The 268,839-nt window shown below is 61.3% G+C and overlaps 17 protein-coding genes across 30 annotated transcripts; 6 read left to right on the top strand and 11 right to left on the bottom strand.

Annotated features, from left to right (window-relative positions):
- The first annotated feature begins 6,672 nt into the window (after positions 1-6,672).
- On the top strand, positions 6,673-16,840 carry EIF3K (eukaryotic translation initiation factor 3 subunit K). The gene is made up of 8 exons (XM_029064813.2): positions 6,673-6,795; positions 9,272-9,370; positions 12,572-12,692; positions 15,644-15,718; positions 15,844-15,910; positions 16,240-16,317; positions 16,511-16,636; positions 16,756-16,840. The coding sequence occupies exons 1-8, from the start codon at positions 6,737-6,739 to the stop codon at positions 16,785-16,787; spliced, it is 657 nt and encodes a 218-aa protein (XP_028920646.1). The 5' UTR covers positions 6,673-6,736; the 3' UTR covers positions 16,788-16,840.
- A 10,595-nt stretch (positions 16,841-27,435) lies between these two features.
- Positions 27,436-102,715, top strand: ACTN4 (actinin alpha 4). Of its 6 annotated transcripts, none has more exons than XM_029064767.1 (22): positions 27,436-27,689; positions 80,884-80,998; positions 81,111-81,230; positions 83,793-83,879; positions 85,590-85,677; positions 86,580-86,658; positions 87,127-87,208; positions 87,802-87,887; positions 93,567-93,659; positions 94,240-94,470; positions 94,857-95,004; positions 95,746-95,896; positions 97,415-97,523; positions 97,832-97,972; positions 98,424-98,606; positions 98,697-98,831; positions 99,020-99,199; positions 99,291-99,437; positions 99,786-99,866; positions 100,402-100,467; positions 100,973-101,131; positions 101,231-102,715. In XM_029064767.1, the coding sequence occupies exons 1-22, from the start codon at positions 27,528-27,530 to the stop codon at positions 101,387-101,389; spliced, it is 2,802 nt and encodes a 933-aa protein (XP_028920600.1). In that variant the 5' UTR covers positions 27,436-27,527; the 3' UTR covers positions 101,390-102,715. The 6 variants fall into 6 exon arrangements, with proteins under 6 accessions (XP_028920600.1, XP_028920601.1, XP_028920605.1 ...); XM_029064768.1 differs by lacking the exon at positions 87,802-87,887 and adding an exon at positions 88,255-88,340; XM_029064772.2 differs by lacking the exon at positions 99,786-99,866 and having other exon boundaries at positions 27,437-27,689; positions 101,231-101,389.
- Positions 102,716-102,785: 70 nt separating this feature from the next.
- Positions 102,786-133,479, bottom strand: CAPN12 (calpain 12). 2 transcript variants are annotated; one of them, XM_029064784.2, is made up of 23 exons: positions 133,376-133,479; positions 127,989-128,101; positions 110,675-110,710; positions 107,647-107,716; positions 107,392-107,510; positions 107,135-107,268; positions 106,764-106,938; positions 106,564-106,638; positions 106,208-106,293; positions 105,857-105,931; positions 105,448-105,611; positions 105,079-105,305; positions 104,973-104,984; positions 104,623-104,831; positions 104,426-104,468; positions 104,278-104,340; positions 103,971-104,028; positions 103,746-103,816; positions 103,565-103,627; positions 103,391-103,469; positions 103,154-103,270; positions 102,987-103,045; positions 102,786-102,907 (listed from the first exon to the last, which is right to left on the bottom strand). In XM_029064784.2, the coding sequence occupies exons 3-23, from the start codon at positions 110,705-110,707 to the stop codon at positions 102,881-102,883; spliced, it is 1,959 nt and encodes a 652-aa protein (XP_028920617.1). In that variant the 5' UTR covers positions 110,708-110,710; positions 127,989-128,101; positions 133,376-133,479; the 3' UTR covers positions 102,786-102,880. The 2 variants fall into 2 exon arrangements, with proteins under 2 accessions (XP_028920617.1, XP_039768180.1); XM_039912246.1 differs by having other exon boundaries at positions 103,746-104,028.
- LOC103167549 (galectin-7-like) lies at positions 129,726-131,744 on the top strand. Its single transcript, XM_007661208.2, has 4 exons — positions 129,726-129,793; positions 130,137-130,225; positions 130,690-130,894; positions 131,577-131,744. Exons 1-4 carry the CDS (start codon positions 129,785-129,787, stop codon positions 131,685-131,687), a joined length of 414 nt encoding a protein of 137 aa, XP_007659398.1. The 5' UTR covers positions 129,726-129,784; the 3' UTR covers positions 131,688-131,744.
- Positions 133,480-139,135: 5,656 nt separating the features above from the next.
- On the bottom strand, positions 139,136-141,975 carry LOC100090167 (galectin-7-like). Its single transcript, XM_001519334.4, has 4 exons — positions 141,915-141,975; positions 141,462-141,550; positions 140,433-140,634; positions 139,136-139,325 (listed from the first exon to the last, which is right to left on the bottom strand). The coding sequence occupies exons 1-4, from the start codon at positions 141,930-141,932 to the stop codon at positions 139,212-139,214; spliced, it is 423 nt and encodes a 140-aa protein (XP_001519384.2). The 5' UTR covers positions 141,933-141,975; the 3' UTR covers positions 139,136-139,211.
- A 1,677-nt stretch (positions 141,976-143,652) lies between these two features.
- Positions 143,653-148,272, bottom strand: LGALS4 (galectin 4). Its single transcript, XM_029064807.1, has 10 exons — positions 147,218-148,272; positions 146,134-146,222; positions 145,756-145,960; positions 145,544-145,669; positions 145,401-145,427; positions 145,223-145,258; positions 145,103-145,132; positions 144,711-144,799; positions 144,303-144,468; positions 143,653-144,072 (listed from the first exon to the last, which is right to left on the bottom strand). Exons 1-10 carry the CDS (start codon positions 147,260-147,262, stop codon positions 143,926-143,928), a joined length of 960 nt encoding a protein of 319 aa, XP_028920640.1. The 5' UTR covers positions 147,263-148,272; the 3' UTR covers positions 143,653-143,925.
- Positions 148,273-151,216: 2,944 nt separating this feature from the next.
- Positions 151,217-158,219, bottom strand: ECH1 (enoyl-CoA hydratase 1). The gene is made up of 10 exons (XM_029064805.2): positions 158,027-158,219; positions 155,062-155,242; positions 154,257-154,345; positions 153,796-153,920; positions 152,928-152,976; positions 152,534-152,598; positions 152,323-152,393; positions 152,139-152,210; positions 151,791-151,941; positions 151,217-151,502 (listed from the first exon to the last, which is right to left on the bottom strand). The coding sequence occupies exons 1-10, from the start codon at positions 158,202-158,204 to the stop codon at positions 151,398-151,400; spliced, it is 1,086 nt and encodes a 361-aa protein (XP_028920638.1). The 5' UTR covers positions 158,205-158,219; the 3' UTR covers positions 151,217-151,397.
- A 2,719-nt stretch (positions 158,220-160,938) lies between these two features.
- HNRNPL (heterogeneous nuclear ribonucleoprotein L) lies at positions 160,939-172,321 on the bottom strand. Of its 3 annotated transcripts, none has more exons than XM_029064788.2 (13): positions 172,051-172,317; positions 170,469-170,587; positions 170,010-170,247; positions 169,095-169,180; positions 168,352-168,448; positions 168,142-168,214; positions 164,267-164,338; positions 163,875-164,155; positions 163,067-163,188; positions 162,558-162,759; positions 162,216-162,273; positions 161,884-161,979; positions 160,939-161,318 (listed from the first exon to the last, which is right to left on the bottom strand). In XM_029064788.2, exons 1-13 carry the CDS (start codon positions 172,300-172,302, stop codon positions 161,260-161,262), a joined length of 1,755 nt encoding a protein of 584 aa, XP_028920621.1. In that variant the 5' UTR covers positions 172,303-172,317; the 3' UTR covers positions 160,939-161,259. The 3 variants fall into 3 exon arrangements, with proteins under 3 accessions (XP_028920621.1, XP_028920622.1, XP_028920620.1); XM_029064789.2 differs by lacking the exon at positions 172,051-172,317 and adding an exon at positions 171,543-171,624; XM_029064787.2 differs by having other exon boundaries at positions 163,875-164,338; positions 172,051-172,321.
- Positions 172,322-177,016: 4,695 nt separating this feature from the next.
- On the bottom strand, positions 177,017-179,367 carry LOC100093050 (ADP-ribosylation factor 6-like). Its single transcript, XM_029064816.2, has 2 exons — positions 179,261-179,367; positions 177,017-177,685 (listed from the first exon to the last, which is right to left on the bottom strand). Exon 2 carries the CDS (start codon positions 177,643-177,645, stop codon positions 177,118-177,120), a length of 528 nt encoding a protein of 175 aa, XP_028920649.1. The 5' UTR covers positions 177,646-177,685; positions 179,261-179,367; the 3' UTR covers positions 177,017-177,117.
- Positions 179,368-186,829: 7,462 nt separating this feature from the next.
- On the bottom strand, positions 186,830-196,697 carry RINL (Ras and Rab interactor like). The gene is made up of 12 exons (XM_039912174.1): positions 196,155-196,697; positions 195,781-195,915; positions 195,258-195,399; positions 194,490-194,592; positions 193,923-193,995; positions 193,775-193,839; positions 192,829-193,020; positions 191,870-192,412; positions 190,637-190,951; positions 188,929-189,060; positions 188,508-188,671; positions 186,830-187,203 (listed from the first exon to the last, which is right to left on the bottom strand). Exons 3-12 carry the CDS (start codon positions 195,390-195,392, stop codon positions 186,925-186,927), a joined length of 2,001 nt encoding a protein of 666 aa, XP_039768108.1. The 5' UTR covers positions 195,393-195,399; positions 195,781-195,915; positions 196,155-196,697; the 3' UTR covers positions 186,830-186,924.
- A 1,406-nt stretch (positions 196,698-198,103) lies between these two features.
- On the bottom strand, positions 198,104-209,276 carry SIRT2 (sirtuin 2). Of its 3 annotated transcripts, XM_029064803.1 has the most exons (17): positions 209,177-209,260; positions 208,932-209,035; positions 208,618-208,664; positions 205,193-205,238; positions 204,419-204,535; positions 203,083-203,124; positions 202,818-202,924; positions 202,543-202,599; positions 202,353-202,421; positions 202,119-202,248; positions 200,701-200,760; positions 200,233-200,288; positions 199,565-199,641; positions 199,300-199,351; positions 199,134-199,201; positions 198,686-198,752; positions 198,104-198,491 (listed from the first exon to the last, which is right to left on the bottom strand). In XM_029064803.1, coding segments are annotated over exons 4-17 (1,047 nt in total). In that variant the 5' UTR covers positions 205,194-205,238; positions 208,618-208,664; positions 208,932-209,035; positions 209,177-209,260; the 3' UTR covers positions 198,104-198,347. The 3 variants fall into 3 exon arrangements, with proteins under 3 accessions (XP_028920636.1, XP_028920635.1, XP_039768181.1); XM_029064802.2 differs by lacking the exon at positions 208,932-209,035 and having other exon boundaries at positions 209,177-209,276; XM_039912247.1 differs by lacking the exons at positions 208,618-208,664; positions 208,932-209,035; positions 209,177-209,260 and adding an exon at positions 206,452-206,479.
- Positions 209,277-210,993: 1,717 nt separating this feature from the next.
- On the top strand, positions 210,994-217,443 carry NFKBIB (NFKB inhibitor beta). The gene is made up of 6 exons (XM_029064808.2): positions 210,994-211,260; positions 215,295-215,400; positions 216,130-216,367; positions 216,605-216,693; positions 216,947-217,213; positions 217,311-217,443. Exons 1-6 carry the CDS (start codon positions 211,097-211,099, stop codon positions 217,353-217,355), a joined length of 909 nt encoding a protein of 302 aa, XP_028920641.1. The 5' UTR covers positions 210,994-211,096; the 3' UTR covers positions 217,356-217,443.
- A 1,540-nt stretch (positions 217,444-218,983) lies between these two features.
- On the bottom strand, positions 218,984-222,495 carry CCER2 (coiled-coil glutamate rich protein 2). 2 transcript variants are annotated; one of them, XM_029064798.2, is made up of 5 exons: positions 222,372-222,495; positions 222,242-222,288; positions 222,057-222,156; positions 219,863-220,728; positions 218,984-219,343 (listed from the first exon to the last, which is right to left on the bottom strand). In XM_029064798.2, exons 1-5 carry the CDS (start codon positions 222,442-222,444, stop codon positions 219,263-219,265), a joined length of 1,167 nt encoding a protein of 388 aa, XP_028920631.1. In that variant the 5' UTR covers positions 222,445-222,495; the 3' UTR covers positions 218,984-219,262. The 2 variants fall into 2 exon arrangements, with proteins under 2 accessions (XP_028920631.1, XP_028920632.1); XM_029064799.2 differs by lacking the exons at positions 222,057-222,156; positions 222,242-222,288; positions 222,372-222,495 and adding an exon at positions 221,606-221,964.
- Positions 222,496-224,503: 2,008 nt separating this feature from the next.
- Positions 224,504-231,766, bottom strand: SARS2 (seryl-tRNA synthetase 2, mitochondrial). 2 transcript variants are annotated; one of them, XM_029064793.1, is made up of 16 exons: positions 231,459-231,766; positions 228,899-228,994; positions 228,773-228,802; positions 228,271-228,411; positions 227,912-227,966; positions 227,700-227,763; positions 227,113-227,218; positions 226,919-226,966; positions 226,533-226,641; positions 226,117-226,162; positions 225,924-226,011; positions 225,562-225,674; positions 225,382-225,475; positions 225,164-225,256; positions 224,997-225,062; positions 224,504-224,829 (listed from the first exon to the last, which is right to left on the bottom strand). In XM_029064793.1, exons 1-16 carry the CDS (start codon positions 231,717-231,719, stop codon positions 224,713-224,715), a joined length of 1,527 nt encoding a protein of 508 aa, XP_028920626.1. In that variant the 5' UTR covers positions 231,720-231,766; the 3' UTR covers positions 224,504-224,712. The 2 variants fall into 2 exon arrangements, with proteins under 2 accessions (XP_028920626.1, XP_028920627.1); XM_029064794.1 differs by lacking the exon at positions 231,459-231,766 and adding an exon at positions 231,203-231,312.
- A 197-nt stretch (positions 231,767-231,963) lies between these two features.
- MRPS12 (mitochondrial ribosomal protein S12) lies at positions 231,964-235,365 on the top strand. The gene is made up of 3 exons (XM_029064820.2): positions 231,964-232,008; positions 234,060-234,134; positions 234,915-235,365. Exons 2-3 carry the CDS (start codon positions 234,086-234,088, stop codon positions 235,271-235,273), a joined length of 408 nt encoding a protein of 135 aa, XP_028920653.1. The 5' UTR covers positions 231,964-232,008; positions 234,060-234,085; the 3' UTR covers positions 235,274-235,365.
- Positions 235,156-242,473, bottom strand: FBXO27 (F-box protein 27). Its single transcript, XM_029064809.2, has 7 exons — positions 242,407-242,473; positions 238,151-238,556; positions 236,787-236,898; positions 236,441-236,536; positions 236,133-236,271; positions 235,851-236,047; positions 235,156-235,242 (listed from the first exon to the last, which is right to left on the bottom strand). The coding sequence occupies exons 2-6, from the start codon at positions 238,473-238,475 to the stop codon at positions 235,892-235,894; spliced, it is 828 nt and encodes a 275-aa protein (XP_028920642.1). The 5' UTR covers positions 238,476-238,556; positions 242,407-242,473; the 3' UTR covers positions 235,156-235,242; positions 235,851-235,891.
- Positions 242,474-244,320: 1,847 nt separating this feature from the next.
- ACP7 (acid phosphatase 7, tartrate resistant (putative)) lies at positions 244,321-251,614 on the top strand. Of its 2 annotated transcripts, XM_029064795.2 has the most exons (12): positions 244,321-244,507; positions 245,237-245,437; positions 245,954-246,136; positions 246,272-246,395; positions 247,768-247,830; positions 248,010-248,124; positions 248,290-248,397; positions 249,924-249,981; positions 250,119-250,186; positions 250,772-250,843; positions 251,064-251,201; positions 251,410-251,614. In XM_029064795.2, the coding sequence occupies exons 1-12, from the start codon at positions 244,375-244,377 to the stop codon at positions 251,473-251,475; spliced, it is 1,329 nt and encodes a 442-aa protein (XP_028920628.1). In that variant the 5' UTR covers positions 244,321-244,374; the 3' UTR covers positions 251,476-251,614. The 2 variants fall into 2 exon arrangements, with proteins under 2 accessions (XP_028920628.1, XP_039768234.1); XM_039912300.1 differs by lacking the exon at positions 251,410-251,614 and having other exon boundaries at positions 247,957-248,124; positions 251,064-251,172.
- The last annotated feature ends 17,225 nt before the right edge of the window (positions 251,615-268,839 follow it).

Below are 268,839 nucleotides of genomic sequence, written 5' to 3' on the forward strand. Positions count from 1 at the left end.
CGTTTGGGTCATTTGATCATCAAAGAAATGAAAGCAGAGGAGCCCCGGCTGGTCAAACCCCACCCCTCGGGCGGCCACTGGGTTCTCGATGCCTCCGTGACTCCTCACCCTACCTGGCCCAGGGAACCAGGCCAAGGAGTGTTTGATGTTCCTCGACCCGCCTGTTCCCCGCCATCACTCAAACAGTCCATCACTCGGGTTTATTGAGCGCCTTCCGTGTGCAGAGCAGCTGCTAGGCACTGGAGAGAGTATAATTGAGTCGGGGGTGGGGTCTCTGTCCTGGAAGGGAGGCGATATTAATAACTGTGGTGTTTTTTACGTGCTTACTGGGTGTCAAGCACTATTCTAAGCACTGGGGTATTCATTCAATCGTATTTATTGAGCGTTTAATGGGTGCGGAGCACTTGGGAAAGTACAATGCAACAATAAATAGTGACATTCCCTGCCCACAAAGAGCTCACAGTCTAGAGAGGGGGTAGATACAAGGGGATCGGGTCCCACGCGGGGCTCACACTCTTAAGTAGGAGGGAGAAGAGGTATCGAATCCCCCATTTTATAGATGAGGGAACTGAGACTTGGAGAAGTGACTCACCCAAGGTCACACGGCAGGTACTTGGTGGATTGGGGATTAGAACCCGGGTCCTCTGAGCCCCTCCCCAGGCCATGCAGTGTGGCCCAGTGGAAAGAGCTTGGGCCTGGGAGTCAGGAGACTTAGCCTGCTGTGGGACCTGGGGTAAGTCACTTAATCTCTCTGGGCCTCAGCCTCCTCATCTGCAAAATGGGGATAAGATACTTGCTCTCCCTCCCTCTTCGACTGTGCCCCTGGGTGGGACAGGGACTGTGTCCCCTCTGACTATCTCGTCGACCTTACTCCGGCACTCAGGGCCAAACAATCAGGCGATGGTATTAATTGAGTGCTAACGGCGTGCAGGGCACTGTACTAAGCACTTGGGAGAGTACAGTACAACAGAGTTGGTAGGCATATTCCTTGCCTACAACGGGCTTACAGTCTAGAGCGGGAGACGGACTGTAATATAAGTAGATAAATTACGGTTATGGAAATAAGTGCGGTGGGGCTGAGGGAGGGGTGAATAGAGGGAGCAAATCAGGGCGAAGCAGAAGGGAGTGGGAGAAGAGGAAATGAGGGCTTAGTCAGGAAAGACCCCTTGGCGTTAATAATAATAATAATTCTGGTATTTGTTAAGCGCTTACTATGTGCCAAGCACTGTTCTAAGAGCTGGGGTAAATACAAGGTAATCAGGTGGTCCCACGAGGGGCTCACAGTCTCAATCTCCATTTGACAGATGAGGTAACCGAGGCCCAGAGAAGTGAAGTGACTTGCCCAAGGTCACACGGCAGACAAGTGGCGGAGGCGGGATTAGAACCCACGACCTCTGACTCCCAAGCCCGGGCTCTTGCCACTGGGCCATGTGCCTTCAATAAGTCTTTGAAGGGGGGGAGAGGAACTATCGGGTATGAAGAGGGAGGTGGTTTCAGGCCAGAGGCAAGACGTGGATGAGGGTGATAATAATAATAATTATGGTACTTGTTAACAATAATTTTGGTACGGTGCCAAACACTGTTCTAAACACTGGGATAGAGACAAGATAATCGGGTTGGACGCAGTCCCTGCCCCGCAAGGGGCTCACAGTCTTAATCCCCATTTAACAGGTGAGGTAACGGAGGCGCAGAGAAGTGAAGTGACTTATCCAGGTTCCCACGGCGGGCACGTGGCGGAGCCGGGATTTGAACCCAGGACCTCGGACTCCCAGGCCCGGGCTCCTTCCAGAGTACGTAACGGGCGCTTAGGAGAGTCCACGATTATTAAAAGCTCGGATCCGATGGAAGCCACCGACGCACACGAGCCATTCACGACTCGTGGGGGCGGCCGCCACGGTGGATGGCCGCGTGTGGGCCGCCAACGAGAGACATAAACAAGCGGAGACTCGCCAGCCAGCCGGTAAATGGAATTTATTGAGCGCCTACCACATGAGGAGCGATGCGTTAACCGCTTGGGATAACCCAGTAGAGTGAAAAGGCATGGTCCCAGCCTTCAAGGGCTTTCCAATTTAGCGGAGGAGAGGGACACTAAAATAGATTACAGAGAAGAGAAAGACGGAAGAAGGAAAGGGGATGTAGAGGAGGAAGCAACGGAGTTTAAAAATATGGACATGAGAGCTCTGAGCTGCAGAGAATGAGAATTATTGAAGACACACCTCCTCCCGGAGGCCTTCCCTGACTAAGCCCTCGTTTCCTCTTCTCCCACTCCCTTCCGCGTCGCCCTTGAGCCTGGATTCGCACCCCTCCCTCGGTCCCGCAGCACTTACGTACGTATCCGTCATTCGTTCACAATAACGACCATAAGGTTGGTATTGGTTAAGCGCTTACTAGGTGCAGAGCACTGTTCTAGGCGCTGGGGGAGATACAGTTAATGGGACTCACAGTTAATTTTTCAGCTGAGGTCACTGAGGCACAGAGTCTCGCCCACAGTCACGCGGCTGACTAGTGGCAGAGCCGGGATTCGAACCCATGACCTCGGACTCCCAAGCCCGGGCCCTTTCCACTGAGCCACGCCGCTTCTCTAATATAATGTCTCTCTCCCCCTCTAGACTGTAAGCTCGCTGTGGGCAGGAAACAGGCCTACCAAGTCGGTTATACGGTACTCGGGCTCCGGTCCTTAGTACACTGCTCTGCACACAGTAATCGATCAATTAATACGATTGATTGATTGATTGATTGATTGATCACCCAAATTCTTGGGTTCGGGGGCACTTCGCCCCCCGCATAGCACTTCCGTCGTTCTTAAACTCCGCTGCTTCCTCTACCTGTAATTTATCTTATCGTCCGACTCCTCCTCCTGCCGACTTCAGGCTTCTTGAAGCGTGGCTCGGTGGAAAGAGCCCGGGCTTGGCAGTCAGAGGTCATGGGTTCGAATCCCGATTCTGCCCCTTGTCGGCTGTGTGACTGTGGGCAAGTCACTTCACTTCTCGGGGCCTCAGTTCCCTCATCTGTAAAATGGGGATGAAGACTGTGAGCTTCACGTGGGACAACCTGATTCCCCTGGATCTCCCCCAGCGCTTAGAACAGTGCTCTGCACCTAGTAAACGCTTAACAAATACCAACATTATTATTATTATTCTTGTGGGCAGGGAACGTGTCCTCCACCTCTGTTGTGTTGTACTCTTCCAAGCGCTTAGTACAGTGTTCTGCATGCGATAAGCCCTCAGTAAATACCATTGATCGATTGATTGGGTGATGGGGAAGTGGTGAAGAGGATGGGACATACATAGGGTGGGGAGATAAGCGAGTAATAATAATAATTATTGTTGTAGTATTTGTTAATAATAATAATAATAACGTTGGTATTTGTTAAGCGCTTACTATGTGCACAGCATTGTTCTAAGTGCTGGGGGAGATACAGGGTCATCAGAGTGGCCCACGTGAGGCTCACAGTCTTAATCCCCATTTTACAGATGCGGGAACTGAGGCCCAGAGAAGTGAAGTGACTTGCCCACAGTCACCCAGCTGCCAAGTGGCAGAGCCAGGATTCGAACTCATGATCCCTGACTGCCAAGCCCGTGCTCTTTTCCACCGAGCCATGCTGCTTCCCAAGCTTACTATATGCCAAGTGCTGTTCTAAGCGCTGGGATGGATACAAGGTAATCGGACTGTCCCACGTGGGGCTCACGGTCTTCATCCCCATTTTCCAGATGAGGGAACTGAGGCCCAGAGGAGTGAAGCGACTTGCCCAAAGTCACACAGCTGACACGTGGTGGAGCCGGGATTCGAACCCGTGACCTCTGACTCCCAAGCCTCTTTCCGCTAAGCCACGCTGCTGAGGGCCTCCTGAAGGAGCCTCCCCACCAAGCCGTGGGCGAGTTCCTTCTGGGCAGGAAATCTGTTCGGCTGGAATCTCCCGACCGCTTAGCACAGCACTCTGCACGCAGCAGACGCTCGATAAATATGATCGATCTCTTGATTGATTGCGATGACCAGCATCAACTGAGTTGCCGAGGCTATCCCGGCTCTGCCCCTTGTCAGCTGTGTGACTGTGGGCAAGTCACTTCACTTCTCGGTGCCTCAGTTCCCTCATCTGTAAAATGGGGATGAAGACTGTGAGCCTCACGTGGGACATCCTGATGACCCTGGATCTCCTCCAGCGCTTAGAACAGTGCTCTGCACATAGTAAGCTCTTAACAAATACCAACATTATTATCCCGGCTCTGCCCCTTGTCAGCTGTGTGACTGGGGGCAAGTCACTTCACTTCTCGGTGCCTCCGTTCCCTCATCTGTAAAATGGGGATCAACTGTGAGCCTCACGTGGGACGACCTGATCACCCTGTATCTCCCGCAGCGCTTAGAACAGTGCTCGGCACATAGTAAGCGCTTAACAAATACCAACATTATCATTATTATTCGTAACGTAAGCTCAGCTCTAGGGCAGTCCGTTGGAAGGACACGAACTACGAAAATGGAGTTTAATCAGGGAAGGCCTCCTGGAGGAGGGGGATTTTCCAGGGAGCTTTAAGGAGCGGGGAGTCCAGCAACAATTCCGGTCGCTTTTCGGATTTCTACCGACGTCTGTCTCCCCGTCTGGGCTGCCCGCTCATCGAGGGCAGGGAATGTGTCTGTTGTATCGTTCTGTCGTACTCTCCTAACCGCTTAGAACGGCGCTCTGCGCACAGTGAGAAGCAGCGGAAAGAGCCCGGGCTTGGGAGTCAGAGGTCATGGGTTCGAATCCCAGCTCTGCCGCTTGTCAGCTGGGTGACTGTGGGCAAGTCGCTTCACTTCTCTGGGCCTCGGTGACCTCATCTGTAAAGTAACACGTGCCAACATTATTACCTCAGTGGGCAAGCAGCGTGGCTCGGTGGCAAAAGCCCGGGCTTGGGAGTCAGAGGTCATGGGTTCTAATCCCGCCTCCGCCGCTTGTCAGCTGGGTGACCTTGGGCAAGTCACTTCACTTCTCTGTGCCTCAGTTACCTCATCTGGAAAATGGGGATGAAGACTGTGAGCCCGACGTGGGACAACCTGATGACCTTGGATCTATCTACCCCAGCGCTTAGAACAGTGCTTGGCACATAGTAAGCACTTGACAAGCTGATGACCTTGGATCTCCCCCAGCGCTTAGAACAGTGTTTGGCACATAGTAAGCACTTAACGGATCCAATATTATTATTATTTAGTGCAGTGCTTGGCACGTTCCCTCTAGACTGTAAGCTTGTCACAGGCAGAGAACGTCTGCTAATTCTGTTGTTTTGAACTCTCCCAAGCGATTAGTACAGTGCTCAGCACATAATAAGCACTCAGTAAATTTGTCAGCTGACTGTGGGCAAGTCACTTCACTTCTCTGGGCCTCAGTTACCTCATCTGTCAAATGGGGATTAACTGTGAGCCTCACGTGGGACAACCTGATTACCCTGGATCTACCCCAGCGCTTAGAACAGTGCTCTGCACATAGTAGGCGCTTAACAGATACCAAAATTATTATTATTCCTCGACTTCCCTCATTTCCCCCTCTCCCACTCCCTTCTGCGATGACCTGATGTGCTCCTTTTATTCATCCCTGCCCCCCGCCCCGCGACACTTATGTCCCTATCTGTGATTTATTTCTATTCACGTCTGCCCCCCCTTCAAGATTGTAAACTCGTTGTGGGCAGGGACTGTGTCTGCTTATTGTTATATTGTACTCTCCCAAGCGTTTAGTACACTGCCCTACGTGCCGTAAGCGTGCAACTATTTATTGCTATTAAGTCTATTTATTGCTATTAAGTTGTCTTGTTTTTGTCCGTCTGTCTCCCCCGACCGGACTGTAAGCCCATCACTGGGCAGCGATGGTCTCTATCTGTTGCCGAATTGTCCATCCAAGCGCTTAGTACAGTGTTCTGCACATAGTAACCGCTCAATAAATACGATTGAATGAATAAATATGACTGTGAGCCCATTGTTGGGCAGGGATTGCCTCTATCTGCTGCCAAATGGTACTTTCCAAGCGCTTAGTCCAGTGTTCTGCACACGGTCAGCGCTCAAACAGTACGATCGAATGAATGAATGAATTGTACCTCCCCAGCGCTTAGTCCAGTGCTCTGCACCCAGTAAGCGCTCCATCAATACGTGCGAATGAATGAATTGTCCTCTCCCCAGCGCTTAGTCCAGTGCTCTGCACCTAGTAAGCGCTCCATCAAAATGACTGAATGAATTGTCCTCTCCCCAGCGCTTAGTCGAGTGCTCTGCACCCAGGAAGAGCTCCATCAATATGTGCGAATGAATGAATTGTCCTCTCCCCAGCGCTTAGTTCAGTGCTCTGCACCCAGTAAGCGCTCCATCAAAATGACTGGATGAATGGATGGATGGATGAATGAATGAATGAATGAATGAATGAATGAATGAATGAATGAATGAATGAATGAATGAATGGATGAATGACTGTAAGAGTTCTAAGGGGAGGGCGGGGGAGCGGTCCCTCCCGCGCCTGCGCACTTCCCCGCCGCGCGCCTGCGCATTGCCCCTCCTGAGGCTTTATTTCGCGCCCCCCGGTCCTTTTTTCACGCCGCCCTTGCTGCCTTTGCGCGTGCGCGCACGCCCCGCCATGGAGCGGCCCCGGAAGAAGAAGTCTCGCGCCAGCCGGAAGCCCCCTTCGCCTCCGCCGGCGCCCGGCGCTGCCGCCGGAGACCAGCTTCCGCTTCCGGTCCCGGCCTCGGCCTCGGCCTCGGCCCAGGCGTGCGAGGAACCCGGAGCCATGGCCATGTTCGAGCAGATGCGGGCCAACGTGGGAAAACTGCTCAAGGGCATCGACAGGTGCGCGGCGGCCACAATCATTCATAACAATAATAATCAGGATGATGCTATGTGGGGCCGATGATAATCAATCATCCCCATCATTCATTCATTCATTCAATCGTATTTATTGAGCGCTTATTATGTGCAGAGCGTGTGCATAATGATGATGCTAGGTGGGGCTGATGATAATCAATCATCACCATCATTCCTTTATTCAATAGTATTTATTGAGCGCTTACTATGTGCGGAGCATGTGCATAATGATGATGCTATTTGGGGCTGATAATAATGAATCATCACCATCATTCATTCATTCAATAGTGTTTATTGAGCGCTTACTATGTGCAGAGAATGTGCATAATGATGATGCTATTTGGGGCTGATAATAATCATCACCATCATTCATTCATTCAGTAGTATTTATTGAGCGCTTACTATGTGCACAGCATATGCATAATGATGTTGCTATTTGGGGCTGATAATAATCACCATCATTCATTCATTCAATAGTATTTATTGAGTGCTTACTATGTGCACAGGATGTGCATAATGATGAGGCTATTTGGGGCTGATAATAATCAATCATCACCATCATTCATTCATTCAATACTATTTATTGAGCACTTACTATGTGCAGAGCATGTACATAATGATGATGCTGTTTGGAGCTGATAATAATCACCGTCATTCATTCATTCAATAGTATTTATTGAGCGCTTACCATGTGCACAGCGTGTGCGTAATGATGATGCTATTTGGGGCTGATCATAATCAATCATCACCATCATTCATTCATTCAATAGTATTTATCGAGCGCTTACTATGTGCACAGCAAGTGCATAATGTGCATAATGGTGATGCTATTTGAGGCTGGTAATAATCATCACCATCATTCATTCAATAGTATTTATCGAGCACTTACTATGTGCACAGCATGTGCATAATGATGACGCTGTTTGGGGCTGATAATAATCACTATCATTCATTCATTCAATAGTATTTATTGAGCGCTTACTATGTGCAGAGCATGTGCATAATGTGCATAATGATGATGCTGTTTGGGGCTGATAATAATCATCACTATCATTCATTCATTCAATCGTATTTATTGAGCGCTTACTATATGCAGAGCATGTGCATAATTGCATAATGATGATGCTGTTTGGGGCTGATAATAATGTTGGTATTTGTTAAGCGCTTACTATGTGCAGAGCACTGTTCTAAGCACTGGGGTAAATACAGGGTAATCAGGTTGTCCCACGTGAGGCTCACAGTCTTCATCTCCATTTTACAGATGAGGCAACTGAGGCACAGAGAAGTGAAGTGACTTGCCCACAGTCACACAGCTGACAAGTGGCAAAGCTGGGATGTGCATAATGTGCATAATGATGATGCTATTTGGGGCTGATAATAATCAATCATCACCATCATTCATTCATTCAATAGTATTTATTGAGCGCTTACTATGTGCAGAGCATGTGCATAATGTGCATAATGATGATGCTATTTGGGGCTGATAATAATCATCATCATCATAATGATGATGGTATTTGGGAATAATAATGGCATCTGTTAATAATAATAATGTTGGTATTTGTTAAGCGCTTACTATGTGCAGAGCACCGTTCTAAGCGCTGGGGGAGAGACAGGGTCATCAGGTTGTCCCACGTGAGGCTCACAGTCTTCATCCCCATTTTACAGATGAGGGAACTGAGGCCCAGAGAAGTGAAGTGACTCGCCCACAGTCACACAGCTGACAAGTGGCAGAGCCGGGATTCGAACCTATGACCTCTGACTCCAAAGCCCGGGCTCTTTCCACTGAGCCGTGCTGCTTCTCTTGTATCTTGTATCTCCCCCAGCCCTTAGAACAGTGCTTGGCACATAGTAAGCGCTTATAAAGGGACACATTCCCCGCCCACAACGAGCTCATCTGGCGCTTACAGCGCGCCGAGCACTGGACTGAGCACTGATTAGACCGTAAGCCCGTCAAAGGGCAGGGACTGTATCTGTTGCCGATTTGTCCCTTCCAAGCGCTCGGTACAGTGCTCTGCACAGAGCAAGCGCTCAATAAATACCATTGAATGAACGACGTAACAGACCCAGTCCCCGTCCACAGTGAGCTTCCAGTCGGGAGGGGGAACGTCGCACTGATGAGTAAATAAATGGCGGAGACGGACATGAATGTTGTGGGGCTCCGGGAGGGGTGAGTCGCGGAGGGACCCCCCCCCCCCCCAAGTCTTCGCGGGAGAGGTTTGGCTGTGGACCACCCGCCCTCTGACGCCGCTCTGCGCCCCCCGATATTTCTGCTTGAGGATGGAGAGGGAGGTGGAGGCATTTGCGGTGGAGGCCCGGGCCGAGGCTGAGCAGACGGCCAAGAAAGCGGAGGCTTTCCAGCTCTCCCGGAGGCCACCCGGCCGGTGCGGCGGGGAATCGGGGGGCCGGGCTCAGAGCGGGTCCCCCTAAACGCCCCCTCTCGCCCCCCCCCCCCCCGCAGGTACAACCCCGAGAATCTGGCCACCCTGGAGCGCTACGTGGAGACCCAGGCCAAGGAGAACGCCTACGACCTGGAGGCCAACCTGGCCGTCCTCAAATTGTGAGTATCGGCGCCTCCCTGCCCCTGAGGGGGCGGGTGGACCCGGCTCCTGGAGGCCAATCCGTCAATCAGTGGAATTTCTGGAACACCTACTGTGCGCTAAGCGCTGGGGAGAGGACAGTACAGCAGAGCAGGTTGACCCATTCCCTTCCCTCAACGAGCTGGCAGTCCAGAGGGGGAGACGGACGTTAATATAAATAAAAGCAACGTGGGCCGTTGGCTCGGTCGAAAGAGCCCGGGCTTGGGAGTCAGAGGTCATGGGTTCAAATCCCGGTTCGGCCGCTTGCGAGCTGTGTGACTTGGGGCAAGTCGTTTCACTTCTCAGTGCCTCAGTGCCCTCATCTGGAAAATGGGGATTAAAACTGAACCCCACGTGGGACAACCCGATCACCTTGTATCCCCCCAGCGCTTAGAAAAGTGCTTTGCACATAGTAAGCGCTTAACAAATACCACCATTATTATTCTTAAAGAGCGTGAGTCTGGGAGGCAGAGGGCTTGGGTTCTAATCCCAGCTCCGCCACTTGGCCGCTGCTGGGTGACTTTGGGCTTCTCTGTGCCTCAGTTTCCATATCTGCAAAGCCAATCGGTTGTGCTTATCGAGCGCTTGCTGTGTGCAGGACGCTGTCCTAAGCGCTTGGGAGAGCAGCACAACAGCATAACCCACATTCCCTTGCCCACAGCGAACTTACAGTCTAGAGTGGGAATGAGATGCTTGCTCCTCTCCCACCTGGACTGTGAGCCCCTAGGAGGGAAGGACCGCGGCCAACCTGATTAGCCTGTATCGACCCCAGCGCTTAGTACAGTGCGTGGCGCGTGGTAAGCACTTAAATACCGTTATCGTTATTATTTTTATTCTGTAGTGGGTAGGTAACGTCCATAAGCGCAGTGGGGCCGGGGGTGGGGTGAATCCCAGATGCCCAGAGGTCACGGCTCCGAATGCGAGATGACGCGGAAGGGAGGGGGAACTGGGGAAAAGAGGTTCAGCTCATCCCCGGCTGGAGCGGGAACCTCCGGGTCGTACTCCGGGGAGCCCTCGGTACCGGAAGGGATTTATGGTCAAGGTGTGAGCGAGCCGGGGGGCAGGGGTGGTGGGGAAATAATAATGATTGTGTTATTAACGCTTAGTGTGTGCCAGGCACTGTGCTGAGCCCTGGGATAGATACAAGATAATGGAGTCGAACTCAGTCCCTGGCCCACACGGGCTCCCAGTCCCCATTTTACAGAAGAGGTCACGGAGGCCCAGAGAGGCGAAGTGACGTGCCCGGGTTCACGCAGCAGACACGTGGCGGAGCTGGGGTTACAACCAAGCAGCGTGGCTCAGTGTGGAAAGAGCACGGGCTTGCGAGTCAGAGGTCATGATTTCGAATCCCGGCTCTGCCACTTGTCAGCTGTGTGACTGTGGGCAAGTCACTTCACGTCTCTGTGCCTCATTCATTCATCAGTATTTACTGAGCGCTTACTATGTGCAGAGCACCGGACTAAGCGCTTGGAACGAACAGGTCGGCAACAGATAGGGACGGTCCCTGCCATTTGACGGGCTCACGGTCTAATCGGGAGAGAACAATGGCGATAAATAGAGTCGAGGGGAAGAACATCTCGTAAAAACAATGGCAGCTAAATAGAATCGAGGCGATGTCCATTTCATTAACAAAATAAATAGGGTAATGAAAATATATACAGTTGAGCAGACGAGTACAGTGCTGAGGGGATGGGAAGGTAGATGGGAAGGCCTCAGTGACCTCATCTGCAAAATGGGGATTAACTGTGAGCCTCACGTGGGACAACCCGATTACCCTGTATCTACCCCAGCGCTCAGAACGGTGCTCGGCACACAGTAAGCGCTTAACAAAATACCAAGAAAAAAAAAACCCGGGTCCCTCCGACTCCTGGGCTCTATCCTCTAGGTCCCGCTGCTTCAGATTGGCGTCCGAGCCGGCTCATTCCCCGTTCTTCCTTCACTGCATCCACCCTACTATCCCCTCAGCACCTCTGTACTCACAACCACCCGGAGCACGTTCATCTAATAATGGTAATTGTGCTATTTGTTAAGCGCCTTCTCGGTGCCAAGAACCGTAGAAAGCCTTGGGGTGGATACAAGGTAATCGAGATGGACCCAGTCCCTGTCCCACACGGGGGCTCTCAGTCTAAGGTGGGGGAGGGCAGCCACTGAATCCCCATTTTCCAGATGAGAACCCCGAGGCCCAGTGAAGAGGTTTGCCCGAGGTCCGTCAGGCACGCGGTCCTCCGACGCCCAGATTTGCGCTCTTTCCTCCGGGCCACGTCGCTTCTCGTATCGACGTCCCCGCGTCTCCTTCCCTCTTCTGTCGGTCAGTCGCTTTGGCATCTCTCTCCCCTTCTACACCGTAATAATAATGACAATCACGGTAGTTGTGAAGCGCTTACTATGTGCCGAGCGCTGTTCTCGCTCCGGGGGAGGTACGAGGTAAGCACGTCGTCCCACGCGGGGCTCCCAGTCGTCTCGGCCATTTACAGATGAGGTAACGGAGGCCCAGAGAAGTGAAGTGGCTGGCCAGGCCCGGGCTCTCTCCGCCGAGCCACGCTGCTGCTTCTCGTTTACCGGCGGCGGCGCGTCCTGTCGGCGAGCGCTTCCAGCGGGCCCGGTTTTACAGAGACCCCCGCTGAGGTCGCGCCTGTGTGTGTCTGTTTCACAGAAGATCTCCTCGCACGCAGACACCTCACAGACCTAGGCCCGTCCTGTTACTTCCTGTTGTTTCTGCTCTTCTCATGCAGTCGGCGGGGCCGGGGGACGCGAGGATGACACGCGGGGGGCGGGGGTGGGGGGCCCGGACCGCCGAAGAGGAGGAAACGGAGCTCCGGAGTGGGCTGCCCGGAAAAGCCGAGGGGACAGAGGGTACTTCTTAAGCGCTCACTGTGGGCCAGGCGCTCCTGAGTGCTGGGGTGGCTAAAGGTTAATCAGGTTGGACCCAGTCCCTGCCCCGCCTGGGGTTCCCCGTCCCGATCCCCATTTGGAGGGACCTGAGGCACGGAGAAGTGAAGCGAAGGACGCCCGGCAGACGGGTGGCGGAGCTGGGATGGGAACCCGGGTCCTTGCGACTCCCGGCCTCGGTCCACTACGCCAGGCTGCTTCTCTAAAAAAACACTTAGGGAAGTCGAGGCGGGGGAGCGTCCCCCGCCAGCCTCCCGGTGGTGACGACCCTCTCGCCCCGTCTCCCCGCGCAGGTACCAGTTCAATCCGGCCTTCTTCCAGACGACGGTCACGGCCCAGATCCTGCTGAAGGCCCTCACCAACCTGCCCCACACCGACTTCACCTTGTGCAAATGCATGATCGACCAGGCGCACGTATCCTCCCGCCCCCGGCTGGGGAGGACCCGCCGGCGGGAAACTGCCACGGGGGACGGGGGGGTCCGGGGAGGGCCGAGCGGGTACCCGTTTGCGAGAAGGGCACACCTGGGCTTTGGCTGCAGGGTTAACGTGAGCCGGGCCCTCTTTTTTTGTCGTCCCCCACCCCGTGGTATTTCATTCATTCAGCTGTACTTACTGAGCGCTTACTGTGTTCAGAGCAGTGCTAGGCGCCCGGGAAAGTGTAAACAGACGCGTTCCTTGCCCGCAGTGAGCTTGCGGTCTAGAGGAGGGGAGGCGGACGTCGATGCAGATAAATAAATGACAGATATAGACGTAAGTGCCGTGGGGCCGGGAGGGGGGGAAGAGCCAAGGGCGTAAGCCAGGGTGCTGCAGGAGGCAGTGGAGATGTGGGGAAAGGTGGGGCTTAGTCCGGGAAGGCTTCTTGGAGGCGATAGGGCCTTGTTAAGCGCTGACCAGGTGCCAAGCGTCGTACTAAATGCTGGGGTGGGTACGAGCGACTCGGGTTTGACATCGATCGCGGCCCGCGCGGGGCTCGCAGTCTTCATTTGACGGATGAGGGAACCGAGGCCCAGAGGAGTGACGTGATGATGATAACTGCGTTGTCGGCAGAGCGCTTACTGCGTGGCAGAATGCCAGGTGCTGTAGTAATAATGGTGGTTAAGCGCTTACTATGTGCAGAGCACCGTTCTTCGCGCTGGGGGAGACACAGGGTGATCGGGTTGTCCCACGTGAGGCGCACGGTTAATCCCCGTTTTTCCAGATGAGGTCACTGAGGCCCAGAGAAATGAAGTGACTTGCGCACAGTCACACAGCTGCCAAATGGCAGAGCCGGCATTCGAACCCGTGACCTCTGACTCCCGCGCCTGGACTCTTTTCACGGAGCCGCGCCGCTTCTCTCCGCGGGGGTGGATACGAGGAGATGGGGTCGGACCCGGCCCCTGTCCCACGGGGGGGGGCTCCCGGTCTCGATCCCCATTTTGCAGAGGATGGTGACCGAAGGACCGGAAGTTAGGTGACTTGGCCAGGGTCACGCAGACTCTCGGGCCGCTCTCTCCGAACCCCGCCGGCCCGCAGCCTGACCCCCTCCCCGCGCTCGCAAGCTGGGCCCCTCTCGGACCACCGGCCCCCCGCCTCCTTCGCATCTCTCTCGTCCCCGGACTCTTCCCGAGCCCCCTTTCCCTTCTGCCCGGAAATCCCTCCCCCTTCACGTGCGGCAGAGCGCGCTGGTCCGGCTTCAAAGCCCCCGTGGACGTCCCCCTCTTCCAGGAAGGCTTCCCTGATTAACGTCACATCCTCCCCGCCCCGGGTTCGCTAGCCACATCCCCTCCTTCCAGGAAGCCTTCCCTGATTAACCTCACATTCTCACCACAGCTTCAGCACGTCGGCTTCCCCCCGGGCACTTTGGTATTGACCCCGACCCCCCCCCCACCCCGGGCGGCACTTGGGTTCACATCTCTCCAGGTAGGAGGAAGCGATGGGGCCGAATTCCACCTTAGAGTCGCTCGCCAGATTGCGACCTCCTCGAGGGGGGGCCTCTTGTCTCCGGCGGGTAATAAAGAGTGAGAAGCGGCGTGGGCCCGGGTTCCGATCCTGGCTCCGCCACCCGTCTGCCGTGCGGACGCGGGCGAGTCGCTTCACGTGTCGGGACCTCGGTCGCCTCATCTGCAAGAGAGGGATGAAGCCTGTGGGACGGGGACTCTGTCCAACCCGATTTGCCGATGCGCACCCCAGCGCTTAAGTCCAGAGTATAACGCATAGCGAGCGCCCAACAAATACCTTTATTATTAATAAAATAAATGGCCGGTGGGGGAAGCTACGGGTTTTAAAGATCTGTGCGTAGACGCTACCCGGGGCGGGGTGCCTGTGAATGAAACCTGCTTGGTGGGGTGACGTGGGAGAGGAGCCAGGAGAAGATGACTAACTGTGACTAACCGTGATATGTGGTAAGGGTTTACTGTGTGCCAGGTACCGTATTAAGCGTCGGGGTGAGGTTCAAGATAAGCCGGGCAGCCCCTGGCCCTCAGCCGTTTTTACAGATGAAACCGAGGCACAGAGAAATCAGGTAGCGTGGCTCGGCGGAAAGAGCCCGGGCTTGGGAGTCAGAGGTCGTGGGTTCTAATCCCGGCTCCGCCGTGGGTGACTTCGGGCAAGTCACTTCTCGGTGCCTCGGTGACCTCATCTGGAAAATGGGGGGTGAAGACTGTGAGCCTCACGTGGGACAGCCTGATGACCCTAGATCTACCCCAGCGCTTAGAGGAGCGCTCGGCCCATAGTAAGCGCTTAACGAATGCCAACGTGATCATCATTATTATTATTACTCACACGCATATGCAGTCCAGGGAGAGCTGATTGAGTGTCTAACTATCGCCATTGTGGCATTTGAGGAGTGAGGAGACGCGTCCATTTTCCTAACTATTGTACCTTCCCGAGCACTTGGTGATGATGGTGTTTAAGTGCTTACTACGTGCCAAGCACTGTTCGTAGCTCTGGGGGCGGAAAACAGGGTGGTCAGGTTGTCGCACGCGGGGCTCACAGTCTTTACCCCCACTTTACAGACGAGGGAACCGAGGCCCAGAGAAGTGCAGTGGCTTGCCCAAAGTCCCCCAGCTGACGAGTGGCAGAGCCGGGTTTAGAACCCACGACCTCTGACTCCCAAGCCCGGGCTCCGCACCCCGAAGCCCTGCGGTCGATCGCCTGACTGCGAACCCGGTTTGGGACTCGAGACCGAGTCCGATCTCGCGACCTCGAATCCGGCGCTTGGCACGTAGTGAGGCCTAGAGAAGCGTCTGAATTAGCGTGAGGCCGGGTCCCCGTCGGCGGCCCCTCCGACGGGTCCGCTGCCGGTGGCCCCCCCGCCGCCTGGGAGAGCCCCTCCGAGGGGGGCGGGACCGGGGGGCCCTGAGGACTTCCTTGACTCCGACCGCCAGCAAGAGGAGAGGCCCATCCGACAGATCCTCTACCTGGGGGACCTGCTGGAGACTTGCCACTTCCAGGCCTTCTGGGTAAGCCCGGCCGCTCCCCTCCCCTGCCCGTCCCCGCTCTTCCCACCCCCGGGGGCCCCCCCGGCGCGGAGGGTCCTCGCCGTGTCCGTGGAGTTCCCGGGCTGACCGGGGCCCCTCCCTTCCAGCAAGCCCTGGACGAGAACATGGACCTGCTGGACGGGATCGCGGGCTTCGAGGACTCCGTCCGCAAGTGTGAGTAGGCTCGTGCATTCATCCGGTAGTATTTATTGAGCGCTTCCGGTGCGCAGAGCACTGGGCCGAGCGCTCGGAATGGACCATTCGGCCACAGATAGAGACGATCCCTGCCCGATGACGGGCTCACGGTCTAAACCGGGGGGAGACGGACGGCAAAGCACAATCCAGAATGAAACGAAACAGGACATCATAATCGAGTGAAATAGAATCAGGGAGATAGGCACCTCATTAACCAAATAAATAGGGTAATAATATATACAAGTGAACACGCTGCTGAGGGGAAGAGCTGGGGGACCCCCGAGACTCATCCCCTCTTCCTCCCGCAGTCATCTGCCACGTGGTGGGCATCACCTACCAGCACATCGACCGCTGGCTGCTCGCCGAGATGCTGGGAGACCTCTCGGGTAAGGCCGGCCGCGGGGTGGGCGGGAGCGGGCCTCCGGTTTGCACCCCGTCTCTCTCTCCCGTCCCCCAGCGCTCCCAGATCCAGGCCTCCGATCCCCCCAGACCGGCCCTCCCCTCTTTGCCCCTCTTCGGCTCCCGCGGCAGGGTGGGGCGGGCCGGGGTCCCCGGGTCAGGACCGGCCTCCTCCCGCAGACAACCAGCTGAAGCTGTGGATGAGCAAATACGGTTGGAGCGCCGACGAGGCCGGCCAGATCTTCATCTGCAACCAGGAGGAGAGCATCAAGCCCAAGAACATCGTGGAGAAGATCGATTTCGACAGTAAGCTCCGGGCGGGGACCGGGGGAGCCAAGGAGGGGTCTCTTTCCCCTCTCCCCTCATCGCCCTGGACCTGTCGGTGGATTCTCAGATGCCCTAATGTCTCCCTCTCCTCTCTGCAGGTGTGTCCAGCATCATGGCCTCCTCCCAGTGACTAACCGGTCTGCCCTCCAATAAAATGGCGTCCTGCTGCCTCTGCCCTCCGTACCCCCCTCTCGCCCTCTCCGTCCACGCTCCGCTGCAGGTTCCCCCGAGCTGAGCGTTGGGCGGGAGGGGCCCCGGCGGGCACCCCGAACCCCGTGGTATTCGCGACGCGGCCTAGTGGATGGAGCACGGGCTTGGGAGTCGGAGCGACCTGGCTTCCAATCCCAGCTCCGTGGCTCGCCGGCTGGGAGACCTTGGCCAGGTCACCTCACTGCGCTGGGAATCGGTTATCTCATCTGGAAAATGGGGGTTGGCCGAGAGCGTGGACGTGGACTGGGTCCAGCGTGATCAGCCTGTATGATGATGATGGTATTTAAGCACTTACTATGTGCAAAGCGCTGTTCTAAGCGCTGGGGGGGGGGTACAAGGTGATCGGGTTGTCCCACGTGGGGCTAACAGCCTTAATCCCCATTTTACAGATGAGGTCGCTGAGGCCCAGAGAAGTGACTTGCCCACGGTCACACAGCTGACAGGCGGCAGAGCTGGGATTCGAACCCACAACCTCTGACTCCCAAGCCCGGGCTCTTTCCACTGGTATCTGCCCCAACGCTCAGTACAGGGCCTGGTACATAGTGAGGACCTCAAGACCATAAAAAAAAAAAAGCTCCAGGCTCGAGAGGCGTCACTTCAGACGGGGAACGACGCTCCCAAGCGCCTAGCGCAGTGCTCTACACTGGAAATTCGTCATTAATTATTAGTTGAATTTGCTATCGCTTAATCGGATCGAGCGTTGACCGTACGTGGAGCGCTGTACGAAGCCCCCCGGGGGAGTACAAGGAACAGGACGCGCCTCCCGATTCGGTTGTGCTTTCCCCGAGCCCTTAGTAGAGAACATAGTAAGCGCTCGGTGGATTTCCTGGATTGCGGACAGTGAGCGCTCAATAGGTGTCATGGATTGCAATCCGGAGGCGCTCATTAAGTGTCATGGGTTGCCATCAAGAGGCGCTCAATAAATGCGATCGACCGGCGGAGGGGAGATCTCGCCTGCCGTTCTGCGGCTCCCCACTAGAGGGCGGTGGGGAGCCACCAGCTGCCCCTCGAATCCATCACCTTTATAGACGGTTTATTGTGCAGAAAAACACTGTGCTAAACGCTCGGGAGAGCACGCTTTAATAGAGAAGCAGCGTGGCTCAGTGGAAGGCGCCCGGGCTTGGGAGTCAGAGGTCGCGGGTTCGATTTCCGGCTCTGCCACTTGCCCGCTACGTGACTGTGGGCAAGTCACGTCTCTGGGCCTCAGTTCCCCCATCTGGAAGATGGGGATTAAAACTGTGAACCCCACGTGGGGCAACCTGATGACCCTGGATCTACCCCAGCGCTCTGCACAGAGTAAGCGCTTAACAAATACCAACATTATTATTATACCTGTTTGTGGTGTTTATTAAGCGCCTACTGTAGGCCGGGCACTGTCCGCAGCCCCGGGGTAGGGACGGGTTAATCAGGTTGGCCACGGGCCCCGTCCCACCTAGGGCTCACCCTCGTAATCCCCGTTTTAGAGATGAGGTGAGGCCCAGGGAGGTGAAGCGACTTGGCCGAGGTCACACAGCCGATACGTGGCAGGGCCGGGATTAGAACCCGTGACCTTTTGGCTTCCAGGCCCCGAGAAGCAGCGTGGCTCAGTGGGAAGAGCCCGGGCTTGGGAGTCAGGGGACGTGAGCTCTAATCCCGGCTGTTCCCCTTGACGGCTGGGGGACCTTGGGCAAGTCACAGAACTTCTCTGTGCCTCAGTTCCCTCATCTCTAAAACGGGGGTTAATAATGTTGGCGTTTGGTAAGCGCTTACTATGTGCAGAGCACCGTTCTAAGCGCTGGGGGAGATACAGAACCATCAGGTTGTCCCACGTAGGGCTCGCAGTCTTCATCCCCATTTTACAGACGAGGGAACTGAGGCGCAGAGAAGTGAAGTGACTTATCCAAAGCCACCCGGCTGATAAGTGGCGGAGCCGGAACCCGTGACCTCCGACTCCTAAGCCCGTGGCCCTTTCCGCTGAGCCACACTGCTCCGAGCCCCGCGTGGGAGGACCTGATCACCTCGTATCTACCCCAGCGCCTAGAACAGTGCTTGGCACATAGTAGACGCTCAACAAATACCACAGTTATCATTGCTATCCACTACGCCGTGCTGTTCCTCTGCCCACAAGGAGCTTCCGGTCGAGAGGCCGAGGCCCGTGGGAGGAGCCGGGCCTTCCGTCCCCTGGGCCCGCAGGGTCACTCGGACACTCCTCCGTTTTCCCTAGGGCCGGCAGGAGCCGGGAGCGGGGCTGTGACTCCCCCGCCCCATGTAATAATGATAATGATGGTATTTAAGCGCTTACTATGCGCAAAGCACTGTTCTAAGCGCTGGGGGGACACAAGGTCAACAGGCTGTCCCACGTGGGGCTCACAGTTTTAATCCCTATTTTACAGATGAGGTCACTGAGGCACAGAGAAGTCAAGTGACTTGCCCAGAGTCACACAGTTGGCAAGCGGCGGAGTCGGGGGTGGAACCCACGACCTCTGACTCCCAAGCCCGGGCTCTCTACATTGCGCCACGGGGCAGCGCGGCCTAGTGAGTAGAGCTCGGGCGTAGGAGTCAGAAGAACCCGGGTTCTAATCCCGGCTCTCCCACTTGCCCACTGGGTGACCTTGGGCCGGTCACTTCGCTCCCCCGTGCCTCCGTGACCTCATCTGAAAAATCATTAGTAATAACGTTAAGCGTTTACCGCGTGTCTTCTAAGCGTTGAGGTAGTTACAAGCTAATCGGTTTGGGCACCATCTCTGGCCCTCGTGGGGCTCGCCATCTTGATCCCCATTTTAAAGATGAGGTAAGTGAGGCCCAGAGAGGTGAAGCGCCTGGGCCGGGGTCACGCAGCCGATACGCGGCGGGGCCGGGATTAGAACCCGGGTCCCGGCTGTTTCCCTTAAGAACGGGAGCCCCGCGTTGGGATAGGGATCGCGTCCGACCCGATTTGCCGGGATCTACCCCCGGCCCTTAATACGGTGCCTGGCACGCAGAAGGCGCCTAACGAGTGCCACCGTGATGATGACGATTAAAGCGGAGCTGAGCTGGCATCCTGCTGGGCCTGTCCCTCGGCCTGTTTGCCGGCCTGCCCCTCCCCGCCCTACCCTGAGCCCAGAGGCCGCTGTGATGAGTGTCTCTTCCCCCAGCCGATACACACCCTCACCCCGCCCGGCTCCCGGATGAAAGGAACGGGGCAGGGTGCCGGGTGAAGCCGCCCCGACTCCGCCCGGGCCCCCGTGACCCGTGCTTCCTCTCGGGACCGGTGACCCCGGGACCCCACCCGCCCCCTCCGGCCTGACCCCCTTTCCCAGCTCTGGCCGGATCTGTGCGCGGGGGGGGGGGGAGCAGCACGCCCGCTCTTTAGCCCGGGAACGTATGTGCCTGCCGGCCTCTGGATTTGTTGATGTGGGAGAATGTCTGTGGGACCCAGCGGAGTGCACATAGTAAGCGCTCAATACCGTTGAATGAATGTGTGCGTCCCGGTGGTTGGTTTGTGAGGGGAGGTCGGCTGGACAGACCTCCTTAATCCTCCACTGCGTGTCCGCCGTCTGCTGTCCGACTTCGGGTTCGTCATTTCACACCTCTGGGCCTCAGTTTCCTCATCCGTAAAATGGAGAGCAAAACTGTGAGCCCCAGGTGAGACCGGGATCGGGTCCAACCCGATTGCTTTGTGTTCTCCCCCCCCAGTGGTGCCCGGCACATAGTGAGCGCTTCATAAAGATCCCAATTATTGTTATTAGGGTGCGGCACCTGGACTCCCGGGTCCCAAAGCCCTTGCCTCCCCTCTCTGGCACAAGCGTCCGGTGGAGAGGCGCGGATGGCGGTGCTCGGGCCCGGAGAAGCCACCCCGCCCGGATCCCACTCCGGGGATGAAAGGAGGCGCCCTTGGGAGACGCTGCGGGGGACGCCACCGGCTCGCGTGCCAGGGCCCCGGCCCCGGCCCGGTCGTGACGGAGCGTCTGCGGAACGTGCGGGCCCGGCTGGCGTCAGAGAAACGGCCTGCTTGGCCCTCCGCCCCGCTCTGGGTTGGGGGGACGCCCCCGGCTCCGACTCGGGGTCCCCAGAGCCCGGGGTCCAAGGAGGTGTCTGGAACACGGGACCCACCAAGAAGGGCCCCTCGCTTGGGCCGGGCCGGGGCGCTGCCCCGGGGGAGGATCATCACCATTGGGATATTGGTTAAGCTCTTACTACGTGACGGGCCCTGTACTAAGCACTGGGGCAGGTACGAGGTAAACTGGCCTGACACGGTCCGTGGCCCACGTCGTGCTCGTCACTTCTCTGTGCCTCAGTTCCCTCATCTGTAAAATGGGGATTAACCGGGAGCCTCACGTGGGACGACCCGATGACCCCGCATCTCCCCCAGCGCTTAGAACGGTGCTCTGCACAGAGTAAGCGCTTAACAGATACCAACCTTATTAGCAATCCCCATTTTACAGACGAGGTAACTGAGCACAGGGTAATGACGTGACTTGGCCAAGATCCGCTCATTCATTCAATAGTATTTATTGAGCGCTTACTCTGTGCAGAGCACTGTCCTAAGCGCTTGGAATGGACAAATCGGTAGCAGATAGAGACAGTCCCTGCCCTTTGACGGGCTCACGGTCTAATCGGAGGACAGGGACAGACAAGAACAGTGGCAATAAATAGAATCAAGATAAATAGAATCAAGATCACACAGCAGGGCAAGCGGAGGAGCCGGGCTTCTGTAATAATAATGTTGGCATTTGTTAAGCGCTTACTATGTGCGGAGCACTGTTCTAAGCGCGGGGGGAGATCCAGGGTCATCAGGTTGTCCCTCGTGAGGCTCCCAGTCTTCATCCCCACTTGACAGATGAGGGAAATGAGGCCCAGAGAAGTGAAGTGACTTCCCCGCGGTCACCCGGCTGCCAGGCGGCAGAGCCGGGATTCGAACCCATGACCTCTGACTCCCAAGCCGGGGCTCTATCCACTAGCCACGCCGACCTCTAGGCCGGGAGCTCACCGCGGGCAGGGCCCGTCACTGCTTGTTGTCGTATTTCCCCAAGCCCTAATACAGTCCTCTGCGCCCGGTAAGCGCTCAATAAATACGGTTGAATGCATGAACATAGTAAGCGCCTAAAAAATACCATTTAAAAAGAAAAGTGGGATAAAAAAAATTGGCCCGTCCCAATTAGAACCAGCAATTAGAGGCCTCTAGCTGACGCCTCTTTTGAAAACCACCTCCCTCCTCCGACCAACGCCCCTGACGCTCCCTCCGAGCTGCACCCCGGGTCGGTGTCCGGGACACCCGGAATCTCTTATTCCCGTCCCTCAGTCGTATTTATTGAGCGCTTACTGGGTGCAGAGCACTCTACTAAGCGCTTGGGAGAGCACAGTGGACAATAAACAGGCCGCTTCTCTGCCTCTCAGTTTCCTCATCTGTAAAACGACTTTTCACTCCCTGTTGTCCCTCCTACTTGGGCTGTGAGCCTTTCTTTTCCTTTCAGGTAGTATTTATTGAGCGCTTACTATGTGCGGAGCACTGTACTAAGCGCTTGGAACGGACAATCCGGCAACAGATAGAGTCAATCCCTGCCCAGTGACGGGCTCACGGTCTAATCGGGGGAGACGGACGGATAAAAACAAGACAAGAGCAATAAATAGAATCAAAGGGGATGGACACCTCATTAACAAAATAAATAGGGTAATAAAAATATATACAATTGAGCACGGCGCTGAGGGGAGGGGACCAGCCCTGTCGGAGCGTGGTGGGTAGAGCACAGACCTGGCAGTCAGGTGGTCATGGGTTCTAATCCCGGGCCCCGCCATTTGCTCTGGGGCCTCGGGCCAGTCGCTTCACTTCTCCGGACCTCAGTTTACCTCATCCGTAAAATGGGGATTAAGAGCGGAAGCCCCGGGCGGGACAGGAACTGTGCCCACCCTGATTAACTTGTGTCTCCCCCAGCGCTTAGGAGAGTCCTTGGCACATAGTAAGCGCTTAACACTGTCTTTTGGTTGTTGAACTCTCCTAAGTGCTTAGCCCAGTGCTCTGCACACAGTGCGGACTCAATAAATACAAGTGAATGAATGAATAAGTGCCGTAATTATTATTTTGAGGGCGTAAACTGGGCCTGGCTGGGGTCGGGTGGGGGGCAAGGCCCAGTTTAGCCAGGAAGCCTCGCCCTCCTTCCACTGGAACAGGGCTTGCTCGGTGGCCGAGGAAGGCAGGGGCGGCTTTTCCGCCACGCCCGGGGCGTCTCCGAGAGGACGTGGGGCCTCTCCCCGTTGGAGCGTTTCTGGCGGGGCCGGGGCGAAAGTCCCAACGGAAACGCTAATGGGCAAAGGGAGACACCGAGGGCTCCCGAAAGTCGGTCAGTCAGTCGGACTTATTAAGCGCTTACCGCGTGCAGAAGCGTAGTGGGTAGAGCAAGGACCTGGGAGTCGAAAGGTCCAGCTGTGTGACCTTGGGTGAGTCACTTCACTTCTCTAGGCCTCAGTTCCCTCATCTGTAAGATGGGGATGAAGACTGGGAGCCTCATGTGTGGCTCAGTGGAAAGAGCATGGGCTTTGGAGTCAGAGGTCATGAGTTGGAATGCCGGCTCTGCCCCTTGTCAGCTGTGCGACTGTGGGCAAGTCACTTCACTTCTCTGGGCCTCAGTTACCCCATCTGTAAAATGGGGATTAAGACTGTGAGCCCCATGTGGGACAACCTGATTCCCCCGTGTCTCCCCTAGCGCTTAGAAAAGTGCTCCGCACATAGTAAGCGCTTAACAAATACCAACATTATTATTATTATTATTGTGTGGGACAACCTGATGACCCTGTGTCTATCCCAGCGCTTAGAACAGTGCTCTGCACATAGTAAGCGCTTAACAAATACCAACATTATTATTATTATTATCCCAGCTCCACCATTTGGCCGCCGTTTGTCCTCGGGGACGTCGGAGGTCACTCGGCCCTCTCGGTTTCCTCATCTGTAAGGTGGAGATTAAATACCTGTTCTCCCAGGCCGGGAGCCCCATGTGGGACAGGGACCGGTGATCTCGAATCGGTGGTTAGTGGTTAGTACAGGGCTTGGCACCTCGTAAGCATTCAAGAAATACCATAATCGTTATTATTATTATTATTACTAGTAGCATTAGTATGAAAGGACACCTGAACGCGGGCTCCCTTCAGCGGAACTGTAAATCCTTCCTACCGCAGCCTCGGTTGCCCCTGTTTTACCTTCAGGGCAAGGGGGAGGGGAAACAACGGGCAGGGAGTCCATCGATCGATTGAATTTATTGAGCGTTGAAATTCCGCGGAGTCTCCTGAGAATAACAGGGAGTCGATCGATCGATTGAATTTATTGAGCGTTGAAAGTCCACGGAGTCTCCTGAGAATAACCCCACAGAGTCAGTCCATGCGTTGGCCCTGATCTCGAAGATCTGTGGAGACGATAAACCCTAAAATAAAATTATAGGGAGGAGGAAGCAAGAGTTCAAAGGTAACGTGAGTCAGAAGGACAAGGGGCTCTAATCGCGGCTCCGCCACTTATCTGCCGTGTGACCTTGAGCAAGTGACTTCGCTTCTCTGTGCCTCGGTTACCTCGTCTGTAAAATGGGGATCAGAGACTGAGCCCCACTGGGCGTCCAACCCCATTCGCTCGGATCCATCCCAGCGCTTAATGCGGTGCCTGACACATAGTAAGCGCTCAACAAATACCAAAAGTATTATTATTATTATGTGCTCGTAAATTCTAGGGCGGGGATGCGCGACTCCCCAAGTGTCTAGAGAAGCAGCGCGGCTCGGTGGAAAGAGCAAGGGTTTGGGAGTCAGAGGGCATGGGTTCGAATCCCGGCTCGGCCCCTTGTCAGCTGGGTGACTGTGGGCAAGTCACTCCGCTTCTCTGGGCCTCAGTGACCTCATCTGGAAAATGGAAATGAACACTGGGAGCCTCCCGTGGGACAACCTGATCACCCTTGTAAATCTCCCCCTGCGCTTAGAACAGTGCTCTGCACATAGTAAGCGCTTATCAAATACCAACATTATTATTATTATAGAAAAGACAGAAGAGCAGAAGCAGCAGTTGTTGGGGGGAAGGGGGGAGTTGCCCGCCAACTCACGTGTCTACCGCCTCTGTTATATTGTATTCTCCCAGGGGCTTAGTACAGTGCTCTGCACCCAGAAAGCGCTCATTAAATACCTCCGATTGATCGATTTGGGCGGGGGGAGGTGAGGGATTAACCGGGGAAATTCTCCGGCTGCCCGAAGAAAGAGGAAGGAGTTCCAGGGAGAGGGAAGGGTGTGAGCAAGAGGTCGGAGACCAGTGAGACCGGAATGAGGCTGGGGCACGGCGGAGCAAGGGATTCATTCCTTCAATCGTATTTATTGAGCGCTCGCTGCGTGCAGAGCACTGGACTAAGCGCTTGGAAAGGACAATTGGGCAACAGATTGAGACAATCTGGGGAGAGGGTCATCGATAGCATCAAAATAGATAAATAGAAGTTACGCGTGTGGGCTGGACGGGTGGGCTTAGAGGAGGGAAGGGGTTTTGAAGGGCGCCCCGAGATCACTGCCTGTCCTGGGCCCCTCGGCCTGGGGGGGTCCCGAAAGGAGGAGGAGGCAGCGCAAGTAGTTTGGAATATTCCAAGCTGCTTCACAAAGAGAAGGATGTAAAGGTTAAGTGAGGAATATTCGTGAAGGGCGGAGGGGGAGCGGGCCAAAAATCAGTTCAAAGAGAAATTGAGCTTCCCACCGCCCTACCTGTCCTCTCTTCTCTTGCCTAGGCCCCAGCGTGGAGCATCAACCTACTCACGGAACCTCCATCAATCAGTCAGTCGTATTTATTGAGCGCTTACTGCGAGCAGAGCACTGTACTAAGCGCTTGGGACAGTACAATCCCATAGAGTTGGTAGCCACGTGCCACTGACCCCTTGTTCAAGACCTCCCTCCTCCTTCAAACCCAACAGACCACCCTTCTCCCCGTATTCAAAGTCCTGCAAAAATCGTCTCTCCTCCAGGAAGCCCACCCTGACTGATTTTTTCAAGGTGTCTGTTAAGCGCTTACGATGTATCAAACGCTGTTCTCAGCTCTGGGGTAGGTACAGATTAATTAGGGTGGTTACGGTCCCTGTCCCGCGTGAGGGCCGCAGTCTAAAGAGGAGGGGGGGCAGATATCGACTCTCGATTTTACAGCTGAGGAAACAGAGGAGTGAAGTGACTCGTCCAAGGTCACACAGCAAGCGGATGGCAGAACCGGGATTAGAACCTGGGTCCTTCTGACTCCCAGGCCCGTGCTCTTTCCGCTAGGCCACACTGCTTCTCGTTGCCCCCCCCCCCCTTATTCACCCTCCCCTCTGGGTCGCATGAGCACGGAGAAGGACCTAGGTTCTAATCCCAACTTTTCTGCTGTGTGACCTTGGGCAAGTCACTTGACTTCTCTGGGCCTCCGTTCCCTCGTCCGTAAAATGGGGATGAAGACTGGGTGCCCCGCCTGTTGCCAAATTGTCCATTCCAAGCGCTTAGTACAGTGCGCTGCACATAGTAGCGCTCAATAAATATGATTGAATGAATGACAACCTGATGACCTATCTACCCCAACGCTTAGAACAGTGCTTGGCACATAGCGCTTATCTGTTGCCCCATTGTCCATTCCAAGCGCTTAGTACAGTGCTCTGCCCACAGTAAGCGCTTAATGAAAACGATTGACTAGATTGAACAAACACTGTAATTCTTATTATTATATGGGGAGGGAGGGCCTTCCGGGCCGGAGGTAGGATGTGGGCGAGAGGACGGCGGCGAGATAGAGGAGATCGAGTACACAGTAGGCGGTTAACAAATATAGTAGGGCGAAACAAAACAGAAATAACGTTTTTCTTAAATAAAAAAGAAAAGAAAACCCGGCCCCCGGGCTCTGCAACCCTGGCTGTGAAGCTGGGGGCGCGCAGGGTGCAGGAGCGCTCACAGGCCGGGGGAGGCGCTGTGCGGGGCAGGCGCGCATGCCCGGGGGTGGGGGGTGGGGCGCCGTGTTGGGGACGACGCAGGCGCAGTCAGCTGGGACAGTTGCGCCTGCGCCATAAAGGGGGGCCGGTGAGGATGACGGGGGAGGGGTTGGGGACGGCGCAGGCGCAGTGAGCGTGGAGGGTGGTGCCTGAGCACGGGGGGGAGGAGTGTTGGAGCGGCGCAGGCGCGGTGAGCTGGGGGTGGTGGTGTCTGAGCCCTGGGGGGAGGAGTGTTGGGGATGGCGCAGGCGCAGTGAGCGGGGAGGGCGGTGCCTGAGCTCTGGGGGGGAGGAGGAGTGTTGGAGCGGCGCAGGCGCAGTGAGCTGGAGGGTGGCGCTCGAGCACTAAGTGGGCGGGCGGTGAGGAAGACGTCGGGGCGGGGGAGGAGCGCTGGGGGCGGCGCAGGCGCAGAGGGCGGGAGGGCGGTTCGCATGACGTCAGGGCGGGCGGGGTGGAGGCGGTGCCCGCGCCCCCAGGGGGCGGGCGTCTCGGATGACGTCGGGCGGGGTCGGGGCGGAGCGCCGGGGGACGGCGCAGGCGCGGCGGGCGGGGAGGGCGTCTCGGATGACGTCAGGGGTGGGTGGGCGCAGGCGCGGTGGGCGGGGAGGGCGGCGCCTGCGCCCTAGGGGAGGCGGGCGGGCGGGCGAGGGCGGACTAACCGTGGGGGAGCCGAGGCGGCGGGAGGCGGTCGGGCGGTCGGGCGGTCGGGCAGCGCTCCACAGCGACGGAGGGGACGCACACCGGCGGCGGCGATGGTGGATTACCACGCGGCCAACCAGTCCTACCAGTACGGACCCAGCAGCGGCGGCAACGGCGCCGGCGGCGGCGGCGGAGGAGGGGACTACATGGCTCAGGAGGACGACTGGGACCGGGACCTGCTGCTCGACCCCGCCTGGGAGAAGCAGCAGCGCAAGGTCAGGGGGCCCCGGCCTACTAGCGCTCAGATGCAACCGTATTATACTTTATCTTAATAATAGAATCGTACCGCACTATAATAGTAAGAGGTTTAGTAGCATACAATAATGCAATCGATAATACGATCGTGTAGCCTTACGGTCTCAATAGGTTTAGTATGACCCAATAATACGATATGCCATATGATCACCTACCATCGCAATATTAATAAGTTTATCATAATACCATAGTATAATCATAGCGCTATAATAATAAGCTTATTATAATGCTGTAATATAATCGTATGCCATTATAATATCAATAAGTTTATTATAATACTATATCATTCTAGATCAAGTTCATTATAATACTATAATATATAATATAATCATATAGCATTATAATAGCAGTAAGTTTATTATAACACAATACGATATACAATATGGTCATCTATCATCGTGATATTAATAAGTTTATCATCATACCATAATATAATCACATACTGTTATAATAATAGATATATTATGGTACTATAATTTATAATACATTCATCTATCATTACAATATCAATAAGTTTATTATAGTGTAATATATATCATGATATTCATAAGTTTATTATAATACTATAATATAACTTCATATACCATTATAATACCAATAAGTTCATTCTAAAACTATAATATAATGTATAATATAATCATGGCATTGCATATTAATAAGTTTATTATACAACAATATAATATACAATATACTCATATATTACTACAACATTGATATCATTGCGTGTTATATTATTATAATATTGACATTATTACATATATTATTACAATATTACATATCGTTATTTTATTATACTATAACAGTTATATTGTTCTACTATAGCATTTATATTACTATACTTTATAAGCCTCAGGGGGAACAACCTGATGACCCTGTATCTCCCCCAGCGCTTAGAACAGTGCTCGGCATATAGTAAGCGCTTAACAAATACCGACGTTATTATTATAGGCGTGGCTCAGTGGCAAGAGCCCGGGCTTGGGAGTCAGAGGTCCTGGGTTCGAGTCCCGGGCCTGCCACTTGTCTGCTGGGTGACTGTGGGCAAGTCACTTCTCTGGGCCTCAGTGACCTCATCTGGAAAATGGGGATTAACTGGGAGCCTCACGTGAGACAACCTGATGTCCCCGTGGGGGTCACCGTCTTCACCCCCATTTTGCAGAGGAGGGAACTGAGGCTCAGAGAGGTGACTTGCCCACAGTCTCACAGCTGATAGGTGGAGGAGTCGGGATTCGAACCCATGACCTCTGACTCCCAAGCCCGGGCTCTTTCCGCTAAACCAGGCTGCTTCTCCCTATAGTAAGCGCTTAATATGTAATAATAACAATATTGGTTAAGCGCTTACTCTGGGCCCAGCATTTAGAACAGTGTTTGGCACATAGTAAGCGCTTAATATAGAATAATAACAATATTTGTTAAGCGCTTATTCTGGGCCCAGCATTTAGAACAGTGCTTGTCCCATAATAAGCGCTTAATATAGAATAATAATAATAATATTAAGCGCTTGCTCTGGGCCCAGCACTTGGAACAGCGGTTGATCCAGAGTAAGCACTTAAATGCCATCATTATTATTATCATTATTATTAAAAGCGCTGCGGAGGATACGAGCTGATGAGCTGGTCCCCCGTGGGGCTCCCAGGCTTCACCCCCATTTTACAGACGAGGTCACTGAGGCCCAGTGAAGTGACTCGCCCAGAGTCACCCAGCCGGCAAGCGGCCGAGGTGGGGGCGGATCTGAACCCATGACTTCCGACTCCCCCAAGCCCGGGCTCTTTGGTCCTTGAAGAGGACCCGGGTTCTAATCCTGGGTGACCTTGGGCGAGTCACGTAACTCCTCGGGGGGCCCCGGTTTGAGGGCAGTGAAGGCGGGGAGCCCCCTCCCCATGTGGGACTGGGGGGGGGTGGTCGTGTCCAAACGGATTTCCTTCTATCAGCCCCAGAGTTTAGCACGGTGCCTGGCACGTAGCAAGCGTTTACCGGCTATCATTAAAAAGCGGGGACCCTCGATATGGGGAGGGGGTTGTCGAGGGGCTGCCGGGGTGGGGGGGGTCTCAGGAAAAAGACTGGGAGCCCGTCGGGCAGGGATGGTCTCTATCTTTTGCCGAACTGTACGTTCCGAGCGCTTAGGACAGTGCTCTGCACGTAGTAGGCTCTCAGTCGATACGATCGAAAAGGTGAGCTGGGGAGGGGGGTGGACAGAGAGGGGGTGAGCAGGGAGTTTTGTGAAAGTCGTGGGTTCGGGGAGGCCGGAAGCCACACCGGGGGGGGGAACGGCGTGCCCCCTGGAAGCGTTCAATACAGAGCTCTGCATACAAGTAGGCGCTCCCTAAATATCACAGATTATGTGAACCCCCGTCTCCCCACTCCCTCCCTCTGCTCTACCCCCTTCCCCTCCCCACAACACTTACGTATATTTATATATCTACACTATATATTTGTATATAAATACGCTATATTACTCTCTCTTATTAATAATGGGTATATATCTATGCTTCTATTTATCTATTTTGATGGTATCGATGCCTGACTGCTTGTTTGGATGCCTCTCCCCCCCTTTTAGACTGTGAGCCCGTCGTTGGGCAGGGATCGTCTCTATCTGTTGCCGGATTGTCCATTCCAAGCGCTTACTACAGTGCTCTGCGCACCGCGAGCGCTCAGTAAATATGAATGAATGACCAGGAGTCCAACTCGACGATCCCCTCCCCCTTTCCTCAATCTCCCTGGGGTCTTGAGCCCAAAGCCCCAGATCTGTAGCCCCCCCCCCCCACCCCCATTTGGGAACTGGGGCATCTAACTGATAGCCCTGGTCACTCTGCCCTACCCAGCTCTGGGGGAGCCGCCCCCAGGGGTGTTGGAACGATGACCTGTCCTCTCTCCACCCCTCCTCCTTCCTCCTTTCCCGGATCTCCATGGGCGTTACACAACTCCGTAACCTGGGTTTATAATCAAAGCTGATTTAGAGGGTGGCACCAGTGGCCGGCCTGGGCTTTGCCAACAGCTGCTTAGAAGCCTCGATAAAAGGGCAGTTTCTCCATGTTTCTTTACCTCCCTGCCGATATTTGCCCGTTGCAGTTCCCCCGGGGAAAAAAAAAAATCGCTTTACTGGGTGTGCTTCCGCTTAGTCCTGTCCCCTGCTGAAAGAAAAAAAGAGACCCTAAACCCTCGAGCGAAGGAATGAAAAGAGCGACAGAAAGATGGTTTTTTCCCCTCCCTTCCCCGCCCCCCTCCAACTTTGTGAAACGTGCCGCTTTGGACGAAGGAGGTGTGAGAAGGCCGTCGATTTTTCCTCTCGGGAGTCGGGCACCATTTTCTCGCAGGGGAGAAGCCGGAGGAGACGCGTGCTTTTAAGCGTCCCAGTCGGAAGCCGTGAGCACGGTCCTCTGGATCGGGAGACGGGAGGATGGGATGTCGTTATCGCCGTGGGTGGGAGACGGGCAAGGGAGAGCCAAAATCTCCGACTCTCTCTTCTGCCTCTTCCCTAGTTCTACTAGTAATGATAGTAGTCACTCTCGAGACTTCAAAGGGATCGTGCCTCCCGCTTCTGTTGTACCGTACTCTCCCAAGTGCTCGGGACGGTGCTCCGCACGGACTAAGGCTCAGTAGGTACGATCGATTGCTCTCCGTCGTATTTATCGAGCGCTTCCCGTGCGCGGAGCACTGGGAGAGGGGAGTCGAACGAGCGGCGCCGGCCCCGGTCTGGTCCTCTTCCGAGCCCCGGCGACGGATCAGCGATGCCGTCGATGGATTAGCGGCGGCCCACGGGGTGGGGTGCGCTGGGCGGAGAGCGGAAGAAATTAGAATAAAGAAGCCACCCTGTCCACGGGGAGTTTACGCTCTTAACTCTGCCGTTTGCAGAAGGCCCCACCCTGCTCATAAAGCTCTGGGAAAGAGGACCTCCTCCCCGGGAGGAGAGTTATCTGGTCCCTACAGGGTGGCCGTCCGGGGAAATACGCCATCGCATTTTTTTCGGCGGGGGAGCTCTGTCACTACTGGGAAATAGAAGTGCGTCGTCGTCCCGTGCGCAAACGCACACACACGGAGCGACCTTATTAAAGCTGGCCTTCGAAACGGCTTCCGTCTCCCCCGACCTGAGCTTTTTGAGTTGCCAGGGCGGAAACCTCCCCCCTCCCGGCCCCTCACCCCCTTCCTCGCAGAGCCCGGGGCAGTAACCCAGTCCTCTCCACAGAGCCGGGGGCGGGTCTTATTGGACCGGCCGCTCCCGGGTGGTTTCGGCAGCGAAAAGGCCAGGGTTCAGTCCTACCTTTTGCTGATGTTGCAAGTTATACGAGGTGGTTAATTATTTGAAGTCTCAGGTGGTGATGGGCTTTTTTTAGACGGTAGGGCTTTTTTTTTTTTTTTTTCCAGGCTGCCGCCGAAGACCTCCAGGTGGCCATCTGTTATTTTGTTACATTATCTTAATTGCCTCCCGGTTTCAGAGCTGGCCGGGGGATGTCAGTTCCAGGCGGTTTTGCCAACGTGGGAAGGGGGGAGGAAGAGGAGCGGGAGGTAGGGGAGGACGAAGGGGGTGTGAGAAGACGATTCCGCTAACGTTCTCGGCCTGCGGGAGGATCGGACTCTTGTTTGGATCCGAGTCAGTCGTGTTTATTGAGCGCTTAGTATGTGGGGAGCACCGTACCGAGCGTTTGGGAGAGGGCAGGAGAACGGACACCAAGCCACCGCCCTTAAGGATGGGTAGGATCCAGGAATGTTTATGAGACGTTTAAAGTCCCGGGCGTTCTTGGGTTGGGCCCCACCGGTGACCGGGTGGAGCATCGATCAGATTATTGAACGGGGATGTTCCTCCAGGGTGTGAAGGCGCAGGGCGGCTCGCCCCCCGGGCGCCGGTCAGAACCGTGTAGCGGTCGCCCGGAGTCCCGGGGTCCCCCCGACGGTCCGAGCGGGGAGAGACGGGGGACCGTCCCGGAGCTGGGGGAGGGCGGGTTCCTCCGCTCGAGGTGACTGCGCCCAGAGGCTTGCCCTGCCCCCTTCCCTCGACGGGCACCGTGTCTGGCCCACCCTTTGGAATAGGAGATGGGAATTGGAGGCGGAGTCAGTGGCGTCCGGGAATTCTTGCCGCCCTAAGTGGTCTGCCCCGTGGGAACTGCCGAAAGGACAGGGCTTAGAGTAATGATGATGATGATAATTATCCTAGTTGGTCAGAGCCCCCGACCTGGGACCTGGCTCCCGAACCCGGCTCCACCACTTGTCTGCTGTGTGACCTTGGGCTGGTGACTTCACTTCTCTGGGATTCAGTCACCTCCACTGTCAAACTGGGATCAAGGCTGTGAGTCCCTTTTACAGAGAGGAAACTGAGACCCAAAGAAATGCCATTAATCAGTGGCGTCTGCTGAGCCGCTCACGGTGTGCAGAGCTCTGTCCTAAGCACGCAGTTCAGGAAAGGCAAGGAGGTGAAACTCAAGGATTCACGAGAGCGCAGACTTGCGTTAGAACCCGGTCAGCCTGGAGCTAACAGGTGGACCGCGGGGGCCGGCCATTTTCTGACCCTGAGGCGGAAACAGGAGCCTGGCAGCCCCGGGACCCCGCGGGTGGTGTCCTGACAGTAACCCCGCTCGGGAAAAGGTCGCTGGAGCCTAGAAGGTGCCTCAGCCCGTTTCCCGGTCCGTGGCCGGACACTGCTGGGGGATGGGGCCCCCCGTTAGACCTGAAATTTACGGGGCTCGGGTCCCGGTGACCCAGATGAGGGAGCCGGAGTGGAAGACTGCTGACAAAATGGCCCCTTCGTAAAGACGGTAGCCCTCGGCAACTCTTCGTCCCTCCTCGGGGACTTTTTTCTAAGACGGCAGACTCCCCGCCCCCCTCCTCATACTCCCGTTCAGCTGTGGGGAGTGAACCTGGTAGCCCCTCAGCCTCCGGAGATTAGGGTTTAGTGAGCGATGGTGGGCTTTTGCAGGGCTGGATTAGAGTGACAGCTGAAAGCAGCCCAGCCCCGAAAGAAATAATCAGCAATGGCATTTAGGGAGCGCTTACTGTGCGCAGAGCACTCTACCAAAATATGAGAGTCGGTAAACACGTTCCCTGCCCAAACTGAGCTGACGATCTAGAGGGGGAGGCTCCTTCGCGGAGGAAATGCCTTTTGTTGCAGCCCCTGGCTCGAAAGCATTCAGTGGTATTTATTGAGAGCTTGCTGTGTGCAGGGCACTGTGCCGAGCGCTTGGGAAAGTACTCTACAACGAGAGCGACATTCCCTGCCCGCAGCAAGCTTCCGGGCTCGAGAAATCTGCCTCTACATGTACAGTAGGACTCCCCTCCCCTTCCCGAAAGAGTCATCTCGAACCAAAAGCTCGATCAGCTCACTTCCCTCCGCTTCAGTCAGTATTTGTCAAGCACTTACAGAGCGCGCACGCTCTTCTAAGTGCTTGGGAGAGCCCGGTGCCGTTCAGTTAATAGTCACGAACTCCGCCCTCAAGGAGGGGGGTCACATCGAGAGCGTCCAGAGAGGCCGGAGTAGCGCGTGGAGTTTTGGGGGGGTTGTGTGTTCTGGGCAACCCCGGGGTGTCGTGCTTTCCCAGTGCTCTGCACACAGTAAAGCGCTCAGTGAATAGCATTGGTTGATTCACTGATCGTCTGGTGATCCGCGAGATCATTCGTGGGCCGGGAAACCTTTAACAGGGTTTCTCCCCGGTGTCATTTAGCACTTTCATTAATAATAATAACCGGCATTTAAGCGCTTACTGTGTGTCACGCGCTGTTCTAAGCACTGGGGTGGATACCAGGTAATCAGGTCGGGCACGATCCCTGTCCCAGGTGGGGCTCACGGCCTCAATCCCCATTTTTACCGACGAGGTAACCGAGGCCCAGAGAAGCGACTCGCCCGAGGTCACCCGGCAGAGACGCGGCGGAGCCGGGATTAGAACCCCTGTCCCGGGACGCCCAGGCCCGGGCTCTTTCCGCCGGGCCACGCCGCTTCCGTCTTCAAGAGAAAACTCGTTCATCCTCATTTCAGCAGAGCGCTCTCACACCACGGGAGCTCCTCAAATAGGAGGGAGCGGTCACCCCCTCCTCAGGGCCCCCGTTTTTTCGTGGGCCGGGCCAGGTTTCTCTCCATTACATTCATTTCCGTGGAATAACAAAGGCCCTTTTCCCTGGGCCTTGTTTACCCGTATTCATGGAAACAGGAGCCCGGCAGTGGCGAGGTAGCCGTCCTGTTGGCCGGGGTAACTGAAACCGGTGACCTATTAAATCGGGCCAGGTGAGTCGGTCGGGCCTGTCGGTGCAGAGACCGGTTCCTGCTCTCCAGGGAGAGGCGAAAGAAGCCGGATTCCCATAAGTGCTCTGGGAATTGCCCTGCCTCTCCTCTTCTCCCTGCTCCCGCCGCTCTCCGGACGGAAAAGCGAGATGAAAACGGGACCCCCTTGTCCCCGATAGCCCCCGGCTGGGTTCGAGGCGTGGCCGGGGCGACGCCATTGAAGTTCCGGGGAAAACGCCCGTCCCGGGTACCTTCCCGACCCCAGTTCCGCATCCCGTGGTCGTTCACGCCCTAGGGAGGGAAGGGGCAAGGTTCACCAGCTCAGGGTGAAGCCAGTATTTTCGAATTCCAGTCTGGGCTTAAGGGCTGATCTCGTTGGGCAAACGCCGCCCCGCCTGGCCTTTCGGGGGAACCTTCTTCCGTACGTTTCCACCTCTCTGGCGGCGTGGCCTGATGGCTGCTAGAGCCCGGGCCTGGGAGGCAGAAGGACCTGGGTTCTAAACCCGGTTCCGCCACCCGTCTGCTGGGTGGTCTTAGACCAGTCCCTTCACTTCTCTGGACCTCAGTCCCCTCAACTGTAAAATGGGGATCGAGACTGGGAGCCCTACGTGGGACAGAGACTGTCTCCAACCTATCTTGCATCTACCCCGGCGCTCAGTACAGCGCCCGGAACGTAATGAATGCTTCCCCCAAAATACCACACTTAGGATTATCGTTATTCCCTCCACCACCAAGAAGCGGAATCTGCGCGAAAATCCAACCGACAGATGTGGCTGTCCATCCAGCCGGGGGTCCCTCTGGGAATATAAGCTCCCAAATTTAGCCCGTAACCCCCCGTGCCGCCTCTCTCCGGGTCCTTGGGCCTTTATTTGGTTGTGTTCTCCCTCTCAGACGTTTCCTCCCCCTCCCCATCCCTCGAGCAACGGAGAAGTTTTGGAATGCTCGCCGGAGGGACGACGGCATTTAGTGCGTTTTTCTGCCACGTCTTTTTTTTTCTCCTCCCTCCTTCCCCCGAGCGGAGAGGTCTCAGAAGAAGGGGCTGCCGTTTTCCTTCCAGATTATCGTATGTATCTCAAAAGTAAACTCGCAAAGAGTGAGCTCGCAGGAGGCGACGTGGCCCAGTGGCAAGAGCCCGGGCCTGGGAGTCGGAGGCGCTGGGTTCGCATCCCGGCCCTGCCACCTGTCTGCTGCGTGACCTTGGGCAAGTCGCTTCTTTGTATCTCACTTCCTTCAACTGTACAGTGGGGATTAAGACTGTGAGCCAAACCATCAGCCGTTTTTATTGGGCGCTTACTGGGTGCAGAGCCCCGTACTAAGCGCTCGGAAGGGGCAGTGCAGCGGAGTCGATAGTCTTGAGCCCTAGGTGGGACACGGACTGTGTCCAACCTGATTAGCTCCCCCCTTCCGGTCCCACAGCGCCTATCTGCGTATCTGTAATTTATTTGTATTGTTGGCTGTCTTCCCCCGCCCTAGACTGTAAGCTTGTTGTGGGCGAGCAGTGTGCCCGTTTATAATAATATTGGTCTTTGTTAAGCGCTTACTATGTGCAGAGCACTGTTCTAGGCGCTGGGGGAGATACGGGGTCATCAGGTGGTCCTACGTGAGGCTCACATTTTACAGATGAGGGAACCGAGGCCCAGAGAGGTGAAGTGACTTGCCCACAGTCCCACAGCTGCCAAGTGGCGGAGCCGGCATTCGAACCCACGACCTCTGACGCCCAAGCCCGGGCGCTTGCCACTGAGCCGTGCTGCTTCCCAGCATTGTACACCCCCAAGCACTTAATACAGTGCTCCGCACCCACTAAGTGCTCAACCGATACGACCGAACGAACGGATTAGCTTATGTTTTCCGTAGCGCTCAGTTCAGGGCCTGGCTCCTAGTGAAGTGCTTACCGAATACCATAAAAAAAAAAAATGTGGATTCAAAGGGGGTGTTAACCTACCTGTCGCTCTCACTGCTTTTCGCATATTAATCTTGCGTATCTCTCTGTCTCTGTGTGTCTCTGGCCTTCGGCCTTTCGGGGCAGTTGGAAAGCAGGTCGCTGGAACCCTGTGGATTTCATAATAATAATGGTGGTATTTGTTAAGCGCTTACTACGTGCCAAGCACTGGTCGAAGCGCTGGGGGGATACAAGGCGATCCGGTTGTCCCACGTGGGGCTCCCAGGCTTCGTCCCCATCTTCCAGATGAGGTCACCGAGGGCCAGAGAATTGAAGTGACTTGCCCCAAGTCACACAGCTACAAGCGGCGGAGCGGGGATTCGAACCCATGGCCTCTGACTCCGGAGCCCGGGCTCTTGCCACTGAGCCGGGCTGGATTTCCGGGAGGGAAAGCGCCCAGCGGCCCTTGATTTGAAGGGGCCCTCGTCCTGACGGCCCCGGCTATTTGATTGATCTTTGCCCCGAGGCACTTCAGCACTTCCACTGTGGCACTGTAACAACTTTGTGGTGTTTTTCTTCTGCTTCAAACGCAGCACTCTTGTGGAAAGATAAGAACCGAGGGCCTTGAAGGGAACAGTCGCGATGGCCTCTCACCCAAGTGCCGGCCTTCCGGCCGCTCCCATTCATTCAGTCCTACTTATTGAGCGCTTACTGTGTGCAGGTACCGAGCGATTGGGAGAATAGAGTACAACAATAAACAGACACGCCCCCCCCCCCCCCCCACGGGTTGCGACCCCTCCAACACACACACCTGGCTGAGTGTTTGGAGCAGAGATGTTGGAGGGGAGAAGCCAGAGAAAGGCTTATTTTAATGTTCTCCTTCCAAATAGGAGAGCAGAACAGGTTCTTTGTCTCCCAGAGGAAACCGACGGCAATTGTTCGGGAGAAGCTGGGCCACTTTGTGGAGGGAACGCAGTGAAGTTGTCTGGGGAATCCCAGTTCGGAATGTCGAGCGGAAAAAATCGGAAAGCAGCCGTAGTCTTTCCGCGGGCCGCTTTAGGCCGGAGCAAAGAGGACAGGGTGGTTGGCTTCAGGTGGGAATCGGGATGAGTGAAATCTGGTCAAACGAGACCATTTTTATTTCTCTCCGCTCCTGGGCTGGAGGACCGCTAAGGAGCCCTTATGATTTGGGTGGTCTCGGTGATTTATAGAGCGCGGACTGTGTGCAAAACCCTGTGCTAAGCACTTGGGGGAGTAGAGCCTGGGCTTGGGGGTCCGAAGGACCTGGGTTCTAATCCCCGCTCCACCACACGTCTGCTGTGTGACCTCGGGCAGGCCACTTGACCGCTCTGGGCCTCAGGCACCTCATCTGCAGAATGGGAATTAAGAACGGGAACCCCGTGTGGGACAACCCGATTACCTTGTATCTCCCCCGGCGCTTAGAACAGCGCTTGGCACATAGTAAGTGCTTAATAAGTACCATAATTCCTATTACTGTTGTTATTAACCGTATAAGAGTGGGTAGACACGTTCCCCGCCCCCGAGGAGCCTACGGTCTAGAGGACGATTAAAAGTCAGGGCCGGAAGCTGGGGCCAGGGTCCCGGGACCGCCGGGGTGAGGAGGACCCCGGCTCTCTTGATTCCTGGAAATCAGGGAGGGTTTTCCCCACCTCCACCTTCACCCCCAGTAGACCAACGCTCTCCCTTCATTCAGTTGTATTTAGTGAGCGCTTACCATGTGCAGAGCGCTGTACTAGGCGCTTGGGAGAGGGCAGTAGAACAATAAGCAGACACATTGCCTGCCCACAACGAGCTTATAGACTGGAGGGGGAGAGCTCTGTCGGATGCCGCACACCTTCCGTGAGCAGTGCGAGGAACTAGGCTCTCCTTCATTCATACAATGATTGAGCACTGTACTGAGCGCCCGGGAGAGTACGATATAACACTGTAACAGACACGTTCCCGGCCCACGACGAGCTCACGGCTTAGAGCACCCGAGCCAAGTGGGAGATCCAGTCCCGGCCCCGGAGAAGCCGACGGTCCTTGCTCCGAACGGTTCACTCTTCCTCCGGAACCGGCTCCAGCGCTCAGGCAGTCACTGGTATTTATTGAGCGCTTACTCTGTGCAGAGCACTGTACTAAGCGCTTGGGAGAGTTTAATCTAACAGACACATTCCCTGCCCACAGCGAGCTCACTCTCCTTTCGGGAACAGTCGTGAGCGGTGACGCGATCCCGTAAGCTCCACGGGAGCGGGGAAGATGTCTATTAATCCCGAAAGCGGTGCAGGTCTAAGCGCTTAGTACAGTGTTGTGCGTGCAGCCGATGCTCGAGAAGCAGGGTGGCCTAGCGGAAAGGGTCCAGACCTGGGAGTCAGAAGGATGTCTGTCTTTCCCCCTTCTAGACTGTGAGCCCGGCAGGGATTGTCTCTATTGGTTGCTGAATGATGCTTTCCAAGCGCTTAGTACAGTGCTCTGCACACAGTAAGCACTCGATAAATACGATTGAATGAATTGAGTGACTTGGGTTCTAATCCTGCAGCCCCCCCCCCCCCCCCCCCCCCGGTCTGCTGTGTGACCATGGACAAGTCATGTCACTTCTCTGGGCCTCAGTGACCTCATCTGGAAAATGGGGATTAAGACCGAGCCCCAGGTGGGACAGGGATCGTCCAACCTGCTTAACTTGTATCTACCCCAGTGCTTAGAACAGTACTTGGCACATAGTAAGCGCTCAAGGAGTATCATAAGCAGCGTGGCCTAGTGGCAAGACTGCGGGCTTGGGAGTCAGAGGTCATGGGTTCTAATCCCGGCTCTGCCACTTGTCAGCTGCGTGACCTTGGGCAGGTCACTTAACTTCTCTGTGCCTGTTACCTCATTTAAAATGGGGATGAAAACTGTGAGCCCCACATGGGACAACCCCGTTACTCTGCATCTACCCCAGCGCCTAGTGCTTGGCACGCAGTGAGCGCTTAACAGATACCAGCGTATTATAATTATTATATGTAACTGTTATTAATAAATGGCATTAATGGGTTGCCGACGTCGGAGAACCCCATCGGCGCTTGATCCTTGGGGATCGGGGAGGCGGGGGGTGCCAGGGAGAGAACCGGGGGCGGGTCTCGGAGCGGTGGGCAGAGGGAAAGAGCTCCGTGCGTTTCGACTCACCCGTCTTCCCTGCGGAGGTTCGGGTTTGTCGTAGGCAGGAGGAGAAAGAACACCTTGCTCCCCGAGGTCTCTCGGAGAAGAGGGGTTGGACCTCCGGCTGCTGAGCTCGGTCTGGGCAGGGAACGCGTTTACCGTCTCCCTTATTTTCCACCCTCCCAAGCGCTCAGCACGGTGCTCTGCACCGAGTAAGCGCTCAATAAAAAAACAACTTGCCGATGGTCAGGGCTTTAGGAAGCAGAGCGCTCTGATGAGCTGGCCGGTCCAAAATACGCACCGAGATAATCAACCTCCCCAGAACTGGGCGGGATTACCCGCTGTGTGACCTTGGGCGAGTCACTTCGCTCCCCCTGGGCCTCAGTTCCCTCATCTGCCAAATGGGGATCCAGAACGAGTTCGCCTTCGTACTTAGACCGCGAGCCCCATGTGGGACCTGACTGGCTCGTCTCCACCCCGGCGCTTAGAAATGCGCTTGGCGCGTAGTAAGTGCCGGAAAAAGTACCCCCCATCACGATCATCACGGTCGTAGGCCGAGAGGATCCGGCGATCGAGGTGCCCGACCGGTGACCACTCGGCGGGCAAGGCCATTCCGGCGCCGGTCTCGGAATCCGAGCCGTCGTATTTATTGAGCACCCGCCGGGGACGGTGCCTCGGGGAGCCCAAAATAAAAGAGGCGGCCTGTTTCCCTGCCCACGGGGAACCTGCCCTCGAATGGCTGAGCCAATCCCAGATTCCTCTCCGTGCCGGATCTCGGATTTTAACGCGGCCGTGCGAGATCCGAAGAAGACTGCCGATCGCCTCCTCGGCCGTGAGCGGCCAGTCGGCCTCCGCTGGCGCGGGGGGCCACGGGACGTTGGGCTCGTCGGAGGCAGGGTCCATTTTATTGACGTTGGCTAGGTGTGAAAGAGAGAGAGGGAGATTGTGCGAGTGTGCCTCCGCGCGTGCGCGCTTTCCCAAATGTTGTGGTTTGGTTCCCGGTATGTGTCCGGTCTCTGGGGTTTTTGAGTTGGAATCTCAGCTATGTGACTTCTGAGCAGGGCAGAATCTTCCCGCATCCCTTGAATGTTTTATTTTTCTCCCCCCCCCCCCCAAACCCTAAGCCGAAGAGTGAAGCCCATCTTAGCGGCCGGCCTTCGGGGCTCCGAGCGGAGTTCACGCCCAAGCGCCTCCCCACAGATCCCAGCGATACGTCCAGATCCTCCCCCGCCGCCCCCCGGTTGGTAAAAATGTGGAAGGCTCTTATAATCAAAATGTCAGATGCCGTGACGGAGGGCTTCCTCGCCTCGGCTCGGTCTGCATTTTGGAAGACTCCCTCCGCTTCCGGGTCGGGAGTCCGCTCCGGGCCCCGAGGACCGTGGAGGCGGGGAGGTTTCGAAACGCCGACTGGGAGCCGGGGGGCCCGGGACCCCGGGCTCCGGCCTCCCCCGAGGTACCGGCCGGTTCCCGAGGCCGCCCCCCCCGTCGCCCCGATGAATCGGCCCTTGTAACCGGTCCGGCTCGCGGGCCGTCACGATCCCGACTTCGGCGCGGCTGGAACGCGTCCAGACAGTAAACAGCAGCACGGGCGCGAGGCAGGCGGCTACATTTTTCTAGGGGATCGGCCCGACTGCCAAGTCTGTGGTGGGGTCTGACTGGAAAACGGAAAGGCCTCCTTCAAAATGGCTGCTGGGGGGGTGGCGGCGGGGGGGAAGGGGCTCACCCGCCCTCCCCCCCCTCCCATCGGCCTCTCGCCCCAAACGGAGAAGCCAAGTCGGCCTTCGGGGTTTAACCGCCGACCCCGGACTTTAAGAGAAGGCCTAAGGGCCCCCAGACCAGACCCTCCCGGAGGAGGGAGAGTTGAGGAATGGGTCCGGTGAAGGAACGGGCCGGGGCTCTGTGGGTCCCTGGCGCCCGGAGGCCGGTCCTCCTTTTCCGCCCCCTTCTCCCCCGTGGACACAGTTCGCTCATTGTTCCGGGAGACAGAATGGCTTTGTCCAGCAGGTGAGGGAGAGGTGGACTCCTCCTCCCCGATGCCGCTCTCGGAGGGGGCGACCGGCGTTCACCTCGGCGGCGTCTACTGCAGACCCGAGGACTCGCCCCGGCCCCCCCGGGAAATCACTGCAGACGGCCTCTGGCCAAATACGGTCTGCTAGGGGCTCCGGGTGAGCTGGGAGGCCGTTTTCTCCCCTAAAAATAAATGCACTTTTCGGCGGAGCATACCAAGCGTGGTTTGAACTTGAGAATTCAGGCTCGCTCCCGGGTGGGGGAAGGGCCACCCTCCCGCCTGGAAATTCCCTTCCCCTCCGTCCGCCGGACCACCGGGCTCCCCGTCTCCTGAAACCGCCTCTCCTCCGGGAAGCCTCCCCCGACTGACCCCCTCATTCCCCCACCCTAATCTCCCTCCCTCCCGGGTCGCCTCTGCTCTCGGGTCCTCCCCGCACCTCGAGCGCTCTGATCCTCCTTCGTTCAGTCGTATTCACTGAGCGCTTACTGGGTGCAGAGGACTGTACTGAGCGCTTGGGAGAGGGCGGTAGAACAGTCAGCGGACCCATTCCCTGCCCACAACGAGCTCACAGTCTAGAGGGGGAGACAGACGTTAATAGAAATAAAGTACACTTCATCTCCGCGGCCGCTGTGTCCGGGTCCTCATACTTGGTCGTTTCCCCTGTCTCTGTCTGATCTTTGCAACCGTCCCCAGTCGACCGTAACCCACGGAGCAGCGCGATTTTGTGGAGAGAGCCCGGACCTGGGTTCTGATCCCGGCTCTGCTGCTGGTTGAGTTGGCTGAGTTACTTCTCTGGTCTTCATTTCCCTCATGTGGAAAATGGGGGTTAAGACCGTGAGCCCCACGTGGGACAGAGACTGTGCCCAACCTGATTACCTTGTGTCTACCACGGTGCCGGGCTCATGATAAATGCCTAACATAGTCCGTTGTTATTATTATTATTACTCTCCCAAGCGCTCAGTTTAGCCCTCAGTGAGCACCGTCGATTGGGCAGCCGGCCCTTGCCCGGCCTCTGGCCGTCTGTCCCATTCCGCCCCGTCCGAGGACCCGAACGCCCAGGGCCGACGGCCGTTATCGACTCGCAAGTTCCCCCGTGTCCGGAGGTTTGGGCAGCGCTCTTCCCGGGAGAAACGGAAGCTCGTGGGTTGAACACGTGGCCTTCTCCCTAGGGGAGGCCCACCGGCCGTCCTAGAGCTCGCCCACCCCACGCGCCGAAGCGGCCGAAATCTCTTTGGACCGAGGGCTTTGGGCCACCGACGGCAGAGTGTCCCACCTGGTGGGGCGACCCCCATCTTGTTTTGGGGGAAAATAAGATTCACAGCTCCGGATGGCCGCGTCGAACCGGGGGCCGGTCGGCCGCGGGGAGGGTCCGGGGTGACCCCGACGTCTCCTGTGCGAAGATCCCCCGTCTCCTTGACCCGGCCTGGGGAAACTAGCGAAGAAGTAGCTTCTTCAATGGGAGGGAAGGGAGAGGGGGGACGCGCTGCAAGACATCAAAGGAAACAATAGCTTAAATGATCTTCCGGATCCCTTTCGCAGAAGACACCTGTGTTTGATTAGGGAAGTTGGCAGGCCCCGAGTGTAATTGCTGGTTTTCGTCAGGCCCGTGTGCGTTCAGAGCTCGGCAGCCCGGCCCGGTATCCGTCGGAGGGTGACTTGATCTCCACGGGACGGACCTCTCGTTAACTCCTCCGAGGGCAGCCGGACAGTCCACCCCGGGCCCGGCGCGGTCTCGGGCGGGGAACGGACAGCCGGATGTGACCCTCCCCCCCAGATAGCTCCCCTTTCACTGGAGAAATACATTTCCAGTTTAGCCTTCGTCTCCCTGGCCCAACCTCCTCCTCCTGTTTATTTTCATGTGTGTATTTGTGCATGTCTACTCTCCTTCCGGCTTGTCGAGAGATTCCCCTCGGTAGGAGAGAGGAGAATGTGGAAGGCTTCAGTTCCACTTCGGATTGTTGGGTTTTTTTTCCCCCCCCCCCCGCTAGAGAAGCTCGCTGTGGGAAGGGAACGTGTCTATTTTGTATTGTACTCCCCAAGCACTCAGTACAGTGCTCTGCACCCGGTAAGCGCTCGGTAAATACGATCGACCGAAGGAATGGCGCGTGTTCGGGGGAGGCTGCCCGGCCGATCGATCGAAATGGCGCTCGGTGGGCGGAAGCCCCGTGGTTGCCGCGCAAGGATCTCCCCGCTCCCACCGTCGCGTTGTCAGCTGCGCGTCGGAGGACCTGGGTTCTACTCCCGTTTCCGCCGCGTGTGCTGCGTGACCTCGGTCGGGTCACTGCTCTGAGCCTCGGCTGTAAGACGGGGATCCACTCCCTGTCCTCCCTCTTACTTAGCCTGCGAGCCCTACGTCGGAGAGGGGCCGTGTCTGACCTGATTGTCGTGTATCTCTCCCAGTGCTTAGAACAGTGCTCGGCGTGTAGGAAGCGCTTAGCGAATCCCATTGAGTCACCGGCTCCTCGAGGGCAGGAGCCCGCTCCCGTCAGCCCCGCTCTGAGCTCCCCGGCTAAACGTTGAGGGCGAAGGGGCCGGCCCCCCGTTTCGCTGCGGCGCGTTGAGTCCCGAGCACCCGACCGTGGCCCGCACGGTGGATTTAAGCTGCCCCGACAGGCCCCTTGGGTGCAGCGTGGGATCGCAGCGGCAGGCTGCAAAACCTGCTGGGCTGCTTTCTTCTCGCCCCGGGAGAGTAAGTAAGTTACACTCACTTCAAAGTGGCTCCGGCGGCGGCCCACTGGCCCCCACAGAGACCCCCCGGGCCCCCAGGTCGGTCTACGTGGAGAAAACGTGGCCGCTTTTCCTCACCCCTCGGCGGGGAGACCCCAGGATGGGCAACTCTTACACCGTCCTCTCCCAGTCGCTTAGTAAGAATAATAACTGTGGTGTTAAGCGCTAACTACGCGCCGGGGACTGTACTAGGCGCCGGGGTGGATACAGGGAGATTGGGTTGGACACAGTCCACCTGGGGTTCACAGCCTCCATCCCCGTTGTACAGATGAGAGAACTGAGGGCCAGAGAAGTAAAGTGACTCTCCCAAGGCCACGCGGCCCTGCTAGTCAGGCCCTTGCTCTCTCCCCGACGCCAGGCTGCTTCCCCGGCACAGTGCGCCGCACGCAGTAAGCGCTCAGTCGGTGCCGTCGTTCGATTTGATGGGCCGCCCCCGGTCGCTCCGCTCGGGCCGGTCAGAGGAGGACCGGCCGCCGATGCCCTCCGACGCCCCCGGGAATCCGGGAAAGCTCCCAAGTGTCGTCGGGGAGCGGAGCAGGGCGTGCGCCCTCCCCCTCCTCGGCGCCCTCGAAACGAGGGCGCAGAGAGAAAGAAGGGAGGCCGCCGAGTGGAAAATTTTCCCGGATTATGTCTCTCCTTCCATCCCCCGCCCCCACCCCCCAGCCGGGATCCGACTGTAAGTTTCCGCGGTGGGTGGCTCCTCACACGTTCGCCCTCTGCCAAGAGGCTTCCTGCTCTGCTCGCCGAGATAGGGGAAAGCTCTCCGTACGGTCGCTAGCGCTTTTCCAAAGGACTCCGGCCGTCCTTTAAAAGACGGGCGCGAGGAGGAGAGCTCTCGGGGGGCCGAGTTTCCCGCCGAGGTCGTTGAGGTGTTGAGAAAATTACCGGCGGAAGCCCAGGACACGTTCGCTGCCCTCGAGGAACTTCCACTCTAAAAGAGGAGGCAGAGAGAAATCTTTTTAGGACACACTTATGGCGCTGTAGGGGTTTCCTCCGCCCCGGTGCGGGGACGGACGGGGCCCCTGAAGCTCTTTGGAAATTTTTGCTGGCCGCGGCTGAGCTGCGTTTTGTTTTGGGGGGCAATAGGGGTGGGGCGGTCGAGGAGAGGGAGAGTTAATAATGTTGGTATTTGTTAAGCGCTTACTATGTGCAGAGCACCGTTCTAAGCGCTGGGGGAGATACAGGGTAATCGGGTCGTCCCACGTGAGGCTCACAGTTAATCCCCATTTGACAGATGAGGCAACTGAGGCACAGAGGAGTGAAGTGACTCGCCCACAGTCACGCAGCTGACAAGTGGCAGAGCCGGGAGTCGAACCCACGACCTCCGACTCCGAAGCCCAGGCTCTTGCCACGGAGCCGGAGTTGTGAAGCGGAATAAGCGTGAGCCGGCAAACAGTCAACCCTGCCACTTTTCGACTAAAAATAACCGTGGTATTCATTCAGCGCCTATTTTGTGCCGGACACCGTACTGAGCGCCGGGGTGGGAACAGGCAAATCAGTCCCTGTCCCACGTGGGGCTCGCAGTCTTAATCCCCGTTTTACAGATAGGTAACTGAGGCCCAGTGAAGTGACTTGCCCAAGGCCACGCAGGAAACAAGGGGCAGAGCCGGGATCAGAACCCAGGACCGTCTCCGCCGGCGACTTTCCGCTCCTTCGGCAGTTGAGCCCCGCGGGCTCTCAGCGGGAGCAAACATTTCCTTGTGCCTCAGTCGGTCGTATTGTCAAGCGGTCCTATTTATTGAGCGCTTACCCTGCGCAGAGCACTGTACTGAGCACTTGTTGCTGGCGGGCGCGGGGAGGTGAGAGTGACCTCCCGAGTCTTGCCGGAGCTCTGGGGGTGGGAACAAGAAGGGTGACTGATCAACCCATAGGGCAGATAATAATAATAACAACAACAATAACGTATTTGTTAAGCCCTTACTGTGTGCCAAGCACTGTACTAAGCACTAGGAGTCGGCTGAAGGCCCTAGACTGTAAACTCGTTGCGGGCAGGGGATGTACCTGTGTTTTGTTGTATCGTCCTCCCCCAGGCGCTTAGCACAGTGCCCTGCCTGCAGTAAGCAGCGTAGCTCAGTGGAAAGGGCACGGGCTTTGGAGTCAGAGGTCACGGGTCCGAATCCCGGCTCGGCCCCTCGACTTCGGGCAAGTCACTTAACTGCTCGGTGCCTCGGTTACCGAATCTGTAAAATGGGGATGAAGACCGTGAGCCCCACGTGGGACAACCTGATTCCCCTGTGTCTACCCCGGCGCTTAGAACAGTGCTCGGCGCATAGTAAGCGCTTAACAAATACCAACGTTATTATAAATACGCTTAGTAGTAGCAATGATAGCGATGGTGTTTAAGCTCCTGCTGTGTGCCGAGCACTGTTCTGAGCGCCGGCTGAATGAATGAGTGCAAGGTTATTGGGTCAGACACGATCCCCGTTCTCTCTGGGGCCAAAGGTCTAACTGGGAGAACGGGGAGGGAGGAGAACAGCTGTAAAGGCCTCATTTCGTCGATTACGAATGAACCTTGAGCCGGCGAGTGTCATCCGACGGCCTTGTCTTTGGGTTTTTTATGGTATTTACGAAGCGCTTACTGTGTTCCAGGCACTGTACTAAATGCCGGGCTAGATAAAAGCTAATCAGATCGGCCCCAGTCCACATCCCACTTGGGGCTGTCAGGCTCCATGCCCGTTTTGCAGGTGAGGGAGGCCCAGAGAAGGGAGGTGACCTGGCCAAGGTCACCCAGCAGGGAAGGGGCGGAGCCTGGATGGGAACCCAAGGCCTTCCAGACTCCCATGCCCGGGCTTCTCTCCGTTAAGCCATTAATCCAAGTGGTCTTGGAGGCACCCGGAAGGGCTACGTATCGGCCGTGGCTTTCCAGAGAAGTAGACCTTTGAGCCACCGGCCACCTCGTGCCCCGTGCCCTCTGAACTCGGCGATAGCCATCGCCAACAGCTGGCATCAGCTCATCGCCCCGGACCGGAGGACGGGGCCACAGCGCAACCTCCGAAAGGGCCGGTGGCGTTTGTGACCGGCCGGGAGAGCGCGGACCCGATCCCTGCCCTCGAGGAATATGCGACCTTAGCCGGATGCGTGCCCTGGACCGTCGTGGTATTTGTTGAGCACGCCCCACGGGCGAAGCACTGCGCTAAACGCTGGGGTGGACCCCAGATCGTCGGGGCGGTTCCCGTCCCACGGCGGGGGTCCGGCAGCCTCAGCGGCGTCCGCTGCCGGGGAAGAAGAAGGGGGACCTCGTTTTCCCCTAGTCCGTTAGCGCTCCGGTCGGCGAGGCGTCTCCCCTGCCGGGATACGGTAATTTCTCTTCCTCTAAGTGGTATTTTTTAAGCCCTTGCTGTGTGCCGGACACTCTACTAAGCGCTGTGTCCCTTTGGACACAGTCCCTGTCCCACACGGGGCTCACGGTCTCCATCTCCGTTTTTACAGACGAGGGGACTGACGCCCAGAGAAGCGACTCGCCCGAGGTCACCCAGCAGACAAGTGGCGGAGCCGGGATTAGAACCCAAGTCCTCTGACTCCCAGGCCTGGCCTCTCTCCATTAGGCCACGCTGCTTCTTGGCTCCTAGGAGAGGGCTGAGTCTTCGAGGGCACTGACTGTAATTGAGAAATGAATCGCTTCACCCTTATAATAATAATGTTGGTATCTGTTAAGCGCCCACTATGTGCAGAGCACCGCTCTAAGCGCTGGGGGAGATACAGGGTCATCGGGTTGTCCCACTGGGGGGGGGGGCTCACGGTCTTCATCCCCGTTTGACAGATGAGGTCACCGAGGCCCAGAGAAGCGAAGCGACTCGCCCACGGTCACCCGGCTGCCGAGTGGCGGAGCCGGGATTCGAACCCGCGACCTCGGACTCCCAAGCCCGGGCTCTCTCCAGTGAGCCCCGCTGCCCGCCGCGGCCGCCGTCCGAACGAGGGGAGTGGCCCCAGCCCCGCCACCCCCACCCCGAAGTGAGAGGCGTGGCCCCCGATTTGCCATCGGGGGTACGTAGCTGGCAGCTGGCGTCGTGAAGTGGGGGGGGGGGGGCGCCCCGGGGGCTCTGCGTTTCCCCTCGACCCCGGGGGAGAGGCGCAGGCCCCCGAAAGTGGCGCGAGGGACCCGAATCGTCGTCTGTAAAGCCGTTCCGGCCCCGGCCCGCACACAAACTGGGTGGCGAAAGGCCGGTCCGGAAATCGGCTTTGTGGCCGTCGGTTGGGGCCCCGCTCCCGGCCCCCGGGCCCGGCCCCCGGCCCGCACGCCTCGAATCCCCTCGGCCGCACGCTAGAAACCTCACCCCTGAGCAAGGCACAGAGGGAGGAGGAACCGTCCACTCTCTGGAAAGTGCCCTACGTTCAAAGGAACCACTGTGTCCTCCTCTTCCTTCTCTTCCTCCTCCTCTTCCTCCTCCGCATCCTCCCTGTCCTTTTCCTTGTCCTCCTTCTCCTGTCCTCATCTTCATCCTCCTCCTCCTCGTCCTCCTCCCCCTCCTGTCCTCATCTTCATCCTCCTCCTCCTGTCCTCGTCCTCCTCCTCGTCCTCGTCCTCCTCGTCCTCCTCCTCGTCCTCCTCCTCCTCCTCATCCTGCTCGCCCTCCTCCTCCTGCTCGCCCTCCTCCTCTTCCTCCTCCTCCCCCCTCCCTCCTCCTCCACCTCCCTCCCGCCCCGTTGGGTTCCGCAACCAGTCGCCGAGAGGGCGTGCCCCGTGCAGGTAGCAGCCTGCACCCGTTTGAAACGCCACACCGGCCCAGTCCCCGGGGAGCCGGGAACCCCCGCCATCCTATCCCCGGCCAGGGCTTCTGGTTTCAGCGGGGCAGGGGTGGGGGCCTCGCCCCGCCTACGAACCCTGGGGCCCCGGGGACGACGACGACGACGAGGCCGCCCCGTCGCCGTCCCGGGGAGCCGGAGAGCGGAGCTCGCGGGAAGGGCTTTTTTCCGCCTGTCGTCGGATTTTCAGAGATCGTTTTACGAGCTCGAAACTCTTGTTTCAAGTTGGAAGCGGGCCGGGTCCCGACCCTGCCCCCCTCCTCCTCCTCCTACCTTCCTCTTCCCTGTCCCCGGGTGGAGAATTTTCCTTAATGACGAAAGTTCTCCGCCCTCGTTCCCCCTCCCCGGCAGCCTAAGAGGACGGGGCTTCGACCCGAGGAACCTAAAAACGACGCCGGCGCGCCCGGCTTTTGAAGTAGAGAAGACGGTCGGGGCCCTGGGGGGGTCAGGCCGGGAGCGAGCGGGGCTGGGCTTCCCTGTCCTGCCGCTCGCCCCCGGCCCCCGCCCGGCCGCCTTCCTCCCCCTCCCGAGGGGTCACTTCCTGCCCGCTCCATCTCCCCAGACGCAATCAGATCGACGACCTAATAAGGCAGAAGAATGAGGGGAATGTCGGTGGCCTGGCTTCTTCCTCCCGGCTCCCGGGCGGCCGGAGTGGACGAGGAAGGGAGAGTCAGAGGGAGGGCGGGAGAGGGCGAGCCAGCTGAGTCGATCAGCGGGCCCGAGGCCCGATGATCAATCGGTCGTCCGTACCCCTCAGTCGTTAGCCGGGGAGGCCCCTCGGCACCTCCCGGAAGCGGACGTTCGGGCCTTTTCGAAATCGTACTTGTTAATAATAACGATGGCGGTGATATCCGTTAAGTTTGTCCGACGCCGCAGTCGGCGCCGGGTCAACTGCAGGCTAAATCCGGACCCGCACGGGGCTCCCGGTCCAATAGGAGGGAGGACGGGGAGCGTTTCGCCGATGAGGAGGCCGAGGCGAAGTGACTTGACCACGGGGGTGGAGCCGGGATTAGAACCCGGGTCCCCCGACTCCCGGGCCCGGGCTCTCTCCACTGAGCCACGCTGCTTCCCTAGATGAGTTTGGGTCTATCCCGGCGCGCAGTACCGTGTCTGACACGTCGAAAGCACTTAAATACCGGTTAAAAAGAAAGAAAAAGAGGTAACCGAGGCCCAGAGGAATGAAGCGACTTGCCCGCGGTCACCCAGCGGCCGAAAGGCCCGTTACTGGGAGGGGATCGTCTCTAATTGTTGCCGAATTGTACGCTCCAAGCGCTTAGGACGGTGCTCCGCACGTAGTAAGCGCTCGGTAAGTTCGATCGAATAAACGGGGAGGCAGAGTGGGGATTAAAACTCAGGTCCTCCAACTCCCAGGCCCGGGATTTGAACACGGGGCCACGCCGCTTCTGGGTTTTCTACCCGTCTGGGGGAGGGGCGTCCCCAGCTGAGCCCCGTTTTCCCCTCGCCCTCCTTTTTGGCATCGTTATCTGAATGCGATCGGACCCCTTGAAAATCCCGATTTGGGAGGCAACCCCCCCGGGCAAGGCCGCGCTCCCTTGGGAAGGTCAGACCTGAGGGCAGATTTGACCTCTGGGCGCGGGTGGGGTGACGAAGGGGCCTTGGTGGCGGGGGTTGGGGTCGGGGGTCTCAGGGCGTGCGCCCCCTCCTCCAATGGCTAATTATCGGTGAAGGAGAGCAGAGTGAGGTCAGGGGAAAGTAGATCTCAATAATCAGGCCCCCCCCCCCGTTAAAAAGCCCGGGGGAGGCTGTGAGGAACGCACGTCGTTTCCGCTTCGCCCGGGAAATCGGGCCCGGAACCGGCTCGGGGACTGCGCCGGACCAGGGGTGACGGGGGATTATCCCGCCGAGCCGCCCTCCTTGGGCCGGGCCCGGGCCGATGGGCGGTTTGGTTTTTTTTTTCTTTTAAAAAAAAAAAAAAAATCCATATAATATGTATTTCAGATCGTCGTCCGTGGGTGGGGGCCCGCAACAATTGGCGAGCGGGGGAGAGGATCGGATAGGCTCCGGCGGTCGGGGCCCGAAACCGCGAGCAGGAGGCCGGGAGCGTATTTTTAGCCGGGTTGGAGCCTTCTTTCCATTTTCCGAGTTTTAAAAATATCCCTGACGTTCTTCTGAAGGGGAAAGGGAAAAAAAGGAGAAGAGGGAGCTTTATGGCAGCCCGGCAGCTAACCGGCTGTTAGCAGGTTGGGGAGGCGGAGCCGCAGTCGAGCGACCCATTTCGGGGGTTTGCGGTTGGGCCGGGAGGCCGGGGCGGGGCCTCCCCCGGCACCCCCGGTTCTTAGGGCCCGAGTCGGGGGGAAGAGCCCGGCGACAGCGAGCCATCGGTGGTATTTGCCGAGCGCCTACTAGGTCCGGGGCGCCGCAGCGGCACGGCGTGGGGGACTGAGCCCAGCCCCACGGGGGACGGGGACCGGGGCCGACCCCATTTGCTTGCATCCACCCCAGCGTTTGGTACAGGGCCTGGCACCCAGTAAGCGCTTAGCAAATTGCGTTATTATTATTATTACCAAGCACCCTCCCTACGGCCCTTAAGTTGGAGGAGCAGCGTGGCTCGGTGGAAAGAGCCCGGGCTTGGGAGTCCGAGGTCATGGGTTCGAATCCACGTCAGCCGGGTGACCCTGGGCAAGTCACTTCTCTGGGCCTCAGTGACCTCATCTGTCAAACGGGGATGAAGACCGTGAGCCTCCCGTGGGACGACCCGATGACCCTGTATCTCCCCCAGCGCTTAGAACGGTGCTCTGCACAGAGTAAGCGCTTAACAAATACCCACATTATTATTATTATATCCCTGATTTATTCATATGAATGTCCGTCTCCCCCCCTTGACCGTAAGCTCATGGTGGGCGGGGGATGTGCGTGTTTATTGTTCTGCTGTACCCTCCCCAGCGCTTAGTACAGTGCCCCGCACCACGTAAGCACTCAGCGAATGCCATCCGCAGAGTCGGCGGACCCGTTCCCCCGCCCGGGTTTCCAGTTTGCGCAGAGCGCTGTGCCGAGGCAGCACGGGGCAGTGGCCAGAGCCCGGGCCCGGGATGTAGAAGGTCGTGGGTTCTGATCCCCCGCTCCCCCACTCGTCTGCCCTGTGTCCTCGGACACGTCACTTCACTTCTCCCTGCCTCGGTTACCTCATCCGTAAAAAAGGAGGATTGAGAAGTACCAGCCCGGTGCGGGACGGGCTCCTGATTAACTTGCATCTAGCCCAGTGTTTAGAACAGTGCTCGGCACATAGTAAGGGCTTAACGAGTGCCATTATTATTATTATTTTTGGACAATCAGCAACCTCCGGCCTCCCATTTTGCCCTCAGGGTGGACCGGGACACCAACTTGGGGGGAATATGCGTGTAAATTGTATTCATTCAAGAGTACTGAGCGCTGACTATGCGCAGAGCACTGTACTAAGCGCTTGGAATGCCCAGTCAGGCAACAGATAGAGACGAGCCCTGCCCAATGACGGGCTCAAATTATTGATGATATTGTCTGCCTCTCCTTCCCCACCCTTCTTCCCCACTAGGCTGTAACCTTTTTTTTTTTTTTAATTATAGTATTTGTTAAGCGCTTACTATGTGCCAAGCACTGTTCTAAGCGCTGCGGGAGATAGAAGCTAATCAGGTTGTCCCACGTGGGGCTCACAGTCTTCATCCCCATTTTACAGACGAAGAAACTGAGGCCCGGAGACGGCAAGTGACTTGCCCAGGGTCACCCAGCTGACAAGCGGACGGAGCCGGGATTAGAACCCACGACCTCCGACTCCCCGGCCCGTGCCACTAAGCCACGCCGCTTCTCCAACCTGTAACAGGCCGGGAAGGCGACTGCGAATTCGGTTGTACCGGACTCTCCCAAGCACTTAGTACTGTGCTCTGCCCAGAATGAGCGCTCAATAAATAACAATAATCATCATGTTGGGATCTGTTAAGCGCTTACTATGTGCCGAGCACCGTTCTAAGCGCTGGGGGAGGTACAGGGTCATCGGGTTGTCCCAGGTGGGGCTCCCGGTCTTCACCCCCATTTTCCAGATGAGGTCGCTGAGGCCCAGAGAAGTGACTTGCCCGGGGTCACCCAGCTGACAAGCGGCGGAGCCGGGATTCGAACCCGTGACTCCTGACTCCCGAGCCCGGGCTCCGTCCGCTGAGCCACGCGGCTTACAGACTAGAGGATGCGCCTGAGTATTCTTTCCCAGAGCTTAGCACAGCGCGGTGTCCTGCGCCCCGGTAGGTGCCCAGTGTTGTTTGTGATCAAGCGCTTAGTGTCCTCTGCCCACGGTCAGGGCTCCGTCACTCAATCGGTGATACTGAGTCCTAACCGTGGGCAGAGCACTGTACTAAACGCTCGGGAGAGTGCAGTGAAACAGAGTAGACCGAGGTACCTGCCCGGGACGAGCGTGAAATAAATACCATTAACTGATACCGGCCGACCGAGGCCCGGCCGGTTTGGGGTAGAGATGGGAGCTGGTTCATTTTAGGCAAAATGTGTCTGTTTATTGTATCGTACTCTCCTGAGCGCTTAGGACAGCGCTCCGCACACGGTCGGCGCTCAATAAATACGATGGAATGAATGGAAGGCGGGGATTGTCACCGTTTCTTGTCGGATTGTGCTTTCCCAAGCGCTCAGTACGGCGCTCGGCACACAGTAAGCGCTCAATAAATACGATTGAACGGAAGGCGGGGATTGTCACCGGTTCTTGTCGGATTGTGCTTTCCCAAGCGCTCAGTACGGCGCTCGGCACACAGTAAGCGCTCAATAAATACGATTGAATGAATGGAAGGCGGGGATTGTCACCGTTTACGGTTGGATTGTGCTTTCCCAAGCGCTCAGTACGGCGCTCGGCACACAGTAAGCGCTCAATAAATACGATTGAATGGATGGAAGGCGGGGATTGTCACTGTTCACTGTGTTCTCCCACGCGCTTAGGACGGCGCTCTGCACCCGGTAAGCGCTCAATAAATACGATTGAATAAATGAATGGAAGGCAGGGATTGTCGCTATCGTATGGCGCTTTCCCAGGCGCTTAGTACGGCGCTCTGCCCACGGTAAGGGCTCAATAAATACGATCGAATGAATGGAAGGAAGGGATTAGCACTGTTGATTGTTGGATTGTGCTTTCCCAGGCGCCTAGTACGGTGCTCTGCACACAGTAAGCGCTCAATAGACACGATTGAATGAATGAATGGAAGGCAGGGATTGTCGCTGTTGTATTGTGCTTTCCCAAGCGCTTAGTACGGCGCTCCTGACACAGCAGGCGCTCAATAAATACGATCCAATGACTGGAAGGCGGGGATTATCACTGTTTATTGTCGAATGGTGCTTTCCCAAGCGCTTAGTACGGCGCTCCGCACACAGTTAAGCGCTCAATAAGTACGACTGATTGAACGAAAGGCATTTTAAAGGGCTCCCAGTGGCGGGAAGACTTTTGCGGCTCACGTGGAAATGATCCCACTCCCGCTCCTGGAAAGGGATCCTTTATTTTCCACGCCCAACGGGTGGTTCTTTGGGCCGACCGCCCCTGCGGCCTCCGTGAGGGGGGAAAAAGCACCGTATGTTAAACAGCTTAGAAGTTTCATAAAAAAAAGAAACCTAAAAAACTAAAGAAAGAAGAAACCAAAAATACCCCGCAGCCTGGGCCGGGGCCTCCGCTCGCAGGCCCCAGACCTCCGGAAAGTTTAATCGTCTTCGGGGTGTTTAACGGCAATCCTAATTCCTCCTCCCCGCGAGCCTCCTTCGGAGCCGGAGGCAGCTCCGGCTGTCGTCTCGGAGGGCCGCGGGCCCGGCCCACCCCTTCCGTTTTCTTCCCCCTCCAAGCCCCGAGCTACAGTTTTGATCAAGATCTTGGAAAAACGAAATCCCCCCCCCCCCAAAAAAAAACCAGGGTTCTTCTGGCGCTCCGCGGGACCCCGGGTGACTTCCCTCCCCCGGAAACCTGCGGGGGAAAGACCCGCGTCTTTCACGGTCGCTGGGGCCTGCTAGCGTATCCACAGCTCTCTTGGTAAAAATACGGAAAGTGGTTTACCGTGCCCTTCTGCCATATAATGATAACGTTGGTAGCCGTTAAGCGCTTACTATGTGCAGGGCACCGTGCCGAGCGCTGCGGGAGATCCGGGGGCATCAGGTCGTCCCACGTGAGGCTCCCGGTCTTCCTCCCCATTTTCCAGGTGAGGTCACTGAGGCCCAGTGAAGTGACTTGCCCACCGTCACACAGGTGACCGGCGGCGGGGCCGGGATTCGAACCCATGACCTCCGACTCGCAAGCCCGGCCTCTTTCCACTGAGCCGCGCTGCTTCCCTGTTTGTGTATCTACCTATACTAGTGTCGTCTCCCTCTCTAGACCGTGAGCTCGCCGCGGGCAGGAACGTGTCCGCCGATCTGTCGTACCTCTCCCGGTCGCCGAACGGAGCGTTTGGCACAGGGTAAGCTCTCAGTGAATCCGAGCGAACGAACGAACGAAGGGACCGGCCGGCGGGGGGGGGGGCGGGGATCGAATCCGAAGCTTCCGGTCCCCTCTCTGTGGGGAACCCGACCCCCCGCCCCGCCCCAGGTGGCCGTGGGGAGAGCGGAAACCCAAACCGCCGAGCTCGAGGGCGACGGGGGAGGAGACGGAATTGTGGATTTCAATTATCTGGGCCCGCCGCCGCCCCCCCCCACCCCGCACGGCCTTTCTCCGGGCGGGTCCGTCCCGGCTTCGGAAAATCGCACCTTGCCTTCTTGCCATTTATAGAGCCCGGGCGCCAAACGTCCGCGAGCAAAAGTCGGCGAAGGGTTTTAGGAGGAAGAAGCGGTCCCGGCCGCTCGAGGTCCGGGCGGCCGGTGCCGACTCCCCGAGGGGCGGCTCCCGCCGAACCCGCCCCGGGCCGGCTCTGGAAACGGGCAGGGGGCGGCGGGCCCGGCCGGACTTCTCCCGCACGCGGGCCGGAGTCCGGCGGCGTGGAAAATCTCCGTTTTGGGTGGCGGGCGGGCGGTCGAAAAGGTCTGGGGAGGCCGTCGGAGCGCCCTCCGTCCTCAAATCTGCCGGACGGTGACTCTCCCCCCCCCCGCCTGCTTCGAAACCTTATGGAAAACACATCCCCAAGAGGCCTTCCCTGCCCGAGAGAGGCAGCGTGGCTCAGCGGAAAGAGCCCGGGCTGGGGAGTCAGAGGTCGCGGGTTCGAATCCCCGCTCCGCCGCTCGGCAGCTGGGCGACTGTGGGCGAGTCGCTTCACTTCTCTGTGCCTCAGTTACCTCATCTATAACATGGGGATTAACCGTGAGCCTCCCGCGGGACGACCCCATGACCCCGTATCTCCCCCAGCGCTTAGAACGGCGCTCGGCACGTAGTAAGCGCTTAACAAATAGCAACATTAATTACTAAGCTCTCCTCTTCCCCCACTCCCTCCTGCGTCACCCTGACTTGCTCCCTTTATCGATCTCCCCTCCCGGTGCTCATGTCCAGATCTCTTTCAGTTCCCGCCCCCCCCCCTCGACTCTAAGCTGGTTGTGGGGGTGGAACGGGTCGGCTTCTTGTTGTAGTGGGCTCTCCCGAGCGCTTAGTACAGTGCTCTTGATTGTATTTATCGCTGTCGTTCTCGGCTGCCCGTCTCCCCCGATTAGACCGTGCGCCCGTCAGAGGGCAGGGACCGTCTCTATCTGTTACCGATCTGTCCGTTCCAGGCGCTTAGTACAGTGCCCTGCACCCAGTAGGCGCCCGGTAAATACCATCGAATGAATGCCCCGCGGGCGGTAGGCCCTCGGGAAATAGGAACGAATGGATTCCTGGGCGTCCTCCCGTGCTTTCCGCCAAAAGCGTCCCGCCCCCAGCGGGCGCTCGCTCAAGACCGTCGCTCCCGCTCCGGCCTCCTGGTCGAGTCAATCAGAGGTCGTCGTTGAGCGCCTACTACGTGCAGAGCGCTGTACTGAGCAGCTGGGAGAGGACCGTACAACGGGATCCGTAACAAGTTTACAGTCTAGAGGGGGAGACGGACGTTGATATGAATATTTCTAATATATCACTGAAAGAGACTTAAGCGCTGTGGGGGCTTCTTTTTTTTTTAAAAAAAAAAATGGTATTTGTTAAGCGCTTATCCCGGGAACTGTACTGAGCGCTGGGGTACGTACAAGTCGATCGGGTGGGGCACCTTCCCTGTCCCGCTTAGGGCTCGCGGTCTTAATCACCGGTTTCCAGAGGAGGGAACTGAGGCCCAGAGAAGTGAAGCCACGTGGCTCAGCGGAAAGAGCCCGGGCTTGGGAGTCAGAGGTCATGAGTTGGAATCCCGGCTCTGCCACTCGTCGGCTGCGTGACTGTGGGCGAGCCACTTCGCTTCTCTGGGCCTCAGTGACCTCATCTGTAAAATGGGGATTAACCGGGAGCCTCACGTGGGGCAACCCGATGACCCCGTATCTCCCCCAGCGCTTAGAACGGTGCTCGGCACCTCGTAAGCGCTTAACACGTACCAACATTATTATTGTTATTATTATGAAGCAGACGTGGAGCCGGGATGAGAGGTCCTTCTGACTCCCAGGCCCGCATCTTTCCACCGGGCCACGTGGTCCGGACGTGCCGTGGGACGGGGTGAACGGCGAATCCCGGGGGGGGGGGTGTCACGGATCCACGCGCGGCCTCCGGAAGCCTCCGGATCCGTTCGCGGGGGGAAGCCGGCGGAGCTGGGCTGGTCCAGCGGACGTCGTCGGAGCTCCCCGGGAGGCGCCTTGTTCGGGTCTCCGGTATTTCCTGACTCTCGTTTAGCCCCCAAACGCTTCTCCGCCCTGATTTATGTGTCCAGAATAGGTCAGAGGGGAAGCCGGGGGTGGGGGGAATGCGTGTCCGCGCTCTCCTGGCGACGCTCTGCTCTAGAAACGGACCCCTGCCGACGAAGGTCGCCGGTGGACCTCCAGAATCCCGGGATCCCACTCCCCCGGGGCCCCCGGAGCCGGCCGGTCGCGGGTGTTTATCGAGCGCTTCCTGGGTGCAGAGCACTGTTGTCGGCGCCCGAGGAGCTTCCAGGCCAGAGGGGTGAAGTTCAATCACCGACGCGGACGGAAGGGCCGGGCTGGGCGTGAAGCGCAAGCGCTTAAAGGGGGCAGATCCGAGCACGCGGACGGCCTGTCGCCGTCGTCGATGGATCGGCGGGACCCGTCGAGCGCTCACCTTGCGCGGAGCCCTCGGGAGAGGCCACCGGGCCGGAATTAGCGAGTGCCGAACGGGGATCGGGGCCCGGCCGAGGCAGCCGACCCCTCGGCCGCCGGGATTTTGCAGTCGACTGGGGCGGGTCGGCAGAGCGGAGCCTCTCCCGGCAGTGAGGCCGGGAAGGGGAGTGAGGATCCGGCGGGACGCGAGAGGCAGCGTGGCCCGGCGGGTGGAGCCCGGGTGTCGGAAAGACCTGGGTTCTGATCCCGGCCCCGCCGCTTGGCGGCCGCGCCTCGCCTCTCCGGGCCTCAGTTCCCTCGTCTGGAAAACGGGGATGAAGACCGTGAGCCCCAGGCGGGACAGGGACTGTGTCCCACCTCATTTGCTTGCATCTACCCCGGTGCTCAGTACAGTGCCGACACCTAGTAAGCACTTAACAGATACCTTAAAAAAAAAAGAGAAGCGCGGCCCAGCGGAAAGAGCACGGGCCTGGGAGCCAGAGGACCTGGGTTCTAATCCCGTCTCCCGTATTAAGGTCTGTCTCCTCCCCTCCAGTCGTCGAGGGCAGGGAAGGGGACCGTCGCGTTGTTATACCGCACTCTCCCAAGCGCTCGGTACGGACCTCTGCCCACAGTGGGCACTCGATAAATACGATCGAGCGTGTGACCTCGGACGAGTCGCCTCGCTTCTCTGCGCTTCAGTTCCCTCCTCTGTAAGATGGGGATTAAGACTGCGGGAGCCCCTCGTGGGACAGGGACCGTGTCCAACTCGATTATCCTGCGCCCGCCCGGCGCTCCGCACAGCGCCCGGCACGTGGGAGACAAGCGCCCGTTATTTGACGGTGGTATTTTTAACCGCTTCTTATTATTTACAGCTACCTTAAAAAAAAGGAAGGCCCACGAATGGGTCGGAACGCCCGAGGCGGGAGGGTTCGGTGCCGAAGCCGGCCACGGGCGTTGTGACGGGATTTGGGTTGGGGCGAACTTTTCCCCCTAAACGCCAAGCTCGCGGTGAGGCGTCTTTCCCGAAAGTCCTCTTACTTCGCCGCTCTTTTATATTGGTCAAGCGCGGGGCGCCGTACCGAGCGCCGGGGTCGAGACAAGGAAATCGGGTCGGACCCAGCGCCCGTCCCCCGGGGCGGCTCCCGGTCCTAATCCCCTTTATATAGATGAGGGAACCGAGGCACGGGGAAGTGGAGACCGTGAGCCCGTCGTGGGCCGGGGAAGCGTCTGCTAATTCCGTCGGGTCGTAGAGCGCTCGGCTCATATCGGGGGCTCGGTGAGGATGATGATGATGTTGCTGTTGAGCGCTTACTGCGTTCTGAGCGCCGGGGGAGATACGGGGTCATCAGGTCGTCCCACGGGAGGCTCCCGGTCTTCATCCCCATTTGACCGATGAGGTCACTGAGGCACAGAGAAGCGAAGCGACTCGCCCACAGCCACGCAGCCGACAAGTGGCAGGGCCGGGATGAGACCGGGAGCCCTGAGTGGGACGTGTGTCCTACCTGATTAGCTCGGATCTGCCCCAGCGGTTAGTCCAGCGCCCGGCACGTAGTAAGCACTTAAACCTCCCCCCCCCCCCCCCCACCCCTCGAGGGCCAGGATGTCATCTCTGGGTTAAGACTGGGACCCCTAAGTGGGTCGTGCGTCCAGCTTAATTCGCTTAATAGTAATAGTAAGGTCGGTATCTGTTAAACGCTTACTGCGGGCGGAGCGCCGTTCTAAGCGCCGGGGGAGATACGGGGCCATCCGGTCGCCCCACGTGAGGCTCCCGGTCTTCATCCCCATTTTCCAGAGGAGGGAACTGAGGCCCAGAGGAGTGAAGTGACTTGCCCACGGTCCCCCAGCTGCCAGGGGGCAGAGCCGGGATTGGAACCCGTGACCTCCGCCTCCCCGGCCCGGGCTCCTTCCGCCGAGCTACGCAGCTTGTATCTATCCCAGCGGTTAGTACGGTGCCTGGCACGTAGTAAGCACTCAGCCCCTCCCGCCCGCTCGTTTTTCACCCCCTCAAGGCTGAGAAGAGCACCTTCGGATGCTCAATAAATGCCCCGGGTCGAGGTGGTATTGAGCGCCCCGGGGAGGAAGGCACTGACCTAAGCCCCTGGTATGGGTCCAGCCCAAATAACAACGATGGCGTTCAAGCGCTTACCACGCGTTGAACGCTCCTCTGAGCCCCCGGGGTAGATCGAAGCTGATCAGGTTGGACGCACCTGGGGCTCACGGTCTCAATCCCCGTTGTCCCGACGAGGGAACTGAGGCCCAGAGAAGTGAAGTGACTTGCCCCAGGTCCCACAGCAGACACGTGACGGGACCCGGGTCCCTAATAATAACGTCGGTATTCGTTAAGCGCTTCCTCTGTGCCGAGCGCTGTCCTGAGCGGCGGGGGGAGATCCCGGGGTCGTCCGGTCGTCGCGCGTGAGGCTCCCAGTTAATCCCCGTTTCCCAGATGAGGTGACCGAGGCCCGGAGAAGCGGAGCGACTCGCCCACGGTCACCCGGCCCGACGAGCGGCGAGGGCCGGGAGTCGAACTCACGGCCTCTGACCCCGAAGCCCGGGCTCTTTGCCACTGAGCCACGCTGGCAGAGCGGGTTGGGCACGGCCCTGCCGGGGAGGGGGGAGAGGGAGACGGCCGGGCGGGGGGTCTCCGGGGGCCGGGGCCGGGGAAGGACCCCCCCCCCCCGTCCGGGTGGTCTGGAACGGCCCGCCTCGGTTGGAAACGGGGCGCGGGGCGCGGCCCGCGGGGGTCCCCCCCGCCGCATTCCTCCCGGACAAGCACCGACTAGACGTCCCCGCTCCGCCGGCCCGGGGATTAATCGCGGCGGGAAAAGCGGGGGTCGGACACGGCGGCGGCCGCCTGGGCGTTGGCTCGTCGACGGTGCTTTTTTTCCTCCCTGGAAACGTATCTGTTGAGCACTCGCCAGGCGCCGGGCACCGTACTGAGCGCCGCGGCGGGGCCGCGACCCCGTTCTACAGATGAGGTGACCCCGGGGGAGGGAGGCGACCCGCCGCGGTCCCGCAGCCCGACGAGGATTAGAACCCAGATCCCTGGCGACTCCCTCGCCCGGACTCTCTCCACGGGGCCGCGCTGCTGCCGCCGCTTGTGGCCATCCGATTCGTTCTCCTGGCGACGGAGCGCGTTCTGCGTGCGGAGCGCCGTACTGAGCGCCCGGGAGAATACAGCGCCAGACGGATACGTCCCCCCCCGCCCGCGGCGAGCTCGCGGTCTAGAGGGGGAGACAGACATTCGTCGGCGCGAGGCGGCGCGGCTCAGTGGCAAGAGCCCGGCCTTCGGGGTCAGAGGTCGCGAGTTCGACTCCCGGCCCTGCCGCCGGTCAGCCGGGTGACCGTGGGCGAGTCACTTCGCTGGGCCTCGGTGAGCTCATCCGGAAGATGGGGACTAACCGGGAGCCTCACGTGGGCCGACCCGATGACCCTGTATCTCCCCCAGCGCTTAGAACGGTGCTGCGCACGTAGTAAGCGCTCAACAGATACCAACGTTATTAATCCCAATAAACTGCATTTCTCATAAATAACACCACAGGGAGGATGTGTGTGGAACCCTTCTCGTTCCTTCTGGCGGTCTCTACGCCTGCGTCCCCCTCGGGTGTCGGCCGGTGGTGCGTATCGAGTGCCTCCCCCGTGCGGAGCGCTGTACTAAGCGCTTGGGAGAGGACGACAGTCACTTGTACGTACTGAGCGCTTATCGGGCGCAGAGCACTGAATTAAAATCTCGGGAGAGTGTGGCACCGCGATAAAGCGGACACATTCCCTGGGCCTTGGAGTCCGAGGTCATGGGTTCGAATGCCGGCTCTGCCACTTGTCAGCTGTGGGACTGTGGGCAAGTCGCTTGACTTCTCTGGGCCTCAGTTCCCTCAGCTGTAAGACGGGGCTTGACAGCCCGATTCCCCTGCGTCTACCCCAGCGCTGAGAACAGCGCTCGGCACATAGTAAGCGCTTAACGGATACCAACATTGTCATTCCCTGCCCGTTTGGGGTCCAGAGGGGGACGAGTTCGTTGGGTTGTATTTATTGGGCGCTCCCCGGGCGCGACGCACCGTACTGAGCCCTCGGGAGAGTGGGAAGGCGCGGGCCCGAAAGGCCGAAGGAGGGACGGAACCGCGATGGCTCCGCGCATCACCCCCAGAGGCGCCCGGCCCGGAGTCTTCGAGGAGGGGTCGGTCGGGGAAGGCTTCGCGGAGGAGATGGGATTTTTATAGGGTTTTGAAGGTGAGGAGGGCGCAAGTCAGTCGGGGCTCTGTACTGAGTACCTGCTGTGAGCCGGCTGCTGTGCTGAGCGCTCAGGAGAGGACAGAAGAGTAGGTGGTCGTCCCGGTCCGTTCCCTCCGCGTCTCTCCTCGGAGCCCGCTGCCTCCCGGGTCAGTCTGGCATTTGTTCAGCACGTACCGGGTGTCGAGCCGCTGCGCTGAGCGCCGGGGTAGATCCAAGAGAATCGGACCCGGTCCCTGTCCCACCCGGGGCCGCGATGGGAAAGCGATCCGGCCAGCGGAGCGCGGAGAGACAGGAGGCGGGGAGGTCGGCCGGAGGCTGGGGCCGTAGCTGAGGTGGGTGAGCCTGGGTTAATAATAATAATAATAATAGCGGTAATAGTCATGTTTGGTATTTGTTAATCGCTTACTATGTGCAGAGCACCCTTCTACGCGCTGGGGTAGGTGGCCCCACGTGAGGCTCCCAGCCTTCATCCCCATTTTCCGGAGGAGGTCACCGAGGCCCGGAGAATAATAATGATGTTGGTGTTTGTTAAGCGCTCACTATGTGCCGAGCACCGTTGTAAGCGCTGGGGGAGACGTAGGCTAATGGGGTTGTCCCACGTGTGTCCCAGTCTTCGTCCCCATTTTCCAGAGGAGCTCACCGAGGCCCGGAGAAGTGAAGTGACTCGCCCACGGTCACACAGCTGCCAAGTGGCGGGGGGGGGGGGGGTCGGGATTCGAACCTGTGACCCCCGACTCCCAAGCCCGGGCTCTCTCCACTCTATAATACGACGATTGTATTTGTTAAGAGGTAAATACTAAAGATATGGTCTTCCGCCCCCGCCAGGCCCGGGCTCTTCCCACTAGGCCACGCTCCCCCGCCTCGGGAGGAGCAGCCCCGGTCATGGGTTCGAATCCCCAGCTGGGTGACTGTGGGCGAGTCGCGTCACTTCTCTGGGCCTCGGGGACCTCGTCTGTAAAACGGGGATGAAGACTGGGAGCCTCGGGTGGGACAACCTGATGACCCGGGATCTTGCCCACTGCTTAGAACGGTGCTCTGCCCAGAGTAAGCGCCTAACAAATACCGACACGATTACTATTATTACCCCTGGAGCGGGGTCGGGCCCCCCCCCCCCCCGAAATCTCCCCACTCCTGAAAAGCCTCCAGGGTCGGCCCGGCCACACCGCCACGTCGGGACGGGCCCCCTCTGTGCTCGCGGGAGGCAGAGAACGAGGCCCTTTACCGTTGTAATAATGGCGGTATTCGTTCAGCGCTTACTGTGTGCAGAGCGCCGTTCTAAGCGCTGGGGTAGAGACGGGGGGGGGATCGGGTTGTCCCACGCGAGGCTCACAGTCTTCCTCCCCATTTTCCAGACGAGGCAACCGAGGCCCAGAGAAGTGAGGTGACTCGCCCCCCAGTCACACAGCTGCCAGGTGGCAGAGGGGGGATTCGAACCAGTGACCTCCGACTCCCAAGGCCGGGCTCTTTCCACTGAGCCGCGCTGCTTCTCTGTACTCTCTTAAGCGCGCAGTACAGTGCTCCGCGCATCGCAGCCGCTCACTAAACGCACCGACCGACCTCGCTTATCTCCTCCCGCGGCCAACTCTGCGCACTTTGCCCCCCCCCCCCCCCCCGTTGCCAACGCGCTCGCTGTACCTTGAACCCATCTAGTTCTCTCTTTTTGAATGCTATTTGATAAGCGCTTACTATGTGCCAGGCGCCGGAGTAATACTAGTAATAATAACGTCGGTATTTGTTAAGCGCTTACTCTGTGCAGAGGGGAGATTTACAGGGTCATCGGGTCGTCCCAGGTGCGGCTCACGGTCTTTATCCCCGTTTTCCAGATGAGGGAACCGAGGCACAGAGAAGTTAAGCGACCTGCGCAAAGTCACACAGCCGACAAGTTGGCCGGGGGGGTAGTTACGGATTCATTCATTCAATCGATCGCATTTACTGAGCGCCTCCGACGTGCAGAGCACTGGACTAAGCGCTTGGAACGGACAACTGGGCGACAGAGAGAGACCATCCCGGCCCGGCGACGGGCTCGCGGTCCGATCGGGGGAGCCGGACGGACAAACACAAGACCGCGTCATCGCGATGAATAGAATCGAGGGGACGGACACCTCGTTAATCAGATAAATAGGGGAACGAAAATATAGCCAAACGAGCGCGGTGCCGAGGGGAAGGGAGAGGGGAGATCGGGTCTCCGTCCCCGTTTTCCGAGGAGGAAACTGAGGCCCAGGGAAGGGATGCGTCCCGCCCAAAGTCACGCGGCGCCGGGATTAGAACCCCGGTCCTTCCGACCCCCAGGCCCGGGCTCCATCCACGAGGCCACGCCGTGCCCAACCCCCAGCTCCCTCCCCCTTGGCCTCGATTCGGTCGCGTTTCTCGAGCGCCGACCGCGTGCCGCGCACTGTACTGGGCGCTTGGGAGGGTACACTGGGACAGCAAACAGCGGGGCTCAGTGAGAGAGAGAGAGTCGGCGGCCACGGGTCCCAATCCCCGCTCCGCCACTCGGCAGCCGTGTGACCGTGGGCAAGTCACTTCACTTCTCGCTGCCTCAGTTCCCTCATCTGGAAAACGGGGATTAACCGTGAGCCCCACGTGGGACGACCTGACGACCCTTGCATCCGAGAACAGCGCTCCGCACACAGTGAGCGCTTCGCAGATACCAGCATTGCTCTTATTAAACGGACACGTCCCCCCGCCCCCGCCGAGCTCCCGGTCTATCCGACCGCCCTCTGCCGTCCCCGCCTTCGGAGCCCTGGGGAAAAGCCCGTCTCCTCCGGGAAGCCTTCCCCGCCTCAGCCCTCCTTTCCTTCCCTCCCTCTCCCTTGGGTGTCACCTTTGCGCTCGGAGCGCCGGAAATTCCTCCTGGGAATTTGTACTCTTCTCCCAAGCGCTCAGCACGGTGTTCCGCCCCAGGCGAATACCTCCGATTGATGGGTGCCCACCCCACACTCCCGTACGTATCCGACCGCCCTCCCGGTTCCCTCATTTGTAATTTATGATAATAAGAGAACGGTGGTACCTGTTAAGCGCTCACTATGGGCAGAGCGCCGTTCTAAGCGCTGGGGGAGCGATGACGGGGTCATCGGCTCGTCCCACCTGAGGCTCCCAGGCTTCGTCCCCGTTTCCCAGATGAGGTCCCCGAGGCCCAGAGAAGCGAAGCGACCTGCCCACGGTCACGCGGCTGCCAAGCCGGGATTCGGACCCCTGACCTCGGACTCCCAAGGCCCGGCCTCTTTCCACCGAGCCTCGCTACGTCGGCGTTCCGGCCCCCCCGCCGCCCCCCCCCCCCCCCCCCCCCCCCGTCTGGACCGTGAGCTCCTCGCAGGCCGGGGGTCACGTCCGCCGGCCCCGCCGTCCTCTCCCGAGCGTTCGGTCCGGTGCCGGGCACCCGGTAAGCGCCCAGACGCCACTGATTCGCCAGGCGATGAGCGGGGTATCTGTTAAGCGCCTACCACGTGCCGGGCACCGGACCGAACCCCGATTAATCGAGGAGGCGCCCGACGCCGGCTCCTCCGGGGCCGACGAGGGCGAGGTGACCCCCCCCGCGCCCTCGAGAACTGCCCCGGGGAGGGGGTGGGGCGGCCGGGTCCGTCCCGGGGGATCGGCAGTAGGGAGGACGGGGAAGCAGAGTGGCCTAGCGGATAGCCAGGCGCTTAGTACGGCGCTCTGCCCGCAACGAGCACCCGGGACGATCGAACGAATGAGAGGGAGTCAGGAGGACCTGGGTTCTGATCCTGCCGCCCGCCGTCCGGCTTCGGGCAAGTCACCGGCCGTTCCCGTGGGCCTCGGTCTCCCCCTCCGCGATAGGGGGGGATCCGGTCCCTCTTTCTCCCCCGAAGACGGTTGGGCCGGTCGGAAGAACCGGGGAAGCGGCGTGGCTCAGTGGTAAGAGCCCGGGCTTGGGGGGGGGGGGGGGCAGAGGTCATGGGTTCGAATCCCGGCTCTGCCACTGATCAGCCGTGTGACTGTGGGCGAGTCACTTCACCTCCCTGTGCCTCAGCTACCTCATCTGTAAAACGGGGACGAAGACTGGGAGCCTCGCGTGGGACGACCCGATGACTCCGTGTCTACCCCGGCGCTTAGACCGGCGCTCCGCACGCAGTAAGCGCTTAACGGATGCCGCCATTAATCATCAAGACCCGGGTGCCAATCCCGACTCCGCCGCTCGCCCGCTTGGGCAAGTGGCTCGGCTACGCCGGGCCCCGGTTTCTCCCCATCCGTACAACGGGGATCCGGTGCCCGTCCGTCCGCGCCCCTTGGGGCGTCCGATCCGATCGTCTCGCGGCCGGCACGTAGGTAGCTCAGAGATGCGGTAGCCGCTCTTACTCTCTGTGCGGAGCGCGAGGCGGCGGGAAGCGCTCCGGACACGGGGAGGGTCCGGTCCGGTCCGGCCCGGCCCGGAGGGCGGGATTCGGGCCTTCTCTTGTACTCGCCCGAGGCTCGATAGACGCCACCGGTCGATTGACCGGGTGGGCCCCGGGCGGGTCCTTGACAAACCTCTAACCCGGTTCCCGAGCCGGGGCGACCGTGCCTCGCCGGCACCGGCCGCCTCCCTTGGTTAATCCGCTCTGCCGTCGGACCTCGCTCCGGGGCCCCTTCCCCTCTCCGCGTCCCGTCTTCCGGGCCGGAGAGCGGCGGGGCCGCCGCCCGGCTCTCCGGCTCCGTCTAGGGTCCGGGCGGGAGGACGGGCTCGGCCAAATCGGCCCGATCGGGAGCGGGGGAGATGGGAAGGGAGATGGCGGGCGCCCGGGGAGCGGAGCGGGCCCGACCGGAGACGACCCGCCTCCCCTCCCGGGGGTGACGGCGGCCGCCCGTCGTCTTCTTTCCCGCTCCCTCGGAGGCCCCGGGCTTTGTCCGAGGCGCCGGCACCGCCCCTCGCGCCACTCGGGAGATCTGGCTCTCTTCCCTCCTCCGTCCCGCGTCTCCCCCGGAGGTGACCCGCCCGCCCCCGGCCTCGGGGGAACGGGCGGCTCTATCGGCTTTCAAACGGGGGCTTGTCCGGGCGCGGGAAGGGGGTGGGAGGAGAGGTGGGGTGGCCAGTCGAGGCCGGGCAACCGCCCGAAACGTCCCCGGAGCGCCTCTGGGCCGTCTTTGCCGTCCACCTGAAGGAAGGAAGGGGCCGCTGGGAATGTAGCGGGGGGGGGACGGGGACGAGGCGGCTGTCGTTCCTAGTTCTTGGGAGCGGCGGGTGGTGGTTGGGATGGACGGGACACTCTGACTAAGAGGCGTTTCTGGAGCTACACCTTTGGAACGAGCAGGCGGCTGGCCTGTTTTGGCCTGCCTCGAGTAACCCAGGCTGAAAATAGGGGGAAGAAATGCCGTTCCGGCCGCCTGCCGACCCCGGGCTGACCGGGAGAAAGAGGCTCTCGGCCGACGTTGGTCCGCGTCGAAAGAGCTCCGGATTCTCTCCGTCCCGACTCGCCTCTTGGGGCGACCCCGGGCCTGGGAGTCGGGGGACGCGGCCTCCGGGGCCCGGCGGATATCTCGGCCCCGCCACCCGTCGGCCGGGTGACCTCGGCCGAGTCCCTCCGCTCCCCCGGGCCTCCGTTCCCTCTTCCGTAAACGGGGATCGAGACCGGGAGCCCCGGGAGGGCTGTGGACTCCGACCGGCCCGACTGGCTCGTGTCCACCCGGGCGCCGAGTACCGCGCCTGGCACCTAGAAGAAGCTCAACGGGTGCCATAAGAATTACAGAACGACCCGGCCCCGCCACCTGCCTCCTCGGTGACCTCGGGCCACCCGCTTCCCGCCTCCTCTTAGCGAGGGGAGTCGGGGGTCCTCGCACGGGGACCCACCCCTACCCGGCGGACCCCGAAAGCCGCCTGACGAGCGGGTAGTCGGCCAACCCGCCGCTCCTGTCCCTCGGGCGCCTTCCCCGGCCCCAGCCGCACCCCATCCCGATGGGTTCCCGCCCCCCGGCCTCCCTCCCTCCCCTCTCCCCCCGTCCGCCCGAGCGCCCGGCTCCCCGGCGGGGAAGAAAGGCAGGAAATGGGCGGTGGGGTAAGGAGGCGTCTCGGAAGAGCCGCGCGCATCTGACGGCCGACTTCTTCCCGTGGTTCGCCACCCGCGGCTTCGGGGCCCGGGATCAAAGCCCGTCGCTCGCCTGCAAGGGACGAAGGAGGGGCGCGTCCCGTCCGCCCTCCTCAGCGGCGTCGGTACTATTTAATGAGCGCTGACCGTGGGGCCGGCGCCTTATTAAACGCCGGGGAACGTACAGTCTGCGGACCGGGAGCTCTTATTCATTCGTTCAGACATTTATCGAATGCTTACCGTGGGCCAAGCGCTGTACTAAGCGTCTGGGAGAGTACGGTACGATGCTCCCCGCCCACGGTCCAGAGGGAGCTCACTCTTAGCGGGCAAGGAACGTGTCGCGCTCGCCCGAGCGCTTAGTACAGGGTTCTTCCCGCAGGAAGCACCCGGTAAATGCCGTGGATCGGTAACACGGTGGAGTCGACAGACCCGTGCCCCGCCCACCCGCTGACGACGACGATAATGACGGCGTTCGTTAGGCGCTTACGGGTGCCAGGCGCTGTGCCTGAGCGCTTGGGAGCCGGGGTGGATCCAAGCGGGTCGGGTTGGACGCCGTCCCACGTGGGGCTCCCGCGTCGTCCATTTAGCGGGTGAGGGAGCCGAGGCCCAGTGAAGTGACCCTGCCCGAGGTCAGACGGCGGAGAGCCGGGATCAGAACCCCTGACCTTCTAGAGAAGCAGCGTGGCTCGGCGGAAAGGGCCCGGGCTCGGGGGTCCGAGGCCATGGGTCCGAGTGCCGGCTCTGCCACCCGTCAACTGCGTGACTGTGGGCGAGTCTCCGTGCCTCAGGGACCTCGTCTGGAAAACGGGGATGAAGACTAGGGGCCTCACGTGGGACGGCCTGATCACTCTGTATCTCCCCCAGCGCTTAGGGCAGTGCTCTGCACATAGTAAGCGCTTAACACGTACCAACGTTTATTATTATATTGACTCGCCGGGCCCGGACTCTCCCCCGATTAGACCGTAAGCCCCGTCAGCGGGCGGGGACTGTATCGGTTTGCCGATTTTGTCCGTTCAAGCGCTTAGGACAGCGCTCTGCACATAGCAAGCGCTCAATAAATACTATGAATGAATGAATAGGCCACGCTAGCCTAGAGTCTAGAGGGGGAAGGCGGACGTTAAAAGAGTCGATCGCGGGGTAACGTTTAATTTTACAGACGCGTTTGTAAGCGAATCGGCAACTCCTCCTGTCCCTCCTGCCCGCGGCGAGCTCGGAGTCCAGAGGGGGTCTGTCGTCGGCCCGTCGGGCGAACGCGCCGTTAAACGCGTCTCGCTCTAGTGCGGGAAATCCCAGTCCCTCCTGCCCTTTCCTTCTGGCTTTTGTCTGTGTCGATTGTCTTGCGGTGAATCACCTTCTATCGCAGGGGATCGGGGGCCCGGAAGCGCCGGGGCGCGGCCGGCGGCGACCCGCTCGGGCAGCGGCGTTGCCTGCGGGGGCTCGTGTCGGTCAGGGTGCTGTACTGAGCGTGCGGGTGAGGTCCAGGACAGTGGGAGCAGCGCGGGTGTGGGGGGGGGGGGGGGGGGGTCGAGCCCGGGCCTGGGAGTCGGAAGGACCTGCGCCCCGAGTCCGGCTCCGCCACATCCGCCGCGTGACGCCGGGCGAGTCACTTGGCTTCTCCGGGCTTCCCGTTTCCTCGTCCGAAAACGGGGGTTGAGACGGCGAGCAAGCCCTAGGCGGGACGGACTGTGTCCGGGTTTGGGAGTCGGGGGGTGGTGGTTCGATCCCGGCTCCGCCGCTCGTCAGGCGTGTGACGTGGGCGAGTCGCTTCCCTTCTGCGGGCCTCGGTGACCTCATCCGGAAGACGGGGGTGAAGACCGGAGCCCCGTGCGGCTCAACCTAATTCCCTCGTATCTCCCCCCGGCGCGTAGAACGGCGCTTGGCACGTAGTAAGCGGCTTAACAGAGACCGACCGTTGTTGTTATTAAGTGCTTAACAAAGGGCACGATTATCGTCGGAGTCGGGAGAACGTGGTTAAGGAGGCCCCGTCTTCTCGGGGCAGGATGGAACAGGGCAGCCGGTCCTTCCGGCTTCTCCCGGCGGCTCCGGGCGAACGGGAGGTGGGGTAGCCCGGTGGCTGGGACCCGGGACGGGGAGTCCAGCAATCCCAGCTCTGCCTCCCGGGCGGGTTGCTCGGCCTCTCTGGGCCCCTGCTTTCTCCTCCCCCCGAACGGGCTCCAGTGACCTGTTGCCCCTCGGCGTGAGCCCGGGAGGCCCCCGTGGAACGGGGACCGGGGCCGGGGCTACCGGCCCGGCGCTCCGTAAGTGCCGTGGCCCCGAGGGTCGCTTGCACCCCGAAGCGGTGCCGTTTCTTTCCCCCGGGTCTGCGGTCGCCCCCGTCTATCGTGTCGACGCCGCGTTCGGCGGGAGGCCGTCCCCCCTTTCCTCTCTGTCCCTCCACCCGGGGGGCTCCCCCCCCCCCCCCTTGGCCTCTGACTCTCCTTTTCCACTTGAACGTGCATTTAAAAATCCCCGGAAAGGAAATGGCCGGGAAAGTCTGGTCGGCCTCACAGGCGGACGCGCCGGCCCGGACGATCCGGAGGGGCCCCATATCGCTTTCGTTCCAGCCCAGCCTCGGCCAGCGTGTTCTGGAGGGTGGGGGTGGGAGGCCGGGATCCTCCGCCTCTCCGTCCCCCGGGAAAAGTGGGAAGGGCCTTCCGGGCTGGCCCGGCCCCGGGGTCCCGCCGGTCGTCCGCCGTCGATCCCCGCCGCTCGCCCCGAGAGCGCTCCACTCGGGGGGGGGGGGTCCGTCCCCGCCCGCGTCCGCCAACCTGCCCGGACGAGGCCCGGCTCCTCCCGCTCCCTCGGCTCCCCGGGGGCGGAGTTGCGGGCGCGGCGAGGTGGCAGGGCCCCGGCGCCCGGCCCGGTTCTGCTTGCCCCGTCCCCCGAGTGACGCGGAGCCCCGCCCGCCGTCCGCGCCGGTGACCGGCGTCGCCCGCGCGACCGGCCCCCGGCCAAACCTGCCTCCCGTGAGGGCTGAGGAACTGGCCCACAGGGCTCAGTTTGAACTCGGCGGCTCGAAAGGAGGCACCTGAGGGAGATTAATAATAGTAGTAGTAATAATAATGATAACAACATCATCGGTTAAGCGCTTACTGTGTGCCGGCCACCGTACCGGGTTTCCTCCGGGACCCCTCCCAGAAGACCGCCTCGGGACCGTCATCCGAAATGGCCCCGGGTCCGTCCCCCCCCCCCCCCCCCCCAAAACCCCAACCCGGGGGAGTGCGGGCGTGAAAGGGGGCGACCTAAACTGGGGTCTCCCGTCTCCCCGTCCCCCCCCGGCGGAGTCGGGGAGACCGGGGCGAGCCCCGGAGAGGCCGCGGAGGTGAGGCCCGGCCCGAGCGGGCGACGTGACCCACCTGTCATCCCGCCAGGACGAGCCATTTCGCAATCTTTACGGGTGTAATTGTGAGTCAGAAGTTTCAGGATTTTCTTCTAGCTCCTCCCGATCCCATAATTGCCCTGGGGTGAAAGGGCAGCTGCCTGCGTATTCATTTCTTGGGAGAGTGGGGGGGGGGAAGAACGGCACCGGAGGCCCGGAGCTTGCGTCCGGGATGGTCCCGGGTGCGGGGTGGGCGGTGAGGTGGGGGGGGGGGGGCTTTTCTCACCAGGAGGGCGGTTGCCAGGAGACGGCTAATTATCCACAAGACTCCCGTGCTGCCCCGTGGGGGCAGGGAGAGGCTTATGTAGCTCTTAATGCCTCCCCGATCGACGGTTGAACTCTCAGCCTGGAATTCTCGGCCCCGGCCCCGGCCGCCCCCCCCCGGACGGGCCGGCCGGGGCCGGTGGCCGGCCCGGGAACGGCTTCGGATCCTCCCGCGGCCCGGCGGAGTCCCGATCTCACGACCACCGGCGGCCGGCCGCGCTCCCCTCCCACCCTTAGCGAGGTCTAGCGGAGAGCGCCCGGGCCCCGGGGGTCAGAAGGTCGTGGGTTCTAATCCCCGCCCCTCCACTTGTCTGCTGCGTGACCTTCGGCGAGTCACCTGACTTCCCCGGGCCTCAGTTAGCTCTTCTGCAAAATGGGGATTGCGACTGCGTCGATCCCCGATTGCCCGTGTCCACCACCGCGCTTAGCACGGCGCCCGGCGCGTAGTAAGCGCCTGAGAGTTGGGCGGTTGTGGGCTGGACCGGGCTCGTCGTTAAAGCGTCTCGCCCGGAGTGCTTAGCGGAGCGCTTGAAGAAGCAGCGCGGCTCAGCGGAAAGAGCCCGGGCTTGGGAGGCGGAGGTCAGGGTTCGAATCCCCGGTCGGCCGCTTGTCAGCGACTGCGGGCCAGTCGCTTCACTTCTCTGAGCTCGGTGACCTCGTCTGGAAAATGGGGATTAACCGAGAGCCTCAGGTGGGACAACCCCGACGACCCTGCATCCACCCCAGCGCTTAGAACGGTGCTGTGCACATAGTAAGCGCTTAAACACCGACATCATCATCGTTATTATTAAAATGGGGATTAAAACTGTGAGCCTGATCACCCTGTATCCACCCCAGCGCTTAGTGTCCTGCACATAGTAAGCGCTCAACGAGCACCAACGTTTGTACACAGTGAGCGCGCGTTAAATCGATTCGAAGGAACGAACACCACAATTATTAATAATAAGAACCGCTGGGGCGGGGGGGGGGGGCGGAGACCGGCGCTCAGGAAGGCGGCCAGCGGGCGCGGGGCCCGGGAGTGGCGGGGGCAGCCGTGAGGAGTTGGTCCCGGTGGTACGCGACGCCACGGTCCGTTAGCCGCGGGGACCTCGTTAGGGTAACACCCAGGGTGGGGAGCGGCGTCCGCGAGGCCTGAGCCCAGCCGGCTGGAGGAGGGGGCCCCGGAATCCTCCCCCGACCCCCACGGATCTAGCCCGTCCGCGGGCCCGACGGAGCCGGGGCACGGGGGTCGCCCCGGAAGACGAGTCCCGACGGGGCCGGGCGGTCCCGGCGACCTCCGGGCCCTCGGTCGCGGTCGAGAGCAAGCCAGCCACCCCCGGGCGCTCGGCCCACGCGGCCGGGGGGTGGGAAGGGCGGGCCTTCCCGTTGGGGGAATCTCGGGCGCGGACTCGTGCGGCGGGAGGAGCAGGCGGAGAGCGGAATCCGCCGGGGGCTGGGTTTCCCCAAGAGCTGGGCCCCGGGAGGTGGCTCCGCTCACTGGCCGGGGCCCCGGGTGCCCTTACGGAAGCCAAGGCGGTGCCTCCCTCTCCTTTTCCTCCTCGCCCTCTCCATTCGGCAGTATTTATCAGCGCTTACTACGTGCAGAGCACCGGACTAAGTGCCTGGAAGGTACAGGCAGGGCCAGTCCCCCTTCCTCCTCCCGCCAAGGGTGATGGAGCCCGGCGGTCGAGCCCCGAGCTAAAACTGTCCGCAGCGGGCGCCGTGGCCCTCCGGGCGAGGCCGGGGTGAGAGGGGCGCCGGGATCGGATCTATTTAAAGGACCCGGGGCCGAGCGGGAGGGAGAGGCGGAGGCGGTGGCCGAGACGAGAGGAGCCCCGGCCCGGCGGCCGCCACCCGCCCTGATTAGAGGGCCGCCGGGCCCGAAACGGGCCTAGGTGCGCCGGGCGAGGCCAGCGCCCGGCTCGGCCCCTCCCTCCCGCGACGCCTCCTCTCTGGAGCCGGCCGGTCCGTCCCGTCCCGCCCCGTCCCGCCCCACGGGACGGGGAGGGGGATGCGGGAGACCGGGGTGGGGGGGCAGCGTGGCCTGGCGGAAAGAGTCCGGGCCCGGGAGGCGGGAGGAACCGGGTTCCCGGCTCCCACTTGTCCGCCGTGTCACCTCGGGCAAATCACCTGGCTTCTCCGCACCTCGGTTCCCTCATCCGCGAAATGGGGCCGAAGTCCGTGATCGGGTCCGACCCCGGTGCCGGGTACGATGTCTAGGCGCTGGGGGAGATACGGGGTCGTCAGGTTGAGGCTCCCAGTTAACCCCCATTTTACAGACGAGGCACAGAGAAGCGAAGTGACTTGCCCACGGTCACACAGCTGACAAGTGGCAGAGTCGAACGCGTCACCTCTGCCTCTGTCCGCTGAGCCACGCTGCTTCTCTAGACTATGAAAGGGGAGCCCCGGGCCTTGCGGATTGGGTTCTCCCCCCGGCCCGCTCGGGCTTCCACACTCCCCGGGGCTCGGGTGCGGGGCGGTTCCGTCGGCGGGGGTGGGGTCGTACTCGGGCGGGGGGAGGGCCGTCCCACCTGCCGCCCCGAGAGGCTCCGGGAGAGGCGGCTCGGCGGAGCGAGATCCCCGAGAGCCCGGGATCTGCCGCCAAAATAACACTGTTCGATGTACTTGTTAAGCGCCTACTAAGTGCCAGGCACCGGACTAAACGCTGGGGTGGACGCCAGCAGAGGGATACGAGCAGATACAGCGATGTTGGTGTTTGTCAAGCGCTTACTATGCGCGGGGCACTGTTCCAAGCGCTGGGGGAGATCCAGGGTCATCGGGTCGTCCCACGCGAGGCTCACGGTTAATCCCCATCTTACAGATGAGGGAACCGAGGCCCAGAGAGGTGAAGTGACCGGCCGCAGTCAGCTGACAAGTGGCGGGAGCCGGCATTCGAACCCATGATCTTCTGACTCCGAAGCCCGGGCTCTTTCACTGAGCCCCGCTGCCTCTCATACAGGACGGAGTCCCCGTCCCCCCGCCCCCCGTCCCCCCGTGGGGTTCGCCGTCTTAATCCCCGTTTGACCGAGTCGCAGAGAAGTAACGGTGATGGTTTCGGTGAGGCGCTTACTACGTGCCAAGCACGGTTCCAAGCGCTGGGGGAGATAGAAGGCATCGGCTGGGTCCACACGTGGGGCTCCCGCTCTTCGTCCCCCTTTTCCAGATGAGATAACTGAGGCACGAGGGAAGTGACTTGGCCAGAGTCGCGCGGCCCGATAAGTGGCGGAGCTGGGTTAGGGGCCCCCGACCTCTGACCTCGTTCCACTGAGCCACGCTGCTCCTTGATAGTAATGAGTAATAGTAAATAAGAAGAATTCTGGTGTCGGGAAGGGCTTGCTCCGAGCCAAGCACTGTAGAGGCAGCGCCGCTCGGCGGAGAGAGCCCGGTGCTTGGCGGTCCGAGGGTCACGGGTTTCGAAACCCGGCCCCGCCCCCTGGCAGCCGGGTGACCGGGGGCGAGTCGCTTCGCTGCTCTGGGCCTCGGGGACCTCATCTGGGAAAATGGGGATTAACTGGGAGCCCTCGCGTGGGGCCAACCCGACGACCCTGCATCTCCCCCGGCGCTTAGACGGTGCCCTGCACAGAGTAAGCGCTTAACATTATCATCATTATCATTGCTCACCGCTAGCACCGTACTAAGCGCTTGGAATGGACAATGACCTCCGATTATCGTCTCCCGACTCTGCTGTACTGCGCTCTCCCGAGAGGCTTAGCCTAACAGTCCGTATGCCGTGGAGCGCTCAGTAAAATAATAAAAAAAATAAGTTGTGGTATTTGTTAAGCGCTTCCTGTGCGCAGAGCGCTGTTCCAAGCGGCTGGGGGATACAGCGTGATCAGGTCCCACGCGGGGGGGCTCGCAGTTTTAATCCCATTTTGACAGATTGAGGGAACCGAGGCGCAGAGGAGTTAAGCGACTCGCCCAGGGTCTCACGGCTGACTAGCGGCGGAGCCGGGATTAGAACCGCGGACGGGTACAGCCGCTGTCGTTGAGAGGAGCCGGCAGCGTTGCCTAGGGGATCGAGCACGGGCCTGGGAGGCGGAAGGACCTGGGTTCGAGTCCAGCTCTGCCTCTGTCTGCTCCGTCACCTCGGGAAAGTCACTTCCCCTCTCTGGGCCTTCACCCGTAAAGCGGGGATCGGGGGATGGGGTCCTATCTGCTCCGGTGCTCAGTACAGTCCCGGCCATAGTAAGTGCTAGAAAGAAGAGGAAGGAAAAAGAAAGCCGCCGACCCCTGCCCTCGGGGAGCTTTTGCTCCAGAAGCTGTGGAGTTTGAACCGGATTCCAGAGCCGCGGGACCTCAGGCGACGGAGTCTGGAGAGCCGTCTGGAGAGCCGGGGGGCGCCGGCCTCTCGGGGTTGGGCTCCTCCGGCGGGGGTCCGGGAAGGCGGAATTCCCCCCGGGGGCTGCGGCCGGGGGTCGTTTTACGCACCTGCGGGGGAGAGGCCGGCGGCGGCGACACCCTCGCGCCCTACGCTCCGCGCCTCCCCCCCGGCCCGCCGGTCTCTCCGGCAGCGTCAGCCTCGTGTTTCCTAAAAGTGAGGAAGGGATCGGAAGGGGTGGAGGCGGGGGTCCGGAAAGCTGTCTCGGCCGGAAGAATCCACCCTCGAGCCTCGGCGTCTCCTCCGCCGAGCGGAGCGCCGGGGAATCCCGGTTCGGCCTCCGGGAGCGGCTTCCGACGCCTGACGTCGCTGGGGGGTTTTCTTTTCTCGGAGCTGGTTTCTCGTTAACCGGGGCGCCTCTTTTTTGTTCTTCCTCTCCTCGCCCCCCCACCCCCCCACCCGTTGTTGTTGTTTTGGTGGGGGGCCCTTGCCGTCAATGAATGGCTCATTAAAAGCCACGGGGCCGACATTCCCCGCGGCTGAGGTCACCGCCGCCCGCGCCGATTGGTCCGGGGAGGGGGGGTTTCGGGTGGAACAATGGCCGCCATTCATCTGACGGAACCGGGGGGCTGCTCCCCACATCGGGGCCGGGGGCCCCCGCCAGGCCGCCCTCGGCTGGGGCGCTCCCTCGGGGGGTCCGCCCGGCCCCGGCCCGCCCCCCCGAACCCGTGCCTCGGGGGGCCGCCCGGCCGGGCGGCCCCGCCGCTTAATGCCGCGGAACTGGCCCGGGCAGTCGGCCCCGCGTCGAGGGCGCCGAGCCCCGCGGCCGCGCGGCGGGAGGAGGAGCCGTCGGGCGCGCCGCGCTCGACCGAACGCCCGGGGAAGGCCGGCCCGGAGAAGACGCGCGGTCCCCGCCCGAGGGGAGCGTCCGCCCCGCAGCCGGGGGGTCGGGGTCCGCCCTCCGCCCCCCCCCCGGCAGTGGAGCGGAGAAGCGTCGTGGCCTAGCGGACGGGGCACGGGGGGGGGGAGCCGGGTTCCGATCCCGGCTCCGCCCCTCCTGTGCCGCGGGACCCTGGGCGGGTCACTCCTCCGGCCCTCGGTTCCCTCATCTGGAAAATGGGGCTTAAGATTGTGAGCCCCACGTGGGACGGGGACTGCGTCCGACCCGATCGCCTTCTACCTACCTCAGCTCTTAGGACGCCGCTTGGCATTTAGTGAATGCTTAACAGATGCCATAGATAGCAAACGAACAACAGAAACCAAGCAGCATTTTACCAAGTGCACACACTGGGCCAGAGCACCCGGACGAGCCCTGGGGAGAATCTGGGGACTCTTCACTCGGAGGGGCTCTTGCGGCCCCTGACAGTCTAAAGGGAGGAGAGGGCAGATGGGAAGGGGGTTGTGTGGGGGGAGAGAGAATGTGCTAAAACAAACAAATTAAAATTATGCCGTAAAAATAGACGCTCAGCGCAACCCGGGTGGGGGCGGGTCCGCTCTCCGAGCCCTGGAACCCGCGAAAGCCCGTCGGGGCCGTGCGGGTCGGGCTGCGTCCTCCGGGGTTGTTTCTTCGGCGTTCTTCTGGGGGGGGGGGGGGGCGCGTGCCCGTTAAAAGCGTCGACCCGCGCGGTCTCTCTCCTGCCCTCCCTCCGTCCCGTCCGAGCTGAGGAAGGAGCGAGCGGGGAAGAAGCGGTGGGCCGTTTGGAAGCAGGTCCACCCCGACGAGGGAAGGACGTCATCGGGAGCCGGGGTCGACCTGATCGGGCGGGGCGGGGGACGGACCGGGCCGCGGGATAGGGGTCCCCGCCCCTCCCGTCCGGAGAGGGTCGGTCTCCGAGTCCGAGGGGGGACCTCCGGAGGATGTAGGTGGCCGGAGCCGGCCGCCCTCTTGGGCCCGTGGTCCCCAGGTGGCCGGCCCGCGCCCGCTCCAGCCCCGACTCGCTTCCTCCCCGGCCACCGCGTGCGACCCGGTCTCTCCCCGCGCCCCCATCCCGCAGCCGGCCACGCTCGGGACGGCGGCGACCGCTTCCCACCGTGGGCCGAGGGAACGGCCACGCGACTCGACGGCTAGCGGCGTTCCCCCGGTCGGGCCCCGCGGGGCCCCCGGAGCGGCGACGCTCGAAAGGGCCGCGGGCGGGCCTGTCCTCCCACTGCCGCTGTACCCGACCTTCCCCGCCCACCATCCGTTCTGTCCTTCCCCCGCCGGGCTCGGGATCTGCGGCGGAGCGCGCGCTGGGTCCCCTCCGTTCCCACCCAGGCGTCGGGGAGGGAAGGCGTCGGACGGCCCCGTCCCCGTTCTCGCGAGCCCCCGGGCTCCGACTTTCCAGATGCGAGAGCCCCGACGCCGACTCCCCTCTCCGGGAAGCCGCTCTTCCGCGTATAGTCGGTGTACTCGGCGTGGTGTCTTCCGGTGCGGCGCCACGGCAACGCGGCCCACGGGGAGGCTGATCGGATCCGACTCCGTTCCGGTCCGCGCCGCACGGCTCACGGGCCGGGAGGAGGGGCAAGAAGGACTCCGAACCCCCCCCCCTCCCCACTTTATACCAAAGGAAGAACCCGAGGCCCGGAGGGAATCCGCGGCACTGGCCGGTGGCTCCGAGGTCCAGCTCCGTTGCTCTTTTCCGCCAGGCCACCCTACCCCTCTCCCGACCGGGACGTTCGGTGGCGAACGGGGAGGAGCCCCGGAGTCCGGTCCCGAAGCTTCTTGGCACCTCCATTCTACAGAAAGCTGGATAATTCCCTCCCCGCTCAGTCCCTCCCCCCAAAGTCCCCTTCCCGTCAAGGTCTTTGTACCCCGATCCTCAATTTTTCTTTTTCCTGTTGGCCTCACCCCACGGTTACAGGGCGGAAGGGCAGCGGGAGCTTAGTTGGAGAGCGGCCCCACACCGGCACGGGCCCGAGGCGTTAGAAGGTGCCCGTGTCCCCCCCGGCGTCCTCTCAGAGGTAGGATTGCCCCGGCCTCATTCTCGCTCCCCACCGTCCAGAGCGGCTCCGTCCCTCACCGGGGGACAGGGAGGGGTGGCTTGCGGGGGTCGACGGCGACCGGTCCCGAGGAGCCCGGGGGACCCTTCGGGGCCGGCGCGGTCCGGAGCGGTTGGCCCGCGGTGCCAGCGGACCCTCGGGCTCCCCGGGGAGAGGAAGCGGAGCTTATCGGGGGGGGGCGAAGAAGAATGGGCACCGAGTCCGGCCCGGGCAGGGCCCACGTCCGCCCGTGGGCCTCCTCTCTTCCCTTCCTCTCCGGTTCAGGCCGCGGGGGCCGAGAGGGAGCGGCGCCGGAGCCGAATCCGTGCCCCGGCCCGAGGGGCGTCGGCCCGCCGGTCGGTTGCCCCCGTGTGACGGCGACTACGGCTCCCGGCGGCCCTCGGGGGCAACCGCGTCGGTCTTGATGTCAACGATACTAATAATAATTGTGGTGTGTTAAGTCCTTGCTACGCGCCAGGCACTGAATTTGAGCGCTCTGTAGATACGAGCTCATCCGATAGTATTTACGGAGCACTTACTGTGTGCGGAGCACCGTACTAAGCGCTTGGAACGAACAGTCAGGCACAGATAGAGACGATCCCTGCCCGGGGAACGGGCTTACGGTCAGTCGGGTGGACACGGCCCCCCGTCCCACGTGGGGCTCACGGTCTCGATCCCCTTTTACAGTTGAGGGGACCGAGTCACAGAGGAAGGGAGGTGACTTATCCCAAGGTCACACAGCAGACAGGTTTGGTCGGAGCCGGATGTCATCCGCCCACCCGGGCCTCCACCCCGAGCTCCAGCCGGGCCCGCCCAGATTCGGGCAGGTCCCTGGGCGCCCTCGAGCCTCGGTCGGCTTCGGCCTGAGGTGTTCTCAGAGAGGCCAGCGTGGCTCGTGGAAAGAGCCCGGGCTCGGTGAGTCGGCGGCCGTGGGTTCGGATTCCCGGCCCGCCGCTTGGCTGTGGGCGAGTCACTCGCTTCTCTGGGCCTCGGTGACCTCATCTGGAAACGGGGATGGAGACCGTGAGCCTCACGTGGGACGACGCGATGACCCCGTATCTCCCCCAGCGCTTAGGACGGAGCTCTGCCCGTAGTAGGCGCTTAACAAATACCAACGTCGTTACCGTCGCTGTTGTGCCCCTTGGATCTCGAAGAGGCGGTGGCGTCCCCCGACCTGACCTCTGCCCTTCCCTCCTCCTCCTCAGACCTTCACGGCCTGGTGCAACTCCCACCTGCGCAAGGCCGGCACGCAGATCGAGAACATCGACGAGGACTTCCGCGACGGCCTCAAGCTCATGCTGCTCCTGGAGGTCATCTCGGGTGAGAGGCCCGGGGAGGCCCCGCGGCGTGTCCTCGCCCGGAGGGGAGGGGGCTCGTTCTCACACCTCCATCTCCCGCGCCCTCTCTCTCTCCCCCTTGCTTCCCCCGACAGGGGAACGCTTGCCTAAGCCGGAGCGGGGGAAGATGAGGGTCCACAAGATCAACAACGTCAACAAAGCCCTCGACTTCATCGCCAGCAAAGGGGTCAAGCTGGTCTCCATCGGCGCGGAGGGTGAGCCGGGGACGCCGTGGCGGGGAGCGACGAGGGGGGAGGAGAGACGGACACGAAACCGGGATCAGGCGGGGGATGGATCCCCGGGGAGTTTCCGCCGGCGAGAGCCCGACCCACCCCGGGTGCCCCTTCTGGGCCGGCCCTCCTCCGGGCTCCGTAACCGGCCGATGCCGGGGGTCCGGGTGCGCCCCGGGGCGCCGGACGCGGCCTCCCGCCAACCCCGCGAGCTGCGTCGCCCCCCGGGCTCCCTCGGGCACCCTCTCCTCTGGGCCTCACCCCTCGCCGGCAGGAATTTTTCCGTAAGTCTGACCTCAGTCCTCCCTGCCGCCTCTGGAGCTCAAGTATTCCCATCTCCTCCTAGGGTGGGACAGCAGCTACCCTGGTCTTTTCTGGCTCAGGGGCGCGGGGTCTCAACCTCTCCGAAAGGGGAAGCCGCAGCCGGGGGCCGGTTAGGCCCGGTCCTCGGGCAAGTCACTTAATTGCTCTGCGCCTCGGTTGCCTCATCTGTAAAATGGGGATTAATTCACCAGTATTTACTGAGCGCTTACTGTGTGCAGAGCACTGTACTCAGCGCTTGGAATGGACAAATCGGTAACAGAGACAGTCCCTGCCTTTTGACGGGCTCCCCAAGTGGGACAGCCTGATTACCTTGTATCTACCCCAGCGCTTAGATCAGTGCTTGGCACGTAGTAAGCGCTCAACAGATACCGTCATCATCCCGACCCCTGGCACCGGGGAGAACAAAACGGCCCGCTCTCAGAGAGGGGCGCGGAAAAGGCGGCCGGAAGGCCGGCCGAGACGGGTGTGCCGCGTCCCCCGGAACCCGGCGTGGCGTTCCCGAGAGGGGCCGGTCTCGCCTGCCCGCCGGTCCGGCCGCTTCTGCCTCGTTGAAGGCGCAGGGAAGAGGGGGGACCGGCCCCCCCCGGGGCGGGGGGGGGGGGTCACCCTAACGGAACGAATCGTGCGTCCCGAGCGCTTCGTACGGTGCTCTGCACACGGTAAGCGCTCAATAAATACTACCGAGCGAATGAACGGGGCTCCTTTCCGCAGGCTCGGCTCCAGGCTGGGCTTTTCCCGGCTGTTCTCATCCGGCCAAAAGGCCGCTGGCCTGTAAATAGATCCGTTGCCGGGAGGTTTCGGCTAATGAGATCGGAGGCCGTCCTTAGAGGGGCAGGGGTGGGGAAGTGGGGGGAACTGCTCGACTCGGAAAGTCCCGTGCACCCGAATAACGCCCGGCGCGGGGGACGAGAGGGGCCGGGTGGGGAAGCCGGGAATCCCTGACCGGGATGGGGAGGCGGTTGCGGGCCCGGCCCCGAGCTCCCAAAGTCCTTCCCGCCTCCCAGCCCCCTGCCCCGGGGCACAGGCCGCCACAGGCAGAGAGAGGATGGGGAGGGAGACGGTCCAGCCGGGCTCGGCCGGACGGTCGTCGCGGGCACCGGTCTGAGACGGCCCCGTAAGCGTCCCCGTCAGACGTGGGTCTCTCCCGTGTCTCCGAACCTCCGGCCTCTCCGGGCCGCCCGTTCCAGGTCCCGACGACGTCCCCTTCCCCCCCGGCCCCCGACGTCGGCAAAGAACGTCCTCCCGAAACCAGGCCCCGCCTCCGACTGCGGTCCCAGCCGGTTTCCTCCCGTTGTCTCGGAGGAGGAGGACCGTGAGCTCTCCCAAGTGCTCAGTCCGGTGCCCTGCACGTAGTAAGCGCTTGGCGTCGACCGTTCGAGGCGATGGGGAGCAGCTGCCTCCGGCTTGCGGCCGGCTCCCGCCTCCCCTCGACCTTCTCCTCTGCAGGCTGGAGGTCCACGGGCCGACCGAGTCCGCCTCCCGCCCGGCCCCTGACCCGCCACCCCACGTCCCCCCCCCCCCCCCCCCGGCCCCCCTCTTGCCGGGCGGGTGGTCCGTCGGTCCGATCTCGCACCCCGCCCCAATCCGGACGATGGGACTCTTTTTCGGCCCCCTGCTCTCGCGGAAGCCATTTTGCCCTTTTCCTCCCCGCCTAATTTTCGTGTTTACGGATGCGCGGGAACCGGGGCCCCCGGGGGGAGACGAGGGCGGAGCTCCAGCCCGAGGCTCCCCCGGAGGGCAGTTTGCGGGGCTCGTCTCTGCCGCCGGCTCTTCGGAGACACCCCCCGGGCCGGCTTCCCGGAAGTGTCGGGGGCTCCCGGACTTGCGCTCGCTCCCGAAGCGGGCCAAGGCGGTTCTGAGAGGTGCCGGAGGAGCGGGGCCTCCCCTAGAACCCGAATGCGTGTCCGGGACCCCGCTCCCTGCGGGGGGATCCGGTTATCCCCGAGAGCGGGCTGGGGGCTAGAGAACGTAGAGCCTGGCGCCGCCAACGTAGGACGAGCGCGATGGGTCCCGCGGCGATGATGGTTGGAGTGTTCTGTGCCCGGAGAAGGGGAGCCGAAGAGTCGCCCCTTCGAGGTTGGAAGGGGGCCCTGGTCTCGGGGACCCCCGAGCGGGCTTGGAGGCGGAAGCGGCTTCCCGGTTGAGTTGACCGAGAGCTCCCCTCCACCGAGGGGACCCGCTGGGGGTCTCAGCTTCTCTCTCCTCCTCCCCCGCTGCTTCTAGAAATCGTGGACGGCAATGCCAAGATGACCCTGGGCATGATTTGGACCATCATCCTCCGGTTCGCCATCCAGGACATCTCGGTGGAAGGTGAGCCTCCTCCAGGGCGCCCCCCCCCCCCCCCCCCCCCCCCCCCCCCCCCCCCCGCACCCGGCTCTCCTCTTCTCGGACGTGCTCGGCGCCGGCCGCCGGCGGGATGGTTCCGAGAGGTCCCCCCCTCCGGCTAACTCCCTCAGTGGGAGGGAATCTGAGGCCCCCCGACCACCCTCAGAGACCTCTCCCGTGCCCCCCCCCGCCTGCCGTCTCTCCTCCTGACGGGGCCAGGGTAGGCCCGGAGGGTGGGCCTCTCTCTCTCTGCCCTGCTCCTCCCCCCTCCCGCCACCCGCCAGACCCAGGGCCGGGACTGGCGGAGAAGACGGCCCGGACCCCACCCACCCTTCCGGTGCCGGCACGTGGCCCGGGGTGAGGCCGGGGTTGGCGCGCGGGAAACGGGCGTCCGCCCGGGCACCGGCCCCACGCTGCCCGCAGCCCTCTGGCCCTGGGTGAGAAGGGCAGAGGAGGGGCCGAAACCCTAGATTGGGATTCCCCGGGCCCCCCCCCCCCCCGCCCCCCACCGCGGTCCCTCCACACCACAATTTCCCCGGGCCGGGGCTGCTTCGGGACAAGCTGTCCCCGGCTGACGTCGATAACCCGGCTGGCCCTCTGGGAGTTCGGCAGCCTCTCAGCCCCCTCGTTAATTAGTTTACTCCCGGGCCTCGGGCCGACCTTTCCGGCATGTGGTTTTCCGGACGTGCCCCGTCAGCGAGAATGCGTGTGGGCCCCATCTAGCCTCAGCCCCAGGTTCAGTGTCCTCCTCCTCCTCCTCCTCCTCCTCCTCCCCTTCTTCCGCTATTCCCCGTTCCGGGCCTTCTCTTCGGATCCCCCCCGCCCCCTACCCCGGCAAGCTAAACAGCTGGTCACGCGGTAGGAGCCGAGGCCGCCCGGCTCCCGTTGGGGTGGCGTCGTTCTCCGAGAGGGCGGGGAAGGGGCTGGACTCGGGCAGTGCGGGGTTGAGAGCCCGGAGGACTTCCGGGAGGCGGTGGGCTCCGGGGCGAGTCCGGGGGCCCGGCAGGTGGGTCCGAGTCAGCCCAGCCCAAGTAAATTACAGATGTGGACGTAAGGGCTGTGGGGCCGAGACGGAGGGGGTGAATAAAGGTCATGGGTTCGAATGCCGGCTCCGCCGCTTGTCAGCCCGTGCGACCGTGGGCACGTCACTTCGCTTCTCCGTGCCTCGGTTACCTCGTCTCTAAAATGGGGATGAAGACCGCGAGCCTCACGTGGGACAACCTGATGAGCCTGTATCGCCCCCAGCGCTCAGAGCAGCGCTCTGCGCATAGTGAGCGCTGACCAAATCCCAACATTATTATTAGAAAGGGAGCGAGTCAGGGTGACACGAGGCAGTGGGAAGAGAGGTAAGGGGGGCTTAGGGAAGGGCTTTCGGTGGAGCCGTGTCTTCAGTAAGGTCTTAAAGAGGGGGAGAGTCACTGTCTGACGGACACGAGAGGACGCTTCTCGACACGTGGACGAGAAGTCGGTGGCGGGATAGAGGAGGTCGAGGTCCTGTGAGAAGGCTGGCATTAAAGGATGGAAGCGTGCGGGCTGGGTTGGAGTCGGCGAGTAGAGGGGTGACGTAGGAGGGGACGGTCTACCACGCTGTTCCCTCCAAGCACCTAGTCAAGCACAGCGGAGCGTTCGGTACGTCCCACCGATGGGTCGGCCGACCCCCCGGGCGCCCATCTGACGGCGTTGGGTGTCTCGCAGAGACCTCCGCCAAAGAAGGCCTCCTCCTCTGGTGCCAGCGGAAGACCGCGCCCTACAAGAACGTCAACGTGCAGAACTTCCACATCAGGTGGGCACCACCCGCCACCGAGCTCCCCGCGGAGCCACCCCCACCTGCCCCCGGACCCCGCCCCACAGCCCCCTTGCCCTCCTCCTCCGGGCCGGGCTCTCACGTACCCGGCGGGACCGGGGCCAAATCCGGTGCCTCGCGCCGGCGTGAGGACCCGGCGTCGGGGGCGAGGACCCGGCTCCCGGAGCCGAGGCGCCCCGTCGCTTGAGCGAGAAGCGGCGTGGCTCAGTGCAGAGAGCCCGGGCTTGGGAGTCAGAGGTCATGGGTTCTAATCCCGGGTCCGCCGCTTGCCGGCTGTGTGACTTCGGGCAAGTCACCAAACTTCTCTGGGCCTCAGCGACCTCATCTGTAAAATGGGGATTAAAACCGTGAGCCCCACGTGGGACAACCTGATCGCCTCGCATCCCCCAGCGCTCAGTACGGTGCTCTGCACGTAGTAAGCGCTTAAATGCCACCATTATTATCATTATTGAGCCGTAGAGCTGGCCGGCCGATCATTCCGGCCAGTCCCCTGCCCTCGGGCGGGCAGGGGAGACTATAGTCGTATCATTTAATTTGTGTAAGTGCCGTGGGGTTGGGTTGGGCGAATATCAGACGTCCGGAGGTCACAGATCCGAGCACCTAGATGACGCAGAAGGGAGAGTGAGCTGGGGAAAAGAGGCTTAATGGGGGTAGACTTCTCGGAGGAAACGTGGCCTTAATTAATTACGATTAGTCATCAGTATCGATAATAAGAAGGAAGAGAGGAAGGTGACAAGGCAGAAGGGAGCAGGGGACCTCCAACAAGTCATCTGGGTCACCCCCCCGCCCCTGGACGCTTTGACCCGCCCCCCAGACCCCCGCTTGCCGTGCCCCAGAGAGGGCAAGTGGGGTCCCTGACGACCCCCCGTGACTCTCCGTAGCTGGAAGGACGGTCTGGCGTTCAACGCGCTGATCCACAGACACAGACCAGAACTCATCGAGTACGACAAGCTACGCAAGGTGGGTTGCCGACTCGGGGCGCCCTCGCCGCCCCCCGCCCCGGGGCCGCTCCTGGGGGGCTGGGATCACGCTGCCCGTCAGGGACCGGGAATCGGCCCCCGGAGTCCCTCGCAGCACGGGGAGCCGGTCGCCGAGGCCGGCCGCGGCCCGCCTGGCCCTCCCGCGGCCCTCCGCCCGGCGGGGCAGGGTAGGGGCGTGGGGGGTGAGCGGCGGGTGAGGGGAGGAAGGGGAGAGCGAACCGCCACGGTGCTGAGCATTCTGGAAGGCGTTCGCCGGGCCCGGTCCCTGGGGGGAGTCGGTCGCTGACCGTCCCGGCGGGATTCGGTGATCCCTGCCCCCGAGGAGGGGAGACGGCGGGCCCCCGCCCCGGTTTGACCCGACTGGGTGTGTAGAGCGGGACTCTGCGGGAGATCTTCCCCACTCCCAGCCAGGGGTCACAGCTCGGGCTCCCTTCCCCCACCCCGCCAGGATGACCCCGTGACAAACCTGAACAACGCCTTCGAGGTGGCCGAGAAATACCTGGACATTCCCAAGATGCTGGACGCCGAAGGTCAGTGCCCGCCCCCGTCCCGGTCAGAGGGAGTCCCGACTGGAAGGGACCCTCCCTCCCTTCCTCCCTCCCTCCCGAGGTTTTTCGGGCCCCTCTGGGGCAGCCTCCCGGTCAGCGCCCGCCGGACCCGGCGAACCGGGGCGCAGAGGGGACCCAGGGCCGCTCCGCCGGGGCGGCTCCCGTGATCTCACTGCCGCTCGGCGTTGGGAGCCGGGTTTTGTCCAGGGGGAGGATTTGACGCCTGGGGATCCCCCTAGGGACGCCGGCCTCCCGGGGAGGGTCCCTTCCAGTCCCCCAGAGAGCGTCCTTGCCATCTCGGGGTCCCGGTACCTCCCCGACCGAATCTCCAGCACATCGCCCTCGCCCCCCCCCCCGGGACGTGGTGCCGGCGGGCCCTCCCGGAGCGGTCAAGCCGCCCCCGGCGGGTCCAGACGGCCCGAGGTGTCCCCCACGCGGCCCCCTTGGGCCCGAGCCGGGGGAGCCTCCCCGCCCGGCTTTCCGGCCCCAACCCCGCGACCTTCCAGGAGGCCGGAGCAGCGCCCGCGGGCCACCCTGGCGGGCTCCGCACTTTAACCCCTGTGGTTCGCTTGCAGACATCGTGAACACGGCCCGCCCTGACGAGAAGGCCATCATGACCTATGTGTCCAGCTTTTACCATGCCTTTTCGGGGGCGCAGAAGGTACCCGAGGCTCCCGGGCCTCGCCGGCTCCAGCTCTGGCACCGCTCCCGCCGCAGCCTCCTCCTTCGCTCCTTCTTTCTCTTGCAGATGGCGGCGGCCCCGCCCGGACCGGAACCCACTCCCCCGGCTCGGCCGGCTCGACCAGCCCAGTGGCTCCTTCACGGGGCTGGGGGGCGGGCGGGGGGGGGGGGGGGGGGGGACGCGGGCAGGGCCGGGAGCCGGGTGCCCCGCGCTGGCCGAACCGAGGTCTGGGTTCCAGTCCCGGGCGAGTGCCCGCCCTCTCTCCCCGCGCGGCCGAGGGTTCGGCGGCGGGCGCTAGCTCCCTCTTTGCCTTTCACTCTCTCCTTCCCGTTCTTCTTCCGCGCAGATATTGTGGGCACTCTCAGGCCCGACGAGAAGGCCATCATGACCTACGTGTCCTGCTTCTACCACGCTTTCTCGGGGGCTCAGAAGGTGAGCTGTGGGTGGGCAGAGGCGCCCGGGGCCTGGCCGGCCCGGGCGCAGGCGGCCGCCGGGAGCGAGGGCTCCTCCGTCCGGAGATTCGGAGACTCAGCGTCCGCCCCTCCGGCCTGGCCCCGACCGCTGGCCCTCTGGCCGGGCGACCCGTCCGGGTGCCACCCGCTCGCCGCAGGGCGGGGCCGAGTCCGTCTCCCCGCCGGGCGGTCCCTCTGGCCCGTTACGGCCACCCGGAGCCTTCACCGGATCTCCCTCCCCGGCCTTCGGGCACCTCTCCGGGTTCTGGGGTGACCCGGCCCGGACCCCCCCGGCCACACGGTGCGCACCACCGGGTGCCCGCAAAACACCCGGATTCCCAGGAAAACCCAACACGTGGAGACTCGCCGATCGGAGGTGCTCACCGAAGTGCTCGCTCCGTTCAGGACGCTGAACCGAGCGCTCGGGCGGGCGCGCCCCAGCCGGTAGAAACGATCTCGGCCCTCGAGGAGCTTAACGGTCTTAACGAGGCAGACGTAAAAATGAAATCGTAGGAGAGGGAAGCCACTATGTAGAAGGGCTTAGACCGAGTCCCTCGTGGGACGGGGACTGTGCCCCGCCTGACTGTGTTGGATCTGTCCAAGCGCTTAGCTCAGAAATCCCCCGACAAATATCACGGTTGTTAGCGTTATTAAAGAGGTGTAAGTAGGTACCTTTGGGATGGGAAGCGATGCCTCAGTCACCCAAGGGATGGGATTGAGTGCAAGGAGGAGGCAGTAGGGAAGGAAAATGGGGAAGAGGGAATGAGGGCTTAGCCAGGGGAGGTTTTTCTCCCAAGCGTAGTAAGCGCTTACTACGTGCCAGGCGCCGATACTGAGATACAAACCGATGGGGTTGGATACGGTCCCTGTCCCACGTGGAGCACGCAGTCGTAATCCCCGTTTTACAGATGAGATGACAGGGGCCCGGAGAAGGGAAGCGACTTGCCCGAGGTCACCCGGCAGACAAGTGGTAGAGCCGGGGTTAGAACCGCGGGACCCGTCGGCCCGTCGGCCCGGACTCTCTCCGCAAGGCCTCGCTGCTTCCGGCTCCCCGGGGGAGAAGTGATTTCAGGAGGGCTCTGAAGGTGGGGAGAGCGTCGGTTAGGTAGGAGGGAGCGGCTCCGGGCAGGAGGGCGGCGGTGAGCGGGGGATCTGCGGGAGGCGGGCGAGAGTGACAGCGAGTAGCTTGGTTTTAGATGAGCGGAGCGTGCCGGCTGGGTCGTGGGGGAGAGGAACGAGGTTGCGGAAGAGGGGGGGACCTGACTGTCTCGAATCTGATGCCGGGGAGTTTCTGCTTGACGCGGAGACGGAGGGGCAACCACAGGAGGCCTTTGACGAGTGGGGAGACGTAGGCGGGACCGTCTTCTAGGACAGTGATCCCGGCAGCAAAATGAAGTGTGGTGAGGAGGAGGGAGAGGCTGGAGGCAGGGAGATCAGAGAGGAGGCCGATAAAGTAATCGAGGCCGGATACGACAGAGGCCCGGACCAGCGCAGAATCGGTTTGGGTGGGGCGGGCGGGCAGATTCCCAAGACGTCGCGAAGATAAAACCGGCAGGATCTGGTGACGGACCGAACCCGCGGGTCGAAGGTGAGAGATGAGGTGAGAGGAGGGTGATGCCAAGGTTTTGGGCCGGCGAGCCGGCCAGGATGGCGGCGGTGTCTACGATGATCGGGAAGCCCCGGGTAAGAGAGGGTTTGGAAGAGAAAGTGAGAGAGGAGTTCGGTCTTTGACATATCGGACGTGAGGCGATGGTGGGACACCCGATCCGAGACGTCCCGAAGGCGGGAGGAAGCAGGAGACCGCAGAGCGGAGAGGTCGGGGCCGCAGAGGGAGATTTGGGGATCACCTGCGTAGGTAGAGGTTGTCGTCGAAGCCGGGGGAGTGAATTTACTCCCTCACGGAGCGGCTGTAGACGGAGAATAGAAAGGGGACCGAGAACTGAGCTTTGAGCGATGGAGGGCAGAGGAGGAGCCCGTGAAAGGGACCGAGGAGGAACGGCCACGGAGGTGGGAAGAGAACCGGGAGGGGACGGTGTCGGGGAAGCCGAGGTTGGATCACGTTTCCAGGAGAAGGGGGTGGGCCCCGGGGTCGAAGACGGGGTGGCGAGGGCAGAGAGAAACGGGGGTAGCCCCACCCGCCGCCCGACGTCCTCTGGGGGCCGGTCGTCGCCCGCGCGCCCGAAGAGGTGGGAAGAAGGCCCCTGACTGAGCGCGCGGCTGTCGCGGCCCGGGCTCGTTAAAGCCCCTCACCCCGCGGGCCAGCCTCTTACCCTCTCCCCTCCTGGTCCAGTTCCCTCCTGCGGCGGCCCACTCCCACCCCTTCCCCCCCCAGCGTGGCCCGGTGGGCCATACCCGAACACGCGGGCAGACCCGTTTTTCAAAATGGTGGCAGTAATGGAAGGCGCATCTGGCCCTTGCCAACTCATCAGGCCCCTGCGGGGCAGGTCCTCTGTCTCCCCGCTCCCAATCCAGGCCCGGCCCCGTCTCTCTACCACTTCTTGCCCAGCTCACCCCGCGAGCTCGTCGACATCAGAGACGGCGGGCTCCCGGCCCGGGGTCACCTGCAGAGTGACCGGGTGGCCAGTCCCCGTCCCCCCCCCCCCCCCCATCTAGGCCAAGGCGGGCCCTGGGCCAACAGGGTGTGGCGGAGGGCGCGGAAGCAGAGCGGCGGGCTGGCCTCGCCCAAGTGGCCTCCACGGGAAACCAGAGCAGGTCTCCGGAGTTGGGCCCGGAGCCCTTTCTGCCGCTTGGCTACCGGTGGTGCCCGGGCGGGCCCGTCCATCCTTCCCGCTTCCTTCAAGCGGCCGCGGAAGGAGCCCAGGCGGGGCCGCGTCCCCTCCTGGGCGGGGCCGGAGTGCCGGGCGGGTCCCCGGCCCCCTCGAAGCCAGGGAGGTTCGGGGGCCGACCCGACCGACGGGGAGCCGGGCGGCTGGGACCGCAGTCGGAACGGTGCGGGGAGCCGGCTCGGGGCGGGGGGGGGGTCGCATGGCATCCGAGTGGTGGGCCGGTGACGGCAGCAGCAGGGCGGGGTCTTCCTCGGGGGAGCCCCGGACAGCCTGGAGAGACCCCGGGCTCTCTGAGGTGGGGGGTCTCCGGCTTCCTGGGCGTCGGCCACCCCTTCTCCACCCTCATCCCATCTCGCTCTGTCCCACTTCGTCTTTTCCCGTCCCCTCCCGTCTCTCGTCCCATCCCACTCTGGTCCTTTCCAACCCCGGCCTGTCCCGCTCCATCGTCCCCCATCCCACCCCTGTGGGAGCCTGTGGGGGAGGGAAAATCACACACTCACCACTTAGTCCCTGGTGTATTGTTATTATTTCTATTATTTTGGTACTTGTCAAGTGCTTAATATGTGCCAAGCACTGCTGTCCTTGTCCCTGTCCCACATGGGGCTCACGCCCTTAATTCCCATTTACAGATGAGGTAACTGAGGACCAGTGAAGTGACTGGCCCGAGGTCACAGGGCAGACATGCGATGGAGACAGTATCAGAATTCAGATCCTTCTGACCCCCAGGCCCGGGCTCTATCCACTGAGCCGCGCGGCTCTGGGCAGGGCGTGAGCGAGAGGTTGCAGGCAGGAGCCGCCGGGGCCTTCTGCTGGGCAGACGTTTCTCCCGCCCCCTCCCCCTCCGCCTCCCCGTCCCGCAGCGCCGGACTTCTGGGTCCGGGCTTTTCCCGGCCCGCCCCGTCGGGGGCTCAGACACCTCAACTCCTGCGCTGGAAAACCGGGCCTTCCCCGGGTGGGAGCCGGGCTGGCGGACCGTCCCACGGCCTGGGCCGGGGACCGGCCGGGGACGATGGGGGGGGGGGGGGGGGGGGCGTGCACGTGGAGGGTGTGAGCGTGTGCATGTGCCCGTGTACGTGCGTGCCTCTTGTGTGTGCAGACACGAACCTCCGCTCCCACCCCTCGGGTAGTAACCGATCCGACCCGCTGCGTAGCACGTCTGACGTGTCCGAGGGGAACGCGGCCGGGGTCACCGCCGGCCGGGGGTGCCAGGGCTCTGAACCCGGACCCCCGGGGAAGCTTCGTTCGCAGGCACTAGAGCAGCCGAGCGTGTGGCTTGGGCCCAGTAGCTCATTTCCCGGCCTGCTCCGCTCCGCTCCGTTCTGTTTCCCTTGCCCGGCCTTGCTCCCGTAGACCCTCCTCACTATTTCTGTTGCTGTCTGCCTTTCAGCTCCTCCTCTCGGACTCTTTCTGTGCTGCCTGACAGGTACCTGATCTCTCGGCTTGCCTTTCTCCGGGTACCCGCCTCCCACCCTCCCTCCCTCCCTCCGTCCTCCTGCCGCTTTCCATCCTCTTCCTCTTTGCTCCTGCCCTTCTCCCTCTTCCCGTCCTCCCCAACCCTTCCGCTGCCCTCCCCGCCTCACTCTTGCCTCCTGCCCTCTCCTTCCCGCCCTCCCATTCCCTGCCCTCCTTCCACCTCTCTCCTCCTCTCCTGTCTCCCATCATTCGCCCCTCCCTCTTCTCCCCCGCCGCCACACGCAGAGTGTTTGCCTGGTTCCCGGTGTCGGGCCCAGTAGGAGTGGCCGACCCTCTGGGCGGTGGGACAGCGGGGCAGGGAGCGAGGCCGAGCGGACGGGGTCTCCGTCAGGCTCCACCCTCACCCACGGGGGGAGCTGCCAGTACTGGAGGGGCGCGGAGGGACGGGGAGCGCGTTGTCCGCCGGCGTTCTCCGGGTGATCCCCGCAGCCCGGGCCGCGGGGGGACGGCGCCGGGTCGGGGGGCATCCGGGCCCGGAACCCGGCCGTGGCTACTCGGCGCGGAGGGCGGCCCTCTCCTTCCGGCCCCTCGCTCGCCTATCCCGCCGCCGCCGTGCGTCTTCCATCCCGCCGGCTCCCGTCTCTCCCGGGGCAGAGGGCACCGCTGCCGTCGCCACCGCTTCCGCTGCCGTCGCCGGTGCCACCGGGAGCTGGCGGAGTTCGCTCGACCCCTGGGTGGGGAGGGGGGGCGGCCGAGGGTCCGCCGAGCCGGGGGAAGGGGCCGCGCCGCCGCCGCCGGCCACCGAGGGGGGGACCGGGCGGGGTCTCGCTGTCGCCGCGCTGCTGGTCAGGTGTTGGCCGGGGGGCTCGGGCTCCGCGGGGCTTGGATCTAGCTTAGCTCTCGGCTGTCTGGCTCCGCTCGCGGGGCGGGCGGGGTGGGCCGGGCGCCTCGTGGCGGGGTCCGGCGGGGTGGGCGGCCCCGACCTTCCCGTCCTCTGCCCCCGCCAGGCCGAGACGGCGGCGAACAGGATTTGCAAAGTGCTGGCCGTCAACCAGGAGAACGAGCACCTCATGGAGGACTACGAGAAACTGGCCAGCGACGTGAGTGTCCTGACCTCCGGGCCGCCGGCCTCCTGCCCGGCTCTCCCTTCCCTCCCCCCCCCCCGCGGGCCGTGGGGATCCGGGGTCCGACCGATGACCGCGGGGGCGGGGGGCGGCGAGGAGGGGTGGGTGGACCGCACCCGAAGCCCTTGTTAAAGGGTGGGGACCGGTGAGGAGAGGGTAAAGGAACTGGAATCGGGGGTCGGGAAGGGGCCGGGGAGCGGGGCACCCGTAGAGATCTCCCATAAAGAGAAAAGCTGCAGCAGAAGGGACGGAGGTTAGACCTGAGGAAAGCCTTCCTGGCTTCCGGGGACGGGGCGGCAGTTGGCGGAGCCCGCACCGAGGGACCCTTTGCCGCTGGGCTAGACCCGGCGTCGAGGAGTTGGGGGGGGGGGGGTTGTCCTCAAGTGGCCTCTTGAGGTCCCTGGCGGTCCCGGGGTGGTGAGACCTGAACCCCCTCCCGGGCTCGCCCGTCCCCGCGGCCTCGCCCCGTGGCCTGCAGGGTCCGCAGCGGGATGGGAGGTTGGGGGGGGGCGGGGCGGCCCCGGTGACGGGCTCCCCCGTCCCCCTCCCCGGCCAGCTGTTGGAGTGGATCCGGCGCACGGTGCCGTGGCTGGAGGACCGCAACCCCCAGAAGACCATCCAGCAGATGCAGCAGATGCTGGAGGACTTCCGGGACTACCGGCGCCTCCACAAGCCGCCCAAGGTGCAGGAGAAGTGCCAGCTGGAGATCAACTTCAACACCCTGCAGACCAAGCTGCGGCTCAGCAACCGCCCCGCCTTCATGCCCTCCGAGGGCAAGATGGTCTCGGTGAGCGCGCCCATCCGCGGGACGGAGGCTGGGCTCGGGGACGGTGGCGGTCGGACCCTCCCGGGGATGCGGCGCGGCCCCCGCCCGCGCGGGTCGGGGAGGGGGACCTACAGATACCGTCCCGTGGGGGAGCCGAGGGAACGGCCGGTCGGTCGCCCCGCGGTCACCCGGTGGACCGGGTCCGAGCCGTGGATGGGGACTCGGGGACCCACGCCACCCCGCCGGGGAGGGGCTCGCCTGGCCGGAGGCACGGAGCCGGACGGGACGACCCCCTCGAGGCCCTTTGTGCCGCACGGGGCCCGGGGGAGGGCACGGGCACGGGGCGGGGGGGTCGGCCCCGGAGGGCGGATCTGAGACTCACCGGCCGCCCCCCCCCCCCCCGGCAGGACATCAACAACGGCTGGCAGCACCTGGAGCAGGCCGAGAAGGGCTACGAGGAGTGGCTGCTCAACGAGATCCGCCGGCTCGAGCGGCTCGACCACCTGGCCGAGAAGTTCCGGCAGAAAGCATCCATCCACGAGGCCTGGACCGACGGTGGGTTGCCCGCCGCGCGGGGAGGGAGGAGGTGCCCGTCCGGGCTGAGGCCTGTCAGGGAACCGGATGGAAGTGACCCGGAAGCCCAGATCGTGGCCCTTTGCTTCCCGCGTCCCTCTCCTTGCCCCCTAAAATGGTGGCGATGGATCAATCGGTCTTATTTACTGAGCGCTCACTGGCGTGCAGAGCACTGGGCTAGGCGCTTGGGAGAGGGCGGTATAACAGAGCTGGTAGATGTGTTTTGAGCCCCCTTCTCTTGTGCTCACCCAACCCGCTCACACCCAGCCTGCCCACGTAGCCGACCGAGGGCATCTGGGAACTCGTCAGGACCCTCGGCCCAGAGCCGCTCTCTCTGTCTCCGCTTGAGCCTGGCCTGGGATGGTGGGGTGTCTTCCCAGGCCCGTCCTAGCCTGCCGGGGCGCGAGACCTGTCCCGGGACCGTCCGCTCCCACTCCCCTGGGCCGAGACGGTTTCTCCGGCCGCGAGGTCCTGGGACGGTCGGCATCCGTGCCCGGCACCCCTCCGGGCCTCCGCGTCCTTTCCGTCCTCTCACCGTGGCTGGTGCCCCCGCGGGGCAGAGGGAGGATGAGGGGGCACCGGAGCAGCCGTGGCGACCCAAAGGTCCCCGATGGATCGCGGAGAGAGTCGCGGGGACCGTCCCCCGGCAGCGGTTTGCCGGCGCCCCGCGGCCCCCCCCGCCCCGGGCCGTGGCGTGACGGTGCTTCCCCGTCGGTCCCGCAGGGAAGGAGGCCATGCTGAAGCAGAAGGACTACGAGACGGCCACGCTGTCTGACATCAAAGCCCTCATCAGGAAGCACGAGGCCTTCGAGAGCGACCTGGCGGCCCACCAGGACCGCGTGGAGCAAATTGCCGCCATTGCCCAGGAGCTCAAGTAGGTCCGCCGGCCCCTCCCTCCGTCCCAGGCCCACGCGAGTCCCGTCCGGGGCCCGGGGTCGGTGCCCTGCGGCTCCCGCCTCGCCCCGCCGCGGTGGCCGGGCGGCCCTCGGGCGGCCGCCGACCCGGGAGACGCGGTACAGGGAGCCGTTGTTCTCTTTCTGGGGATCAGAATGCCGTTATTGTGAGGGGATCCGGGCGGCCGCCGGCCCCCGCCCTGCCGGATAGACCAGCGTGCCCGATGAGTCCGTGGCGGAGAACCGTGAAAGGGGACTTTATCTGCCACTTGGGCGAGTGGAGGGGGCGGGGGCCCAGCGCGCGACTCATGGAAGAGTCTCGGAGTCGTCGGGAATGGAAGCGGGAGCTTCCGAAATAGCCCAGGGCTCCGGAATGGGGTCCTTGCCTGGGCCCGTCCTCGCTCCTACCGGGCCCCTTCTGTCTTTCCTGAGGTTTGGCTCACGCCAAGCTTGGGCCAGAGGGCCTGGGGAGAGCGGGTAAGTCCCGCCCCTGTCAGGGGAATCTGGGGTTGACTCACTTTCCCCAGTGACTCAGCGCCTCCGCCTGCCCCTGCACCCACCTGCTCCTCCTCCTCTTCCTCCTCCATGGGATCTAATCCCGGCTCCTCCGCTTGACTGCCGTGTGACTTGGGGCAAGTCACCTCACTTCTCTGGGCCTCAGTTCCCTCATCTGGAAAACGGGGATTCTGACTGGGAGCCCCATGTGGGACAGGGACTATGTCCAACCTGATTACCCCGTTACCTACTCCAGTGCTCAGAGCAGTGCTTGGCACAGAGCAGCAGCATTATTACTCCTCTTCCCGAGAGGGTCGTATGCGTCGATCCCCGCTACCGTGTCCCCCCCCCGGCCCAGAATCTCTTGCACGCACCCAGTTGGCCGAGGGGGCACGACCCCGAGTGGATTTGGAGGGTTTGGCTGGGGGGGGGTCTCCGTGCTGCCGGGCCCCTTGGGGTCATTCTGGCCAATCCCCTGCCCTCGGGCAGGCAGAGGAGACTCCTGAGGGTCCCCTGCCCTTTTACCCCTGCCCGCCGTTCTCCTTCGCTCCCTGCTCTGGGAAGTTCCTCTTCTGCTCTAACCTCCCACCCGCCCACCAGGCTCCCGTTCGGGACGGCTGTGGGGCCAGGCCGCAGTGGCTGCCCGTCGCCCCTCGCTCTTCGTTCCCGTCCCGTGGCCCCGTTCGGATGGGGCAGGAGGAAGGCGGGGCCTTTGTGAATCTAGTTGGAGGTTGAGGCTGGAGCAGGGAGGAAGAGAAGGAAGTGAGGGAGGCCCCGACTCTCGTCCCTGCACACTCCCCCACCGGCTCGGACCGGGTCCCCGCGGCGACCGGTGTCCGGCCGACTCCGGGGGTTCCCTCTTCACCCCCCGGCCACGGGCCGGCCCTTCCCTCTCAGTGCCGTGTCTGGAGCCCGGGCGGCCGGTTCCGGACCGGGGTGCGGGATGTACGGTGTGTGGGGCTTGGTGGGGCGGGGCGGGCTAACTGGTCCCCCGTGTTGCGCAGCGAGCTGGACTACTACGACTCGCCCAGCGTCAACGCCCGCTGCCAGAAGATCTGTGACCAGTGGGACGCCCTGGGCTCTCTGACCCAAAGTCGGCGCGAGGCTCTGGAGGTGAGGCCGGCCGGGGGAAGTGTCGGGGCTCCTTCCCCCCCCCCGGTCGCGGGACAGGGTCTCCCCGTTAAGGGACCTCTCCTTTCTGTGCCGCCCGGACACCGGTCCGGATGCTCCCGGATGGGGCACGCGGCGGCCGCCGTCGTAAAAACCGGTCAGGCCGAGATCCCCCCGGCCCCTGCCTCCACGCCGCCTCCCACTGCCCATCGGTCTGTCCCGTCGGTAGCCCCGCCACCTAGGCCGGGGCCCACGGCTCACCCTTCTGCCGCCTTCTTCCCTCCCACCCTGCGTCCTCCCCTCCCCACCAGCAAACGGAGAAGCAGCTGGAGACCATCGACCGGCTGCACCTGGAATATGCCAAGCGGGCGGCGCCTTTCAACAACTGGATGGAGAGCGCCATGGAGGACCTGCAGGACATGTTCATCGTCCACACCATCGAGGAGATCGAGGTGGGCGCCGCTCCCCCGGCCGGCCTGGGACGGGTTCGGGCAGGCCCGACCCCGACGTGGCCGGCGGGCCGTCGCTGCCCGGCGGCCGTTTGGTTTTCCGAGTATTCGTTAGGCGCTCAAACAACGTTCTGAGCGTTAGGGGAGGTGCAGATCGATTAGCTCGGAGCCAGTCCTCCTTTGACCCGGGGCTGACAGTCTAAGGACGAGGGAGGACGGGGAGTCCCCATTTTACGGTGGAGGAAACGCGCCCAGAGAAGCCAAGTGACTCACCCGAGCTCGCTCAGCAGACGAGTGGCGGAACCGGGGTTAGAACCCGGGTCCTCCCCACTGGGCCGCGTTGCTTCTTAGACCCCGGGCAGCGGGTGGGCGGGTGCGGGCCTGCAGCGGGCCCCGGTGCCCGCTCACGGCCGGGCTCGCTTCCCTCGCCGCCCCCCCCCCCCCCGCCCTCCAGGGCCTGATCACCGCCCACGACCAGTTCAAGTCGACGTTGCCGGACGCGGACAAGGAGCGCGAGGCCATCCTGGATATCCAGCGGGAGGCGCAGAAGATTGCCGACTACCATGGCATCAAGCTGCCAGGAGGCAACCCCTACACCTCCGTCACGCCCGCCATCATCAACTCCAAGTGGGAGAAGGTAGGCGGCGAGGGCTCGTCGTAGGCGCGGGGCGCGGCGGACCTCGGCCGTGAGCGACGGGCGCCGCTGACCTCCTGCCCGCCCACCCAGGTCCAGCAGCTGGTGCCCAAGCGGGACCGCGCCCTGCTGGATGAGCAGAGCAAGCAGCAGTCCAACGAGCACCTTCGCCGCCAGTTTGCCAGCCAGGCCAACATCGTGGGGCCCTGGATCCAGACCAAGATGGAGGTGAGCGCCTTGCCCGCGGAAAGGCCCGGGCAGCTCCCTCCTCAAGCGACTCCCCGCTTCAGGGGAGGGGTGACCGGAGCTCCGCCGCTCCCTCACCGGCGGTGGGGGGGGCGGGGAGGGTCCGGCCCCTCCTCGCTCGGCGGCTGACGGCCCCGGGCGGCTCCTTCCTCTCCCCGCCCCGGGCGCAGGAGATCGGGCGCATCTCCATCGAGATGAACGGGACCCTGGAGGACCAGCTGAACCACCTGAAGCAATACGAGCAGAGCATCGTCCACTACAAGCCCAACCTGGACCTGCTGGAGCAGCAGCACCAGCTCATCCAGGAAGCCCTCATCTTCGACAACAAGCACACCAATTTCACCATGGAGGTAGGGGGCGGCGCCGGCCCCGGGGGGTGGGGGCGGGAGGGAGGGCCGGGGAGGCCCGCTCCTCACGCGCTCCCTCGGGGGCCGCCCGCAGCACATCCGCGTGGGCTGGGAGCAGCTGCTCACCACCATCGCCCGGACCATCAACGAGGTGGAGAACCAGATCCTGACCCGCGACGCCAAAGGCATCAGCCAAGAGCAGATGCAGGAGTTCCGGGCCTCCTTCAACCACTTCGACAAGGTAGCGGGCGCGGGAGCCGCCGGGCCGCTCGCCGCGGCGGGCCGGGGCCGGCCAGGTGGGCGGGCGAGCAGGCGGGGACGACGGGGAGCCGCGGGAGAAGGGCCCGGAAGCCAGCCCCCGGGAGGGGCTCGGCCCGCTCCCGCGTGAGCTCCGCTAGTGGGGTAGAGCCCCTTCCCCGTCTCCCCCCAGCCGGGAGGAACCTCCCCCGGCCCGAGGCCGGACGGGCCTCCTCCCGCCGCCCGCACCGCCCGTCCTCCCCTCGGCCGGGTCTAGGGGTGGGGGCCGTGCGGGCCGGGGTCTCCCCGCCAGGGAGGGGCCGTGGGCTCTGAACTGGGCCTCCCACCACAGGACCACTGCGGTGCCCTGGGGCCCGAGGAGTTCAAGGCCTGCCTCATCAGCTTGGGCTACGATGTGGAGAACGACAGACAGGTACCCACCCGCCGGAGCTCTGCCCCGGCCCACTCCTCCACCGCTGCCATTAACCAGGTCTCCTCTTTCTCTCTCTCTCTCTCTCTCTCTCTCTCTCTCTCTCTCTCTCTGTCTCCCTCCTTTCCCTCCCCTTCCGCCCCCGATCCCTTCTTGCCCGACTTCTCCCGCCCGTCTTCCCTCCTCCATCTCTCAACCGTCGCCACGCCTGGCCAACTGATCCTCCCCCGTCCTGTCGAACTCCGCCGCTTCCCAAACCCCCTCCTGGCTTCCGTTTCATTCCGTCTCCGGCGGCTCGTTCTGTGGCCCCGTCTTGTCCCTCCCCGAACCATTTCTTGTGTCTCTCTCTCTCTCTCTGTGTGCCTCTCTCTCTCTCTCTCTGTGTCCACGTGTCCATCCCTCTCTCCGGGTGTCCCTTCCTCCATCCTTCCGTCCCCCCTGCCTCCTCCTCCTCCTCCTCCTCCTCCTCCTCTTCCTGCATGCGTGGCTCTCCCTGGCTGCGGTGAACTCCTTCTCTGCTGTCCCTCTCGCGGAGCAGAAGCAAACAGGAAGCATGGACTGTGATGACTTCCGAGCTCTGCTTATCTCCACAGGATACAGCCTGGTATGCTCTCAGCTCTGTCCTCCTCTTCCTCCTCCTCCTCCTCCCAAACTCGCTGCTGCTCCTCCTCCTCCTCCTCCTCCTCTCCATCCTCCTCCTCCTCCCCCCAACTCGCGTCTCCTCTTCACTCCAGAGGAGCGGGTAAGCAAGGTACCAGAGTGCGCTCCCTCCTAGCCGCTTCCTCTTCCTGTGCCAGGGAGCCGGAGTCTCGGCTCTCGCCTCCGGGTCGCCCCCCCCCCCCCCCCACCCAGCCCCTCTCGACGCCGCCCGCGAGGGCCGGGCCCCGGCCGACGCGGGCCCGGGGCTTTCGCGAGCTTTCCCTTGGGGTGCCGGCCGGGGCCACCTGCCCCTTCGCCGGGGCGGGGGGCGGGCGGCACGGAGGAGTCGGGCCCGGGATGAGGCCCATCCGCCGCTTCTGTCTGCCCCGGAGTGATGGCTGGGGCCCGGGGAGGGAAGCCGCCCGGCGTCACGGAGTGACCGCCTCTCCGCCTCCCTCCCTCCCCCGCAGGGAGATGCCGAATTCAACCGCATCATGAGCGTGGTGGACCCCAACGGCAGCGGCATCGTCACCTTCCAGGCCTTCATCGACTTCATGTCCCGCGAGACCACGGACACGGACACGGCCGACCAGGTCATCGCCTCCTTCAAGGTCCTGGCCGGCGACAAAGTGAGTGCGGCGGCCGCCCGGGGGGTACGGGGAGGGGCTCGGGGGCCGGCCCGCCCCCGGGCCGGTCTCAGGGCGCCCTCCTCCCCTTCGGCCTCCCAGAACTTCATCACCGCGGAGGAGCTGCGGCGGGAGCTGCCCCCGGACCAGGCCGAGTACTGCATCGCCCGCATGGCCCCCTACCAGGGCCCCGACGCCACCCCGGGCGCCCTCGACTACAAGTCCTTCTCCACGGCCCTGTACGGCGAGAGCGACCTGTGAGCCCCGGCCCCTCCCCGGCCCCCCAAGGAGACACGCCCACCCCGCGCCCCACCTCCCCTCCGCTCCACAGATCTATGCAAAGCGCCTCTCTCGCTCTTTCTCGCTCTCGCTGTGGGGTGGGGCGGCGGGGGGGGGGGTCCCCTTCCTCCGGTCACTGTCGCCGCTGGCCTGGTGTGAGATGGGAGCGGAGGCGGCCCCCCTCCATCCCTTCCCCCCAACTTCGGCTTGGGGCTCCCCCCTCCGTCCCCCCCCCCCCCCCGCTAGCTGGGCTGTTATTTATGACTCAGGCACGCTGGGCCGGCCCCGAGACCGGGCCCCGCCTTCCCCCCAGACTCCTACCTTAGGCCAAAGCCGGTTCCTCCTAAGATTCCCCCGCCTCCACCCACCCCCACCCGCCACGCTCCCGGGCCGCCCGGCCGGAGGCAGCAGAGGGAGAGCCAGCGGCCAGAGCAATAAGGGGCGAGGCCGGTCGGGGACCCCCAGCACCTCCTCCTGCCCTGCCGGTGTCCCGGCTCTCCCACGGAGCCCCCCACCCCGATCCCCCCGCCTTCCAACCTCACACGCGAAGGGAGGGGGCCGGAGACTTCCGAGGCGCCCCCGCATCCCCCCTCAGAGTTGGGACGGGCCGCTGGATCTGGCTCTCCCCACGGTCCCCTGGGCACGGTCCCCGCCCCCGGGGAGCCGGGACCGGGGGGGCTGGCCGCCTTGACACCTCCCCGCCGCCCCCCCCCCCCCCGGACCCCGCTCACCGGGCGCCCTGCCCCCTCTCCAGACTGACCTGCCTCTCTCACCGCCTCTCTGCGTTTATCTAAGGACCAAAAAAAATAAATAAAAAAAACCACCAAAAAAAACCCAAAAAAAAAAAAAAAAAGCAAAAACCCACCTTAAAAGTAATTAAAACCTTTCAGAGTTACTATTTACTTTATTAACTTACGGATTTATTATATAAATATATATTCACCTAGTGACATATAATGCCGCCTTTCCGGTCTTGTAATGAAATCTCAGCTGATGGTTGTAGCCCAGATCCCCATCTCCCATCCACGGCCCCCCCCGCCCCCCCACCCTCACCCCCGTCTTCTCCGGGCGTCTGGTGCCGGAGAACCCCGTTCCCCCTGGAGGCCTGAAGGCAGCTGGATGGGCCCAGCTAGGGCGGGACGGAGACAGAACACCCACCCCCGCCCCTTCGTTCGCCCTTGTCGTTTTTGGTTTTGTTTTTGGGGGGTGGGGGGGAGGGTTGCGTTCTGTTTCCCAGTTTTCTGGAAAAACCAACGCCTTCCCCCCCGAGGACAGGACAATAAAACGTGTAATATTTTTCAGAAGGAATCCGACTGCGTCGCGTGTGTGTGTGTGGACGCGCACGGGCGCTCGAATACGTGTCCGGGCTGTCCTCCTTCCCGCCGCGGGGCCCGGACCCCGGCTCGCGGTCCCCGGGGGAGAAGGGTGTTTGTGCCGTCCGGCCTCCCCGCGGAGTCCGCTAGCCTCTCGCCCTTAGGAGAACGTGGCTAGCTCTGCCCACTGCAAGAGAGTGGACGAGAGTCAGTCGGGGCGGAGGCCTTCTCTCCCCGTCCCCCGCCGATCCCGCCCGGGGCCTCACCTGTTTGCGCGTCATGTGGACGAGTCCGCCGTCCCCCTCCGTGAACTGGCTGCAGTGTCCTGCCGGGTGTTAGGGAGGGAGAGGAGGCCGGAGTGAGGACCTTCCCCGCCCGTCCAGCCCGGCTCTTTCCCCCCAACCCCCGCGGGACGCCGGGCGGAGGCGCTCACGGAAGACGCGGGCCAGCTGGGCCAGGCACGACAGGAAGCGGTCCAAGTCCACCCGCAGGCGGCTGTCCCGGTAGCGGCTGGTGAGGAGCTCCGTCAGCTGGTTGTTCAGGTGGAAGCCTGGGCCCGCGGGAGGGGGGAAACGGGAGACCCCCGCGTCCGTGGGGGCGCTCGGGTCCGCCGGTCCCACCGCCCCCCACCCCGCCGGCCTGAGGCCCCGGGCCCGTGGGCGGCGCTCACCGGCCGCCTCCAGGGCCAGCCGCAGCTCGTGGGAGTTCATGGTCCCCGACGCGTCCGCGTCGAACTCCGTGAAGGCAGCCTGGGGGGGGGGGGGGGGGCGGGAGCCTCCGTGTCTCCCGCCGCCCCCGGCTCCCCCCCCCCCCGACCCCCCTCCGCCCCGGGCCCCCGACCCACCTGCCACTCCCGGAGTCGCTGCCACAGCTGCTGGAACTCGGGGAGCGCCAGCCGGTCCCCCCGCTGCGGAGCCGTCAAGGGAGAGGCCGGGGGCTGGGCCCACCCCGGGGTCCCCGCCGTCCCGTCCCCCCCCCCGCCGCCTTCCCCCCCATCTCCGGCTCCTCCCCCATCCGAAGGATACCCCAAAGCAGCCCAGGAGATGTTCGCAGGTCCTGAGCCCGATCTCGCCGGGTGGGGACGCTCGGAAACTGGCTGCAACGGAATGGGGGGCACGCGTTCCCGGCCCCCCGACCCCCACTGGGCGTCCTCCTCCTCCTCCCCCGCGCTCCCGTAGACGTGGACGCACCCCCGACGCGCATGCGCACCCGAGGGGAGGGGAACCGCGGTACCCCCACGCCCCACTTACCAGGCTCCAGGGCAACCCTCAGTAACATCTGCAGCTGGGAGGCCCCGATCTCTTCATCCTGCGTGCGACGGGGCGGGGGCGGCCGTAAGGTTGAGTCTCCCCCTTTCCCTACCTCATCCGCCCCGACCCCGGCCCGGGAGCGGGCGTCTCCGGCTGGAATCCCGAACCCCCCCGATCCCAACGTGACTCCCCGGCCGGCTTGGTCCCGGCCCAGCCGCCCAACCCACCTCGCCGGGCGGGGCTGGGGGGCATCACTTCCTCTCCCCCTCTCCACACCAGCACCGCTGCCCGGGCCCTGTCCCCTCACCTCTCCGGCCACCTCCAGGAACAGCTGCTCCACCTCTCTGGGCAGCGGGGTGTAGGGCATCTCCTGGACGGGGCGGGGCTCTGTCAGTCCCAGACCAGGCGAAGGCGGCCCCCCCGTCCCTCCAGCCCCCCCCCCCCCGGTCCCTCACCAGCAGAGCGTGCAGGTCGGCGCCGATGGCGTCGTCGATCTCCCTGCAAGACGGCACCGGCGTCGGTAGGGCCCTCGGGTGTCCCCCGGGACCAGGCTCGGGCCTCGCGGAGGTGGTCCTGGGCTCTGAGGGGAACCCCCGCGGTGCAGGTCAGACTAAAGGGATCGGGTGGGTCGGGGGGGGGGGGGGCGGCTCACATGGCAGCGTGGCGGCGCTCGGTGTAGACCCGCAGGGTGAAGTCGGCCTCCTGGCCGGGCTGGGCGGTGCTGGGCACCAGCAGGTAGTGCCCGGGCAGCAGGCGACAGCGGCGGCTCACGTCCCGGCGGGCGCTGAACAGGGACCCGTCAACCCGGGACAGGAGGGGCAGCAGCTCGCGGCGCCGCGGGGAGTGCAGCAGGGAGAGGCGCTGCCGGCGGGGAGGGCACAGAGAGCTCGTCCGGCGCCAGGACACCCCCCTCCCCAGGCCCCACCGTCGGGGGAGCGGCCGGGGGCCGGGCACCGGGGTGAGGGACCCCCGGGGGTCCCGGAGGAGTCGGGAACCAGTTACCTCTTTGGGGATCTGTAGGGCGGAAAGGGGGAGAGGAAGCGATGCCCCCTGCCCTGCCCGGTCCCCCTTCTCCGCCCGCATCCCACCCCCCAGCGCCACCGCGTACCCGGAAGATGTGGAAGCCGACGGTGAGGTAGGTGAGCCCGCGGGCTCGCAGCCGCCTCTGGTTCCGCTGGAGCAGCGACACGAGCACTGTACACTTGGGGTGGGCCCCGCCCCGCTCGGGACCCCAGGCCCTGCCAGCCCCCCACCCTCCCCAAGGCCCCTCCTCCTCCCCGCCCCCGTCGGGCTCCAGCAGGGTCAGCTGGAACTGGGGGTTAGTCCAGAAGGTGTCTGGGATAGGAGTGGAGGGAGACGCACGCACGGAGACACAGAGACACAGAGACACAGAGAGAGAGATGCTTAGGGGGCCGACCCCGCCCAGCACGCGGCCTTTCCACCGAGCCCCGGCCCCCGGTCCAGGACGGGTCCTCACCCATGTGGGTCTGGCCCCCGCCGGCACTGAAGCCGCGCACCCAGCGTCCCTGGAAGGAGCGGACGTGCCAGCCTCCTCCCTGCGACCGGGGGCCCAGCACCTCGGGGCTCAGGCTGCAGATCTGCACCGTGTCAAAGTGACGCAGGAAGTCGCCCAGCTCCATCCTGGGGGAGGGAAGGGAGGGTCGGGGGGGGGAGAGAGGCCACGGGGCCCAGGCAGCGCCCCTGCCCCCCTAGCCCTCCACACCCTGCCCGCCCTCCCACGGGGCTCAGTCCCTTCCCCGACCCCTCCAGCTCTCCCTCAGAGCAGCCTCGACCGGCAAGGTCGGGCCGGGCCTCTCCCCGGATCGGGGCCGGGCCTCCAGCCCCCTCGCTTTCCCTCTGGGACCGGCCCCCGCCCCCGCCCTCACCAGAATTCTCCATCCTCCTTCTTCACCAGCAGCGCCTCCCGCCACTCGGGGGGCAGGGCCGCCCAGCGAGGACACCTGGGGAGGGGGCCGGGGTCAGCGCGGGCCCCCGGGTCCGCCTCGGCCCCACTAGGCTCATCCGGCCCCCGGGGTCTGTAACTCCCTCCCGCTCCCCCGGGCCCGGGACCCTTCCCGGAACATCCAGCTCCTCCTCCCCACCCCGCCACCCCATAATTAGGCCCGGCTTCCCCCTTGGCTCCCCGCAACCGGGCCCGGCTCCCCGTTTCTAACGTCCGGAGCCGGTCCCCGCCGTCTCTTCCCTCCCCTACACGCCCCGCACCAGGCCCCGCTCACCCGTCGCTCCACGCTCCCTTCCATTCCACTCGGCCCCAGGGATTTCTGAGCCGCAGCAGCCGCACTTTGGTGAAGCCCAGAGACACCTGGGGAGGGGACGCGGGGTCGGTGGGCGGCAGGGGGTGCGGGTCATCACCGTCATCGACGGTATCAACGAAGCGCTCGCCGTGTGCACGGCGCCGCGCTGACCGTCCGGGAGAGTGCCGCGGAGCCGACGGACCCGCGCCCCGCCCACGCTGAACTTACGGTTCGGAGGAGGAGGCGGACGTGAATATAAATAAATGACGGGATCGGAGGCGGGGAGGGGGCTTCCAACCGGCTACCCCGGCCCGTCACTGGGCTTTCAGTCCTCTCACCTTGTAGGTCCCCGTGACGGAGTAGGCGTGCCCCCTGACCAGCCCGTCCTCCGTCTCGTACTCGCCCCGGTCACTCTGCGGGGAGAACGTGCCGGCAGCCCCACGCTTGGGACCCCCCGGCTTCGACCCCCCCCGCCCCGCCTCCAGATTCCGGCTTCTGCCACCCCGCACCCTTTGCCTTTTGCCGGCCCCGGGCTCACCAGCGCCGTGGCCCCGACCAGGGACTCCTTGGCGAGGGCGTGGCGCAGGGCGGGGAAGAGGCCGGGAGTCGGGGGGTCGCGCTGCAGGTAGAGCACCTCGCCCACGCCGCCCGTGAAGTCCACGAAGGCCTCGTTCATGTGGCCGCCCCGCATCACCTCGTAGGAGCCGTGGAGCCTGGGGAGGGGGCCGGGCTCTGAGGAGGCCTTCCCTCCCTCCCTCCCTCCCTTCCACCGACCCCAGTCTCCCCGGACCCCCAGGAGGGGCACTGGGACGGGGGGCGGAGGGGCACAGCCAGCGGGCGAGGAGGCGGAGGCCGGGAGGTTGGACGCGGGTGGGCCGCGGGGCCGGGGAAGGGGCTCCGGGGTCTCACTTGGCATACGCCTTCTCCAGCAGCGAAGCCCAGAACTCCCCGCGCTGGGCCGAGCGCACGAACAGCAGCTTCCCCTCCTTGGCCGGCAGCCGGTCGTCCACCACCACGTCCACCCAGCGCCCGAACTGCCACAGCTGGAGGCGGGGGCCGCTCAGGCTGGAGCCGCCGGGGCCCGGAGACCCCGGACCCGTAGGCCCCGACCCGGCCCCGACCCCGGCCGCCCCCGCCCCGCGCCGGCCCCTCGGCTTCCACCTCACCCGGAAGTGGAAGATGCCGGCGTAGTCCCGCTGGAAGCTCTGCCCGACGGGCACCACCTGCTCCAGGAGCCTCGGGTACAGGGTGAGAGAGGCGGCGGCCGCCAGGAACCAGCAGTTACCTGAGGGACGGACGGCAGACGGGGATCGGCGTCAAGTGGGGTAAGGCTGGGGGGGAGGAGCGGGGCGGTGGAGGTGCGGGGAAGGATCTGAGAGGACCCAGGGTCGGAGGTGGAGACGGCGCTGGGGGCCTCTTACCCAGACTCCCCTGGCAAACGTCGGTACGGCTCATGTCCTCGCAGACGAACAGGGGGTCCGGGCACACCTCCTGAGGAGAGGGCCGGAGTCTTGGCCTTCGAGGCCCCGGGGGAGGGCGGCACGGGGCGGCCCTCTCCCCCCCCCCCCCACCCGCCCCCGGGTCCCTGCTCCATCGAGGTCGTCAGGGACGAGGCTCTGCCCCTCCCCGGGAGGGTAATGGGGGACGCTCAGGGCTGGGAGATGAAAGGGGCTCGTAAAGCCGCGTGGCGGGCAGGCGAGGCCGGGAAGGGCAGGGCCGGGCCGGGCCCGTGCTGGGGGATGCGGGGGGGGGGGAGGGCAGAGGGGCCCCGGCCCCAGGACCCCTCCTGGCCCCGGAGCCCCTGACCTCGAGCAGCCCGGCTTCCTAGCTCTGCCCCCGAGGGGAGGGGTCGGAAGGCCTCTGGGAGCCTCACCGGAGCGGCCGGCGAGGAAGCCGCCCGCCCTCACCAGACCGAGTCCCCAGACACCCACTCCCCGACCCTTCGCACCCCTCCTCCCCATCTCCGGTTGGCCGGGGCCGGAGCTCCCGGGGCCCCCCGAGCCCCTGCCCTCTCACGTGCGGCCTCAGCCACTCCACGCCCTTGGCCTTCTCGGAGCCGGGGCCCAGCTGGTCGTAGCCCAGCGCGTCCGGCCCGGGGGGGAAGCAGGGGTCGCAGAAGAGCCCCCCGGCCCCCAGGCAGGCCTCCCGCAGCCGGCGGTAGCGCTGGCCGCGGAACGGCGCCGGCTCCACCGCGGGGCAGGGCCCGCGGTCGTCATCCTCGGGGTCCGGCAGCAGCCGGATGGTGATGCCCTGGGGAGCCATGGGTGCCGCTGGCCGGGGGCGGACCCCACCGGGCCCTTATAACCCCGCCGGGGAGGGGCCTGACTCACCCCGGGGAGGGGCCCGAGGCGGCCGTGGAGGCGAGGGAGGAGGAGGTGGACGACTCCCGGCGAGCCATCTCTTAGCCCCGCGCGAGGCCGCGCGGCGAGGATCCCGGGGCCGCGGAGGCCGAGGGGCACCGCGTCCCGAGGGCGCGAGGGATGTCAGGAGCTGGGGGCGAGGAGAGCCGGGGGCCCAGGGAGCCGGGGATGCCAGGAGCCGAGGGCGCCGGGAGCCGGGGACGCGGGCGGCCAGGGGTCCCGGGAGCCGAGAGCGGCCTCCGTCTCCGGCGTGTAACCAGGCGGCGGTTGGCCGGTCCGACTCTCTGCCAGGCTGCCCCAGATCCGGGCCCGACCCCGCCCCCGCACCGGATGGCCGAATTCTCCCCAAGTCCAGCCAGAGCCTCGTTAAGGCTAATTGATGTTTGGGGGTGGGGGGGAGGCCTCCCCGGCGTCATCCGGCTCTAGAGCTTACTAGGCTTGGATTACAGCTGGAGGGACGGGAGTCGGACTCCAGGAAGGCCTTCCAGCAGGCCGGCGGGAGTGGGGCGAGGGGGAAATCCACGTCCCCATCTCCCGTGGGGTGGGGCGGAGGTTCCGCGGGGACGTGCGGCGGGGGGAGAGGTGGGACGGGAAGATGGACGGGGAGACTGGGGGGACACTGGTAAACTCTGTGCTGGACATTCGAGGGGAGGGGGAAGAAGAGGCCTGGAGAAACATCCGCTCTCCTCCATCCCCTCAGGAGAGACTGCATTGGAGGGGAGGGAGGTGAAGGGGGTGCCCTCAGGAGAGGGCTTTTAAACCCCTCCGCCGCCCCCCACCTCTGACTTCTTTGTGCCTCGGTTCCCCCTGCTGCTCAGCCCGGCCCACCCAGTCGATGGATCGTATTTATCGAGCACTCCCGGTGTGCAGAGCCCTGGACTAAGCAACGGGGAGAGAGCAATACAACAGAGTCGGTCGACCTGTCCCCTGCGCACGAGGAGCTTCCGGTCTGGAGGGCCCAACCAGGCCCCTCCCTGGCCCCAGGGCTGACCGCTGGGGTCGGCTCAATGGAAACCCGGCCTGGGAAGAAGCAGCGTGGCGTAGTGAAAAGAGCAGGGAGCTGGGAGTCCGAAGGTCATGGGTTCGAATCCCGGCTCCGCCACATGTCTGCTGGGTGACCTTGGGCTGGGCCTCAGTTCCCTCATCTGGAAAATGGGTCTGGAGACCATGAGCCCCATGTGGGACGGGGACCGCGTCCAACCTGTTTTGCTGGTATCCACCCCGACGCTTCCTACAGTGTCTGGCCTATAGTAAGCGCTTAACAAATACCACAGTTATTATGAGGGATGTGGGTAGGGAGAAAGGGGAGCGGAGACCCTGACTCGGTGTCGCCCTCCAGCTGGGCAGGTGGAGGACCCTGACACCTGTCCCGCTTCCCCATCCCCCCACGGGACCGGCCCAAACTGGGCCAGTAGGAGAGCCAGGCTGGGACGGGGTTTCTGGCAGCGTGGCTCAGTGGAAAGAGCCCGGGCTTGGGAGTCAGAGATCATGGGTTCGAATCCCGGCTCTGCCACTTGTCAGCTGTGTGACTGTGGGGGCAGGTCACCTCACTTCTCAGTGACCTCATCTGTAAAATGGGGATTAAGACCGTGAGCCTCACGTGGGACAACCTGATTAACCTGTATCTACCTCAGCGCTTAGAACAGTGCTCCGCACATAGTAAGCACTTAACAAATAACTTTATTATTATTCTGGGCTGGATTGAGTTTCCTCCCTGCAGGGTGGAGAAGCTGGGACCCGTCCCTCGGCACCAACGCTCTCCCTCCCCGCCCAGGGCCGGGGAGCGGCAGGGTCGGGCGGGGGGGGGGGGGTCGGGGGAGCTTCCTGCAGTGAGGGACAGTGAGCTGGCCAGAGGTCACAGCCCTGGGGACCCTGAATCGGTCACTAGAAGGGATGCCCTTCCTCCTCCCCCTGCTCCGCCCCGGGTGGGGCAGGGACTTTAAAAACCAAAGTCAGCCCCAGGGCCGGGCCGGGCAGAACTTCAGGACATCCGGTTGGTTCCCTCCCCGGCCCTACCTACCTGCCCTCAGTTTCCCCGCCCCTGCCCCCGTTTCTCGCCTTCTGACTCAAATCCTCTCCCTCCACCTACCTTTCCCAGTACGGTCGATCCCACGATCAGCATGGCCTAGTGGAGAGAACACGGGACTGGGAGTCAGAAGGCCCTGGGTTCTAATCCCAGATCTACCACTTGTCTGCTGGGCGACCTTGGGCAAATCACTTCTCTGTGCCTCAGTCACCCCATCTGTAAAATGGGGATTCAATTCTACTCCCTCCTACTTAGACCGTGAGCCCCACGTAGGACAGGGACTGTGTCCAACCTGATTAACTTGTATCTACCCCAGCGCTTAGAACGGTGCCCGGCACATAGTAAGTGCTTAACAAGCACCGTTATTATTATTATCGTTACCCTTATCATCCTGTTTCTTTATCGATCGATAAGTCAATCGATCAGTGGTATTTATTGAGCACTTACTATGTGCAGAGCAGTGCCCTTAGCCTTCGGAGAGTACAATACAGCAGAATTAGCAGATACGTTCCCTCCCCGTAACAAGCTTACAGTCTAGAGGGGGAGACAGCCATTAATATGAAGAAATAATTTATAGCGTATAATTTAAAGAACTGTACGGAAGTTCTGCGGGGCGGAGGGTGGGGTGAACGTCGAACGTTCGAAGGTCATCGATCTAAATGCACAGATGACGCAGAAGGGAGGGTGAGCTGGGAAAAACCGGGGAAAGCCTGTTGGAGAAGATATGACCGCAGTAAAGCTTGGAAGGGGGAGAGAGTGGTGGTCTGGCATTCCGGGCTAGGTGAAGGACGTGGGTAAGGGGCTGGCGGTGAGATAGGTGAGAAGGAGGCACGGTGAGTAAACTGGCACCGGTGGTGCAGAATGGGTAGGACATGAGTGAGGTAGGATGGGGCGAGCCGACTGAGCGCCTTAAAGCCGACGGAAAGGAGTTTCTGTTTGACGTGGAGGTGGATGGGCAGCCATTAGAAGTTCTTGAGGAGTGAGGAGCCACTGCAATAAAGAGTGACATTCCTCCCCACAAAGAGCTCACCGTCTAGAGGGGGGGAGACAGACTCAAAACAAATAAATAAAATGACAGATATATGCATAAGGGCTGTGAGGTTGGGAGAGGGGGGAAGAGCAAAGGGAGCAAGTCAGGGTGACGCAGAAGGGAGTGGGAGGTGAGGAAAAGTGGGGCTTGGTCTGGGAAGGCCTCTTGCGGAGATGGGCCTTCGAGGGCGCGGAGAGTCATTGCCTGGGGCATTTGAGGAGGGAGGGCGTTCCAGGCCAGAGGTAGGACGTGGGTCAGGGGTGGGCGGCGAGACAGGCGAGACACGGAGGCACAGCAAGAAGATTAGCACGGGGGGGAGCGAAGTGTGCGGGCTGCATTGCAGGAGATAAGCGAGGTGAGTAGGAGGGGCAAGATGATGGACGGTTTTAAAGCCAACGGTGAGGAGTTTTTGTTGGATATGGAGGTGGAGAGGCAACCACTGGAGATTTTTGAGGAGGGGGGTGACGGGTCCTGAATGTTTCTGTAGAAAGATGATGTGGGCAGCAGAGTGCAGGATGGACTGGAGTGGGGAAAGGCAGAAGGTTGGAAGGTCAGCAAGGAGGCTGATGCAGTAATCTAGGAGGGACAGGATGAGTGATTATATTAACGTGGAAGCAGTTGGGATGGAGAGGAAAGGGCGGATTTTAGTGATGTCGTGAAGGTGGGACCGACAGGGTTTGGTGACGGACTGAATACGTGGATTAAATGAGAGAGACGAGTCAAGGATAACGCCAAGTTTACAGGTCTGTGAGATGGGAAGGATGGTGCTGCCGTCTACAGCGACGGGAAAGTCCCGCTGAGGACAGGGTTTGGGTGGGAAGATGAGGAGCTCTGTTTTGGACATGTTAAGTGTGCGGTGGAGGAGATCCAAGGAGAGACCTGTTGAAGGCAGGAGGAGATGCGAGCCTGGAGAGAGGAAGAGAGATCGGGGAGGAGATGGAGATTTGGGTAGCATCCGCACAGAGGTGGTATTTGAAGCCGTGGGAGAGAATGAGTTCTCCAAGGGAATGAGTGTAGATGGAGAATAGAAGGGGGCCTAGAACTGAACCTTGAGGGACCCCCAAAGTTAGGGGGTGGGGGGCAGAGGAGGAGCCCGCGGAGGAGATTGAGAATGAACGGCCAGAGAGATGAGGAGAGCCGTGAGGGGACGGAATCACGAAGCCAGGGTTTGGATAACGTTTCCAGGAGAAGGGGGTGATCCACAGTGTCAAGAGGCAGCTGAGAGGTCGAGGAGGATTAGGATGGGGTAGAAACCGTTGGATATGGCAAGAAGGAGATCACTGGTGATCTTCGAGAGGGCGGTTTCAGTGGAGCGAAGGGGACGGAAGCCAGATCTGGAGGGAGTCCAGGGGAGAAATGGAGGAGAGGAAATTGAGACAGAGGGTGTTCTCCTCCCATATCTCTGACTGCTCATTCTCAGTCTCTCTTGGGGACTCCTTCTCTACTTCCCACCCCCTAAGTGTAGGAATCCTCAAGGCTCAGTCCTGGGTCCCCTTCTCTTCTCCATCAACCCTCACACCCTTGCAGAACTCATTCGCTCCCACAGCTTCACCTACCATCTCTATGCGGACGACTCCCAAATCTCCCTGTCCAGTCCTGATCTCTCTCCCTCCCTGGAGTCTCACACCTCCTCCTGCCTTCAGGACATCTCTCCCTGGATGTCCCGTTGACACCTCAAACATGTCCCAAACAGAATCCGTCCTCTTCCCAACCAAACCCTGTCCTCCCCATCTTTCCCATCCCTGTAGACGACACCGCTATCATCCCTGTGGGACACAGGCCCATAACTTGGCATTATCCTCAACTCTCTCTCATTCAACTCACATTTTCAAACTGTCACCGAATCCCGCCAGTTCTGCCTTCGCAACATCACTGGAGTCTGTTTTTTCTCTTTTATTTTAATGGTACTCTTCGAGGGCTTACTGTGTGCCGGGCACTGTACTAACCGCCGGGACAGATACAAGATGATCAGGTTGGATACAGTCCGTGACCCACATGGGGCTCCCAGTCATAACCCCCATCTTATAGATGAGGAAACTGAAGCACAGAGAATTTAAGTGATTTATCCCAGGTCACCCAGCAGACAAGTGGTGGAGCTGGGATGAGAACCCGGGTCCTTCTGACTCCCAGGCCCGTGATCTATCTACTAGACCATGATGTTTCTCTCTTTCCAAACTGCTATTCCGCTGACCCAAGAACCCGTCAATCACATCCTTCCCCGTTTCCTTCTGCTCCCTCTCTGCTCCCCCTCCACCTTCTGCTCCCTCCCCCTTCCCCCCCTTCACCTCCCCTCAGCTAAGCCCCCTTCCCCTCTGCTCCTCCCCCTCTCCCTTCCCCTCCCTTCAGCACTGTGCTCATTTGTATATATTTTCATTACCCTATTTATTTTGTTCATGAGGTGTACATCCCCTTGATTCTATTTATCGTGATTTATGTTGTTTTATTTTTGTCCATCTGTCTCCCCTGATTAGACTGTAAACCCATCATTGGGTAGGGATTGTCTCTATCTGTTGCCTAGCTGTATATTCCAAGCACTTAGTACAGTGATCTGCACATAGTAAGCACTCAATAAATACTACTGAACGGATGAATGAATGAATCCTCCCTCAATCAAGGGCATTTATCGAGTGCTTATCGTGAGGCGAACAGAGTCCGATACAGTGGACTTGGTAGACACGTTCCCTGCCCACGAGGAGCTTACGGACTAAGGCGGGGACTGCTGCATCGGTCTCCTAGCTGACCTCCCTGCCTCCAGCCTCTCCCATCTCTAGTGCAGACTTCCCTTCGCTGCCCAGATCATTTTTCTTAAAAAATGTTCAGTTCACATCTCGCCACTCCTCCGAAATCTCCAGTGGTTGCCCAACCACCCCCACATCAAACAGAAACTCCATACATGGGCTTTCGAGCGCCTTGCCCCCTCCTACCTTACCTCCCTGGTTTCCTATTACAACTCACCCCGAATACTAATGCCAACGTATCCGCCGTACTTCGATCTCCTCTATCTCTCTGCCGATCCGTCGCCCACATCCTGCCTCTGACCTAGAACTCCTTCCCCCTTCTTATCTGGCAGATTACCCCTCTCTCCACCTTCAAAGCCTTAATAAAATCCCATCTCCTCCAAGAGGCCTTCCCCGACTGAGCCCGCATCTCCCAGTGGATAGAGCTCGGGGCCTCGAAGTCAGAAGGTCCTGGATTCTAATCCTGACTCCCTCACCTGTCTGCTGTGTGACCTTGGGCAAATCACTCAACTCCCCTGTGCCTCAATTCCCTCATCTGTAAAATGGAGACCAAGACTGTGAGCCCTATGTGGGACAGGGATTGTTTCTAACCCGATTAGCTTGTATCTACCTCAGCACTCAGTACAGTGCTTAGCACACAGTAAGTGCTTAAGAAGTACCACAATTATTATTATATTATTCTGTGTCACCTAAGCCCTTTGATCTGTCCCCTCTAAGTACCCCATCCTCAGCCCCACATGTTCATATCCATAATTTATTTTATAATTATAATAACGTTTTCTATGTCGTTTTATATCGATATTTTATTTTATAGTTATAATAATACTTGTTTACTGCTGACCCTGTGGCAGGCACAGTTCTAAGCCATGGGGTGAATACAGGTTAATCGGTTCAGACCCGCTCCCTGTCCCACAGGGGGCTCCTACTCTTATCCCCATTTTACAGATGAGGTAACCGAGGCCCAGAGAAGTGAAGTGACTTGCTGAAGGGCACGTGTGGGGGAGCCGGGATTAGAACCCAGGCCCTTCCGATTCCCAGGCCCGGGCTCTATCCACTAGGCCACTTTGCTTCTCCACTGCCTGTCTCCCCCTCTGGCTAGAAAGCTGCTGGTGGAGAGGGAACGTGTCTGCCAACTCTGTCATCCTGTAGTCTCCCAAACGCTAAGTATAGTGTTTTGCACAGAGTGAGCGCTCAATAAATAGCACCGATTGACTGATTCCTCCGTCCCCAAGTCATCCCGGGGAAGTTTGAGCTGTGGCCACCGGAGGGCAGCAGTGAGCAGAATTTGAATCCCGCCCCGAGGTTCCACTTGGTTAATAATAACAATAATAATAATAAATAATGCTGGTATTTGTTAAGCACTTACTATGTGCAAAGCACTGGGATACAAGGTGATCAGATTGTCCCACATGGCGCTCACAGCCTTCATCCCCTTTTTTACTGATGAGGAAACTGAGGCACAGAGAAGTCAAGTGCTTTGCCCAACGTCACACAGCAGACAAGTGGCAGAGCCGGGATTAGAACCCACGACCCCTGACTCCCTAACCCGGGATCTTTCCCCTGAGCCACGCTGCTTAAGACAGAGAGGGAGAGAAGCAGTTTCTTTTCATGGCATTTGTTCATCGATCGATGATATTTAGTGAGCGCATATTATGTGCCCAGCACTCATTCATTCATTCATTCATTCAGTCGTATTTATGGAGCGCTTCCTCTATGCAGATCACTGTACTAAGCGCTTGGAAAGTACAGTTCAACCACGGAGAGAGACACACGGGGTTTATAGCCTAGGAGGGGGGAGACAGACATCAGAACAAGTAAACAGGCATCAATATAAATAGAGATCCACAACAAAACAACAGGCATCAATATAAATAGATATAGATCCACAACAAAACAACAGACATCAATATGAATAAATAAAATTAGAGATAGATCCACAACAAAACAAGGAAACAGGCATCAATATAAGTCAATAGAATTATAGGTAGATCCACAACAAAACAAGTAAACAGGCATCAATATGAATAAATAGATATTTTGCACTTGGGAGAGTGTTATCCGACAGAATTAGCGGGCACGTTCCCGGCCCATAATGACCTCACGTCTTACTACGTGCCGGGCACTGTACTAAGCACTACGGTAGATAGAAGCTAATCAGGTTGGACACAGTCCACGTTCCACATGGGGCTCGTAGTCTTACTCCCCATTTTATAGATGAGGTCACTGAGGCAACAGAGATATTAAGTGACCCTCCCAAGGTCTCCCACGGCGGACAGGTGGCGGAGCCGGGATTAGAACGCAAGTCCTCCCGCGCTCTAGCCATTAGGCCACGCTGCCCGACAGCCACAGCGCTGGGTGGGATTGGGGGTGCCTGGAGGCCGGGGACGGACGGAGGAGGATCTAAGCTCAACCACCCCCAGAGTCCCACCCAGGAGAGGGGCCAGGCAAGTCATTTCATTCAGTGGGAAACGGCGTGGCGTAGTGGACAGAGCGGTCTAGGAGTCGGAAGGTCAGGGGTTCGAATCGCCGCTCTGCCACTTAGCTGTTCTGTGGCCTTTTCACTTCTCTGTGCCTCAGTTACCTCACCTGTAAAATGGGGATTAAGACTGAGCCCTATGCAGGGCGGGGACTGTGACCAACCCGATTTGCTTATATCCACCTCAGCACTTAGTACAGTGTCTGGCACACAGTAAGTGCTTAACAAACGCCATAATTATTATTATTATTCCCCCATAAAATCTCATTTATTGAGTGCTTACTGTATGAAAAGTTTGGGAGAGTACGACGTAACAATAAAACAGATACATTCCCTGCCCACAACAAGCCTACAGTCTAGAGGGGGAGATAGATATTTTTCTCTTAATAATAATAATAATAATGTTGGTATTTGTTAAGCGCTCACAATGCTCCGAGCACTGTTCTAAGCGCTGGGGTAAATGCAGGGTAATCAGGTAATCCTCATCAGGAAAATGGGGACGAAACACCCTGTTCTCCCTCCCGCTTATACTGGGAGCCCTGTGTACACGGTCCTCTTTAGAGGAGGTTTTCCTAGAGGGCTCCTTCCACCTCACCTCGGATCTCTGATGGTGACGATGGAGGCGGTATTTGTTAAGCGCTTACTATGTGCCAAGCACTGTTCTAAGCGCTGGGGTAGATACAAGGTCATCAGGTTGTCCCCCGTGGGGCTCACGGTCTTCATCCCCATTTTCCAGATGAGGTCACTGAGGCCCAGAGAAGTGAAGTGACTTGCCCAGAGTCAGACAGCTGACAGGTGGCGGAGGCGGGATTAGAACCCACGACCTCTGACTCCCAGGCCCGGGATCCCTCGTCCCCATCTATCAGTCGGACCCCGGCCCGGTTCCCGGCATCGTAGAGGGACTAGTGAAGGAGAGAGGGGCAGACTTTAGCTTCTCAGCTCCCCTCGAGAAGGTAAACTCCTTGTGGGCAGGGAACATGTCTACCAAATCTGTTACACCGTCCTCTCCCAAGTGCTTACTACACTGTTCTCAGTCAATCGCATTTATTGAGCGCTTACTGGGTGCAGACCACTGTACTAAGCGCTTGGGAGAGTGCAATAAATAGACACGTTCCCTGCCCCCAACGAGCTTAGAGTCTAAAGGTGGGGAGAAACTAGTCCAGAGGGGGAGATAGAGCAGAAGCAGCGTGGCTCAGTGGAAAGAGCACGGTCTTGGGAGTCAGAGGTCGTGGGGTCTAATCCCGCCTCCGCCACTTTCATTCATTCAATAGTATTTATGGAGCGCTTACTATGTGCAGAGCACCGTACTGAGCGCTTGGAATGGACAATTGGGCAACAGATAGAGACAATCCCTGCCCAGTGACGGGCTTACAGTCTAGTCTGGGGAGACAGATGGACAAAAACAAGATAACAATCACTATAAATAGAATCAAGGGGATGGACACCTCATTAACGAAATAATTAGGGGAATAAAAATCTATACAAATGAGCACAGTGCTGAGGGGAGGGGAAGGGAGAGGGGGAGGAGCAGAGGGAAGAGGGAAACTTGTCAGCTGTGTGACTTGGGGCAAATCACTTCACTTCTCTGGGCCTCAGTGACATCATCTGAAAAATGTGAGCCCCACGTGGGACAAACTGATGGCCTTAGAGAGCAGTGCTTGGTACATAGTAAGTGCTTAACAAATGCCATCATCCTCATCATCCACACGAAGTAAGCGCTTAACAAATACCACCGTTATTACTAAATGCCTCAAGGGAAGAGTCACCCTGAATTCCAACCGGAGTTTCCACCTCCTCCCCGCTCCCCGCCCCACCCCACAAGACAGAAAGAAGAAAAACGCATCTGAACGTCAGCTGTGCCCCCTCCTACAGATGGGTAAGGGGCTGAGCAGCAGTCTGGGAGTCAGAAGGACCTGAGTTCTAATCCCGGCTCCTCCACTAATCCGCTGTGTGTGACCTTGGGCAAATCGCTTCGCTTCTCTGTGCCCAATCTCATTAGCTTGTAAAATGGGGATTAAGACTGCCCACGTGGGACAGGGACTGTGTCCAACCTGATTAGCCTGTATCTACCCCAGCGCTTAGTACAGTGCCTGGCACATAGTAAGTGCTTAACAAATACCATTTAAAAATTAGAGAGAGAGAGAGAGCCAAGGAAAGGCAGAAGGGAAAGCTGACAGCTCATCGGCCTCTCCCACAGAGTGAGACAGAGACCTGGAGGGCAAAAGGGAAAGCCGCAAGCAACGGAAATCTCTTCAGAAAACTAGCATGGGCACGAAGAGTCAAAATCAGGAAAGCTGCAGCAGGAAAAGATAGGCCAGAGAAATCTCGTTTTTCTTAACAGCGTGGCTCAGTGGAAAGAGCCCGGGCATGGGAGTCAGAGGTCAGGGGTTCGAATCCCGGCTCCGCCACTTGTCAGCTGTGTGACTGTGGGCAAGTCGCTTAACTTCTCTGGGCCTCAGTGACCTCATCTGTAAAATGGGGATTAACTGCGAGCCTCACGTGGGACAACCTGATTACTCTGTATCTACCCCAGCGCTTAGAACGGTGCTCTGCACATAGTAAGTGCTTAACAAATACCAACATTATTATTATCATTATCATTATTATTATTATTATTATTAACCAATGGATCGACCATGTAATGTAGCTACAGTTGCCTGAGGTGTGATTCATCAACTTCTGAAGCTATTGTACACTGGGAAAACAAACAGAACAGGACATCCCTATCCTAGCTAGAAAGATAATATGGTAAAAAGAGACAGGAAGTAATTGAGAATAGCTGGCGAGCGTACAACAAACAAATTAAACCGAAGCCAGCAGCCTCCAGTTTATAATAATAATAATAATAATTAGGGTATTTGTTAAGCATTTACAATGCGCCAGGCATTATACTACGGACTGGGGGGGAGTACAAGCAGATAGAGTTGGACACGGTCTTGATCCCCATTTTACAGATGAGGTAACTGAGGCACCGAGAAGTGAAGAGACTTGCCCAAGGTCACCCAGCAGACAGGTGGTGGAGCCGGGATTAGAACCCAGGTCCTCTGACTCCCAGGCCGGTGCTCTTTCCGCTAGGCCACGCTGCTTCTCATTTTCTGAGCGTACACCATCGCAGAGCCCTGTACTGAGCACTTTGGACGGTCCGCTACAATAGTGTTGGTGGACTCGATCCCTGCCCGCAAGGAGCTTACAGTCTAGAGGGGGAATTTACAGGCTAGAGCAGGTGCTCAATCAACGGTATTGACGGACTGGTAGGGACGGGGATGTGGAGAGGAGAGACGCAGTGAACCAGAGATGGACAAAAAAAAGATAGACACAATTTGAGGGCAGAGAGAAGTATGGGATTCTCACAGTCTGAGGCCAGCAGAGAGGCTGGGATTGGCGATCAGAAGCCCAGCAGGAGACAGGAGCAGAGATCTGACAATAAAGGTGACAGAGACCGTCTGACAGAGGCAGACGGGAGGGAGAGTCGGGGAGATGCAGAAAGACGAGCGCCTGGAAGACACAAATAAAGAGAGAATCGGAGACCGGAACCAAACCCAAGCCTGACAGACAGGAGCCGGAGCTCAAGGGAGCAGGCGGGCAGGGAAGAGTGCTCCACTGGAATCGGGGGTTGGGGGAGAGTGCGGAGGGTGAAAGGTGCACGGAAGAGAGACCGGGCAAATCCATTCTCAATGACCCACTTACAGAATGGGACTTCCTTCAGTGAAGTCCCGAGGTTGGCACAGGAAGAGGTTTTACCAGCGTGACGTGAGAGGGCTACTGGTCGCGAACCGGTCTCGCCAGCCACATCCGAGCGACTGGATTAAATCGCCCCATCACGAGAGCCGGCTCTGGGCCCGAACCACCATTACTATAGGTCGGACTTCAGGTCCGTCACAGGGCGCGCCCGGGAAAGAGGCCCGGCCTGGCCCGTCTGGGCTCCGGCCCGTCTCCCCGCCTGCCTGTTTGGCTTCGGTGACATCGGCCTCAAGTCCGGGAACAAACTCAAAACTGGGGCTGTTTATTTTCTCCTAGAGCACAGACCCCATCCCTTTCTCCAGGGGGCTTCTTTCTGTGGCCTGGCCATCCCCTTTCCAATCCCACCCAGCAGGGACCTCTCTCGCAAGAAATTTGGTCCCCCACCCCCAGGCGATCCCCCCAAAATGGGTAGAGAAGCAGCGTGGCCTAGTGGATAGAGCCGAGGCCTGGGAGTCACGGGACCCGGACTCTACTCCCAGCTCCGCCCCTTGCCTGCTGGGTGACCTTGGACAAGTCGTTTCATTTCTCTGGGCTTCAGTTCCCTCATCTGTAAAACGGGGATTAAGACTCTGAGCCCCACGTGGGACATGAACTGTGTCCAACCCGATTAGCTCGGATCTATCCCAGTGCTTAGTCGGATGCCTGGCACACAGTAATACTAATAATAACACTAACGGTATTTGTTAAGTGCAAATACCATTTAAAAAAATGAAAGCCGCACAATCGGTCAATCAATCGATGGTACTTATTGAGCGTTTACTATGTGCAAAGCGCTGTACTAAGTGCTTGGGAGAGGACAGTCCGGTAGAATTAGGTTCCCACCCATAATGCACAACCACTCTCTCTCTACCGTGCCTGAACGGGAAATTTATTTCTCTGTCCCAAGTTCCCTGTCGCACCTCCAGTCCGCGGCCCCTGACCCTGCCCTTCCCCCCGTCCCCGATCACCCACCCGCCCCGCCGAGAAGCCCAGGCCCTTCCTGGACGTCCACCAACTCAGTTTCACCCGAACGTCCGGCCCTGGTCCGGGGTTTCAGTACTGGGTCTGCTCCGGAATCTGTCATGGCTCAGACCTCCATCATCCCCCCTACCCCCAATCCTGGAGCAGGAACCTCCTCCTCCTCCTCACCCCACACCCTGGGCCACCCCCCCTTCCTGAGTCACCATCCCCATGGGGAAAGCCCCCCGGTGTCTCAAATCTTATCGGTCTCAAAGGGCGGCAACCGATGACCCTGTGATTTCTGGGGTGAAGAGGGGATGGGGGAGGGGGAGACAGACATCCCTTTCCCGGGTCCCCGCCTCAAACCTTTCTCCAGTGGGTCCACTGGGTGACCCAAGTAAGTGGAGACCAGTGGGGGCCCCCATCCTCTAATAATAATAATGGCATTTGTTAAGCGTTTACTATGTGCCAGGCACTGTACTAAGCACTAGGCTGTATCCAAGGTATTCAGATTGGACATTGTCCCTGTCCCACATGGGGCTCAATCTTGATCTCCATTATACAGATGAGGAAACTGAGGCACAGAAAAATTATGTGAACTCCCTCCTTAAATCCAAAAGACAATGATTCTCCCCCTTTTCAAAGCCTTATTGAAAGCCCATCTCCTCCAAGAGGCCTTCCCTGACTACACCACCCTTTCCTCTTCTCCCACTCCCTTCTGCATCACCCTGACTGGCTCCCTTTATTCATTCCCCCCTCCCGGCCCCACAGCACTTACATCCATATCTGTCAATTATCTATTTCTATTATTGTAGCTATCTATTTCCATTAATGTCCGTCTCCCCCTTTAGACTGTAAGCTCATTGCGGGCGGGGACTGTGTCTGTCATACTGTCCTCTCCCAAGCGCTTAGTAGAGTGCTCTGCGCCCAGTAAACACTCAGCCAGTATGACTCAATGAATAAGCGCTTGAGAGAGGACGATATAAACAATAAACACACTCCCTGCCCACGATGAGTTTACAGTCTAGAGGGGGAGACAGACATTAATAGACATTAATCAATGTCAGCTCTGGACATAAGTGCTGTGGGGCTGGGAGGGGAGATGAATAAAGGGAGTAAACCAAGGCGAAGTAGAAGGGAGTGGGAAATGAGGGCTTAGTCAGGGAAGGCCTCTTGGAGGAGACGGGCCTTCAATAAGGCTTTGAAGGAGGGGACTGTCATTGTCCATCCAACCCCAGGGCATCCAAAGCTGCTGGGGGACTCGGCCTAGAGCAGCAGCTGGGGGTGGGCAGTGGCGGGGGCCAGTTGGCGTGGCTCGGTGGAAAGAGCCTGGGCTTCGCAGTCGGAGGTCATGAGTTCGACTCCCGGCTCTGCCGCTCGTCAGCTGTGTGACTGTGGGCAAGTCACTTCACTTCTCTGGGCCTCAGTTACCTCATCTGTAAAGTGGGGATCAACTGTGAGCCTCATGTGGGACAACCTGATGACCCTGTATCTCCCCCAGCGTTTAGAACGGTGCTCTGCACATAGTAAGCGCTTAACAGATACCAACATCATTATTATTATTATTCTGGCAGGCTAGGGGAAGAGAGGGAGAAGGGGAGGGAAAGACAAAACACCACAGCCTAGTGGAAAGAGTCAGAGGTCCTGAGCTCTGATCCCGCCTCCGCCACTCGCCTGTTGCGTGACCTAGGGCGCTTCTCCGGGCCTCGGTTTCCTCATCCACAAAACGGGGATTCAAGACCCATTCGCCCTCCCGCTTAGACTGTGAGCCCCACGTGGGATGGGGCCTGTATCCGACCTGATGACCTTGGACCCGCCCCAGAGTTTAGCCCAGAGTAATCACTTAATCCAGACCGCCGTGATCGTTATTACCGAAGTTGGCGGGGGAGGGGAAGTCTTTTGCCCAGTTATTTAAGCGATCCTACCCAGCAGCTTGGAAAGAGGGAGAGGCGAGGAGGTGGGGGAGACAGGGTGACATTAGGGCCGATGACTCTGGAGAAGGCAGACACAGCCCCGACTTCCCCTTCCACCCCCGGCTTCTGAAGCATCAGCATCTCGGTCCTCGGGGGCATCTGATAAGGTGGGAGGAACCGGGAAGCCACGGCCACCATGGGGCCCTTTCCCAACCGGGAGGTTGGTGACTCAAGACAGAGAGACTGGGGGAGGAGGCCAGAGGCCAGCTCCGGCCCGAGCTGGGGAGGGGGTGGAGGGCGGGCGGGGGGAAAGATGATCCAAAATTCAGCCCCCAACTCGGGGCAGAGATCGCCACCCAAGGCCCGAGAGTCGGTTAGGGAGGAGAAGGTCACGGTGGGGACGGGAGCAGGGTCCTGACCCAGAGGGTGGGGAGAGGGCACCCATAATAATAATAACCATGGTATTTAAGTGCTTGCTATGTACCAGGCACGGTCCTAAGTGTTGGAGGGGGAGTACAATCCAATCGGTCCCCTTCCTACATGGGGCTCGTAGTCTTAACCCCCATTTTACGGATGAGGTGCCCGAGGCCGAGAAGTGAAGTGACCCGCCTAAGGTCACGCAGCAGACAAGCGGCGGAGCTTGGATTTGAACCCATGACCCGATGACTCCCCTGCCCGTGCTTTAACCCCCCAGACCACACCGATTCTCGCAAGCCTAAGCAGGAACACGGGAAGGAAACTAAAGGAAACCACCCCAGATCCCCAAAGAGGAGAATTCCCTCTACTCCCCTGCACCCGTCCTCTCCCAGACCCTCGTTGCCTATACCTCCTTTCACGGCCAGCATGGTCCTTCAGGGTTCTTAGATGAGTGATCACAGAACCTCCTTGTTGGCCGTCAGGTCCTCCAGCTTGTCTTGGGAGCTCTGCAGGGCCTCCCTCACCCATTCTGGGGTGGCGGGGGCCACCGGTGTCCTGGTGCGCTTGACCCAACCTCCTGTCTCTCCCCCCTTCAGTCTATGCTTCACTCTGCTGCCCGGATTATCTTTCTATAGAAACGTTGTAGGCACGTCACCCCTCAAAAATCTCCACTGGTTGCCTATCAACCTCCATATCAAGCAAAAACTCCTACTCTTGGCTTCCAAGCCATCCATCCCCCTGCCCCCTCCTACCTCGCCTCCCTTCTCTGCTCCTCCATCCCAGCCCACACACTCCGCTCCTCTGGAGCCGCTAACCTTCTCACTGGGCCTCCTTCTCGCCCGTCCCGCCGTCGACCCCCGGCCCACGTCCTACCTCCGGCCTGGAACGCCCTCCCTCCTCAGATCCGCCAAACATTCACACTTCCCCCGCTTCAAAGCCCTATTGAAGGTTCACCTCCTCCAGGAAGCCTTCCCAGACTAAACTCCCCCCCTCCTCATTGCCCCGACTCGCTCCCTTTGCTCTACCCTCCCTCCCCGCCCCACGGCACTCGTGGATATATGTACGTATCTATAACTCTATTTATATTGATGCCTGTTTACTTGTTTCGATGCGTATAGATCTATAATTCTATTTATTTATATTGATGCTATTGCCTGTTACTTGTTTTGATGTCTGTCTCCCCCCCGTTCTAGGCTGCGAGCCCGTCGTGGGCGGGGATTGTCCCTCTTTGTTGCTGAATTGTACTTTCCAAGTCCTTAGTACGGCGCTCTGCACGTAGTAAGCGCTCAATAAATACGATTGAATGAATCAATGACTATTTACCTGGGAGGGTGAGACTTTCTTGGGGTTCATCAAAAGAGGCGGCCTACACGTGCTAGAAATCTGGTGTCCAAAGGGGATGGGTGGGGTGGGCAGAAGGGGGAGTCAGGCTGGGCTCCAGTTGTACCCTTGAAGCACTTGTTATTCTCCTCCCCTCAGCCCCTCATCTCTCCCATGTCGACGCCCATTATTTATCTTAATGTCCATCTCCTCCTCTAGACTTGTAAATTCTCTGTAGGCAGGAAAACTGTCCACCCACTCTGTTGTACTGTCTTCTCCCAAGCGCTTAGTTCGATGCTCTGCGCATGCACAGTGCTCAAAAAAGACCAAGATTGCTCTCCCCTGGGCGAGGGACGGTCGGTGGCTGCTTTATCCCGGTTTTATGCGCTAGTTATTGAGCTCGTTGTGGGCAGGACTGTGTCTGTTGTTATACTGTACCCTCCCAGGGCTTAGTACAGTGTTTTGCACCCAGTAAGCGCTCAGTAAATACAATCGAACGAATGGATGCTAACTTCCGACCTCCTTCTGGATACCATACATACTCAGAGTCTAAAAATCATGGTTTTAAATAGTGCTCCACGTCACCGAGGGGTTCGCCCCAGGATGGGGGGAAATGGAGGGGCCAGGCCCTGTGGGATCGGGTGGGGGGGCTCTAAGGGGATGGTGGGGGGCCGTCCCCCAGCCACGAGGAAGGGAGGTTTCCCCATAACATACAAGACCGAGCACTAGCATTCACTTCCGACCCTTTGAGGGCAGACGGGGAAGTCAGTGACGCTTGGAGATTATGGTGGTGTCGAGAAAACAAATATAAATCATCGCAACTGAATGAAAATGTTTAAAGATTTGCAAGAGGATAATAATAATAATAACAATGATGGTATTTGTTAAGCGCGTCCTATGTGCACAGCACTGTTCTAAGCCCTGGGGTAGATACAAGGTAATCAAATTGTCCCATGGAGTGCTCTTAGTCCTAATCCCCATTTTACAGATGAGGTCACCGAGGCACAGACAAGTGAAGTGACTTGCCCAAAGTCACACAGCTGATAAATGGCAGACCTGGGATTAGAACCCTCGACCTCTGACTCCCAAGCCCAGGCTCTTGCCACTGAGCCACGCGGCTTCTCACCTCAGCGACTACAGAGAGGGTGTGTCGGAAAGTGAATTAAATGAGATAGATCTGTGGACTCCTGTGTCATCCTGGGCAAGGGATGACCTCTCTGGGTCTCAGTTTCTTCACCTGTAAAATGGGGGTAAAATAACTTATCTCCCCTCCGTCTCTCTCTCTTAAATTGCGAGCCTCACATGGGCTAGGACTCCGCCTGACCTGACTGATGAGCTTGTATCTACCCCCAACTTTAGCACTTAGTAACACTTGATAAATACATCATAATTATCACTATGAAATTAAAACCAAAAAACCCCCAGCTTCCCGGGAAATGACGGTAACGTTTTGGCCATTTTAATATCTAGGGAAGCAGCGTGGCTCAGTGGCAAGAGCCCGGGCTTGGGAGTCAGAGGTCATGGGTTCCAATCCCGGCTCCGCCGCTTGTCAGCTGTGTGACTGTGGGCAAGTCGCTTCACTTCTCTGGGCCTCAGTTCCCTCATCTGGAAAATGGGGACGAAGACTGTGAGCCTCACGTGGGACAATCTGATTACCCTGTATCTACCCCAGCGCTTAGAACAGTGCTCTGCACATAGTAAGCGCTTAACAAATATCAACATTATTATTCTATCTAGAGATGCCAAGAAATTACATGACGCATTACTGCCTACCAAACTCCCAGATCCCTCAATCAATCAGGGAGTGGTACATACTGAGCGCTTACTGGGTGCAGGACACTGTACTAAGCACTTTGGAGAGTACAACATAACAGAGTCAGAAGACACGTTCTCCGCTCATAACAAGCTTACGGTCTACAGATAATGCGCTCCAAAATGATTTTGGATCATCCCTCCGAAAGGAAGGCTGGACAGTGACCGGGACAGGTCGGGAGATGACTTTTCAGCCGTCCGAGAAGACGTTTTCAATCAACTCCAGTAGAATAATAAGAATAATAACGATGGTACTTGTTAAGCGCTTACTGTGTGCCGAGCACTGTTCTAAGCGCTGGGATAGATACAAGTTAATGACAGTCCCTTATCTCACACTGGGGCCCCCGCTCTTAATCCCCATTTTGTAGATGAGGGAACTGAGGCCCAGAGAAGTGAAGTGACTTGCCCGAGATCACCCAGCAGACACGGGCAGGCCCAGGCTCTATCCGCTACGCCAGAATAACTCAAGCAAGAGTACTGAAAAAGAAACGGTTTCGGCATCAGGCTTAACGAAAACTCTTCATAAAACTCCTGATTTAAAAAGCACAAAAAAGCAAAGCAAGCTTCTCCATGAGTACGGCACTTTACCCAAGCTCTAATAATAATAATGTTGGTATTTGTTAAGCGCTTACTATGTGCAGAGCACTATTCTAAGCGCTGGGGGAGATACGGGGTCATCAGGTTGTCCCACGTGAGGCTCATAGTTAATCCCCATTTTCCAGATGAGGTCACTGAGGCACAGAGAAGTGAAGTGACTTGCCCACAGTCACACAGCTGATAAGTGGCAGAGCCGGGATTGGAACCCATGACCTCTGACTCCCAAGCCCGGCCTCTTTCCACTGAGCCACGACTTTGCATGTGGGGTTAAGATTAAGATGTCTCTGTCTTTGGAAAAATAAATACTTTTTTCAAATAAAGAGCAATAATTCCGGGAGTGATGACTAACGGGACAGTAGCAATTTCTTAAAATTTGCCCCGGCTGCCAAGATACCTTGGGCGGATCCTACCCGTCTGTTGCCCTCGTCTGGTCTTCTTGCCTCCGTGCCGTGGTCTGTGGTTCAGCCAGGATGTTTCTTCGTAGCTCGGTTCCATATTCAGGGTGGCCTAGTGGAAAGAGCACAGATCTGGGAGTCAGAGGACCTCTGGGTTCTGGTCCTGGCTCTGCCACCTGCCTGCTGTGTGTCCCGAGGCAAGGCACTCTACCTCTCTGAGCCTCGGGTTCCTCATCCGTAAATTGAGAATTAGATATTCCCCATCGTCCCTCCCTCTTGGACTGTGAGTCCCGTGTGGGCCAGGGACGGTATCCGATACTGTTCTTGGCAAATCCCAATTATTATTATTATTATTCCCTGTAGTCTGTACACGGAGACACCTGTCCTAAGTTTCCAGTCACAGAAGTAGCGTGGCCTAGTGGGAAGAGTCAGGGTCTGGGAGTCAGAGGAAGTGTCTGTTTGCTTCACTTCTCTGAGCCTCAGTTCCCTCATCTGCAAAATGGGGATTCAATTCCTGTTCCCCCTCCTATTTAGACTGCGGAGCTCCACGCGGGACCTGATTCTCCTCAATCTACCCCAGTGCTTTATACAGTGTGTAACACATAGTAAGCGCTTAAAAAGCAGCATGAGAAGCAGCACGGACTAGTGGCAAGAGCCTGGGCTTGGGAGTCAGAGGACATGGATTCTAATCCCGGCTCCACCACTTGTCTGCTGGGTGACCTTGGGCAAGTCTCTTGACTTCTCTGTGCTTCAGTGACCTCATCCATAAAATGGGGATTAAGACCGTGAGCCCACGTGGGACAACCTCATTACTTTGTATCTATCCCAGCGCTTAGAACGGCGCTCGGCACATAATAAGGACTTAAATACCATAATTATTATCATTAACAAATATTAACAAATATTATTATTATTAACAAACAAACAAAATGATACAAAAATTAGTATCATTATTATTATTTACTCTAAGCATTGGCTCTCTCTGCATGGCCAAGAAACGAGGAGGTGGAAAATCAGGTGGCAGGCCTGAAAAGAAGCACTAAGGAAAGTGGAAAACACGGGCTCTTTCCCCTTGTTGTCCCAGGTCTGCCCTTCTCTTTCAGACTCTGATGCCCCTTGGGCTTCAAAACCCTCCCAACACGATTCCCTGCCCTCAGCGAGATTCCAGTCTAGGGGAAGAAACAGACATTCAAATAGATTACGGATTGCCGAATTGTATATTCCAAGCGCTTAGTACAGTGCTCTGCACACAGTAAACGCTCAATAAATACGATTGAATGAAGTCACTTTACCCTGTGTGGAAGAATGAGGGAGTTCGTCGTACTTACTGAGCACTTCCTGGGTGAAGAGCTCTGTAGTAAGCGCTTGGGAGAGTACAATATTACAATATAACAGACACATTCCCTGTCCACAACAAACTTACAGTCTAGAGGGGGAGATGGACATTAAAATAAAGACATAAAATGACAGATAGGGACACACTTGGTGTGGGGCCGGGAGGGGGAACGAAGGAAGGGAGCAAGCCAGGGTGATGCAGAAGGGAGTGGGAGAAGAGGAAAGGAAGTAAAAAGGGGGAAGGCAGAGGCCAAAGGGGGGTGTTGGGGGGTGCTTTGGGGGGTGGGCAGGGGAGATCAGTCTCGATTGGCCTCTGAAGTTCCTCCTCGCAACTCAAATTCCATATAAGTACAGTGCCTGGCACATAGTAAGCGCTTAGCAAATCCCGTCGTCGTTATATAAGGCATCACTGGGGTTCTCTCTGCTCAGGGCACTTGGAACGGCGGCGACAGCAGCAGTCATGACCCTGGTAAGGGGTGCCCGGGGGGTGATCCTTCTCCTCCACCCTCACGCCGCCCCCTCTTTCCTCCCTCTCCTCTCCGAGGGCTCCCCCATCCCTACTCTCCAGCACTCTCTTTTCCCCTCTCCACTTCCTCTCCCCGGGGACACCTGCAGAAGAGAAGCGTCCCCGGCCTCCTGCCTTTCTGGGTTCAGCTTTGGGACGGAGGGGAGGGGATTCCGGGAAGGGAAAGGGAATCCATCTCCACCTGGACACCCCCTGGGAAGAAGTAGAGAACTCAGGTGACATCGGGCGACCTCCGGAACTATGAGGTAACAGTCCCTGTCTTTCTTTCTCCCTCTCTCCCATCCAGTGTGTCCCCTACAGATCTTGCTTCCCGGGAGGCCTGTCCCAGGGGACGGTCCTGACGATCCGGGGGACCCCATCCTGCACCAATGGCTGGTAATGTCCCAAGGTGGGGGCCGGGAGGGAGGCACGGGAAGGGGAGAGGAGGGAGGCCGGTTAGCACCTGGGAAAGCTAGAGGAGCTTAGCTTGGCTTGGAAAGAGCCCGCGTCCGGGAGTCAGAAGGACCTGGGTTCTAATCCCAGCCCTGCCACTTGTTTGCTTCACTTCCTTGGGCCTCAGTTACCTCATCTGTAAAATGGGGACTATGATTGTGAGCCCCTTGTGAGACAGGGACTGTGTCCAACCTTTTTAGCCTACATCTACCTCATCACTTAGTACAGTGCCTGGAGCATAGTAAGTGCTCAACAAGTACCATTTCAAGGGCGAAGAAGTGAGGCCCACAGGTCTCCTCCTCCGATTTTTTTTTTTGAATCCTATTTGTTAAGCGTGGACTAGGTGTCAGGCACTGTTCTAAGCGCTGAGGGAGATGCCAGTTAATCCTCCCGCCCTGCCTGTCCAGGTTCAGGCTGGACCTGCTGTGCGGAGACAACCCCAACGCCGACATCGCCTTCCACTTCAACCCGCGGCTCGACGCCCAGCACACCGTGGCCATGAACAGCCTGGTGAGGGGGCGGTGGCTGCATGAGATCCGGACCCCTTCCCTGCCCTTCCAGGGGGGCCAACCCTTCCACCTGAGCATAAAAGTGGAGGAAAATTGCTTCAAGGTAACGGGATGGGGGGGGGGGGGGCGGGGAAGGAAGAAAGGGGGAGGCACAGCAAAAAACGCCTTTCCTCTGGGTCTGGGGAGGGTCCCACCTCCTCTGACCCGGGTGGACTCTTCGGTCGCTCTGGCCCGCTTCAAAGCCTTACCGAAGGTACGTCTCCTCCAAGAAGCCTTCCCTGACTGCTCCCTCCTCTCCTCTCACCCCCTTCTGCGTCGCCCTGACTTGCTCCCTTCATTCATTCGTCCCGCCCAGCTCCACAGCGCTTATGAATGCATTATTTTATTTACTTATTTGTATAAATTAACGTCCGCCTCCCCCTCTAGACTATGAGCTCGTTGTGGGCAGGGAATGTGTCTGTTGATTAAGTGTTTGGGACAGCGCTCTGCACATAGTAAGCACTTAATAAATATGGTTGAATGAATGACCCCGGCTTGGGCCAATAGGTCCCACCTCCTGAAGCCAAGAGTGATCCCCCTCCCTCCACTCCCGCCCAGGACCGCCCAGGACAGGCACAACCCCCCACCCGTCTCGGGGGAGCCTGGAATTACACCGACCCAAACCCAGTCGGACGCCTCTTCGGCTGGCTGGTTCCAGCTCCCGTCCGGCATCCGGCCGAGAGGACCCAGGCTTCCGGCCTTCCCAGTCCCTCACCGGCCTCTCCCCTCTGCTTCTGGTCACGTAGGTCTTTGTAGACCACCGGGAGTTCTGCAGCTTTGCCCACCGGCTGGACGTGGAGGAGGTGAAGGCCCTGGAGGTGTCAGGGGCCGTGACTCTCCGCTCAGTGTGCACCTAGGGGCTCTCCCGGCAGACCGGATCAGCAGCCGGGGAGGGGGGCGGCGACCTCCCGGAATAACGGTTTGGGGGGTGCAGGGAGGGGGGAGGGGGCGGTGCTAGTCCTCCCGTGGGGGTGAGGAAGGGATTTGCAATCTCTGATCCGAAGAAAGTCGATAGCCGAAACACCACGGCTTCCTGTGTCGTCTTCTCCGCTCTCCGAGGGTGAGGGGGTGAAAGAGCCCGGGTGGCCGGCTGTCACCTTCCTTGTGCCAACTCTTCCCTCCCTCTCCCCGTCTCTAACACTAATAATGGTATTTGTTAAACCCTTGCTCTGGGTCGAGCACTGTTCTAAGTGCCGGGGTAGGTTCGAGCTAATCAGGTTGGACACAGGCTCTGTCCCCCGTGGGGCTCTCGGTCTTGATTCCCATTTTACAGATGAGGTCACTGAGGCCCAGAGAGTGACTTGCCTGAGGTCACACAGCAGCCAAGCGACGGAGCCGGGATTAGAACTGAGGTCCTTCTGACTCCCGGGCCCGTGGTCTAGCCATTAGGCCAGGTTGATTCTCTATTCTGCTGATCGTCCTTCCCACCACCCTCTCCTCTCTCTCCTCCTTGAGGGTAGAGCTGAAGGAAGGAAATGGTGGATCCCAGGGGCTTCCTCCCCCTCCTCCCTGGAGAACCGGACACCCCAGAAAAGTCAGGAATGGGGGTGAGGGGAGGAAGGAAAGGTATCCCCACCAAGGCCCTCATTTTCAGCCTCCCCTCTTGCTGCCGCTCCTCTGGCTAACTGCCTTTTCGTTCGGTAGCTTATGGAATCGTCTCTCAAATGGAAGCAGGTGAGGAGGCTGTGAACGGGGAGACCGGATGGGTCAGGTGGAGCCTGGATGGGCTCCGCCTTGCCTTAAGCCTCCTCTCTAGATTATCCATCCCCATTCCTGTCTCCCTGATTCCTGCATTTTCCACCTCCGATTGTTAGGAGGTCCTTCCTAACGTCCGACTTCCGTGCCAGTCCGGCAATCAGTTAGTCGCATTTATCGAGCACCTGCTGGGTGCAGAGCACTGCACTGAACGCTTGGGAGAGTATGATGTAACGTATCTATTCCCTGCCCACAGCGGCAGGCTCAGCCCGCCGCCCCGCCATCTCCAATGTTCCACCAAATTTATTATTATTATTAATAATAGTAATAATAGATGTAATAGTATTGAAGTGCTTACTATATGCCAAGCACTGTACTAAGCGCTAGGGTAGATACAAGAAAATCAAGCCCCACGTGGGGCTCACCCTCCAAGTGGGAGGGAGAATAGATACCGAATCCCCATTTTGCAGATGAGGGAACTGAGGCACCGAGGAGTTGCCCAAGGCGACCCAGCAGACCAACGGTAGAGCCAGGTTTTGAACGCAGGTCCTCTGACTCCCAGGCCTGGGCTCTTCCCACTAGGCCACCCTGCCTCTGCCTGCCCCCGACCTCCATCCCCGCCGTGCGGAGGGTGGTGGGGACGTCTCTCCGGGGAGTCTTGTCGTAGGGATGGAGCTTCCGGAATCTCTTGCTCCAGAACTTGGATCCAAAGCCTTATGGGGGGGAGGCCCTCCCCAGGACCAGAGCTGAGCCCCCTAACCCCAACCCCGACCCCTCCGAAAGCCCCTCTCCCCTCCCCAGGACGCCCTGGGGACCCCAGCCCACAAGGCCCCGTGGTTGGTCTACTCACCCGTCCTGCCGCTGCCCCTGCCCCGAGCTCTCTTGGGGGTCTGGGGGCCTCCCCACTGGGGTCTTCCCCCTCTCCTCCCCCGGCTCGGCCGAGGGCGGACTCTTGGACCCGAGGTTCGGTGGCCAGGGCCTGGCGGAGCGCCCGCCTCAGGGATGGAGGGCAGGGGGCAGAGGGCAGGGGGTGGGGCCTGGCACCGGACCGCGGTCGGGGCCACGAGCGCTATTGGCAAGAGCCCGGGCGTGGGAGGACGTGGGTTCCAATCCCGCCTCCGCCTCTTGCTGCTGCTGTGATCTTGGGCAAGTCTCTTCACTTCTCTGGGCCTCAGTTTCCTCATCTGTAAAATGGGGATTCATTCATTCATCCAATCGTATTTATTGAGCGCTTACTGTGTGCAGAGTACTATACTAAGCGCTTGGAAAGGACAATTCGGCAACAGATAGAGACAATCCCTACCCAACAACGGGCTCACGGCCTAGAAGGGGGAGACAGACAACAAAACAAAACAAGTAGACGGGCATCAGCAACATCAAACATAGAGAAATAGAGTTATAGATATATATATACATCGTAATAAAATAAATAAAATAAATCATTAATAAATAAAATAACGATAAATATGTACAAATATACACAAATGTGGTGGGGTGGAGAAGTGGGTAGATCAGAGGGAGGGAGTGGGGGCGATGGGGAGGGGAGGAGGAGCAGAGGAAAGTGGGGGGCTCAGTCTGGGAAGGCCTCCTGGAGGATGAAGACTATCCCAGCGCTTAGAACAGTGCTTGGCACATAGTAAGCACTTAACAAATACCATAGTAATAATACAGGGTCGCCCGGACCGTTACTAAGGGAACGAGGATGAGGCGGGGTCTCGCTCCAGACCGTTGGTGGGGCCTCGGGCATGTGCTGAGTCTTTATTATTACTATTATCATCATGATATTAATTAAGCGCTTACTACATGCCAAGCACTGTCCTAAGCGCTGGGGTAGACACAAGGTCATCAGGTTGTCCCATGAGGGGCTCACAGTCTTCACCCCCATTTTACAGAGGAGGTCACAGAGGCTCAGAGAAATGAAGTGACTTGCCCAAGGTCACAGCAGCATTCATTCATTCAGTCGTATTTATTGAGCGCTGACTATGTGCAGAGCACTGTACTAAGCAGCAGACAAGTGACAGAGGTGGGATTAGAACCCATGACTTTCTGACTCCCAGGCCCGGGCTCTACCCACTAAGAGACTACTCTTAAGAGAAGCAGCATGGCTCAGTGGCAAGAGCCCGGGCTTGGGAGTCAGAGGTCATGAGTTCGAATCCCGGCTCTGCCGCCTGTCAGCTGTGTGACTTTGGGCAAGTCACTTCACTTCTCGGGGCCTCAGTTACCTCATCTGGAAAATGGGGACAAAGGCCGTGAGCCCCACGTGGGACAACCTGATGACCTTGTATCTACCCCAGCGCTTAGAACAGTGCTTGGCACATAGTAAGCGCTTAACCAGCGCCAACGTTATTATTACCCACTAGGCCATGCTGCTCCTCTCAGTAAAGGGGAGAAGGGGAGCAAGCAGAGGTGCGGCGGGGAGGAAAAGAGGCGGAGCGGGATGAAATTCAAATAATTCCTCCTGTGGCTATCCATTTTTCTTCGGATAAAGCAAAAATTAATTAGCATCTTCACAACTTCCTACCAGCTGCCTCCGCCCCGACAATCCGCTCCCCGCTTCCGATCCAGCCCTTCGGGATCATCACTTCCTCGAGGCGAGGCTCCTCCGATGAACCTCGCTCGCCATTCCCCTGCCTCCGAACGGCGGCTCACGCCCTTTCCGGAGTCGATCGATCCATCAGTGGTCTTTATTGAGCGCTTACTATGTGCAGCGCACTGTTCTTAGTGTAGAGGAGAGAGCACGGGCCTAGGATTCAAAAGGTCATAACCCCGACGATGGTATCAAGGGCTATGTGCCAAGCGCCGTTCTAAGCGCTGGGATAGATGCAAGGTTATCACGTTGTCCCACGGGGGGGGCTCTCAGTCTTCATCCCCATTTTGCAGATGGGGTAACTGAGGCCCAGAGAAGTGAAGTGACTTGCCCAGAGTCACCCAGCTGACATGTGGCGGAGTCAGGATCAGAACCCACGACCTCTGACTCCCAAGCCCGGGCTCTTTCCGCTAAGCCACGCTGCTTCTCTTGCCTGCTGTGTGACCTTGGGCAAGCCGCTACGCTTCTCTGGGCCTCATCTGGAAAATGGGGATTTGAGACTGTGAACTCCACGTGGGATGGAGACTAGGTCAAACTCGATTTGCTTGCACCCACCCCAGCGCTTAGTACAGTGCCTGGCACGCGGTAAGAGCTTAATAAATACCATCATTATCACGGAGCGCTTGGGAGAGTACAACAGATTCAGCCCTTGGCACACAGTGCTTAGCACAAAGTAAGCACTTAAATACCGTAATTATTATTAATTAGCAGACCCATTCCCCGCTCATAACGAGCTTATAGTCTAGACGGCATCTCTCCATCACTCCACATCCATTCCTCCAGGAAAGCCTCCTGAAAAGTCACCTCCGCCAGGAGGCATTCCCTGATTAGCCCCCACCTCCCCTCTTATCGCGCTCATCTGTTCATTATTTAATTCCTTAATTCCTTTCCTTTTTCTCATTTGTATCTCCGCTTTTTGCAAACGACAATCTGTAACAGCTGTGGAGCGGTGTGCCTAGCGGGACACAGGCCTGGGAGTCGGAGGATCTGTGTTCATTCACTCAGTCGTATCGATCGAGCGCTCACTGTGCGCAGAGCACTGGACTAAGCGCTTGGAAAGTACACTTAGGCAAGAGATAGAGACCATCCCTACCCAACAACGGGCTCCCAGTCTAGAAGGTGGGGGACAGACAACAAAACGAAACGTAGACGGCCATCGATAGCATCAATATAAATAACCAGAATTATAGACATATATACTTCATTAGTAAGATAAATATTTTATTAATTAATTTAATAAATAAAAATGTTCTAATCCCGGTTGTATCTCGCGCCTGCCGTGTAATCTTGGGCGAGTCACTTTATCTGATCTGTGCCTGTTACCTCATCTCTACAGTGGAGATGCAGTATCTGTGCTCATTTGTATATATTTTTATTACCCTATTTATTTTATTACCCTATTTATTTTATTAACAAGGTGTCCATTCCCTTGATTCTATTTATTGCGATTAAGTTGTCTTGTCTTTGTCCGTCTGTCTCCCCCATTTAGACTGTGAGCCCGTCGATGGGCAGGGATTGTCTCCATCTGTTGCCGAATTGTCCATTCCAAGCGCTTAGTACAGTGCTCTGCACATAGTGAGCGCTCAATAAATACTATTGAATGAATGAATACCCGTTCTCCTTCCTACTTAGGTTACGAGCCCTGGGTGGGACAGAACTACATCTGGCCTGATTACCTCGTATCTTCCCCAGTGCTTAGAACAGTGCTTGACATCTAGTAGGTACTTAATCAATAGCATTATTATTATTACAGTTATTATTACTGTCATTAATAATAATAATGGAATCAATTGCAAACTCTCTGAGGGCAAGAGGCTGTATTTATTCCCTTGTGTCTGGTCCAGCGCCGGGCCTTCTGTGACCTCAGCTGATGATGATAACGAAGACGGAAGTGGGGGCCTGGGGAAAGATTTGTGGGCCAGGACTGTGTCTGTTTATTGTTATTTTGGACTGTCATTCATTCAGTCGTATTTACTGAGCACTTACTGTGTGCAGAACACTATAATAATGACGGTATTTGTTTGTTAAGCGCTTACTATGTGCCAAACACTGTTCTAAGCGCTGGGGGATACAAGGTGATCAATTTGTCCCACGTGGGGCTCACAGTCTTTATCCCCATTTTACAGATGAGGGAACTGAGCCACAGAGAAGTTAAATGACTTGCCCAAAGTCCCACAGCTGACAAGTGGCAGAGCCGGGATTCGAACCCATGACCTCCGACTCCCAAGCCCGGGCTCTTTCCAGCGAGCCACGCTGCTTCTCACTATACTGAGCACTTGGGAGAGTACACTACCCAAGCACTTAATAGGGTGCTTTATTAATAATAAGCAAAATGGCATTTGTTAAGCGCTTCCTATGTGCCAGGCACTGTATTAAGCGCTGGGGTGGATACAGTCCCTGTCCCCTGTGGGGAACATCATTTTATAAATGAGGGAACCGAGGCCCAGAGAAGTGAAGCGACTGGCCCAAGGTCACACAGCGGACGAGTGGCGGAGCCGGGATTAGAACCCGTGACCTTCTGACTCCCAGGCCCGGGTTCTAGCCACTACACCGTGCTGTTTGGCACAGAGTAAGGGCTCAATAAATACAACGGAATGAATGAATAAATGAATTTGGGTGGGGGGGTCAGCAGCTGAGGAGAAGCCCCAGGCCCCTCCTGGCCCCCCGCCCCCGGTTCTTTATTCCTCCCTCTTCCTTTCAAAATGGCCGGGGCAGGGAAGGAATAGGGGAGGGGAAGGAAACCACAACGCTTAGTTTGGGTCGGGGGGGCGGAGGGGGAAATGAGGACACAAGTTTAGGGAGGAACGGTTCGGTTTGGGGGAAGAGCCTCGGGCTCGTCGGCCTTTCTATTTATTACGTTCTCATATTCAATTCGAGAGGCAGCGTGGCTCAGTGGAAAGAGTCAGAGGTCATGGGTTCGAATCCCGACTCTGCCGCTTGTCAGCTGTGTGACCGTGGGCAAGTCACTTCACTGCTCTGGGCCTCGGTGACCTCATCTGTAAAATGGGGATGGAGACTGGGAGCCTCACGTGGGACAACCTGATTACCCTGTATCTACCCCAGCGCTTAGAACAGTGCTCCGCACAGAGTAAGTGCTTAACAAATACAAATACCAACATTATTAATTCAACCGTATTTATTAAGCCCTCACTCTGTGCGGAGCACTGTACTAAGCGCTTGCGAAGCCCAATTCAGCAACAAATAGACAGTCCCTGTCCACAACAGAATCATCCTCTGGGCTCAGAGAGGTTGAGTAACATGGAGAACGTCACAGAGCGCGGCCTCGGCCTTTGCCCCGGAAAGGGAGGCGGGGCGGGATTCATTCATTCATTCATTCATTCACTCACTCATTTGTTCATATTTACTGAGCGCTTACTGTGTGCAGAGCACTGGACTAAGCGCTTGGGAAAGCACAACAATCAAGAGAAGCAGCGTGGCTTCGTAGAAAGAGCCCGGGCTTGGGTCGAGGGCTTCTCATCCCTGCCCCGCCACTTGTCTGCTGGGTGACTTTGGGCGAGTCACTTCGCTTCTCTGGGCCTCAGTTCCCTCATCTGGAAAACGGGGATGAAGACTGTGAGCCCCACGTGGCACCCTAGCGCTCAGAACAGTGCTTGGAACATAGTAAGCGCTTAACGAATGCCATCATCGTTATCATTATTATTCCCCGCCCACAACGAGCTCACAGCTCGGGGGAGACAGACATCAGTACAAGTAAATAAAATTCCAGATATGGACATAAGCGCTTTGGGGCCACGGGTGGGAAGAGCCAGAGGAGCGGGTCAGGGATGGCGGAGCGTTGCCCCGGCGGGGAGGGCCCGGGTAAGGGCAGGGGGCACGAGTATCCCGTGGCATGCCCTCTTCCACGCGACATTAAATCGAGAAGAAATGGAGCGGCCATCACTTCCTGGTGACTCAGGCTGGACAGGAAGCAGAGACGGAGAGACAGAGCAGCGGCTGCAGGTTTTATTAAACTCACACCTCCCTCGCCGCGCCCCCTCCCCGCCCCGGCCCTCCCGTCGGCTCGCCGGCCCCGGCTAGAAAAGGCGGGTCGGGGGTCCCCCGGCCTCGACCCCCGGGCCGCCCCTGCCGCTCCGGGCCTTCAGAAGATGCGCACGGCCTGCAGCAGCACGTCGCCCCCGACCTCCAGACCCCGGACCCTCTGCGGGGGCACGCGGTGGGCGAACCTGTGATACTCTGCGTCGCCGATCACAACCTGGGGGGTCAAGGGCAAGGACAAGGTGAGGGAATGGGGGGTGCTGCGGGACCGAAGCCCAGGCTCTGTGGACTCCTGCCCCCCTCTTCCTCGAGACCCCTTCTGGGGGGCGTGGGAGAGGTCGGCCCAACCATCCCCCCCACCCCCAGCTCCGCCATTTGTCAGCTGTGTCCCTTTGGGCCAGTCACGTAACTTCTGTCTGCCTCAGTGGCCTCATCTGTAAAATGGGGATTAACAATAACAGTAATAATGATAATGATGATGGTTTCTGTTAAGCGCTTACTATGTGCCAAGCACTGTCCTAAGCGCCGGGGTAGATAGAAGGTGATCAGGTTGTCCCACGTGGGGTTCACAGTCTTCATCCCCATTTTACGGATGAGGACACCGAGGCACAGTGAAGTGACTCGCTCAAAGTCCCACAGCTGACGAGTGGCAGGGCCGGGATTAGAACCCACGACATGTGGATCTCAAGCCCGGGCTCTGTGCCTCAGTTCCCTCATCCGTCAAATGGGGATGAGGACTGTGAGCCCCACGTGGGCCAACCTGATGACCCTGTATCTCCCCCAGCGCTTCCAACAGTGCTTGGCACATGGCAAGCGCTCAGCAAATACCATCATCATCGTCATCGTCGTCACCTCTGGCTCCTCTCTGTGACGGCCCCTCCCCCAGCCTTTGGCAAGTCCTTCACTCCCCCCTCCTCCCGTCGCGCTCTACCCTCCCTCCCTCCTGCTGCTGCGGGCTCTGCTCCATCCCCGGGCTTAGTGGCAAGAGCCCGGGCTTGGGAGTCAGAGGTCACGGGTTCTAATCCTACCCCCGCCACCTGTCTGCTGCATGACTTTGGGCAAGTCACTTCACTTCTCTATGTGACCTCATCCGTAGAATGGGGATGAAGACCGTGAGCGCCCGCCGTGGGCCAACCTCATGACCTTGTATCCCCACCCCGGCGCTTAGAACGGTGCTTGGCACATAGTGAGCGCTTAACACATCCCATCATGATCATTATTCATTCAGTCGTACTGAGCGAGGGCTTGTCGGGTGCAGAGCCCGGGGCTCTCGGCCTCCCACCCCAACCGGGCCCGGGTCCCGACCAGGTCGGGGGCCCCCGACCTTGTAGCCGTCGTCGGCTGCGATGAGGAGAAGGTCGAAGGGCTCCCCGCGGCGGAAGGGCAGACCCCGGCCCCGCTCCTCCTTCTTCCAGGAGCCCCCCTCGAAGCTGTTGAAGACCACCTCGCCGGTGTCCATGCGCGGGTTAAAGTGGAGCGCGGTGTCCGCTCCCGCCTCCTCCCCGCACAGGAAATTCACGTGGAACCTGGTGGGACGCCCCCGGAGCGTTTAGCACGGCCCTTCTGCCATGGTGAAGCCCGTTGCTGGGCAGGGTTGTCCCTCTCTGCTGCCCGGTTGGACTCTCCGAGCGCTTAGCCCAGTGCTCCGCACACGGTGGGCGCCCAATAAATACGATAGAAGGAACGAATAGATGCCACTGGAGGTATGCCCCACCCCTGCCTCCAGAGGAGGGGCGTGGTTCAGTGGCAAGAGCCCGGGCTTCGGAGTCGGAGGTCATGGGTTCTAATCCCGCCCCCGCCCCCTTGTCAGCCGTGAGACTTGCGGGCAAGGCACCTCCCTTCTCTGGGCCTCAGTTCCCTCATCTGGAAAATGGGGATGAAATCTGAGAGCCCCAAGCGGGGCGACCCGATGGCCTTCTATCCTCCCCTCCAACCCCCCAGCGCTTAGAACAGTGCTTGGCACATAGTAAGCACTTTTAACAAATACCATCGTTATGATCACGATTATGCGAAGCAGCGTGGCTCAGGGGCAAGAGCCCAGGCTTGGGAGTCAGAGGCTGTGGGTTCTAATCCCGGCTCTGCCGTTTATCGGCTGGGTGATAAACCAGCTTCGCTTCTCTGGGGCTCAGTGACCCCATCTGGAAAATGGGGATGAAGACGGGGAGCCCCACGGGGGCCGACCCGATGGCCTCGTATCCCCCCCAGTGTTTAGAACAGTGCTTGGCACATAGTAAGCCCTTACCAAATGCCGTCATTATCGTCATCGTCCAGGGACCCCCGGCTCCCCACCCGAGACCTCACCCGGCCACCCGAGCCCCCCCCTCCCCCGGGCCAGTTCCCCGGGCCCCCTCACCTGGCCGCCTCCTGGGGCACGACGCCCCGCAGCCGGACCACGGAGCCCGGGCGCAGCCCCTCGGGACAGGTCGCCTTGTGCGGGACGGTCTGGAGGGGGGCGAGGGGGACACGGGGGGAAGGGGATGCACACCGAGAGATGGACAGCGGGGGGGTGGAGGCGTCCACGCACACACACAACACACACACGCTCCCCCAGGGATGAGCTCAAGCCAGAGAGAAGCGGAGACACCGACCGGCCTTGCCTAATGGGGGATGGCACCACCCCAGTCCGAGGGTTACAGGGACCACCCCCCCCGGGCTCTCCTCTCTCCCTCTCCCCGGCCCCCCGCCCCCGCTTCCCCAAACTGGGCCTTCGCCTGCCTCCTCCCCACTCCAACTGGGCCCGGGTGGAACCGGGACGTGCCCCCGGCTGCCCCCGAGGGCCCAGTCGGTGCCGGGGTTGACGACTCACGAGGTTCTCGGAAGCCATGGCAGCAGACGGATGCGGCGGGTGTCGGGGCTGGAGCCGGGGGCTCTTTATAGCTTGGTCGGGGGGGGGGGGGGGGGGCGGGTTGGCCTCCCGCGCCAGGCTGACTCATCCCGCAGCCTCGGGGGGACTCACCGGGCCTGCCCAGACCCCGCCCTACTGGAGAGACGTGGTGGGTTTGGGCCGGGCCCAAGCACGGGTGCCCACATAGAGATCTCTCTCCCGCCGCCCCAGCCCCTGTGCCCCACCCAGGACTCTTCCCCAGCCTTCTCCCCCACCCGCAGCCGCCCCCGGGCCTGGGGCCCGACGGCGGCCTTTCGCGGAGGGGGAAGAGTGGGGTGGTGGGGAGGGGAAAGTGGGGACAGTGATGATGATCACGGTATTCGTTAAGCGCCAAGCGCTGTTCCGAGCGCTGGGGTGGATACGAGGTCATCGGGTTGTCCCACGTGGGGGTCGCCGTCTTCATCCCCGTTTTAGAGATGAGGGAACTGAGGCCCGGAGGGGTGAAGCGACTCGCCCAAGATCGCAGAGCTCGTGGTAGACACGGAGAGCGAGCGAGGCCCGAGGCCCACCTGGGCTCTGAGGGCCCCTCCGCCTCAGTATGGCGGGCAAGCCCGGCCGGGACCGGCAGTGGGTGACGTGTGGGGGAGACCGCGCTTCCCGTTCCCACACTTCCACGGTCTCATCGCTCATCCCGCCCCGTCCCCACGGGCGCTGGGCGAGGCCTGACTCGATGGGGTGGGGGGAGAAGGAGGAGAGAGCCAGGTGCCCCGGGGAACGATTCCCAGATAACTGATCCCGGCCCCCGCCACCCCACGCTGGAGCTTGCCAAGCCCCGGGAGGACTGGGGGAGGTGGGAGGTGGGGAGGGGGGGAGCGCTCCCCCAGCCCCGGGCATGGATGGGATCCCGCAATCCCACCCCACGCTCCCTTCCGGGAGACCCCCACTGCGCCCCTGCCCTCCCACCCCGCTAGGCCCCACCTGAGGTTCCGCCCTCAGTGGGAGGCAGGGAAGCTTCCAGAGAGCTCTGACCCCTCCCTTCGCCGCCCCCGCTGGAGGGGCAGGACACCTGGGTTCTCGCAGCAGCTTGTCTGGAGGATTTGGGGCGGGAGGAGGGGCTGGAGGGGGAAAGTGCTTAGAGATCCCCAGAAAGGGGAAGGTTGGAGAAGGGTGGGGTGGGAAGGAGAGAGGGACGAGGGGAGACCGCAGCTCCTCCCTGCCCCACGGGCGCGAGGCCCCGGCCCCGTCCCTGCGCGACCCGACCCGGTGGGGAGAAGGAGGTGGGCTCTATGTGAGCCCCACGTGAGACAATCTGATTACCCTATATCTCCCCCAGCGCTTAGAACAGTGCTCTGCACATAGTAAGCGCTTAACAGATACCATAATTATTATTATTAATAATAATGTGTGGCATCTGTTAAGCGCTTCCTGGATGCCTGGCACCGTACTAAGCGCTGGGGTGGTTACAAGCAAATCAGGTGGGGCACTGCCCTGTCCCCCGTGGGGCTCACAGTCTCAATCCCCATTTTACAGCTGAGGTCACTGAGGCCCAGAGAAGGGAAGTGACTTGCCCGAGGTCACACAGCAGACAAGAGGCCGAGCTGGGACGCCCCGGGCTTAATGAACTGCAGCAGCGGGCACCGCAAGGTGACCCCTGGGCCCTTCCAACTCCCCCCTTGGCATACGGAAGGGGCCACGGAGGGACGATCGTTCCTGGCTGGAAATGGCATATTTATTGAGGGCAGCGGTGGCCCAGACAAGTGTGGACATGGCAGAGGGTGGGAGGGACTGTCTGGACACCTAGGGTGGACACAGTGGCGGCGAGGGGGGAGCGTTGCGGGTTTGGGGGCCGGATAGCGTGGCAGGGGGAGGGGCGGGGTAGCAGGAAGGTGGGGGGCCGAGAGCTGGAAGAAGTGATATTGGGTCCCTGCTATGGGGGTTGGAGATTGGTGCCCGAGGAGGGTCCACCGTGCCAGGAGGAGCCCGTGGACAGAGCTCAGATCTGGACGTAGGACAGTTTTACGTCGCCCTGGATCTCCAGCGTGTTGATCTTCTGGAAGGCGGAGAGGCGGTGGGTGAAGTCGAACACATGGTCGCCGTTGGCGTAGACCTTGAACCGGTCCATTCCACAGCGGATAGAGAGCTGGCGTGGGGGCGGGATATCGGTGTCAGTGCCGCCGGAGCGGGACCGGGCACCGGGCCGGGCACCGAGCGGGGCGCCGGACCGGGCGCGCGGCGGGAGAGGGAGGCAGAGAGGGGCGCTGGGGACCCGGGGGTGGGGGCAGCTGTGGGGAGAGGGAGGAGGGCGGGGCGGGCGCAGACGTGGAAAGGAGAGGGAAATCGAGGGGCGCGGAGGGGAGACCCCAGACTCACGTCGAAATAGTGGCCCCGAGCGAAGGGGTTGAAGGCGACCTTGACCTCCTCCTTGCCCCACTTGCCCTTCAGGAAGCTGTTGCGCACGATCGAGCCGCTGAGCAAGCGGGGGTTGATGTGCAGGGCGACGTCGTCGCTCTCGCCCTCCTTCAAGTTGATGATGAAGCTGGGACGGAAAGGGGGGCGGGGGTGTCGGCAGGAGAGGAGGGGAAGGGCAGTGGCTCCTAGGCCCCCCTGGTCTGGAGGGAGCCAAGGACCGAGAGGGCCAGTCCACAGGGCAGAGGAGCGGTGGAAGGTGACCCGGCCTCTGGCCGGGTCCTCGAGGCAGAGCGAGGGCCCTGGGGTCCGGGGGTGGGGAGTATTGGACCCTCCCGGCGGGCACTCCTCCGCCCCGCCCCATCTGGGTACCTTTCAGCAGTCGTGGGCACAAAGCCCTTCACCACAATGGTGCTCCGGGCCGAGAGCCCCCCATTCAGGTGACCCCGGTAGGGCGTCGACTGTGGGGAGAACAATAATAATAATAATTAATACTCATGGTACTCGTTAAGCGCCGACTACGTGCCAAGCTCTGTTTAAGACACTGGGGCAGGTACAACTTAATCAGGTGGGACGCAGTCCCGGTCCCACACGGGGCTCACGGTCTCAATCCCCATTTTACAGCTGAGGTCACCGAGGCCCGGAGAAGGCACCGCCAGGCAGCTCCCACCCAGGCCCACCCTGCCCCCCTGCATCCCTCCCCGCCAACCCCAGCTGCTTCTCCATAGGGCGGGGTGAGGAGTGGGGGCGGTCGGGGGTCTTACCGGGTTGAAGACTGGGGGTCCCCCCATCGACTGTGCAAGAGAAGAGCAAAGCGAGAGAAGTCAGGGAAGGGTGTGGCCCGGCCCCAGCTCCAACCCCAGCCCCACCACCGGTGTACTCACCGGGAGGCTCGAGGGGGGACTCTGAACTCCAGCGCCCTAAAGGGAGAGGCGGCACGTGATGAGGGGTGGCGGGAAGGGGCTGGGAGTTCAGTCAGCCCCCCGTCACTGTCACCTTCCCCCCGGAGTCCCCTCGCCCCCCATCTCCGTCCCGCTGTGGATCCCGGCGTGGGGGACTTACGGGGTAGGCCGGTGGCATAGAGGAGCCCTGCGGAGAGAGGAGACGGAGGGGTAAGGAGGGGGGACCCCGCGGGGGGCAGCCCGAGCCCTCCCCCCGGCCCCCTCCCGGTGCCCCCCTCCTCCCGCGTCACCCCCCGGCCTCACCGGCTCCTTTCCCCCGATGAAGTTGATGCTCTGCAGCGACAGGTCACCATCCACGTGCAGATGGGTGACCATCTGAGGGGGCAGCCGGTGCCCGAACTCGTAGAAGGGGTTGCCGTTCACCACCACCTGCCGGGGGGTGAGGGAGGGCGGAGGTCAAGGGCCAGAGCCCGAGGAGGCCCCGCCGCCGGTCACCCCCGTCGCTCCCCGGGCACCTTGTAGTGCTCGTTGGTGACGAGGAAGACGAGCTCGAAGTGAGAGCCCCGGTGGAAGGGCATGCTGCGCTTCTTCTCCTCGTTGCACCAGCGCCCGCCCTGGAAGGAGTTGAACACCACCTTGTCCCAGCCGTCGAAGCGCGGGTTGAAGTGGAAGGCGATGTCCGCCTCGGATCCGGAGCCCGCCTTGAAGTTCACGCAGAACCTGGGCCCGGAGCCGGGGCGGGGTTGAGCAGGGGCTCCCTCACCGCCCGGCGGGGAGACCCTCCCCCTAACCCCCCCCGTCCCAGAAGCGGGAGAACTAGAGGTCGGTGGGGGAAGCGTGGGAGACCCCAACCACCCCCTCCCGCTGGATCTCCCCCCCCGGGCCCCTCCTACCGCTTCATCTTCTCGTCGGCGTTCCCCTGGATGTAGACGGACATCCCCGGCTGCAGCCCCCCCGGGATGGGGCTGTTGTAGGGGAGGGTCTGGGGGAGGGAGGCCCGGGTGAGCGGGTGCGGTGTCCCCTCCCTGGCGGCTTCTCCCCCACCCCGTGACTGGCATTCGCCCGCCTCCTCCCCACCAGCACCAACTGATCAGAGATCGGAGCCCGAACAGGGGCGGTGGCGTCTTGGGGGGTCGGAGATGGGGGCCGGGAGGGGGAAGGTGGGGGTTGCTTCGGATCGAGGGCAGAAAGGGGTCGGGGGGGGTCAGGGGGTGAGAGATCAGGGCCGGAAGGGGGTCCGAGGGTGTGTCGGGGGGAGTCGGAGATCAGGGCTGGAAGGGGTTCGAGTGGGTGTGTTGGTTGGGGGCCAGAAGGGGGTCGGTGGGGGTCAGTCCCTTTAGACTGTAAACTCACTGTGGGCAGGGAACGTGACCGTTTATTGTTGTATTGTACTCTCCCAAATGCTTAGTACAGTGCTCCGCACACAGTAAGCGCTCAATAAATACGATCGAATGAACTGAATGATTGAATGAATGAGTCAGAGATCAGGACCAGAAGGGGGTCAGTGGGTGTGCTGCGGGAAGTCAGAGATTAGGGCCGGGGTTCCAGTGGGTGTGTTTGTTGGGGGTCAGAGATCAGGGCCAGAAGGGGGTTAGTGCGGTCAGACGTCAAGGCCAAAAGGTCAGAGATCAGGGCTGGGTAATCAGAACAGGTGAACATCGAGGACTGGGAAATCGGGGAATCTGAATAGCGTAGGGGTGGAATTAGAGATCGGGATCGGGGGCCGGAAGGCTGGGCGAGGGAGCCATACGGTAATCTGGCCGGGGCATCGAGGGGAGACCGGATCGGAGCTCGGGATTAAGGGGCTGGAGAGGGTCAGAGGGTGGGCCTGGGGGTGTCCGGGGGAGCTGAGAAGGTCGGGGGGGAGTCGGAGAGCGGGACGGGGGTCCGAAGGGCCACGGGCGTGGAGACGGGGAGGGGGCGGCGGAGAGTCGGAGAGCAGGGAGGGGGATGTTGGCGGGGTCAACGGTCACTCACAGGGTTGTAGCTGGGCCGGTATCCGGGTGCGGGGACGTAAGACATGGTGGCAGGAGGAGTCAGACACTGGCAGCCGAATGGGACACGGAAGGGATGGGCAGTAATTTATATCCCCGCTGCCGGGGAGGGGCCGGCCGCCCGGCCCCGGGACGCCGTCCCCTCTCCGTCCGCACCAGCCCCTGCCTCCTGCCCCCCACGTCCCGCCTCTCTACCCCCTGAGTGGGCACCCCTCAGCCAGCGGGGCGTCCCACGGAACCAGCCTCGGGGGGCTTCTGCCCAGGCCCCGAGGGTCCCTGAGGACCCCTTCCCCCCAACTCCCGCTATCCTCAGGAAGGGGAAGTACCACATCCCAACCTTTGTCCCCTGGACCTTATCTCCGCTTGTAAATCCTGCTTCCACCTGTGTTTACTCAGGAGGATCCTTGGGCAGGGAGTGAGGAGCGGCCGGGGGGCAAAAATAACCAGGCAAACAGGTGGGGGGGAGGCGGAGGCCGGATGAAGGATGCCAAGGCCCCGCGGGGGCCCGGTGGGCATTCTCGGCTCAAGGTCAGGATAACCCTTCGACGGGCTCCCTGCCCGCCTAGACCCTGTGGATGGGAAGATGGCATCTGTGGCCGAATTGTCCGTTCCAAGCGCTTAGTACAGTGCTCCGTACCTAGTAAGCGCTCAATAAATACTATTGAACGAATGAATCTCTGCCTCAGGGGCTGCGCCCAGTCGGCCCGCTCTCGGGCCGGGGCACCGGGTCCGAATCCCCTGCACCTCCCCTCACCTCCCGATGAGGCCTAGGGGAGACAGGGCCGGGAGAGGTGGAGGGCAACTCGCCCCTACCCTGGTACTGTTTAGACACACCTGTCGGGGGAGGGATGGGGGCACCGCCACTAAAATCCTGTCATTTTCCTGCAGAACGTCTCTAGAATCCACCCCCTCCTCTCTATGCGTCACCACGTTGGTCCAAACACTCATCATCTCCTGCCTCGACTACTACTGGACAGACCCCGGGCTTGGGAGTCAGAGGTCATAGGTTCGAATCCCGGCTCTGCCACTTGTCAGCTGTGTGACTGTGGGCGAGTCACTTCACTTCTCTGTGCCTCAGTTCCCTCACCTGTCAAATGGGGATGAAGACTGTGAGCCTCACGTGGGACAACCTGATCACCCTGTATCTACCCCAGCGCTTAGAACAGTGCTCTGCACATAGTTAGCGCTTAATAAATAAATACCAACATTATTGCTACGGCAATCTCCTCGCCGACCTCCCCGACTCCAGTCCATACTTCACCCTGCTGTCCGGATCATTTATCATCTAAAAAAACATTCAGTCCACGTCTCCTCCACACCTTTTATTTTTATGGTATTTGTTAGGCGCTTACTATGCGTCAGGCGCTATTCTAAGCCCTTCGATCAGATTGGACAGAGTCCCTGTCCCATGTGGGGCTCGCAGTCTTAATCCCCATTTTACCGATGAGGTAACAGAGGCCCAGGGAAGTGAAGTGACTTTCCCAAGGTCACACAGCAGACAAGTGGCGGAGTCAGGATTGGAACCCAGGTCCTTCTGACTCCCAGGACCGAGTTCTATCCACTAGGCCATGCTCCTTTTCAACAACCTCTAAAGGCTGCCCATCCCTTCAGTGATGGCAACCGGAAGCTCGCCGTCTCCGACCTCACCTCGCTATTCTATTCCTCCGCTGTTCTCTTCTGATGCCTCCAACCCCGCGGCACTTACGTACGTATCTTTAAATTATATATTACAGATTACTTATTTATTCATAGTACAGAAGCAGCAAGGCCGAGTGAATAGAACACGGGCCTGGGACTCAAAAAGCCGTGGGTTCTCAATCCTGGCTCCGCCATTTGTCTGCCGCGTCACCTCGAGCAAGTCACTTCACTTCTCTGGGCCTCAGTTATCTCATCTGCAAAATGGGGATTAAGGCCGCGAGCCCTCTGCGGGACGGGGACTGTGTCCAACCCCATTATCTTGCGTCTAACCCAGCGCTTAGTACACGCCTGGAACACAATAAGACTTTATCAAATACCACAATTATGGTTATTATTATATTGACGTCTGGTTCCCCCTCTAGACTGTAAGCCGGTTACGGGCAGGGAACGTATCTGCTAATTCTGTTGCATTGTACTCTCCCAAGCGTTTAGTACAGTGCTCTGCATATAGTAAGCGCTCAATAAGTACTATCGATAGATAATGCCAACCTACTCACTATGCCTCCAACTCATCTCTCAGGCTGAGCCCCTTACCCATGTCTTCTCTCTGGCCTGGAATTGGGTCCCCCTTCATATCCGACAGACCACCACTCTCCTTAGTAATAATAATAATAATATTTGTTAAGCGCTTACTAGGTGCAGAGCACTGTTCTAAGCGCTGGGGTAGATACAGGGTAATCAGGTTGTCCCACATGAGGCTCGCCGTCTTAATCCCCGTTTTACGGATGAGGTAACTGAGGCCCAGAGAAGTTTAGTGTATTGCCCACTGTCACACAGCTGACAGATGGCAGAGCCGGGATTCAAACCCATGACCTCTGACTCCTAAGCCCGTGCTCTTTCCCCTGAGCCACGCCGCTTCTCTCTATTCTTATCTATCTAATGTCATTTCTTAGTGGAACGATATGGGCTTGGGAGTCGGAGGTCATGGGTTCTAATCCCCGCTCCACCACCTGTCAGCTGTGTGATTTGGGGCAAGTCACTTCACTTCTCTGGGCCTCAGTTCCCTCATCTGGAAAATGGGGGTGAAGACTGTGAGCCCCACGTGGGACAACCTGTATCTACCCCAGCGCTTAGAACAGTGCCTGGCGCATAGTAAGCTCTTAATAAATACCATCATCATCATCTCTTCTAGGATCACATCTCCTCCAAGAGGCCTTCCCGGCGTAAACTTTCCTTTCTTCACACTAATTCCGCTCCCTTCCACGTCCTCTATGCATTAGGGTCTGGACCCTTTAAACACTATGACACTCGCCCCAAACCCGGCCTCACAGCACTTGTGTCTCTCTATCCTTATAATAATAATAAAGTAATCTGTTAAGTGCTTACTCTGTGCCGAGCACTGTACTAAGCGCCGGGGTGGATATAAGCAAATAGGGTTGGACACAGTCCCTGTCCCACGAGGGGCTCACAGTCTTAATATCCACTTAACAGACGGGAGAACAGAGGCACAGAGAAGTAAAGTGACTTACCCAAGGTCACACAGGTTGTCCAAAGTAATACTCTGCAGCTTCCTCAATCTAGAACTTATTTTGACATGTCTCCCCGCTAGCCGGCACGCTAGGGCAGGAATCGCGTCTACCACTTCCTTTTTACTCTTCTCTCCCAGCTACTTAATACTGTGCTCCGGCGCACACTAAAACTCAGCAGATCCCATTCATTCATTGACAGGAGGAGGATCGGGGAGTAGAATTTGGTCTGAGGGGACAGGGTCTGACCCTGCTGGTGTGTGGGTGCGCGCAAATAGGGAGGTGAGGGCTGCCGAGTGACGTCTCTGGGCCTCAGTTTCCTCATCCGCAAAATGGGGATGAAATACTCGCTCTCCCTTCCCTTCAGACCGGGAGCCCCAAGTGGGCCAGGGGCAGGGTAAACTAATCATCCTCTATCTACCTGACTGCTTAGCACAGCACGGGACACATAGTAAGAACTCAAACAATGCCTCTCATTATTATTATCATTGGTTTTACCGGGCCTCCCTGGTCCCTCAGGCCTTCGCCCTCTCAAATGAGGGTGGGGACCGCCAATTCTTGAAGCGTTCCCTATTTTTATTTGTATCGATTGTATAGAGTCCCCCCACGCTAGACTGCGAGCTCATGTTGCGCAGGGAATGTCACTGAACAGTGTTGTACTTTCCCGAACGCTCAGTACAGTGCTCTGCACACAGTAAGCGCTCAATAAATACAACTGAATGACCAGAAAGTCCATGGAAGCTCCAGCATCTGGTCGGCCCTCACGCAGGGCTTTCTCTGACTGCCTCTCTGCTGGGATAAGGCTCTAGGACACAGAATTCAGCCTATCAACACTTTCTTTTATTTTAGACAGACAAGGAAAGAAATCCAGGTCACTGTCACCACTGACCTGCCCTTCTCCTGGACAGGAAGGGGGGATGGGTTGGTAGAAAGGGGCTGGAGACAAGGCACTTGGGGTTTGGGGCAGAGGGACGGGGGGAGCGGGCACCAAAGGGTCCTTTAGAGTTTGGAAAACTTGACCGTCTTGAGCTCCTTCTTCTCCATCAGGGCCTGGACGGACTTCATGATGTCATCGGTCTGCAGCATGCTCATGTTCCAGGACGCCTGGGGCCGAGGCGGGAGGGGATGGAGGGGGAAAACGGGGCGCAGTCAGGGGTGGGAGGGGCAGTCGGGCCACCGGATCACGATGGGGTCAGTGAGGGCCGGCGGGGGACGGCGAGGCAGTCGGTGAGACCCTTAAAGGCGGCAGGATTGGGAGTGGACCAATGAGAGGGCAGGTGACGGGGAGACGATCAGGAGGGGCGGGGGGTGTTTGTGCGGGAGGGTGCTGAGGGCCGGGAGGCCGGACGCGGACCGAGCCGCCCGCCCGCCCGGCCGGGGCCCGCTGCTCACCATGAAATTGAGCCCCTCGGCCACCGAGTGGTCCCGGGAGTAGACCAGGTTGACCTTGGTCCCCTGCACGGCCACTGGGCTCTTGCTGGCGATCTCGGTCGCCAGGGCCAAGGCCCCGGCCATCAGCGCCTCCTTGGTCTGGAAGACACGGCTGAGGGGCGGGGAGAAGGGGAGTGGACAGGTGAGGGGTGGGGGAACGGGGACCGCCCCGGAAGGGCGGAGCTGCCCGAGGGAATAGGGGCCGTGAGATGGGGTGCCTGGGTCCCCTGGGGTCCGGGCCTCGGGCTGGGGCCTGGCAACCCGGCCAAGCTCTGGGGAAGAGGAGGAGGAGGTAGGGGAGGGCGATACCTGACCAGGCCACTGCTCAGGGCTTCGTCGGCCATCATCTTGCGGGCGGTGAAGGCCAGTTCGTTCACCAGGCTGCGTGGGGAGGGGAGAGAGCTGTGGGTCAGGTGAGCGAAGCCCCTCCTGCCGCCCACCTGGCTGTCCTCCCCCAGTCCCCCTAACCCCGGCTCGGCCCAGGGCCGGTCACCTCTGGCTCCCGACGATGCGGGGGAGACGCTGGAGAGTCCCCACGTCGGCCGCCAGCCCGACGTCCACCTCCTGGACGGGACGGGAGAGGCTAAGTGAGACGCCCGGCGCGGGGCCCGGCACCCGCCCGCCCGGTGACCCGGAGGCGGACGAGCGCCCGGCGCGCTGCCGCGGGGTCGGGGACGGGGGGGGGGGGGGGGGGCACCACGTACCTTCACCTGGAACCAGGCGTCCTGTGAGCAGTAGCGGATGTCACAGGCCGAGATCAGGTCCACTCCTGGGGTCAGAGGGGCGGGGGGCGGAGGTGGAGACGACTGGCAAGGGGCCCTCTCCATCCCCCCTCCCCTCCCCAGTCTCCCCCTCTAGACTGTAAGCTCGACGTGGGCAGGGAACGTATCTGTTTATTGTTGGACTCTCCCAAGCGCCTAGTTCGGTGCTCCGTGCGGTAAGGGCTCAAAAAATACGAGTGACTGACTGAACGACCGCGGCCCCCTTCCCAAGGGGCAGAGGGGGGACCCGGGGACCGGAGGGGGGGGCAGGGAGGGAGAGCCGCCAATGGGCGGAGAAGTCAGCGGGGTAGGGAGGCCGGGCATCAGCCTAACTCACCTCCCCCGATGCAGCCCCCGTGGATGGCCGCAATGACGGGCTTGGGGCACTGAAACGGAAGACGATGAGTTGGGGGTGGGGGGCCATTGGGGAAGTGGGAACCAGTAAGACCAGGACCTGAGGTGCCCTGAAGGACCCCGCTGGCGCCCGCCCCGACTCCGCCGTTCAGCGGGAAGGTGGAAGGTTTTCCCTTTTCTGATCATTACGGTATTTGTTAAGCGCTTACTACATGCCAAGCGCTGGGGTAGACACAAGCTAGTCAGCTTGGACACAGTCCCCGCCCCACGTGGGGCTCCCGTTCTTAATGGGCGGGGTGGGAGGTCCAGAGCCCCAGGCCTTGCTGAACGCAAGACAGGCAGCCTGGCGTCAGCAGGACCTGGGTTCTAATCCCGGGCTCTGTCACTTGTCTTCTGTGTGATTTCGGGGCGAGTCACTTCACTTCTCTGTCCCTCAGTGACTTCATCTGGGGGTTAAGACCGCGAGCCCCCTGTGGGACGGGGACCGTGTCCAACCTGATGATCTCGTACTACCCCGGGGCTTAGTACAGTGCCTGCCATATAGTAAGCGCTTAAGAATACCAGAAAAAACAAACAGAAACAAGAACGCGGCAACTCCCGGCGGACGGGGTGGGGCCTGCTAACAAGACCCAACCGGCCCAGGCGTTCGGGACCGTGCTCTGCCCACGGTAGACGGAGACGTCGCCGCTCGGCCAATACGATCCATCGGCTGGACCGGTCGTTCCCACGTTGAGCGGTCGGGGAGGAGTCCGGGGGCCGGGCCCGGCGGGAGCTCGGGGGCCACACCTGGAGGTCCCTGGCGGGGAGTGGCCGGCGTGAGCCAGCCCGCCCGCCCAGCTCTGCACACTTGCCTTTTCCAGCACATTGAAGGTCTCCTGGTAGCGGGTGATGATATCCCTCAGGATCCAGCTGACTCGGGCCGTGTCATCCTGCTGTTGCTGCAGAATTTCCCCGGCCATGTCCGTCAGGTCAATCCCTGCGGTGGGGAGGGGGAAGGGGAGACAGCCCCACGGCGCTTGTGTCCCACCTGCCGTGTACTTATATTAATGTGGATCTCCCCCTCTAGATTGTAAGCTCGATGTGGGCAGGGAGGGTGCCTGCTTATTGTTCTACTCTTCCGAGCGCTTAGGACAGAGCTCCGCACGCAGAAAGCGCCCAATGAACACGACTGACTGCCCGAGTGAGCGCGATTCCTCTGGGCCCCCTCCCCAGGCTCTCCCTCCTGCCTCCCACCCTGCAGCTCTGCCCCACCGGGAAGCGCAAGTCTACCCTCCCTCCCGCCTGCTGCAGTCCCCCCGAGTGCCCCCCGTACCTGAAGTGAACATTTTGCCCGCTCCGGACAGCACCACTGCCCGGCACTCGGAGTCCTGAGAGATCTTGTTAAAGCACTCAACCATCTCCCTGGGGGAGGGGAGACATTCACTCATTCCATCGTATTTATGGAGCGCTTAACTGGGTGCAGAGCACTGTACTAAGCGACAGGTGGGCAAGGGGCTGCTTTGGAGGAGCCTCCACCCTCCTTTTCTGTCTCTGCTTCCTTTTCCCGCTGCAGGGATGGCCTGAAGCCACTAATCTGTAAACTCCTTGTAGGCAGGGATTGTGTCCCACCAACCCTAATGGACCGTGTTGTCCCCAGCCGCTTTGGCGAGGCGTCGTGGCCTAGTGGAAAGAGCCCGGGGCCTGGGAGTCAGCAGAACCTGGGTTCTAATCCCGACTCCGCCACTTGTGCGCCGTGTGACCTTGGCCTCCTCGCTTCACTTCTCTGCGCCTCGGTTCCCTCATCTGTAAAATAGAGGTTAAGACTGCGAACCCCACGTGGGACACGCACTGGGTCCAACCTGATTTGCCTGTATCTGCCCCAGCGCTTAGACTGGTGTCTGGCACACAGTGGGTGCTTTGAGAAAAACCACTGCGCTCAGTACAGTGCTCTGCACACGGTAGGTGCTCAATAAATGCGACTGATTGGGGTCGGGCTAGCCAGCAGAGCCCTGCACGGGGCTGAGAATTCCCAGCTGCTCACGGGGACGACCGTCCCCATCTCACTGCGGCCCCGATGGAGGAGGACGGGGGCGTTCCAGGGGTCGAGGGTGGCGGCCTCCACTAGGGCTGGGGCCGACCTCCAGAAGGCCTTGCTCATGGCGTTCCTCTTGACGGGCCGGTTCAGCTCGACGTGGAGGACGTGGCCCTCGACGGGGGTCACCTTCAGGGATTCGTAGCCGTGGTCCATGGCCCGGGGCTCGGCCTGGGCCGAGGACAGAGGGCGGACGACGATCCGGGGCCGGGCACCGCTAGCCAGATCTGTGGACGGCCGACGGCGGGGACTCAGCACGACGCCGACCTTGATCTCCTTGTTCTCCCTCCCTCTGCCCTCGCACTCGGCGCCCCGGGAGATCTTGGGAAACGGAGAAGCGGCATGGCCTAATAATAATACTGTCGGTATCTGTTAAGCGCTTACTACGTGCAGAGCACTGTTCTAAGCGCCGGGGGAGATACGGGGTCATCAGGTTGTCCGACGTGAGGCTCCCAGTCTTCATCCCCATTTTACAGGTAACTGAGGCCCAGTGAAGTGACTTGCCCACAGTCCCGCAGCTGACAAGTGGCAGAGCCGGGATTCGAACCCATGACCTCTGACTCCCAAAGCCGGGCTCTAGAGGATACAGCCCAGGCCCGGGAGTCAGAAGGAGCCCCAAGACTCCACCCCCTTGGCTCCTGGGTGACCTTGGGCAAATCGCTTCACTTCCCTGTGCCTCAGTTCCCTCATCTGTAAAATGGGGATGAAGACTGAGCCTCACGTGGGGCAATCTGATGACCCTGTATCTCCCCCAGCGCTTAGAACGGTGCTCGGCACATAGTAAGCGCTTAACAAATACCAACATTATTATTATTATTATTGAATTGTATCTACTCCTGTGCTTAGAACAGTGCTCGACGCATGGTAAGCGCTTAACAAATACCATTTTTTTAAAAAAATGGCTCCTTCCGGGAGCCGGATTCTGGATCCCGGCTCGACCCCGAGGCCACGGGGGGGGGGGAACGGGTGACGATCCTCGCCATGACGGGGCCCGATTGTGAGGGCGGTGGGAGTGCGCTGGGGGGGGCCGGGGCTCCGGGGCCTGGGGACAGCTGGCAGCTCGAGCCGCCCGAGGGACTAGTGGGCGTAGCTCAGTGGAAAGAGCCCGGGCTTGGGAGTCATGGGTTCGAATCCCGGCTCTGCCACTTGTCAGCTGCGGGACTGTGAGCAAGTCACTTCACTTCTCTGGGCCTCAGTTACCTGGAAAATGGGGATGGAGACCGGGAGCCTCGCGTGGGACAACCTGATGACCCTGTATCTCCCCCGGCGCTTAGAACAGTGCTCTGCACATAGTAAGCGCTTAACAGATACCAACGTTATTAATGGGCGGGTGAGGGTCGGGGGGGGAAGCATCCTGGGGGTCAGGGGCCAGGGACGGATACGGAGACCCCTTTCCCGCCGTGTTCTCACCCTCGTCTCCTGGCTGCGGTGGGTCTCGAGCCCTGCCGGTCCTCCCACCTTTCCCCCACTCCCCTTTGCCCCGAGAGGCCGGCTCCGGGCACTCGGCCCGGACGGGAGGCGTGGGGGAAGGGGATTGGCTTCATCTCGGCCTGACCGTCGCCCTGTGATCACTCATTCATTCAATGATATTTATTGAGCGCTTACTATGTGCACGGCACTGGACTAAGCGCTTGGAATGGACAGACAGAGACCATCCCCGCCCAGTGAAGGGCTCGCGGTCTAAGCGAAGAGAAGCAGCGCGGCTCGGTGGAAAGACCCCGCGTTTGGGAGCCAGAGGTCAGGGGTTCGAATCCCCGCTTAGCTGGGTGACTGTGGGCGAGTCACTTCACTTCTCCGGGCCTCAGTGACCTCATCTGGAAAATGGGGATTGAAACTGTGAGCCTCACGTGGGACCACCTGATGACCCTGTATCTACCCCAGCGCTCAGAACAGTGCTCTGCACGTAGTAAGCGCTTAAATAACCAACACTAATCGGGGGAGACGGACGGACAAAAACAAGACATCCCCTCCACCGGGGTGGTAAGGAGGAGGGACAGAGTGTGAGGGAAGGGGGCTGCTCCCCGCATCCATTAGCCCGGACCCCCATGAGTCGACCCCCACGGTTGCCATGGAAATAGGATCCCTAAGGGCGCACGAATGTCGGGGCGGTGGCCTCCAATTATAATAATTATGGTACTTCTTGGGCGCTTATTACGTGCCAAGCCCGGTAAGGAGGGTATTCAGTAAAGCACTTCCTATGGGTGCCGGGCACTGGGGTCCTGTCGCCCCTGAGGGCTCGCCGTCTTCATCCCCATTTTGCAGATGAGATAACTGAGGGACGGAGAAGTGAAGTGACTTGCTCCAGAAGAGGCAGAAGGTGGAATTAGAACCCAGGTCCCGGATATCACCTCCTCTATACACACAATTCTCTGGTAAAGCAGTGCGGCTCAGTGGAAAGAGCAGGGGCTTAGGAGTCGGAGGTCGCGGGTTCTAATCCTGCCTCCGCCACCTGTGTGACTGTGGGCAAGTCACTTCTCTGGGCCTCAGTTCCCTCATCTGGAAAATGGGGATGAAGAGTGTGAGGTCCCACGTGGGACAACCTGATGACCCTGGATCTCCCCCAGCGCTTAGGACAGGGTTTGGCACATAGTGCTTAATAATAATAATGATGTTGGTATTAATAATAATCATGTTGGTGTTAATAATAATAATGTTGGTATCTGTTAAGTGCTATGTGCCGAGCCCTGTTCTAAGCGCTGGGGCTTAGCCAATACCAACATGATTATTATTCTCTGCTGTGTGACCTTGGGTAAGTCACGTCACTTCTCCGTGCCTCGGTCCTCTCCTCTGTAAAAGGGGGATTACAACGGGGCGCCCCACGTGGGGCACCGTGGTTACCTCCTATCTCCCCGCAGCGCTCAGTACAGTGCTTGGCACATAGTAAGCGCTTAACGAATCCCAGTATTGTTATGGCTGGGGGCTTCTGGGGGGGGGGGGTGTCGTTCACCCTGACACCCTCCCCCCCACCACACCACACCAAGGCGTCCAGGTGGGTTTCGGGCGGTACTCACGGCGCCTCAGGGCCCCTCTAAGGCCGCAGGAAGCCGCCGCCAGCGCCGCCATGGAGGCCGGGGGACGGAACGGGCCGCCACACCTTCTCCTCACCGCCCGCCGGGCCCGCCCTCGGCGCCATCTTAACTCCGGGCAGCCCGCCGCCATCTTGAGCCCCGCACGCGCTCCCGCCGCCATCTTAACTCCGGGCAGCCCGCCGCCATCTTGAGCCCCCCGCGAGCGCGTCCGCCGCCATCTTAACTCCGGGCAGGGCGCCGCCATCAGACTCCCGCCGGCCCGGCTTCTCCCGTTTCCGCTTCCGGCCGGGGAAGGCGGCGAGGCCCCGCCCGCCGCCCATCAGCCCCGCTGGGGTCGGAGCTGTGAACCCCGACGCGGGTCTGGAGGATGTGGGTTAAAGTTGATATTTGTTCAGCGCTTACTCTGTGCAGAGCACTGTTCTAAGCGCCGGGGGAGAGACAGGGTCATCAGGTTGTCCCACGTGAGGCTCAGTCTTCATCCCCATTTTACAGATGAGGTCACTGAGGCACAGAAGTGAAGTGACTTGCCCACAGTCACACAGCTGACAAGTGGCAGAGTCGGAATTCGAACCCACGACCTCTGGCTCCCAAGCCCGGGCTCTTTTCCACTGAGCCACGCTGCTTCCCAATCCTACCTCTGCCAATTGCTTGCTGCGTGACCTTGGGCAAGTCACGTCGCTTCTCTGGGCCTCAGTTTGCTCAACTCCAAAATGGGGATACCCGTTCTTCCTCCTACTTAGACCGGGTGATCTTGAGCAAGTCACTTCACTTCTCCAACCCTCAGTTACCTCATCTGCAAAATGGGGATGGAGACGGTGAGCCCCGGGCGGGCGGGGACGCTCTGACGTGTACCTTCCCCTGCACTTGGAACAGCGTTTGACACACAGTGGGTGCTTAGAAACCACATGGATGGAGTACAGTCTCGGGAGTCAGAAGGACCTGGGTTCTAATCCCACCTCCACCACTTGTCTGCTGTGTGATCTTAGGCAAGTCACTCTGCTTCTCTGTACCTCAGTTGCCTCATCCGTAAAACGGGGATTAAGGCTATGAGCATCATGTAATAATAATAATGATAATAGCAAAGTTCGTTTTTGTTAAGCACTTACTAGGTGCAGAGCACTGTTCTAAGCACTGGGGGGAGATACAGCGTCATCGGGCTGTCCCACGTGAGGCTCACAGTCTTCATCCCCATTTTACAGATGAGGTAACTGAGGCACAGAGAAGTTAAGTTAATCCCCACAATCACACAGCTGACAAGTGGCAGTGTGGGGATTCGAACCCAAGACCTCGGACTCCCAAGCCCGGGCTCTTTCCACTGAGCCACACGGTAGGACAGGGACGGCGTCCATCCCAGGGCATAGTACAGTGCCTGGCACATAGTAAGCACTTAGCGAACACCAGAATTAAAAATACAATTATCTGCAGCATGAGAAGCCCCGTGGGCTAATAATAATTATGGCATTTAAGTGCTTACTCCGTCCTAGGCACTGTTCTAAGCCCTGAGCATTATTCTAAACAAGGATAAAGAGCGTAGACCTTTGAGTCAGAAGGACCTGAGTTCTAATCTCACTCTGCCAGTTTGCTGCGTGACTGATTTTTCCTGCCCTCTTATTTAAGCACCTGCTCAATCACTCATAGCACAGTCCTGGGGGGCAGAATCAGGGGTATTTATTGAGCGCTTAAGGTATGCGGAGGACTGTTCTAAGCCCTTGGGAGAGTACGATACACACGTCGGTGGGCCCACAACAAGCTTAGAGTCTAGAGAAGACCCGGGTTCTAATCTCAAGACGACCACTCGCCTGCATTTGGGCCTCAAGTTTCCTCCCCTGTAAAACGGGGCTGAAATACCCGTTTTTCCTCCCTCTTAGACCGGGAGCCCCACGTGGAAGAGGGGCTGGGTCTCACTGTATTTAATACCGTGCTTGATAATCAATCCATCAGTGCTATTTACTGATCACTTCGTGTAGAGCAGTGTACTAGACGCTTGGGAGAATACACTGGCAAAATTGGGAGTCGTGTTCCCTGCCCACGAGGAGTTTAGACTAAAGGGGGAGACAGGCATTAATACGAATTTATAGATACGCACACAAGTGCTGTGGGGAGGAGGGTGGGGGGAATCCCGAAGGGTAGGGAAGCAGCTCTTAGTGCGATGGCTGGCACATAGTAAGCGCTTAACGAATTCCACAATCATGACTCTTAGTGGTTAGGGCGTGGGCCTGAGAGTCAGCAGGACCTGGGTTCTAATCCCAGCTCTGCCGCTCGTCAGCTGTGCGACCTTGGGCAAGATACTTCACTAGGCCTCGGTTCCCTCATCTCTTAAAGTGGAGAATAAGTCTGTGAGCCCACGTGGGATAAGGACTGCGTCCGACCCCATTTGCTTGTTCCCACCCCAGCGCTTAGTACGGTCCCTGGCGCGTAATAAGTGCCCTAACCGATGCCGTTAAAAATAAAAAAAAACTATCCAGGGTCCTTTCCCACCCACCCCAGCCTCTTTTAGGGGAGGGTCAGCGGGCGACTCTCGGGAGGTTCCTGCCACTGTCGTCCAGCCCGGGGCTGACTCGCAACCCTTTAGCCGCCACCGTGCCCGGTCAGCCTCAGTGCCACCCCCAGGGCCCCAGCAGCCGGGCGATGGCCGCTCCTCGGCCGGCTGGGCTCCCGCCCCGCCGCCCGCTCGTCCTGGCACCCCAGGGAAGGCCTGTGGAGGAGGAGCGTTGCTGGACAGGGCGGTGACCGAGGCCGGGAGGGTGGACGTTTCCCACCCTCGCAGAGGGAGGCTGGGGCTGGTCCCCGAGAGCCTCACGGGTGGCTCCTGACGCTCATTAAAACCCAGATGCTCCTGATTAACTTGGGAGGGAGGGGCCAGGCGGGGAGAGGCAGCGTACCGGGAGCCCCAGGCACGTAGGTACTATGTTTATTTTCCAAACAGTTGTATTGAAATGTGCCGGGAGCACAAGGCAGCACAAAAGGTATGAACAAGGGTGGGAAGGAAAAACAAAAAAAACCCAAAAATCACATGTACAATAATTTCTTTAAAAAGTGGAAGTGGAGATGGTGACTCCTCCCCTCCCCGCCCCCCTCCAGACTCAAAGGGTTCCATTATGGTGAAGCTTCTACTAAACTAGCGTTAAAAAAAAGGGATACAAGAACTTCTGCAAAAATGGCCAAAAGAAAAGGAAAAGGGCCTTCCTGCTGGCAACCCGGGTCCGGGCAGCCCATTACGAGGCGTGCTGGGCGGTGGAGAAACACAGCTTCAGCGTGTACGGGTACGGCCCATCTGAGAGGGAGACAAGGGAGAGTTCGTTAGCAAAGGGCAGGGCGGGAGAAGACCTCCCTCCGGTGCCCCCCCCCGCCGGGGAATGCCGGGGACCGGGCTGGGAGAGGTTCGACACGCCGGGGCGGGAAGACCGGGCGGGAAGACCGGGCGGAAAGAGGCTCCCGACAAGCCCCGACCCGCGGGGGGTGGGGCGGCGGCCCACGGAGCCCCTCCCACGGGCCCTGGACTTGGGCGTCCGGCGAGATCCATCGCGACCACTGACGACTCCTCGAGAGTCGCGCCAAGATCACGACGGGTGACCACCCGGCCGTTCCCGGGACGCCACTCGTGCCCCGCTGGCTCTGACTCCCCTTGCCCAGGCCGGATGGGGCCCCCGGACGAGAAGGGGGTGGCGGAGGACGAAGGGGCCTGGCCTCAGGGGGCAATCTGGGAAAGTCTCCACCGCCCCCGCCCCCATCTCCGGCCAGACAGATCTCGAGGCTGGCCACCTCGGGCCGGGGTCTGAGCTGACCCCCCCCCCGGAAGCCCGCCCCAGCCCAGCTCCGGCGTGAAGTGAGACACCTACTCGGGTTTTTCATCTGGTAATGGTTCAGGAAGCCCAGAGTCTCCAGGGCGTCGCTCTTGGACTCCCACTCCAGCAGGCCCGAGGAGCTCCGTTCACCTGGAAGAAACACAAAGGGGGAGGTGGGGAGGGTCGGCAGATGAGCCGCCGGGGAAGCAGCCGGTTGGCGGTAGCCCCGGGTGCCAGACGGGAGGGGAGGGCTTCTGCGGCCAGCGTTGACCCCGAGCCTAAGGAGACAAATGACCAGCCCGACCCCCCGACCCCACGGAGTACTCAGGGGGAGGAACGCTGAGGAGCCCCGGGACCCCTTGGGGACGCCCCCCGAAGCTACTCACTTTTCCCCGAAAACACCTTCACCGACGCCGGCCTCTTCACCCCCAGTTCATCGCAGATCTACAAGAGAAGCCAAGCAGCGGTTGAGGACCAGAGCCGTTTGGGGGGGGGGCGGGCGGGGAAGGCCTCCCCGAAGCCGGTTGAGGCAGGGGGCCGGGCAGAACTGGGGGTGCAGGGAGGAGGCTCTGGGAGAAGCGGGCCCAGGGCCTCCCGGCTCTCAAGGCCTCCCTTCCTTAATGGTCACCCCTCTCTCCCCCCAAACCCCTTAAGGGCCCTGGTCCGGGCCGGACCCCGCCCGCACAAAAGCTCTCACAGGAGCCCCAGGGGACCCGCCGCCCACTCACCTCGAAGAAGTTGTCCTCCGTCACCTCCAGCGGAGCATTGAAGAAGTGGAGCACGTTGCTCGGGTGTTGGATCCGGTTCTTGGCCGCCTGCTCCGGAGTCGAGAACCTATTGTTCCGAGAGCCGCTGAAGTCCTTGTAGCTGCACGAGCCGTCCTCCAGGCCGTAGGACTGGCCGGGCATGATGGCCTGTTGCTTGGAAACGCTGCGGGAGGGCGACAGGGCGGGCCCCCCCGTCAGCCCCGGGAGCCACTGGGGGAGGAGTCTGTCACGCCCTCGGCCCCAGAGCCACCGAGGTGCCCGGGAGGACGACGGAGGGGTGGGAGGGAACGGGCGCCGCCGCCCCGCTGCCCTCTTCCCTCCGCCCACCGAGTCGATCCGACCGGGGCCCCTCCGTCTCTGGGCACTCGGCAGGGTTAAAAGCGGACGCTCGGCGAGTCGCCCGCCCCGCCGCGGCGTTCGGGCCCCGGGAGGGGAAGGTTGGGAGCGCGGGGTGAGAGGGAAAGACCTACCACACGTTCAGCTTCTGCCCGAACATGAAGTTGTTGTTGAGGTGAGTGATGGCTCGGTCCACGGCGTAGCCATCGGCCATTTCTACCATGGCCGCCCCCGGCTTGCTCTTCATAAATTTCACCTGGGAGGAAGGATGGGGGGGCCCCGCCTGGTCAGCAGGCTCCCCGGGCGCCGCCCCTCCGCAGATCCGATTCCTGCCACTCCACGCCCGGCCTCCCGCTCCCAACCATCTTCCAATATCCCTCGGCCAACACGGCCCGCCTGGGGTCCTTTCCCAGAGTGTTCCCTGGTGCTATTCTCCCCCTTCCAAGGGCTCGGCGTGCACAAAAACCTCGGGATGACTACAACGACCGTGGAGGGGCTGGGGGCACCGAGCGGGAACGCTTCCTGTGGCCTAGTGGTCAGAGTAACTTCCGGATTTCTCTGTGCCGTTTCCCCTGCTTTTAAAACGGGAATTCGAGGCCTCACCTCTCCCCCCGGCATACTGGGAGCCTCTGATCTGATCATACCGTACCTACCCCAGTGTTTGGCACGGTGCTCGGCCCACAGCGTATCCTGAACAAATGCCACCACATTTGTTAGGCTTAGAAAAAGGTTCTCCAGGCCGCCGTGACCCACGAACCAGTCTTTCCTTGCCACGCTTCCCGCCCACCCGTCCGTCCGAACGGGCCCGCTGAAGCCCCCGGAGAGTCGGAGGCGGTTTTCTGACGGGAGCCAAGCCGCCGGGGCGGGGCTCTGCCCGAGCTCCCCACCGATCATCCCTCCCGCCGGCCGGCCGCCGCGGCTGGGGCCCCGAGCCCGACTCACCTTCTCCACGTTGCCGTAGAGGCAGAAGACGTTGAAGACCCGGTCACAGTTCATCTTGGACTGGTCCAGGCCGTACACCATGAGCACGGGGCTGTCGGCGTGGGGGCCGTACTCGGGAGGTGGGGGAGGGGGCGGGGGGTGGCCATATTGAGGGCCATAGCGGCTCGGTCCCCTGCGGTGCCCCCCCACGGGCGGGCCCATCCTTCTCCCTTCGTAGTGAGGCGGGGGGGGGCCATAGCCCTCATCGTGGTAATGGCTGTGGTACCCACCGTGAGGCCCTCCTGGGGGGTGGGAAGGAAAGAGAGGGGGCACGGGTGAGAATCGGCCTGGCGGACGACGGGCGGGGTTGCACGAGCCACGGGAGTCCACGGAGGGGAACCCCCGGCCCTCACCATATTCCGCCGGGTGGTCTCCCAGGAGAGGAGGCTGCCTCTGCCGTTTGTTTGGGTTGCTGCCGGGGTCGCCTGCAGAGAGACAGAGGAGAGGGAGGGTTTCAGCGCAGGGTCAGGAAGGGCTCTTTCTCCCACACCCTTCCCTCCGCACGAGGGGACGCTAACCCCTACGCCCTCCCCACCGCCAGCCCTCAACTGCTTCCGCCCGAGGCGACCCGGGGCTCTGAGCTCCCGCCCCACGGTGCTCGGATAGGAGCTGGAGGGTGCTAAGCCAAGCCCCGGCCTTGCCTCGCTATCCTACCCCTAGCCGGGGCGGCTCTCCTGGCGCTCCCTCGATCCCCTCTCTATCTGGAAATCCGCTCTGGGCGGCCAGCCCGTCCCCGCGGCTCCCTGACCGCCCTTCTCCCCTCCCTAGTGGTCATGGGGCTGGACTGGACTCTCGGCTGGCCTTAGTGATTTGAAACAACCCAACGACCCCCACGCAACCCCCTGGTTGGCATGCACCCGTGAGCGGAGAGGCGCTCCCATTCCTAAACTCCGTGCGTGGCAGAGGGGTCTGCCCCAGCACCACGGCGGAGGACCGTCCAAGAGGCGGCGGCCCAGCTGGCCACCTGGTGTCCCCCAGTAAGGGACCAAACCAGCCGATAAAAGACAGGGCGGTGAGGGTCAAAGAGAAAGAGAAGACAGAGGAGAGGGGGACACAGAGAGGAAAGAGAAAGGAAACAGGACAGAAAGGGGGAGAGAGGAAAGAGGAGAGAAAGAGGGAAGGAGGAAAGGGGGGAGAAGAAGAGGAAAGAGAGGAGAGGAAAGAGGGAAGAGTGGAAAGAGTGGAGAAAGAGTGGAAAGAGGAGAGAAAAAGAGAAAAAACGGGAGAGAGAAAGGTTGGGAGAAAGAGAGGAAGGAGGGGAGAAAGTTGAGAGGAGAGGAGAGAGAGATACAGGAATGGGAGAGAGAGCAAAGAGGGGAGAGAGAGTTAAGAAGAGAAAGGAGATGGGCGAAAGATGCGACAGGAATGAGGAAAAAGACAGATGGGGGAAGGGAGATGGGATAGAGAGGAAGGTTAAGAAAAAGAGCGGTAAAGAGAGAGAAGGGGGCGTGTGGAAAGAGGACAAGCCTCTCAAGGAGCTCCCCACCCATACTGACTGACACCTCGGCAGCACTGCCTTCGCGAACCGGGGCAGCGGGCCGCCAGGACCCACCGCCCCCTCCGCCATCCCCCCGAACCCCACGGCCACCAACGACCACCCACCCCAGCAGAGGGAACGGGGGCAGGGGGGGAGATGGGGGTCAAGTAAGAGTCTGACACACAGGCAGGGCCGCAGGCCAACAGCGGGAAGGCGTGGAGACGAGGATCCGATGGGGTGCGAGGCGGCGGCCTCCGCAGAACCGTACGATCGTGCCTTCCCGCCAGCTGCGCCTCGGGCCCGGTTTATTATTCCAACAGTCAGTCGTTACAGAGATCGGAAAAGGGCTACTTACAGCAGTATTAGAGTACAATGTCCATTTTGTCACACAAAAACAGATCTGTATTTTCTCTTACCATTGGACGCTTCAACAGTGAGTTAGCACAGTTCTGAAAGATGGCGTCCCATCAAACATACACTGCGACCCTGCATCACACGGTTTTACAGTCATAAATACAATTCAAGTTACCCGGCGGCGACAAATTTTTTTTTTCAATCATTTTTTTTTTTAAAAAGGGAAAAAAAAATTATAAAAATAAAAAAAATGGAAATTCTTTCTTTTACAGGAAAAAAAACAAAAAAAACAAAGGGCTCCCAGATGTTCTGTCCTCGTGGATAGTAAGAGGTGTATAAGTGGACAAGTGTTCCTCCGTGTCTGCGGCTCCTGAACATCTGTAGCTCTCTCCGTGTGCTGTGCCTCGCCTCCTGTTGTTGTTGTGGTGATGGTGATGGGAGTGTGCGTTCGGCCGGGCCCCCCGAAACCCCACCAGCGGGGGTCTGGGGAGGGAGGGGGGGCCCGCACGCTCAGCTGCTTTTTTGGTTTTTCTCTCTCTCTGGCCTTTTTTGGTTTTTTTTTTGCTTTTGTTTTTTGTTTTTTTGGTCTCCAGTTGGTGCGTATATGTCGGCAGCCGGTGACCGCAAGCCAAAAAGCGAACTCAAAAGAGGGAAGGGGGAGAAGAAACAAATAAAAAAAAAATAATTTAAAAAAAGCCCTCCCCGGATCGGGAGGGGGGGAGGGAAAAAAAAAAAAATCAAAGGAACACAGGAAAAAAAAATCATAAAAGGAAAAAGGAAAAAAAAAAATGGCGAGGAATGGAGAGAGGAGAGGATCCTAGAGTCTTGGAGGGCCACTGGAATCTACTTCGGTCTAGCAAGCGTTTCTCCATTAAGGGCGGCGTGGGGCTTGTCACCGGTAACAAAATCTCTGTTCTGTGTTTCCTAGTTCTGTGTACAGTCTTGGGTTCAAACTGTTTGCCTTTTTTTTTTTTTTAATGAAAAAAAAAAAATAAAAAAATGAGGATACAAAGAAGTGTCTGGTGCCATGGAACGTCTCTTTCTCTCTCTCTGTGCTCGGTAGCTGTTTTCCTGGATCGCGGGCGGTGTGGTGGTGTTCTGTTCTCGATGTAGTGAGCTCAAGTCTGCGGCTGTTGCGGGTACGTGAAGGATGGAGGCTGCGTGTGTTCTCCGAGAAGGGCTAGTGCTTGTCTACTCTGTGTGTTGGTAGGCGTGTGCGGGGGGCTGAGGGTCGGCCCGCCGGGCCACCCCCGCTGCCGTGACGGACCCCCTCGCGGGCTGGGCCGTCTCCGCTCAGAGCTGGGAGACGCCAGGCTGGCTCGTCACCTCTCCCTCTCTCTCTCTGTCTCTCTTTCTCTGTCTCTCTTTCTCTGTCTCTCCCCCGGCCTCGGGTCAGGAAAAGCCAAGATGCATCAATAAGAATGCACAGAGCCCCTGCCGCCGGCCCGTCTTCTATTTATGTGCCTTGGAGAAGAGGTCTGGGGGGGGTTGTTTTCGTGTCTCTGTTGTTAGCGGTCATGTAATGCCATGGCTCGTGCTGGTTCGTGAGCGGCTCGGGGGTCTTTCCCGCCTCTTGGAGCCGGAGGACGGTCCGCCCCGGGACGCTCGGCAGGGACCCCGCCGGCCCCGTCTGAAGCCCCCGCCCCCCTCCCGCCCCGTCCCGCCCGGACGCCGATCGAGGGGGGAGGTCCCCTCGCGATCCGGGTGCGGTTCCTCCGCCACCCGCCCCGCCTGCGCCACCGATGGCCGACGGGGAGCCCCCGGCCCGGTCCACGTCCCTCGCTAACGGCGAGACCCCGGGAGCCGGGCGTCCCTCTGTGCCGACGCCGCCCCTCTAAAAGGCCCAGACCCAGCTGCCCGGGCGCCGGCGGCTCCCTCCTTCCAACCCTCCCTTCCTCCCACCCCCGCTTAAGAGGCAAGGGCTACTTCCCGCTCACGAGGAGGGGCCTGGAGGCCAGGCCGAGCCCTCGAGGGGCGGCCTCGTCCGAGACCTCAGGAGCCGGGGGGCCGGGGGGCCCGCCCCCTGGGAGGGCACCGGTGGCGATGGGAGGGGGGGGTCGGGGGCGAGGGGGAACCACCGGCAGATCGGATCTTGGGACAGGCGGGACGGGAGCGGGCTGGTCGGCTCGGATCCCGAGCGGCCCGCTACGGGGCCCCCTCCCCGGTGGAGGTGGCCTCCACCTGCGTGTCCCCCGAGCGCGAGCGGCCACCGCCCCCGAGTCCCCGGGAGCTGAGATGGGAGGCTCCCGCTCTCCGATGCCCAATTTGGCCCAGACACCCCCACCCCACCCCGCGGCATCACATAACGACGAGCCGGGATCGGAGGTGCGCTACACGGACACGGGCCGCGCGGGGTGGGGGGCCGGCGCAAAGAGACAAGGCGGGCGGAGGCGTTACCTTGGCCGCTGAGGTTGGGGTTCGTGTAGTCCCAGGTGTCCTGATCGTTCTTGAACACGTTCAGGCGGGTGGGCTGTCGGACAAACACCCTCCCGTCACCTTGGCAAAGGGCGGAGCTCTTGGGGCCACCTGGCCGCTCCCGTTCCCGCCCCTCCTAGTCCTTCTGGCCACTGCCAGGCCCCCCTCCGTGCCCGGGGCAACGCCGCTCACCTTGGCATATTCGATCTTCAGGGTGCAACAGCCAGAATAGATATCGGCCCCGTTCAGGGAGGCCTTCGCCCTCTGTGCGCTCTGCACAGAGTCAAATGTGGACGCTAACGGTTAAGGAGGGTCTTGGGAGACCGATGCTCGTCCTGATGGGTCCCCGCGACCCGGAGGGGAGCGCAAAACACTACCGGATCGGCCGGGCCGAGGGCACGGGGTGGGCACAGTACCAGGAATGAAGGCAAGGAGAAGGAAGGACGGTCCACTTCCCGGGACCTTATGTGGAGCCCGGGGAAGGAAAGCCGTCTTTCCGCCGCAGAGTACCCTGGGGTTACCCTTGGTGGCCACCCCGGGGAGGTGGAGGGGGGGGGGGTCACTTTTGCCTCCCAGCAGCAGGAATCCCGCAGCTACCCCTAGGGTGCTGCCCGGCCCACCATGCGGCCCGAGTGCCCACACTCCCAGGGGCCAAACACTTGGCCCATCACGGGACGGCAAAATGAAAAGCCGGGGCCCGCAGACTGGCGGCAGAGGAGCTCCGAACCCCTCGATGCACAAGTCTCCCTAGCCAGGTCTTCCAGATTCACAGTTTGGACACCGTTTGGACACCGGAGTAGCTCTGAGCTCTCGGTGGACAACCATCACTAGATCTCCAGGGTCCTCCGCCCCCTCCCTCTCGGCGACTACCCCACCCTCCTGGCCCCACGGTGGCAGGCAGGCAGCCCGCCTGCCTTCTAGGCTGGGAAGGATATTCGACCATGGCCTGGACGCCGTTCTTTCTGAAGATGACAATCCTCTGGACGGGACCACAGGGGTTGCAGATTGTGTAGAGGACATCCTGGAAATTGTGTACAGGACAACACGGGTCGTGGTGGAGCACCCCCAGGCCGGCTCTCACTCCCCAAGGCTGACGACACGTCCCCCGGGGCCAGGACCTCCCTGTTGCCAATGCCTACTACCGCTTCCACCTTATAGCCCTTTTCCCAGGAGCCAGAGAGCTGGGGGAAGGGGACAGAGCCCAGGTCCAACGACTATCCAAAAGGGCCTGCCAAAGCCGACCACCCACCAGGTAAAACATCGAGGAGGAAAAGAAAAACACAAATATCTTCCCGGGTCTGAGCCTGCTAGGAAGCAACTGGGCCTTTGACCCTCCCCTCTCAACCTCCTTCACCCCCACCCTGACACTCTTTGCTTCTTGACTGATTACAAGATCGTGCGCTTGTTCTTGCCTCTCTAGCGTTCCCTGGGTGAGTTTTCTCCCCGCACTTGAGGCGGTGAGCTCTCGGCGGGCAGGGAATCCCGGGAATCTCTTCCCGGTGCTTTTGAACGTGGTGGGCCCTTACCGGGTGACCCTGTGACCACTGGAAGGGCAGTGGGGCTTAGCGGAAAGCACCTGGGACTGGATCCGGGAGACCCGGGGTCCGCTGCCCACCCTGGCCCTGGCCCGCTGGGCGACCTTGGGCAAGCTCCTTAGTCCCTCTGAGCCTCAAATGCAAAAACGGGGCGATCAAACTACATCGTGAGCCCCGCGAGAGACGAGGGTGGTATCCCACCCGATCCTCTGGTCTCTAGCCCACTGCCTGGCACCGGCTAAATGCCGTAACCGCCGCAGCGGGGGGCGTCGCTAGGCCCGGGGGGGGGGGGGGATTTCTGGAAGCCGCCCTCACCGTGGTGATGGAATAGATGGGATTCAAGATGGTGAACAGCAGGACGCTGTTGACGCTTCTGGAATCGTCGGTGTCCCCGGGCCGCGAGATCTTCTGACTGGTGGAGTAGTTGACAAAGGCCGGGTGGCCGGCGATGTAGATCTGATTATCGGCTGCGTAGTTGACCGCGTTGCAGGCCCCGAGGATGTCCTCAAACTCCACCAGCGCCTGTCTCTTTTTGGGCATGACCACCACGTAGCTGGCGCAGAGAACACCCGGCGTGAGCTCTCTCTCGCGGGACGCCGGGGCTCCCCCCGACGTGAGAGGGAAATCCGAGGGAGCGGAAGCCCCGGGGAAGCCCAGACGGTAACCCCCCGTCCGCCGCCGGCATCGGGGGAGATCCGCGGGACCCTCGGGAGGGCGGGGGCGGAAAGCCGCCGGCTCCCGGCGGGATCGACGCGCTCCGGTCGCCGGCCGTACCTGATGGGCCCGAACTCCTGCAAGGCTTCCACCAGATCGGCTTCCACCACCCCGTCGATCAACCCCCTTATGTGCACCACTGGAGAGGCGGGGGTCTTGTGAGGATCGTCGTAGTTCTCCTAGGGGACGGAGAAGGATCCCACGTCAGCGGGGCGCCCCGGTGCCTTTCGGGGTCCGGGAAGACCGACGAGGGAGGAAGCTCGAGCGGCCCACCGCTCCCCTCCCGGTAGGGCTCCCCTTCGCAGAGGGGCCGGGGTGCCGACTCGACCCTTCCAGGGACGTGGAAGGCAGAAGGGCGCAGCACACGTCAGCGGGGAAAGATGCTGGGCTCCCCCTCACTCGGGGGAGACGGAAGCCGCCCGACAGAGCGGGCGGCTTCCGCCCAGCGTCCTCCGCGTCGGGCTTTGGCGTCCTGCCCTCTCCAGGCCGCCAACCCGGAGGGCGTTCCTGCCAACACTCAGTGGAAAGGGCACGGGCTTGGGAGTCAGAAGTAATGAGTTCGAACCCCAGCTCTGCCACTTGTCAGCTGTGTGACTGGGGGCAAGTCACTTCACTGGGCCTCAGTTCCCTCATCTGTAAAATGGGGATTAACTGTGAGCCTTATGTGGGACAACCTGATTACCCCGTATCTACCCCAGCGCTTAGAACGGTGCTCGGCACGCAGTAAGCGCTTAACAAATACCAACATTATTAACACCCCGCCCGTTGGACCGTTTTTAAAACGGCCCCCCTCCAAAGGACACCGCCCTAACGGGTGGAGCGTCAGAGCCCCCGGGGACGCCGCCGCGACGGGCGGCCGCAGGCTAATGGCTTTTGCTCCCCCCCCCGTTGGCTTCATTTGGCTCCAGACGGCGGAAGGGAGGCCCCGTCCGACCGAACGCCGGACGGGGGACGCGCCGTCCCTCCGAGGGGGGAAACGCCACGAGGCCCCCGGGGGCCGACCGCGGCCTCCGGGTCGGGGGGGGGGGCTTCGAGGTGTTGGGAGCTGGCCAGGGCGGGGCCGCGGGTCCTTCGGGGAGCCAACTCGCAGGGCCTGGGGCAGCGGCTCCGAACGGGCTCCCCAGGATCCCCGACCTTGTCAGGAGGGGGACAAGATGGGCTCCCGTCCCAGCCCGCCAACGGGCCTCGTCCTCTGGCCCGGGCTCACGTTGGAGGGGGCGAGGCGGGGGCGGGGGTTGTCCCCCGCCTCTGTGGCGATGCGTGAGGGGGGCTGTGGGGGAGGACGGGCCCTAATGGAGGGAGGGAGGAGGCCGCCCTCGCCTGAGGAGGCGCCATGGGGGGGGGGGGGAGGGGCGGCGCCGCCTCGCGCACGTCCCTCAGGCTTCCCGCGCGCCGCAACGGCCACCCACGCGCCCGCCCCAGAGCGCCTGCGCGCGCCCCTCTCGCTCCCCCCCCCTCCCCCCCGCGCAGGCGCCCTGGGGCTCCCGCAGCGCCGGCCTCCCCTGCCCCTCCCCCCGCTCTCCAACGTCGGTCCTGACGCTCCCCGCCATCGCCGCCCCGCCGCACGAGGCTCCCCAGCGCGCAGCCCTCTTCCCCCGTCCGTGCCCCCGGCATGTCGTCCTTCCCGGCCTCCGGGCCTCACCCCGCCGCCTCCTCCGGCCGCCCCGGCTCCTCCTCCTCCCCCGCCGTGCTGCTCCCCCGCGTTATCCGTCTTCAGCCGCTTCGGGGCCCGGCCGCCCTCGCCGCCGCCGCCGTAGTAGCGCCCGCCGCCGCCGCCTCCCGCTGCCGCCATCTTCACCATCGCTCCCGCCCGGCGCTGCTGGTCCTCCAGCTGCTGCCTCTGCTCCTGCCGCCGCCGCCGCTTCTCCGCCCGGGGCGGCAGCCTCCGCGACATGGCGGTCGAAACCCGCCTCCCCCCGCCTCTCATTGGGGGAGGAACCCGCCCGTCATTCGCCGCCTGCTTCCGATAGGGGGAGCCACCGGGCCTTTCCGGGCTCCGCTCCGCCCCCTGCCGGCCTCTGCCCTCCCTCTAGGGGCGGTGCGGGTTGGCAGTCGGGGGCTCGACGGGGGGAGGCGCTGTCGCTCAGCGGCCAGCCCCGCCCCCTTCCAACAAGCTCGACCCCGATTGGGCGGCTCCGCCCCCCTCTCTCCGCTCCCATTGGCCGAGAGGCCCTTCCGTCGGCCGCTCGGCCTTCCCCATTGGCTCGCCCGCCTCCCCGCTCGCTCCCGACCATCTTCCTCGAGGCCAGCGCGGCGCGACATGGCGCCCTTGGTCCCGCCCCCTCCGCGCCGCCCCATTGGCTGCCGCGGACGCCCGTCGGCCGCAGCCTCGATGGCGATTGGCTCCCGCGCCAACGACACCCCGGCTGGGCACGTGGGATGGGCACCGTCCGGAGCGCCCCCCCCCCCCCCCCAACGGCACCCCAATTGGACGCCTCGCCGACCGGCCTTCGGCTACTGCTTGGACTCCCCCCCAAAGGGAACCCAACTCTCCGTCTTTTCTGCGTCTTCGTCCGCGAGGAGCGGCCTCCAACCGCCAGGGGAGGGGGATTTTGTTTTTCTTAATTTTTTTTAAGTGGGATGAGGTGAAAAAATTTAAAAAAAAAACCACCTTCAAAATTTAAAAGATGGGATGGAGGGGAACTAAGGGAGCGTGGCGCAGCGCTTAGAGCAGTGCTCGGCCCATTGGACACACTTAAATACCATAATTATTATTAGCGCAAAGAACAAGGGGCCCCAGAGGCCTTGGTCCCACCCTCTTGGAGCTCAGTTGGCGAGGTGACCTTGGCCCGGTCATGTGTCGCCACACAAGGGAACCTGATGATAATAATGTTGGCATTTATTAAGCGCTTACTATGTGCAGCGCACTGTTCTACGCGCTGGGGTAGACACAGGGCAATCAGGTGAGGCTCACCGTCTTCATCCCCATTTTACAGATGAGGGAACTGAGGCCCAGAAGTGGAAGTGACTTGCCCACGGTCACACAGTTGACAAGTGTCTGAGTGGGGCTTCAAACCCATGACCTCTGACTCCCAAGCCCGGGCTCCTTCCAGTGAGCCACGCTGCTTCTCCTTCTATCCTCCCCAGCGCTTAGAACAGTGCTTTGCACATAGTAAGCGCTTAACAAATGCCATCATTATTAGAGATCCACAGAAGTTAAAATGTCCCCCCCACCACACATACTCCCCTCCTCCTGGATTAAGAGCCTCCGGGGGGGGGGGGGGGGGGGATACTGTAAATTATTTGTCAGCTGGGTGACTTTGGGCAAGTCACTTCTCTGGGCCTCCGTGACCTCATCTGGAAAATGGGGATGAAGACTGGGAGCCCCATGGGGGACAGCCTGATAATCTTGTATCTACCTCCACAGTCATTCATTCAGTCATATTTATTGAGCACTTACTGTGTGCAGAACACTGTACTAACAACAGTGCTTGGCCCAAGGTAAGCGCTTGACAGATATCATCATTATTATTAAAGAGTCTAGCCCCACTGTCTAATAATAATGATAGTACTTAAGTGCTTACTACGCGCGGAGTACTGAATTCTGGGAGAGAAAAGATAATCAAGTAGGACCCAATTCCTGTCCCACACAGGCCTCAGAGTTTAAGTGAACAGGTAGCGTTCACTAAGTTTGGCATATAGTATCAAATCAATCAGTGGCCCTTAATGGTAATAATAATAATGGTATTTGTTAAGCACTTACTATGTGCAAAACATTGTTCTAAGCGCAGGGGGGATACAAGGTGATGAGGTTGTCCCCCGTGGGGCTCCCAGTCTTCATCCCCATTTTTCAGAGGAGGTCACTGAGGGCCAGAGAAGTGAAGTGACTTGCCCAGAGTCACACAGTTGACGTGGCTCAGTGGAAAGAACCCTGGCCTGGGAGTCGGAGGTCATGGGTTCTAATCCCAGCTCCGCCACTTGTCAGCTGGGTGACTCATCTGTGAGCCCCACGTGGGACAACCCGATCACTTTATATCCCCCCCCACCAGCGCTTAGAACAGTGCTTGCACACGGTAAGCGCTTAACAGCTACAACGATATTATTATTAAGTGGCCGAGTGGGGATTTGAACCCATGACTTCTGAGTCCCAAGCCCGGGCTCTTTCCACGGAGCCATGCTGTTTCTCTGTACACTACGTGTAGAACGCTATACTAAGCGCTTACTAGGCACTGAATCCCATCATTATAAGGCGGGAAAAGCTAAAGGGGGACAAAAACGGGGAGGGACAAGCTGGAAGATATAGGGACGCCCCTAGACCTCCAAGCCCTGAAAGTGGGGGGCAGTTGGAGGTGTGGGTTTTCAGCCGTCCACGGTTTCCCCGCCGCCCCCCCCCGCCCTTGCCCTCCTCGGGGCAACAGCCGTGGGGAGGTGACGGCTGAGCGGTGGCCCGGGACGGAGCCCCTCGGCCTTCCCGGGGCGCGGGCAGGTCCTTGGGCTTTCCCCAGCCCTGAGGAGGCCAGGAAGAGGCTCCCGAGAGATGGGGGGGCCCCGTCGAGGCAGGGGGACGGGGGAGGGGGGGGGAACCCCTCGCTAGTTTTTCCGTTTTCCCAGCTCTCGTCTCTCCCCCTCCCCCGTCGCCGAGCGGCTGAGCGCCGCGGGAAGTGGCTGCCCCCACCTGCTGCACCGCAAGCAGCAGGAAGCCCCGGGCCCGGCCGGCCGGGCCCGGAGGGGGATGGGGGGGCCCCGGGGGCGGGAAGCAGCTGCAGCTGGGTCCTCCCTCCGAGACCCCAGGGGGAGGGTGGTCGCTCCCACCCCCACCTCTCAGAGGGACTGGGGCCTGGCTGTCCGTCCCCAGATGAACAGCCAGGCCGGCTGGGGGACGGCCCACGGGTTGGGGAACTCACCGCCATTCCCACGGGAAAGGAAAGAAGGAAGGAAGGAAGAAAGAAAGGAAGGAGGGCTTCGGGGAGGCAGGTCAACACCGGCCCCACGACTCCTCTCCCCGAGCACACATCCTGCTTTTGGAGAGGAAGGGAGGGAGCGCCCCGCCCCAACACTGGAGAAATGAGGGACAGGGGATGAGGTGACAACCGCCTGATTAAAGCCCTGGGAGGGGCTAGGAGGCGAGGCTTGGCCCACCTCACCAAACTACCTGCCCAGACCCGCCCCCCCCCCCCCCCCCGCTCGGAAGGCTGACGGGGGGGGGGGGGGGGGGGGGTCCCAGGATGGACAAGGGGCCCAGTTCCAGCTCCCCGCCCTTCTGCTGGACCCCATGGGGCCTGGGGTCCCCGGCCCTCCACCCCTTCCCCCCTTCTCCCAGGGGAGGAGAGACAGAGGCAGATGCTGATCGGGAGAGGTTTTTAAAAAGCATTTCATTTGCATAAAGATTAGAAAGGAAAATAAACCAAAAATAACAATACTTTTTTTTTTTTTTTTTGGAAGAAAAACAAAATTCCATGAGTTAGAATCATAAAGCCCTCCCCCATCAAGTCACCCAGGGGAGTGGGGGGGGGGGGTTGGGAGGGGGCAGGACAGGACCCCAGCCCTGCAGGAAAGGGGCAAGCTGGGGTGAGATGGGGCCGGCTACAGTACATTGCATAATCGAATGCCCACCCAGCCCCCGCACACCAGCCCCCCCCCCCCCAGTACCTTGCTTCCCCCCCAAAATGGCTCTTGAAAAGGCACCAGGTGCGGAGCAGAGGACCAGGGGGCCTCCCACCCCCCCACCCCCCACCCCCCCTCCGGACGCGGGTCGCCTGAGGCTAGGGGAGGGGGAAGGAGGAGTGAGCGAGACAGCACAGGGCTCCGTGACTCATTCTTTCTGAGAAGCCTCCGGACTGGTTTGGAAGGAGGAGGAGGAGGAGGCGGCCACTACGGCCCCTGCCTCTAGCAGCCACAACCACCCCCGCCCTCGGGCCCCTCCTTCTGGGCCTCCAGTGCCCTATAAAGGGGGAGGGGGGCAAGAAGGAGCAGCTGCATCGGAAAGGGGGCGAGGCCCTGAGAAACGGGTGATGCCCCCAGAGCCCCACCCCGACGGGGTCTGGGAATTTTAACAGCCACAGCCCCCTTCCCCGCGACCCCACGCAGAGTCACTTCTTGAGCGCAGGGGCCCGGGCCCATTTATTGCTACCGAGACAGCACACTGCTCCCCGTGGACAACGTGAGGACCCGGTCCCTGACCCACAGTGGGTGGGTGGGTGGGGAGTGGGCCCCGCAAGGGACCCCGGGGGTCGCTAAATGACAAGCTCAGAGAGGCCCCCGCGCCCTCTGAGTACTCCCGGTCAAGCGGAAAGGCCGTCCGCCCCCAAACCGGGCCAGAGGCGTACGCGGAAGGGAGCCGGTACCCCAAGAGCTGAGGGGTGTCGGGTGGATTCCCCCTCCACCCGCTTGGAGATCCCCACCCAAGAAGCCCCTCCTCCTCCTCCTCCTCCTCCTCTTCCACATCCTCCTCCCCGCCCCCGCTTCACCTCCCACGGCAGAACCCTCGCCCGCCGGGGACCCGGGGCCCGACTTCGAGAGTTTCTCGGGCAGAGAAGGCGAGGGCCGGCGGGGAGGCCAGAGTCCCTTCAGGGAGGAGACGGGGACAGAGGTCCTTTAGGAGGGCGGGGGGCAGAGGGGGCAGATCTGGGGGGAGGGGAGGAGCGGGGAGAAGAGAAAAAAAAAAAATCAGATCGGGCGGGTCGCGAGGGGGAAAGGGACGGGGAGGGGACGACCGGACCCCCGGGGGTGGGGGGGGGGGGGTCCCCTCCTTCCGGCTCCCCGGAGGCCCTTAAGACTTGTAGTTGGACGTCAGCCACATGAGCCCCTCACAGAGCCCCTCGCCGGTGGTGGCGCACGACGGCTGGACGTACCAGTTCCGGTCCCGGACCCGGGTCAGGCCCAGCTTCTCCTGGACCTCGTGGGGCTTCATGGCGTCCGGCAGGTCCTGCTTGTTGGCGAAGACCAGGACGATGGCGTCCCGCATCTCCCGGTCGTTGATGATGCGGTGCAGCTCCTGGCGGGCCTCGTCCACGCGGTCCCGGTCGGCGCAGTCCACCACGAACACCAGGCCCTGCGTGCCCGTGTAGTAGTGCCGCCACAGCGGGCGGATCTTGTCCTGGCCCCCCACGTCCCACACGTTGAACTTGACGTTCTTGTAGGTGACCGTCTCCACGTTGAAGCCCACGGTGGGGATGGTGGTGACCGACTGGCCCAGCTTCAGCTTGTAGAGGATGGTGGTCTTCCCGGCCGCGTCCAGGCCCAGCATCAGGATGCGCATCTCCTTGTTGCCGAAGATCTTGGACAGCATCTTCCCCATGGCGGCCGGCGGGGTGGGCAGGCCCCAGCCATGCACGGGGCTGGGTGGGAGGGGAGGCGGGTCAGGGCTCGGGCGGCCCCGCCGACCCCCCGGGTCGCCACCTCCGGTGCCCCCCCCTCCCCCCCCCAGTCTGGATCGCCTCCCCCTCGGGCACCCCGACGTCCGGGCTGGTCCGCCCTACGGGGGCCGGTCCAAATCGGGGCCACAAGTCACCCCCTAAATCGGGGCCACTTTATACCCTACAGGAGCGGCTCCAAATCTGAGTCACTTCCCCCCTCCCTGGAAACCCCCCCAAACGGGGCCACTTCTCCCCCTCCCAGAACACCCCCTAAATCGGGGTCACCTCACCCTCCGGTGGCAGGCCCAGATCGGAGCCTCACCTCTCCAGCACCCCCCTCAACCGGGGACCGCTTGACCATAAAGGGGCAGCGTTCAAATCTGGGCCGCTTCCCCCCTCCCAGGAAACCCCCCAAAACGGGGCCACTTCTCCCCCTCCCAGAACACCCCCTAAATCGGGGTCACCTCACCCTACGGTGGCAGGCCCAGATCGGAGCCTCACCTCTCCAGGACCCCCCTCAACCGGGGACCGCTTGACCATAAAGGGGCAGCGTTCAAATCTGGGCCGCTTCCCCCGTCCCAGATCACCTCCTAAAGCGGGTCACCTCACCCTACGGTGGCAGATCCAAACCGGAGCCTCACCTCTCCAGGCCCCCGCCCCCCAATTCGGAACCGCCTCACCCTAGAGGGGCAGGGTCCAAATCTGGGCCACTTCCCCCCCTCCGGGGACACCCCCTAAATGGGGGCCGCTTCGGGTCCCCATCAGAGCCACATCCCCCTAGGAAAGCCCCTGAAATCGGGGCGGTGGCGGGGAGATCCGAATCTGGGCCACTTCTCCCTGCGGGACCCCCCTCCCTCGGAGCCACTTGACCCTATTGGGGGGTGGGGGGAGACGGGGCGGGTCCAAATCACAGCCCCTTCTCTTGTGGCCCCCCTCCCCCTGGCAGCCCAGGCCTCCCTCCCTGCCTCCCCCCACCCTCACGGGGGACCACCCGATGGCCCTGCACCTCCCCCAGCGCTTCCAACAGTGCTCTGCACAGAGTAATCGCTTTAACGGATACCCACATCGTGGTAATTCCTCCTTTGGGGGGCAAGGACCCCCCCCCCCCCAATTTAGCTCCCCGCCTCCAGCCCGCGCGGGGCCGCCCCCCTCCCCGGTTCCCGCCCCTGCCCATCCGGAGACGGTTGGCGAGAGGGTGGGGAGGAGGAAGAGGAGAAGGGGTGGGGGCTCCCCGGTTAGGAAACCGGGAGAACAGGTGTGGCCGGCGAGCGGGGAGGGGAAGAGGAAGTTCTCCAAGAAGCCTCCCGGCCTTGGGGCGGGGGAGGGGACCGGCTGCACCCCCGGCCGCGCACCGGAGGCTACCACGGGGCTCCGTAAAACCGTCGACGCCGTTTTTCAAACTAGTCAAGGAGGGGAGATAAAAAGACACCCAAAAAGCAAGCCGGGAGCCTCCCTTGCCTCTCCCCCAGCGCTTCCGGCCAGGCCGCTCGACCGGATCCGCCCCCCCGGTCGGTCCTTTTTTGTGCCGGACCCCAGGGAGCCCCCGCGGATGCTTACCGGCGTCGGGGCGGTCCTGAGCTGCGCGGGGCTCCCGACGCGGACAGGCACTCAAGGGGAGCGGCGCTGCCCCTTTCCGCCTCCCGCTGCCTCTCCGGGCGGCCGCGCCGGCTGCACCGTCATCCCCCGGCTCCGCCGCACCGGGGCCGGGCTGGGCTGCGCGGGCGTCGGGGCCCCGCCGGTCCTGCCGGTCCGCCCCCCGCCCCGGCTCCGGCCGTGCGCGCTGCCAAAGGGCAAGGGCGCCCACACCGACAGGAACAGGAGCAGCCGCCGCCGGCGGGGCGGAGCGGGACGGGGCGGGGCCCGGCGGGGCGGGAGAAAGGCCGCTCCGCGCCTCCCACTGCGCAGGCGCCCCCTCGGCGGGGCGGGAGACAAACCGCTTCGCTCCAGCCACTGCGCAGGCGCAGACTCGGAGGGGCGGGGTGGGCGGGGTGGAGAAAAACCGTTCCGCTCCGCCGACTGCGCAGGCGCCGACCGGGGGCTGGAGAAAGTCGGCTTCGCTCCTCCGACTGCGCAGGCGCCGACGCCGGAAGGCCGTTGGGGGTGGGAGGAAAACCGCTTCGCTCCTCCGACTGCGCAGGCGCCGACGGAGGGCGCGGGGCGGGGCTGGAGAAAGTCGGCTTCGCTCCTCCCACTGCGCAGGCGCTGACACCGGAAGGTCGTTGGGGGTGGGAGGACAACCACTTCGCTCCTCCGACTGCGCAGGCGCCGACTGGTGGCGTGGGACTGGAGAGAGACGGGTTTTGCTCCTCCGACTGCGCAGGCGCCGACACAGGAAGGCCGTTGGGGGCGGGAGAGAAACCGCTTCGCTCCTCCGACTGCGCAGGCGCCGACGGAGGGGGGGGCGGGGCAGGGCTGGAGAAAGACGGCTTCGCTCCTCCGACTGCGCAGGCGCCGATTCGAGGGGGTGGGGCGGGAGTGGAGAAAAACCACTTCGCTCCTCCGGCTGCGCAGGCGCCGACTGGGGGATGGGACGGGGCTGCAGAAAGACGGCTTCTTTCCGACTGCGCAGGCGCGAAGGGCTTTAAAGGGGCCGTGGCCTCATTTTCGACCCAAGCTCATTCGTTCAATCCTATTTATTAAGCGCTTACTGTGTGCAGAGCACTGTACTAGGCGTTTGGGAAATAGCATACAACAATAAACAATGGCATGTCCCGCCCAAAACGAAGTCACAGTCTAGAAGGGGGATAAAGACATCTGTACGAATAAATAAAATTACAAATATTTACATGGGCTGTGACCCAAGTGTGGCGGTAATAATAATGGTATTGGTTAAGCGCTTACTATGTGCCAGGCACTGTACTAAGTGCTGGGGTGGATACAAGCAAATCGGGATGGACACGTGAGGCTCACAATCTCACTCCCCATTTTACGGTTGAGGGAACTGAGGTAAGGCACAGAGGAAGTGAAACGATTTGTGCGAGGTCACACAGCAGTGAGGCGGGATTAGAATCCACGACCTTCAGAATCCCAGGCCCGTGCTCTGTCTATTACTTCAGAGCGTGATGTCTGTCTCCCTCCGCTCTAGACTGTGAGCCTGTTGTGGGCAGGGAGTTAAGCGCTGACTATGTGCAAAGCACTGTTCTAAGCGCTGGGGGATACAAGGTGATCAGGTTGTCCCACGTGGGGCTCACAGTTTTAATCCTCATTTTACACATGAAGTAACTGAGGCCCAGAGAAGTAAAGTGACTTGCCCAAAGTCACACAGCTGGCAAGTGGCAGAGCTGGGATTAGAACCCACAACCTCTGCCTCCCTAGCCCGGGGCTCTTTCCACCGAGCCACGGTGTACTTTCCAAGCGCTTAGTACAGTGTTCTGCACACAGTAAGCGGCTCAATACATGCGATTGAATGAATGAGTGAATGAATTTCACATCTCCCCGCGAACTCTGCCTGAGACGTGAAAGGTCCCTCTGCAGTGCCTGGGTCCTTTTCCCATTTTCCCTGGATGGATGGAGAAGGAGGAGGATGAGGAGGAAGGCATCGAGCAAAGGCCAGTTGAGAGGGGGAGGGGGCGAGGAAGTGAGGAGGGGTCTCTCCGCCTTCCCTCCCCTCCTACGTCCCCCGACCCAGAAGGCCGAAAGCCAAAGAACGTATAAATTGGGATGAGCGAAATGTGTAGTTGGGTTCAGGAAGCGGGGCCCGTTCGGATCCTCCTTCCCGTCCTCCCGCCCGGGGACGGGGTGACTCAGATTTAAGACAAAGTTCCTTTCCACCCCCAGCCCTGCCCAGGCACAAGTTTCTTTCTTAGCCAAAGGAGGGGAATTGGAGGGTGAACAGGGGGAGGGGTGTCCCTAAGAGGCAGGGTAGGACCAAATCTGTTACCGATTTGTACATTCCAAGCGCTTAGTACAGTGCTCTGCACATTGTAAGCGCTCAATAAATACTATTGAATGAATGACCAACGAGGTAACATCGGTCTCCCCACCTCTAATCTTCCCCGCTCTAGATTATAAACTCCTTGTGGGCAGGGAATGTGTCTACTGTTGTGTTGTAATAATAATGTTGGTATTTGTTAAGCGCTTACTATGTGCAGGGCACTGTTCTAAGCGCTGGGGGAGATACAGGGTAATCAGGTTGTCCCATGGAGGCTCACAGTTGATCCCCATTTTACAGATGAGGTCACTGAGGCACTAAGAAGTTAAGTGACTTGCCCACAGTCCCACAGCTGACAAGTGGCAGAGCTGGGATTCGAACTCATGACCTCTGACTCCCGAGCCCAGGCTCTTTCCACCGAGCCAAGCTGCTTCTCACTTTCCCAAGTGTTTAGTACAGTGCTCTGTACACAGTAAGAGCTCAATAGATATGATTGAATGAAGGAATGAATGAGGGCCTAACTAGGGGTGGGCAAGGACCCTTCCCCAATTTGTCTGACCCACTTAGTGGTTCGGCTGGGAGGGGGCTCACCTTTCCCCCCACCCATCTAGGCCTTCTCTACTGGCCTTTGCTCAATGCCCACCTCCTCCTCCCCGACCCAGGGCGAATGGGAAAGGGACCCAGAGAGCAGAGGGACCCTCCCCGTTTCAGGCAGGCGGCGGGTCGTGGGGAGACGTAAAATCGCCCCGACGCCCTGCTGTACTTTATAGATCACCGGCCTGGGATTCAGAAGGTCACGGGTTCTAATCCCCGCTCCCCCACCTGTCTGCTATGTGACCTAGGACAACTCACTTGACTTCTCTAATAAGAATAATAATGTTGGTATTTGTTAAGCGCTTACTACGGGCAGAGCACTGTTCTAAGCGCTGGGGGAGATACAGGGTAATCAGGTTGTCCCATGTCAGGCTCACGGTTAATCCCCATTTTACAGATGAGGGAACTGAGGTACAGAGAAGTGAAGTGACTCGCCCACAGTCACACAGCTGACAAGTGGCAGAGCCGGGAGTCGAACCTATGACCTCTGACTCCGAAGCCCAGGATCTTTCCACTGAGCCACGCTGCTTCTCTAATCTGTAAAATGGGGATGGAGACTGTGGCCTCTGGTGCCATTTGGTCTGCGGGGAGAGTCGTCATCATAATAATAATTGTGGTAATTGCCAAGCACTGTTCTAAGCTCTGGGATAATAATAATAATAATGATGATGATAATGGTATTTGTAAAGAGCTTATTATGTGCCAAGCACTGTTCTAAGTGCTGGGAGAGATACAAGGTAATCAGGCTGTCCCATGCAGGGCTCACAATCGGAGAAGCAGCGTGGCTCAGCGGAAAGAGCACGGGCTTTGGAGTCAGGGCTCATGAGTTCGAATCCCAGCTCTGCCACTTGTCGGCTGTGTGACTGTGGGTGAGTCACTTAACTTCTCTGTGCCTCAGTTCCCTCGTCTGTAAAATGGGGATTAAGACTGGGAGCCCCACGTGGGACAACCTGATTCCCCTATGTCTACCCCAGCGCGTAGAACAGTGCTCGGCACATAGTAAGCGCTTAACAAATACCAACATTATTATTATTATTATTAATCCCCATTTTACAGATGAGGTAAATGAGGCCCAGAGAAGTGAAGTAACTTGCCCAAAGTCACAAAGCAGACAAGTGGTGGAGCCAGATTTAGAACCCATGACCTCTGACTCCCAAGCCCGTGCTCTTACCACTAAGCCACGCTGCTTCTCTGAGGTTGTCCCCTTGTGGGGCTCACACACGCTTAATCTCCATTTTTCCGATACAGTAACTGAGGCCCAGAAAAACAAAGTGACTTGCCCGAGGTCACACAGCAGACAAGTGGCAGGGCAGGGATAAGAACCCACCCCCTTCTGACCCCCAAGGCCACACCCTGAAGGCGTGGACGTGGCTTGGTTTATAGGATGGACACTCTGGGCATGTCACTCCGTTCCTCAAAAACTCCAGTGGTCGCCTATCGGCCTTCACATCAGGCAAAAGCTCCTCACCCTTGGTTCCCGAGCTGTCCATCCCCCGGCCCCCTCCCACCTCCCCTCCCTTGTCTCCTTCTCCGTCCCGCTCCCCTCCTCATGGCCCCTCGTGGTCCCGCCGTCGACCCCTGGCCCTCGCCCTCCCGCTGTCCTGGAAGGCCCTCCCTCCTCGCCTCCCCCAAACTCCCTCTCTTCCCAGAGAAGCAGCATGGCTCAAGAGAAGCAGCGTGGCTCAGTGGAAAGAGCCCGGGCCTGGGAGTCAGAGGTCGTGAGTTCGAATCCCGGCTCTGCCACTTGTCAGCTGTGTGACTGCGGGCGAGTCACTTCCCTTCTCTGGGCCTCAGTTCCCTCATCTGTAAAATGGGGATTAACTGTGGGACAACCTGATGACCCTGTCTCTATCCCAGCGCTTAGAACAGTGCTCGGCACATAGTAAGCGCTTAACAAATACCCACATTATTATTATTATTCCAAGCCCTCCTGAGAGCTCACCTCCTCCAGGAGGCCTTCCCACACTCAGCCCTCCCTTTCCCTCCGCTCCCTCTGCTCTTCCCCCTTCCCCTCCCCACAGCACTTGTGCCTATTCGTCCATATTATTTATTACTCTATTTATTTTGTTAATGATGTGTCTATACCTATGATTCTATTTATCTTGATGGTATTGACGCCTGACTACTTGTTTTGCAGTCTGTCTCCCCTGCTTAGACTGTGAGCCCACGGCTGGGCAGTGATTGTCTCTGTTTGTTGCCGAATTGTCCATTCCAAGGGTTTAGTAGAGTGTTCTGCACATAGGAAGCGCTCAATAAATACGAATGAACGAATGAATGGATGACTTGGCCGGCACGTTTCCGCCGCGGGGAAAGGGGCAGCGGCTCCTTTAAAAGTGGGAGGGGGCGGGGCCCCAGGGAGGCGGGATCTCGCTTGCTATTGGTCGCTTTCCAAATCAATCAGCGCGCGGGGGGGGGGGCGGGACGGAGGAGAGCGTTGCTCGCCCCCCTAGGCGTCCGCGTTTCTGCGGCCTGGCCACGAGGGGGCGCTGGGGGCCCAGACTCGCCGGCGCCCTCCGGGTGTCGCGCCCCCTGGTGGCGCCGGGAGGGACGGCAGCGTCGGGGCCGGTTTGAAGGTCACTCCTCCGTTCGCTCAATCGGACTGATTGATAATAATAATCATGCTGGTGTCTGTTAAGCGCTTACTAAGTGCCCAGCACTGTTCTAAGCGCTGGGGGGATACAAGGTGAGCAGGTTGTCCCACGTGGGGCTCACGCTTTTAATCCCCATTTACCAGATGAGGTCACTGAGGCCCAGAGAAGTGAAGTGACTCGCCCAAAGTCACAGAGCTGGCAAGCGGCTGATCAGGGATTCGAACCCATGACCTCCGCCTCCCAAGCCCGGACTTTTTCCACTGAGTCACGCTGCTTGAGCGCTTCCTACGTGCAGAGCACTGTCCTGAGCGCTTGGAACGGACAACTCAGCCCCAGAGAGGGTCAGCGGGGTAACCAGCCCTTCTTAAACGATGATGACAGCGGTATTGAAGCGCTTAGTCCAGTGCTCTGCACATAGTAAGCGCTCAGTAACTACTCTTGAATGAATGTGTTGAGCACTTACTACGTTCCAGGCACTGTTCTGAGCGCTGGGTAGATACAAGCGACATGTATCTGAGAAGCATCGTGGCTCACGGGAAAGAGTCCGGGCGTGGGAGTCGAAGGTGGTGGGTTCTAATCCTGGCTCCGCCACTTGTCAGCTGTGTGACTTTGGGCCAGTCACTTCATTCCTCTGGGCCTCAGTTCCCTCATCTGGAAAATGGGGATTGAGACTACAAGCCCCACGTGGGACAACCTCATTATCTTGAATCGACCCCAGTGCTTAGGACAGTGCCCGGCACATAGTAAGGGCTTAACAGATAACATCATTATCATCATTATACAAGCCAATCGGGTTGGACGCAGTCCCTGTCCCACATGGGGCTCACAGTCCTAATCAAGAGAAATAGCGTGGCTCGGTGGAAAGAGCTCGGGCTTGGAAGTCAGAGGTCATGGGTTCCAATCCTGCCTCTGCCGCTTATCAGCTGTGTGACTTCGGGCAAGTCACTTCACTTCCCTGTGCCTCAGTTTCCTAATCTGGAAAATGGGGATGAAGACAACCTAATTACCTTGTATCTCCCCAGCGCTTAGAACAGCGCTTGGCACACGGTAAGCGCTTAACAAATACCAAAGTCATCATCATTACGTAAGACAACCTGATTACGCTGCATCACCCCAGCGCTTAGAACGGTGCTTGACACATGGTAAGCGCTTAACAAATTCCATTATCATCGTTATTACGATTAATCCCCATTTTATGGGTGAGGGAACTGAGGCACAGAGAAGTGAAGTGTCCCGCCCGTGGTTACACGGCAGACAAGTGGCGGAGCCGGGTTTGGAACCCAGGTCCCTCTGACTCTCAGGGCTGGGCTCCATCGACCAAGCCTCGCTGCTTCTCCGCGATGAAATTACAGGTGGCTTCCTTGACCCGGCCCCAGACGTCACCGGGAGCCTCCTTGTCCTTCCCACCCCGCAGCCCAGGGTGGAGAACCCGGGCGTCCCGGCCCGATGGAGGTGGAGAGGGGGCAGATTCCCTGCCTTCTCCAGCCGGGAGGAAGAAAGAAACGCAAGCGCACAGCGCTCTGCACAGGGTAAGCGCTCGGTTCATTCATTCATCCAGTGGGATCTAGCGAGGCCTGACTGTGTGCCAAGCGCTCGGGAGAGCACAGTATAACGAGAAGCAGACACAATCCTCAGTAAATCCCGCTGATGGACTGATTGATTGTAGTGTGCTTTCCCGGGGCCCTTAATAAAGTGCTCTGCGCACGGTGAGCGCTCAGTCAATATCCCTGAATGACACACAGAGGCGGGAGTTTGGGCTGGAGGTCGTGTTCAGAGATTGCCGGAGCGCGGGACGGGCGGGGAGAGTCGGGGACGTGAGGGAAGGGACCCCTGCCCTGCCTCTCCTCCAGGGCCTACTCCTTCAAGGGACAACCGGCGACCCTCGGTCCACCGTCCGTCCGTGTATAAATAGGAAAATATTAGTGTGGATGGGGGCGGGGGCTGCCGACCCAGCTCCGGCCCCCTCGAGCCCTCCCCTCCGTCGGGGGCGGTGGGGGCCCTGAGGGGCCCCGAACACCGCAGAGTCCGACCCCCGCCCAGAAGAGTCCCGCCGGCCCCTCCGCCCCCGACGCCTCCGGGGCCGCTGGTGGGGCCGGGGGGCCGGGGAGGGTGGTCGTCCGGTCCTCCCCGGCGGCCCTCCGCGGGTCTCTTGCGGGAGGGGGAGTTCAGAGGGAGGAGTCCTCGACCTCCCGCTGCCGGTAGACGAAGCAGAGGGAGTGGACGGCCGCCTGGAGCAGCTCGGCTTTGACCTTCTGGGGCCGGGCGTCCTCCTCGAGCAGCCGGCTGCCCTCCTCCCAGATGGCGTACAGCCCGTAGGTTTCGGGGTCCGACACCCCAAAACGCTGCGCACAGGCGGCTTTGACGGCTTCGGCTGCTTGGGCGAGCGGGACGTGGAAGGCTCTCTGCTGGTTGAACGGTTCTTGGAAGGAGATGTAGAGGATATCCTGGAGGGGAGGGAAGAGCGAGAGCGGGGAAGGGGGGGGCGTCACTCCGTGCCCTCCAGAAGCAGCGTGGCCTACCGGAAAGAGCCCGGGCCTGGGAGTCAGAAGGCCCTGGGTTCTAATCCACTTGTCTGCTGGGGGACCTTGGGCGAGTCGCTTCACTTCTCTGGGCCTCAGTTTCCTCATCTGGAAATACAGGGATTAGGACCGTGAGCCCCGCGCGGGACAGGGACCGTCCCACCTGACTACCTTGTGTGGACCCCAGCGCCTAGTTCGGTCCCTGGCCCGTAGGAAGTGATTAATACCGGAAAAGAAAACAAACAAACCCACTCCGCTTCTCACGGATGGTGAGAATCCAGGATTGGGATGGGCTAGGGGTGGACGGCGGTGTTCTCGGGCTACTAACAAAATTCTCATCTGCGAGGCTGAGTTTAGGATAGGAAGCGCTCCCTCTCCCCCTGCCCCGCCACCAAACACGATTCTTGTGAGCAGGGAATAATGAATCTATTCAATCCCCTTGCCCCCTCTTACCTCATCTCGCTACTCAGCTAATCCAACCCAGCCCCCACACTTCACTTCTCTACTGCCAACCTTCTCGCCGTACCTCGATCTCCTCCATCTCGCCACCGACCCCTTGCCCACGTCCCGCCTCCGGCCTCGGTCCACCGACAGGCGGTGACTCTCCCCCCCATTCAAAGCCTCATCCCTCCGCCCTTCCGCGTCGCCCCGACTCGCTCCCTTTCCTCTCCCCCGTCCCCGCCCCGCAGCGCTAAACGTCTATATCTATAATTCTATTTATTTATATCAGTGCCTATTTATTCGGTTCGATGTGTGTAGATCTATAATTCGATTGATTTATACCGATGCCTGTTTCCTTGTTTTGATGTCCGTCTCCTCCCTTCTAGACTGTCGGCCCGGTGTGGGCAGGGACTGTCTCTATTGCTGAACTGTACTTTCCACGTGCTTAGTACAGTGCTCTGCACACAGTAAGCGCTCAATAAACATGAATGAACGATTGAAGGCGCATCTCCTCCGAGAGGCCTCCCTTAAGTCCCCTTTTCCCTTTCTTCAACTGGCTTCTGCGGCGCCCCGCCCTGCTCCCTTTATTCATCCCCCTTCCCAGCCCCAGCGCATTTGCGTCCCTATCTGTCATTAATTTATGTCTCTTCACGTCCAACCGTAAGCTCGTTGGGGGCAGGGAATGTGTCTGTTCTACCGTCCTCTCCCAGGGGCTCAGTACAGTGCTCTGCACCCAGTAAGCGCTCCATAAACACGGTCGACCGATCGACCGGCGGACCGTCGGGTACCTGGGAGCGGCGGCGGGTGCCCGCCCCGGGGTGGATGGTACGACGGCGTTGCCACTGGCTGATGGAGTGCTGGGCCTCCACGCTGATCTGCCGGGTGACCATGGCCGGCTCGAAGTTGGCGATGTGGTACAGGGCCCCGAACCACGTGGTCAGATAGTAGCCTCCTGGGGCCGGGGGACCGAGAGGGGTGGGCTGGCACCCCCCAGGAGACCCCCCCCCCCCCCGACTCATTCCTCCATCCGACCCCCGCCCTCTCTGGCTCCTTCCCGGAGCCGGGCCGTTCCCAAGTCGCCTCCCGCGAGGGGACTCTTCCGAGCCTAACCCGCATCCCTCCTGCCGCAGTCCGAGCCCGAGCCCCCGGGGGACGGTGACTCTCCGGGGCACCCCCGGCCCCGGCGCCCCGGCTCCCAGGGGAGCTCACCCTCTCCCTGCAGTTGGCTGGGGTCCAGCAGCTCCATCATGTACTCCACGTCCAGCTGCGTGGCCGTGATGGTCTCACTGTGGACCAGCACATAGGTCAGCACGGGCAGGAAGTCGTCTGCCCCGAAAGGCTCTGGGGGAAGAGAGGCCCGGGTCACCGCTGGACTGCAAGCTCACTGTGCGCAGGGAATACGTCCGTTATTATTACCACTATTACTGGGGTATCTGTTACGCGCTTACTAGGGGCCAAGCACTGTTCTGAGCGCTGGAGTGCATACGACGTAACCAGGTTGTCCCACGTGAGGCTCACGGTCTTCATCCCCATTTTACAGATGAGGGAACTGAGGCACAGAGAAGCATTGTACATTCCAGGCGCTTAGTAGAGTGCTCTGCACGTAGTAAGCGCTCGATAAATACCACTGAAGAATGAACGAATGAGTGACTTGCCCAAGGTGACACAGGAGACGAGTGGCGGAGCCGGGATCAGAACCCACGGCCTCTGAGTCCCGAGCCCGAGCTCTCGCCACTAAGCCAGGCTGCCGTCTGCCTGCTGCGTGGCCCCGGGCAAGTCGTTTCACTTCTCTGGGCCTCAGTTTCCTTCTCTGTCCAACGGGGATCCAATCCCTCCCACTAAATTAATTAACTGTGGTATCTTTTAGGCACTTACTATGTGCCACGCACGGTAATAAGAGCCGGGGTAGGCACACGATAATCAGGTCCCACGTGGGGGTCCCAGTCTAAGTAGGAGGAAGAACGGGAATTGAATCCCCGTTTGGCGGATGAGGGAACTGAGGCACAGAGAAGCAAAGTGACCCGGCCCGAGTGCTTAATAAATCCCCTTAAAAAAGAAAGAGGGGTCGTCATGTCTCTAGTCGAGGGTGGCCTCCGACCCTTCCAAGAACTAGTCCGACACCCCAAGACTCGGTGGGTCTGTCTAATCCGTAGATTGTCCAATCCAATACTCCTTGGCCCGTCCCCCACCCCCCTCTAATAATAATAATGACGGCATTTGTTAAGCGCTTACTAAGTGCCAGACACTGTACTAAGCCCTGGGGTGGAAGGAAGCAAATCGGGTCGGACGCAGCCCCCGTCCCACGCAGTGATAATAATAATTACTATTATGGTATCTGTTAAGCGCCTACTATGTGCCAAGCACTGTTCTCAGGGCCGAGGTAGATACAAGGCGATCGGGTTGGACACAGTCCCCGTCCCACCTGGGGCTCCCGGCCTCGGTGCCCATTCTGCAGATGATTTAAGTGAAGCGACTTGCCCAAGGTCACGCAGCGGACAAGCGACGGAGCCGGGATCAGAACCCGTGACCTCCTGACTCCCGGGCCCCCGCTCTAGCCTCTCCGCCAAGCTGCTTCTCTATTTAGGGGGTGGGGGGTGGAGGGGTCCGGCCAGTAGTCGGTAGTAAACTGGTCCAGTAGGCTAAGAGGGAAGTGGGTGGGCGAGGGTCAGTTCCCTCCGGGAGCTGATCCAATTCTGGGGGACAACGGAGGGGACTCCTGTAGTGACTCCGGCCGGGGTGGGGGGGGCCGAGACGGGTGGGGAAATGTGTCCGTTGACCCGTCTACCGTCTGCTCCGGGCCGCTCGGTACGGCGCCCAGTAGACAGGACTAAAGGAACGAACCGGGTCGGTCCATCTCCTCTCGGGGAGCGGGGGAGGCCCGGGCCGGTGCCCGGGTCCCTCCGCCCGCCCTGCCCACCTGCTCGCCCGCCGCCGCTGCCCTGGTTCATGGCTTCGTAGATGAGCTTGCAGATCTTGAGCAGCAGGGCCACCTTCTTGTGGGGGGCGTAGGCGGCGTGCAGCTGGACCAGCTTGGCCTGGATGCGCTCCAGGGCGGGGGCGTCGGGCACGGCGGCCGTGACCCCCATGGCCGCCCGGCCCCGGGCCCGCAGGGCCAGCTGCCGCCGCTCCAGTCGCCGCAGCTCCTCCTCCCTGTACTCCCGCAGCTGGCCGAACACCACGTCCCGCAAGGGCTTCAGCACGCACTTGTACAGGGCGGCCTCCACCGCCGACTCTGCCGGGGGCGGGAGGGACACGGGGCCGGGTCAACCCGGACGGCCCCTGCCTCCGCGCCCGGGCCCCGCGGCCCAACCCCCCGCCTCCGGGGGTTCGGGGTGGGGGACGAGGGGGTGCCGGACGGATGCCCCGGCCCCTCCCCCCCGCCCTCGCTGGTCTCTCTCTCTCTCTCTCACCTCCCTCCCCGGCGCAGCTCTCTCCCTCCCCGCCCCCTCCAGCCGGCCGCTGACCACAGAGTACAGAGACAGCTTCCTCCCTGCTTTCGGGCCGGGTAGGGGAGACCACAGAGCAGCAAGGTGAAGGGGGATGGGGAAGGGGACCCGGGCGGCTCGGGCCGCCCGGCCGGGCCGGGGGGGGTCCGGGCGGCCCCCGTCCCTTCTGTGAACAAACAGGGGTGCGGGGGGGTGAGGCGGGGAAGCCGGGGCGGTGGGAGAGAGGAGCACGTGTCATAGGCGACGAGTCCGTGCTTGCGTGCGTGCGTGCGTGGGAAAGCGGAGCACGCGTGACACCGAACGAGCGAGCGTGTGTCCGCGCGAGGCTTGAGGGAAAGAGAGGGCTCGCACGCTGCAGACGGAGACGGACACTCTGGGACCCAGGGGGACAGGGCGACGAAGTCAGACGCGAGGGAAGGAAGCGAAACGGTGAGAGCGGGGTGGGGGGGAGACGCTCGCGGGCGGAAGAAAGAGCACGTGGCTTCGGGGACCGGAGAAGGGAGGGTGTGAACGCACGTGCGGGGGTCCGGAGACGTCAGCGACCCGGGCCGAGGCCTGGGAACCTCCCACCGGCGGGGAGGGGGGTGGGGACCCGTGCGTCGGAGGGATTGAGCGGGGCCGTTCCCCGCGGCCCCCCACCCCGATCCCCACGCTCTCCCGGGGGGGGGGGGGGGGGGGGGTGTCCGGGCGTCGCCGGGCCGTACCCAGGGTGAAGTCTCCGCCGTCGTCCCCGGCCCCGACGGCCTGCAGCTCGGAGCTGGCGCACAGGTAGGACCGCAGGCCGCTGAGCAGCTGGCGGATTTCCTGGAGCAGCTCGGTGCTAGAGGCGGGCCGGGCCGCGCCCCCCGCCCGCAGGTGGCACACGAAGCTCTGCACCAGCCCCCCGACGTAGGTGTCCGGCTCCTGGGCCAGCTCCAGCACGCGGTGGGCCACCCGCCGCTCGGCCGAGACCAGGCCGCTCAGGGCGCTGCCCACGGCCGACAGGCGGTGGAAGACGCGGGAGGCCGGCGGGGGGCGGCGGGGCCGGGTCGGGGCGGGACCCCCCAGCGGCGGGGTCGCCTCCCCGCCGCCCACGGCCTCCTCCTCCACGCTGCTCAGAGACAGCGAGTCCGGCTCGGGGGGCGTGGAGCAGACAGAGCCCTCGATCCAGGAGACCCGGTACGGGCTCAGCGTGGCCCGAGGGGGCGTGGGGGTGGGCGGGGGGCTGTGGGAGGGGGTGGACCCTGCCGAGGGAGGGAGCGAGAAGGCTGCCGGGGGAGACGGAGACGGAGACAGAGAGAGGAGGGCAGGATGGTTGGTTGGAGTCCGAGGGGGCCCGGCCTCCCGTCCCCTGCCGGAGGGACCCTGGCGTCCCCACTGCCTGCTGGAGGGGCCCTGGCGTCCCAGCCGCCCCCACTGCCCGCCGGAGGGTCCCGATCATCCCGGCCTCCCACCGCCCGCCGGGGGGATTCCGGCATCCCCCACCCGCTCCAAGTGGGGGAAATCCACGTACCTCCCACCCGAGTCCCAGCTCCCGGCCCTTCCCCGCTCTCCGGGGGGACACAGGAGCGTCAGTCCCCCAGCCCCAGTCCCTTCCCCCAGCCTCCCACCCTTCCCCGCCCCTGGAGGGACCCGGGCGTCCAGGCCCGAGTCCCCTCCCTCGGCGGAGGTGCTGCCCTCTCACCCGAGACCTTGCCTCGGCTCCCCAGGTCCCCACGGGTCCCGGGGGGCGTCCGCAGCCCGTCCTCCGTGGCCTCCGGCCGCTCCTCCAGGAACAGGGGGTTGACCACGTACAGGGCCCCGCCGGCGTACGCGATCCGGAAGGTGCCCGCCTGGGGGGGCCCGGACCCCCGCCGGCCATCCTCGGGCCCCGGCCCTGTGGGAGGAGGGAATGGTGGGGCACGGCAAGGGCCCGGGACAGGAGGGTCCCGGGCCTCATTCATTCGGTGATTCATTCAGTCCAATCTATTGAGCGCTTGCTGGGTACAGAGCACCGAGGCAAGCACTCGGGAGAGGACAACATAACGATAAGCAGACACGGTCCCCGCCCACGACAAGCTTACGGTCTAGAGGGGGAGGCAGACGTTAATATGCACAAATTACAGATGTGTACGTAAGCGCCGAGGGGCCGGGAGAGGGAAGAATGATGATAACGGTAATGATAATAAATAGGATGGCATTCGTCAAGAGCTTATTACGTGCCAGGCACCGTTCTAGATGTCGTTCTAGGCATCCCAGGCACCGGGATAGACGCGAGATAATCGGGTTGGACACGGGCTCTGTCCCACACGGGGGTCACGTGCTCAAAATGCCCATTTTGCCGACGAGGGAACCGAGGCCCGGAAAAATGAAGCCATCTGCCCGGGGTCACGCAGCCGCCAAGCGAATGAGCGGGAATTGGGTGAATGAAGGGAGCAAGTCAGGGCAGCCCCTCAAGTCCCCGCTGGCTCTTCCTCCCCGCCCCTCCTGCTCTCCAGGGCTAGGAGCTTCCCGGGCCCCCCTCTCCCATCCAGGGGCGGGGGGGACAGGGGCAGGGTCTGGGGCGGGAGCGGGCAGCGCGCGCGCGCGCAGGGGGCGGAGGTCTGGGAAGGGTCGGGGCCGGCCACGGGGGTCGGGGAAGGGAGCCTCACCTGCGTCCAGCTGAGGAGCCTCCAAGGTTCCCGGCGGGAGGAGCAGAGTCCGAGGCAGGATGTCCCTGGAGGGTTGAAGGGGTCAGAGGCGGATCCAGAGGGACCCGTGCCCGGCCTGCCCCCACCCTTCCACCTCTGTTCCCGATACCTGCTGCTGGACAGGAAGGCCAGGAGCTGGGGCAGGTCCGGGAAGCTCAGCTGGGAAGTGTCCAGGGACACACCTGGGAAAGCCGGGGGGAGGGCGGTCACTCCCGGGCCCCTTCCGCCATCGCCCTTGGCGGGCCCGGGGACCCGGGCGTCCCGTCCCTGACCTTCGCCGCCCTCACCCCGCCACCGGGACCCCAGGCCCCAGAGAGCGGAGGGGTAGCGTGGAGGCTGCCCCCGACCCTCCCGCCCCGCCCCTGCTTCCCCTCCCCCACGTCCAACGACGGGGGCAGGAAGTGAGAGCGCGGAGCCGGTGCCGTGGTCAGGGGCCCGGACGCCCCGGCCCCTCCTCGGGCCCGGGGGGGCGGCGGTGGGCGCTGAGGGGGCTGCGGTCAAGCCGTCATCTGAGAGCCGGAGCGCCCGGGTTCTACTTCGGCCCCCGGCCGGGGCTGGGCCCGGTCCCCAGAGCGGGGATGGGCGCTCGGGTCCTGGCTTGCGGTGGAGGGGGAGGGCCGGGCGGGGGGGGGGGGGGGGGGGACCCCGGTGCGGAGGCGGGGAGCCCCGTCCTCACCGGCCGGGGTCTCCAGGACGCGGTAGGTGCCCACGGCCCCGGGGAGGGAGTCGGTCCGCAGACTCAGCACGCAGCTCTCCGCGGTCCCCGTCACCACGAAGCTCTGCGCGGGGAGAGGGGACGACACGGGGGAGGGTCACCTCGCCGCCGACCCCTCGCCCGCCCAACGCCCTCGCCCCCATCCTGCCTCGCCCTGCTTCTCTCCTTCTACGACGCAGCCCGCGTATTTCACTCCTCTAGCGTCAACCTTCTCGCCGGGCTCCATCTCGCCTATCTCACCACCGACCCTCGGCCCACGTCCCGCCTCCGGCCTGCGACGCCCTCCCTCCTCAAATCCCACAGACGGTTACCCTCCCCGCCGTCCGGGCCTTACCGAAGGCCCGTCTCCACCCGGAGGCCTTCCCGGACTGAGCCCCTCTTTCCCCTTCTCCCACCCCCTTCCGCGTCGTCCTGACTCGCTCCCCTTATTTCACCCCCCCCTTCCCAGCGCCGTAGCGCTTATGTCCACATCCGTCCTTTAGTTGTTGAGGTCTGTCTCCCCCCTCTAGACCGTGTGCTCGATGACGGCGGGGAACGTGTCTGCTTACTGTCGTTCTGGACTCTCCCGAGCGCTTAGTACCGTGTTCCGCACACAGTACGGGCTCAGTAAATACGACCCAGTGAACCAAGGGATACGAAAGCCAGGGGAGGGTCCTCGGGGCCGGGGGGGGGGGGCGGTGGGGCGGAGGGGCGGAGGGGCGGAGGGGCGGGGCGCGGACTGAGACTCACCCCAGGGGGCTGGGGGGCCAGGAGTTGGGCCGCCTGACAGGGCTCCAGGTCCGGCAGCTGCCACAGGCCCCGGCTCCTCTGAAGTCGGACCAGGGGGGCCGGAGGGGCCTCCCCCATCCCGTTCGCCAGCGCCATGTCCGGCCTGCGACACGCGGGGCCCTGGGGATCGGGACCGGCCCGCCCCGGCGGCCCCCTTCCCCTCATCCCCGCCCGCCTTCTGGGCCCCTCCTGCTCCTCCCCAGACCCAGCGGCACGGCGGGGGAAGGCGAAGGCCGGGACCCGGCAGAGAGGGGCCCCCAGAGGACCCGGGAGGCCGAGCCGGAGCGGCGAGGGGAGACGGAAGAACCGCTCCGGGGTGGGGAGAGAAGCCGAGGGCGACGATCAGAGAGGCGAGAGACTCAAAACAGCCGAGATCAAAGACGAGACGACGCGCGCCCCGGCGCGCCTTCTGCCCCTCTCCCCCTCCCCGGCCCCCGACGGCCGCCTCAAGAGCCGCCCCCGACCCCGCACGGGCCCTCCTTACCTCTCCTCGTCCCGGGGCGCCCCGGGCCCCTCCTCCTGGGGATGCGGCCCCTCCTCAGCTGCCCGCGGGGTCACCGGCTCGCACACCCGCCGCTGGAAACATCGCCCGGGCCCCGAGCCTCCCGGGCCGCCCGCCCTGAGGAAGGGCATCGTGCCAACCTGAGGCCTTCCTGGGATCCAGGGGCACAGGTGGGGAGCACCAACATCTTTCCTGGGGGGCGGGGGCGACACCCAGACTCCCTTTCAACCCCAGGCACTGCCCCCTCGCTCCTCCCTTGCCCGTCCTCCGGGGAGACGGGGACCTTGGGGGCCGGGGGGGGTGCCCGGCGGTGGGGGGTGGGCCAGGAGGCCCGGCCGGACGAGGGGCTGGGCTACCTGCGGTTCGGGGGCGGCGGGAGCGGAGAACGCCTGCTTCCCCGGAGGAGTCGATAGTGACGAGGAACCCGGGCGGGTGCAGAGAGGAAGCTGGGGGGTGGGGGGTGCGAGAGGGAGGGAGGGGCCCCGGGGAGGGGGTGATGGAGACTAGGGCGAGAGATGAGGTTATCTTGGGAGGACGGGCGGCGGGCCCCGCTGGAGGGGACGAGGGCTCGGGGGCACAGGGCAGGAAGCCGCCCCCTCCCCACCCGAGCGGGGGGTCCTTCACTCTGGTCGTCCCCACAGAGCCGGGGGTGGTCACCCCGGCCCCTCCTCGGCTCCTTGGGACTCCACCTCCCCAAGGAGGACCGGGCCTCCTCGCGGAGACGGGGGCGGAGGAGGGCCGAGTCTCCAATTCCCGCTTTCGCCAGGCCCCTCCGCTTCAGCAGGGAGAGACGGCACCCTCGACGCCCACCAAGCCCTCGGCCCCCCGGGCCCCCAACTGCGGTATGTCTTACGTGCTCGCTGGGTGCTAAGCACCGTGCTCGGCGCTGGGGTAGGCAAAGGTGATCCTTTCAGATGCGGTCCCTGTACCGGAGGGGACTCACAGTCCAAGGGGGAGGTGGGACACGTACTGAATCTCCATTTTACGGTTGAGGAAACTGAGGCCCAGAGAGGTTGAAGTTACTTGCCCGAGGTGGCCCGGCGGACGAGAGGAGCCGGGCTTAGAACCCGGTTCCTCTGGCTCCCAAACTTCTCCCTTTCTGCTCCTGGAGGTCCCGGCCTCCGGTCGCCTCGGGTGAGCCCCCCGCCCGAGACGATGCCCCCGGGATAGCGGGGGAGGGGGAGCGGGAGGCTTGCAAATCCCGCGGCCTTGATCTTCGCCAGAGGGGCCGGAGCCGGGGGGCGGGGGGCTTCACCCCTTTCCAGCCCCTCCCGTCGGGCGAGGAGCCAGCCGGGCACGGAAAGGGGGGTCAGCCCCGCCGAGGCCGGGGGGAGGGCATCCAGCCGGGGTCCCGTCCCCGAGCCCCCTCCCGGCGCCCCGGCTGCCGGCTCCTGTCCCTCTCCGCAGCGCTCGGTCTCCCGGGTCCTCTCGGTGCTCACCTCTGCGCCCGCCTCGCCGCTCTGCTCTCCTGGAGAAGGTTGGGCAAGCCCCCCCCCCCCCGCCCTCCCCCGGCCCCCCCCCGACCCGGGTTTCGGCAGCCACTTCCTGCTGCGGGCAGAAAGATGCCTGTTTCGACAGAGGGGCTGGGGGGGGGGGGACGACGACATTGGCACCTCTTCACCCGCTCGGGGAGCGGGGGATTCCTGCCGAGGTGGGGGAGGTGGGAGGGGTCCACAGCCGGGGTCATCCCGCCCCATCCCCCGTCTCTGGGGGACAACAAAACAACAGAGAAGCAGCGTGGCTCAGTGGAAAGAGCGTGGGCTTTGGAGTCAGAGGTCACGAGTTCGAATCCCAGCTCTGCCACTTGTCAGCTGTGTGACTGTGGGCGAGTCACTTCGCTTCTCTGTGCCTCAGTTCCCTCGTCTGTAAAATGGGGATGAAGACCGTGAGCCCCCACGTGGGACAACCTGATTCCCCTGTGTCTCCCCCAGCGCTCAGAACAGTGCTCTGCACCTAGTAAGCGCTTAACAAACACCGACATTATTATTAACATTATTGTCTCTGATCCCCTAGGGTCTGCCCTCGGGGGAGAGTTCTCCCAAGGATCCGTCGAATTCCACGGCGGCCCCATCCACGGGTGAAGTCCACCCTCCATCCCTTCCGCTGCAAACTCCCCCTTTCGTTCCCACTGTCGGCCCCCCCTTCGGATATCTTTGCCCCCGCCGCCGCCCCTCCCCAACAGGTGGCCTCTTCCCGGCTGCCCTCTCCCCTCCTTCTCTCTCCCCGCGGCGGGGGGCTGCGGAGGGCGGGGGGAGCGTGAGGGCCGCCAGGAAGCGGGGGGCTCGGGGGACGAAAACAACACACCTTGGCCGTTCCCACTCGGTTTATTCTGCTCCAGTCGGTCAGTGTCTACGCTGCCCCCTCCCCTGCGCCCGCCACCGGTTAGTAGTTAGTTGGGTCCTCGGGGTTAGCGGGGGGCCGCGTTAGGGACCCGGGGATCCGGGCTCCCCCGGGGACGGTTAGTGCCGGCCCGAACCCCGGGGCCCGGGGCCCTCCGGGGGAGCCACCCTGTTAGCCGAGGCCTGGGGCTCCGGGCGCCTTGGGCCCCTTCACTTGGGCTTCTCTCCCCCTCCTCCTCCTGCTGCTCCCGCTCCTCCGGCTCCGGCCTTCTCCTTGGGGGCAGGGGGCGGGGAGCCGCCCGCCTTCCCGTCGATGAGGGCGTGCTCCCTGCGCACCAGCTCTTCCAGCTCCTTCTGCAGGAGGGCGAAGACACTCGTGGGCGGGCGGGCGGGCGGGCGGGCACCAGGTGCGCCTGGCTCCGGGAAGGAGCGGATCCCGGGGGCCCGCTGGAGGGCCTGGGGGGCGGGGGAGCCGTGGGGACGAGGGGGAGGGGAGGGGACGGGATGGGGTGGGGTGGGGGGGCCTCTAGGGACCAGGAGCTCGGTACCTTCCAGCCCAGGAGGTCGGCCAGGGCAGCGCAGCCGGCGTCACAGTCCCCGATCCAGGCCACGTCCCTTGGGGAGACGCAGAACTCGCCATCTCGGTGTCCACCCCCGCCCCTGGCCCCCCCGCTTCGCCCCTGGACGGGACCGGGCTGTTCCCGACCCCTCACCCGTGGACCCTGACCCCCCCCCTCAACCCCTCGCCCGCGGGCCCTGACCCTTCACCCGTGGCCCTGACCCCTCACCCGCAGATTCCCGACCCCTCACCCATGGGACCCGAACCCCTCCCCACAGACCCTGATCCCCCCACCCCTCATCCGGGGGTCCCAACCGCTCCCCGAAGACCCTGACGCCCGCGCCCTCATCCGTGGACCCCCGCCCCCTCACCCCCGGACCCTGACCCCTCACCCGCGGACCCCCGCCCCCTCACCCGCGGACCCCCCGACCCCTCACCTGTAGGCCTTCTCCGAGTCAAAGTCCATACTGCCTCCTAAGCCCATCAGCCCGAGGAAGGGATCACTCTGGTGGGGAGAGGCGGGGTGCGTCAGGACGGGAGCGGACGGCGTGGGCGGGGGGTCTCCTGGCCCCCGGTGCTCGGCTTGGGGAGGGGCGGGCTCACCTGGCCGGTCTTCTCCTTGTTGATCAGGAGGCGGGGGGTGCGCAGGGGGGCCCTGGGGAGACAAGACGGGCAGACGGGTCGGGGGAGGCAGGGGCGGCAGCCTCCGATCCCTCTCCTCCTCCTTCAGGGCTACTCGGTGGGGCGACGGGGTGGGGCGCGGACACCATCCGCCGGGGAAACCGCGGGGCGGCTCCTCCTGGCGGGGGGGAGCGGGTGGTCGCTCCCTCAAACCCCCCGCCCCCCGAACACACACCGCGGCACCTACTTGTTGACCAAGGAGGCGAAGGGCTGGACTTGAAGGGATGTCCCCAAGATGATGAGAAGATCCACTTTGTGGAAGTCCTAGGGGAGGGGGCAGAGGGTGGGAAGCTGGGCCGGCTGGGGGAACGTGGGGTGGGGGTCCCTCTCCTAACGGGGTATTGGTTAAGCGCTTACCGTGCCGCCGAGCGCCGTACTAAGTGCCGGAGAAGACGCGAAATCATTAGACCAGACCCGGTGGGCTCCCGGACTAAGTAATGATATTAATAATAACTGTGGTATCTGTTCAGGGCTCACTACGAGCCGGGCACTGTTCTAAGCGCTGGGGTGGACACGGGCAAGAGGGTGTGAGGGAGAAATGAACAGGGAGAACTGGTATTTAATCTCCATTTCGCAGATGAGGAAACAGGTCCACAGAAGTGAACCGACTTGCCCAAGGTCGCACGGCACCTAAGAGGCAGGATTGGAACTCGGGTCCTAAGACCGCCGCCCCCCGCCAAGACCCGGGCTCTCTCCGCTAGGCCTCGCGGTGTCACAGCTGCTCTTCTGCCCGACCCTTCCCTCCGACCGCTAGCCCCTGAGCTGCCCGCCAGCGGGGAACCCCCTGACCCCGGCCCCCCCGACCCAGTGGACCCCGGCGCGCCGACCCCGGCGGAGACGGAGCGGGCAGCTCACCGACTGCATGGATGAGAAGAAACGGGCGGGGAGACTCTCGCCAAAGAACACGATATCTGGGAGGGAGGGGAGGGAGAGTGAGAGGTGGGCCAGAGGGAGAGGAACCCGGCCTGAGGCGGGGGTCGGGGGGCTCTGCGGGGTCACGACCCAGGGCATAGGGGCAGGAGAGGGGTGGGCCGGACCCGCAGCAGGAGGGATGGGGGTTAGACTGCAGGAAGGGTTTCCTCACTGGGCGGGCTTGGGGATGGAGAGCAGCCGTGGGAGCTTCCACGGCTGAGGTCCGGGGTCCTGTCGGGGTGTCGGAGAGGAGGGGGGGTTGGGCCTGGCCGCCGTCACCCCTCAGGGACCTGCCCTGCCCCACCTGGGGGGCTGGGGGAGACGCCGACCGGGGTTGGGGGGTGTCATTTCCCTCCGCTGGGACCCTCCCCTGGGCTCCGGGCCACCCCCCCCCCCCCCAGCCCCGCTCACCCGGCTTCACGAGGCTCTGGCACTTTTCACACCTGGGGGTGAGCTCGGAGAAGATCTTATCTGCGGGGAGATGGTGCCGAGGCTGGGGGGCGTCCACCCCCGGGGGTGACGGGACCAGGCATCCGGGACAGCCCAGCCCTCAGCGATCCGACCGACGGACCGATTACGGTGGGGGGGGGGGGCACCGTCCTGGGGGCCCCATCGGAAGCGGGGTGCTGTGTTAACCTCCTCCCCCCTCTCTCTTCCCGCCCGACTCCGGTCCGTGGCTGGCCGCCCCCGCTTGACAGCTGGGCCGGTCCCTCCCCTCCTTCGGAGCCTCTCGCTAGGCCACCTCTTCCAGGCTGCCCCCCGCCCTTTCCCCCTAGGCCTCCCCGGGGACCGACCCTGCCAAAGCTCCCGCGTTTATTGCTCGATTTATCCGCTGGCTTCGTGGCTGGCCACCCGGTCTCCCCGCCTCGCCGACCCGCTCCCTCCGCCCGCCCCGCCTGGCCCTCCAAATTCCCCTTCCATCAAGGCCCGCCCGGCTCTCGCCTCGGCCCCCCGCCTCTAGGTTACCGCCCTGTTGGCCCAATTTATGTCACATCTCTGTCCTATCCTCCCACCCTCACTCTCTGCAGAGTGCTCTGCACACGGGAAGCACTCGATAAATACGCCAGAACGAGTGAATGAATCACTCTTGCTCCTCTCCCCGCTTACGGCGGAGGCTCTTGGAGGGCAAGGATCTTTTTGGGTTTTTTTTACATTTTTCAACGGTATCTGTTAAGCCCCTGCTGTGGGTCACTCTCTTTAGCACCGGGATTGATAGCAGCCAATTCGGTAGGATAAAAAGTCCCCGTCCCGCACGGGTCTCTCGGTCTAAGTAGGAGGGGGAAAGGGAGAACTGAGGGCCAGAGACAGGCAGTGACTCGCCCCAAATCGCACAGCAAGCAATTGGCAGAGGCGAGATTAGAACCCAGATGCTCTGCCTCCCAGGCCTGGGCTATTTCCTCTAGGTTACGCCGCTCCTCAGAGAACGTGTACTTTGGGATTTTGGGGCGTCCCCAAATACTCAGTAGAGCACAGACGCTCCAAGACGGCAGATTTGGGCTAATCAACGGCCCAGGTTGAGCACAGAGCCCAGCCCTGAGACTCAGAGGCCCCGGGTTCTAATCCCGGCTCCGCCACCTGCTCCGTGACCTTGGGCAAGTCGCTTCACTCTTCGGTGCCTCGGTTCCCTCATCTGGAAAAGGTGAGCGATGGGGTCGACGTCGGCGGAACCGAGAGGGGTCGGGCTCGGGGAGTTGGGGGCTGGGGGGGGCGTCCCCTCGGCGTTCACGGAGGCGGCTGGAGGTGCCTCTCCGGGGTGGGCCGGCCGGGCCCGGGGACCCCGGTCGGGAGGTCCCGGTGTCCCCCTCCCCCGCCCCGGGACCTCCCCTCACCTTTCATCCAGGCCAGGCTGTACTCGCGGCGACACAGGGCGCTGACGCAGTGTGAGGTGTAGAAGGTGCCGTGCGCTTCGACCAGGTCCTCCGGCTCCAGTCCGGCCACCCGCTCCAGGGTGTCGATGTTCTGGTCGGGGAGGGGCAGGGCCTCGGGGTCTCTCCGAGCCCCCGGCCTCTCCCGCAATCGGGGCCCGGGGCCCACCCGCTGCCCGCCCTGGCCCGCGGCCTCACCTGAGTGTAGCAGCGGAGCAGCAGGCCCTTCTCCTTCAGCAGGCGGATGAAATAGTGGCACACGGTGGGCTGGGGGCCAGAGACGTCCAGACCGTCGGACCCACGGTGCCGGGGGGAGGAGGGGAGGCGCCGACCGGGTCGCCTGGGTCCTCCCTCGTCCCGGCCCCCGCCCCGCGCACGGCAGCCTCACCTTGAACTGTCCAGGGTAGAGCTCGCGGGCCAGCGCAAAGAAAGGCTCTGGGTGTTTCTGTGGGGGAGGAGGAGGGCAAGGGGAGGCTAATTCTCCAGGGACCGCCCTCCCTCAAAACCCCCTCCCCGCCCCCCTCAGGATGCCCACCCCGGGACCGTCGCCCCAGGCCCGGCCGCGATGGGGTCGTTCCTCGGGGCCGGGGGGGGGGGGGGGCAACCGGGGGAGGGGAGGGGACGGCGGCCCCCCCACGCCGCTCCCCTCTGGCCGGGCACTACCTTGAAGTAGCCGATCTCGAAGATGGCCTCCGGGTAGGGCAGGTTGTACTTCTGCAGGTTGGCGTAGAGGCCGGTGCCCGGCGAGCGGAAGTCCGGGATGCCCGCGGCTGAGGGCGGGGAGGACGCGGTGGGTCACGGAGGCCGGGGCCACCCCCCGTCCCTCTCTGGCCACCTCCCCGGGAAGTCAGGGCGCTCCCGCCCCCAACCCCTCACCCCACCAGGGGCTCAGCCGGGGGTAGGGGCGAGGGGCTTGGCGGGCACTTACAAGTGGAGATCCCAGCGCCCACCAGGCAGATGACGTTCTTACCTGGAAGACAGGAGGGGCGTGTGTTTGGGGGGTGTCTCCCCTTATTATTCATTCAGTCAGGCGTATTTATTGAGCGCTTACTGTGTGCAGAGCGCCGTATTACGCGCTTGGAAAGTACAGTTAAGCAGTAAAGAGAGACAATCCCTGCCCACACCGGGCTTACAGTCTAGAAGGGGGAAGACAGACGTCTAAACGAGTAAACAGGCATCATTATAAATAGAATTCTAGATACACATCAAAACAAGTAAACGGGCATCCGTATAAATAAACAGAATTATAGATGGATACCTAAGTGCTGTAGGGCGGGGAGAGGGGAGGGAGAGCACAGGGAGCCAGTCGAGGTGACACGGAAGGGAGGGGGAACTGAGGAAAAGGGGGGCTTGGTCTGGGAAGGCCTCTCGGAGGAGGCGAGCCTTCAGTAGGATTTGAAGGGGGGAAGAGGGATTGGAGGATTGGAGGAAGGAGGGCGTGTTTGTTAAACACTTACTAAGCGCTGGGATAGACACAAGATGATCCCGTCTCGAATTGAACCGCACTTTCCCAGCGCTTAGTAGAGTGCTCTACGCACAGTAAGCACTCAGTTAATACGATCGAATGAATGAACGAGGGGCTCACAGTCCACGTCGGAGGGAGGACAGGCAATGACTCTCCATTTTACAGGTGAGGAAACTGCGGCACAGAGAAGCCAAGAGACTGGCCCGAGGTCACCCAACAGGCAAGTGGGGGAGCCGGGTTTTGAACCCGGGTCCTCTGACTCCAGGCCCGGGCTCCTGCCCCTAGGCCGTGCTGCTCCTCTGGTTTGGGGAGGAGGTGGGGGGTCCAGAAGAGACCACCCCCCCCCGCCTGGCTTCCTGGGTTCTCCATTCCAACCAAAGTCTGTCATTTATTTATTCATTCATTTACGTATGCGTGTATCTTAATGTCCGTCTCCCCTCTAGACCGTGAGCTCCTTGTGGGCAGGGAATGTGTCTGATTGTTGTACTGTACTCTCCCAAGTGTTTAGTACAGTGCTTTGCACACAGTAAGCGCTCAGTAAATACAACTGATAGACGACAGAAGTCCTGCTGGAGGTCATCTTGTCTAGCCCCCTGCCTCTGGCACAGATCTTCTTCCCCCGGGGGGGAGGGGGTCTCTCGCACCCCTACCGATCTCCAGTGGAGCACCGCTGCCTCTTTGCGGCAGTCTGGCCTAAATCCCTCTCGCTGCAGGCCCCCCCCGGTTGGATTGGGAGCGGGGTGGGGGGGGGCGGGGGGGTCCTGGGAAGGAGGAAGTGTAGGAGGGAAGAGGAATTCACATTGGTCACTCTGCACGAAGCGGGTCACGCCTTCCAACGTCAGCTCATCCAGCAGTTTCTCCCGCTTCTCGCTCCCCAGGCCCAGGGTCCGGGAGAAGAGATTCCGCAGAAAATCCACTGCAGCGGGGAGAGACACCGAGAGGAGGAGGTTGATCGGGGGCCGGAGGTATCGGCGGGGTGGGGGGCAGGAGGGGAGGGAAGGAGGCCCCATGAGGCATCCCCCCCTCCACCAGGCCCAGCCCCCGGGCGGCACGGAGAGAGCTGGACGGCCAGGCTTGATGATGACGGCGTGTGGGACCGCCTACTGACCTCCCCCAGCGCTTAGAACGGTGCCCGGCGCATAGTAAGCGCTTAACAAATTCCATCATTAAGCGCTTGGTCTGTGTCGAGCACTGCTCTGAGCACTAATAACGACGGTCTTTGTTAAGCGCTTACTATGCGCCGGGCACCGGTTCGTGAAGCGCCGGGATGGATACGGGCAAATCGGGTCGGTCACGGCCCCCCGTCCCACACGGGGCTCCCAGTCTCAATCCCCGTTTTCCAGACGAGGGAACCGAGGCCCGGAGAAGTGAAGCGACTCGCCCAGGGTGACGCAGCAGACAAGTGGCGGGGCCGGGATTAGAAGCCCTTTTGACTCCCAGGCCCGGGCGCTATCCATGATGCCCCGCTGCTTCCCGCCGTCATCCCGCCTCCCCCCAGATCCCCGAGGGGGCGGGGGGAGCTGGGCCTCCCCTCACCCCCCACCCCCCGATCACTCGCCGGGCCTCCACTCACTCTCCGTCTCCCCGGCCGTGCCGCTCTCGCCGTCTGAGTCCGAGTCCTGGAGGGAAGGAGAGGAGTCAGCGGGAGGGGGGTGGAGGAAGAGGGGTCCTGGGGGGGGGGGGGGGGGATCCCCTGGATTCTAACCCACAGAGATGGACCCCAGGCATCCCGCCCCCCTTCTCCCACTCCCGAGCCGGGGAGGGGGCGGAGTCTGGGCCTCGGGGGCAACCGAGAATTCAGGCGACCGGACCCTGGCCGATGACGGAGGACTGTGGAATGGGCCCGGTCCGGCCTCTCCGCCCGCCCGCCGCCCCCCCAACCCTCCGCGAGCCAGCTGGGGGCTACCGGACGCCGCCTCAGTGAGCTAATGACAGGGGTCCCCACGCGTCCGGACTGACTGCTCCTGACTCATCCGTCCCACGGTGGGGGACACCGAGTGGGAGGGAGGGGTAGGGACCGGGGCGGCGGAGGGGGAAGAGGGGAGGGGGCTAAGGGCCTTAAAACGAGGGGGGAGGGCCTGGAGATTCAATTCGTTCGTTCAGTCGTGGTTATCGAGTGCTTACCGTGCCTCAGTAAACTCACCTGTAAAATGGGGATTTAAGACTGGGAGTCCCAAGTGGGACAACCGGATTAGCCTGTATGGCTCCTACTCTATCCTAATCCTCCTCGACCTCTCAGCTGCCTTTGACACTGTCGACCGTCCCCTCCTCCTCCACACTTTATCCAAGCTCGGCTTCCCGGACTCCGTCCTCTCCCGGTTCTCCTCTCATCTCTCTGGCCGTTCATTCTCGGTCTCCTTGGCGGGCTCCTCCTCCCCCTCCCATCCACCAACCGTGGGGATTCCTCGAGCGTCATTTCTTGGCCCTCTTCTGTTCTCCATCTACGCTCACTCCCTTGGGGAGCTCATCCGCTCCCACGGCTTCGACTATCACCTCTACGCAGACGACGCCCTAACCGACATCTCCTCCCCTGTTCTCTCTCCCTCCCTCCAGGCTCGCATGTCCTCCTGCCTCCGGGACGTCTCCACCCGGAAGTCCCCCCGCCACCTAAAACTCAACGTGTCCAAGACCGAGCTCCTCATCTCCCCTCCCAAGCCCCGTCCCCTCCCTGACGTCCCCGTCACTGAGGTCGGCACGACCGTCCTTCCGGTCTCACAGGCCCGCAAGCTCGGTGTCACCCTCGACTCGGCTCTCTCATTCACCCCGCACATCCGATCCGTCACCAGATCCTGCCGGTCTCACCTTCACGACATCGTCAAGATCCGCCCTTACCTCTCCAGCCAAACTGCTACCTCGCTGGTACTAGCTCTCATAATATCCCGATTGGATTATTGTGTCGGCCTCCTCTCCGATCCCCCTTCCTCCTGTCTCTCCCCGCTCCAGTCCATTCTTCATTCCGCTGCCCGGATCATCTTCCTAGAGTAATGCTCTGGGCCTGTCACTCCCCTCCTCAAAAACCTCCAGGGGTTTCCCATCAACCTTCGCCTGAAACAAAACCCCCTCACCCTTGGCTCCCGAGCTGTCCATCCCCCGGCCCCCTCCGACCTCACCTCCCTTGTCTCCTTCTCCGTCCCGCTCCCCTCCTCATGGCCCCTCGTGGTCCCGCCGTCGACCCCTGGCCCACGCCCCCCCTCCTCGCCTCCCCGAACTCCCTCTCTCCCCCCACCTTCCAAGCCCTCCTGAGAGCTCACCTCCTCCGGGAGGCCTTCCCACACTCAGCCCTCCCTTTCCCTCCGCTCCCCCTCCTCCCTCCCTCTGCTCTTCCCCCTTCCCCTCCCCACAGCACTTGTGCCTATTTGTATATATTATTTATTACTCTAGTTATTTTAATGATGTGTCTATATCTATGATCCTATTTATCTGGACGATATTGACGCCTGACTACTTGTTTTGTTTGGCTGTCTCCCCCGTTTAGACTGTGAGCCCGTTGTCGGGCAGGGATCGCCTCTGTTGCCGAATTGTACTTTCCAGGCCCTTAGTAGTGTGCTAGGCTCAATAAATACGATTGAATGAATGAATACCCCAGCATTTAGAACGGTGCTTGGCACATAGTAAGCGCTTAACAAACACCATTATTATAATTATGACTCCTGTGTGCAGAACACTGTACTAAGCACATCAGAGACTATGATATGACAATAAATGGACACATTCCCCGCCCACAATGAGCTTACAGTCTAGTGGAGATACTGGGGGCCAAAGGAACCTGGACTAGACTGTAACCTCATTGTGGGCAGGGAGTCAATCAGGTATTTATGATGATTATTATTATTGTTGAGTACTTTCTATATCCCAGGCACTGTTCTAAGCGCTGGGGTAGACACAAGATAATTGGGTTGGACCCAGTCCCCGTCCCACACGGGGCTCACAGTCTTAATCCCCACTTTACGGATGAGGGAACTGAGGCACAGAGAATAATAATAATGTTGGTATTTGTTAAGCGCTTACTACGTGCAGAGCACCGTTCTAAGCGCTGGGGGAGATCCGGGGTCATCAGGTCGTCCCACGGGAGGCTCACAGTCTTCATCCCCATTTGGCAGATGAGGTCACTGAGGCACCGAGAAGTGAAGTGACTTGCCCACGGTCACACAGCTGACACGTGGCAGAGCCGGGATTCGAACTCACGACCTCTGACTCCCACGCCCGGGCTCTTTCCACTGAGCCGCGCTGCTTCTCGAGAAGTAAAGTGACTTGCTCAAGACCACACAGCAGACAAGTGGCGGAGCCGGAATTAGAACCCATGACCTCCCGACTGCAGCCACAATGTGCAGAGCGCTGTTCTAAGCGCTTGGGAGAGTCCAATACGACAGAAGCGGCAGGCACCTTCCCTGCCCGCGTCTGTTAACGGTTGGGCCGTCCTCTCCCAAGTGTGCAGTACGGAGAAGCGGCGTGGCTCAGTGGCAAGAGCCCGGGCTTGGGAGTCAGAGGTCGCGGGTTCTAATCCCGGCTCCGCCGCTTGTCAGCTGCCTGCCTTTGGGCGAGTCACTTCACTTCTCGGTGCCTCAGTTCCCTCATCTGTAAAATGGGGATTAAGACTGTGAGCCCCACGTGGGACAACCAGATTCCCCTGTGTCTACCCCAGCGCTTAGAACAGTGCTCGGCACATAGTAAGCGCTTAACAAATACCAACATTATTATTATTATTCTCTGGGCCTCCGTGACCTCATCCGTAAAACGGGGGTGAAGCCTGTGAGCCCCCCGTGGGACAACCTGATCACCTTGTATCCCCGCCAGCGCTTAGAACGGTGTTTCGCACACAGTAAGCGCTTAAACAAATGCAGTCGTCACTAGTATTAGTAGCGCAGTGCTCTCCGCTCACAACAAGGGCCCAATCAATACGATTATTGGAGTGATCGACTCGATGAGGGTGGAGCCAGGGGGAAGCACGGATCCCGACCCACTCCCACCCCTCTGCCTCAACTCCCCCCCTTCTCTCACCTGAGTGTCCGAGTCTCTGTCCTCGTCGTTCCCAGAAGGGCCGGGGACTGGGGGAGGAGAAGAGGGGGTCACATTCCCTGAGCAAACGGGGGTCCGGGGGGGCCTCGACCGAGAGCTGGGACCCCCAAGGGGCCGTGCGGGGTGGGGAGAGGAGGGGGGGCAGGGGGATGAGGGGGAAGGAGGGGCATCGCCAGGGAGCTGGTCAGCGTTAGCGGGATGGGGCCCGGAGACGAATCGGTAAGGGGGGGTCGGGGTTAAACTGGGGACCTGACGGGGATGATAAGTGATACGGGGGACCCGGTGTCCACGGCAACCTGGGTCCTTAGCAACGCTGGGTCCTCGGCACCCGGGGTCCTTAGCAACCGGGGATCACGGCATCAGAGGTCCTTAGCGACCGGGGATCACCGCATCAGGGGTCCTTAGCGAACGGGGACCATGACAACGGGATCCTTAGCGATGGGGGGAGGCGGACCCCGGGCAGGCCGGGGGTGGGGAGGGTCCCTCTCCCCTCCCCCCCCCCCCCATCCCGGGGGTCCTCCCGCCCAGCTCTCAGACTCACCGTCCGGCTCGGCCATGGGCCCGGGGACGTCCCGGGGGGCGGGGGGAGGCGGGTCGGCCCGGCTGACTCGGAGCTGTCACGGCCCGGTACGTCCTGCCGGGGCGGGGGGGGGGGGGGGGGGGGGGAGGGGCGGGGGAGAGGGGAGGGGAGGGGGAAAGCGGGCGGAAGTCGGGGGAAACTACGACTCCCACAGTGCCCCGGGGCTCCCACAATCCTTCGCGCCCGAACCCCGGCCATTCCCAGGTTAGCACCGCCCCGCCCCCCTCCGCCGGCCTCGAGGCCGAGCTCCGCCCCAAAGCCACAAAGACTACAATTCCCAGGATGCCTAGCGCGGTCCGAGACCATTCTTCCCCGCCCTTCGAGGCTGAATCCCTACCCTAACCGCAAAGACTATAATTCCCAGGATGCCTAGCGCGGTCCCAGACCATTTCCCCCCCCCGCTGAATCCCTACCCTAACCGCAAAGACTACAATTCCCAGGATGCCTAGCGCGGTCCGAGACCATTTCCCCCCCCCATGAATCCCTACCCTAACCGCAAAGGCTACAACTCCCAGGATGCCTAGCGCGGTCCGAGACCATTCCCACCCCCGGCTGAATCCCGACCCTAACCGCAAAGACTACAATTCCCAGGGTGCCCCGCGCGGGCCGGCAACCCCCCCCCCCCACCCTCCTGTTCCACCCCTAACAAAGAGCACAAAGACTACGATTCCCAGGGGTCCTTAGCAACCGGGGGATCACCGCATCAGGGGTCCTTAGCGAAAGGGGACCATGACAACGGGATCCTTAGCGATGGGGAGGGATGCCCAGCGCGGGCCGGGAGGTTCCCCCCCTTCTGCCGGCCTCGCCTCTGCCAACCCCCCCACTCAAAGTCTACAATTCCCAGGATGCCCAGCGCGGGACGGTACACCCGCCACCCGCCTGCTCCACCCTGATAATAATAATGATAATGTTGATAATAATAATAATGTTGGTATTTGTTAAGCGCTTACTATGTGCCGAGCACTGTTCTAAACGCTGGGGTAGACATAGGGGAATCAGGTTGTCCCACGAGGGGCTCACACCTGGCCTCTGCCAGAGGCGTCGAAGCCTACAATTCCCAGGCTGCCCCGCGCCCCCTTCTGCCCAGCCCCCCAAAGATTACATTTCCCAGGCTGCCCCTCGCGGGCCGGGAATAATAATGATAATAATGTTGGTATTTGTTAAGCACTATGTGCAGAGCACTGTTCTAGGCGCTGGGGTAGATACAGGGTAATCAGTTTGTCCCATATGAGGCTCACCGTTGGTCCCCATTTTCCAGATGAGGTAACTGAGGCCCAGAGAAGTGAAGTGACTTGCCCACAGTCACACAGCTGACAAGTGACAGAGCCGGGAGTCGAACTCATGACCTCTGACTCCGAAGCCCGGGCTCTTTTCCACTGAGCCAACCCCACCCCCCGCTTCTCCCAAACCCCAGAAAGTCTACATTTCCCAGGCTGCCCCGCGCGGGCCGGGAGTCGCCCCCTCACCCCTTCGGCCGGCCTGGCCTCTGCCAGAGGCCTCGAAGCCTACAATTCCCAGGCGCCCTCCTTCTGCCAAGCCCCAGAAAGACTACATTTCCCAGGCTGCCCCGCGGCCCCCGTCCCGCCGAGCCCCAGAAAGACTACATTTCCCAGGCTGCCCCGCTCCCTCCCTCCCGCCGAGCCCCAGAAAGACTACATTTCCCAGGCTGCCCCGCGGCCCCCGTCCCGCCGAGCCCCAGAGAGACTACATTTCCCAGGCTGCCCCGCGGCCCCCGTCCCGCCGAGCCCCAGAGAGACTACATTTCCCAGGCTGCCCCGCGGTGGGTCCGGGGCGGTGAGCGGGGGAGGGCGTGCCTTCCCCCGGCTCGGGGGCCGGAGCGGCCCGGCTGCCTGGCGGGCGAGGCCCGGGGCCGGCGGGGCCATGGCGGCCAAGGCGGCCGAGGCGGCCGAGGCGGAGGCGGCGGGGGGCGGGGACGACTGGTGCGACAGCGGGCTGGGGTCGCTGGGCGGGGCGGCGGCGGCGGCGGCGGCGGCGGGGGACTGGGCCCCCGGAGTCCTGGGACACGTCACGGAGGACGGGGACACGTGAGTCAACCCCACAGAGAAGCGCCCGGCCCCACGCGCCGCGGTCATGAGCGCCCTATTGCTATCCGTTAGGCGCCCACGCTGCGCACGGCGCTGTGCTGAGCGCCGGGGGGGAGCCAGGGTCATCGGGTGGGCCCACGGGGGGCTCGCGGGCTTCATCCCCATTTTGCAGGTGAGGGAACTGAGGCCCAGGGAACTGAAATGATCATAATAATGATGTGGGTATCTGTTCAGCGCTGACAATGTGCACGGCGCTGTGCTAAGCGCTGGGGCAGATGCAGGGTCATCCGGTGGGCCCACGGGAGGCTCCCAGTCCGCATCCCCATTTTGCAGATGAGGTCACTGAGGCCCAGAGAAGTGACTCGCCCACGGTCACCCAGCTGACAAGTGGCAGAGCCGGGATTCGAACCCATGACCTCGGACCCCCAAGCCCGGGCTCTTTCCACTGAGCACACTGCTTCTCCTATGATTTTATGTATATGATTTTTTTCTATATATATAATAGACATGGGGATGATTATAATGTAGGGATGATTCCAAGCGCTTAGTACAGTGCTCTAAACATAGTAAGCGCTCAGTAAATGCCATTGAATATTGAATGAATTATAAGGACTGGTATCTGCTAATGATGATGGTGTTCGCTAAGCGCTTCCTAGGTGCCGAGCACTGTTCTGAGCACCGCGGGAGATACAAGGTCATCAGGTGGTCCCTCGTGGGGCTCCCCGGTTTCCCCTCCCCATTTTAATAACCCTGATGGTGGTATTATTATAGGGATGATGAGAATATGTAGGGATGATTTTATATATAGACTAGAGATAGGGATGATATAATATAGATAGGTATGGGGTAGATAGGTATAGATAGGATTATAATACAGGGATGATGATAAGGACTGGTACCTGTTAATAACGATGGGGCTGTTTGTTAAGCGCTTCCTAGGTGCCAAGCACTGTTCTAAGCGCTGGGGGAGACACAGGGTCAGCAGGCTTCCCCTCCCCATTTTAATAATGCTGATGGCATTGTTATTATAGGGATGATGATGATATGCAGGGATGATTTTATATATATATATATAATAGAGATGGGGATGACGTGATATAGATAGGTATGGGGTAGATAGGTATAGATAGGGTTACAATATAGGGATGATTATAAGGACTGGTATGTGTTAATAACGATGATGGTGTTTGTTAAGCGCTTGCATTTAATTTCTATATGATTCACATTCACCGAGCATTATAATATAGGGATGATTATATGGGTAATAGCTGGTATCTGTTAATAACGATGGTGGTGTTTGTTAGGCGCCTACTATGTGTCAAGCACTGTTCTAAGCGCCGGGGGAGACACAGGGTCATCAGGTGGTGCCCCGTGGGGCTCCCCATCTTCCCCTCCCCATTTTAATAATGGTCTTATTATTATGGGGGTGATGATAATATGAAGGGATGATTTTATATAGAGAGTAGAGATAGGTGTGATAGGTATAGATAGGTATGATATACTATAGATAGGTATGGGCTAGATAGGTGTAGATATGATTATAATAGAGGGATGATTATCAGGTCTGGTATCTGTTAGTAACGATGGTGGTGTTTAAGTGCCTACCATGTGCCAAGCACTGTTCTGAGCGCTGCGGGAGACACAGGGTCATCGGGTGGTCCCACATGGGGCTCCTAGTCCTCTTCCCCATTTGAATAATAATGTTGGCGTTCGTTAGGCACTTACAGTTCATTTCCATATGATTCATATTCACATACATTATAATATAGGGATGATTATAAGGGTAATAACCGGGGTATCTGTTGATAATGATGATGGTATTTGTTAAGCGCCTACTATGTGCCCAGCACCGTTCTAAGCGCCGGGGGAGACGCAAAGTCATCAGGTGGTCCCGTGTGGGACTCCTAGTCTTCATCCCCATTTTACAGAGGAGATCACCAAGGGCCAGAGAAGGGAAGGGACTTGCCCACAGTCCCACAGCTGACAGGTGGCAGATGCGGGATTAGAACCCACGACCTCTGACTCGAAGCCCGGGGTTTTTCCACTGAGCCACGCCGCTTCTCTGACCGGCCGGCCCTGACCTTTGACCCCCCCCCCCCCACCAGTCACTCATCCTTCGACCGTATCGATTGATGGCTTACGGGACAAAAGGAACAGTTGAGAGGTCAGAGACTGCTGCGTGACCCTGGGCCAGTCACCTCTCTGGGCCTCAGTGACCTCACCTGGAAAATGGGGATCAATATTGCGACCCCCAAGTGGGACGGGGACCTTGTGTCCACCCCGGTGCTTAGAAGAGTGCTCGGCACCTGGCCGGCGCTTAACGAATTCCATCGCCGTCATTACTGTCATTAGACATGGGGAAGGGGCAGAAGGGAGTAGATTGAGCGCTCCGGTCCGCAGAGCACCGGACTCGGCGCTTCGAATGGACAGTTTGTTCAGCGCGTGCTCTGTGCCGGGCGCTGTTCTAAACGCTGCGGGGGGGGGGCGGGGGCACAGGGTCACCAGGTCGTCCCACGTGGAGCTCACGGTCCCGGCCCCGTTTTACAGAGGAGGTCGCTGAGGCCCGGAGGAGTGAAGCGACTGGCCCAAAGTCACAGAGCTGACGGGTGGCGGAGCCGGGATTAGAACCCACGACCTCCGACTCCCAAGCCCGGGCTCTCGCCGCTGAGTCGTGCTGCTTGAGCGCTTACTATGTGCAGAGCACTGGCCTAAGCGCTTGGAATGGACGGTTCGGCAACAGAGAGAGACCGTCCCCTCCGGACCCTTGGCCCTCTCCCCTCGTGACCTCCTTCCCGGTCCTGACCTTTAATGATGATAATAATAATAATGAAGGTATTTGTTAAGTGCTTACTATGTGCCAAGCGCTGGGGTAGATACAAGGTGAGCAGGTTATCCCTCGTGGGGCTCACTCTTTTAATCCCCATTTCGCAGGTGAGATCACCGAGGCCCAGAGAAGTGAAGTGACTTGCCCGAGGTCACACGGCAGACAAGGGGCAGAGCCGGGATTAGAACCCGTGACTCTCTGACTCTCAGGCCCGGGCGCTACCCACTTCTTCCTTCTGCCCCCTCCCCAAGCCTCATGATACTAATGATGGCGATGGAATTTGGGAAGCGCCCGCTAGGTGCCGAGCACTGTTCTAAGCACTGGGGTGGATACAAGGTCCCTGTCCCACGTGGGGCTCACAATATTGATCCCCATTTTCCGGATGAGGTCACTGAGGCCCAGAGAGGCGACTTGCCCCAACTCACACGGGAGTCTCTGACCTCTCATACTGTTCCTTTTGCCCCGTCCCCTCCCCCGTGCCTAATAATAAATGACGGTACTTATTAAGCCCTTACCACGTGCCAGACACTGTTCTAAGCACTGGAGTGGATACGAGGTCCCTGTCCCACGTGGGGCTCACGGTCTTAAGCCCTGTTTTAGAGACGAGGTAACTGAGGCACAGGGAAGGGAAGCTGTTTTGCCCAAGATCACACAGCGGACAAGTGGCGGAGCCCGGGATTAGAACCCAGGTCCTCCTGGCTCCCAGGCCCGGGCCGACCCTCTCCCTGCCTACCAATCCAATCGTATTTACTGAGCACTTACTCTGTGCTGAGCACCGTACCGAGGATCTGGGAGAGTGCAGTATTCATTTAGAGGACCTGGGTTCTAATCCCGGCTCCGCCCGGCGGCTGGGTGACCGCGGGCGAGCCGCTTCGCTCCTCTGTGCCTCGGTTCCCTCATCCGTGAAATGGGGGTCAAGACTGTGGGCCCCACGCGGGACACCCTCATCACCTTGTAATCTACCCCAGCGCTTAGAACCCTGTTTGGCACACAGTAAGCGCTTAAATACCGTAATTGGTATTATTCTTCGCCCAGTCGTATTTACCGAACGCCGATTGCGTGCAGAGCACCGTTCTAAGCACGTGGGAGAGTACAGAATAATAATAAGCGAGCGCATTCCCTGCTCACAAGGAGTTTACGGTCCGGAGGGGGTAGACGGACGTGAACGTAAAGAGAGAAATGAACGGCGGCTCCGTCTCTCCCGTCCCAGCGTCTTACACTTGGCGGTGATCCACCAGCACGAGGCCTTCCTGGAATTTCTGCTCCAGTACACGGCGGGGACGCAGTACCTGGACCTGCAGAACGACCTGGGCCAGGTGAGGCCTCTCCCTTCCCCGCCGTCTGTCGAGGTGTATCTGCCAGGCGGTCGTACTTAGCGAGCGCTTACTCCGCGCGGAGCGCTCGGGGGGGGGGTGGGGTACGGTCCAGCGGAGCCGGTAGACGGGTTCCCTGCCCACGGTCCGGAAGGGGAGGCAGACACGAGCAGGAAGAAATAAATGACGGGTCTGGGGTGACGGCAAGGTGGTGGGGGGCGGGTGATTAAAGGGAGCGAGTCAGGGTGACGCAGAAGGGGATGAGAAAAGAGGAAGTCGGGGAAGGCCTCTCGGAGGAGCGAGGCTCCGAAGGGGACGGGAGACGGGTGGTCTGTCGGATTTGACGAGAGAGGCCGTCGGGGCGGGAGGCGGGCGAGAGGTCGGCGGCTAGCACTGACCGTACTGGAAGCTCGTGGCGGGCAGGGAATGTTTCTTCTCCTACCGTGCTCCCCCCAACACTTAGCGTCGCGCCCCGCACCCCGGAGGCGTTCAGTAAATAGGAGCGAAGGAAATACTAAGTGCCGGGGAGAGTCCGGTACGACAGAGGCGGAGCTCACGGTCTCGAGGGGGAAACGGACGTTAGAGTAGGGCTCGTTCCGCCCCCGGGACAGGAGGGAAGAGAGCTGAGGTCGGCGCCCGGGAAGAACTCTCCGGGCGGAGGGGGAGCCAAGGGAGGCCGGGGACCGGAGGGGCGCGGAGGCGGGGGGCCGGACGGGAAGCCCTCCCTTGCAGACGGCGCTGCACATCGCGGTCATCCTGGGCGACGCCACCCTGGCGGCCAAGCTGCGGGCCGCGGGGGCGGGCCTGTGCGTGACGGAGCGGGCGGGGAACACCGCCCTGCACCTCGCCTGCCGGGAGGGCTGGCACGCCTGCGCCCGGGCTCTGCTGGACCCCCCGGGCAGCGCCCACCGGGACAAGGAAGAGGAGGAAGAAGAACAGCGGCTGCAGCGGGACTCCGCCAACTACCAGGGTAGGCGGCCGTTGGTTCGGTGTCGTATCCGTCGAGCGCCGGATCGAGCGCCTGGGAGAGGCCGGCGCCGCAGTAAACGGACCCGTTCCCCGCTCGCCGGCCCGCGCGGGGCGCACGGTCTCTAACCGGCCCTCTCCGCGGCCGCCCTCCGTCTTGGGGTCTTCCCCGTGCTCCGTCCTCTTCCCCGGCCTCCCCCCGGGAAGCCGGCCCCGGCCCGACGCCCCCTTCCCTGCCCAGGCCACACCCCGCTCCACGTGGCCGTCATCCGCAAGGACCTGGAGATGGTGCGGTTGCTGAGGGACGCCGGGGTCGATCTCAACAAGCAGGTGCCGCCTCCCGGCCCTCGGGCCACCCCCGTCCCCGTCGGCCGAGCCGCTCCTCTTCCCCTCCTCCCGTCTCCCGGGTCCGGGCCTCCGCTCCTCTCCGCCCCAGCCCCCGACGCTCGGTCTCGGCCCGTGGCCGCCGCCGGCCTCATCGTGGGCAACCCGTCTCCTTCCCTGGGGCCCGGAGGCGGGGGGGATCTGGAGCGGGAGGGTCGGGGGCGGGGGTCCCTGACGCCCCCGCCCCCGGCCCACCCAGGAACCGACCTGCGGGCGGAGCCCCCTGCACCTGGCGGTGGAGGCCCAGAGCCCGGCGGTGCTGGAGTGCCTGCTGCGGGGAGGCGCGGACCCCGGCGCCCGCATGTTCGTGGGCTACACGCCCCTGTACAGCGCCTCGCGCCGACCCTCCGCCCGCCTGCTCCAGCTGCTGCGCGACTTCGGGGCCCCCGAGCCCGACGGCGACACGGACAGCGAGTCGGACGGGAGCCCCGCCGGGGCCGGCCCGGGCGGCAGCGACGGCGAGGACGTGAGTGGCGGGGGGGACGGGGTGGCGGGGGGTGGCCCGCGGCCCCGGGGTCCTAATCCCCGCCCCTCCCTCTGTCCCCCTCCCCCCACCCCCGCAGGACGAATACGACGACATCGTGATCCACGGCCAGACCCGAAACTGACCCCCCCCCCCCCCGCCCCCCGCTCCCGCGAGATGTCTGTAGTTTTCTAATATTTTATTTCATTAAAGCCCTCTGTCCCACCCTGGGACTCCAGCTTCCTTCCGCCCCAGCTCGCTCACCCCAAAACCCCGCTCCATCTCCCGGGCTGCCCCGCGGGGGGCCCCGCGGACAAGCTCTGGGGACGGAGGGGAGGGGGTGTCCCCCCGCCCCTTTATTAAATAGTACTTGTTAAGCGCTTTGGGCGAAGCACCGTACCAAGTGCTGGGGTGATAACGATCGTCGTCGTATCTGGTTGAGCCCTTACTGTGAGCCAGGCGCTGTATTGAGCGCTCAGGTGGATACAAGGTTGTCAGGTTGATGACGGTCCCTGTCACACACGGGATTTACAGCCTCAACCCCCGTTTCACAGAGGAGATGGCTGACGCCCGGAGAAGGGAAGCGACCCGCCCAGGATCACCCAGCAGACGAGTGGCGGACGCAGTCAGTCGATGGTGTCTGCCGAGCGCTTACCGCGTGCAGAGCACCGTGCTGAGCCCTTGGGAGAGTCCACCAGAACCGTTTAACGGACGCGTTCCCCGCCCGCGACGGGTTTTCAGCCCAGCGGATTAGAACCCCGTCCCTCTGACTTACCTGCTCTGAGAGCTTGGACAAGTCACTTCCCTTCTCTGGGCCTCCGTTCCCTCAACCGTAAAAGGGAGATTAAGACCGTGAGCCCCACGGGGGACAGGGACTGGGTCCGGCCTGATTGTCTCGTGTCCATCCCAGCGCTCGGTACGGTGCCCGGCACATAGTAAGCGCTTAACAAATGCCAAAACGGAAAGACACCTCCCTCCACCCCCCCCCGCCCCCCCCCCCATTGCCGCCGCGGCCGCGGAGAACGCTCCTCTCCTCTGGAGTCCCGCGGCTCGGCCCCGACCTCCCTCCGCCTCCTACAAGCGGAGCGGCCGGAAGGCAGACGACCCGGTGAAGACCGGGGGTGAGACAGCGGACCGGGGGGGTTCAGGGTCAAAGAGCACTGGGTCGCGCCGACCCCGCCGGAGGAGACCGTGGACCCCCGTGTGGCTGTGGGGAAGCGATGGGAGCGGGTGGGGGTAGGGGACCACCAGGCGAGGGACCCATCCCTCGCCCCCACCCATCTTCTGAGGCCCCGCTGATCTCCTCCACACTGGGCGAGGAGTAGGACCAACACTCCCAGTCTCTGTCCCCTACTCCCTCCCGCCTCGGTTTCCCCCTCTCCCGATGCCTGCGTCCCCCTGGGTCCCTACGGCTTGGAGTGGAGGGAGGCGAGTGCAGGGCCCAGCCTCACCCCTTCACGTGCCCCCCCGGCAGCATCCGTTTTGAACTCTTTACCCCTTCCCTCCGCCTGTGCCACCCACTCTTGGGACGGACTCCCCCCCCCCCCCCCAATCTCCTGGGCTTAGGGCAGGGAAAGGCCCCCAAGGGAGCCTCTTCTGGGGCCTGGGGTGAAGACAGGTGGTCGGCCACCGTGAGACCTCGAGTGCTGGGGTGCGCCAGCTTCGCCTGTGGCAACCTGGATCCGGGGGCGGGGATGGGGAGGGAGAGCGAGTGTGTGTCTGGGAGAGCGAGCGAGGTTTTTCTCCATCTGTCTGACAACCGGCGCAGGCAACTGATGGTCTTCAGTGTGCTTTATTCAGTCTGGGGGCAGGTGACGCCGAGGAGGGGGCCCGGGCCGAGGCGGCAAACCCGGGACCCCGAGGAGATCCCAGGGTCCCTCACGGGACGGAGTGGGCGGCAGGAGAAGGGACGCCCGCTGCCCTTCCCCGACGGTCGGTTTTCATGGCGAGGCCTGGGGGATGGTGGCGGGGGGTGGGTGCGAGAGTCCGCAGCCGGATCTGCGGGGAAGGGATAGGCGGGGGCGGAGGGGGCCGAGGGGCGCCCGGCCGGGATCACACCTCCCGCCTCAGCTCCACCAGCTTCTCCGCTGCTCGCCGCAGCTCCGCCTCCATCTCCTCCAGCCTCTCCGGCTCCTACGACAGACCGGGGGGCGTCAGGCCCCGGCCCCCCCACCCTCCGACGAGCGGGCGGGGGTCGGGCGGAGGGGGGGTGTGGACGGTCGGCCCGTCTCCCGGTCGGAGGCAGCAGCTGCGCCCAGTCGACCCGTGGAAACGTGACCAGTCCTGCCCCGGGGCACTGCCCCCCTCCCTGCTGGGACCGGCTGACCACGCGTAGCTGGTGGGGTGGACGCTGGCGCCCCAGAGGCTGGGGGAGGCCTCTCAGGGCTAAACCCAGGGGCCCAGCGTGGCCTAGTGGCCAGAGCACGGGCCCGGGAGTCAGAAGGTCACGGGTTCTAATTCTGGCCCTGCCCCTTGTCTGCTAGGCGACCTTGGGCAACTCCCTTCACTTCTCTGGCCCTCAATGACCTCATCTGTAAAATGGGGATGGAGACCGAGCCCCACGGGGGACAGGGTAGGCGTTTAACAGACGCCCCGATTATTTAAATCGAAGGCTAGCTGGTGGCCATCTTCCTCCCCCATCCTTTCACTCACCTTCTTCTCGGACTCCCTCTCCTCCTCCTCCTCTTCCTCCTCCTCCCGGTGGTGGCGATGGTGACGATGCCGGGTGTCCTGGCGGCGGGGCCCCGGCTCCCCCTCCCGACTCTGGGATCCCCCCAGCCGCCGCCGGCGGTCCGCCCGGAGCCCCCCGGGCCGCCGGCTCTCCGCGGCCTCCGTCCTCCCCCGCTTCTCCTCCTCTGCCTCGAACTGAGCCGTCTCCTCGCCGCCGGCCTTCTCCACCACCCGCTTCTGGGCCGCCGTCCACCGCCGGCCCCCGGCCCCCCACCTGCCCTCCTCCTCCTCCTCCTCCTCCTCCTCCTCTTCTTCCCCACCACCTCGGGAGCCCCCGTGCTTCCTGGGACCCCCGTGCAACCCATCCGAAACCGCTTTCTCTCCCGGCCCCCGACCCCCGTGCCCTGGTTTGTGCGGGTCGTCCAGATATTCACCGGATACCCGAGTCTCAGCGGAGGTTCTCTTCTTCCTCAGGGCCTCTTCCTCCTGCTCCTCCTGCTCCTCCTCCTCTTCCTCCTTCCTCTCCTCTTCTTTCTCCTCCTGCTCCTTCTCTTCCTCTTTCTCCTCCATCTCTTCCATCGTCCCAGCCAGCAGCTCCTTAACCTCTTCCTCCACGACTCGGTCGTCTTTGTCCCGATCCAGCCTCTCCTCCTCCACCTTCTGCTCTCTGACTTTCTCCTCCTCGACCTTCTGCTCTTTGACTTTCTCCCCCTTGACCCGCTCGTCCGCTTCCAGTTCCCGCAGCCGTCCCCCGTCCCTTCGGCTGTCCGTGGCTCCCGCCGCCACCTTCCTCCTCCTCATCTCCTCCTCCTCGCTCTCCTGCTGTCCCGCGTGGTGCGGGGAGATTTCTGCGGGGGGAGGAGGGAGGTGGTCTCCCAGGCTCCAGCCCCCACCCTCCAAGAAGACGAGGTGGAGGGCGGCGAGGGTGGATGGGACCCGGAAGCCCCGGGCTCCCGGCCCGGCCAGCCCCCGGAGGCTCCCTGGCTGTGCGAGGTCGGGCGAGTCGCTTCACTTCTCCGAGCCTCAGTTCCCTCGTTTGTTAAATGGGGATGGAGACCGAGCCCCATATGGGACGGGGACTGTGTCCGACCCAATCATCCCAGCGCTTACAACAGGGTCTGGCTCATAGAAAGCGCTTAATACCATCATTATTATTATAATTACGAGCCCCATGTGGGACAGGGACCGTGGCCAACCCGATCGGCTTTTATCTACCCCAGTGCTGGACACAGAGTAAGTGCTTAACAAATAACATCATCGTCACTCTCATCATTGGCTTTTTCCACTCTCCTTTTGTCAGCCCGGCTCCGGGGAGTCACCTCCTCCCCCCCGGCTCCCTCTCTTCATCGCCGAGTACCGTAAAGCACGGTGCCCCGCGCGTAGTAGGCGTTCAGTAAATAGGAACGAGTGGACGAGGCGGGGCAGGGTCGCCGAGCCGGGGCTCGGGACCGTCGGCCACCTCTGCGGCCCAGCGCCGGGAGCTTCCGCGGGCACGTGCTCGCGTTTCGAGACGGTCTGGGCCCAGTCGTCTGCGGGGAGGGGCGATAGAGGCGGGGGGGCAGGGGAGGGGACCCCGAGGGGGAGGACCCCTGGCCTCTGCCCATCTCCAGAGACCCCCTCCAGCTCGCTCCCCAGCTCACCTTCCTCGAGAAACTGCCCGCAGGGATGGGGGGCCTGGGCGGAGGGGGTCCCGGGGGGAGGACCCCTGGCCTCTGCCCATCTTACCTTCATTGAGCGACTGCCCGCAGGCCCCTTGGAGTGGCATAGGCGGGGGTCTGGGCTGAGGGGACCCCGAGGGGTGAGAGAGGAGGACCCCCTGGCCTCTGCCCATCTCCAGAGACCGCCCCCCAGCTCACCTTCCTTGAGGAACTGCCCGCAGGCCCCGGGGGGTGGCAGGGACGGGGGGCCTGGGCGGAGGGGACCCCAAGAGGTGAGAGGGGAAGACCCCTGGCCTCCAGCCCATCTTACCTTTCTCGAGCGACCGCCCGCAGGCCCCTTGGGGTGACAGGGATGGGGGGCCTGGGCGGAGGGGACCCCGAGGAGAGGACCCCTGGCCTCTGCCCATCTCACCTTCCTCGAGCGACCGCCCGCGGGCCCCGTGGGGTGGCCGGACCCGGGGCAGGGGGTGCAGGGAGGGGACACCCCCCCCCCGCCCCCCGCTGGCTCCCCAGCTCACCTTCATCGAGCAGCTGGCCGCAGGCCCCTTGGCGGGGCGGGGGCGGGGGCCGGGGTGGGCCCAGCGAGTGGGACAGCAGGTCCAGGACGCAGCGGCTGACCTGGCGGGGGACGGCGAGGGGCCGGTGAGAGGCGGGGGGCTGCCGGGGCGGCGGGCCGGGGCCCCGGAGCCCCCTCCACACTCACCTTCTCTTCCCGGGCCGCCGGCTGGGGGGCGAGGGGCGCCGCTCCGCCTGCGGGGAGGGGACAGGTGGCCGTCAGGGGAGGGCGGGGCGGGGGGTCCCCAGGGGAGGGGAGGGAAGGTTTCGGGCCTCACCGAGCAGCGGGAGCAGGAGGAGCAGCAGCAGGAGCGGCGGCGGCGGCGGCAGGACGGACCCGAGGCGCGGCATGGCGATCGGCCGCAGTGGGCCCCGACTGGGGGGTCGGGGCCGCCCGGCCCCTTTTATCCCCGGTGGGCCGGGGGGCGGAGGAAATGATGTCACAACCGACCCTCCCCGACCCCCCCCCCGCCCGACAGGTGGCCGCCGCCCGCCGCCCGGGGCCCAGCTCGGCCCATCTCCACGGGACTTTCCAAGCGCTCGGCACGGGGCTCTGCACCCGGTCAAGACGATTGGATGGAGAGCCGCCGCCGCCGCTGCTGCTGCACTGGGCTCTCCAAGCGCTCAGGACAGGGCTCTGCACCCGGTAAAGACGCTTGGAGAGCTGCCGCTGCTCCATTGGGCTTTCCGAGCGCTTAGGACAGTGCCCTGCACCCAGTAAAAGCGATCGAATGGGTAGCTGCCGCTGCTCCATTGGGCTTTCCAAGCGCTTAGGACAGGGCTCTGCCCCCAGTCCGCGCTCAATACGGACGATCGAATGGGTATCTGCTGCCGCATCGGGCTTTCTAAGCGCTTAGGACGGTGCTCTGCCCCCAGTAAAGACCACTGAATGGAGAGCCGCTGCCGCACTGGGCTTTCCGAGCGCTTGGGACAGGGCTCTGCCCCCAGTCCGCGCTCAATACGGACGATCGAATGGGTATCTGCTGCCACGTTGGACTTTCCAAGGGCTTAGGACGGTGCTCTGTCCCCGGGTCGGCGCTCAGTGCAGACGATTAAATGGGTATCCGCTGCTGAATTGGACTTTCCAAGGGCTTAGGACGGTGCTCCGGCCCCATTAAAGACGATTGACTGGATATCCGCCGCTCCATTGGGCTTTCCGAGCGCTTAGGATGGTGCCCTGCCCCCAGTAAAGACGATCGAATGGAGAGCCGCTGCTGCTGCTCCACTGGGCTTTCCGAGCACTTGGGACGGTGCTCTGCCCCCAGTAATTGCTCAATAAAGACGATCGAATGAATGAATAAATGTGCGCGTGCCAGGGGGCTGGGGTGGCCCCCCTCTAATCCCATCTCTATTGGACTTTCCAAGCATTTAGGACGGTGCTCGGGCCCCCCCCCCCCCCCAGTAAGCGCTCAATGAAGACGATTGAATGAATGTGCGTGTGCCGGGGGGGGGGCTCTGGGATGGCCCCCGTCCGATCCCATCTCAATTGCCATCTCCACGTGTTCAGGACAGTGCTCTGCCCGCAGTAAAGGGCTCGATAAAGACGACTGAATGGATATTTGCCGCCGAATTGGCCTTTCCAAGCGCCGAGGACAGTGCTCTGCCCCCCCTAAGCGCTCGCTAAATGCGATTGAATGAATCTTGAGGTCATTCATTATGGATGAGGCCTTCGGCTTCCCCCCTTCCTCCTCCCGCCGCCCTGCCGCCGTCAGGCAAAAGCGGGCGACGAAGAATGGTATTTGTTAAGCACTTACCGCGCCACGCCCCGTTCAGGTCGATTCAGTCGTATTTATTGAGCGCTTACTGTGTGCGGAACACTGTACCACGCGCCTGGAAAGTACGATTCAGCAACAGAGAGAGACGGAGAGCCTGGCCACCCGGGGCTTACGGTCCAGAAGACGAGATAGATGAGAAGAGAGAGATAAAGAGTGAGATAGAGCGTGGAGAGAGACAAAGGGGAGAGAGAGGGCTGAAAGAGGTAGACGAGAGCGCTGGGGTAGATAGAAGGTAATCGGTTTGGACCCGGAGATTGTCCCCCCGGGGCTCACGGCCTCAATCCCCATTTTACAGATGAGGAAACTGAGACCCAGAGAAGTGACTTGGCCAAGGTCACACCGCAGAAAAGTGGCCGAGTCGGGATCGGGACCCACATCCTCTGCCCCCCAAACCCCTGCACTTGTAACTAGGCCACGCTGCTTCTCGAGGGACCCCGACGGGGAGGAGGGAGGGAGGCAGGCAAGGGGCCGGAAGCATGAGGCGGGGTCCCGGACCCTTGAGGCGGAGGAGGAACGGGTAAAGACGACACATCACGCGGGCCCCTCTGCTTCTCGTTTATTGGGAGGGAAGACGGGGCGACCCGCGCTTAGCCCCTCTCCCTGGCTCACTGTTTGGGGGGGGGGGGGGCGGGGGGGGGGGGGGGGGCGGGGTCCCCCGCCGATACCTCTACCCCGCTCAGGGAGGAGGGGGGAGGGCCAAGGATGCGAGACTAGGGATGGCTGGGTGCCCCCCACCCCAGCCTACTCCTCGCCACCCCCCTTCCAGAAGAGTTGGGCCTGGATGGGTTCTTGCCGTACGCCGTCCTCCTCTCGCTCCCGACTCCTTGCGGTGGGCGAGACAAGGTCAGGCCCAAGGGGGCTTGTTGGGGCCAATGTATCGGAGGGGGGTGTGCGTGGGAGCCGTGAGCCGGTCCGTGCCGACGTAGGGCTGGAGGGCGGGGGGCACCATCACGCTGCCGTCCTAGGAGGGGAGGGATGGGGGCAGGGCGGACGGGGCTCAGGGAAGGGGAGTCGGCGCGGGGTCCGGGGGTGGGCGACATCCGGAGTGGAGAGAACCCGGCTCGGGGGGGGCCCCGCCGGGTACCGGGTACCGGCTGCCTCCCCCCTCCGACGGCCCCGGCCCCTCACCTTCAGCTGGTTATTCTCCAGGAGGGCGACGAGGAGGCGGGGCACCGCACAGGCCGTTCCGTTCACCTGGAGGGGCGCGGGGGACGGTCACCCCTCCCTCCCTCCCGCCCCCTCCCCTCCCCTGGCGCCCGGCCCACCCCCCTTCCGGTTTGGCGGGCAGAACTGACGGTGTGGGCGTGGGCCAGCCGGCCGGCGTCGTCCTCGTACATGATGTGAAGGCGCCGGCTCTGGAAGTCGGTGCAGTTGGAGGCGCTGGAGACCTGGCAGCGCCGGGGGCGAGACGGGAAGGGCGGTGAGGGCCAAGGAGGGAGAGGGGCCGAGGCATCGGGGCAACGCGGGGGCCGTCCTCCCCCGCCCGACCCCCACCCGCCCCGCGCCCCCCGACCTCTCCGAAGTCGCCCCTCCCGGCCATCCAAGCCTCCACGTCAAACTTGCGGTGGGCCGGCAGGCCCAGCTCCCGCGTCGGCATGTCCACGACCCTGCGGGGCAGAGGGGAGGGGAGCGGCCTCAGTCGGCCGGCCGGGGCCACCCCGGGGTTCCCTCCCCCCGGCCCGGGCGGCCTCACCGGAAGTGCAGTCCCAGCTCGGAGAAGATCTCCTTCTGGATGGAGACGAACTCAGCCAGCAGGGCTGCACTCTCCTGCCCCGTCTCCGCCGCCGTCACCCCAAACATCTCCACCTGGGCGGAAGAGACGCCGGTCCCAACTGGGGAGGGGGGGGGGGCCCTACCGGTCTGAACCGGGAGGGTCCCAGGGGAGGTCACCGGACCGCCGCGGGCCACACGGTGGGCTCGCCCGGGACCGGACCGGGGATCTCGGGGGGAATCCCCTGGTCCGCCGCCTTTAGAAACCGGTCCCGACTCAGACTTCCTGGTTCCCGCCGGCCCCTCCGCCCCCGCTCGGCCCCCGTCTCCCCGCCCCCTCCGCACCTTGGTGAAGTGATGGACGCGGAAGAGGCCGTGGGGCTCCTGGCACTTGTCCGTCTCGGCCCGGTAGCAGGTGCTGGAGCAGACCATCCTGGAGTGGGGCGGGATGGGGGGGAGGGGCACGCGCCCGTCACCGGGGGCCCGGGGAGGGAGGAAGGGGCGGGAGGGGTATCGACCGGAGATCCCCGGGCTTCACCTGATGGGCAGATCCTTCCGTGCCACCGCGTGATCCATGAAATACCCTAGGTTTGGGGAGGAGGGTCAGAGGTCATCTCATCCAGCCTCCCGCCGCCAAGGATGACCCGACCTGACTCGGACAGGATCAAGAGACCCTCCCGCGGGTCCGGACCCCGGCGACGGGCCGCCCCCGGCTAGGGTCCCGCCACCCGCCGGCTCCACAAGCGCCCTCCCCGCGGTCTGCCGTCCGCCCGGCCGCGGGTCCCGCGCCCTCAGAAGGGACGGACCGCGGCAGGCTTGGGACCCCGCGGGGACCACCCCCCGCCACGCACACTCGGTCGGGACCGCGGCCCCCTCGATCCCGCCACCCACCCCGTCCCGGCCCTCCCGCGCCCCCGCACGTCTCTCTTCCGGGCCCCCGAGCCCACCCTTTACCTGCGAGGCCCACCTCTGAGGTGCCCGCCAGATTCAGGTCCTGGAAGTGGGCGGGGTCGAGGGTGTAGATCTGCAGGGGGCTGGCCTGGGGGTTCATACCGCAGCCTTCCTGGGGGAGGACGAGGCGGGGGCAGAGTGACTCCCGGGACCGAGTACGGCCAGGTCGGGGAGCGTCGGGGCAGAGAGGGGGGCGGGCAGGGGGCCGGAGGTCGTTCGGGGCGGGGGGAGGGAGAGAGGCTCAGGGGCACTGGAGGCTCCGAGCCCGGAGGACGGCGGAGGTGGGGGCGAGACGGCGGGGGGGGGCTGCAGGCTCCGGGGCACCGGACGTGCCCGGCCCGGGAATCACGAGGGCAGCGGAAGGTCGCGGGGGAGGGCGTGGCGCTCACAAAGACGGCTCCTCTCAGCAGATCTGGTACCACCATGGGGGTGAAGCCCTGCGGGGGGGAGACGGCCTGGGTGAGGGCGACCGCCCCGCTCCCCGCCACGTGCCCGCACCGCACCCCGCACCCGACGGCCGGCGGGAGAACCGAGGAGAGGGACCCGGGCGGTCCCCGCCCCCCCGCCCGCCCGCGGGCCGCACCTTGCGGACGAGCTTGTGGAGGGCGAAGCTGACCAGGGCGTGCTGGAGCAGGGCGCCGGCCCCGCGCAGGTAGTAGGAGCGGTGGCCGGACACGTGGGACAGGCGCCTGCGGGCCACGGCGGAGGGGCCGGGGAGTGGGCCGCGGGTCCCACCCCTCCGCGCCCCCGGCCCCCAGGGGGGAGAGGGGTCAGCACGAGGGGCCGAGGGCAGACCTGGGGCGGGAGGGCGAGACGGGCCAGCGGCGGGAGGGCCCGCGGCGACCCCGACACCGGGCGGGAGGAGAATCTCCCGTAGCGCGGGGGGAGACCGAGGCCCGGAGTGGGGACGGGGAGGAGTGGGCGGCGCTGGGCCGCCCCACCCGGGGCCCGGAGGCAGCCAGGTGCCAGGTGGCGGCGGTGGGGGCGCCATGAAACATTGATGGAGGGCGCGGCCAAGACAAAGCCGACGTTCCCCGCTCGGGGGGGAGGGCGCGGGGGGGACCTCGGCCTGCCGGCTGGCCGGCGGCCCGGCCCGGGGGTGGGGGAAGCCATCTGCTCGGGGCGGGGGGCCGCGGGAGGGGGACCCCCTAGGGAGAGGAGGGCGCTCACTTCTGCCGGATGATGTCCAGTCTCTCCCCGATGTCCAGGTGCCGCCGGGGGAGAAAGGAGAACACTGGAGACCAAGGGGAGGGGGGCGGCGTTGGCTCCGGGGGGCCCCGGGGGTTGGGGGAGGGGACGGCGGGGGGCGGAGGGGGATGTAGGGAGGGGAAGCCCCCCTCCCCCTTCCTACCCCCCACCGCCCGCCCACGTGGAGCCCTCACCTGGCTTCTTGCCGACCACCTCCACCACTCGGGCCTGGGGCTCCTCCCCGATGGGCTGGGGGGAGCAATGATAATCATAATAATAAGCACCGTGAGGTTTGTTAATCGCTTACTGTTTGCCAGGCACTATACTAAACGCCTGGGGGGCGGGGGGGGGGGGGGGGGGGGGAGATCCGAGCAGATCGGGTCGGACGCGGTCCCCGTCCCACGTGGGGCTCACGGCGCCAACCCCCATTTTCCAGACGAGGGAAGCGATTCGCCCGAGATCCCACAGCGGACGAGTGGCGGGGCCCGGATGAGAACCCCGGACGGGAGCCCCCCACCCCGCCGCCCGCGCCCCGGCGGGCCCCCGTCCTCACCGCGTCGGGGTGAGTGCTGTTGGGCAGCTTGAGGGCGCGGGGGTAGAACAGCTCCTCCAGCCGCTCCCTCTCCCGGATCAGGGTCTTGAGCTGCTTCCGGAGCTCCCGGCCGTGGCTCAGCAGGGCCCGGTGTCCGGGGTCCTACGGCGGTGAGGGGGCGGACCCCGCCCGGAGGCGGGACGGAGGAAGGGATGGGGATGGGAGGGCCGCCAACCCCGAGCCCACGTCCCGCCTCTGGCCTTCGACGCCCTCCTCCCTCGGGTCCGACGGACGACGACTCTCCCCCGCTTCAGAGCCTTACCGAAGGCCCATCTCCGCCGAGAGGCCTTCCCCGACTGAGCGCCCCCCCCTTCCTCATCTCCCGCTCCCTTCCGCGTCGCCCTGACTCGCTCCCTTTGCTCTCCCCCCAAAACGGAGATTAGAACCCGGGCTCCCCACCTCCCCGCTCCTCCCGGTCGGACGCGGGCTCCCCCCCGGCCTCCTCCGGCCACAGCCCCCTTACCTCCTGCAGGGCGGACTTGTCGTGGTTCTCCTGGTTTGGGGAAAAAAGAGAACCTTGGGATGAGACAGACCCCGACCCCCCGAGCCCCCACCCCGGTGTCCGTTCCCTTCCTCGGGGTCCACTCGCCAGCTGGGCCTTCACTTGGTCCGTCACGGTCTCCTTCTCGTCTTCTATCCTCTCGATCTCCTCTTTGACCTTCACCAGCTCCTTCCAGACGGAGACCTGGGGCAGAGGTCGGACCCCCGGATCGTCTCCTCTTCCCCTCCGAACGCCCCACGCCCCATCACACCCCGCCTGCCCGCCCTTCGGGAGGGGGCTCGGGTTCCCATCCTGGCCCCGCCCCGCTGGGTGACCTGGGCTGAGCTGCTCAACCTCTCTGAACCCTGGTGGGTCGGGGGGGGGGGGGGGGGGACTCAACCGCCGCTCTGCGGCTCCCCAGACCGCGGCTCATCGTGGGCAGGGAAGGCGTCTGCCAACTGTTTTACCGCCCTTTCCCAAGCGCCTCGTGGAGCGTCCTGCCCGTAACGGGCGCTCGATAAGTACCATCGACCGACCGATCGAGACAGCGAGGGCAGGTGAGACACGCACGTCTGTGGCCCGGGGCTGGGTCGTCCCGGCCGTAGAGGTATCCGATAAGTCCCGCTGAGATTATGGGACGGGGAAGGGGCAGGCCTGGGCTTACTGTACTCTCCTAAGAGCTTACTACAGTGCCCTACACACGGTAAGCGCTCAATAAATACGGCTGACCGGATGATGGGGGAGAGGCTTCTGTCTGGGGCGGCCGGATCCAAAGGGGACACCAAGATGAAGAGAGGAGCGGGGGAGCGGCTGGGAGGAGGCTGGGAGGAGGCCCCCTCGGCGACTCCAACGCCAAGCGAGATGTCGAGACGTCGCGTCTCCGCCTCCTCCACGCTGGCGCCAGGAGGAAGCCCGGGGAGGGGAAGGCAAGGGGCGGGGAAACCGAGGTCACCCCGTTCACGCGCCCCGGGGCTCGGATCTGAGGCAGAGTCTACAGGCGGTGCGGCCCGGAGGATAGGGAGCCCGGGCCTGGGAGTCGGGGGGGGGGATCTGGGTTCTAATCCCGGGCTCTGCCCCCCTTTTCTTTAAATACTATTTCTTAAGCGCTTACTATGGGGGGGCCCACCCTCTTGATCTCCGTTTCCCAGATGAGGGAACCGAGGCCCAGAGAGGTGAAGCGACCGGCCCACGGTCCCGCGGCAGGCAAGTGGCAGAGCCGGGACTAGAACCCGGGTCCTTCTGACTCCCAGGCCCTTACGCTAGCCACTGGGCCACTTCTCTGCTTTGTGGCCCTGGGCAAGTCGCTTCGCTTCTCCTTCCCTCAGTTCCCTCATCTGGAAAATGGGGACGAAGATTGTGAGCCTCATGTGGGGCAGGGACTGTTTCCGACACGATTCGCTTGTAAACATCCCAGCGCTCAGCAGAGTCTAGCACGTTGTAAGTGCTTAACGAATACCGTAAGGATTACGAGTATTAGAGAAGCAGCGTGGCTCGGCGGAAAGAGCCCGGGCTTGGGAGTCAGAGGTCCTGGGTTCTGATCCCGGCTCCGTCACTTCTCGGCTGTGGGGCTTTGGGCAAGTCACTTCACTTCTCTGGGCCTCAGTTCCCTCATCTGGAAAATGGGGATAAAGACTGAGCCCCACGTGGGACAACCCCATCACCTTGTATTCGGCCCCCCCAGTGCTTAGAATGGTGCTTGGCACCTAGCAAGCGCTTTAACAAATACCATCGTTAATTCATTAATGAATTAGCAGTGCTTGGTACAGAGTAAGCGCTTAAACACCATCATTAATTATGTAGTAAGCACTTAACAAATGCCATCCTTAATGAATTAACGGTACTTGGTACGTAGTAAGCGCTTAACAGATACCATCATTAATGAATTAACAGTGCATGGTACGTCGTAAGTGCCTACCAAATACCATCATTAATTCATTAATGAAGAGCGCTTGGTACGTAGTAAGCGCTTAATACCATCATTAATAAATTAACAGTGCATGGAACATAGTGAGCGCCTAAGAAATACCATCATTAATGCATTAATGAATTAAGAGTGCTTGGTACGTAGTAAACGCTTAACAAATCCCCTCATTGATGAATTAACCGTGCCTGGTACATAGCGAGCGCCTAACAAATACCATCATTAATGCATTAATGAATTCAGAGTGCTTAGGACGTAGTAAGCGCTTACACACCATCATTAATTAACTAAGAGTGCTCGGTACGTAGGAAGCGCTTAACAAATCCCCTCATTGATGAATTAACCGTGCCTGGTACACAGTGAGCGCCTAATTAAATACCATCATTAATGCATTAATGAATTCAGAGTGCTCGGTAGGTAGTAAACGCTTAACAAATCCCCTCAGTAACGAATGAACAGTGCCTGGTACATAGTGAGCGCCTAACAAATACCGTCATTCCTGCATTAATGAATTCAGAGCGCTTGGTAGGTAGTAAGCGCTCCCCCCTTCTAAACGGTGAGCCCGTTGCTGGGCTCGGTGTTGCCGGACTGGACTCGCCCAAGCGCTTAGGACAGCGCTCCGCACCCAGGAAGGGCTGAATGAATGAATGAATGAATGAATGAATGAATGAATGATGGGAGCGGGCCGGGCTCCCACGTGACTCGCCGCAGCCAATCGCGCGGTGGGCCGGGCGCAGGCGCACTCACGATTCCCGCCAGGTCCTCGGAGCCGAAGGGGCCCTTCCGGTGCTCCAAGGCTCGCGCCGCCTCCTCCGGGCGCGCGCAGAAGGGCTCCATGTCCAGCTGGGGCTTGGCGCTGTAGCCGAGGCGCGCGTGCTCGAACAGGAGACTGCGGCTGCGCCTCTCGCCGCCGCCGCCGCCGGCGGAGCGGCCCCGGCGTCCCGGCTCCCAGCGCGGGCGGCTCCGCAGCAGGCCGCGCAGCCACGGACGCGCCCCGGAGGCCGCCATCTTAGCCGTTAGGCGTGACTGACAGCGGCCCGGCCGGTGAGGAGGCGCGGGCGGGCGGGCCAATCGGCATCGACGATGCAGATGAGGGGGGCGGGGGGGACGATCAGGCGGCCAATCAGGATGGAGGGCGTCGGACGGGCGGCCCCCGGTAGCCAATAGGAGGGAGGGATCGGCTCCGAGGGCCCGCCCGGCCTGGGGAGGGACCGGGGGAATCGGCCAATCGGCGGGCGGGGAGGCCGGAAGGGGCGGGGCTTGGCGGGCCAGGCTGCTGCCGCCGTCGGAGGAGTAGGTGAGAGCGAGGTTCCCCCCGAGCTCGGGCTTCCAGGGGAGTGAGCGCTTGGTGGGTGCGGAGCACTGCGCTAAGCGCTTGGAAGGTACAGTGCAGCGACAGAGAGAGACCCTCCCTGGGGTTGGTATTTGTTAAGCGCTTACTATGTGCCGAACACTGTGCTAAGCGCGGGGGTAGGCACGGGGGAATCAGGTTGTCCCCCCTGGGGCTCCCAGGCTTCATCCCCATTTTACAGATGAGGGAACTGAGGCACCGAGAAGCGAAGTGACTCGCCCAAAGTCACCCAGCTGACAAGTGGCCGAGCCGGGATTCGAACCCACGACCCCGGACTCCCAAGCCCGGGCTCTTTCCACGGAGCCACGCTGCTCCCTGCCCACCCCCGGGCCTCCGCCCTCCATCTCCAAGCACCATCCGTGGCTGGGGCAGTCAGAGGTCGTGGGTTCTAATCCCGCCTCGGCCCCCTGTCTGCTGTGTGACCTTGGGCCAGTCACTTCACCTCCTCCGGGCCTCAGTCACCTCATCTGGAAAATGGGGATGAAGCCTGGGAGCCCCACGTGGGACCACCTGATGACCTGGTTCCTCCCCCAGCGCTTGGCACAGAGTGAACGCTTAGCAAATAGCACCGTTATTGTTATAGAGCCTGGGAGTCAGAAGGTCATGGGTTGTAATCCCACCCCTGCCGCTTGTCTGCTGCGCGACCTTGGACGAGTCACTTAACCGGGCCTCAGTTCCCTCATCTGGAAAATGGGGAGAGAGGCCCGGCGCCCCACGTGGGACCACCCTATTACCTTGTATCTCCCCAGCGCTTAGAGTGCTGGGCACAGCGTAAGCGCATAACAAGTGCCATCATTATTGTTATTGTTATTACAGTTCCTGGTGCAGAGTAAGCACTTTAAAAATACCACAATTATTATTACGTGGAACATAGTAAGGTCTTATTATTATTAACAACAGGCATTTATCTCATTGGCCCACAGGCCCGGGAGGAGGTGGGATAAAGTCACCTGCTGCTGCCAAAGGAGAGAGTGAAGCCCCCCCCCCCCCCGCCTCCTATCTCCCAGCCCCCGACGGTAGAATTTAGGATAATACTGTTGGTATTTGTTAAGCGCTTACTATGTGCAGAGCACTGTTCTAAGCGCTGAGGTAGATGCAGGGTGATCAGGTTGTCCCCCGTGAGGCTCCCAGTTAATCCCCATTTTACAGATGAGGGAACTGAGGCCCAGAGAAGTGACTCGCCCACAGTCGCCCAGCTGACAAGTGGCGGAGCCGGGATTCGAACCCATGACCTCCGACTCCCAAGCCCGGGGCTCTTTCCACTGAGCCACGCTGCTTCCCAAGGGGCTGCAGCAGGAGAGATGGCGGTTAGACTCCTGAAAGGACCAAGTAGCTGCGGGCGCTGGGAGACGGCAGAGGCCGGGAAAGCGGCGTGGTGGTGTAGCGGGTAGAGCCCGGGCCCGGGAGTCAGAAGGTCGTGGGTTCTAATCCCGCTCTGCCACGTATCCGCTGTGTGACCTTGGGCGAGTCACTCCCTTCCCCGGGCCTCAGTTCCCCCATCTGTAAAAAATGGGGATCGAGACCGTGAGGCCCACGTGGGGCAGGGACTGCGTCCAACCCGATGGGCTCGCACCCGCCGTGCCTGGCACTTAGTAAGCGCTTAACAAGGACCACGATTGTTAATTATCTCCTTCCCCAGGGATCTCTGTAACAATAAGAATGTTGGTATCTGTTAAGCGCTCCCTCTGGGCAGAGCACCGTTCTCAGCGCTGGGGGAGATACGGGGTCATCGGGTCGTCCCACGTGAGGCTCACGGTCTTCGTCCCCGTTTTACAGATGAGGGGACTGAGGCCCAGAGAAGCGAAGTGACTCGCCCACGGTCACGCTGCTGACGAGTGGCAGAGCCGGGACTCGAACCCGTGACCTCTGAAGGACCCCCCCCCTTCCGGGGAGCGGGGACGGAGGGGCGGAGGGGCTGGCCGGTGGGAAGAGCGGAGGGCCCTTTCTCTCCAGCCAGCTCTCCCGACCCGCCGTCTCCTCTCCCCGCGCCTCGGCAGGCTCGACGGAGCCGGGATTCGCCGGGATGTCCTGGCCGGGCCTGTTCAAAGCGGTGAGCACGACCCTGAACTGGGGTGAGTAGAGGGGGCGCCGGGGGGGGGAGGGGGCGCCCGGGGGGGCAGGCGCGCACAGCAATCCCACCCTCCAGGCCCCGCGGATCCCGACGCTCCCCTCCCCCGGACGGAAACGGGCGAGGCGTCGGAGGGGAAGGCCGGATAGGGACTTAAGCGACGCGTCCGTCGTTCCCTGGCATTTATCGCGAGTAGCACAAGGTTAAGACGACGCGTCCCGAGAACGGAAGACGACACGTACGAGGTTTAAGGAGCGATAGCGAGCGCCAGAGCGTCGAGATGGTCGTAGGGCCGGGTGGGCCTTGAAGAGAAGACAAGTTAATCCCGGAGAGCCTCCGGGCGAAGGCGTGAGGCCAGGAGGGTCTTGCAGGAGGGGAGGGCTGTGATCCGGTGACTCTGAGGGCTTCGGAGGCGGGGGGTGGGGTTGGAGACGGCGGTCGGAGGTCGGCGAGCGAAGACCGAGGCCCGCCCAGAGGGCGGGGGGGGGGGGGGGGACCGGAGAGCGGGAGCCGGGGGGGGGTAGGAGAAGAGAGCGGATAGGTAGGAGGGCCGTTGGGGACCTCGGGTCGGGGATGGCAGCGGGCAGCGGCCCCCGGGGAGGCTCGGCCCCGTAGGAGAGGCCCGCGGTCTCCGCCGTCCGGAGGCCGCCGGGAGAGACGGGAGGCCCGAAGAGGCTCCCGCGGCCGGACGGGAAGAGGGCCGGGCAAAGGGGGATGCGAGCCCGGGCGGGGGAGGGATCCCGGGGCCGAGCGCCCCCCGGCTCAGCGCCCCCTTCCCCGCCAGGGCTGTGGGCCGCCCGCCGCCCGATGGCCACCCTGAACCAGATGCACCGGGCGGGGCGGCCCAAGCGACCGCCCCCGAAGCTGGGCCCCACGGAGGGCCGCCCGCAGCTCAAGGGCGTCGTGCTGAAGACCATGACCCGCAAGCCCAAGAAGCCCAACTCGGCCAACCGTAAGTGCGCCCGGGTGCGGCTGAGCACGGGCCGCGAGGCCATCTGCTTCATCCCCGGCGAGGGCCACCACCTCCAGGAGCACCACGTGGTCCTGCTGCAGGGCGGGCGCACCCAGGACCTGCCCGGCGTCCGGCTCACCGTCGTCCGCGGCAAGTACGACTGCGGACACGTGCAGAGGAAGAAGGCGTGAGCGGGGGCCGGCGGGAACGGAGACCGGCGGGGCGGGCTCCCAGCCTGGCGAGGGGCGGCGGCGACCGTAATTATAATATTTTCGGCATCCCTCGAGCGCCTCCCTCGTGCCGGGCGCCGTACTAAGCGCCGGGGCGGATTCGGGCAAATGGGGTCTCCGTCCCCGTTGTCCGGGTGAGGGGACCGAGGCCCAGAGAAGGGAAGCGACCGGCCCCGGCACAGGTGGCGGAGCCTAATTAGAACCCGTGACCTCCTGACTCCCAGACCCGTGCTCTATCCACCGGGCCATGCCGCCTCCCCATCGTAAAGCACGGAAGAGGGGACGGGGGGCGGGGGCGCCCCGTCTCTCCGGCGGCAGACGGCTCGGCGCCTCCGTCCCGGACTCCCCGCGGACCCGCCCCCGGGGGCGGAGGTGGGGCCCCCCCGTGAGCGTCGTCGCGCGAGGGCCCCCGGGGCACCGGGAACTACACCCCCGGACGGACCGGGAAGCGGGGAGGAGGGCACGGCTCCCGCTTCCCGGTTGGCTGCTGCCCGTCTCGCCCTCGGGCCCCGGTGACCTCACCCCCCTCGGCACCCACCTCTCCCCGGACCGACCGGACGGCTCCGCCCTCCCGGCGCCTCAGGGGACGACGGCCGGCGGCCCCACCCGGACCACCAGGCTGGAGTGGGTGACGCGGGCCCCGTAGTGCCCCTTCCAGAACATGGAGTCTTTGCCCCGGTGCCGGAAGACGACGAAGCGAACGCCGCGGCCGAAGCCCCTGAAGACGTGGGAGACCTGCGGGGGAGCCGGCCGTCGGCGCCGGGGGCGGCGCCGACCCCCGGCCCCCCCCCCCCATCCCGTCCCGTCCCGGGGGTCCTACCTGCCGGTAGGCGTTGTCGTTCCACTGGGGGATGGGGTCCGGCTGCACGCCGAACCGGGCCAGCTCCGACTGCCGGTTGGCCGCCAGCAGCTGCACCGTCAGGGCGTATTCGCAGCCGCAGTCCTCCCGGGCCCCCCACCTGCGGGTGGGCGGGATCGGGGCCTCAGCCGGCGCGAGGCTCTCCCGTCCCCCCCCCCCGGGCGCCCCCCCCCCCCCCCCCCCGGCTCCCCTCGCCCACGTCGAAGGGGGACGGACGTCTGAGCTCCCGGGATTCCCGGGAACGGGGAGGCGGGGGAGGGCCGACCGACCAGTCGGAGACGTGGATTTCCGCGCGGGGGTCGTCCAGCAGCTCAGCCCACAGCCCCTCCCGGAGCAGGTCCACCACCTGCCGCTTCTGGCACCAGCTGTCGGGGGGGGGAGGCCCGGAGGGCAGTTCACTCGTTCCGTCGTATTTACGGAGCGCTCGCCGAGTGCCGTGCCGAGCGCTTGGGCCGGTCCGCCGTAACAACAGACACCGAGCTCCCGGGCTGGGGCAGGGAGCCCTAAATCCCGGACTCTCCGCGGGTGGGGGGCCCTTTGGGGGAGGTCCCGCCCCCCTCCCCTAAATCGGTGGTGGGGAAGGGGCCGGGAGGGGGGCGGGAGGGAGGAGCTCACTTGAAGGAGGACACGAAGCAGGTCTGGGCCTCAGCCCCCTCGACCGGTTGCCGGTTCTCCTCCACCGTCCAGCCGTCGCCGCCGTGCGTCACCTCCCAGCCCCGAAGTCCCTCTGCGGGACAGACCCGGGCCTCACCGCTCCCGCCCACCCCCGCTGCCCTCGGGCCGGAGACCGCCCCCGGGCTGCCCCCGTCTCCCCAGTCTCCCCAGTCCGGGGCGACCCCCGCCTTTTTTTTCGTTCCAAGGGGTATTAAGTGCTTACTGTTGGCCAGGGCACTGTACTAAGCCCTGGGGTAGAGAACAGTGCTCGGCACACAGTAAGGGCTTAACAAATACCGTCACTGTTATTATAATCCGGTTGAACCCAGTGCGTGTCCCGGGGAGGGGGGTCACGCTCTTAATCCCCATTTTCCGGCGTGGCTCAGCGGAAAGAGCCCGGGCTTGGGAGTCAGAGGTCGTGGGTTCTGACCCCGACTCCGCCACCTATCAGCTGTGGGACTCTGGGCAGGTCACTTCACTTCTCTGGGCCTCAGTGACCTCCTCTGGAAAATGGGGCTGAGGACTGGGAGCCCCGCATAGGTCAACCCGATGACCTTGGATCCACCCCAGTGCTTAGAACGGTGCCTGGCACGTACCAAGCGCTTAACAAATACCATCATTATTATTACTTGTGATTATTTTCCAGATGAGGGAAATGAGGTGACTCGCCCGAGGTCACCCAGCAGACAGGCGGCAGAGCCCGGGATCAGAACCCAGGCCTGGGCTCCGTCTCCTCGGCCACGCTGCTTCTTATCCCTGAGCGGCTCCCACCTTTCTGTTTTTGTTTTCCAGTGATATTAGGCGCTTATGGTGGGGCGTACATGGCGTTTATAGAGAAGCGGCGTGGCTCAATGGAAAGAGCCCGGGCTTGGGAGTCAGGGGTCATGGGTTCGAATCCCAGCTCTGCCACCTGGCAGCTGGGTGACTGTGGGCGAGTCACTTCACTTCTCTGGGCCTCAGTGACCTCCTCTGGAAAATGGGGATTAACCGTGAGCCTCACGTGGGACAACCCGAAGACCCCGTGTCTCCCCCGGCGCTTAGAACGGCGCTCGGCACATAGTAAGCGCTTAACAGATACCAACATTATTACGGTGTGCCAGGCGCCGTGCTAAGCGCCGGGGTAGGGGCGAACTGACCCGGTTGGACACAGCCCACGTCAGAGGGGGGCTCACACTCTTAATCCCCATTTTCCCGACGAGGGAACGGAGGCCTGGAGAAACGAGGTGACTGGCCCGGGGTCTCCCGGCAGACCCGTGGCGGAGCCGGGATCGGAACCCAGGTCTGGGGTCCGTCGGCTAGGCCCCGCGGCCCCTCCGCGCCCTCACCTGCCCCGCAGGGATTCCGGAGCAAGTTGCGCCCGAGGGGCCTGAGGACGCACAGGCGGCTCCAGGGCAGGTGGGCCGGGGCCCAGCCCCGCAGGGCGTCCAGCAGCGCCCGGCCCCGGGCCCCCCGCCGCTCGCAGTGTAGCCGCCACAGGGACGGGCCGTCCACCAGCCCGCGCCAGCGGCGGCAGACCGGCCGGCAGCGCCTCACCAGGACCCGGGCGGGCACGAAGCTGAGGATCAGGACCAGCAGCTCGTCGGGCAGCGGGTACCGCTCCAGGTCCAGCAGGCAGCTCACGGGCGCCGGCCGCGACTCGGAGGACCCCATGCTCGCTCCCGGCCCGCGGAGCGGGGCGCGCCTCGGCCCCCTCTTGTCCCCGGTGACGGGGAAGGCCGGAACGCGGCCGATCTGAAAGGCGGAGAACAGGCAGAGAGAGGAACGTCCCTTCCCGCCCCCGCCTGCTGAGGTCACCCGAGGCCGGGGCGCCCCGGGGCCCCCGCCCCACCCGGGCCCCGGGGCCGGCCTCCGTCACCGTTGGGGCGGCATCGTCGGGGCGACCCGCCGGCCCCGCGCCCCGGGAAACCGGGCCGCCGCGGCGAGCCGTCGGGGCCAGGCGGAGGGCGACGGGAGGGGGACGCGGCCGGCCGGCACTGGGAGTTCCTCTGTGCCCGCCATTTTAATAATAATAATTTTGGTATTAAGCGCTTCCTATGTGCAGAGCACCGTTCTAAGCGCTGGGGTAGATACAGGGTCATCAGGTTGTCCCGCGTGAGGCTCCCAGTCTTCATCCCCATTTTACAGATGAGGGAACTGAGGCGCAGAGAAGTGACTCGCCCACACTCACACGGCTGACAAGTGACAGAGCCGGGATTTGAACCCATGACTTCCGACTCCCGAGCCCGGGCTCTTTCCTCTGAGCCACGCTGCTTCTCTAAGCCCTGGGGTGGATACAGGGAAAGCGGGTCGGACACCGTCCCTGTCCCACACGGGGCGCACCCTCATCGTCCCCATTGTACGGATGAGGCAACTGAGGCCCAGAGAAGTGAGGTGACTTGTCCAAGGTCACACGGCAGACGCGTGGCGGAGCCGGGATGAGGACCCGTGACCCTCTGACTTGAGGCCCGGAGCAAGTCACTTCTCTGGGCCCGAGTGACCTCATCTGTAAAATAGGGACTGAGACTCTGAGCCCCATGAGGGACAGGGCCTTTGTTCAAACCAATTTGCTTGTACCTACCCCAGCGCTTAGTACAGTGCCTGGAACATAGCAAGCGCTTGTCAGACGCCATGATAATTAATATTAAGGAGCTATGGGGGGGGGGGGGGCACGCACAATAAAATTCATCCCGGCTCTGCCCCTTGTCAGCTGCGTGACTGTGGGCGAGTCACTTCACTTCTCGGTGCCTCGGTTCCCTCCTCCGTAAAATGGGGATGAAGACTGGGAGCCTCACGTGGGACGTGATGACCCTGTATCTGCCCCAGCGCTTAGAACAGTGCTCTGCACATGGTAAGCGCTTAACAAATACCAACGTTATTATTATTGTCATCAGATAGGGGAAATTGGAAAGGATAAGTCCAGAGGTGTTCTGGGGGTGAATATCAAGTCCTTAAGGGGTACAGAGTCAAGCCAAGGGGACGATGAAGGGGGGAAAACGAGGACTTAAGGCCTCAGAGGAGACAGGATTTAAAGAGGGTTTTAAAAGTGGGGAGAGTGGTGGTCTGTCAGCTAATAAGGGGGTGGGGGGCTCCGGGCCAGAGCGGGGGCCTGGTCAGTAACTGTGGTAGGGATGGGTGGCGAGGCAGACGACATCGGGGTACAAGTGAGAAGGTCGGCATTGGAGGAGCCAGGTTTGCGGGCTGGCTTGTCCGAGAGCGGCGAGACGGAGGAGGACTTTAATACTAATAACCGTGGTGTTTGCTGAGCGCTTGTTACGGGCCAGGCACTGGACTGCGCTCCGGGATGGACACGAGCAAATGGGGTTCCCCCCCCCGGGGCCAAACGGTAAGCAGCGCGGCCTAGCGGCAAGAACCCGGGGCCTGGGAGTCGGAGGACGTGGGTTCTAATCCCGGCTCCGCCACTGGGCAGCTGTGTGACCTTGGGCAGGCCGCTTCCTTCTCCGGGCCTCGGTTACCTCATCTGTAAAATAGCTATTAAGGTTGTGAGCCCCACGTGAGACAACGTGAATATCTTCTATCTACTCCGGTCGTCAGAACGGTACTTGGCTTAATAGGATAGTAATAATTCTTGTTATTATTAATCCCCGTTTGCCCAATGAGGGAACTGAGGCCCAGAGAAGTGGCTTCCCCAAGGTCAAACACCCAGTACACCAGTATGGCCAAGGGCACTCGTTCCTGTTTCGTGCGGAAGTGGAACGAATTGTACTTCCCAAGTGGGGAAGCAGCGTGGCTCAGTGGAAAGAGCCCGGGCTTGGGAGTCAGAGGTGATGGGTTCGACTCCCGGCTCTGCCACTCGTCAGCTGGGTGACTGTGGGCGAGTCACTTCACTTCTCTGGGCCTCAGTTACCTCACCTGGGAAATGGGGATTAACCGTGAGCCTCCCGTGGGACCACCCGATGACCCTGTATCTCCCCCGGCGCTTAGAACGGTGCTCTGCACATGGTGAGCGCTTAACAGATACCGACATCATCATTATCCCGGTAAGCGCTCAATAAATACGATTGAAGGAATGAATAGGCGTTCTGCGTCACGTAGTGGAAAAAGCCTGGGAGTCAGAAAGTCATGGGTTCGAGTTCCGGCCCTGCCACCTTGCTGCCGTGACCTTGGGCGAGCCCCTTTACCTCTCTGGGTCTCAGTTCCCTCATCTGGAAAATGGGGATGAAGACCGTGAGCCCCACGCGGGACCACCCGATCACCTCGTATCTCCCCCGGCGCTTAAGAACAGCGCTCGGCACAGAGTAAGCGCTTAACAAATAATAACCGTCATTATCGAGGGGGGCGACGTGGGCCTGAAGTGTTTCTTTTAGAGGAACGGGGCGGGTTAGCCGAGCAAGGCGAAGCCAGGGCCGGATGGGGGGGAAGTTGGGTGGGTGAGGAGGCCGATCTCCCCCTCTTTATTCCCGGAGAGGGGCAGGGTTGGGAAATTTTCTGTCCCCTGTGATGGGACCACACCAAGATGGTCAACAAATCCGCCGGCATCACTGAATAAAAACGATCACCCCCACAGCGATTAAAACTGCCCGTGCCTTCCCCGCCGGCCCGGTGTGGGTGGTTCGTTCATTCAGTTGCGTTTATCGATGATGATGACGGTATTTGCTAAGCGCTTACTGTGTGCCAAGCGCTTCTCTAAGCGCTGGGGAGATACAAGGTGATGGTCGTCCCCGCGTAACGGGGGGCCCCGAGTCCCACAGCAGACAAGTGGCAGAGGCGGGATTAGAACCCACGACCTCTGACTCCCGAGCCTGGGCTCTCTTCCCCCGAGCCACGCTGCTTGAGCGCTTACTATGTGCGGAGCACTGTACCGAGCCCTCGGGATGGACAACTGGGCAACAGCGAGAGACGATCCCTGCCCAACGACGGCCTGACGGCTTAAGCGGGGGAGACGGACGGCGAACAAGTAGTCGGCGTCAATACCAGCAACGTAAATAGAACTATAACTACGGTCGCATCGTTAACAAAATAAATAGAGTAATAAATAAATATGGACAAACAGGCACAGGTGCCGAGGGGAAGGAGGAAGGGCAGAGGGAGGAGGGGGAGCGGGGGGGAAAGGGAGGGCTGAGTGTGGGAAGGCCTGCCTGGAGGAGGTGAGCTCTCAGGAGGGCTTGGGGGGGGGAGAGGGAGTTCGGGGAGGCGAGGAGGGGGGGCGTGGGCCAGGGGTCGACGGCGGGACCACGAGGGGCCATGAGGAGGGGAGCGGGACGGAGAAGGAGACAAGGGAGGTGAGGTCGGAGGGGGCCGGGGGATGGACAGCTCGGGAGCCAAGGGTGAGGGGGTTTTGTTTCAGGCGAAGGTTGATGGGAAACCCCTGGAGGTTTGCGGGGGGAAGGAGGAGGAAGGGGGGAGAAGGAGGACGGGGAGGGAGGAGGAGGGAGGAGAGAAGGAGGAGGACGGCGAGGAGGATGGGGGAAGGGAGGAGGACAGGGAGGGAGGAGGAGGAAGGGGAAGGAGGGGGAGGGAGGAGGAGGAGGGGGGAAGAGAGGAGGACGAGGAGGGAGGAGGAGGAAGGGGGAAGGAGGAGGAGGGGAGGAAAGGTGAAGGAAGGAGGGGGCGTCCTTGTCCCTCCCCCTCCCCCTCCCGTCACCTGCTGGGCCGCAGCCGGAGAGAGCGAAGGGAGCCGGGGGAGCGGCGCACGAAACCGGAGCCCCAAGGACGTTGGGAGGAGCCGGAGCCCAGCAGGAAGGAGGCGGCGCCCGTCCCGCCCCCGGGCCCGGGCCCAGGGCCCGCCTCCAACCTGCAATCCTACCGACTGAGCGCTTACCATTCATTCCTTCAATAGTATTTAGTGAGCGCCTACTAGGTGCGGACCCCTGGACTAAGCGCTTGGAATGGACAGATCGGTAACGGAGAGAGGCGGTCCCTGCCCTCTGACGGGTTTTCCACCCCTAGGCGCTCGGAAGGGACCCTCCGCCAACAGAGACGATTCACTCGTTCCTTCGATGGTATTTACCGAGCGCTCGGAACGGACAACGGGGCAACGGCTAGAGACCGTCCCGGCCCAATGACGGATGGGCTCACGGTCTAATCGACCGCACGAAAGAGAAGCGCAAGAGAGGAGCCGGGGGTCTCGGCGGACCCCCTGAAGGCGCCGGGAAGAGTCCGAGCCGGGAGGGGGTGGAGGGACGGCCTTCAGATGATAATAATAACGACAATGTGGGTATCTGTTAAGCGCTTACTACGTGCGGGGCACTGTTCTAAGCGCTGGGGGAGATCCAGGGTCATCGGGTGGTCCCACGAGTGGCTCACCGTCTTCATCCCCATTTTGCAGATGAGGTCGCTGAGGCCCAGTGAAGAGATTCGCCCCCAGTCACCCAGCTGCCAAGTGGCGGATCCGAACCCATGACCCTCGGACTCCCAAGCCCGGGCTCTTTCCACGGAGCCACGCCGCTTTCTCTGTTTAGACCGTGAGTCTCCTTGTTCTGGGGCAGGGATGGTCTCTATCCGCGGCCCAACTGTCCATTCCAAGCGCTTAGGACAGTGCTCTGCCCCTAGTAAGGGCTCCAGAAATACGAACGAATGGATGGATAGGTGGTTAAATGAGAGAGAGCGCGCCGCCCGCAGGCCCCGCCCCCTCAGACACAGGCCCCGCCCTCGGGCCATAATAATAATAATGTTGGTATTCGTTAAGCGCTTACTATGTGCCGAGCACTGTTCTAAGCGCTGGGGTAGACACAGGGCAATCAGGTTGTCCCACGTGGGGCTCCCGGTCTTCATCCCCATTTTACAGATGAGGTCACTGAGGCACCGAGAAGCGAAGTGACTTGCCCAAAGTCCCACAGCTGACAAGGGGCCGAGCCGGGATTCGAACCCATGACCTCTGACTCCAAAGCCCGGGCTCTTGCCACTGAGCCACGCTGCTTCACGTCCTTCAACCACAGGCCACGCCCCCTAGGATGCGGACCCGCCCTCAGGCCCCGCCCCTTCGGGTGGACCCGCCCCCAGGCCACGTCATTCATCCACGGGCCCCGCCCCTCCACGGGCAGGCCACGCCCCCTCCTCAACAGACCCACTCTAAGACCCGCCCCTTATGCCAGTGGCCCCGCCCCCTTCTGACAAATGCCCCGCCCCGGGTCTGATGGGGTGGGGGGCGGGGCCCGGGGCATAAAAGCGGGGGCCGGCGGGCTCACTGGACCCCAGTCGGGTGCCGGGAAGAGACGGAGACGGGCGGGGTGAGGACGGTGGAATCCCATCCCCATCCCCATCCCCATCCCCATCCCCATCCCATCCCCATCCCCATCCCCATCCCCATCCCCATCCCCATCCCCATCCCCATCCCCATCCCCATCCCCATCCCCATCCCCCTCAGGGCCTGGCTTTTGGGGGGGTCATAGGTCACGGGGCAGGAGGATCCCCGTCCGGGAAGCAGAGCCGACAGGTCGCGGGATGGGATGCGGGGGGTCCGGCGGGGTGGGAAAAGAGGGGCCGTGGGGGAGAAGTGACCCGTGTGTCTCTCTGTGTGTCTGTCTGTCTGTCTGTCTCTTCCCCCCCAGGATCAGGCCTGCCGCCCTCCAGCCCCATCCTCCGCCTGCCACCCCCAGGACCGGCCCCCGCCATGGCTCTGCGGGGCCCCAGCCGCCAACCCCTCTCGCCGCTCTTCCTCCTCCTCCTCCTCCTCCTCCTCCTCCCCTGGAGGTGCCCGGGGGCTGAGCCGGCCCACCCTGAACAGGTCCACCTGTCCTTCCAAGGTGAGTCTCCCCCCGACCCCTGACCTCCCCTTCCCCTAACAGATTCAAGACCCAGGCGCCCCGGCTTCCCGTTCGCCCGGGACCCGGGATTCCCCGCTTGCTTCGAGTCCCCTCTGCCGCGAAGGAAGGGTGAGGGGGGTGGCCGGCCCCGCCGCCCCATCCTGACTTGCCCAATTGTCCATTCCAAGCGCTTAGGACGGGCCCCTGCACGTAGTAAGCGCTCAGTAAATACTACTGAATGAATGTTCCCCGTGACTTTTCCGGGCTCCGTTCCTAGAAGTCACTGCCCTCTTTCCTCTCGCCCCCTACCCCACTCCTCCCTGTCCTCAGGCTCCCCACTTCTGTGTTTTTTGGGGTTTTTAAAAAAAATAGCATTTAAGCACCTACTAGGTGCCAGGCCCCGTACTGAACGCTGGTGTAGATACTAGCTAATCAGGTAGGACACGGTCCTCATCCCAAATGGGGCTCCCAGTTGAAATCCCCGCCTTGCAGATGAGGTTCCTGAGGCACGGAGAAGTCAAGTGACTTGCCCAAGGCCCCCACGGTGGAGAAGTGGCAGAGCCAGGATTAGAACCCAGGTCCTTCTGACTCCTAGGTCCAGACTCTTCGCTTCAGTCCTTCCTCCATCCCTGATCCAGTCCCCCTAGGAGGCCTCCCACCCCCCTACACACACATACATTCACCCCCCCACCCCATCCCGGGCCCCCCGTGTCATCCATTCCCCGTCAGGTGAGCCGGGTTCCATGACGGTGACGTGGACCACGTGGGTGGCGACGGACTCGGAGGTGCAGTTCGGCTTGGAGCCGGGGGAGATCCTGCCCGCGCGGGTCCGGGGCACCTGCAGCCCTTTTGTGGACGGCGGGATCCTGCGCCGGACGCTGTTCATGCACCGGGTCGTCCTGCGGGGCCTGACGCCCGGCGTCCGCTACGGTGAGCCCGGGGATGGGACTCGGCCGGGGCGGGGAGTGGCGGCCGCCGGGGGAGGCGAGACGCCTGGAGGTGGCTTTTCGGCAGCTCGTTTGGCCGTCCGGGCGGCCCTGCCTCGCCGCGGGTGGACGGGCTGGTTTCCCCCTCATCGGCCAGGCTGTTATTTAGGGGGAGGGGACGGCGGTGACCGGCCGAGCCTTGAGGGGACAGAGTCCGGGGACTCGGAAGGTGGCCCCGCTGCCTCTGGGTCGCGCCCCCTCCCCCCACGTCCCGTGCTCGTGTCCCGGATGCCCGGCCAGAAGACTGTAATTAGCTCTGTTAACAAGCACCTAGTAACGTGGCCCCCGCCTAGGGCCGGGGGGTGATCGTCCAGCTAAGGAAACTACTTAGGTCGGCATCCAAGGGGCCACTGGCTTCCCATGATGGGGGAGCTGAGGATCTGGGCCCGGGATGGACGTAGCGGGGGGCTTGGGGGACCTCCAGTGACCGGCCTCCCCTCTCTCCCCGGGCACGGGTAAGCGTACCGCTGCGGGAGCATCCGGGGCTGGAGTCGGCGCTTCCGGTTTGTGGCGCTGCGGCCCGGGCCCGACTGGAGCCCCCGGCTGGCCGTGTTCGGGGACATGGGGGCCGACAACCCCCAGGCGCTGCCCAGGCTACGCGGGGACACCCAGCGCGGGCTGTACGACGCCGTGCTGCATGTGGGTGAGAGAGCGGCCGGGGGCTCGCGGGCACGAGGGGAACGTGGCCGCGGGCCGGGCGGGGGCCTGGTGGCGAGGGGAGAGGGCGGCGGCTCTGCCCGGACCCTTCCCTTCCCTTCCTCTCTCTCTCCTCCCCCAGGAGACTTCGCCTACAACATGGACCAAGACAACGCCCGGGTGGGGGACAGATTCATGCGGCTCATCGAACCCGTGGCCGCTACGCTGCCGTACATGACGTGCCCCGGGAACCATGAGGAGCGATAGTGAGGGCCGGCGGAGGGAGGGGAGACCGCCGCCTGTGGCCTGAGGAGATTCCGCCACCTCGGGGGTGGGGTTGGGCGGGGGGGGGGGGGGGGCAGGCTGTCCTGCCTGGCCAAACAGAGGGTCTCCGGAGAGAGACGTGTTAGCCTCCCCCGTCCCCCACTGCAGCGTAGGTCCCTCCCCACCTCCCAGCCCCGACGCTTCCTCAATCTTTCTTCCCGGCCGGCCGGTCCTTCTTGTTGTCCGGCCTCCGTCCCTCGTGCCGCGCTCTCCACCCCTTCCCTCTTGCCCACCTGCCTCGGGGAGGGGGGCGGGAGGGAGGAGATGAGCGCCATACAAAAGTTATGCAAACCGAGATGTAAATCAGCTCCAATTATGCCTGAGTCAACGGCCGGGCCCTCGGTCCCAGGATTGTGAAGCAGGTGGCCTAGTGGATAGAGATCGGGCCTGGGAGTCAGCAGGACCGGGCGTCTGGTCTTGGTTTTGTCTTTTAATGGTCTCTGGGAAGCCCTTACTATTTTCCAGGCACTGTACTGAGCACTAGGGTAGACACCGGCTAATCGGGTTGGACGGTCCACGTCCCACCTGGGGCTCCCCGATTTGATTTTACAGACGAGGGAACTGAGGCGCAGAGAAGCGGAGTGGCTTGCCCGGGTTCACGCGGCAGGCAAGCGGCGGAGCCGGGATTAGAACCCAGGTCCTTCCGACTCCCAGGCCTGTGCTCTATCCACTAGGCCACGCTGCTCCTCGCCCCCCCCCCCCCCCCCCCCGTTCTGACACTTGCCTGCTCTGGGACCTAGGGCAAGTCACTTAACACCTCTGCATCTCAGTTACCTCATCTGTAAAATGGGGGTTAATACCGTGAACCCCAAGTGGGACGCAGACCGTGTCCAACCCGATTAGCTGGCACCTACCCTAGCACTTAGTATTAATCATAATGATCTTATTTGTTAAGCACTTACTACGTGCAAGCACTGTTCTAAGCGCTGGGATAGATCCAGGGTAATCGGGTTGTCCCATGTGGGGCTCACACTTTAAACCCCATTTTACAGATGAGGTCACTGAGGCACAGAGAAGTGAAGTGACTTGCCTAAGGTCACACAACAGACGGGTGGCGGAGCCGGCATTAGAACCCACGTCCTTTGACTCCCAAGCCCTCGCTCTTGCCACTAAGCCATACTGCTTCTCACCCAGCACTGTACAATGCCTGGCACATAGTAAGCGCTTAAGAAATACCTTTTTTTTTTTAAAAAAAAAAAGGGTTTATAACTAGTGGAGGTCAGAGGCTGAAGAAAGGGAGGCAAGGAGGCCCCAGATGATGAGGTGAGAGTCAAGTCTTTGGCCCCTCACCGCTCTCTCTCCCTCCCCTCCCAGCAACTTCTCCAACTACAAGGCACGGTTCAACATGCCCGGGGACACGGAGGGGCTCTGGTACAGGTGAGGACTCCGAGACCCCCGTTCCCCGCCCCCGGGGAGCCCCCCGCCACCACACCCTCGGGAGGGTTGGGGCTGGGAGCCGGACCCCTGCCTTCTTCCCCGGTCTCTGACCTCCCCTGGGGGTAGGACGCACTGTCCTCCGACCCCCGATCTCCGACCTCTGCCCTTTCTCCACGAAGCTGGGACCTGGGTCCCGCCCACATCATCTCCTTCTCCACGGAGGTTTACTTCTTCCTCCACTATGGCCGCCACCTGGTCCAGAAGCAGTTTCGCTGGCTGGAGAGGGACCTGCAGGTGAGAGCCAGGAGGGCAGGTCGCGGGCGAAGGGGTCCCCACCGGCCAGAACCACCCCCGGGGAAACCGTGGACTGGACCGAGGCACGGCCGGGCCGGTTGCGGCCACGGGTCCGGGGGGTCCAGCACCCCCTGACCCCCTCCCCTGTCCCCTCCGGCCGCCAAGAAAGCCAACGAGAACCGGGCGACGCGGCCCTGGATCATCACCATGGGCCACCGGCCCATGTACTGCTCCAACGCCGACTTGGACGACTGCACCCTGCACGAGAGCAAGGTGTGGGGGGGGGTCTTGGTGCGGGGGGGGGCGGAAGGGGCTTGAGGGGGCGTGGTCATATTAATCATTATGATATTTGCCAAGCACTGCTCTAAGCGCTGGGGTAGATACAGGGCAATCGGGTTGTCCCACGTGGGGCTCACAGTCTTCATCCCCATTTTACAGAGGAGATCACTGAGGCCTACAGAAGTGAAATGCCCAAGGTCACACAGCAGACAAGTAGCGGAGGCGGGATTAAAACCCACACCCTCCGACTCCCAAGCCCCGCCTCTTTCCACTAATAATAATGTTGGTATCTGTTAAGCGCTTACTATGTGCAGAGCACCGTTCTAAGCGCTGGGGGAGATACAGGGTCATGGGGTCGTCCCACGTGAGGCTCCCGGTTAATCCCCATTTTACAGATGAGGTAACTGAGGCACAGAGAAGCAAAACCACTTGCCCACAGTCACCCAGCTGACAAGTCAGAGGTCATGAGTTCAAATCCCAGCTCTGCCACTTGTCAGCTGGGTGACTGTGGGCAAGTCACTTAACTTCTCTGTGCCTCAGTTACCTCATCTGTAAAATGGGATTAAGACTGTGAGCCCCACGTGGGACATCCTGATTCCCCTGTGTCTACCCCAGCGCTTAGAACAGTGCTTGGCACATAGTAAGCGCTTAACCGATACCAACATTATTAAGTGGCAGAGCCGGGAGTCGAACCCGTGACCCCTGACTCCGAAGCCCGGGCTCTTTCCACTGAGCCACGCTGCTCCTGCTGTTTCTAGTTCAGTAGTGTGGGGAGGGAAGGCCGTCGTGGAGGCGGGGGCCGCGTGAGTGGCGTGGATTCTTATAGAATTTTACAAGTCAGTCTTCCTTCCTTCATTCATTCAATAGTATTTATTGAGCACTTACTACGTGCAGAGCTTGGAATGTACAATTGGGCAACAGATAGAGACAATCCCTGCCCGATGACGGGCTCACAGTCTAATCGGGGGCGACAGACGGACAAAAACCAGACAACATAATCACGATAAGTAGAATCAAGGGGATGGACACCTCATTAACAAAATAAATAAGGTAATAAAAATATATACGTAACAGTAGTGAGGCGACTGTTGTGGAAACAGTGGCGAAATTTTTTAAAAACGGTATTTTTTAAGCACTTACAATGTGGCAGCCCATTTCCCTCTTCTCCCGCTCCCTTCTGGGTGGCCCTGACTCGTTCCCTTTGTTTATCCGCCCAGCCGCCCAGCCTCTATGTATCTGTAGTTCATTTATATTAATGTCTGTCTCCCCCCCTCTAAACTGTAGGCTCACTAAGGGCAGGGAATGTGTCTGTTTGTTGTTGTGCTCTCCCAAGCTCTTAGTACAGTGCTCTGCACGCGGGGCGGGAGGGACGTGGGGCGGAGAGCTGGCCGCCAGGGAAGGAAGGGAGGGAGGGAGGGGGTTGAGGAGCTGGGGGGGTGGGACGGGGGCAGGGCCGGAAAGATGGGTTAGGGGTCCCTTCGCCACCTGCCGCCCCTCCGTTGCCTCGACTGTCCTCCCAGGTCCGCAGAGGTCTCTTCGGCCAGCGCTACGGCTTGGAGGATCTTTTCTACAAATACGGTAAGCAGAGGAGGTCGGGTCCTTGTCCTCCCGCTCCCACCCGCTCCCACGATCCTAGCCCTCTCCTCTCGCCGTGCCCCCCTCCAACCCCCCGTAATTCTTGACTTTCGACCGTGACCCTCCCTCCCACCTCGCAGGGGTCGACCTGGAGCTGTGGGCTCACGAACATTCCTATGAGCGGCTCTGGCCCATCTACGACTACCAGGTGAGCGGGGGGCGGGGGGGGTGGACTGACGCCCTGCGTGGCTTAGTGGGAAGAGCCCGGGCTTCGGAGTCAGGGGTCACGGCTTCGACTCCCGGCTCTGCCACTCGTCAGCTGGGTGACTGTGGGCGAGTCACTTCGCTTCTCTGGGCCTCAGTTCCCTCATCTGTAAAATGGGGATTAACCGCGAGCCTCACGTGGGACGACCCGATTCCCCCGTGTCTACCCCAGCGCTTAGAACAGTGCTCTGCACGTAGTAAGCGCTTAACAGATACCAACATTATTATCCATTCCCCAGGACAAGCGGCGCCGGGGGTGGGGGTCTGTCGCGGCCTTCTCTCGTTAGGGAGCAGTAACCCAGCATCCCCCTCATTAGGGGCAGGGAATGGGTCTGTTTGTTATTATATTGTAACTTCCCGAGCACTTGGGACAGTGCTCAGCCCACAGTAAGCGCTCAGTAAATACGATTGAATGAATGAATCCCCCACTCCGCCCATCGGGAAGCCGTTCCTTAACCTTCCCGCCGGCAAGCCTCTCCCTCATATGCTGCCTTCTCTCCTTCCCACCCCTACCCCCCGCCCCCCAAAGGTGTACAATGGCAGTCGAGAAGCTCCGTACACCCACCCCCACGCCCCCGTCCACATCATCACCGGATCTGCCGTGAGTAGGGGGCCGGGCTGGGGCCGGGGGAGGGCGAGGAGGAGCCGGCCGGGGCGGGGGGGATTCCTCTCCCCAGCCTGAGCCGCTGAAGAGGACGCGTGTGGAGGAGGGGAAGGGGGGAGACGAAGGGCGAGGGGAGGCCTGCCTGGGTCTCCTCTCCACTCCCATCCACGGGGGAACCCCCGGTGGGCCGAGTCACCGCTTCCCCCACCCCTCCAAGGGCTGTGAGGAGCTGCTGACGCCATTCGCCCTCATCCCGCGGCCTTGGAGCGCCGTGCGCGTGAAGGAGTACGGCTACACCCGCCTCCACATCCTCAACGGCACCCACCTCCGCCTCCAGCAGGTGTCCGACGACCAGGTGGGCAGGGCCGGAGCGGGCCGGCCGGGCGGGCGAGAGGGTGGGACCCTCCGGGCCTGCCTCGAACCCGGCTCGAAGAGAGGATGGAGGCGAGTCCGAGTGAGACGCGGGGGAGACGGGCCTTAACGGCCGGGCCCCAAGGGCTCCCCAAGGTGGCGGAGCGGACGGGGCTGCCCGCTCCCTCGCCCACCGCCGCCTTCTCCTCCAGGACGGGAAGATCGTGGACGACGTGTGGGTGGTCCGACCCAGGCACGGCCGCAGGACCTACTTCTAGGACCCCGGCCGGGCCCCGGGCCGACCGACCGATGGGACCGAGCCCCCGAACTCCAAAATGACAGGCCCCGCCGACGCCCCCTCATCGCCGGGGTCGGCGCGGCCAGGCCCCGGCCTCTGGGCCGGCCGGCCCCGTCCTCTTCCCCACCGCCCCCGGCCCTCCCCGCGCCTCCCGCACCGGGCGCCGGCCGTTTCATCCTGCCGGGGTTGTTGGGGGGGGGAAGGGGGTGGTCTTCCCGGGCTGGGACCGTGGGTGAGCTCTGCCCAGAGCCGGGGAGGAACACCCAGGGGAGGGGGCCGGACGTCTCCTGCCCGCCGAGGACGAGCCGCTCCGCACACGTGGAGGCCGGTCCCGGGTTCAAGCGGCACCCCCTGCAGCTGGAGGGCTGGAGGGGAGGAGCCGAAGTCCTCGGGAGGGCAGAAGGAAGGAAGCAGAAGGAAAAGTTCTGGTTCAGAGGAGGAGAGGCAGGAGGGAACGGGAGCTGGGAAGGAGCTGGGGGCTGAGGCTGGGGAAGGGTCTGGGCTTCAAGCCGGTGGGGTGATGGTGGGGGCGTGGCTGGGCTCGGGGATTGGAGCGATGGGCTAGCGTCTTCGGGAGGCTGAACTGCAATAAATAAACTTGACTGAACCGGACCTCTTGGGCTTCTGTTGCGCTCTGGGGCTCCAGGATTGAAGGGGTGGGTACCGACCAGTGGGACCCCCACACTTTCCCTCTGCCCCTTGAGCCAGCCTAACCCTCCTCTCACGCTGAGCAGCAGTTTGGCTTAGTGGATCAAGCCCGGGCCTGAGAGTCGGAAGGACCTGGCTTCTGGTGCCAGCTCTGCCGCGTGTCTGCTGGGTGACTTGGGGCAAGCCGCTTCTTCTCTGGGCCTCAGTTCCCTCATCTGTAAAATGGGGATCGAGTCTGAGCCGCCCCCCTCCCCGTGGGACAGGGAATGGGTCCAACCTGGTGTGCTTGCATCCACCCCAGCTCTTAGTAGAGTCCCCGGCCCCTAGTAAGCGCTTAACGGATACCACAGTTATCATTATTATGAATTAATAGTAATAATAATCAACTTTCCCCTTCCCTTCTTCCTTCCCTGACCGCCTTCAGCCACTAAATTTCCCAGGGTTTCCTTCCCCACTGCTTTGGTACATACAAATAATAATAATGATGATGTTGGTATCTGTTAAGCGCTTACTGCGTGCAGAGCACTGTTCTAAGCGCTGGGGGAGATACAGGTGGTCCCACGGGAGGCTCACAGTCTTCATCCCCATTTTACAGATGAGGTAACTAGGCCCAGAAAAGTGAAGCGACTCGCCCACAGTCACCCGGCTGCCAAGTGGCAGAGCCGGGATTCGAACCCATGACCTCTGACTCCCAAGCCCGGGCTCTTTCCACTGAGCCACGCTGCTTCTCTTGACCTTACCCTCCCTCTGCTTTTTTTGCAGAGCATTCCTTAGGCTCTTACTATGTGCCAGGCACTGTGCTAAGCGCTGGGGGAGACACAAGCCCACCGACCTGGGTGCCATGACAGAGAGTGGGCACGAGGGGGCAGGAGTCGCCATCTTTCATTCAATCGTACTTATTGAGCGCTTACTATGTGCAGAGCGCTGTACTAAGCGCTAGGAATGGACAAATCGGTACCAGATAGACACAGGCCCTGCCCTTTGACGGGCTTACGGTCTAATCAGCGTGGCTCAGTGGAAAGAGCCCGGGCTTGGGAGTCAGAGGTCATGGGTTCGACTCCCGGCTCTGCCACTTGTCAGCCGGGTGACTGTGGGCAGGTCACTTTACTTCTCTGGGTCTCAGTTACCTCATCTGGAAAATGAGGATTAACTGTGAGCCTCACGTGGGACAACCTGATTAGCCTGTTCCTACCCCAGCGCTTAGAACGGTGCTCTGCACATAGTAAGCGCTTAACAAATACCCACATTATTATTATTAATCAGGGGAGACAGACAAAAACAATAGCAATAACAAGTCTTTCTGAACGCTCCCCCTCCTCTGGCTCCTTCATTCCATCGTATTTATTGAGCGCTTACTGTGTGCAGAGCACTGTACTAAGCGCTTGGGAGAGGACACTTACAACAGTAAGCAGACACACTCCCTGCCCACAACGAGCTTACAGTTCCATGCAAGAGTGCAAAGTCCTTAAGAGTAGGGATTGGGTCAACTGACCCTACTGTCCTCTCCCAGGAGCTTAGTTAGTTAATTAATTTGATTGCATTTATAATGATAATAATAATGTTGGTATTTGTTAAGCGCTTACTGTGTGCAGAGCGCTGGGGTAGATCAGGTTGTCCCACGTGGGGCTCACAGTCTTCATCACCGTTTCACAGATGAGGGAACTGAGGCACAGAGAAGTGAAGTGACTTGCCCTAGAGTCACACAGCTGACAAGTGGCAGAGTCGGGATTCGAACCCATGACTGCTGACCCCCAAGCCCGGGCTCTTTCCACTGAGCCACGCTGCTTTGAACGCTTACTGTGTACAGAGCACTTGGTAATTCATTCATTCGTTCGATTGTATTTATCGAACGCTTACTGTGTACAGAGCACTGTACTAAGCACTTGGGAAAGTATAATGCAACAATAATAATAATAATGTTGGTATTTGTTAAGCGCTTACTATGTGCAGAGCGCTCTTCTAAGCGCTGGGGTAGATACGGGGTCATCAGGTCGTCCCACGTGGGGCTCACGGTCTTCATCCCCATTTGACAGATGAGGGAACTGAGGCCCAGAGAAGTGAAGTGACTTGCCCACAGTCCCACAGCTGACAAGTGGCAGAGCTGGGATTCGAACCCGTGACCTCTGACTCTCAAGCCCGGGCTCTTTCCACTGAGCCACGCTGCTTCTCAATCAACGATAAACAGCGACATTCCCTGCCCACGACGCGCTTGCAGTCTGGTGGGGGGAGACAGACAATAATACAGATGAATTCATTCCTTCAGTCAGTCGTATTTTTGAGCGCTTGCTGTGTGCAGAGCACTGTGCTAAGCGCTTATAGATAAAATGACAGATACGTGCCCAAGTGCTTCGGAGCTGGGGGGCGGGGGGGAAGAGCAAAGGGAACAGGTCAGGGAGACGCAGAAGGGAGTGGGAGATGAGGGGAGGTGGGGCTTAGTCTGGGAAGGCTTCTTGGAGGAGGAGGGACTTCAGTGAGACGTCGAAGGGAGGGATGTCATTGTCGGATCTGAGGAGGGAGGGCGTTCCGGGCCAGAGGCAGGACGTGGGCCGGGGGTCGACGGCGGGACAGGAGAGATGGAGGCCCAGTGAGGAGGTGAGCGGCAGCAGGGGAGCGGAGCGTGCGGGTCGGGCCGGAGAAGGAGAGAAGCGAGGTGAGGTAGGAGGAGGCGAGGGGCTGGACGGCTTTAAAGCCAATAGTGAGGAGGTTTTGTTTGATGTGGAGGTGGATGGGCACCCGCTGGAGTCTTTTAAGGAGAGGAGCGTCATGTCCTGAACGCTTTTATAGAGAAGCAGCGTGGCTCAGTGGAAAGAGCCCGGGCTCGGGAGTCAGGGGTCATGGGTTCAAATCCTGGCTCTACCACTTGCCAGCTGGGTGACTGGGGGCCGGTCATTTAACTTCTCTGGGCCTCGTTTACCTCACCTGTAAAATGAGGATGAAGGTGAGCCCCATGTGGGACAGGGACTGGGTCCAACCTGGTTAGCTTGCATCTACTCCAGCGCTTAGAACGGTGCCTGGCACATAGTAAGCGCTTAGCAGGTAATTATTATTATAGAAAGGGCTCAATAAATACAATCGATTGATTACTAAGCGCTCAAGAAAGAAAAGCATGACCGAGTTGGGAGCCTCTGCCGAGCTCCCACTATAGTCCTGCTTTTTTGCCTCTGTGTCTCTGTCTCTCTCTGTATTTCTCCGCATTTCTCTTTTTAGGTGACTTCAGCTTTCTACCCCTGTCAAAGCAGCATGAAGGAATGGATAGAGCACGGACGTGGGAGTGAGACGATCATGGGCTCTAAGCCCAGCTCTGCCGCTTGTCCGCTGTGTGACGCTGGACAAGTCACTTCATTCATTCAGTAGTATTTATTGAGCACTTACTGTGCGCAGAGCACTGTACTAAACCGTTGGATGTACAATTCGGCAACAGATAGAGACAATCCCTGCCCAGTGACGGGCTCACACTTCACTTCTCTGGGCCTCAGTCACCTCATTTGTAAAGTGGGGATTGAGACTGAGCCCAGTGTGGGACAGGGACCGTGTCCAAACTGATTTGCTTGTAACCACTCCAGTGCTTAGCACAGTGCGTGGCACATAGTAAGCACTTAATACCAGAATTCTTCTTCTTTCTTCTTCTTCTTCTCCATCTGCTTTTCCTTCTTCTCCTCCTGGCACATAGTAAATGCTTAGCAAATACCAGAATTTTTCTTCTTCCTCTATCTTCTATCATCCTCTTCTATCTTCTTCTATCTTCTTTTTCTTCTCTTTTTCCTTCTTCTCTTCCTGGCACATAGTAAGCGCTTAACAAATACCAGAATTCTTCTCTTCTTCTTCTATCTTCTATCATCTTCTGTCTTCTTCTCCTTTTCCTTCTTCTCTTCCTGGCACATAGTCAGTGCTTAACAAATACCAGACTTCTTCTTCTTCTATCTTCTTCTCCTTCTCCTTCTTCTTCTTCTCCTTCTCCTTCTTCTCTTCCTGGCACATTGTAAGCGCTGAACAAATACCAGAAGTCTTCTTCTATTATCTTCTTCTTCTCCTTTTCTTTCTTCTTTTCCTGGCACATAGTAAGCACTTAACAAATACCAGAATTCTTCTTCTATCTTCTTCTCCTTCCCAGTCTCCTTCTTGTTCTCCTTTTCCTTCTTCTTTTCCTGGCACAAAGTAAGCACTTAACAAATACCAGAAGTATTCTTCTTCTATCTTCTTCTTCTTCTTCTCCTTTTCTTTCTTCTTTTCCTGGCACATAGTAAGTGCTTAACAAATACCAGATGTCTTCTTCTATCTTCTTCTTCCCATTCTCCTCCTTCTTCTCCTTTTTCTTCTTCTCCTCCTGGCACCTAGTAAGTGCTTAACAAACACCAGAATTCTTCTTCTTCTTCTCCTTCTGGCACCTAGTAAGCGCTTAACAAATACCAGAATAATTCTTCTTCTTCTTCTCTCTCTTCTTCTCCTCCTCCTCCTCCTTCTCTCTCCTGTGGGTTTCCCTCCGGACACCAGAGGACGACTCTTACCTTGCGTCCAAGTCCTCGGTGGAGGTGGTGCCGTGGGCCGCTCCTGGCGTGGGGATGTCAGTCAATCAATTGTATTTATTGATAATAAGAACAATAAATGGTATTTGTTAAGCGCTTACTGTGTGTCAAGCACTGTTCTAAGCGCTGGCATTTGTTAAGCCCTTACTATACCAGGCACCGTACTTAGTGCTGGGGTGGACACAAGCAAATCGTGTTGGACCCGATCATTTATTCATTCAATTCTATTTATTGAGCGCTTACGGTGTGCAGAGCACTGTACTAAGCGCTTGGAATGGACAATGCGGCAACAGGTAGAGACAATCCCTGCCCCACAATGGCTCACAGTCTAAAAGGGGGAGACAGCAAAACAAAACTCAGTGGAAAGAGCACGAATTTAGGAGTCAGGGGTCATGGGTTCAAATCCCCATTCAGCCGCTTGTCAGCTGGGTGACTTTGGGCCCGTCACTTCACTTCTCTGGGCCTCAGTATCTTGATTCTATTTATTGCTATTGTTTTTGTCTGTCCGTCTCCCCCGATTAGACTGTCAGCCCATCAGAGGGCAGGGACTGTCTCTATCTGTTACCGATTTGTCCATTCCAAGCGCTTAGGACAGTGCTCTGCACATAGTAAGCACTCAATAAATAATAATGTTGGTATTTGTTAAGTGCTCGCTGTGTGCAGAGCAATGTTCTAAGCGCTGGGGGACATACAGGGTGATCAGGTCGTCCCACGTGGGGCTCACAGTTTTAATCCCCATTTTACAGATGAGGGAACTGAGGCCCAGAGAAGTGACTTGCCCACAGTCTCCCAGCTGCCAAGTGGCAGAGCCGGGATTCGAACCCATGACCTCTGACTCCAAAGCCCGTGCTCTATAAATACTACTGAATGAATGAATCTGGAAAATGGGGATGAAGACTGGGAGCCCCACGGGGGGCAACCTGATGACCTTGTATCCCCCGGCGCTTAGAACAGTGCTTTGCGCATTGTAAAGCTTAACAAATGCCAAAATTATTATTATTATGATTATCAGACTGGACCCAGCCCCTGTCCCACGTGGGGCTCACAGTCTCAATTCCCATTTTTGCAAGTGAGGGAACTGAGGCCCGGAGAAGTGAAGCAGCGGCACGGCTCAGTGGCAAGAGCACGGGCTTTGGAGTCAGAGGTCATGGGTTCGAATCCCGGCTCGGCCACTTGTCAGCTGTCACTTCACTTCTCTGTGCCTCAGTGACCTCATCTGTAAAATGGGGTTGAAGACTGTGAGCCCCACGTGGGACAACCTGATTCCCCTGTGTCTACCCCAGCGCTTAGAACAGTGCTCGGCATCTAGTAAGCGCTTAACAAATGCCAACATTATTATTATTAAGTGACTGGGCCAAGGTTCCACAGCAGACACGTGGCAGGGCAGGGGGGAGCCGCTCCCCCCGTTCCGAGTTTTCGAGGGAATGAGGAAAATGTGCGCGTCCCCTTTAAGAGTCATCTCGGGGGGCGGGGTTTTCCTTTAAGCGCACCGGGCGGGGGAGCCCGTCAATCTTCCCGAGCTGACCAATGGCAGCCCGCCCGGCGCCTCTCCCCGCCCTCCGCCCGTCCGACGCACCAATCGGAGAGGGCGAGGCGGGGCGGGGCCTGGCGCCGGGGAGTCGTCCCCCGTTGCCATGGGAACGTGTGGGCGGTGGGGGGAGGCGGGAAAGCCCCGGATGTCGGGGCGGCTTTCAATATGGCGGCGGCGTTGGCGGTGAGGGGACCGGAGTGAGGCGCCGGGGGCCGCAGTCCCGGGCCCAGCAGCCGGCCGCCCCGCGGCTACGAGCCGCCCCGAGGCCACCGAGCCGGTGAGAGGGGCCGGGCCGGGCCGGGCCGGGCCGGGGGGGGCCGCCGCCGCCGGGGGCAGACGTCGAAGGCCTGGGGCTCGGGGTCAACCTGCCGGAAGCCCAAAGCCTCCCCAGAGGTCATCGAGGCCAATCCCCTGCCTCCGGGCAGGCGAAGGCCCAGACCACCCCGGGCAGAGCCTTGGGGGGAGTCAGAGGTCGCGGATTCGAATCCCGGCTCCGCCTCCCGTCAGCTGCCTGACTCTGGGCCAGGTCACTTCTCTGAGCCTCAGTGACCTCATCTGGAAAATGGGGCTGAAGACCGGGAGCCCCACGAGGGACCACCTCATCACCTTGTATCCCCCCCCAGCGCTTAGAACAGTGCTGCCCACATAGTAAGCGCTCAACAAACACCCACATCATTATTATTATTATTGTTAAAATGGGGATGAAAACTGTGAGCCCCACGTGGGACAACGCGATCACCTGGTCCCCCCCCCCAGCGCTTAGAACAGTGCTTCCCACATAGTAAGCGCTTAACAAATATCAACATTATTATTATTAAAATGGGGATGAGAACTGGGAGCCCCAGGTGGGACAACCCGATCACCTGGTTCCCCCCCAGCGCTTAGAACAGTGCTGCCCACATAGTAAGCGCTTAACAAATACCAACATTATGAAAATGGGGATGAAGACTGGGAGCCCCACGTGGGACAACCCGATCACCTGGTTTCCCTTCCAGCCTTTAGAACAGTGCTCGGCACAGAGTAAGTGCTTAAATAAAAATGTTGGTATGTGTTAAGCACTTACTCTCTGCCGAGCACTGTTCTAAGCGCTGGGGGAAGAGACCAGGTGATCCGGTTGCCCCAGATGGGGCGTCCAGTCTTCATCCCCATTTTCCAGATGAGAGAACTGAGGCACAGAGAGGTGAAGTGGCTTGCCTGAAGTCACCCAGCCGGCGAGTGGCGGAGCTGGGATTTGAACCCACGAGCCCGTCGTTGGGCAGGGATGGGCTCTCTCTGTGGCCGAATTGTCCATTTGCAAGCGCTTAGTACAGTGCTCTGCACATAGGAAGCGTGCAAGAAATACTAATAATAATGTTGGTATTCGTTAAGCGCTTACTATGTGCAGAGCACTGTTCTAAGCACTGGGGGAGATACGGGGTCATCAGGTTGTCCCACGTGAGGCTCCCAGTCTTCATCCCCGTTTTACAGATGAGGGAACTGAGGCCCAGAGAAGTGAAGTGACTTGCCCGCAGTCACCCAGCTGCCAAGTGGCAGAGCTGGGATTCGAACTCATGAGCCCTGACTCCAAAGCCCGTGCTCTTTCCACTAAGCGCCGGGGTAGACACAGGGTCATCAGGTTGTCCCACATGAGGCTCACAGTTAATCCCCATTTTATAGATGAGGTGAGGCCCAGAGAGGCGAAGTGACTTGCCCACAGTCACCCAGCTGCCAAGTGGCAGAGCCGGGATCGGAACCCATGACCTCTGATTCCCAAGCCCGGGCTCTTTCAAATGAGGCACGCTGCTGCCGTCTGAAGGTGACTGCATTTGTTGGAGTGGACGGACCTTTAATTGGGTGAGGAAGAGGGGGGTGGGGGCCAGACGGGAAGGCTGGCCCTGGGAATCCTGCGCTTTTCCCCATCGGGACCTCTCGGCTGGCGGGAATCGCGGCCCGGCCTCGCCCGGACGACCGGCCGGCAAGAGGGCCGACGGTGACGGGCTCGGGCTGGGCTGGGGGACCCGGGTTTCGTCCCCCACAACCCGTCCTCCCTTTGTGCCCTGAGATAAGTCCTCTTTGGGTCTCTCTGAAAGGGAAGAGGGGGTGTGGCCACGTGCGGCTCAGCGGTGACTTGTCGGAGAAGCACGGTCAGGCGGTCGGTCGTACTTGTTGAGCGCTTACTGTGTGCAGAGCGCTGTATTAAGCGCTTGGGAAAGTACAATCTAACAGAGTTGGAAGATGCATTCCCTTCCCACAGGTCTGGGGGAGAGGAAGGAGGTCCTAGAATGGAGTCGCCTGGCTGGCGAGGGGCTCCCGGGCAGCTGGTCCTACCGCCTTATGCGGCGGGGCGGTCCGAAAGGGTGCACGGGCCCGGCTGGCTCCGATATCTCTCTGCGGGAGGACCCCGGCCCTCCGAGCTGTGGAGCGACCGGGCAGATGGAGCGGCCGGTGGCTGGCCAGCAAGGTCATCCAAACCGCTGCGGGCGGCCGGCAGTCGGGGGCTCAGAGGGCAGGCCCCTTCCGTCGCCCGGGACCTCGGTGATTCCGCATACCCCTGAGAAACAGTGGCGCAGAGAGGACCCGGGTCGCCGGGCTTCCAGCGCTGCCCTTCCTATCTCGAGTGATGCCAGGAGGGTCGTTCACCTGCCCCGTTCCTCAGTGCCGCCGACCCCTCCTCCCCCTCCCTAAAAAATAGAAAGTTTCCCGTTCTCCCCAGGTGAGCGACAACATGGATGGTTCCTTCGGCAGAGGGTGATTCTTTAATTCTTTAGTTACAACTTTGGAGTCCAGGCAGGCACCTTTGTCTCCCGGAGGATCGATCGATCGATGGTATTTATTGTGTTCTTGTTGTGTGCAGAGCAGGGAGAGTGGGGTAGAACAAGAAAACACATTCCCTGCCCGCGACGAGCCGACGGTCTACGGGGGGAGATGGACATCGATATAAATAAAGAAATGACGGATGTGGACGTAAACGCCGTGGGGCTGGGGAGTGAATAAAGGAAGCGAATCAGGGTGACGTAGAAGGGAGCGGGAGAAGTTATTGTTTGCCGTTAACCGAGGCCGGCCGGGATGGGGCCAGGAGGAGACCCCGGGGAGGTAGCCAAGCACCCTCCTTGAGGTCGAGGGGTCCTGATCCTCTGGCCTGGGAGGCAGCCCACCCAGCAAGCCGCTCACCCCACCCTGGGGCCTTGGCTTTCAAGGGAGCGCCCCACAGCGCTTATGTACGTAACAAGTCATTTATTTCTATTAATGTCTGTCTCCCCTTTTAGACTGTAAGCTCACTGTGGGCAGGGAACGTGTCTCCTTATTGCGATATCGTGCTCTCCCAAGCGCTTAGTCCAGTGCCCTGCACACAGTAAGCACTCAGATATGATTGACTGACTGACTCGTGGGCGGCGAAGGAATTGGAGCCGGAGGGTGGGTCTCGGGGAGGGACGCCGGTCTCCCGGCCACCCAAGCGAGAGACCCGTTTCACGCCCGTTTGCCTTTCCCTGGCGGACTCCCCTTCCCCCGCCTCTTTCCTCTCAGCGTCTCACCGCCGAGGTGCGTTTCCTCCCCCGGTCCTTCGGCCGGCCCGCCTGGCTCTCCGGGGAGGTCCTGGGGAGCCCGGAGGAGCCGGTCCACCCTCGGCCCCAAGGGAACCCACGTCGCGCCGCTCTCCCGGGACCCCTTAGGCCGTGGACGGGACCGACCGGCCCTCAGATGGGGCTGCTGTCGGTTTCTGTCTCCCGAGGCCCGCCCGGAGCCCTCCCGAGGGTCCTTCCGTGGGCACGGGGGGCCGGCGACGTTGGCCAGCCGTAACCAAGGGAAGCCGTGACCCCGCGTGGGCATCCCCGGGCGGGACAGGACTTCCAGAGCCCCGTCAAGTCAGGGAAAAGCGGAGGTCAGCCTGGTAGAGAAGAACGTGCCACTCCCGGAATGCCAGGGCGGCCCGGGGCCGGAAACACCTCCCCGCGGCCGGATCGGGCAGGGGGGTTGGGAGAGTCGGTGCCCTCCTCCCCTGCTTTTCCTCTCTGAGCCCCTCCTGTGAAGGTTTGGGCGGGGGAGGGTGTGGAAAGAGGTAGGAGAGAGTAGGAACGCTGACTGGGAAACCGACCACCCCCCCAAACGATCTCCTCTTTGCGGAGGAAGTAGTTTCAACTTCGACTTCATTACGGTTGCGCTTGGGATTATGACCCGAACCTCGGAAGGGCCTCGAGAGGCCAACCGGGCCGTGCTCCTGCCTCCGAGCGGGAGCCACTTTCCCCACCCAGGGCAGATGCGCGTGCACCTGATTACCGGAGCCGGGAGTCCCCACAACTTCCTCTGGTCCCCTGCCCGGCTGAGTCCTTCCTCCAGCGAAACCCGGCTGCCCCTTGTTGCAGCCCGATCCCATTTCCTGTCATTTGGTTCTCTGGGGACAGGAAGGGCGGCGGGTCAGCGTCTCCCTCCCGGTCTCCTCGGGAATCCTTCCGAGGCCCAGCGAGGGCGTGCGCTTGGCCCCGGGTCACCCGGCGAGCCGGCGCGAGCCCCAGACCCTCCACCCCGGCCTCCTTCCCGCTCCCGAGTCGTCGTTTCCCCCGCCCTCTCCCCCTGCGGGTCTCCCCGCCTCCTGGCCGGTGCAGGACCCCCAGGAAACAGGAACCGCCCCCCATGCTGACGGGTTTCTCCTCTGGGCCGCGATGGAGGGCCGTGACGGTCCGGGTCCCATCCCGGGCCGTCTCGGGCCCGGCCGCCGGACGACCTCGCCAGCTGGTTCCTGCCTCCGAAGGCGCCCCCATTGTTTGTCCGGGTGGCCGGACTCTCCGTCCGCCGGGCCAAACCGGCCGGGAAACGGGGCGGGGCCCTGGCCGCCGAAGGCCCGCCGGCCCGACCCGACGACCGCGGGCGGTTAGGAAGCCCGGCTGGCTTCCAGGAGAGGACCTGCCGTCTTTAGGGTCATTTCCCTCCTCCGGAGTCGGGGAGGCGGGAGGAGACAGGAGGAGGGGGGAAGGAGGGAGGGAGAGAGCTCGTGTGCGCACGTGTACGTGTGTGTGTTTGCCTGCCCCTCATGTCCCGTCTCCTCATTTCCATCTGTCTTGCCCCCAGCCCAGCCCAGCCACCCCCCCCCCCCGCCGCCTCCCACGTGGCTCTGACCTTTTCCGCGAGCTCTAACAGGGTGTCGACGGTGGGAGAAGAGGGGCAAAGTAAAGTGGGCTGTTCCCCCTTTCCACGTCTCCTAGGGCTGGAATTCCCAAATTTCCCCCGCAAGAGATGCTTTAATCCAACATTCCTCCCCACCTCTCCTGTCTTTCTTTTCCCTGTGTCCAGCCGGAGCTTCTCTTGGGCACCTTGTGGATGTCAGACTCCACCGCCCTTGTCCCCGGCTACGGGGAGACCGAGGCAGAGCCAGGGAGGGGAGGAGAAGGATCGGGCGGGGCCTAGGAGAAAACGAGAGAGGGGTTGGGCGTCTTCGGTCAGTCAGGAGGCCCCTGCGGGGTCCCCATCTTCAAAGCCCTCCTCCAGGAAGCCTTCAGTCTCTGTCCTCAGACCGTGAGCCCCACGGGAGACAGGGACCGGTTCCGACCCGGCTTTCTCCGATCTATTCCAGTGCTTAATCCGATGCCTGGCACATAGTAAGTGCTCAGCGAATCCATCGATATTATTATTGTTATTATTATTATTGCCGTTGTTATTCCCCAGTTCCACAGCACCCTCTGCACGTAGTAAGCGCTCAATAAATACTATTGAATGAATGAAACCAACAGCCCCACTTCTGCCTCAGTTGCCCATTAAGTGATTCCTTCAGCCGTTTTCTCCCTGAGTTTCACACGCTTCCCTGTTCTTCCTCTTCCTCCCATTCTGTGAAACCTCATTTTTGTCTGTCGGATCCACCCTGTAGGATTGTAAACTCGAAGGGGAAAGGGGGGTTTGCCCCTGTGTCCTCTCCCAAGTGCTCGGGGTTTTGCTCCGCCCTCAGGCGCTCTGCCAATAGCGTTTATTGGTCATTGATCGGCTGAAGACTTGGAGCGGGGATTGAATGGCTGCCCGGGTCTCCGAAGGGCTTTTAAGAGGAAGCTGGCACCTTGCCGTTGTCCCTGGCCCCGGAATGACAGAAAGTGGGATGAAACTGCAGCAAGAGGGAGCCGGATGGGATGAGAGGAAGGACTTTCCATTTGCGTCGGAGCAGGGAGCGGAGAGAACAGTTTGCGGGTGTTGTTTTTTTATACTATTTGTTAAGCGCTTACTATGTGCCGAGTACTGTAGTAAGCACTGCGGTGGATATAGACTAATCAGGTTGGACACGACCCAGTCCTCGTCTCACATTGGGCTCCCTGCTAAGCAGTGTGATCGTGGGTGGGGGGCAACCGTCTCTGGCATCTTCTGCCCCCCCTCCAGAGACTGTGTCCAACCTGATGATCTCGCATCTGCCCCAGCACCTAGCCCAGTGTCCGGCACATAGCAGGTGAAGCAGCGTTACGTGAAGTCCGTCTCCCCCCGTCTGTCATTGTTATGGTAATTGTTAAGCGCTTGCTCTGTGCTAAGCGCTGGGGTAATCAGGTTGTCCCACGTGGGGCTTCCAGGTTTAATCCCCATTTTACAGATGAGAGAACTGAGGCACAGAGAAGTTAAGTGGTTTGCCCAAAGTCACATTGCAGACAAGTGGAGGAAGTGGGATTGGAACCCACGTCCTCTGACTCCCAAGCCCGGACTCTTTCCACTAAGCCACCCTGCTTCTAGCGTGTGAGTCTGGACTGCGAGCTCGTTGTGGGCAGGGAATGTGTCTGTTTAGTGTCATGCTGTCCTCTCCCAAGCGCTTAGCACAGCAGTCTACACCCAGTAAGCGCTCAATAAATACGATCGCGTGAATGAATCCTCCTCCCCAGCAGCCCCTCCTGGGCTCCCTGCCGTGTGCAAGGTTCGGGCAACGTTTGCCCCGCTCGAACGTCTCCCCGTCCCCTTCCTCACGGGACCCCGATCGGACTTTTAATTTCAGGTTTAAGTTCAGCCCTCGGGCTCCATCTCCCCCTCCCCGGCCCCCAGGGGCGTATTTATTGAGCGCTTACTGCGTGCAGAGCAGTAAGCGCTCAATAAATAAGATTGAATGAATAAAATATAAGCCAGTCAAGTTAAACACAGTCCTCATCCCACATGGGGCTCACAGACTTAATCCCCGTTTTACAGTTGAGAGAACTGGGACTCAGAGAAGTGCAGTGATTTGCCCAAAGTCACACATCAGGCAAGTGGCGGAACTGAGATTAGAACCCAGGTCCTTCTGACTCCCAGCCCCGGCCTCTAGCCACTAGGCCACGCTGCTTCTCTAAGTACCATTCATTGATCGAGGAGATCTTTTGAATGGGAACAGTCCGTCGTATTTATTGATCGCTTACTGCGTGCAGAGCAACTGTACTAAGCGCTGGGGAGAGTACAGTAGAACAATAAATAGACCCGTTCCCTGCCCACGGTGAGCTAACAGACTAGGGGTGGGGGAGGCGTCCAACCATCCATCGATCCAGGAATGTGTTAGGGGCAGAGGGCGGGACCAAGTGAGCTCAAGTTCCCCCTTAATAATAATAATTTTTAATAATTATGGTACTTCTTAAGTGTTTACTCTGTGTCAACCACTGTTCTAAGCGCTGGGGTAGCTACAAGTTAATCAGGTTGGACACGGTCCCGGGACACCTGGGGCTCCCCCTCTTATCTCCCATTTTACAGATGAGGTCCCTGAGGCCCAGAGCAGCGAAGTGACTTTGCCCAAGGTCACCCAGCAGACATGCGGCGGAGCCGGGATTAGAACCCAGGTCCTTCTGACTCCCGGGCCTGGGCTCTCTCCGCCGAGCCACGCCGCGCCCCCAGCCAGGCCCCCGCGGCAGGTAGCGTCCGTCCAGCTGGCCCGGGAGACTCGGGGGTGCCCTCCCCCGCACCCCCAAACGCACCCCATCAGCGACCCTTAAAGGACGCCTCTCCGCTAACGAGGCCGGGGCCCGGCGGAGCCAGGGACCTCCCGGCCCGGAGCTCTTCGCCCCTCACCCCCCCGGCCCAGCTCGCACCGGGCCGGGGGAAGCTGTCATTTTTCCCAATCACGTAGAACGCTAATTAAAAGTTCCGTTCACCCGATCTGCTCCCCGCTTATTTAGCGACAAACGGGAAGCGTTCGCCGAAACCCCGATGGACTTCTTGGACGTCGTTGGGGTTGGTCCTCCGCTCCAGCGCGGCCCTCCCTGCCGTCCTCGCCGCGAGACCGAGGCCGGGGTGAGGGGTGAGGGGTTTCGGGGCTCGGGCCCGGCCCTGCCCGCTCTGCTTCCCTCCCCGGACCCGGGGACCCAATCAATCAATCAATCGCTGGTATTTTGGGGGCGCTTACTGCGTGCAGAGACTTGGGCTTAGTCGGGGAAGACCACTTGGAGGAGGTGTGCCTTCAACCGGGCTTTAAATAAGATCCAGGGGAGGCTGGGCCTCCTCCTTCCTTAATCCTCCGAATCTAGTGGGAAGAGCATGGGCTTGGGAGTCGGGGGACCCGGGTTCTAATCCCACCTCCGCCTGCTTTGTGACCTAGGGCGAGTCACTTGGCTTCCTCATCTGGAAGACGGGGGATTCACTACCTGTTCTCCCTCCCACTTAAGCCGGGAGCCCCGGGCCGGGCCGGGGACGGTGTCCGACCTGACTACCTTCTATCTATCCCGGAGCGTAGTACAGTGTTCGGCACATAGTAAACCCTTGATAAGTACCGTCATTATCTATATTACTATTATTATTATTATCTGACCTCCTCCCCTAGAGGGAATGCGACTCCTAACTTTGTGAAATTGTATTCTCCCAAACACTTAATGCTTTGTACATAATAAAGTGTTCAATAAATACCATTGATGATTCATTCATTCGCTCGTATTTATTGAGCGCTTACTATGTGCAGAGCACTGGACTCAGCGCTTGGAATGTACCATTCAACAGATAGAGACCATCCCTGCCCAGCAAACGGGCTCCCAGTCTAAAACGGGGCAGACAATAAACAGACACATTCGCTGCCCGCAATTATTCATTTATTCAATCGTATTGAGTGCTTAGTGGGTGCAGAGCACTGTATTAAGCGCTTGGAAAGTACAATTCAGCAACAGTTAATAATAATGTTGGTATTTGTTAAGCGCTTACTATGTGCCGAGCCCCGTTCTGAGCGCTGGGGTAGGTACAGGGTAATCAGGTTGTCCCACGTGAGGCTCACCGTCTTCATCCCCATTTTCCAGATGAGGTCAGTGAGGCACCGAGAAGTCAAGTGACTTGCCCCAAGTCACCCAGCTGACAGGCGGCGGAGTCGGGATTCGAACCCATGACCTCTGACTCCTAAGCCCGGGCTCCTTCCACTGGGCCACGCTGCTTCTCCAATTATGGTACTCGTTAGGCACTTACTATGTGCCAAGCACTGCTCTAAGCTAATCAGGTGGGACGCAGTCCCTGCTCCAGGCGGGGCTCACAGTCCTAATCCCCATTTTGCGGAGGAGGGAACTGAGGCCCAGAGAAGTGACTTATCCAGGTCCTTCTGACTCCCAGGCCTGGGCTCTGTCCCCAAGGGCCACGCTGCTTCCCCAGCAGGGGAAGAGGTCCCGGGGAAGCCAAATGCAGGGAAGGAGTCCGGTGGGGGAAGCGGCAGGGGAGGTCTGTGTGTGTCTGTTGCCCCCCGAGCGTCGTGGGTCATCGCCGGGGATGAGGGATCGGAAGGGAGACGTGGGCGGACACTCGGCGCCTGGGTTGGCGTCGCCCCCGGCGTCCCCGTTATCCCCCCGCCCCCGGGGGGAGACGGGAATACAGTGGTCCGGGAGCGTCCCGCCCATTCATTCGGTGGTATTTACTGAGCGCTTCAAGTGTGCCATACGAAGTGCTGGGGAGAGTACAGTATAATATAACAATCAACAGACGCATTCCCTGTCCACAGCGAGCTTACAGTCATTCATTCGTTCAGTAGTATTTATTGAGCGATTACTATGTGCAGAGCACTGGACTAAGCGCTTGGAATGGACAGATGGGCAACAGGTAGAGACCGTCCCTGCCCTTCGACGGGCTTACGGTCTAATCGGTATTTGTTAAGCGCTTGCTATGTGCAGAGCGCCGGGGTAGATAGAGGGTCATCAGGTCGTCCCACGTGAGGCTCACAGTTAATCCCCATTTTCCAGATGAGGGAACTGAGGCACCGAGAAGTGAAGTGACTTGCCCACAGTCCCACAGCTGACACGTGGCCGAGCCGGGATTCGAACCCATGACCTCTGACTCCCCAGCCCGGGCTCTTTCCACTGAGCCACGCTGCAGAAGAGGAGACAGGCATTAATAGAGATAAATAAATGACAGATATGGACGCGAGTGCTGAGGGAGGGGAAGATGAAGCGGCGTGGCTCAGTGGCAAGGGCCTGGGAGTCCGAGGTCATGGGTTCGAATCCCGGCTCTGCCGCTTGGCAGCGGGGTGACTGTGGGCAGGTCACTTCTCTGGGGCTCAGCGACCTCATCTGGAAAATGGGGCTTAACTGTGAGCTTCACGTGGGACAACCTGCTTGCCCTGTATCTCCCCCAGCGCTTAGAACGGTGCTCTCCCGTAGTAAGCGCTTAACCAATACCAACATTATTATTATTGTAAACCGAGGGAATGAGTCAGGGCGACGACACAGAAGGGAGTGGGAGGAGAGATAAGGGGGGCTTGGTCGGGGAAGGCCCCTTGGAGGAG

The sequence above is a fragment of the Ornithorhynchus anatinus genome, chromosome 5 (assembly GCF_004115215.2).
Source record: "Ornithorhynchus anatinus isolate Pmale09 chromosome 5, mOrnAna1.pri.v4, whole genome shotgun sequence".
NCBI classification, from domain to species: domain Eukaryota; kingdom Metazoa; phylum Chordata; class Mammalia; order Monotremata; family Ornithorhynchidae; genus Ornithorhynchus; species Ornithorhynchus anatinus.

What these genes read in the sequence shown, in the direction of transcription:
- LOC100093050 (XM_029064816.2), bottom strand. Translation starts at nt 177,645, where the DNA reads ATGGGGAAGATGCTGTCCAAGATCTTCGGCAACAAGGAGATGCGCATC.
- LOC100090167 (XM_001519334.4), bottom strand. An exon ending in GTGCCCCAGGAGGCGGCCAG is followed by an intron (nt 140,635 to 141,461) that starts GTGAGGGGGCCC and finishes GCGTCCCACCAG; the next exon opens with GTTCCACGTGAATTTCCTGT. An exon ending in CAGCCGACGACGGCTACAAG is followed by an intron (nt 139,326 to 140,432) that starts GTCGGGGGCCCC and finishes TTGACCCCCCAG; the next exon opens with GTTGTGATCGGCGACGCAGA.
- HNRNPL (XM_029064787.2), bottom strand. Translation starts at nt 172,302, where the DNA reads ATGTCGCGGAGGCTGCCGCCCCGGGCGGAGAAGCGGCGGCGGCGGCAG. An exon ending in CCCCAACCTCAGCGGCCAAG is followed by an intron (nt 164,339 to 168,141) that starts GTAACGCCTCCG and finishes GTCTCTCTGCAG; the next exon opens with GCGACCCCGGCAGCAACCCA. An exon ending in GAAGGTGTTTTCGGGGAAAA is followed by an intron (nt 161,980 to 162,215) that starts GTGAGTAGCTTC and finishes TGTTTCTTCCAG; the next exon opens with GTGAACGGAGCTCCTCGGGC.
- NFKBIB (XM_029064808.2), top strand. Translation starts at nt 211,097, where the DNA reads ATGGCGGCCAAGGCGGCCGAGGCGGCCGAGGCGGAGGCGGCGGGGGGC. An exon ending in TGCAGAACGACCTGGGCCAG is followed by an intron (nt 215,401 to 216,129) that starts GTGAGGCCTCTC and finishes CCTCCCTTGCAG; the next exon opens with ACGGCGCTGCACATCGCGGT. An exon ending in GGACTCCGCCAACTACCAGG is followed by an intron (nt 216,368 to 216,604) that starts GTAGGCGGCCGT and finishes TTCCCTGCCCAG; the next exon opens with GCCACACCCCGCTCCACGTG.
- FBXO27 (XM_029064809.2), bottom strand. Translation starts at nt 238,475, where the DNA reads ATGGGGTCCTCCGAGTCGCGGCCGGCGCCCGTGAGCTGCCTGCTGGAC. An exon ending in TGCTTCGTGTCCTCCTTCAA is followed by an intron (nt 236,537 to 236,786) that starts GTGAGCTCCTCC and finishes CCCCCCCGACAG; the next exon opens with CTGGTGCCAGAAGCGGCAGG. An exon ending in GAAATCCACGTCTCCGACTG is followed by an intron (nt 236,272 to 236,440) that starts GTCGGTCGGCCC and finishes GCCCACCCGCAG; the next exon opens with GTGGGGGGCCCGGGAGGACT.
- LOC103167549 (XM_007661208.2), top strand. An exon ending in CCATCCTGCACCAATGGCTG is followed by an intron (nt 130,226 to 130,689) that starts GTAATGTCCCAA and finishes CTGCCTGTCCAG; the next exon opens with GTTCAGGCTGGACCTGCTGT. An exon ending in TGGAGGAAAATTGCTTCAAG is followed by an intron (nt 130,895 to 131,576) that starts GTAACGGGATGG and finishes CTGGTCACGTAG; the next exon opens with GTCTTTGTAGACCACCGGGA.
- MRPS12 (XM_029064820.2), top strand. Translation starts at nt 234,086, where the DNA reads ATGTCCTGGCCGGGCCTGTTCAAAGCGGTGAGCACGACCCTGAACTGG. An exon ending in GAGCACGACCCTGAACTGGG is followed by an intron (nt 234,135 to 234,914) that starts GTGAGTAGAGGG and finishes CTTCCCCGCCAG; the next exon opens with GGCTGTGGGCCGCCCGCCGC.
- ACTN4 (XM_029064767.1), top strand. Translation starts at nt 27,528, where the DNA reads ATGGTGGATTACCACGCGGCCAACCAGTCCTACCAGTACGGACCCAGC. An exon ending in GGGAGAAGCAGCAGCGCAAG is followed by an intron (nt 27,690 to 80,883) that starts GTCAGGGGGCCC and finishes CCTCCTCCTCAG; the next exon opens with ACCTTCACGGCCTGGTGCAA. An exon ending in GTGCAGAACTTCCACATCAG is followed by an intron (nt 85,678 to 86,579) that starts GTGGGCACCACC and finishes GACTCTCCGTAG; the next exon opens with CTGGAAGGACGGTCTGGCGT.
- CAPN12 (XM_039912246.1), bottom strand. Translation starts at nt 110,707, where the DNA reads ATGCTGATCGTGGGATCGACCGTACTGGGAAAG. An exon ending in TCCTGGAGGTGGCCGGAGAG is followed by an intron (nt 104,029 to 104,277) that starts GTGAGGGGACAG and finishes CGTCGCACGCAG; the next exon opens with GATGAAGAGATCGGGGCCTC. An exon ending in GCTGGCCCTGGAGGCGGCCG is followed by an intron (nt 103,271 to 103,390) that starts GTGAGCGCCGCC and finishes CCGCGGGCCCAG; the next exon opens with GCTTCCACCTGAACAACCAG.
- ACP7 (XM_029064795.2), top strand. Translation starts at nt 244,375, where the DNA reads ATGGCTCTGCGGGGCCCCAGCCGCCAACCCCTCTCGCCGCTCTTCCTC. An exon ending in GGGAACCATGAGGAGCGATA is followed by an intron (nt 246,396 to 247,767) that starts GTGAGGGCCGGC and finishes CTCCCCTCCCAG; the next exon opens with CAACTTCTCCAACTACAAGG. An exon ending in ACATCATCACCGGATCTGCC is followed by an intron (nt 250,844 to 251,063) that starts GTGAGTAGGGGG and finishes CACCCCTCCAAG; the next exon opens with GGCTGTGAGGAGCTGCTGAC.
- SIRT2 (XM_029064802.2), bottom strand. An exon ending in CACGGCCGGGGAGACGGAGA is followed by an intron (nt 204,536 to 205,192) that starts GTGAGTGGAGGC and finishes TCCCCGCTGCAG; the next exon opens with TGGATTTTCTGCGGAATCTC. An exon ending in TCTACCCTGGACAGTTCAAG is followed by an intron (nt 202,422 to 202,542) that starts GTGAGGCTGCCG and finishes TCTGGCCCCCAG; the next exon opens with CCCACCGTGTGCCACTATTT.
- EIF3K (XM_029064813.2), top strand. Translation starts at nt 6,737, where the DNA reads ATGGCCATGTTCGAGCAGATGCGGGCCAACGTGGGAAAACTGCTCAAG. An exon ending in GCATGATCGACCAGGCGCAC is followed by an intron (nt 12,693 to 15,643) that starts GTATCCTCCCGC and finishes TCCGACCGCCAG; the next exon opens with CAAGAGGAGAGGCCCATCCG. An exon ending in GCCACTTCCAGGCCTTCTGG is followed by an intron (nt 15,719 to 15,843) that starts GTAAGCCCGGCC and finishes CCTCCCTTCCAG; the next exon opens with CAAGCCCTGGACGAGAACAT.
- LGALS4 (XM_029064807.1), bottom strand. Translation starts at nt 147,262, where the DNA reads ATGTCTTACGTCCCCGCACCCGGATACCGGCCCAGCTACAACCCT. An exon ending in ACCGGCCCAGCTACAACCCT is followed by an intron (nt 146,223 to 147,217) that starts GTGAGTGACCGT and finishes TCCCTCCCCCAG; the next exon opens with ACCCTCCCCTACAACAGCCC. An exon ending in GTGCCCACGACTGCTGAAAG is followed by an intron (nt 144,469 to 144,710) that starts GTACCCAGATGG and finishes TTTCCGTCCCAG; the next exon opens with CTTCATCATCAACTTGAAGG.
- SARS2 (XM_029064793.1), bottom strand. Translation starts at nt 231,719, where the DNA reads ATGGCGGCCTCCGGGGCGCGTCCGTGGCTGCGCGGCCTGCTGCGGAGC. An exon ending in ACAAGTCCGCCCTGCAGGAG is followed by an intron (nt 228,412 to 228,772) that starts GTAAGGGGGCTG and finishes TCACCGCCGTAG; the next exon opens with GACCCCGGACACCGGGCCCT. An exon ending in GGAGGGGCGACTTCGGAGAG is followed by an intron (nt 225,257 to 225,381) that starts GTCGGGGGGCGC and finishes CGGCGCTGCCAG; the next exon opens with GTCTCCAGCGCCTCCAACTG.
- ECH1 (XM_029064805.2), bottom strand. Translation starts at nt 158,204, where the DNA reads ATGGCGGCGGGAGCGCGTGCGGGGCTCAAGATGGCGGCGGGCTGCCCG. An exon ending in CCTTCAATGTGCTGGAAAAG is followed by an intron (nt 152,977 to 153,795) that starts GCAAGTGTGCAG and finishes CTTCCGTTTCAG; the next exon opens with TGCCCCAAGCCCGTCATTGC. An exon ending in CGGGGGCTGCATCGGGGGAG is followed by an intron (nt 152,599 to 152,927) that starts GTGAGTTAGGCT and finishes CTCTGACCCCAG; the next exon opens with GAGTGGACCTGATCTCGGCC.
- CCER2 (XM_029064798.2), bottom strand. Translation starts at nt 222,444, where the DNA reads ATGCCGCGCCTCGGGTCCGTCCTGCCGCCGCCGCCGCCGCTCCTGCTG. An exon ending in CGGCGGCCCGGGAAGAGAAG is followed by an intron (nt 222,157 to 222,241) that starts GTGAGTGTGGAG and finishes GTCCCCCGCCAG; the next exon opens with GTCAGCCGCTGCGTCCTGGA. An exon ending in CGGCCAGCTGCTCGATGAAG is followed by an intron (nt 220,729 to 222,056) that starts GTGAGCTGGGGA and finishes CTCCCCCCGCAG; the next exon opens with AAATCTCCCCGCACCACGCG.
- RINL (XM_039912174.1), bottom strand. Translation starts at nt 195,392, where the DNA reads ATGGCGCTGGCGAACGGGATGGGGGAGGCCCCTCCGGCCCCCCTGGTC. An exon ending in TGGCCCCCCAGCCCCCTGGG is followed by an intron (nt 194,593 to 195,257) that starts GTGAGTCTCAGT and finishes CTCCCCGCGCAG; the next exon opens with AGCTTCGTGGTGACGGGGAC. An exon ending in GCCTTCCTGTCCAGCAGCAG is followed by an intron (nt 193,840 to 193,922) that starts GTATCGGGAACA and finishes TCAACCCTCCAG; the next exon opens with GGACATCCTGCCTCGGACTC.